General features: G+C 37.0%; 5 protein-coding genes and 1 long non-coding RNA gene across 6 annotated transcripts; 5 read left to right on the forward strand and 1 right to left on the reverse strand.

Moving 5' to 3' along the window:
• The first annotated feature begins 6,769 nt into the window (after positions 1–6,769).
• Positions 6,770–190,940, forward strand: LOC137404195 (centrobin-like). The gene is made up of 6 exons (XM_068090358.1): positions 6,770–7,451; positions 182,208–182,336; positions 187,588–187,749; positions 190,012–190,140; positions 190,324–190,419; positions 190,818–190,940. Exons 1-6 carry the CDS (start codon positions 6,770–6,772, stop codon positions 190,919–190,921), a joined length of 1,302 nt encoding a protein of 433 aa, XP_067946459.1. The 3' UTR covers positions 190,922–190,940.
• On the forward strand, positions 8,611–11,446 carry LOC137404024 (coiled-coil domain-containing protein 69-A-like). The gene is made up of 5 exons (XM_068090179.1): positions 8,611–8,644; positions 8,915–9,076; positions 10,270–10,398; positions 10,582–10,680; positions 11,079–11,446. Exons 1-5 carry the CDS (start codon positions 8,611–8,613, stop codon positions 11,180–11,182), a joined length of 528 nt encoding a protein of 175 aa, XP_067946280.1. The 3' UTR covers positions 11,183–11,446.
• LOC137404027 (serine/threonine-protein kinase Nek8-like) lies at positions 87,436–98,649 on the forward strand. The gene is made up of 18 exons (XM_068090181.1): positions 87,436–87,667; positions 87,805–88,028; positions 88,148–88,289; positions 88,516–88,644; positions 88,768–88,893; positions 89,601–89,768; positions 90,665–90,819; positions 91,203–91,653; positions 91,948–92,166; positions 92,380–92,626; positions 92,735–92,898; positions 93,207–93,379; positions 93,759–93,910; positions 94,001–94,132; positions 94,268–94,366; positions 94,732–94,825; positions 96,996–97,100; positions 98,499–98,649. Exons 1-18 carry the CDS (start codon positions 87,515–87,517, stop codon positions 98,647–98,649), a joined length of 3,084 nt encoding a protein of 1,027 aa, XP_067946282.1. The 5' UTR covers positions 87,436–87,514.
• On the reverse strand, positions 176,645–177,778 carry LOC137404004 (uncharacterized). The gene is made up of 3 exons (XR_010979642.1): positions 177,582–177,778; positions 177,109–177,325; positions 176,645–176,953 (listed from the first exon to the last, which is right to left on the reverse strand). It is a non-coding gene; the product is annotated as an uncharacterized lncRNA (long non-coding RNA).
• Positions 190,941–234,656: 43,716 nt separating the features above from the next.
• Positions 234,657–254,447, forward strand: LOC137404196 (uncharacterized). Its single transcript, XM_068090359.1, has 22 exons — positions 234,657–234,698; positions 236,158–236,334; positions 236,824–236,900; positions 237,353–237,566; positions 237,704–237,927; positions 238,047–238,188; positions 238,415–238,543; positions 238,667–238,792; positions 239,489–239,577; positions 243,592–244,042; positions 244,312–244,525; positions 244,748–244,990; positions 245,114–245,262; positions 245,568–245,740; positions 246,123–246,274; positions 246,365–246,496; positions 246,632–246,730; positions 247,037–247,130; positions 248,847–249,019; positions 249,572–249,780; positions 252,776–252,900; positions 254,297–254,447. The coding sequence occupies exons 1-22, from the start codon at positions 234,669–234,671 to the stop codon at positions 254,445–254,447; spliced, it is 3,573 nt and encodes a 1,190-aa protein (XP_067946460.1). The 5' UTR covers positions 234,657–234,668.
• Positions 254,448–281,766: 27,319 nt separating this feature from the next.
• Positions 281,767–285,914, forward strand: LOC137404197 (putative ankyrin repeat protein RF_0922). Its single transcript, XM_068090361.1, has 3 exons — positions 281,767–282,448; positions 284,399–284,527; positions 285,910–285,914. The coding sequence occupies exons 1-3, from the start codon at positions 281,767–281,769 to the stop codon at positions 285,912–285,914; spliced, it is 816 nt and encodes a 271-aa protein (XP_067946462.1).
• The last annotated feature ends 2,444 nt before the right edge of the window (positions 285,915–288,358 follow it).

Genomic DNA, 288,358 nt, shown 5'->3' on the forward strand with positions numbered 1-288,358 from the left:
AACCTTCTGTTAGATATTGTCATGACGACAGGATCTCTAAACTACGAACGTTATCAGTAAAACTTGGCGGAAAATTTCCATCTAATCCATCATTCTCAAGATCTAAATCGGATTTACTGATTCGAAAATCACTAATACTTCCTTCTCTACCCTGTAAATCTAAATAATTCACATCGACCTCCTCAAATTCTTTCCAAAAGTCACCACTAACGATAAATCAGTAAGACATTTTAAAACGCGATACATAGACTGAATAACCGGAAATGAAATATCGCTATTTTTGTTATCCTTAGCAACCAGTTCAAAGTCTGCAAAACAGTCTAATAAAGCATCTTAGCTAATCATACGTCTCAGAAACTGATTCCTGACATATGATTCGCCCTAGAAAAGTCATGACCTCAAATTCCAAAAGTATAAGCTGCATGGACCAGTTTCACTTTGAGAGCCTATTGTGTGCTTTGAAATGCCGCGTTTGTATTGAAAATGATACGCGCTGTCACATATTTTAAAATTGGAGCAAACCATGAACTGATGACTAAGTTTACTCTGACTGCCACTGTAACAGTGTATTTTTTATAAATTTCTCATAGTTCAAGGCTATTCTATCCCTTTGGTTGATTACAGTCTCCAATATGACAGCTGGCATCAAAAAGGTCTTGATATTATACTGTTTTTACATTCAGGAGTTATGTGCTCTTCTATGTTCAAATAATTTGATTGTTCAGCCTCATTAACTAGCAGATGGAATAGAACAATTATGGTGCAACAATATATATCATATATTAGGGATATTTGATTATCTACCACATAGACCTGCACAAGTCTGTAAATTGGGAGTTACACTCTCCATATGCATATTGCTCTAATGATTAGAAAATGATCAATTAGTGACACTAATAAGAGCATTTGTCACGTTCATCAACCATGAATCTTCTACAACAAACATTTCATTATCATAGCAGTTATGCCTTACCTATTTACAGAGATTTCATGTCATTGCTAATATTTATTTTTAAAGATATATTCCCTTATTCACCACCCACAAGACTCGCTTATCTCAGCTCATCATGTACCCTGATCATCTCAACTACATATTAGCTGCCGTATTTCTTGTGTAGGCTTCCTGTTACATTGTGTGCTGTTCCCTTCCTAGTTACTCGCTTATTCTGGCAGTTCCAATGTTCAGGCCAGATAGGTTAGTGGTTGGCTCCAGTTTCAGCATCCCACTACTTTCTTTAAAGGTTTAGTACATGTCATGTCCAATATAAAACAAGAGTGAGGAAAGTTTTGACTTTTTTAGAATTTTTCACTTCAAAGAGTCTTCTTGGTTTTAATTTCAAATTTTCATCTTGTGTATTAAAATATATTACCGAAAAACCTCTAACTGAACGCTATGGCGCTCTATTTTCTACCCTTTTTACAGTGGTGTTCAATTGGAGGTGGCATTCATATTGAGGCAGGCAGTGTACTTTTTGAATGGCTCGTCAGAATTCTCGAAAGATAAACTTAGCTCTATTACGGGCGAAGCGAAACATAAATATTATCACTTTTAAACATAATCGTATCGTTTACATTAATAACGATTTTTTTTATTGTTAGCGATTAATTATCAATACGGTTTTTTGGGCTTTTTTCTACCGATCACTTGATATTATGGGTTCATAAAGGTCAAAGAAAGTCAAAGTGACAGTCAAATAAAGGTGGTATTCAAATATAGGTAGCGTTCAGAGGTTTTACGTTATATCAGATTTGAATTGTTATAGGGAGAGTGTTATTTTAGGATATCAATGTACTTTTATGTACTGCTAGTCAAAGCATCTAGAGATGTTAACAAAATGATACCTCACTAATTTTTGTCTCCCTTTTAATATCTTCTGGTTCATCAGTAGAAATAGAGCCATACCTCAACATACGAGCCTAATGAGTTCTGGAACATAGCTCCCATTTTAATTCTCATATCTCAAAACAATTTTTCTTATGTAATTAATAAAAAGGAATTAATTGGTTCCTTTCAGTACAATACAGAAGCTAAAGTGGTTATTACAATGGGAATGTGTTTTTCATTGGTCTAATGCTCTACCTGCAGTTACAAAGTAACAAGTAACATATCTAATGATTATGATCTGCAATAAAACAACATCTTTATATCCAGTACTGTATAGAGTTCTCACCTTTGAGACAGACAGTAGAGGCTAGCGATGGTTCAGGAAATACTTGACTACAACTCATTCTGAACACTACACTTTTGTTACGCTACGCAACAGTAAAGAAACTTTACATTTAACTTAAATTAATTTAGCTGACTACGCATATAATTATAAATAAGTTTTTTATTTAAAAGTAAACATTTTCGAATTTGGTCTTACTTTTCCTTTTTTATCTTTTTCGATTAAGATAATTTTGCTTCACTTCTCGACTCTTTATCACTTTCACTCATAGCTAGCTTTCTTTATCATTTTTATCCGCCGAGAAAGAATGAGCAATGCTGTTGTTGTAAGCATTGAAACTCTCTCGTATGCTAGTATCTCTAATTTGTCTCATATCTCAAGCCATGTATTGGCTCAGAATTCATCTCGTGTCTCAAATTTCTTACCAGTTGGAACGCTATTTTGTCGAGGCATACAGTGTTTCTATTGTTCGTTTCACAAAGGAAAAGAGTGGATGTTTACATAGGATTAATATAGCTATCTAAGAATATATGTGTACTATAATATATTACTAAATAGATAACAAAAAATACTGTCATTACTAGCAGGTTTCACTGCCGACTTTTCACCTAGTTTATCAAGCAGTTGTAGATAACCTAATGTCTGTGTCACAAAAGGAAAAGATGAGAGTCAGCAATATTATAGTAGCCCGGTGAAGTTTTGTTTACAAGCTATACTATGTGACAGACAATCAGGTGAATGCCAGCTGGTCACATTGGTTAAGTGCTCTCTTCATTTCCATTCACTGATTTAAAATAGCTCAACTTGTAGCACTGGGTGGTCCCTCATTGTGTGGCAATAGCTAAAAACTGTCAGTTTGAGTTCAACAATAGAGGATAGTAGGTGGGCCTTGGGTGTGATGCAGAGGGCTCGAGGTCAACTCTATGGTGAAACTCTCAGTAAGACATAATAGTAACAAGTAATAATAGTAATTATAATATTAATAATAGTAATGTTTGTAGTACTTTATAGCTATCAACTAAAACTAGTAATTTATTGATAATACTTTGTTTATAGCTCTGTTTCTCTTGTTTCCTAAACAGATAGAGAAGTGGTATCACATGTTTTAATTCCATCCTGTATCACACCTGTATTATTTATTAACGATTTTGTGTGTTTATATGGAATTCTTATATAAGGCGCATCATGGCGAGTAACAATCATGCTAATCCTTCCATGACAGTTTCATCTTATTTTACAATTTCAGGTCAACTTAATAAAAAGTTTGATATCATCAAGAATTTTATTACTCTTCGATAACTATCTGCGAATTAGATACGCCAAACCAAAGGTTGACAATGTACGCTCACTATGCATGGAGATTATTCTGTACTTTGCTCGTATGAAACTATGTCATATGCGGAGGAACTTTGGCTGAATGACAGATCAAGTTGATTTGGAGGGTATGTCAGAGGATATTCAGTTTATAATTTAGAATTGTTTACTGCTAAAATTACCATGAAACCTCAATATGAATGACATTGCATTCTATTTTTAACCTTTACCCTATTTATAATAGCGGTCAAATAGATAGTGGTGTTGTATTTTACAAATAGCTCGTCTGAATTTTGAAAGGTAAGTTTGACCCTTTGTCAGGCGAAGTCAATGTCTTAACCCTTAAGGTCATTAACTTTTTTGAAAGCAATAAATCTGCTAACTTGTTGAGGATCTCTAAATAACAAGCATGGGAAGCCGAGTAATATCTTTACTAAATGATATCTATTACTTGCAATTAACCAGTGATGATACGTATAGCAGGTGATTCTGTTGCCCTGCCTTGAAATTTGTTAGTGCTTCGAATTTTTTATTTTGTTATAAGTTTGAAGGTATAATATCATGCTATACTATATTTAACATAGTTGCATACAAGCTCATTGCATTCATCGATATGTTTGCTGCAGTTTGCAGTCAAAACTGACAGGATAACCGTAATGATGCTATTAAATAATATATGCTATAAATCTGGAACTTTACAAGCTTTATAGTAATAAGTTATTAGATGTTACAAATGTATACATTCACGAACAAGCGACAAACAAACCATACTTACTACCTGCAGAAACAAAAATTAAGATTTTTGAAACTGAATAGTTGCTCGTTAGCTTCGCTATTGCCAAACGCTTTCTGATTGTTGCATTTAATAGAACAAACATCTTCTGGCTATTCAATATCTTCCATAGGCCTAATGTTTTCTGACCACAACTCTTTTTCTGCGCCGCTGAACTAAATGATATTAGCTTCCAAACAATTTTTTGAGCAGAGCGAAACACCTACGGGTTGCATTTCGTGCAAATGATATACCTATAGCGGCATCACTAAGCACAACTATTAGACTAAAACTAGTTGCTCACATACTTTCATAAATATAAACCATTTTTACATACATCAAAGTATCAGACCGTGTCAAACCAAACATCTACTTTTAGCAGGGCAATATCCACCTGTGTGAAAATGGTACTGCAGGAAAAGTCTAAGAGAGGTACCGAACGCCCTCTCAGTTGGGGGAGGGGAGTCTGGGGATCCTCCTTCAGAAAAATCTTTAGTATGTACATGTATAACTAGTCAAAATTGTGCAAATCTAGCACACTTGGCTCCTGATGGGCACATGTTTTAACAGCAATTTTTTATAAATATATAACTGTTTATTGAGATTGTCTTTAACAACGCTTATTAAAAATAATAATGTGAATGAGAGCTGCCAAAGGGGTTGGCCACTGCTAGCATGAGGCAGAATTATCGCCGGGTAAAATGCTGAATGGTGTAGAAGACGAGTAGTCTCCTATGAAATAATTTATTTAAATAATATTGTAGAGTTGAATGGTAAAATTAATAGAGCACCATGTTAAAAATAATGCACTTATACTATAGTTTATAATACTGAGCAAGAAGTAGAAGATTTAAGTTTTCATCAAATAATATTTGATCAAATAATAATTTTACCGTTTGGAAAGTCAAGCCGATGTTGACTGGTATTTTCAGCTTTTATTCTTTTCCAAGGAGGCGCGATTTCTTTAGCACAAAGCAACACCTTTCGGGACCTTGACTAGTACCTGCCACTAGCTATATTACTATGTGTGACATTGGCTAGCAAGTGTCTATAAGTTATGCGCTGTTGTTGCTAGCTCAGTGTGAGTGGCTGATATGCTGGGATATTTAACATACATGTACTTATTTGAGTCTTTAAATATTTTCATTAACTGTTTACTGTTTGTGATAGACTATTTCTAAAATGTAATATAAAACATTGTACTCAGTACCTACATGTTAATCAAAAATGGATATTTATCTTGAGTTCTATTCAATTGTAGCAACACGGATTGTATAACGGTTTATTGTATAAAAAGTTGCTATTCGTCACATTACTGCCAGCGGTCACAATGTGAATATTTATATTGTCCGAGGCCATTCTGTTACTAGTAAAAGTAACATAATGTTTGTTATTTTATTATATGAAGTTAAGCAGATAAACTTCAACTTAAATACTAAACAGAAAGTGAAACTGGCGTATAACAAGGCTGTATAACCAGCCAATGATGAAGCTGCAGTAACAACTAGCTCCTGTTCCTTTATTCAATATCTTATAAATTCATCATGAATCACTGTTTGAATATATCTTATTCAGCTCAGCCAATCAGGAGACAGATAACATTATTATAACCAGCTACAAGCTATAAAGAAGCCTGTAGTAGTCAGAGCAGGTTACAAACAGAATAGCAACAGGTAAGTATAACTTATATATTATATTAGCATCTGTTGATATTGTACTTACTCGGAATAATAGAGTAGATGAGAGACACTGAGTCAGTGTGATTATAATTTAACTCTGACTTCCTGAGACTATCACTCTCTACCCTGAGGAGACTCATAGAGTCCGTCATGTAGTGAGGTTAAGTTAAGGTCAGGAGGCTCTGGTCTCATTTCTCAGTCATAATCAGATCAGCAAACACTTCCTACTGCAGATATTTCATGTTTCTCAGCTCTGTCAGAGTCTGACATCCCTGGGCCTACCTTTAATACTCTGTAAACAGTGTCGTATAGTTTCACAGAGTCCCGCGACCAACAGAAGCGTATACGGGAGGGAGCTCGATTCCAAACAAACAGGCCACGCCTACTATTTTATATAAGTTATAATGGAGAGGCCGCAACATTAATCAACAAAAACTACTCCCATTATCAGTCGCTTTTAAACTGATTGTTGTATTATGAACCACTTGAAAGAAAACAAAATTTCCTACAAAAAGCTGCTAATTAAGTTTTTGTAAAAACGTAAAGTAAATGCAAAAAAGAGCGGTATAGAGAGCGAGGTATGAATATTCCATTAGAGACCAGTATGTCGATCGGGTTTGTTTGGAATCAAGTGTTTTTTGTTTCTGGCTTTTGGTCACAGGACTCTGTGAAACTATCGGCTCGGTCTGTAAATATCCAGGGTTCAGCTGCAGCTACTCTGTTATTGTTGGCAGCTTTCCAACTCTGCAGTTGAGTTACATTTTGTACTCATTTCTCTATCATATTTTACTGTATGCAGCAGCTAATAGAGTGCAGTACATATGTTACAGTTAAACATGGAAGGAATGCTGAAGAATTACGTGAGGGAGAGAAAGATGGAGATTAGTGCTTTGAGGGCAGCCTTAGAGTCAGTCCAACCTGCGGAGCTGCTGAGGTTACTGATTACTATCAAGCATGACTCATACACAGCTATTATGTTAGCAGCAGAAGAAGCCCACACAGAAGCATGTCATCTGCTTCTCTCACCAATCAGAAGAACAGCAGACGAGTTGCTCTGGATGAAGCAGAAGGATGGATGGACAGCACTACACCTTGCTGTATGGAGTGGAGACAACAGTGAGTGTGTAGAGTTGCTGATAGACACAGTGAATGATGAGAGGAAGTACAAGTTTGTATCTGAGAAGGATGAAGGAGGTAACACAGCTATAGCAGTGGCTGCATTGTGGGGAAGGAGCAAGTGTATAGAGTTCCTCCTCTACAACTTCTCCTCACTACAGAGAGACTCCCTATTAAACATACAGGATAACTACCTCGACACTCCACTACACTGGGCAGCATACAGTGGACAGACAACTGCTCTGAAGGTCATGTTAGGATCCGTATCTCTAGTGACTGTCTCTTCACTCCTCAATATAAAGAATAGGGACAAAAGGACTCCATTGGAGGAAGCTGAGTTTAAGGGAAAGAAGGAATCATCAGAGCTGTTAAAGAGATGGCAGCTGAAGTCAGTATTAGAAGGTAGGATTGTTATACATTGTGATACCAGCTACTCACTTGAACTGTTCCACTGCTAAACTCTTCAGTCTCAGCAACTTTCTACTGAAAATCTAAACTAAATGCTAGTAATTCATTCATTGTATACATTTACTGTTGAACCCTGGGACATACCCTGGATAATTGCATCTCTATTTTCCTGTAAACTTACTGAGTCTTGCATAGACAGAGTGCTGCTTGTTTCCAGCCTCCAGCTGAACAGTTTATAGTCTGAGTATTTATATTAATATTAATATTCAAAACTGGTAGGATTGAAGTGATGTTAGCAGCTCTTTAAATATCAACTACTTCTGTCATGTTTAGTAGTAAACTGAATGACAGACTAAAGTACATGTTGTAGCAGAATCTTGCTTTAATATTCAGGCTTTAAATCTATAACACTACTAATCTTTGATATAAAGATTAAAATTAGGTTAACTTTTTCTTACTTTACAAACTCTAAGATAATGTGTGCTTCCATTTTCTATGGCAGATGCTAACAGGACCAGCTAGTGTGGTGCTGCGTTCTGTTAGAGTTTCATATTTACTGGTGCTGCTTAGAGAATTCATTATCAAACAGCAAGATTAATTTTACCAGAGGCTTGACACCTTAAGACTGGTAGACGTGAAATGAGCTTCATTTTCTTCTTAGATTTTATTCGATCTACACTTATCTTTAATATTTTATCTTAATAGTAGTAGCAGCTCGACCGCTACTACTATTGCAACTCTCGTCTCTTAAAACAAGCGGCAAGCTTTAGCAACCTGCCTGCCAGCCTTATGCCTGCTTACCAGCCAAATCTGCTGGCACCTGCTTCTTATGTGTCTACCTTACCGTGTCCACCGCTTGCTTGACCGTGCTTGTCTGCCACCCAGTTTTCTTGCCCGATTGGCAGAGACAATCACGGTTATTTGTGTCGCTGCCGAGCTGCTCGCTTTTGCCTCCTAGTAGACATTGGTTATATGTTCTGGTCATCAAATAGACGAATTGATTGCCCTGTCTGCAAGCAAGCCTGCTCACTCTCACTGAGTCAAAAAATGATCTCAAGTTATGCTGCCAAATCCACAATGATCACATGTTTCGCCTCCAAGTCGACCACCATTGTGTGTTTTTGTGGCGAGAGTTTGATTTTATCGCACTAATATGGAGTTTGTCTGCCAACCGGCCGCCCGTGTCAGTCAGCCTGCATAAATATCTGCCAGCCATATAGCCGGGCTGATCAAGACAATTCATTATGCTTGCAGCTTGAGTCTGAATTCTGTTGAGCATATCTGTCAGGCCAGCCTTCCTCTGCTCGCAGGCTCCTGCCTATGTGCCTGCCTGCCTCTGCACCCCTCTTTCTATACACCCCTTTGCTTCTACACTCCTCCGCCTTTACACTTCTAGAATCGCCTGTGTTTCTATGGCTCTATGTACTATCCACATGTTCTTTTTTATTATATTGTAGCATTGGAAGACGCTAAGCAACAGATAAAAACACTGCAAGAGAGACATGACCAAAAACTTTCCGCTCTACAGAAAAAAAGCGACCAGAAAATTTCCGCTCTACAGAGAGATAGTGAGCAGAAAGTCTCTGCTCTACAGGAAAAAACTGAGCAGCAGGCAGGAGGTAACTTCCTATGTAAATGTCTTACTAGTCCATTGTTAGTATAGTACTGAGGAAGAGAAGTCAGTGGTGATAGACTAGTGAGTCATTCCTTCAAGCTGGTGTTTAGATATGAAACATTACAGTTCTTTACTATGAGACAATATGTGTTATCTCTTCTGTGGCAGGTGTATTAGGAACAGCTAGGGTGATGTTGCATTTTGGAGGAATTTAATATTTGCTAGTTCTTGGAGGAATTCTTACAAAAAACTTCAAAATTTATTTTTGTGTTGCTTGGCTGGCAATAACTACAAAGTTTTATAACTTTTAAAAGAATTAAATTTTTCCTAAGGAATCGTGGATGGCTTATGCGTGTAACACACTAAGTGCTACTTCAATGCATCTAGTGGCCAGTCGTTATTCAGCCAAGGAAATAAGTTTGCTCTGGAATTAGAGAAAGTGTATAGAACTTTTGTCAAGCAACCAGCCTGCCGGAATGCATAGATCCGCATGTTCAAGAAAGTTTCGCCTTGCAAAAAGCTTGAGGAAATTTGCAGCGTTCAGCTCGCTGAACACTCCGGCTATTATTAGTAGTATGCCGGCCTCGGCTCCTACGAAAAGCACCTAACAGCCTGTTCGCCCCACCTACTTGGCAGTCAGCCAGCCAACCTGTCACAAGCCTGCGTGAGTCAATGAAGCTCATGTGCTTTTGATTTAAAGTAAAGGCCGATTGCGCAATTTCACTGCTGAGTACACGACTCTAGCTCACTCCACATAATCTGCCCGCTTACTTGTGTGCAAGATCGCCAGCTTCTACGCTACTATATACAATGCACGTAGAGTATATTTACAGAACCGCTCAAGACTGAGTTCGGCCACCCGCATCTGCCAGACTAGCTTGTTTCTGTCTCTGGGAACTTGCCTTTGCCTCTAGGCACTTGCCTCTGTGACCCACTCACTGCCTCTGCGCTTCTACATAGTCCCTGCTTCTACACACCTCAGTCTCTGCGCTACCATTTACATTCCTGCTTTCATGCCCATTCATTCAGTTCCTTTTGTAATTAACAATGCATATAAAAGCCTTGTTAGCAGGTAAATTTGCTAAGGTGGCTAAGGTGCATTTACTCACCAATGTATTCAGCACACGCTGTCATTGTCAAATGTGAACAGTGGAAGTGTTGAATATCTATCAGCAAGTTTTTTTCACTCTGTTGCAGCTCTGGATGACACTAGACAACAAATAGCAACACTGCAAATAGAAAGTGACCAGAAACTTACTGCTCTACAGAGCGAAAGTGACCAGAAAGTATCAGCTCTACAGAGACAAACTCAGCAGCAGGCAGAAGGTAACTTTCTATGTTATTATTTCACTAGTCTATTGTTAGTACATTACTGAGGAAGAGAAGTCAGTTTCTTTTGTAATTGGCTATGCATGTCAGCGTTGGCAGATCTATTTACATCCAAGCACAAATATAAGCAGTAACAGTGTGGCACATGTAACAAATGGTTTTTCACGCTCACTTTTATAGCATTGGTTGAGGCTAGACAGCAAGTTACAACGCTGCTGCGGGAGGACAGCGAGAGGATGTCGTCATTATTACGGGAAGAGGCTAGACAACGGAGAGCAGGTACTTTTATTTCTTATAAGCCCTATAAGACTATTTACTCTCCACCTCATATATTGAGTATCTAGTATCACCCAATGCTAGTAACCTATAAATTACCTACTAGTATATATTATACTAGCTGTGGTATTGCTCTGATGGTCTGATTCTATAAGCCTGTGGTTGATCAATCATGGCTCACTCCTGGTAACTTTATGTAGATATGTTTATGCTGCTTGAGTTACGTAGGGTGTGAGAATTTACTGTGTAAGTTCATGGTGTTAAATCAAAATGGCGGCAGTTTAACTTTTACACTGCCTTTAGCATTTTGATAGAGATTTGTCATTGTTATCTCCCGGCTCTTCAGTAAAAGTAACCCTCGTTTATATATTACTTATAATGAGCAATATCTGTTTATTCAGATTCGGCTGCTACTCAGCAGAGGCTGGAACGATTCGCTGTGTACCTACAGACTCCAGGTGATACACATTTGTCAGGCAATCAATGTCACCACCCGGATAGTTAAAAGCGTGGCAGCTGAGACTGACAATCTACCCAGACAGACACTAAAGATGCCGAGTTACCTACGTTTTAGCCCAACCAGCCAATGAGCAATGACAAGAGAAATGACCAGCCAGCCCTCAAACCAGACGGCAGACTTATAGTAAATAAGGACACGCGCGAGCCCCACTAGACCCACCGCATTGTCAAAGTGATCACACTATGTTGTTCTTTGCATTGTAATACATCCTGCTTGTATTTTATTATTCTTGATTAAATATACTTATTCTTTCAACCTTCTCTCTTTATCCATATTCAATGCACCGTTAGAAATTCTTAAACAACCACAATATATAACTAAATCTCTTCTTTTAAAATTCATAACTTTGCTATATGAAGCAGCAATGGAGTCACATTGATGAACAGGACTAATAGTTCCTAATTGATGAAAATAACTAGTCTCCTGGGTATTCAAATAGCCTTTAGTTTAATAAACCATAAGGAATTTGTTGATGACCTTAGGCTATCTCAAAGAGTGCACCATTAATTATAAGTTACAATACATTGTCTCATACCCAGCAATGTAATGTCTGGTTCCTTATCAATCTAAATAAAACTTATGGGTTATTTCATGAAAAAGTCCACCAGATTAAAATTTACTGTTTATATAATATACAAAGAGCTGACGGCTGTCCTGCCTCTATTAATTGAGTTGAAAGGTGCTCCTTCCTGTCGCCATAATCTGGTGGAATTATTGACACAAATGATAGAGATAAAATATATTAGTCTCATGGTTTTTGGCATCAGCCGGCATTATGGGTGTTGCAATGCTCTGATAAGACAGTCATTGACGTGGATTGTATACATAAGGAGTCTAAATGTTGAGAGTTTTATTTATTAAGTGATAAGATATCAGGGGGCGTTGTAGTTAGCATGTGAGCTAGTTTACCAGAGCTCTGATGCCAGTCCTGACTAGTCCACCTGCCTGGTTCACCCACTTAGCTACATGTCATGGTTGTCACTTTTTATAATACCAGATGGGGAATAAACATTCCGATAACAAAGTTCATAAAAAGGGAAAAAAATCCAACTGACATTTGACCTTTTAGCTAAGCAATTCAAGCTGATTGGTACAGAAAAATTGAATTCACAAACTGGAACTGGTTTGTTATGAATATTGTTCCAAGCCATATTGTGCAACATGTAAAATGCATTCGCTCAACAAGATTTTTGCTACCACAGTGTCATGTATTCTGTCAATAAACAGTCTTTAAACAATGTATAACACAGATCAAAGGTTAGCGCAGGTGATTGAGATATCTAACGAGTACATACAAGTTGTCTTTATGTTACAGACTTGATCCACAGTGGTTTGGAGTTACGACGTCGTGTTTAGATAGAAAATTGTGAAGTGATAGCATTGTGACAGAAGACCTATTGTAAATACAAATGGTAATTGGAAAGAGAAATACAACGGATGTACACATATAATAATTAAAAATACATCACATCTACCACAATGTACTCTGCAATAGTCTAACATTTGTTTACATGCTTTCACATTAGCAAAAGTTGACTTGAGAAAAAAAATTGATAAGCTCTTTAAAATTCAAAGAACTGGTTAAAAATTTACACAACCTATTAAAAGCCAATAGAGAATAGAGAGAGACCAGGAGAAGAGGTCCATCACAGCGTACATAACCTATACATATACAATACAGTAGCCTTCTACCAAATACAATGTTTATCCATAAAGACTCAAAGGAGAGATTATTTAACTATGGTAGCGCTTCATGACGGGATCTTCAGAAGGTAACACTGTTGCTAAGGGAAGACAACTTCTGTGGCAATTTAAATCTGACATGAAAATACTAATAACAAAATGGTTAATCATGAAAATATACCAATAAGGAAAAATAATAAAAGTGAAATTAAGCTGGAGGAACCAGGTAAGGGCTCCGGTAATAAAGGTACAGTAGATGCTCTGGTATTAACGCAAGTTCCAGACAACTTAAAGAATTCATGTGAGGTTTCTTGCATTGTACTACATAAAAATTTTTAATAATCTAAAGAGTCAGGCCGGGTGAGTTTTCAATTTCAACTTGAATGTTAACATATCTTGTCGCATTCGCTAGAAAAAGAATAACACGTGTAAAGCGTTACATCTATTATATTTACAACTTCCATGACATTATAGTTCATCGTGATAGATCGTCAGATGTATTAACAAAATTGGGAATAAGTAACCGCACTATTGTTTATAAATACTGAATATCGATAGAATGGTGCAGGCGTTACAGTGTCGGTCAAATAATCTGAATGTCACGAGTTGGAGTATCGTCAAAAGTTATCTGTTATCTTAACCTTGACCCTTGCATACAGATAGATGATAAACAGGCAGTACCTATTATACTATTAAAAATATTTTGTTGTTTCGGTTTATTGTAGATATATAAATTATTTGTTATTAGTTTTACTTTGCAGAATAGACTTTGTGGTTTAGAAAAAATAGACAAATCATTATTAATGAATATCAAAGATGTGCATTTCCCATGAACTTCTTATAAAATTACGGCAACCATGGTTCATAAAACCAGTAAGATTTAGCGGTTAAAAAAAGAAAAGCTCTTTATGCAAACTAATAATACAGCAGTTATGGTACAGCCAACCAATTAGAAGAGGTAAGTATAGTTTTTCCTTTTTGTATGGCCAAAAGGTGAGTTTGAAAAATATTGGAGTAGATTAGCCAATTTACCTGTATTTCACTTCTTTATAAATCCCTACATTGTAAACCTTCCTGGAACATAAGATTCAAGTTGTAGAAGCACATACTGTACTTTGAAGTATCACGACTGTGTTAAACAAAGAACTATTGTTAGCCTGAGGTGGCTAACCTAATCCAATACAATCCTCAATCACCAGAGACCCGGTCCTCTCATGAAGATGCGGTGAAGATGCTGAAAAGGCCGAAGGAAGCACACACAACTCTCTGAGAGGAGCAGATGACCATCTGACAAGGGGATCAAAAAAGGCTCCCCTATTTGCACCGGAAGAATGAATCTGGCTTCTGAATGAAAGAAAAAACGAAAAAATGAGGGGACAACCTCAAATTTAAAGTAAAGTTTGTAGGGCCTTTCCAAATAAAAAAGGTATGGTGAAACCACAATTGCGTAGTAGAACAGCGGGGCTAGTTCTTGGTGCAAAATGAAAGCAAGCTGAAACCATTCCATGTTTGTCTGGAGAAGCTTGGACAGGCACCAGCCACTATAGAACCAAGAAAAGGCCCCAACATGCAAGGGGCACGGGGCTAGTAGCCAGGAGGAAAAAGTACAGCTTGAGATGGAAAAGCGACGATCAGAGACTTACACTTTCCCTGCATTCAGTAAAGAACTGGAAGAGACGCTGCAGGAGATCCGAAGGAGCCAGGAACTGGAAAAATGACTGTAACAAGAAAAAATTCCAGAAGAGCCAGCTGCGCCCGTGAGTCCGGCACCATTCTAGCTTCCTGGTCGCTAGCAAAAACACCTGGAGTCGGTAAGTACAACTCCCAGCCGCAAAATTTTTTTCCCAAACAGGTTTACCCATGGCAGTAAAATCTTGGCTCCTGATTGGTTCAGATCGCATGAACTGCGCTTACTCATGCATTGAAGATATTGTAATCATGATAATTGATGCGCAAGCATATTCACACACAGGAATACATTGAGCTTGTCTCGACATTGTAAGATTTGTTCACTGGTAAATTCTTAAAGATTGTTACATAAAATATGTTATGTATGACTACAGGTACCATGAACTACCACATTATTTATAATATATTTATGTCTGTTCTGTGCCGTCGATCAAAGACAAATTGTCGAATTACCATTCGAGCGTGGACGTGGTACACACGATGCCGATTAACGATTACTGCTACATCACATACAACTTTATAAGTAAAGTATTGGTATTATTACCCTATTAGTAATACCTTCAGAGCTCATAACATGAATATTCATTATGCGTGTATCTGTAAACCAATAAGGAGCCAAAATTTTACTGCCATAAGTAAACCTGATTGAGAAAAAAATGTTGCTCACCGGCCAACTAGAAATGCTCTGCAACCTGAACGTTATGGAAAGTTAGAGAGGTCAGCCATGGTGACAGCCAATGAAGAGCACAACAAGCACAGCGCTGCCGCAGCCCAAGTGAGGGGGAGTGCTGATGACAAGAATGACATAACACCTCTTGTTTTTAAAAGATAAAAAAATGTATATTGTCTGGTCTGGGTAGCACACAGCGGCACTAAAACAGCAAAAACCTAAATAATGTCACAAAATGTTGAGGATATTAATACTTTTGGTCATGAATACATTTGGTATAGTTACTGGTACAGTGAAACCTCGATTCTGAACATAATCCGTTTCAGAAGGTTGTTCAAAAACCGAGTTGTTTGAGATCCAAAACAACTTTTCCCATTAGAATTAATGCACGTAAATTTTAATCCGTTCCAAGTCAAGGAAACCATTTCAGTAAAGTATTTTTTTAATGTTTCACACCGTAAACTGTACATTGCATACTACAAATAAAAACCGGCAGATATACATTGTGTTTAATTTTCATGAAATATTTTTTATCATGATGAAAAAAGAAAACAAAAAGTAAACATTACGTATGTTTTGCTCTCAAAACATTGAAAAACTTAAAGGTTAAGATACAATAACAAACATTGTAAAAATTGATAAGGAAACGGCAAAAAATGCAACAGATCAATTACATCAAAAATTGCGTACAAAAGAAAACATCAATAAACAGCAATGACCCGTTTATTTTGCATCTTTGAAGGAAAATCCTTCTGCAAAACAATTTAGCGTAATTTGACGGTCTCTCTTGAAAAAATGTCTTCCGTAGAAGAGGCATATCATTCAAGGTGGCTCCTTCCATTCTGTAAATAATTTATGAAACAAAACTGAGGCTATTGAGGCTATGTCTACGAGTGCATCATTTGTTATAAGTTACAAGATGTTGTCTCATACCCAGTTATATAGAATCTGGTTCTTTTTCAATTTAAATAAAACTTGAGGGATTTTTCATGAGTTCCATGGTTTCATGAGTTTTTTTTTCATAAGCTCTTTCAGATTAAAATTGACCGTTTTTGTTAAATACATAGACCTGACTGCTGTCACATATCCGTTAAATGGGTTAACAGCTGCTCCTTCCCGTCGCTAAGATAAAGTAGAATTGTTGATGCAAATGGTAGAGATAAAATATATTATTCTCATGATCTCTTGGCAACAGCAGGCATTATGGGTGTTGCAATGCTCTGATAAGACAGTCATTGAAGTGGATTGTATACATTAGGAGTCTAAATGTCGAGAGTTTTATTTATTAAATGATAAGATATCAGGGGGCGTTGTAGTTGTAGTTAGCATGTGATTCATTTTATCAGAGCTTTGATGCCAGTCATGACTAGTCACCTGCCTGGTTCACATAATTCAGTCACCTGTTATGGGCGCTACTATATATATATTACCAGATGAGGAACAAACACTTCCTACAGCAAAGCTCATAAAAGGAAGAGGAAACCAATTGCCCTTTTGGCTTTGCATTTGCTTCAAGCTGTTTGGTACAAAAAGAATAAATTCACAAACTGGAATTGGTTTGTTATGAATATAATACCAAACCATATTGTGCAACAGGTAAAGTGCATTCATTCAACAGGATGATTTCGGCTGACGCACCATGATAGATCAAACATAGAATTATAGTTGCTAAAATCGTGTCATTTATTCTGTCAATAAGCACTGTAAACAATGTATAACACAGCACAAAGGTCAGCATATATGATTGGGATATCTGGCAAGTACATACAAGTTGTCCTCCCTTGACATGCTTGTTTTACAATGGTTTGGAGTTACGGCCTCGTGTTTAATAAATTAAAAATTTTAAAGTGGTAAAATTGTGACAAAAGACCTATGGTAAATACAAATGGTAAATGGAAAGAAAAATACAATGAATGTCTATAAAGAATGAGTAAAATCACATCACATATGCCACAATGAGCTCTGCAGTAGGCTATCATTTGTTTACATGCTTTTGTACATGTGAAGGGTGAATGAAAAAGAACAAGTTGGAATTTAAAATTTAATTTACTTGTTAAAAGTTTACACCTAATATTAACAGCCAATAGAGATTAGAGAAAGAGAAAATGTGAAAAAGTACATCACAGTGTACATATCCTATACTTATGCAATACAGTAGCCTTCTACCAAATACAATGTTTATCAACAGACACTCAAAGGAGAGTTGATTTAACTATGATAGCGCTTCATGACGGTATCTTCAGAGTGTAATGCTGTTGCAAAGGGAAGACAACTTCTATAGCGAATTGACTGATTTAAAAGTGCTAATAACAAAAGGGTTTATCATGAAAATAGACCAACAAGGAAAAATAATAAAAATTAAATAGAGCTGGAGGAACCAAGTAAGGGCTCTGATATTAAAGGTACAGTACATGCTCCTATAATGTAAGTTCCAGATAATGTGAAGAAGTTATGTGAAGTTTTTTGTGTGGTACTACATCAACAATTCTTTATAATGTAAAATGCCAAGTCGAGTGAGTTTTCAATTTTAACTTGAATGTTAACTTATTTTGTTGCATTTGCTAGAAAAATAATAACACGTGTCAAGCGTTACATATATGATATTTACAACTTCCATGACATTCTAGTTCATCGTGATAGATCGTCAGATGTATCGACAAAAATACGAATAAATAACTGCACAATTGTTTATAAATACTGAATATCGATAGAATGGTGCAGGTGTTACAGTGTCGGTCAAACAATGTGAATGTCACGAGTTGGAGTATCGTCAAAAGTTATCTGTTATCCCAACCTTGACCCATGCATACAGATAGACGACAAACAGACAGTACCTTTTTTTATAGTAAAAATATTATGTTGTTTTGCTTCGTTGGATATGAAATATTTGTTATTACTTTTGATTTGAAGAATAAACTTTGCTGTTTAGAAAAAACAAGCAAGTCTATGTAAATGAATGACGACGATGTGCGTTTCCTATTAACTTCTTATAGATTGCCGCAACGGTGGTCTATAAAACCACTGATATTCATTAGTGAAAAGAGAAAAAAATGTAATGCAAACTAATAATACAGCAGTTATGATACAGCCTGCAAACAAAAAATGTTCAGTCAAGTTTTTCCATTTTGTTTGGCTAAAGAGTGAGTTTTAAAAGATCTTTGAATGGTTTAGCCTTAATAACATAACCATCATCTCCCACATTGAACTGAACATAGAACTGTCTGCCAGGGTAAAAGGCCTCTGGGAGAGGAAAAATCTCCTCATCTCCCCAATCTCCATTCTTCAGAGTGTTGAGTACAATTTCACCTGCAGAGAGCTTTGCAATATTAGGACACAAACATGCAGCAAGCTGCGCTTCCTAAAGAAGGTGATAGAACCCTGTATATCAGGGCCACACCTCCCAATGACGATAAGATTCTGTATATCAGGCTATTACTTTTTGCTATCACAAATAATTGTTTCACACATTTTTATCATTTCATCTAGCTATAACATTTGCTTAAAATTTTCTTTGGTATTTTTAGCTAGTAAATTAGATTTATGATTAGAATTTACGTTCATTTCTCACTTGTAGAAAGTGAGGAACATTGATTGATCAATGCTCATCTTCAACTCCAAGAAACAAAGCTTCGAATTGTTGGCTTTGTGTATTTATGCTTTTGTTAAACATTTATTCATTTTGAAAATTACACTCGCAATTTATCTAACTCTCAAATTGAAAGCTTTCAGTAGATATGCGTTAGAATGACGTAGATATAAATGACATTTGTTTTATTGTTACAGGATGTTCATGTGGTTCGCCAGGGAGCTGTTGTGTCGGTCTGGAAACGGCCATACATGGGAAAGAGAGACACGAAGGTGTGCTGCACAAACCATAATATGTTTTGCTTGACTTTGCAGCAGTAGATTAATTTATCCTATTATATGAGATGAAACTAAGTGAATTGCCACAAATTGGATGAATGGTTTAATAAAAACTTTATGCTGCGGCGATAATTGCAGTTGTTTTCGCCATATATTCATACATAATTTTCTCCAAGATGGCGGCATGCTTATTTTGTTTAGTAGCTAGTTTCCCGTGCGAGACATGCATAATAATGTATCTGTAGCTAGATTTAAAATTTTATTCTAGCCAACATGAGCAAATGCAAAATAAAATTTAAGCCAATAGAGCCGCTAGTAGGAGCCGCTAGTAGGAGCCGCTAGTAGGAGCCGCTAGTAGGAGCCAATAGTAGGACTAGACTTTTACAGCAAAAGACAATGTGAGTATGAGAGATAGAGACAGGTTGTATTACTCGTTACATCAGTTTGGGCAAGTTTGGGCAAGTCTGAGCATGTTTTTTTGGTCTGAGCGTTCTTACTGTGATCAACCTTTTTCGATTTTAATCTTCAAATATCTTGACAATGACATCGCACAACAAACAACATATCAACTGATGGACAAAAAAAGCTTTCTTTTAAATATCAACTCAAGTTCAACTTTGATAGGACCCTGTATATCAGGCCACACCTCCTGAAGGTGATAGGACCATCTACATGCATGCAAGACGGCATTTTTATTTTGGTCCCATCTTGGATTAAAGTGCAGAGGCATGTCTGTGTGTTTCTCTTCCTCATCAGAACTTGACGACGATTCGTCCGGAGTCTTACCTTGAAGGTTGATGCAAATTCTGAAAAAGGACAAACAGAGCTTTAACCAAATATCTAGTCTCAAAACACCAGTTTAGTCATCTGTTACCTTCTACAAGGTGTAGATGCTTGTAGGCACCTGCAAGCACATGTAGAGCCTTGGCTAATGCTAGATGTTCATATGGCTAGATGATTGTTGGTGCCTATAGGCGGCCCAAACTATGTTCAGGTAAAATTTGCATATTTACACAGAATGCCTTAAATGCCTTTGCAAAAGGTTTTGGCATTTTGTGCTAAGAATATACTTCAGGCAAAGTCTTAGCAGATTCATGTCAATGACAGAATTGTGACATAGGCAAGTATCTAATAGCATATTAAATAAAATGTACTTTTAGTCTTCAAAACATGAACAGCCACACTCATAACACCTTCTACTGGTTCACTTCTGATTATTACAATTATTATTGAATATCACATCCATACACCAAAACAGGGCTCAAGTTTGATTAATTTAGAGTTATCATCTCAACAAGGTAATGACACAAAATGAGGCAACTCCAACACCACATTATTTAGAATCTTGTTGATACACATTTTCGTCTAAAAACAGTCATTTTGCTGTAAACTCCAAATGACCAAAATGCAATAGTAAACACAATTTTCAGAATATGTGTCATGATCACAGAAACCATGGTTAAGTCGGGATTATAAGATTTAGAGTTACCTGCATTAACAGAAGGAGAAAATTCTCACAATTATTTTGCAAAAGAAATTTGTTTTTAGCTTAATTACAGCAGATTTTATGGTCAATAAACTGAATGCATGTTTACCATCAGTGCAAAAACATAGTTCCGAGAAAACTGGTGTTAAAGTCTTAGAAACGAACACCGAGTTTTGTTTACATTTCAAAACGCCATAGCAACCAAAATTAAGAGGTTGTGATATTTATCTAGATTTCAGTCTTTATATCAAAAACATTATGCTGAATTTAAAACTCTAAACAGATTTTGGCTGGTTGTCATAGAAATGGCTGTATATCTATAAGGAAATGTATTACCTAATTTTGCAGATATTAAAAACGGCTTGGCAGTGCTGCGATATTGAGCACAACCGCAGTATGATCAACAAAATATTAAAAAAAAAAAATAACAGCAACATATTGCACATCATCGGTCACTCTATATTTTGATCTTGCAAATTCGAATAATTTTTCTTATAGTTAAATCTTATAAAATCGAATAATTATTCTTATAATTAAGGAAGGAATTTCGAATAACTTCTACCCTGTTTGCTACAAACATGTGGTACCGAGCCTCACTATTCTTGATGTAGCCCAAAGCTATTGCTGAGTCTGACCAAAAAAATTCTTTGTCTTTGTTAACTTTCAATTCCGCCTTGATTATGGAGCTGAGTTTGATCGCCTCGACGGCGGAGTGCAACTCCATTCATGGAACTGTTATTTGCTTGAAAGGAACCACTCGTGACTTGGCCATCAACAATGCTGTGTGGACTTCCTTGCGGTTGTTTACCAGCCTCACATACGTTGAGGCTTGCATCACAGAAGAGGTGTATCTCAGTTTGCGTTGCGCAGCCAAATTTTTTCGGTACGGCGCATCTTTCTATTTTTACGCTCTCAAGTCTGCTTAGCTCCTTTTTCCAATTTTCCCAATGGGATTTCAGTTCTGGCGAAACTTTTGCGTCCCACTCGCCTTTTTCTCCCCAGGCCTTTTGAGGTATTTGTCGTCCTTTAAGGATGAATTGTGCTAGCAACCCTAATGGGTCGTAAAGTTGTGATATGACCGATAGGATCCCTCTTCTAGTAGATGGCATGGACTTCATGCTGTTTTGGAATTGTACTGCGTCATTTTCTACCGACCACTCTAAGCCTAAGGTCCTCTCGGTGGGCAGTTTGTCTCTGAATAAATCCAGATTTTGGGCTTCCTTTACTCTTTCTGATGCTGGTATGTTGGCTAATACTTCGCGGTTGTTGGTTAGAAACTTGTGAAGGCGTAGATTGGCTCTTCCACATATCTCTATGGCGTTTTGAATAAGGTTTGCTGCTTCTTCTACTGTGTCTACACTTGTTATGCCATCGTCGACATACAAGTCCTTTAGAATGAAATTACTAGCTATTGGCTTTTCTTCTTCGTATTCTTTTGCGATCTTTCGTAATGCAAAGGTGGCGACCTCAGGAGAAGAAGTTGCACCAAATAGATGTTGAGTCATTCTGTATTCCTGAGGGTTGGCCATACTATCATTAGCGTCCTTCCACAAAAAACGTAAAAAATCTCGATGGTCTGTTGTTACAAAAAAATTGTAGAACATTTTTTCGATGTCGCATGATATAGCGATTCGTTTTGTTCTAAATTGTAGGAGGATTCCTACCAGACTATTCATCATGCCTGGTCCTGTATGTAGCTGGTCGTTAACCGATTGACCCTTGTACTTTGCGCTGGCATCAAACACAACGCGTAATTTATCCTTTCTGGGGTGACGCACTCCAAAATGAGGGATATACTATGTTTTTCCGTTAACGGGTTCATCAAGTGCAAGTTCAGCGTGCTCGTTATCGATCATTTTTTTCATAAACTGATCATTTTCTTTTTTGTATGTTGCATTTCCTTTGAGCTTATTTGCTAGTTGCTCGAACCTTTTCTCTGCTTGAGCTCGGTTGTTAGGCAACAGCGTTTCATCTTTGAATGGCAGCGGAAAGCACCACAATCCATTCTTCTATTTTCTAGCTCCTGTTTCTAAGACTCATAAAAACTGTTTGTCATTCTGTGACATCTTTGTGTTGGTGAGACAGTTAGCATCTTCCAGTGGGTTTTCGATTTTAGCGTAGCTTTTCTCTAGAATCTCAAGATATGTTAAATCGGTCTGTAATGCTCCTTTGATTGTTTCGCAGCGTTCTGTGCTTGATTGAGTTGATTGGATACTGTGTACTGAATGCTTGGTTGGAAGTTTTTTCACTTCACCACATAGGGTCCACCCAAACATTGTACGCATGGCAAATGTTTCTCCCTCTTCTCCGAGAATGACTTCTCTTGGTGCAAGGGCTGTGGCGCAGTCTACTCCGATAAGAATACCAACGGGTATATCCATTTCTGGGGGAATTTCTTGCTGTAAGTGTTTCAGATGTGGAATATCTGATACATGTTTTTTGTTGGGTATCTGATTTCTATTGCAAGGTAATGTACTTTGTTCGTAAGCTCGTACTTCTACCCTTTGTGTGTCTTGTAAGCCATAACCTCTAACACTAATGGTGTAGCGGTTAAGTCTTTTGGTTGTCTCTTCGTGCGGTGTGGCCATTGTGATTTTCTCTGAGGTGTAACTGGGTTCAATTTGACTAGCCAGACTAGAAGTTATAAATCTGGCATCAGACTGTGTGTCTAATAACGCATAGACAAGCTGTTCACTTTTATCTGATGATACATAGACTGGCATATTGAGCAGATTAGATCCCTTCCCTTGTTTTACAGTGTGTACATTTTTCTTGGTTTCACCGTTGGGCTTCTCTGTCGACGGTTTGGTTCGAGATGCACCAGTCTCGGTCTTGCTAGATGTTTCTTGCGTGGTTTGAAAATATTTATGAAGGACCGTTGGGTGACGTTTACCACATTTAGTGCAAGTTGCTCAATTTTGACAAGCTTTGCTGAAGTGATTAGACTTCAAGCAACCGTAGCATAGCCTGTTTTCTTTGATGAACCTTTCTTTTTCCGGTTCACTTTTAGCTGCCATTGATCTGCACTCTGCGACAGGATGTGCACCTTTCTGGCAGTGTGTACAGTCACTCGGTTTACTGGCGCTTAAGCGTAAGTTGCAAACCCTCTTTTTTTTGAAGGAGTAGAATTAGGGTGAGGTTGAGCATCTTCTGTGCCTCGAAGATTATTACTTGACACCCTTGCTTCATGAGAGATGAACTCCACATATTTAGAGAATGGTGGAAATCCTTTCTTTTCTTCTTTGTCAGTGACGTAGTAAGTCCAGCGGTTCACCAGTCAAGCCGGTAAAACCTTTATGTACTTATTGTTTTCTCGTTTGTCGTTGAGCGCTTGAAGGTTAGGCATGACTCTTTGTGCAGCAAGGCACTGCTTAAGGAAATATGAGTATTTCTTTAAGACGTCATGATCCCTATTTGCGATTCTGGGCCAGCCTTCCAATTTGTCCCGGAAGCTGTTCCTTACCAGATCCTCCCTACCAAACTCCTCGTGTAACGTAGCTAAGGCTTCTTCATACGCACCTTTTGTTTGAAGTCTGAAGTAGCCGCATATAGCTTCTTTGGCATTGCCACTTACATATTTCTTTAGTCTATGAAGCTTCTCTATGGGAGATCCTCATTTTGGGTCTATGAGGCTATCAAAGGCTACTCGCCAGTCAGCGTATTCCAAGGGATCTCCCGAGAACACATTCGGCTCAGGTGGAGCAAGTAATGATATGTGCATATGCTCTGTGGTTTCCTGTGCCAGATGAGACACTTGATAGTCTCCCTGTGTTGATTGTCTGGAATCTGCATCAAAACGGTCAGGAATTGTGTCTCTCGTAAAAGAGTCACTCGTTTTCTTGGGCCATGTCGGATGCTGTTGAAGAACAGCCTGTGGAGAGGTTGATTGAGTAGCTTGTGCTGGATTTGTGAATATCGTGGGAGGTGTGGCAATTACTGGTGGACTATTCTGTGAAGAATTTTGTCATCTGCGGTGAGTGTCGTCTGCTCGGTGTTTAACTTTTTGTACCTTCCCTGTAGTCTTTCGCGCCGGGCGGCCATGCGAGTTTCCAACTCTTCCATCTCTTCTTGTAATTTCTTCTTGGCTTCTTCTACAGCTTGTTCAGTTTCTTTTAGCTCCTCATCTAGCTTGAGCTCTGATTCTTTGCGTTGACTGTAATAGTTTTGCACTAACTCTATATCGGCAATGAATTGATCAAACAGAGTTTGTGTGGTGTCTGTGTCACTGACTACTTCCAGTGTAATACGAAGACGATTCTGAAGTTTTGGCGGTAGTTCGAGTGTCTGTATCACTAGTTACGTCCAGTGTAATACAAATACTATTGTTTATGCTGACTTAGTTTGCGTGTGGCGTTTGTATCACTGACTTCTTCCAGTGTAATACAACGACGATTCTAAAGTTTTGACGGTTGTTCGTGTGTTTGTATCACTGATTACGTCCAGTGTAATACAAAGACTATTGTTTATGCTGACTTAGTTTGCAGCTTGTAGGTGAGAGCGCTGAATTTGACGACGCTTTTTTATAACTTTGCCATCTGGCAGTTCGATCGATCAGAACTGTATGCCAAGAACTTTCAGGATTGTTACGTTAGCTTTCCGTATCGTCCAGCTTACTTTTACTTAGAATGGTTTGAACCTCCGTAGGGCGTAGTGTTTAAGCGAGTAAAGATTTCACTGTAGCAAATTTTGTCATGCTTTTAGGAAATGGAGGTTCAGTTTACGATCTAATAGATTGTTTAAAGAGTGTTGTAGGCTACTGCAATTTCGATGCTTGGAGAGGTTATTACCCTAAGGGATGAAAATATTTGTTGGTCATAAAAATTCGCGGTTTCGCGAACAGTCAATCTCGCGAATTATTAAATTCAGTGAATAATTAGTTCTATTTTTAATCACAAGAGAGAATAACTACTGCATCAAATTGAAAACTAGTCGCTAGCCTAGTTTTTAATGTAAATACTAAACGTAATTGAGTTCCAAAACATTTTTAAAATCATTGCCTGAGCTTTGAGCTAACACCATAGGCAATGCATCACATTTATTTACAAAATTATTCGAGGTTGTCACAATATATGCAGAATGGCGTCATCGCGAAAATAGCCGCGAGGCAGAAGTACTAAACGTAGCCGAGTTCCAAAACTTCTTTAAAATCATCGCCAGGCTTCGAGCTTTATTGCCATTGCGTCAAACTTTACAAAATTATTCAAGGTTTTTACAAGTTATTCGGCATGGCTTCAGCATAGCAAAAAAGCTCTCCTAGTCTTTTTACATTAGAACCAACTCCATCAATCTCTAAAACCGAAGTCAAGGACGATCATGATTCTGATCCGGACATTATGGTATGTATTTTATTTGCAGTGCAGATACGTTTTTCCATAATCAACTGCATTAGTTAATTCTTTTGTTTAAAACTGATCGCTTTCATCAAATACTTCAGCTATTGTTTTTGTACTTCCTCAACACTCGTTAATATTTTTTCTTTTTTGTGTTTACTGCAGATTGAGAATGAAACAACCTACTCCGATTAGTAATATTCATCAGGGCAGGAATATTGGCAGAGAGGCAACCAGTCAACCTAAACCCCTTCATCGACAACAACTCCTTGATATCGCTGTAGCAAACATGATTAAAATATATATTTTATTTCATGTATAGATGTATTATAATTTATTACAAACTTGAGTGTACAAATAAAATATTTCAAATACAAATAAAGTTTTACAAACGATGAATGGAGTAAATATAAACAGTTTAGTCCATATGGCGGTTGTCTAGCAATAAAATTAAACTGGTACTCTTGATATGTGAATACTAGCGTGTAATGGTGCTTTCTGACTAGTTATTTTGGTAATAGCAGCGCTGTCACTGTCTTGGGTAAGCGTTGAAGGCGATTCTCTCGCTACTACATGGCTGGTAAGGAAGTTATCATCAAAACTCTCCTCGTGGCTTACTATTGCAAAGTAAGCCACAGTTGGCCAAAGATTTGTGCTCGTAAAGGCGTTTTTGTGCCTTTTTTAAAAACATATATTCTTCTCGTAAGTAGCTGCGGTCACTTCTACCTCAATTTCCAGACCTCCCTGAATGATTGGTGATCTTCTAAGAATGACATCTACCACCCTTGCAATCATTGTTCTTCGGTGTATGATGAAAAATCTCTCTCTCACACTAAAACAAATAATGAAGCAGTATGGATGGAAAAATTAGTATTGCGTTTTACCGAAGAACCAAAGTAAAATTCAACTAATTTAGTAAATGTAAAAAAAACTCATTACTTACCACAAGTTGTTGGCTTATCAAAGGCCTCCAAAGCAATGAATATTCGTGAAAACCTCTGGACACAGCAAAAATCGTTTACCGTAGAATAGCATGATCGCCTCGCAGTTGCAAACTAAATATAAACCGGAACACGTGGTGTGCGCATGCGTAGGAATAACTCTATTACTAGCCGCAATAGAGTTAACTTTTCCTAGAGAGTGGCAGTTTTCAGCCGCGAATAAATTCATCCGCGAATATGCATGAAAAAACATTTTTCGCGAAATATAACTCCGCGAATAAATTCATCCTGTAGGGTAATTTTCACTGCTGTTTATTGATTGACACCGTGAAATCTAAAACAGTGTAATACATTGTGATCACATAATGCTTTAGATTGAACGGGGTAAAAATACGTAATAATGAGTAATAAAAAGGTACACAACTGTTGATATAATATATTGTTATAAAATCCATACCTTTAATTCTCTCTTCTCTTATAGGTTTAAATTGCAGCAACATCTAGAAAAGTAGGTATAATTATAAATGTAGAATTTGTATCGACTGATTTCTAGTGATATTTCAAATCTACTAACCGGTATTGACAGAGCGCGCCAAGGTGAGCGCACCAATAAAAATTGACGGTGCGGACCGGACTCATTGGCTGACAGATCACGGTACCACTCTAGCCGACCAATTGCGTCCAGGCAGCACAAGGGCTGTCAGTCGTGACCGCCAAACAGCCGGGCAACGAACAATGCCCCAAACTCAACACTGACAGCCGGCCTCCAATAACACCAATTAGTGGTTGATCCCAGCCCATAGCTAATACGAACTTGCATAATTTATTGTATATTGCTAATCTACTAGTAACTAAAAAATAAGTGGAACAAGGGTGTTGCTGATTCAAAATTATACTATATCTATTACATTCTGAAACTCACAAATAAATACACAAAATCAATTGAAGCCTTCTGGACCATTTAAATTACTGCTAATACGTGAAAATATTTGTTTAAATTTTAGGGATGGTTTAAAACAGTGGTTCCCAACTACCTTGGAGCCATGGATCCCTGAGCTCCTTATTTAAAGGCCATGGACTGCTTTATAAACATCATAATATATCGCCTATCCTTTTAGGGTTTTATATCATTGATCCAACCACGATATTATTACGATAAAAGTCTAGCCCTACGCGGCTCTATTGGTATATATGTGTATATTTTCTGTATTTTCTAAAGATTGTTCAAACAAAATCTTTAGATCTAGCCACAGATACATTATTTTATGTGTCTCAAATGTCCCAAACAGGTTAATTAAAACTTGTTCTATTAGTCATCAAAGTTGTGTAACCATTTGCACACCAGACTATGATTTTGTCAGTCTGTGATAATTAGGTCAAGCAAACTAGGTTGAATAAGACTTTTGTTTCAGGAAAGGTCTCAGTTATTTGTGAATAAAACGTGTCGAGTCAGTGTTCAAGATTCGGTAAATCAGTGAAATTCCCCATAACGAGAATATTCAAGATCACAGACTACGAGTTTGCTAGCGATAAAATTCGTTATGACCTGTATAAACATTTTGTGCTTAGATTTGACTGAAGAAAAAAAATAATATATTCATTGCTCACAGCCTCTCTCCATATGCTGGCTATATATGACACGATTAAACCACCTGCTTGAATCTGATCACTCCAAACATTGATCACATTCAAATTCTAATATATCTAAACAGGGCTACTCTGCAATGACAAAAGCTGCATTAATATGCAGCTGATGTTTTAGCCTTAAATTGATATTAATTTCATTTGAATGGTGCAATCACATATTTAAATAAATTTCAATAAGTCTGATAACAACTGATTTAAAACCACTAATATTTTGCAGTTATTGCACTAATTTAATAGTGATATAATTCATACTATAATAAGAACTGTATCTGTCAGTCTGTGCCAAGCCACTCTAAGAGTGTTAGTAAAAGCATGAGAATCAAACCTAATGTGTCAGAGTCTTATGCACCACAACACTACCAAGTTGCGTTGCAACTTCATTCTTCAACCTTTTACTGTACGAGTGTCATTTGGCTTGGCAAAGCATTTTTGTGTAATCAAGAGCCGCATGATGTTCCAGCATGCTTCCTTCAAATCGTTTCTGATTAGTGAGCATGTGGTTAATAAATTACCATGTCTTATCCATACTTAAACAAGAGGAAACAATTATATGCATGTAATGAGCCAATAAAATATGTTTACAACCCATCCTGAGCGGTGTCTCGTTTTGCAAAAACATTTTATCACAATTTGTTGGTAGCAATGACCAGTTATGAACTGCAGAACATACGAGTATCATTAATATCAAATATACCACAGCATACAATAGACTTGATTCCTCAAAATAGAAAATGAGTCAGGGGTTGTCACAACTCACTACTCAGTAATCTCTCTCTATATTACGTCAGCTATATTATATTACTGTTCATAGCTAATCAATATGGTGGAATGTTTAAATCTTTGCATTCACATCATCTCTCTATAGACTGCCTCTGATTTTGATCCAAGGTGTTTAGTTTTTTCATAGCAATACAATATCACTTATTGTTATCAGATAGTCCAACTGGTTAGTGTATCCTCATGATTATCTTGTAAATGAACACATTCATAGTTTCACTAGAGCTCACTATTATGTGATTGCTTGGTATCAACTTCTCTATTGTGTAGAATGAATGATGAAATGTACTGAAGACAAAGTGGGAGGCATCACTAAGCATGGGAACTAGTATCACGGACCGCACAGCTCTATCAAGTGTTCTCACGGTGAAACCACGGCAGTATCCACCTGTCTGAAAATGGTACTGCAGCAAGAGTCTAAGAGGGGTACCGAGCGCCTTCTTGGTGGGCGGAGGGGGTTGCGGGAGTTCTTCCCCGGGAAAATGTTTAGTATAACTAGTCGAAATGGTGCAAATCTAGCACACTTGGCTCCTGAAGGGGCACATGTTCTAACAGCAAATTTGATATTATAATCCAGTTTTCTAAATATGAAACTGTTTATTGAGATTGCCTTTAACAAAGCTTATTAAAAATATATTGTGAATGGGAGCTGCTAAAGGGGTTGGCCACAGCTAGCATGACGTAGAATTATCACCAGTTACAATGCTGAGTGGTGTAGGAGATGAGTAGTCTCCTATGAAATAATTTAATTACATAATATTGTAGAGGTAAAAAGTAAAATTAATAGAGCCACATGTTAATAATAATGTACTTATACTATAGTCTATAATACTGAGCAAGTAGTACCTAGTAGATTTAAGTTTGAGCTATGCATGTTACATTCATAGCTCAAACTTAATTTATTTTTTATGAGCAAAATCCTTTGTACATAAGCATTGATTTACAGTTCTACTACAACAAAAATACAACCATGTACAATTGTCTCTGTATGAAATGCTTGAAAGCATTCCTTTCGGTAGAGTCCGACGCTATAACGTTGCTGTGCGAGCTACCACAACGTTAGTTTTTTCTGGATATTCCAAGTATTATAAAAGTCTAAAAAGATTACATCACTTCTATCATCTGAGTTATTGTTATTTTAATCACACCAAAAAATCACTTACAACCGGAGAATCAATTAATATTTTATTTTACCGTTATGAAAGTCGAGCCAATGTTGACTGGTATATCCAGCTTTTATTCTTTTCCAAGGAGGCGCTATTTCATTAGCACAAAGCAATGTCTTTTGGATAATCGTTTCATATCTTACCTTATTGACTAATATCTTGTTGATGATATTTAAAAATTACTAGCATTCGTATCCTTTGTTTAACGTTACAAGATGGCAGCTTTATACTAAAAGCGACGTAAATTCTGTTTCCCCACACAACCGATAAACGACATTTTGGCCATTTCCCCAGCCAAAGTGTTAAAATCAAACAAAAATGATGTGAATTCCGGGATTTTGAGCCTCATAAAATGGTGCTGCCATACCAGTAGCTGCAGTATAGGAGGATACGGCCCGTGGTGAAACACACCAATTTGTTTTTAGCTTTCTCTTTATTTGTTTACACTTTGGAAAGTTCAATAAAATTAAATATTATAATATTCTTATAACATTATTTAACTTTCAATTCAGGATTACTACCAATAATTTGGCTATTCAAATCAGCAAATTTAAACATTGGCTACACTTGGTAACCTTGAACTTGCTGTGGCTCATTGCTGTATTATATCGTTGTGTCAGTGCCTTGAAGTTTGCTCGCGAATGCGTGTTTTAAATTTAAATACTGTATATTAGTTCCAGGGTGTCAAATGGATCATTTCTGAACAATACCACAGGCTCTCTTTAAAAGTAATGAAACAGGCAGATGTTTAGTAAACTGGCTACCCTTGAGGTCTCAAATGGGGACTTGGTGACAATGTTATACAGCAGACAGTTTATTTTTATCTGGGCATAAAATTCAACTGGCCTCTAAATGACATACTTTTATGAACAAACCCTCTCTCGGGTTCATCGATGATTGACTATCATTTCACTCATAACTGAACTTACAAAACTCCCAAACCCAGCTAAGATCAATGGTTACAGTTTGTTTACCTGTTCCTAATATAATTTGAAAGTTTTAGTTTAGAGTGCTCTACTTGCACACTACTTGTTCACATTGAACAACTCTCATAATTCCTCATATACTCTACTCTCATCCTCCATTTCTCTTTTGTAAAAGTGGAAGACATTTCAAAGAACTATTATTATTATACAAAGTATATAAAATACAAGCAAAATAGCAAAATCCTAGAAGTTATGTTGTTTGTAACAACTATAAATTATGTTGTTTGAAACTATAAGTTATGTTGTTTGTAACTATAAGTTATGTTGTTTGAAACTATAAGTTATGTTGTTTGTAACTATAAGTTATGTTGTTTGTAACTATAAGTTGTGTTGTTTGTAACTATAAGTTATGTTGTTTGTAACTATAAGTTATGTTGTTTGTAACTATAAGTTGTGTTGTTTGTAACTATAAGTTGTGTTGTTTGTAACTATAAGTTATGTTGTTTGTAACTATAAGTTATGTTGTTTGTAACTATAAGTTGTGTTGTTTGTAACTATAAGTTGTGTTGTTTGTAACTATAAATTATGTAGTTTGTAACTATAAGTTATGTTGTTTGTAACTATAAGTTATGTTGTTTGTAACTATAAGTTATGCTGTTTGAAACGATATGTTATGTTGTTTGTAACTATAAGTTATGTTGTTTGTAACTATAAGTTATGTTGTTTGTAACTATAAGTTATGTTGCTGCAGTTAAAACACAATAATTTCCATTTCATGTTTCAATTATATCTCAATAAGTCTGATTAAGACTTAATAAAAAGTACTACTGATATTTTGCTGCTATTGTCTCATTTTAACAACAATATTATATTATCAATACTGATGGACCACAGCACTCAATAGACTTGTTTCTTCAAAATAGCCAGAGACTTAGGGAGGGTTCACAGCTCATCAGTAGTTTTTTCTAGTTCAAAAATCTAGCATAAAAATAAAACTTTTGGACAAAAGTTTTAATGTCTAAGTTTGCATTGAATTGACCAAGAAGTTGATTAAGGAAATACTACAACCATAACATACAATGGTTTCATTCTAACATTATGTTTTACTTCTTGTTATATAAACTTTAATAGTTATTCGAAAAGTAATTTCTTGTTTGAGAAGTCACAACAGGGTGTTATGACTTTTACTGAGAATATAGAAGATGCAGTAATATCTTGAGTCCCAAGTGTTCTGACATATGAGAAATCTAAGAAAGAGGTAAAATTCTGGAAAGGTTTTTGTGTGGTTGAGAAACATTTCATATATGAGTATGAGACAGTTTTTAATGCGTCTGCTCAGTGCCTGAGTACGCTGAAGTATGCTTTAAAGAACGGCATCAGTCATCAAGTCTTTATAACAAGTAGCAGAAGTGAAAGTTTTTACAAGCGAGGCAAAACACAAAAACAAAACTAAAAATTGAAAATAAAAACAAAGTGAGTAGTTTTAGCGTACAGTAGGCTAATTTTGTTTAAGTGAACATGCATATAAAATACTAAGTTATTTTAAATTAAATTTAAATATTATGTTATGTAAATACAAAAGACTTCACATTCGCGCTCGGTTACTGAACGCATTACAGCACATATTTAAAGAAAAGGAGGGGACAATTACAAAAACAAAAAAGCAGATATTTATTTATGGTAATATTGATTGATAAAATCCTCCAGCAAAGATATCTAAAACACCTTCATTTTTAGTTAGTAATAAGCTACTTTTACTGTTGCCCAGACAGTATTAGCCTTAGAAAGTCTTCATGCAATTTAGTGGGCTATTCCTTTTCCCCTCAACAAAACTCAGCAACTCTCAGAACTATGATAAAGATCTCCCAAATTTGATGATTGTATCAAAAAATATAATTTTTTGAACAACATCAAAGAAGGAATCCATATTAATACTTTCTGTCCATCTTGTTTCATCAATATTATATTACTGGTTATAGCCAATCAATATCTTAACAATGAGTGGTATTGCATTGCTCTGGAGAAATATTATACAGAATACAGACATCAAAGAATACACCAAGTTGTTCATATAATCACTCTCAATCATCTCTTTCTATATTATGTCATCTATATTATATTCCTATTCATAGCTAATCAATATGATGGAATGTTTTGATCTTTGCACTCAAATCATCTTTCAATAGACTGTCTTTGATTTGGATCCAAAGTATTTAGTTTCTACATAGCAATACAATATTACTTATTGTTATCAGATCCTCAAACTGGTTAGTGTATCCTCGTGATTTTCTTGTAAATGAACACATTCATAATTTCACAAGAGCTCACTATTATGTGATTGCCTGGTATCAACTTTTCTATTGTGTAGAATGAATGATGAAATGCACTCAAGACAAGGCGGGAGGCATCACTAAGCATGGGAACTAGTATCATGGACAGCACAGCTCTATCAAGTCTTTCATAGTTAAACACAGCAACTTGTCTTTAGCATTCTCTTTATTTGTTTACACTTTCGAAAATTCCACAAAACTAATAATATTCTAATGACATAATTTAATTTTGAATACAGTATTACCAACCAATAATTTAATTATTAAAAAACAGTGAACTTAAATAATCATTGCACTTGATGACCTTGAACTTGCTGTGGCTCACTGCTGTATTATAGTGTTGTGTCAGAGCTTTCACATTTGCACCCAACCGTGTGTCATAAATCTAAATAATGTACATTAGTTTCAGGGTTTAAACTGGATCATTTCTAAACAACACCTCTTTACACAATACAAATCTCTTTAACATTAATATAAGACTTGCAGATGTTCAGTAGACTATCCCTACACTAAAGGTCTCAAATAGGACTGGGTAACACGGAGTCTCTAACATTGCTAACATAAGTACTGTACTTTTCTTTGTGTTGTGTTCATAGTGCTGACTACCGTTATAATCCTTTGTATTAGCTATCATTAGTTGACAAATGAGACAAAGAATGTTATCACTGTTTGTAGTGACATGATATAACAACTCCCATTATTGCTGAAATACTTCTTTTTTCATCCGCCGTTTCTCTTTTGTAAAAGCAGAGGACATTTCTAAGGGCTATTACTGTAATACAAATGCATCAAGTTCCACTTTAGTCACCTCTTCAACCAAGCTATGATGAACGGTTACTGTTTGTTTATCAGTGTGTAACCATTCTTAACATAATTTGAAAGATGTAGTGCAGAATGATATGTGCACATTTCCTGAGTTTAACATCCATACAATCACCCATGTTTATTTGCTGCTAGAGTCGCGTGCTATTAAATGATAGCACAATGCGCTTGTTTATCTTGGAGTCCTCACAAAGTCATCATATTAAAGAGTCAATTGTAGTTCGATGAGCAATTATTGCAGGCAAAAAGTTACCATGCGGGCTGCATACAGCCCTTGGACTGAGCTTTTGAAAGTCCTAGTCTATTCTAAAAATTGATATTATACTTGCTGGGAAGATGTGACAACACACCATATAACCTTGTCAGAATATAGTGCTTTTAGATTCTTTATGTGTAAATAAAATATGCATGCATGCGACGTAAGTCAAAGATGTACATACAACGTTGTTCAATGATGTATGGATGATATGTAAGTTAGAGAGGTATGTCACGGATCAACAATGGTGAGGTAATTGACATCAAGGTAAATAAATTGTGACTCCCGCTGATTCATAGACACGTCAACTTGTAAAACCTAAAAAAATATTAAATAGAAGAGGATACAGCCTCTAATCTCCACATTCATGAACCAGCTGATTACAAATACCATCAAACCTGTGCATAAGATGGTCATATGGTACTGCTTGTTATTATAATCTTGAGAAAGTAAGCTTCCTAACAAGCACAAACAGGTCACTTAATTCAACGGAACAAGGAGCGCAACCTACTCAGGGACATTTGATTGAAGAGGTGTGAGTCGTAGCAAGAAGTCATATGCTAGGAAGGGAATAACAATGGAATAGTAACTAGTGATAAAACAGGAAAGGAGTGATAAACCATAGCAACTAGTCATGAGAGAAGAAAGGAGTGATAAACCATTGGAACTAGTTATGTGACAGAAAAGGATCGATACTCAATAACAACTAGTCACGTGACAGGAAAGGAGTGATACACCATAGCAACTAGTCAGTGTCAGGAAAAGAGTGACAATACCATAGCAATTAGTCATGTGAGAGGAAAGGAGTGATACAGCGTGGCAACTAGTCATGTGACAAAAAAGGAACGATAAACCACAGCAACTAGTCATGTGACAAGAAAAGAGTGATACACCACATCAACTAACCATGTGCCAGGGAAGGAGTGACCAACCATAGCGACTAGTCATGTGACAGGAAAGTAATGATAACCCACAGCAACTAGTCGTGTGACAGGAATGGAGTGATACACCATAGCAGCTAGTGATGTGACGGGAAAAGGGGTGATACACCACAACTAGTCATGTGACAGGAAAGGAGTGACACACCATAGCGACTAATAATATAGCAACTAGTAATATCATAACAAGCCATGTGACAAGAAAAGAGTGAAAACATAACAGCAAGTCATGCGACAGGAAAGATAATTTTATTACATAGAAAAAATAGAAGAGTTTTTGGCATCAACTTGTTCATTTTACAACATGAAACAAAGAGTACATATGCCAATGACCTGCCCCTTATACTTAGCGACGTTTTTCCTCATATTTATATGAAATATCCATAACCAATGAAATAGTAAAAATAGATGTTTTATTTGTTGGTGATACTAAAAGTGGGGGAATATAAGTTTGGCTGCTAGAACCATGTTACACCATATCATATAACAAGCTTCACTGACTGTAAACATAATTGTAGAGTAATTTAATCTATGCACCATGGAATGAAATATTCTTATAAGAGACTTTCATCGCTCAACCACTGGTGATAAATCTAAACAAAACAAGGTTAGCAAGCCAAGAAGAAAAAGATAGCAGCTGCCAATGTTTGGTGACGACGTGTTTAAGACTTTGTGCGAGTCACACAAGGTCTTAAAATACAAATCATCATGAATTAGCTTTTCATTCAGGTGCTTGACTCCACACGCTTCCCTTCTTGTCAGGTTAGCCCTCCAATCATTGATTTACAGATAAATTATCCATCTCAACCATGCCCACTTCCTCTTATAGCTACGCTTATACTAGAAATGAAGAAAAGTAGAAATAACAATAACATGGCAGGAAAACAGCCAAAGAAATGACAAGGAGAACTTGAAGGGAGCCAAACATGCAGTGAAACAACTAAAATAGAGCATGATAAACAGTAACATATTAAAATTACAAGAAAAGTGCACTGAAAGGTACAAAGCAGGAAGGACAGACGAAACTGCTAGTGCCTGCCTTCAAGTTGTTATTTGACTCGCTGTTGAGGCCGTGTGAGGATATCTCTACTGTATATTCTGTTTTACCCCTTCGCTTCCATTGCTTCCTGTACTCATTCAAGTAAACTGGAATCAGGAAAGTTGGAGTGATGATACCATAGCCACCAGACCACACGCTTCCTGTACCCATTCATGTACCTGTAGACAGAAAACAGAGTGTAGGAAATAGCAGATTTGCATATAAGTACGCATCTATACATACTAACGCCGTATACATACAACTGAATGGCATATCTGTACATAAGAATAATGTGTCTGTACATAAGAATGACATATCTACACACAAGAATGGTATAAATAAACATACAAAGAGGATATATGTTTATATGTATATTTATGTATATGAACATCTATCAATTCAAACAGCATATCTGTACCTATGAACAGCATACAAAAATGTATTACCAGCATATAATTATGTAGATGTGCATAACATGTATGTACACATGTACATCATTGCTGTACAAATGAATATCATTTTTGTATGTATGAACAACACACATGTATGTATATGATGAGCATATCTGTACATATGAACAGCAGTTGGGTACGTATAAACAGCATATATGTATGTATAACCATCTTATTTGTACATATTAACAGCATGAATATGTATGTATGAATCGCATACCTGTCCCTATAAATAGCATATCTGCATTTGAGAACAGTATATACCGTAAAAGCTCTAATTGAATGCCATGGTGCTCCATTTTTCAAACTTTCCTCTAATAATAGTGATGGTAAATTGGAGGTGGTATTCAAATAGAGGCTGTCGTGGTATTTTTCAAATGGCTCGTCATAATTTTTGCAAGATCAATTTAGCCCGAGCAAAGCGAATGTCGCATATATTTTGCTCTCTATTTCTGGTGGAGCGACATTAAACCTTTTGAAATAAATCTGCCAACTTACTTCCAACTCGTCAAATATCTCTTAATACATATGCATCAAGAAACCGCGAAACATCTCTACCAGTTGATATATTTTGCTTGCATCTGGCCTGCGATTATATTGTAGCCTGTGTTCTTCTTTGCAATTTGTCTGCATTATCAATTTTTATTTCATTCTAAATTTGAAGACATATTCCCACGACCAAACGAGCGGGAGCGAAGTTTGAGAGTTTTTATGATAAATGCATGTGCACACAACTTACGAAAATTATTCATCAACAAAGTCGCAAACCCTTGTTTCGAAATCTCATCAACAAATTTAACCATTGTTTTGTAGAGTCGTTAAAGATATAGTTGTGTCAAAAATGAAATTAGGACCCATAAAAGGCTAAAACATCAGCTACAATTTGATGCCATTTTTGTCTTTGTAGACCAACCCTGTCCAGAGATATATGCGTTTGAATGAGGCCCTCTTTTAAAAAGCTCACGTTCCAGCGGGTGGCTATTTCGTGACGTCACAAGCTTGTTATCTGAAACGAAACCACAAGCGATAAATATGAGGTCGCTTCGTTAGCCAATCACGAGCGCGAAATTTTTATATAGGCCGTAATAAATATTATCACTCGTAAAGCGCGTTGTCTGTGATCTCGAAGATTCTCATCGCTAGAGAATTCATTTTCATCGTTATTGATTCAACGCGTTTCAACAATTACTAAGTTATACATAGTTTTAAAATGGCTTCAAGTTCGAGCGACCGCTACTCAGAGTTATCTGAGCAACTTTTAGTAAAAGATTAGAGTAGACAGCCTATGGCCGAAGCTGACAGGCGTCAGCAGCGTTTTGCTGCAGAAGAAGACATAATGGAGGTAAATTAATTTAGAGTCTTCTATACTTTAGTAAATGTAATATTTTTTATAGTCATAAATACATATACTAATTAATAAAATGATAATTCTTTGCTATCTCCAATCATCGTTTCATAGCTTATCTGCCGTTTTACCTAGCTATAATATTTTTTTCGAATTTTCTTTGGTAAATTAGAGTCATGATTACAAATTATTTTCACTTGTAGGAAGTGGGTAAAATCGATTGATCATTGCAAATCTTTAATTTCCAGAACCAAAGCTTCGAATCGTTGGCTTGGCGTACTTGTGCCTTTATTAAATGTTTTTTCGTTTTTAAAATTACACTCGCAATCTATTTAACTCCCAATTTGGAAGCTGTCAATAGATACGCTTTAGAATGACATATCTATGAATGACATATATAATGCATCTACTTGGTTTACATTTACTTGTTTTACTGATTACAGAATGTTTATGTCGTCCCACCAGCCGAAGAAGCTTTGTCATTGTGTGGAAACTGCCATAAAGGAGAAAGCGAGACTTGAATGCGTGCTGGATGATGTTTTGTTTGAGTTTGTTGCAGTAGATGAATTTGTCTTATTGTATCAGCTAATACTATGTGAGTGGCCACGACTTGATGAATATTTTTAATAAAAGCTTTATGCCGAGATGAAAATATTTTTGCTTGTAAAAATTATATAATAAAATAATATTGTTGAAGATAATGCAAAACATGATTTGCAGAATATTGTAGTGAATCGGATATGGTATATGGGTGTCCGCAGAACTGGAGAATGTGAGTTCAAATCCAGTTTGCAGCAGACTTCTCATCCTTAAAACTCTATCCCTGTCTATATTCTTTTCAAAGAGGTGGCTTGCTTATTTCAATTATTTAGCATTCGGTAAGAATACTAGTAAGAAACTAGTACGTAGGCAATAGGTAATAGGCGACATAATGTGGGCGGGGCTTATGGGAGGCTGTATATCGTTTATATGGGTAGCTGCAGAACTGTGCTGATACAAAGACCGCGTTCTACATAAAGTGACTAGACAGAATTACCGTAGACCGGTAGAATTGGTAGTCGGTACCCAAATGTTTACACAACATTTGGAGAAAGTGAGTAGAACAAACTTTCAATTTTCGTTATTTGAGGCCTTTGAAACATTCATAATAATGCATCTGTAGCAGGATTTAAAATTTTATTCTAGCCAACACGAGCAAATACAAAATAAGATATATGCCAATAGAGCCGCGTAAGACTAGACTTTTATCGCAAATAGCCGATGTGAATACGAGAGATAGAGAGAGGTTGCCAAACGCGTGGCATCATTTTTGGCGAGGCTGGGCACATTTTTGCTGCCTGAGCGTTTTTACGGTGATCAGATTTTTTCGGTTTTAATCTTCAAATATCTTGGCAATGCGATCGCGTAACACAACAAACAACATATCAACTGATAGAGAAAAAAAAATGCTTTCTTTCAAGATCAACTTAAATTTTGACGCAACTACATCTTTAAAGTATAATAACGATACAAAACACATATAAGCCTATTTAAATATGTTACCAAGTCTTTGTAAATTGTTGACAGTCTCTTAAAACTTACCCATCTGAACGGATTATACACAAATAGACAGACTTACTTGGTCGAAAATCATTATTAAAACTTGCTAAGCCTTACTTTTATCAAAGTTAAGATGGGAAATTGAAACGCCAAGCGATGGAGAATAGAACGATTAAGTCGTGCGCATTTCACGAAACAATAACCTGCACATTTCACCAGTCTATAGCATTGTCGAATTGCCGAAGGTAACTGTAATTAACGTAGGAGTACTGAAATTGTTTCTTTTTGCCGATTTCAAAGTAACTGACATTTTAGACCCATTTGAGTAATTTGGTATTCTAACTAATGTCCAACGCAGTGTAAGTAAAGGAAATGACGATGATATTTTTTTCTAACAATTCTTATGAGATTATTACAATATTTAATTATAAGTTTGGATGACTACAGAACAATGACTACGTAGTACAGACTATAAAAATCTATATAAATATCACAACTTCTTGATATTGTTAGCTATGACGTTTTGAAATGTAAACAATATTGTGAATTGGTTTTATATTATTACTATATTAATAATATTGGTTATTCTAATAATATCAGTGCATTTTACTTCTAATATTGGCCAATATTGCATTTTTCCTATTGCAGGGGGAGAGATGTAAACATATAATCTTTTCCTTTTATTATCGCTATTTGTTGTATATAATAACACCCACACCCAGTACATTACAGCTACCATTGCAGTTATCCTATATTGCACTGCAGTGCCATTTGACAGCTAATATTGCATTTCTCAACCATCACCACCATTTCTTTTTTTTCCAATATATCTTTGTATGACAGTGGAATTTCTAGTTTTATTATATATTTATATTTAACGATGTTGCATAAAAGCTCATTGCACTATTCGATATGTTTGCTACAGCTGGCAGCCAAAACTAGCTTTTTATGTTCAATAGAAGTGGAGTTATAAGCAATGATTCATTGTAAATCCTGTTAAGATAGCCATAAGGATACTATTAAATAACATGCAATAGTCTACAGAATTATAATCTACATAATAATCTTCATATTTATAAGTTAGATAATAATAACATATAAACTTATACAAGTATATATTTATGAACAGGATACATAAATGAACCATACTTATATTACATGCGGAAACTAAAATTAGCCTCTCTGATATTTTATCCTCAAATTCTGGTGAAGCGATATTGAACTTTTTGGATGCAATAAATCTGCCAACTTACCTCCAACTTCTTAAAAATCTCTTAACAAATATCCATTGACAAACCAAAAATATCTCTACCAGTTGATATATATTGCTTGCAATTAACATTATAGCCTGTGCTCTGAAATATCTCTACCAGTTGATATATATTGCTTGCAATTAACATTATAGCCTGTGCTCTGAAATATCTCTGCCAGTTGATATATATTGCTTGCAATTAAAATTATAGCCTGTGCTCTGAAATATCTCTACCAGTTGATATATATTGCTTGCAATTAACATTATAGCCTGTGCTCTGCTTCCAATATGTTGGAGCTTTAAATTTTTAAATTATTCTAAAATTGAAGACATTTTTATTTTATATTTACTAATGTCGAATAAAAGCTCTTTGCACTTCTTGATACATTTCCTACAGTTTGTGAATTTATAAATTATATAATGATAATCTATCCAATGCTACAAATATATATTCGTAAACAAGTAACATCAACAAACCATAGTTATAGTACATGCCAAAACAAAAACAAAATTATTAATATAATTTTGTGAACACTTTTTTCCACAGATCACCTAATATTATGAGTTCATAAAGATCCGAGATAGTCAAAGCGGCAAACAAATGGAGGTGGCGTTCTAATAGAGGTTTTACGGCATGTATATATAAAAAATATATCTGTACATATAAACAACATATATTTACCCAAAAATAGCATGTTTGTAGACATGGACGCTATATCTGTATAAACGAACAACACTTCTCGATGTACAAACAGCATATATGTATATATGAACAATATATATGTACATGTACATATAAACAACATTTATGTACATATAAACAATGTTTAAGTACATATTACCAGAATTTCTTAATGTATAAACAGCTTATCTGTATGTATGATCATCATACCTGTACATATAAACAATATATCTGTACTTATGATGAGCATAAATGTATGAATGATTTGAACAACTGTACACAAGATAATAGATAAACTGTGGAGATACAAATGATCAATTTTTTTACCCAACACAAAACAACAGACAAAGTTCCTACCTGAGTATGAGCACCAGTCAGCTAGCCTCTTCCTGTATATAAGCTTGAACCTATACTATAAAGCGTGGCTTCAGGGAGATGAACGTAGCTATTAATTGGGTAAAAATGATTATTATTTAAATTATAATCTAGTGTTATGTTAACAAACCCAACTTTGTCATTGAGTGGGTGTGTCCGTTGGTCTGCACAAATGCTCTGCTTTTGCACATTTTTAGATGATTTCAACTAAACTTCATATGCTCCATGCTTTCCAATAGATCACTAAAATATTTGGTCTCAAAACAGTGTTGGTTCCTGAGAATCTTTAAAGTACCGACCTGCTACATGAATTAAAAAGTCCTGTACAGTGTCATGTCTACTGCTAGTATATTCTGATGTGGAAGATCGATAGGTTTTCTCTGTGTAAAATTACTGGATGATTATTATATTAATCATTATATGTACCAGAGGTCAATTGTTTATATTGTTTCAATTACAACATATATTACCCTAACATCTGATACCCTGTGTGCATTTTTGAAAATGCACACAGGGTATCAGGTGTTAGGGTAATCAAGTTTTCAAAGTCTCATCAGAGAAAATGAAAGATATAAACAATTGAATTACACCCTGAATTTAATACATCGAGTAGAATCACTCATTGAAACGATTAGTATGCTTTTTACTGAAAAATCCTAATCACTAAAATATATTTTCAATTTCTTGAAAAATTCCATAAACAACACCTTCCCCTTTCTTAGATTTCCATGAAGGAAAATAGCCCATGCATTGTCATGTCACTAGCGATATTTGGCAGATGACAACAGGTGACTGAACTGAAATGGTAGACTGAGATGGGCATCCCGTTTCACAATCATCTTTGGTCCAAGCAGATATTTCAAAAACATGCAGTTTTGTATTCATGAGAATGAAAGCTAACTTTCCAAATTTTAACCAAAACTTTGCTTACCCTAATCTGTTATCGTTGCCATGACAACCTCCATAAATAAATTTTGTACTTTCCACTTCTACTTCTCCATAATGGGAAATAGCCTCTGCGCTGTCTTGTCACTAATGGTTGCTGGCTTGCGTCAAAAAGTTACTGAGTCATCATAGATAACAGTGGTGGACATGCAATTTCAAATTCAGTTTTTGTCCTAATAAAAGCCTAAAAAATAACAAAATCGAAATGGAAAATATGGAACTTTGAAAAAACTTATTTTTTCAAAACTTTCCTTGCTCAAATTAGAAGACTTTAACACTCAAAACCCACAAATTTTCCTTCTTTACTTCCCATAATGGATAACAAACGATACATGATCTAAATATTAGTGAAAGTGGACAAGTGTCAAAAGTTGTAAGAGATATTGACCAGATCCTTGGCAAGCAGACACTCATGATAAGCTTGGGAATTATACAACACTTGTACCCTGACAGTCTAGTGAGATGTGAGAGATAGCCAGGTGGCTGATAAACCGCTATAACATAATTACATATATACACTTATTATGAAAAGTCAATAGGTTGTTGATTGGCTAAGTTGTTAGGTAAACCAGGGAAAATGTAGGGAGTTTGAACCTTGTACAAAGCAATATCTTATCCCAACCTTTAAACTATGGATGGATATATATATATATATACTAGCTGCATTACCTGCTTACAGGAATAGATTCACGTGTAGCATAAGGTTTATTGAGAGTAGTCTTTCATACTGTATAACAACTCCAAATGTGCAGTCTACTGAAATTGTTGCCCTGATGTATTATAATGTAAATTGTCTACTGAAATTGTTGCCCTGAATACGCATACACATATACATGTCAACAATGTTGGGGAAAACAATGGAAATCTGCAATGTGTTTTACAGCTAAATGTGTGTAAAATCTAGAAAATATTCTTGATTCATGTGTCTAGATTCATGCATCCGTTCATACCCGTCTATATTTGCAATTGACGATCACGCACTTCTGCCGCCGAGCCCCCGCCTTGGCTGACCAGTCTTTACCCGCCTAGCAGTTGACCATTGCGCTATAGTGCTGCACGATAACACGATATAATTCGATATGACAATATATTTCAGTGGATGATTTTATTTTTGGTCAGTTTTCAAGTCGATATAAATATCGAAGCCGATATTTTATCGAAATATCGGCTTCGCTATTGGCCGATATCGAATATCGGCCGATATTTTATCGAAATATCGGCCTATTTTATTTTGCAAAAAAATGAAGTTGTCTACTCTCTTTATTGTAACGAAGTGACAACTCCTGTTTTTCAACCGAAATTAACCAATATCCTCTCATATCGTTTATGTTAGTCTAACACTATATATCAAAAGAAGACAACTCCAATATTTGATATTTCTCGATATTCGATATATTTTCAGACCAAATAATCGAATGTACATGCAAAGATATCGTGCAGCACTACATTGCGCTCTTGCACTCGCCTCAATCGCCTCGCACTCAATCGCCTCACCTGTGTCACCACAGGTTGGAGGTAAGACAATATAGCTTGAGCTATCGCTGAGTATGTTTAACTGCTGTTAGCCAACAGCATTTCTTCAGTCGCTGTTCGACGATAACTATTAAACAGAATTTAACTACATCGAAAGCTACCTTTTAGAAACTACTCCTACTTCAGACTTCAGATTATTACAGTATTTAGTTAGTCAGTCATCAAAAACGTTTGACTTTACAACTACAAGGAAACGACTGGTTCTAAACAACTTTTAGCGAAAAATGAGTAAAATTATTCAATTAAAGAATTTATCTTGTTTGTATTACAGATTCATTAAATACCGTCAAATCTCCGCTTAAAACCACATATACTGTACTTATATAAATACATGTATATACTTTGACAAAAAAAATCAGCAAGCATTGGCCACTGCCTACAAAGGGTTTGTAACATATGATGAAATTTTTTTTATTTACATGATCGTACTTTTCAATAGTTTGCTTTAAACTATAGAACTAAAACTGTTTGTTCTTCAAAAACACGTAGCACCAGCGTATTAGCCATCAATGTTTAAATCAGTTTTACCTTTGCAAAAGTGCAGTCCCTGGTAAGTCACTTACATTCCTTCATACGCTATGTCTTGAAAAGCGTTTTATTCCCATCAAGTTTGTCTGCACGTTTTACTAAATCGAAAAAGAGTATTTCCTATTCCAGAGTTCCTTGATTCCATATCACATAGTTGACATAACATTGCATGGCATTGAATAGTTGTAAATATTGAGTAGAGCTAAATGTATTACAGCAGCGCTAGTGGGAGACATCAGGAGAAGATTATCTCTGTGGTAGAATACAATATAATAATCACTGCATACTTTTACAATAGCAAAAATTCCAACCATTCTGGTATTGAGATAAGTGAGGCAGACATAAAGAACGATGAAACCTTGCATAAAGAAAAGTGAAACTGATAAAGAGACTTGTTACACTGGCACAGAAAAAAGTGACACTTATGTAAAGAAAAGTGACATTTGCATGAAGTAATATGACAATTACATGAAAAAATTAACATCTGGCTTGGAGAAAGGTGACACTGACCAATGATATACAGCACCCCATAGAGAAAGGTGACATAGAGAAAGGTGACATAGAGAAAGGTGACATAGAGAAAGGCGACACTGGTATAGAGAAAGGTAACACCAGCCATACCTGCCAACTCTCACGCCTTGGGCGTGAGACTCACGCAATCACCTCAAAGAAAAAATGAAAATGCATGAGATTTTTGCCCCAATTTCCACAATTTTATATATACTATCATTGATACATCAATTGCCCCAAAACCAAATCTCACGCATTGCCCCACTCTTGGGTTGGCAGGCCTGACACCATATATATATATTTCTTTATTGAATTAAACAAAGAGCCTCTTTTTGCAGGCAGAGGAAAGACCTTAACAGTATTTAAAAATATAGATATAAATGTAATAAAGGGATAAATGATAATGACAGATTGTCTTCTTAAAATATCCTTGAATTTGCGCGTCAGTGTAGATTGCGGTGCCCGGCCCCAAGACCCACCCGAGACAAGCCTGCAGCGCAGCAAGGTCCAATACGGGAGGACACGAGACCAACAAACGACGAGGGTCGAACCATTGCACTGACTCCATGTGTGCCTGGATGTCTGGCACAAGTTATATCCCTGTTACACATCCATGCGAGCGCGAAAACTCGATACTTTACTTGAGTAAATGATCTTATAAGTAGTATAGTGAGAGCAGATCTACACACCTATGCACTTAAAGTTGGATTTTGGGTACATTTTAGCCCGAGAACCTCGGAGAATGGTGTTGTCTGATGGAAAGTTTGGGGGGGTAGGTGTGTGAGTGTTGGGAGCTAAGGTTATGAAGTTTGAGAGGAATTGTGGGAAGGATGCGGTGCTGGTCGAGAGGAATTGTGGGAAGGATGAGGTGAAGAGGGCGATGGTTTCGGGTTTCGATGCGATGGGTTTGGGGTTCGGGTGTCGACGAGTTGAGCGATCGATCGTCGAATGGTTGGGGTCGGGTTGGCGACCGGTGGGGTGAACGGTGTTATGTCGTTTCGGTTGAATGAACGCTGATGTTGGACGAGTTCGGGCGTGTCTATTCGTGGAATCGATTAACTGTCCATTCACTATTTATAAGTTAAGAGTTTTATATATATGAACATTATATCATTGAGAAGTTCAACTAGAAGGAATATAAAATTATGGAAACTATTCATAAGGATAATTCTAAAGTTTACAATTCTTGTGAAGAAGAAAAAGATGAAACAGATGGATTAGTTGAAGAGGCTGTATTATTACATAATCATTTTGATAACATCACTAAATCTACATCAAAACCGCTTCGACAAAGTTTGCTTCAATTTTTTGGAGTGGTTTTAATATTACTTGCAATAACTGTAGCTTCATCTTTGATTGAATATTTTTTTATTCGGATTACAGGAGAAAAGATGAATGCTACTGTGAACTATGTAGAAGTATTTTTTCAAAATTTTGTGAATAATGAAAGTATGATTTTTGAAACATCTCCTCATCATTATAATTAGTTTAAATGAAAACTTCAAATGTTAGTAATTATCAAAACATGGAGAAAGACGGACTACAATCAATTGATGTGAGGTTACATTCTCCTTTCACATCTATGATAACAGGACCAACAGGATCAGGAAAAACTCAACTCGTTAAACGGTTGATTGAACAATCTCAATTAATATCTACTCCTCCTCCAATCGAAATTATATATTGCTATGGAATATGGCAGGAAGCTTTTGAGGATATGAAAGGAGTGGAATTTCATGAAGGATTGAAAGATCCGAGTACTTTTCCCAATGATGGAGAAAATAGATGGATGATCATTGATGATCTAATGGAGGAATTATCATCAAATATCAAGATGGCTAACAATTTGTATACTCGAGAAAGTCACCATCTAAATATTAGTATTTTTACTATTACACAAAACTTATTCTTTGGTAAACTTAGAACAATTTCGCTGAATAGTCACTATTTTTTTATAGGAAAAAACCCCAGGGATTCTACATCAATCACATTTTTAGGAAAACAAGTTTTTCCTGGACAAGTTAAATATTTTCAGGAATCCTACCGAGATGCAACATCTTCACCATATTCCTTCATGAGACTGGACCTCCGACAAGAAACCGATGATACAATGAGAATTATGGGAAATTTCCCTCCTGTTGACTCTACGCCTATGATTATTTATAAGCCTAATTAAGCAAACGATTTTGTTTTGTATTCCATAATTAAATAAAACAAGTATATATTCCAAGTTCTCTTTAAATATTCACCATACCACTTCTGTATCTTCCTCTGAGTGATTACTATAACATCACTAAAATTATCACATAGATATGGCTGAAACAAAAAGAATTCAACGAAATTTACTAACTTTATTATCTCTAGTTGGAGATTCTATTTCTTCTCAACAATCGATTATTAAAAATGCTAAAACGGATTTAATTTTAGCAATTATTGATTGTGTGAAATTACTCATTAAAAGAAAAGAACGACTAACTGATGCTCAGTATAAAGCTTTGAGTCGACAAAGTAAAAACATCGCTCGACTGATTAGTCCTAGAACATCGAATTTGGAAAAGAAACAACTTTTGCAAAAAGGAGGGTTTTTATCGGCTTTACTAGGTCCGATCGCGGGTGCTATACTCCCAGGATTAGTTGAACCATTGCTCGGAGGATTGTTTAAAACACGAAGAAGAAAATAATTAAGTTATCATGGATAATTCTCCACTTTCTAAGAGAATGAAAAAAAACAGAGTAATTCTGCAAATACTTAACAGTCTTACCGATGAACTTGCAAGTTCTGCTTTACCTCATATGAAAGAAGAAGTAATTAGAACATTACTTGAAATTGTTAAAAATATTATATATGGGAATGTACCTTTAACGAAAAATCAATACCATTCTCTGAGTCAACATAAAAAGGAGTTGATGAATATTATCGATGAAAACAAACCTCTTAAATATAAACGAAAGATTTTGCAAAACGGAAAAGGATTATTGAAACGGATTATAAAGCCATCCCTCAACTTGTATTAATCATTCAGCAGGAAGATGAGCTTTCCTAAGTATACAAAAAAATTTTTTTTGGTATCTGAAGACGAGTACAAAAGGAACCAATTTAAAAGTCAACAGGATTCAAAAATTATCAATGATGGCTATAGTTCGTCACTTCGTTTCAATCCATTAAAAAATCCAAGAGTAAGTAAGGTTAAGAAGACCAGAGATAGGATGCGTCAAATTAATAACGATAACACTATTTCAGACTATAACAAAGTTAATTTGTATGCAGCTGAACTTCAAAAATTTTTAGATGAAATGAATTCAATTCGGAGTTATCCAATTCAACAGTCTCCGACTATTCGAAATCCGATTTCAATGATGTCACAAACACCTTCAGCTCCACAAAATTCAAAAGAAACTCTAAAGAAAGATACACCTGAATTACCCGAAGATAATTCGTCTCAAGACTCTACAGTTTTAAAAGAATCACCAAAAAAAGAAGACACATTATTACCACCAAAGTTAAACGAAGAAGAACCATCGTCAAATTCTTCTAGATCTTATTCCATTTCTTCAATAGTTGAAGACTTCGGTTCGATTCAGGATCGAACTAAAGCGAAAAATCTTCTGGAAAAATTGAAAAAGTCTGGAAATTATGATTCTTTAACCGGGAAAATAACAGGATCTACAGGAGAGATTAAACCTGAGAACTTACGAAATCTTCTTGAAAGAAAGATTCGAGTTAAAGATAGTTCAATTGTATCTTCTCCCTTTTCTCCAAGTTCATTTGAGAAACAATATAACTTATTTGAAAAAATTATCAAGGAGTCGAACTCGAATTTATCAAATAAATCAAAATCCAATTCGAATAGATCGTCTTCACGAAAACCTTATGTAGGAACAAGAGGAAAATGGACGACTTACTAAATGAATTCTATTATACCCCGGATCTACCATCTTCATTAGGTGGAGCACGAAAACTGAATGAAGCACTTCGGAGAAAAGAAAGCGAACAAGAAGTTAGAGATTGGTTAAGTGGTGAAGATGCTTATACGTTACACAAACAAATAAAAACGAAATTTAGAAGAAGACCTACAATTGTTGCAGGAGTTGGTGAACAATTACAGGCTGATTTAATGGATGTTAGATCTCATCGAGCTGAAAATGATGGAATTACATTTTTACTTACAATGATTGATGTTTTTTCAAGAAAAGCATGGGTAGAGCCTCTTGTTAACAAATCAGGTATATTGGTAGCAAAAGCCTTAAAAAAAGTATTGGATGGAACTAATTATAGAGTTTTTCAAACAGACAAAGGAAAAGAGTTTAATAATCGAGATGTCAAAAAAGTTTTGAAAGAAAATAAAGTAAAATGGTTTACATCTGAGAATGAGACAATTAAAGCTTCCATCATAGAACGATTCAACAAAACATTACGGGTGAAGATGTATAGATTCATGACATATTCGGATGATCGTAGATATATTGATGTTTTACCACAAATGGTAAAAGCATATAACAATACTATTCACACAACATTAGGAATAAAACCGAATGATGTAAATTATGAAAATCAAGAAAGAATCTGGAATAGGATTTATGAAAATGGAGAATATAGTTCTGACAGTACTCCCAAATTCAATATTGATGATTACGTTCGTATTAGTAAAGCTAGAACAGTTTTCGAAATAGGTTTCACAATAAATTGGACAGTTGAAGTTTTTCAAATTACAGAAGTGCTTGATTTTGAAAGACCGATTATCTATAAATTACGTGATTTAGCAAACGAACCGGTTGATGGAACTTTTTATGAAGATGAACTACAGAAAGTAAAAAAACCCGCATTTTTTCGAATTGAGAAAATTCTCAAATCTCGGAAACGAGGAAGAACAAAGGAAATACTCGTTAAATGGATGGGATATCCTGATTCATTCAATAGCTGGGTCAATGAAAGAGATTTTGTTAAATAAAAGAGGATGATAAGCAATTGAACTTCATTGAAAGAATTGAAAATGTCGGAGTTCGTAACTCTTCCTTCTGATGCTAGTTTTAGTGACTTTCCTAAAAATACTAATTCAAACTTTACAGTTAGACTAGCCAGATATGTAGATTTTACAGAAGGACAATGGGAAGTTGCTCTAAAAGATATATCGTTTTTAAATAATTGGCCAAATGTAGTAGAAGGAATAATAAGCATCACAAAAGCGGAACTTAATGGGAGATTTCGTCGTTTCGACATAAAAATTGGAAATGGAAGATACGAAGATATAGATGAAGTAATTCAACGAACTCATGATGTTCTAAAACCCTTCAATCTCCATCCAACTATAGAATTCGAATACGACAAAATATCCAACAAATCTATGTTGTATGTAAGAGATTCGAGTTGTTCAGGTTTCGTTTTCACAAGATTTCGCAAATATCTTAGGATTAGATCCGAAGATAACTTATAATGTGGGAAAACACGGAAACATCACATCTCCGGATATCAACTATGGATTTACATCATTATACGTATATTCATCAATTGTAAGTAACAGACTCGTTGGAGATGCAAATGTACGATTGCTACGAGTTGTCCCAGTAAGTGGAAAGAAGTTCTCTCGAGTTTATACAGAATTCAGTCAAGCGCATTACGTTGAAGTGGATAAAATTTCTACTGATGTGATAGAGACCCTTATAACAAGTGATGATGGAGAAAAAGTACCATTTGATGGAGGGAAGGTTATACTAACGGTTCATTTCAGAAAGAAACAATGAATTCCATATTAATTCCATATACTCCAGAAGACTCAAAAAACTTTTACATTCAATATTACACGTCTAATCAATCAGGAAATGGCGGATTGACACCATATAAAGGAAAGAGAGTGATGGGAAATGGACGACTATCAGGAATATTTAAAAAATTAGCAAAAGCTGTTGCGCCTCTAGCAAAAAAAACGGCTATCTCATTAGGGAAAAAAGGGTTAGATGCTGCATCCAATTATCTTAATAACATGGTAGAGAGACCAAAAGAAGAAGAAGAAGAAACAGATGAAGTAGTAATTCCAAGAGTTAGAAAACCTGGGAAAAGAAAATTAAATAACCGTAGCAAACCTGCAAAGCGACGGAGAAAAGCCACTCCAAATATTTTTTAAAATTTGAAAATGCTTTATATATTATTATCTCAATATTTTTTAGTTCATTTCATTGACATACATCAATAGTGAAAGATGAGTTCTGGAGAGATTGGTTCAACAGGTTTAAAAATATCGGGTTCTCCTTTTACGATAAACGAAAGTTTGGGTATATTTGATGTTCCAGGCACACATAGTTCGGTGGAGCGCGGATATTATAGTGAATTAGCTCCGTCACGTCTCAGTGAATATGGGCCAATTGAAATTGAAATACCTGGAGATGTAGATCACTATATCGATTTAAGTAATTCATATTTGCAAATCGAAGGAAAAGTAGTCAAGGACGATGGTTCCAATTTAGACAATACTGCTGCTAATGTAAATGTTGTACCAGGTGATGCGTTTTTTCATTCGCTAATCAAAACAGCAACATTCAAAATTAATGGATCTGTTGTTGAACATTCAAGTGATTATCCTATGAGATCGTTCACAGAAACCCTTCTCAATAATAGCAGAGAAGCAAAACAATACCAATTAAAAGCAGAAGGATGGTTTCAAGATGATAATCTTGCAAAAGATGGTGCGGAATTCGATAATAGTGCGGCTACAGCAAGAAAGAATCTTATTAGAGGTTCAAACTCATTTGAGTTTTTTGGACGACTCCATCTTAGCATTTTTCAACAGGAAAGATATCTCATTCCAGGATTGAATTGTAAATTAGAACTAGACCGAAGTAAACCAAGTTATTGTTTGATGGCAGCAACAGCTACTCCTGGAGGAGGGGGAAAAGTAAAGTTGACGAAATGTGTACTTCATCTTCGAAAATTAAAAATCAACCAAACAATTCAGCTTTTACATAACGAAAAACTACTTAATGGTGTTAATGCAAAGTATCCTCTTTCTCGGGTATACACCAGATCTTATAATGTGAATACTGGATTAACCCATACTCAAATAAAAATTGCTGATAACACACTTAGACCAAATTTAATACTTGTTTCACTTTCATCACACGATGGAGAAAATGGATCATACAATCGTAATCCTTTCAAATTTGGTCATTACGATGTGAGTCATGTAGAACTACAAATTGATGGACTACCTTTTGGAAAACGATATACTCCAAATTTTGTAAATAGAATGTATACTCGACCATATGTACAACTTCTAAATGCAATGGGAAAAGATCTTTCTTCTGAAGGAAGTGGAATTGGACTGAGTGAATATGAAACTGGACTTGCAATATACGCTTTCGATTTGACAGGAGATCTCTCATCCGAAGGATTTCATTTAATGAGACATGTTTCACTAACAATCGATATCGGTTTTCGGGTTGCAACACCAGAAAATGTCTATCTTAATACATATATACAAAAAGATGGAATGATGGAAATCGCTTCTGACTTTAGTGTTCGACTCAGTGGTGGAAGCATATTCTAAGGATGAATACAGCAAATATTTTCGATGTTCTTTCCCAAGATCACATGACTAATAATCATTTTTTTGCTGTCTGTGCAAGAAATGAATTTATAGAACAATTTTTATCGAATGAAGGAATATATATTTTTAACACACACTATTCTTATCAACCAGGAGAACACTGGATAGGAGTTATTCGAACAAAATCCGAAATTAATTATTTCGATTCAACAGGACGAGATCCTTCAACATATCCACATGTCGCTCAAATCTTAAAACTTTCTGGAATAAAGTTAATTAAATGGAATGATGTTCTACTCCAAGGTTTTCTTTCAACAACATGTGGAGATTACTGTCTTCTCTTTGCAATATTTTGGAGCAGAGGATGTTCAATAGAAGATTTTCTAACAGTTATGCTAAAAATTTCTGAAAAAGATACACGAGATCATGTAGTTCGAAAAACTATACTAGATAGATATGATTGGAATGGAAAAATTAGTAAAAGTCTTAATAACGAAGAAAATGAAGGTATTGACAATGTACATATTCAAGGAACTTCCCAAATTGTTAAATTACTAGAAGAACTGACATAAAATTTTTTTCTATATTTTACAATTGAATATACATATATACTTTATATCGAAATAAACTTGGTAAAAAATACAACCGAATGTTATTTACTTTTTTGTTGAATATGTGTGTAGTTAATGCTGTAGAACGTATATTATGAATAACGAACAATAGTACATGTGAATAAGGAATACAATACAAGAGCATTAGAAAAACGTGTAACGCATCCTCGAGGATAAAAACAGAACTGCGTGCGCATGCACTAACCGGAAACGGCAAAGCCAACGATTCAATAACGTAACATTTTTGATATAAGTTTTATATATTGATATACTCACGCTGAGTTGGAGTTATCCTCAAAATAATCCACATATTAATCCATGTATGCCTCTTTACTAGTTCATCATCTTCATCTATTTACTGGTCGAGAGGCTGTTATGGAATGGTTAAGCCAAACCAAACAGGAGAATTCCATAGGTAAACCTAGGAAAACAATCAGGTCGAATGCCAAGGCGCTTGTCCACACAACAGCCCCTGAAAACAGCGACACTCAACGAACTTAATCGCGAGTAGCCGACTAACCGAATTCTAGCTGAAGCATACAAGCCTTATGGTATCAACGCTCGATCGACCCAAATTCTCAAATATAAGTAGGCATCAAGAGATGGTTAATGAGTCAGAATATTCCATCAGATCATGCAATGCTTATATAGTGAATTGAAGAATGATGGGTGTGTCCAAAGGAATTAATGAGGCGAAAATAGCAAACAGATTTTCGCGAAATTGAATTTCGCGAAAGTTGACTATATAATATATATGATGTGAAATTTCGCGAAATCCAATTTCGCGAAAGTTGACTATATAATATATGATGTGAAATTTCGCGAAATTCAATTTCGCGAAAGTTGACTATATAATATATGATGTGAAATTTCGCGAAATCCAATTTCGCGAAATTCACTTTTCGCGAAATTCAATTTCGCGAAAGTTGACTATATAATATATATGATGTGAAATTTCGCGAAATTCAATTTCGCGAAAGTTGACTATATAATATATATGATGTGAAATTTCGCGAAATCCAATTTCGCGAAATTCACTTTCGCGAAATTCAATTTCGCGAAAGTTGACTATATAATATATATGATGTGAAATTTCGCGAAATCCAATTTCGCGAAATTCACTTTCGCGAAATTCAATTTCGCGAAAGTTGACTATATAATATATATGATGTGAAATTTCGCGAAATCCAATTTCGCGAAATTCACTTTTCGCGAAATTCAATTTCGCGAAAGTTGACTATATAATATATATAATGTGAAATTTCGCGAAATCCAATTTCGCGAAAGTTGACTATATAATATATATGTGTAATTTCGCGAAATTCATTTTCGCGAAATTGTAAGCATAGAGAAATGTTTTGTAATCTATTTATAAATTTTCATTAAACTCACTCAAGCGTTTTACAGATGCTCAACTTTATAAAAGCAATCGAGAACAAATCATTATTATCATAACACTCTTCATAAGCTAACAGAATTCTGAGAAGGGTAAAATGTCAGAAGGGAAATGTACAGATAGTTGTGTTCAAATTTGGGCTACACCATGGGAATATTGTACACACGGACTACTTTCCTGTACATGTGAACATGTATATGATGGATTAGCACAATGTGTACATTGGTAAGTACATTTTGAAATTTTAAATTCTAAAGTTTTATATGAATATATAATTATTCATTTTATATACATCATCTTTTCTCAATTTTCAATGGATTTTCAAAAAATTAAACAGGTATCAAGAAGATGGTGAGGAAAGTGATGAAAAAAACATCTCGAAAGAAACAAACTCTCAAAATAGTGAAACGGAGTTGCAATTGGATTTACCATTGGATTATCCTATAGACAGATTACCTTCCTGCACATGTGGACAAGACGTATACGATGGCTTAGCTCAATGTATATTTTGGTAAGTAGATTTTGAGAGTTTTAAAACCAAAGATATATAGTTATCCATTTATTTCATCCTTTCTCATTCCTCAATGTTTTATATATTTAAACAGTGATGATGCAAAACAAAAAGAAGATGATGAGAAAAGCGAGTCAAGCAGCACATACTTCTTTCTCGATAAGAAAGAATTACAATATTCTGAAGTGACAAGCTCTTCATCTCCACAGAAAACTGACAATTAGTATTTATAAAAAAAGATTTTTTTTTTTTTTTGAATGAATATATATGCAAATCAATAGAACCTTTAGAAATAAAATCTTCATCTCCAAAGATGGAGAATTTATATTTTATTGTATATTTTAAGATACTATTATTAAAATAAAATCAATACAATATTCACATATCATTTTCATTGTGGAATAAAAATTTAGGAAAGCATGAAAATTAGATTACAACTTTAGCAGCAGTATGTGATTATGATAAAAAATTTCGACATCCTGTAATTTGTCTACAGAAAAACTTTCATTTCCATAGCCTCTTTCTTTATTACTTGGAGGGGTATTAGTTATATTTTTCTTAAGATTTTCAGATGATGGAAGAGTTGTGATTCCACTTGCTAGAATGATGGTAGCGAGTGTAGTTGTGGTGGTAGTAGGAATTGTACTAGCGAGTGTAGTTGTGGTGGTGGTAGGAATTCTGGATGTGTGTGTAGTTCTGATGGTGGATCGAGTAGTGGAAGAATTAATTGGAGCTGTAAATCTACCATTATTTTCTTCGAATTGTGGATGATAACAAACAAACTTAATAGGCATTGATCTCCATCCACAAAAGTTTGAACGAGCTGAGTTGCCTACACAATATCTCGCTGATCGTGAAGATGGATTAGCCCATTGAACAAGTCGTTCAGTAATTCCCAACCTTTGGATAATTTCATAACTAGCTATACCATAAGTACAATCCGAGGGGTTATGTTCAAATTGAATTAAATTTCGTAAAAATTCACCGTTAACCGGAAAAAATCCAAAACTAATAAATAGTATTGGAGAAATTGGAATTATATCATCTAGTTTTCTATAAAGACTCTTCATGTCTTCTCAAAAGAAATTTTTCCTAATGAATAATTCATTCGACTTTCCCCTTTTTTATTACTCATCTTTAAAGAGTTTTATAACGAAGGGAGACTTAACCGATTCCACGAATAGACACGCCCAAACTCGTCCAACATCAGCGTTCATTCAACCGAAACGACATAACACCGTTCACCCCACCGGTCGCCAACCCGACCCCAACCATTCGACGATCGATCGCTCAACTCGTCGACACCCGAACCCCAAACCCATCGCATCGAAACCCGAAACCATCGCCCTCTTCACCTCATCCTTCCCACAATTCCTCTCGACCAGCACCGCATCCTTCCCACAATTCCTCTCAAACTTCATAACCTTAGCTCCCAACACTCACACACCTACCCCCCCCAAACTTTCCATCAGACAACACCATTCTCCGAGGTTCTCGGGCTAAAATGTACCCAAAATCCAACTTTAAGTGCATAGGTGTGTAGATCTGCTCTCACTATACTACTCTTATATAGTATGATTTGAGAAATCATATTAACCTGTAATAATGATTGTGTAAAGAGTTACTCTACACTTGTCTCTACTGATAGGACATGTACATTATTTTATTTTATGTTATTTCATGTTGAGTACTCAAGATTTGGTTTTGCCCGGGAAGGCCATCCTTGTTAAAGGAGTATTTTGGGAGCACCAAGTAGCATTTGCACGCCCCGTCATTCCCTGGTCACAGTCCAACCGCAAAGGACAGCGAGCAGCGCCCCAAACCCGCCACGAGCCGATCCTAGCACCAAGCCCCGCCTCAACTTCTGCACCCTATTGGATATATATGTGGATGAATCTAACTATATAGTTTTTTTTGCAGTGTAAATATATATATATAATCTAATTTCTAAAGAGTATATGTTTTGAATATTTGAGTATTTAATGTCAGAGTCTTCGGTAAGTATTGGATATCTGTAGTTACTCGGCATGTTGTGTATAATATTCTTGAAGAAGTTAATTGCCTTTTAGCTAATGCTAATAGATGACTGTATTTGTTTCTACAATTTGAAGTTTTGTTGCTATAGGCAGCCCCGGTGGAAGCCACTTATAGCAACTGTAAAAAAAGAGCATGGATTAGACATGTGGGGGCAAGCATTGGATAAAGCTGTGTTAAACTATAGATTTCGTTCGGTGGCTTTTATGTAATCTATTATACTATACCAATCATTTACTGAAGGAGAGGTTTTATTTCGTACATGTTTATATAGTTCACATTCGAAAACATAATGCTGTGAAGTTTCGTCTTCGCTAAGACAGACACAGGTGGGAGAATATGTGAGGCCTAGTCTGTAGGTGTGAAGCTGGAGCCTGGTGTGACCGGTGAGTAGTGCACAAAGGTTGCCTACTAGTCGAGGAGCTGCTTGAATGGGTATTGGATTGCTATCAATTAATGTAGCCTTGTCTTGTACATAGAGTAAAAGACCATAAGATGTGCCAAAAAATTTATTGTAATTATTGTATGTTTCTTTCCACTTTTTAGTAATATATTTGTTTATTGTTGATTTTTTGAAATTCGAGGACTTTAGGTCAACTGAGTTCAATTGTCTTACACCTAAGAACTTTCTGCTAGATGCATTCAACGTAATATATACCAAGCTTTTGTCGTACTGAACAAGTGTCAGAGCACTCTTGTTAATTATTAGTTGTCTCATTAGAGTCAACCTCTGAGATTCATATAGAAGTGATATGGGTTTTATACGCGCAAATACGTGAAGGTGCTGACACCAGCGTAAACAAAAGCTACATAATTATATAACAATTGTAATCCGATTAGAGCAACGTTACTCTGAAATTTAATAATCTTGTTTACCATTGCATAACGAATGTGAAAGAGCGGCTAATTGAGTTGAGGAGAAATATAAGACTAGTGTACGAACGGCTTTTTCAGGATTGTTTCTAGCAGACGTCAGCTAACGGAGCGACAAAGTACAGTGCACTTTAAGTTGTAGAACGTGCGTGTGTTGAATAGTCGATAGCGTTGCTGGAACTTGGGTTAAGAACGCCAAATCAGTTGAAGGTTGCGTGTCATTTCAAAATCTAGGATATTAGGCTTGAGCCGTCGGTCGAAACCGAGCGCAAAGCACGGTAGCCCTTTACTAATATACCTATATGAGCAATCTTTGTCGTAATCAATAGTTATATTTCGCAACATGTTTTCTACAAGGTGTTTACAGTTATTCTTACATATTGACACACTAGTAAACATTAATTAATCTTTACATACCAACTGCCGTGTTGAATCATATAATTTACAACTGGTATGAAATTGCATATTTTTATGTTGGTAGTAAAAAATACTTTTACTACCAATGAAACTTTAAATGTTTACAAAGTTGTATTTATGTGTATTGTAGAGCATTTTGCTAAACAACTTGCATCCATATCTGGCGTAAAGAGTTACTACTCTATGCAGACCTGCCAACCCAAGAGTGGGGCAATGCGTGAGATTTGGTATTGGGGCAATTGATGTATCAATAATAGTATATATAAAATTGTAGAAATTGGGGCAAAAATCTCACGCATTTTTATTTTTTCTTTAGGGTGATTGCGTGAGTCTCACGCCCAATGCGTGATAGCTGGCAGGTATGACCACTGAGGTCAGTGGGTATGACTCTATGCTACGCGATCAGCCAACATACTACTCGCAGTTTTTTTAACGCTGTCTCGCAGCAAGGACCGCTAAAAAGTTCGGGGGCGAATTGTGCGAACTACGGCCCACTTATAGCGTCATTGTTTAAAAATATATAAACAATTACGTTAATTCAACTTATTATTTTATACTGAAATATATATGATTAAGAAGCGCGTGAACCTTTTTATTTTTTGTGTTTTCTAGTAACTGTACGCGTTTGGTGCCTCACAACAGTGACTGCGTTCCAGTTTTAAATAATACAACATGGCTACATAAGGTAAGCTGCACCGCACTCATAGTTTAGCATTGTTTTCAAGCAGAAGCTGTTATATTATTATTAATTGCCTTGATGGTGTCTAATTTTTGGTACAGTACTATTAATTTTTTAATTACAGCTTATGAGAAATTTGATTACAATAATGGAACCAAAAGGTTTGGAATCTTAATGTTTAGTGTTCCTTCATAAACTGCTAATGCTTTCTTATTATGATCAATGATATACAGCCCCCTGTGGGGGTTGTATATCATTGTTACGATCAACAACGTGCTCCTATATGGCTCAGCGCTATTACGTATACATTTATAATTTTTGAGCATGAGTTTCGTTGCTATTTCAGTATTAAAGTGAGACGGGAAAACGAATGTACGTTGGTACTTAATATATGTGTTTCTCTTTCATTGTGTTCATGCTCACCAAAGAAGTTTAGTTGTTATATAAAACTATCAGCTAATGTATTCGTTTTGTATTATATAATGTATAACATGAAAGCAAATTTAAAAGAGACCAAAAGATAACAGCAATTCATATCAACTTGTCACTTCGGCAGTCTCTTCCATACAGTCTGACAATTCAACACATTCAATCCTATTTAGAATAGTTGAGCTAAGGCCTGTTTTTGTTTATGCTTGCAATCTTTTTAAAAAGGGTTTGTTTTTCAAGACACCTTTTAGACTGGAGGGTTTGAATGGGGGTTTTGTCAGTTTTTATATTTGTTTATTTAAAAATTTCATTGATACTAACCTGGTTGAGTAGACTGTTAAATTTAATCCTGACAATCAGACTTTGAATGTCCAGAGAAGATCAACAAGTTACACCTTTATGACGATATTCCAATGTCTATGCATATATCAAATAGTTCTAATGATATCTGTTTTGATTTACGGTGTTATAGCCACTTGTTCAGTGAATTTTCAGGTCATTGAAAAACAACATTGTTTTGCAGCTATTTAGCCAAGAGGATAATTTTGTAATTTCAATGCTGCGGAGACCTTAAACAAGTTACTGATTTGGTAGAATTCGGCTGTTGATTGAAACGCCTGCTTGCCTTTATCGTTATCTAGAAATAGTAGTTTAGGACCCAATTTTTATCAAAGGAGTTTTTATTAATGACAGTTACTAACCAGGTTTTTAACAAGCTATAAAGAATTGCAAGTGGCAGCAAAAGGCTAACATTTCTTTAGTGAGTAGTTACCAGTAGTTATAAAAACAAATTTTGCTGTAGGATTTTATTTAAAGTTTTTATTCTCCAAATCATTAACAAATGCAATAAGAGTGCAAAAAGTGGAGAACCTTAATTTGAGAACCAGGCTCTGAGGCTTGTCTTAATGAGTTTGTAAATCGATACAATTGGTCATTTTCCTAATGTCACAGCGATGTTATTGTAGCAGATTTATTATGAAGTCGAATTATACAAGTGAGCTGATAGAAGTGGCTTGTATACTTTAAATAACGAAAACGGTTGAGTGTTTTGAACTTTACCATTTAAAGTAAAGTTGAGCCAAGTATTTTCCTAACGTAGCAGTTATTTGGTATTGTTGTCATTGTAGCGGCTATTTTGCAAACATGTCTCAATATTTTTATGACATGGTTAGAATACCACTCGTTAGGCAATTATGTGAGGTGCATGGAATCCATATTACGATGTTGTGCATTGTATCAGTCTATTGCCTTCTGACTCATCCAACATTTGAAAGATGTTTGGGAACTTATTGGAATGTTTTTATTCCAAAAAACTCCATTTATGGTCTAATTTTATTTTGTACGCATGAATTTTATTAATCAGCAAACGTTATCTGCTGGCCCAATTGATGAAATTGATCAGTTTTTGGAAGGTCTATACATGGCTGAAATATGACGAGAGAATGTTTCAACTCAGTGTTATAAACTATTAACGGCTTATGACTTTGACCCAGAGACTCATTTCATTTACAATGCTTTTTTCCAGTTAAGTTTGTGACTTTAAATTTAGCACCTAGTCCATAATACACTGCATGAATCGACCCTGCTTGCTAATGAACCATCTCGATTTACTAAGGCTCCATCATGTCAGGATGTAGAGATTTTGCCAATAGATACACAATAATATGGCTCAAAAGTTGATAGTTTTTTCATCACAATATCGACTGCTTGTGAATTAAATTTTCTGGCAAACACAGAACTAAAGCATGTATTTGTGTAGTTATTAAATTTAAATTGCTTATGCATTTATTCTTTGTTAATCCCTCTATCAACATTTATTAGAGTGATTAGCCATAGTATGTTTGGTCTCATCGCGCATGTTGAAATGGCTGAAAAACCACATCTGATGTCTCTATTATGAAACTATTCAAGTTATTTAGGTTTGTTTTGTTTTTATCTTTAAAAAAATTTTGGGAGGCTTCAGTCTGATTCCCACTTCCGTTATATTGCTAGTTGAATTCAGGGCCATAGATAATCAGTCTTATCTGGCTATGCTTTCCTCTGTTACTTTTTTGGTGAGATAAATTTACAAAATCCTTCAACAGGTCAACCATCAAGAAAACCAAATTTTTTTATAATCTATTCATGGTCTGAGCTTACCTCTTTGTCATATCTCACTGATGATGTAGCATATAAGTAGGCTATTGCTTAATAATAATGCGCTTGGCTTCACATCCGTGCATCCGTCAAATGCATGGGGTTGATTCTTGTGAGATGCAATCTTTCTCCTTGCTCCAGATGGATAGGCACAGCTCTTATTATAGTAAAAATTTTGATTAGCTCCAGTTTCTCAAATGCATTGGGTAAAGAAACTTAACCAATGGCAACTACATTACTCGCTACTGCTCATAGGTTCTTTCAAATGAAAGTGTAACATAAGAAGCAAGGAATGTTTATCTACAATCTGATTTAGCTATGCCTCTAGCTTTTAAGTATTTGAAATATGCATTAGCCAGACAGACAGAGATAAACAAACATCTTCATTTAAAATTTAGACTAGTACTGTTGGTTAAAGATAAATTTTTTATTCTAAGGTTATTCTACAACTCAAATATTTGTCCTTAAATTTGATCAATCATTATTTCATTTCAAGCGGTCAAAGGGATTTCAAAGTCAGTTGTAAGACTAACCTGTTTACACTAGAATCAAATATAATAATATGCTTTTTTATTTTAACCTGTATTTCTTTCTCAGCACGAAAAGGAAAGGTACAATAAATGTGTCCACTTTGTGAATATCACAATATGGCTGACTTCCTGTATTTCTGAAGTTCCTGAGCAGATTATTGAAAAAGTGTCAAACTATGGAAGCGTGTCGTTACAGGTGCTTGACTGTCTGCTCTGTCCAAAACCAAAAGTTGCTGCTATCGCGAGCTTTCAATCGATTGGCCATGGATGAGGATGGCGATGATGCATCTTTAGAAGCAGATGCTGCTGTGGAAAAAGAAAGTTCTGACAATGAATCAGAGATAATTGATGACCATGTCATGGAAGATGCAGACCAGAACAGCCAGGAAATACAAATCCTTGATGCAGCTGTTAATATATGCGAAGCAGGTAGGTTCCTTACTCTTAATCTGCGTGTACTGGCGCTATCACTTATTCTTTATGGTGGGAGATACGTTTATGAAGATCTTGGCAGAGTTTTCATTCAACTTTATTTTTTATTTTTTTATTTTTGCACATGGTAAGCGTATATAAGCATTTGACAGAAAAGCCTTCGATTGCTGTAGTAGGAGAGAAAGACAGCGGGCGTGAAAGTCATCATAGACTTAATAACCTTAGTCGGTTGTACATGAGCTCGACCCAAACTTAAAGCGTAGTCTGTGGTAAGCTATGGGTTAACAGTCAAATAAACTATGAGAAAATTAGCTGGGTCAATGTTGCTTTGTAAAAGCATTTCAAAAAATAAAACGACTGGAGACATCCCGAGAGTATTTCTGTTTAACTTAATTATCTAACAGTAAATAAATCTGAGGAATTGATGTTTATTGGTTGAAATACATACAACAAGAATATATTTGTATTCCAGTAAAATGTTTCCTTAGAAGATGAGCAAACAAGTCTAAACGCATTACGCTGCCTAAACCATGTTAGTACTAATGCCAAGTGAGTGGTTGTATCACAGTCATGTCTAACCGTCAGATATGTCCTGTGGGCAAACGGGAGGTAGATACCTTATCACAATATGTTTTCCAGCTTTGTTCCCATTTAGGATGAGAGTATTTTTGTTTCCGTAGACATATTCAAGAGGCGTCTTAGATCAAGCATTTACTGTAGAGAAGAGAGGCTGGCCTAGGAAATCGGGCTAATGTTAATTGCTATCCGGCTCGTGCGTGTCTTTAGCAAATGTCCATAGTGGCTCTTTGGCAAACACGAGCTAAAAATCAGCAGTTGATTACTTGTTAATGTTGGTGATAAAACATAGTCTTATAGTTTATTCAGTGTTTGCAGCAACACTAGTCGTGTCTCACTGAGCTTCTTTGTTTATTTCAAAGGAGCTGTCCGGCCATCATCTGTCACATCCAAAGAGCCTCCTCGTTTACTAATCATCTCCAACAAGGTCAAGGTTAGCCATGTTATGATGGCCGCTGTACTTCCCAATGTCAAGGTCATCACATTTAAACACGATCAGTGTAACTTGGATGGTATATTGAGTAAGTTCATCAATGCTTTCTCTTTCTTATACATCAAAGACTGGGTAGTGGTCCTGTAGATCTATGTATATGTATATCTAGGTCTATGTATTATATCTCATAGGTATAAAACTTTGATGATTTGCAGCAAATTTTTGGAGAGATGAGGAACTCTTATGATGAAGGTTTGTCCAGTGTTAACTAGTTTATGTATCTGATACTCTCATCCCTTAGGTTTCTGTTCTCTCATATTCCTGTACTTTATTATCCAGGCACTGTTACTACAGCTGTCTGTTATCTCATATTCCTGTACTTTACTATCCAGGCACTGTTACTACAACTGTCTGTTATCTCTCATATTCCTGTACTTTATTATCCAGGCACTGTTACTACAGCTGTCTGTTATCTCATATTCCTGTACTTTACTATCCAGGCACTGTTACTACAACTGTCTGTTATCTCTCATATTCCTGTACCTTATTATCCAGGCACTGTTACTACAGCTGTATGTTATCTCTCCTATTCTTGTACCTTATTATCCAGGCACTGTTACTACAGCTGTCTGTTATCTCTCATAATCTGGTACCTTATTATCCAGGCACTGTTACTACAGCTGTCTGTTATCTCTCATATTCTTGTACCTTATTATCCATGCACTGTTACTACAGCTGTCTGTTATCTCTCATATTCTTGTACCTTATTATCCAGGCACTGTTACTATAGCTGTCTGTTATCCCTCATATTCTGGTACCTTATTATCCAGGCACTGTTACTCCAACTGTCTGTTATCTCTCATATTCTTGTACTTTACTATCCATGTACTGTTACTACAGCTGTCTGTTATCTCTCATATTCTTGTACCTTATTATCCAGGCACTGTTACTACAGCTGTCTGTTATCTCTCTTATTCTTGCACCTTATTATCCAGGCACTGTTACTACAGCTGTCTGTTATCTCTCATATTCTTGTACCTTATTATCCAGGCACTGCTACTACAGCTGTCTGTTATATCTCATATTCTTGTACCTTATTATCCAGGCACTGTTACTACAGCAGTCTGTTATCTCTCATATTCTTGCACCTTATTATCCAGGCACTGTTACTATAGCTGTCTGTTTTCTCTCATGTTCTTGTACCTTATTATCCAGGCACTGCTACTATAGCTGTCTGTTTTCTCTCATGTTCTTGTACCTTATTATCCAGGCACTGTTACTATAGATGTTTGTTATGTCTCATATTCTTGTACCTTATTATCCAGGCACTGTTGCTGCAGCTGTCTGTTATCTCTCATGTTCTTGTACCTTATTATCCAGGCACTGTTACTACAGCTGTCTGTTTTCTCTCATGTTCTTGTACCTTATTATCCAGGCACTGCTACTATAGCTGTCTGTTTTCTCTCATGTTCTTGTACCTTATTATCCAGGCACTGTTACTATAGCTGTTTGTTATCTCTCATATTCTTGTACCTTATTATCCAGGCACTGTTGCTGCAGCTGTCTGTTATCTCTCATGTTCTTGTACCTTATTATCCAGGCACTGTTACTACAGCTGTCTGTTTTCTCTCATGTTCTTGCACCTTATTATCCAGGCACTGCTACTATAGCTGTCTGTTTTCTCTCATGTTCTTGTACCTTATTATCCAGGCACTGTTACTACAGCTGTCTGTTTTCTCTCATGTTCTTGTACCTTATTATCCAGGCACTGCTACTATAGCTGTCTGTTTTCTCTCATGTTCTTGTACCTTATTATTCAGGCACTGTTACTATAGCTGTTTGTTATTTCTCATATTCTTGTACCTTATTATCCAGGCACTGTTACTACAGCAGTCTGTTATCTCTCATATTCTTGCACCTTATTATCCAGGCACTGTTACTATAGCTGTCTGTTTTCTCTCATGTTCTTGTACCTTATTATCCAGGCACTGCTACTATAGCTGTCTGTTTTCTCTCATATTCTTGTACCTTATTATCCAGGCACTGTTACTATAGCTGTTTGTTATCTCTCATATTCTTGTACCTTATTATCCAGGCACTGCTACTACAGCTGTCTGTTATATCTCATATTCTTGTACCTTATTATCCAGGCACTGTTACTATAGCTGTCTGTTATCTCTCATATTCTTGTACCTTATTATCCAGGCACTGTTACTACAGCTATCTGTTATCTCTCATATTCTTGCACCTTATTATCCAGGCACTGTTACTATAGCTGTCTGTTTTCTCTCATGTTCTTGTACCTTATTATCCAGGCACTGCTACTATAGCTGTCTGTTTTCTCTCATGTTCTTGTACCTTATTATCCAGGCACTGTTACTATAGCTGTCTGTTTTCTCTCATATTCTTGTACCTTATTATCCAGGCACTGTTACTATAGCTGTCTGTTTTCTCTCATGTTCTTGTACCTTATTATCCAGGCACTGTTACTATAGCTGTCTGTTTTCTCTCATATTCTTGTACCTTATTATCCAGGCACTGTTCCTACAGCTGTCGGTTATCTCTCATATTCTTGTACCTTATTATCCAGGCACTGTTACTACAACTGTCTGTTATCTCTCATATTCTTGTACCTTATTATCCAGGCACTGTTACTACAACTGTCTGTTATCTCTCATGTTCTTGTACCTTATTATCCAGGCACTGTTACTACAGCTGTCTGTTATCTCTCATATTCTTGTACCTTATTATCCAGGCACTGTTACTACAGCAGTCTGTTATCTCTCATATTCTTGCACCTTATTATCCAGGCACTGTTACTATAGCTGTCTGTTTTCTCTCATGTTCTTGTACCTTATTATCCAGGCACTGCTACTATAGCTGTCTGTTTTCTCTCATGTTCTTGTACCTTATTATCCAGGCACTGCTACTACAGCTGTCTGTTATCTCTCATATTCTGGTACCTTATTATCCAGACACTGGTACTACAGCTGTCTGTTATCTCTCATATTCTTGTACTTTATTATCCAGGCACTGTTGCTACAGCTGTCTGTTATCTCTCATGTTCTTGTACCTTATTATCCAGGCACTGTTACTACAGCTGTCTGTTATCTCTCATATTCTTGTACTTTATTATCCAGGCACTGTTGCTACAGCTGTCTGTTATCTCTCATGTTCTTGTACCTTATTATCCAGGCACTGCTACTACAGCTGTCTGTTATCTCTCATATTCTTGTACCTTATTATCCAGGCACTGTTACAACAGCTGTCTGTTATCTCTCATGTTCTTGTACCTTATTATCCAGGCACTGTTACTACAGCTGTCTGTTATCTCTCATATTCTTGTACCTTATTATCCAGGCACTGTTAGTATAGCTGTCTGTTATCTCTCATATTCTTGTACTTTATTATCCAGGCACTGTTACTACAGCTGTCTGTTATCTCTCATATTCTTGTACCTTATTATCCCGGCACTGCTACTACAGCTGTCTGTTATCTCTCATATTCTTGTACCTTATTATCCAGGCACTGTTACTACAGCAGTCTGTTATCTCTCATATTCTTGCACCTTATTATCCAGGCACTGTTACTATAGCTGTCTGTTTTCTCTCATGTTCTTGTACCTTATTATCCAGGCACTGCTACTACAGCTGTCTGTTATCTCTCATATTCTTGTACCTTATTATCCAGGCACTGTTACTACAGCAGTTTGTTATCTCTCATATTCTTGCACCTTATTATCCAGGCACTGTTACTATAGCTGTCTGTTTTCTCTCATGTTCTTGTACCTTATTATCCAGGCACTGTTACTACAGCTGTCTGTTTTCTCTCATATTCTTGTACTTTATTATCCAGGCACTGCTACTATAGCTGTCTGTTTTCTCTCATGTTCTTGCACCTTATTATCCAGGCACTGTTACTACAACTGTCTGTTATCTCTCATATTCTTGTACCTTATTATCCAGGCACTGCTACTACAGCTGTCTGTTATCTCTCATATTCTTGTACCTTATTATCCAGGCACTGTTACTATAGCTGTCTGTTATCTCTCATATTCTTGTACCTTATTATCCAGGCACTGTTACTACAGCTGTATGTTATCTCTCATATTCTTGTACCTTATTATCCAGGTGCTGTTACTACAGCTGTCTGTTATCTCTCATATTCTTGTACCTTATTATCCAGGCACTGTTACTACAGCTGTATGTTATCTCTCATATTCTTGTACCTTATTATCCAGGCACTGCTACTATAGCTGTCTGTTATCTCTCATATTCTTGTACCTTATTATCCAGGCACTGTTACTACAGCTGTCTGTTATCTCTCATATTCCTGTACCTTATTATCCAGGCACTGTTACTACAACTGTCTGTTATCTCTCATATTCTTGTACCTTATTATCCAGACACTGTTACTACAGCTGTATGTTATCTCTCATATTCTTGTACTTTATTATCCAGTTACTGTTACTACAGCTGTTTGTTATCTCTCATATTCTTGTACCTTATTATCCAGGCACTGTTACTACAGCTGTATGTTATCTCTCATATTCTTGTACCTTATTATCCAGGCACTGCTACTATAGCTGTCTGTTATCTCTCATATTCTTGTACCTTATTATCCAGGCACTGTTACTACAGCTGTCTGTTATCTCTCATATTCTTGTACCTTATTATCCAGGCACTGTTACTATAGCTGTCTGTTATCTCTCATATTCTTGTACCTTATTATCCAGGCACTGTTACTACAGCTGTCTGTTATCTCTCATATTCTTGTACCTTATTATCCAGGCACTGTTACTATAGCTGTCTGTTATCTCTCATATTCTTGTACCTTATTATCCAGGCACTGTTACTACAGCTGTCTGTTATCTCTCATATTCTTGTACCTTATTATCCAGGCACTGTTACTATAGCTGTCTGTTTTCTCTCATAATCTGGTACTTTATTATCCAGGCACTGTTACTACAGCTGTCTGTTATCTCTCATATTCTTGTACTTTATTATCCAGGCATTGGTACTACAGCTGTCTGTTATCTCTCATATTCTTGTACCTTATTATCCAGGCACTGTTACTACTGCTGTCTGTTATCTCTCATATTCTTGTACCTTATTATCCATGCACTGTTACTACAGCTGTCTGTTATCTCTCATGTTCTTGTACCTTATTATCCAGGCACTGTTACTATAGCTGTCTGTTTTCTCTCATGTTCTTGTACCTTATTATCCAGGCACTGTTACTACAGCTGTATGTTATCTCTCATGTTCTTGTACCTTATTATCCAGGCACTGTTACTATAGCTGTCTGTTTTCTCGCATGTTCTTCTACCTTATTATCCAGGCACTGTTACTACAGCAGTCTGTTATCTCTCATATTCCTGTACCTTATTATCCAGGCACTGTTACTACAGCTGTCTGTTATCTCTCATATTCTTGTACCTTATTATCCAGGTACTGTTACTACAGCTGTCTGTTATATCTCATATTCTTGTACCTTATTATCCAGGTACTGTTACTACAGCTGTCTGTTATCTCTCATATTCTTGTACCTTATTATCCAGGCACTGTTACTACAGCTGTATGTTATCTCTCATATTCTTGTACCTTATTATCCAGGCACTGTTACTACAGCTGTCTGTTATCTCTCATATTCCTGTACCTTATTATCCAGGCACTGTTACTACAACTGTCTGTTATCTCTCATATTCTTGTACTTTACTATCCATGTACTGTTACTACAGCTGTCTGTTATCTCTCATATTCTTGTACCTTATTATCCAGGCACTGTTACTACAGCTGTCTGTTATCTCTCTTATTCTTGCACCTTATTATCCAGGCACTGTTACTACAGCTGTCTGTTATCTCTCATATTCTTGTACCTTATTATCCAGGCACTGCTACTACAGCTGTCTGTTATATCTCATATTCTTGTACCTTATTATCCAGGCACTGTTACTACAGCAGTCTGTTATCTCTCATATTCTTGCACCTTATTATCCAGGCACTGTTACTATAGCTGTCTGTTTTCTCTCATGTTCTTGTACCTTATTATCCAGGCACTGCTACTATAGCTGTCTGTTTTCTCTCATGTTCTTGTACCTTATTATCCAGGCACTGTTACTATAGCTGTCTGTTATCTCTCATATTCTTGTACCTTATTATCCAGGCACTGTTACTACAGCTATCTGTTATCTCTCATATTCTTGCACCTTATTATCCAGGCACTGTTACTATAGCTGTCTGTTTTCTCTCATGTTCTTGTACCTTATTATCCAGGCACTGCTACTATAGCTGTCTGTTTTCTCTCATGTTCTTGTACCTTATTATCCAGGCACTGTTACTATAGCTGTCTGTTTTCTCTCATATTCTTGTACCTTATTATCCAGGCACTGTTACTATAGCTGTCTGTTTTCTCTCATGTTCTTGTACCTTATTATCCAGGCACTGTTACTATAGCTGTCTGTTTTCTCTCATATTCTTGTACCTTATTATCCAGGCACTGTTCCTACAGCTGTCGGTTATCTCTCATATTCTTGTACCTTATTATCCAGGCACTGTTACTACAGCAGTCTGTTATCTCTCATATTCTTGCACCTTATTATCCAGGCACTGTTACTATAGCTGTCTGTTTTCTCTCATGTTCTTGTACCTTATTATCCAGGCACTGCTACTATAGCTGTCTGTTTTCTCTCATGTTCTTGTACCTTATTATCCAGGCACTGTTACTATAGCTGTCTGTTTTCTCTCATATTCTTGTACCTTATTATCCAGGCACTGTTACTACAGCTGTCGGTTATCTCTCATATTCTTGTACCTTATTATCCAGGCACTGTTACTACAACTGTCTGTTATCTCTCATATTCTTGTACCTTATTATCCAGGCACTGTTACTACAACTGTCTGTTATCTCTCATGTTCTTGTACCTTATTATCCAGGCACTGTTACTACAGCTGTCTGTTATCTCTCATATTCTTGTACCTTATTATCCAGGCACTGTTACTACAGCAGTCTGTTATCTCTCATATTCTTGCACCTTATTATCCAGGCACTGTTACTACAGCTGTCTGTTATCTCTCATATTCTTGTACCTTATTATCCAGGCACTGTTACTACAGCAGTCTGTTATCTCTCATATTCTTGTACCTTATTATCCAGGCACTGTTACTACAGCAGTCTGTTATCTCTCATGTTCTTGTACCTTATTATCCAGGCACTGTTACTACAGCTGTCTGTTATCTCTCATATTCTTGTACCTTATTATCCAGGCACTGTTACTACAGCAGTCTGTTATCTCTCATATTCTTGCACCTTATTATCCAGGCACTGTTACTACAGCTGTCTGTTATCTCTCATATTCTTGTACCTTATTATCCAGGCACTGTTATTACAGCAGTCTGTTATCTCTCATATTCTTGCACCTTATTATCCAGGGACTGTTATTACAGCAGTCTGTTATCTCTCATATTCTTGTACCTTATTATCCAGGCACTGTTACTACAGCTGTCTGTTATCTCTCATATTCTTGTACCTTATTATCCAGGCACTGCTACTACAGCTGTCTGTTATCTCTCATATTCTTGTACCTTATTATCCAGGCACTGTTACTACAGCAGTTTGTTATCTCTCATATTCTTGCACCTTATTATCCAGGCACTGTTACTATAGCTGTCTGTTTTCTCTCATGTTCTTGTACCTTATTATCCAGGCACTGCTACTACAGCTGTCTGTTATCTCTCATATTCTTGTACCTTATTATCCAGGCACTGTTACTATAGCTGTCTGTTATCTCTCATATTCTTGTACCTTATTATCCAGGCACTGTTACTACAGCTGTATGTTATCTCTCATATTCTTGTACCTTATTATCCAGGCACTGTTACTACAGCAGTCTGTTATCTCTCATATTCCTGTACCTTATTATCCAGGCACTGTTACTACAGCTGTCTGTTATCTCTCATATTCCTGTACCTTATTATCCAGGCACTGTTACTACAACTGTCTGTTATCTCTCATATTCTTGTACCTTACTATCCAGGCAGTGTTACTACAGCTGTCTGTTTTCTCTCATATTCTTGTACCTTATTATCCCGGTACTGTTACTACAGCTGTCTGTTATCTCTCATATTCCTGTACCTTATTATCCAGGCACTGTTACTACAGCTGTCTGTTATCTCTCATATTCTTGTACTTTATTATCCAGGCACTGTTGCTACAGCTGTCTGTTATCTCTCATGTTCTTGTACCTTATTATCCAGGCACTGCTACTACAGCTGTCTGTTATCTCTCATATTCTTGTACCTTATTATCCAGGCACTGTTACTACAGCTGTCTGTTATCTCTCATATTCCTGTACCTTATTATCCAGGCACTGTTACTACAACTGTCTGTTATCTCTCATATTCTTGTACCTTACTATCCAGGCAGTGTTACTACAGCTGTCTGTTTTCTCTCATATTCTTGTACCTTATTATCCAGGCACTGTTACTACAGCTGTCTGTTATCTCTCATATTCTTGTACCTTATTATCCAGGCACTGTTAGTATAGCTGTCTGTTATCTCTCATATTCTTGTACTTTATTATCCAGGCACTGTTACTACAGCTGTCTGTTATCTCTCATATTCTTGTACCTTATTATCCAGGCACTGCTACTACAGCTGTCTGTTATCTCTCATATTCTTGTACCTTATTATCCAGGCACTGTTACTACAGCAGTTTGTTATCTCTCATATTCTTGCACCTTATTATCCAGGCACTGTTACTATAGCTGTCTGTTTTCTCTCATGTTCTTGTACCTTATTATCCAGGCACTGCTACTACAGCTGTCTGTTATCTCTCATATTCTTGTACCTTATTATCCAGGCACTGTTACTATAGCTGTCTGTTATCTCTCATATTCTTGTACCTTATTATCCAGGCACTGTTACTACAGCTGTATGTTATCTCTCATATTCTTGTACCTTATTATCCAGGCACTGTTACTACAGCAGTCTGTTATCTCTCATATTCCTGTACCTTATTATCCAGGCACTGTTACTACAGCTGTCTGTTATCTCTCATATTCTTGTACCTTATTATCCAGGTACTGTTACTACAGCTGTCTGTTATATCTCATATTCTTGTACCTTATTATCCAGGTACTGTTACTACAGCTGTCTGTTATCTCTCATATTCTTGTACCTTATTATCCAGGCACTGTTACTACAGCTGTATGTTATCTCTCATATTCTTGTACCTTATTATCCAGGCACTGTTACTACAGCTGTCTGTTATCTCTCATATTCCTGTACCTTATTATCCAGGCACTGTTACTACAACTGTCTGTTATCTCTCATATTCTTGTACCTTACTATCCAGGCAGTGTTACTACAGCTGTCTGTTTTCTCTCATATTCTTGTACCTTATTATCCAGACACTGTTACTACAGCTGTATGTTATCTCTCATATTCTTGTACTTTATTATCCAGTTACTGTTACTACAGCTGTCTGTTATCTCTCATATTCTTGTACCTTATTATCCAGGCACTGTTACTACTGCTGTCTGTTATATCTCATATTCTTGCACCTTATTATCCAGGTACTGTTACTACAGCTGTCTGTTATCTCTCATATTCTTGTACCTTATTATCCAGGCACTGTTACTACAGCTGTATGTTATCTCTCATATTCTTGTACCTTATTATCCAGGCACTGCTACTATAGCTGTCTGTTATCTCTCATATTCTTGTACCTTATTATCCAGGCACTGTTACTACAGCTGTCTGTTATCTCTCATATTCCTGTACCTTATTATCCAGGCACTGTTACTACAACTGTCTGTTATCTCTCATATTCTTGTACCTTATTATCCAGACACTGTTACTACAGCTGTATGTTATCTCTCATATTCTTGTACTTTATTATCCAGTTACTGTTACTACAGCTGTTTGTTATCTCTCATATTCTTGTACCTTATTATCCAGGCACTGTTACTACAGCTGTATGTTATCTCTCATATTCTTGTACCTTATTATCCAGGCACTGCTACTATAGCTGTCTGTTATCTCTCATATTCTTGTACCTTATTATCCAGGCACTGTTACTACAGCTGTCTGTTATCTCTCATATTCTTGTACCTTATTATCCAGGCACTGTTACTATAGCTGTCTGTTATCTCTCATATTCTTGTACCTTATTATCCAGGCACTGTTACTACAGCTGTCTGTTATCTCTCATATTCTTGTACCTTATTATCCAGGCACTGTTACTATAGCTGTCTGTTATCTCTCATATTCTTGTACCTTATTATCCAGGCACTGTTACTACAGCTGTCTGTTATCTCTCATATTCTTGTACCTTATTATCCAGGCACTGTTACTATAGCTGTCTGTTTTCTCTCATAATCTGGTACTTTATTATCCAGGCACTGTTACTACAGCTGTCTGTTATCTCTCATATTCTTGTACTTTATTATCCAGGCATTGGTACTACAGCTGTCTGTTATCTCTCATATTCTTGTACCTTATTATCCAGGCACTGTTACTACTGCTGTCTGTTATCTCTCATATTCTTGTACCTTATTATCCATGCACTGTTACTACAGCTGTATGTTATCTCTCATGTTCTTGTACCTTATTATCCAGGCACTGTTACTATAGCTGTCTGTTTTCTCTCATGTTCTTGTACCTTATTATCCAGGCACTGTTACTACAGCTGTATGTTATCTCTCATGTTCTTGTACCTTATTATCCAGGCACTGTTACTATAGCTGTCTGTTTTCTCTCATGTTCTTGTACCTTATTATCCAGGCACTGTTACTACAGCTGTTTATTATCTCTCATGTTCTTGTACCTTATTATCCAGGCACTGTTACTATAGCTGTCTGTTTTCTCTCATGTTCTTGTACCTTATTATCCAGGCACTGTTACTACAGCTGTCTGTTATCTCTCATATTCTTGTACCTTATTATCCAGGCACTGTTACTACAACTGTCTGTTATCTCTCATATTCTCATACCTTATAATCCAGGCACTGTTACTACAACTGTCTGTTATCTCTCATATTCTCATACCTTATAATTCAGGCACTGTTACTACTGCTGTCTGTTATCTCTCATATTCTTGTACCTTATTATCCATGCACTGTTACTACAGCTGTATGTTATCTCTCATGTTCTTGTACCTTATTATCCAGGCACTGTTACTACAGCTATCTGTTATCTCTCATATTCTTGCACCTTATTATCCAGGCACTGTTACTATAGCTGTCTGTTTTCTCTCATGTTCTTGTACCTTATTATCCAGGCACTGCTACTATAGCTGTCTGTTTTCTCTCATGTTCTTGTACCTTATTATCCAGGCACTGTTACTATAGCTGTCTGTTTTCTCTCATATTCTTGTACCTTATTATCCAGGCACTGTTACTATAGCTGTCTGTTTTCTCTCATGTTCTTGTACCTTATTATCCAGGCACTGTTACTATAGCTGTCTGTTTTCTCTCATATTCTTGTACCTTATTATCCAGGCACTGTTCCTACAGCTGTCGGTTATCTCTCATATTCTTGTACCTTATTATCCAGGCACTGTTACTACAGCAGTCTGTTATCTCTCATATTCTTGCACCTTATTATCCAGGCACTGTTACTATAGCTGTCTGTTTTCTCTCATGTTCTTGTACCTTATTATCCAGGCACTGCTACTATAGCTGTCTGTTTTCTCTCATGTTCTTGTACCTTATTATCCAGGCACTGTTACTATAGCTGTCTGTTTTCTCTCATATTCTTGTACCTTATTATCCAGGCACTGTTACTACAGCTGTCGGTTATCTCTCATATTCTTGTACCTTATTATCCAGGCACTGTTACTACAACTGTCTGTTATCTCTCATATTCTTGTACCTTATTATCCAGGCACTGTTACTACAACTGTCTGTTATCTCTCATGTTCTTGTACCTTATTATCCAGGCACTGTTACTACAGCTGTCTGTTATCTCTCATATTCTTGTACCTTATTATCCAGGCACTGTTACTACAGCAGTCTGTTATCTCTCATATTCTTGCACCTTATTATCCAGGCACTGTTACTACAGCTGTCTGTTATCTCTCATATTCTTGTACCTTATTATCCAGGCACTGTTACTACAGCAGTCTGTTATTTCTCATATTCTTGTACCTTATTATCCAGGCACTGTTACTACAGCAGTCTGTTATCTCTCATGTTCTTGTACCTTATTATCCAGGCACTGTTACTACAGCTGTCTGTTATCTCTCATATTCTTGTACCTTATTATCCAGGCACTGTTACTACAGCAGTCTGTTATCTCTCATATTCTTGCACCTTATTATCCAGGCACTGTTACTACAGCTGTCTGTTATCTCTCATATTCTTGTACCTTATTATCCAGGCACTGTTATTACAGCAGTCTGTTATCTCTCATATTCTTGCACCTTATTATCCAGGGACTGTTATTACAGCAGTCTGTTATCTCTCATATTCTTGTACCTTATTATCCAGGCACTGTTACTACAGCTGTCTGTTATCTCTCATATTCTTGTACCTTATTATCCAGGCACTGCTACTACAGCTGTCTGTTATCTCTCATATTCTTGTACCTTATTATCCAGGCACTGTTACTACAGCAGTTTGTTATCTCTCATATTCTTGCACCTTATTATCCAGGCACTGTTACTATAGCTGTCTGTTTTCTCTCATGTTCTTGTACCTTATTATCCAGGCACTGCTACTACAGCTGTCTGTTATCTCTCATATTCTTGTACCTTATTATCCAGGCACTGTTACTATAGCTGTCTGTTATCTCTCATATTCTTGTACCTTATTATCCAGGCACTGTTACTACAGCTGTATGTTATCTCTCATATTCTTGTACCTTATTATCCAGGCACTGTTACTACAGCAGTCTGTTATCTCTCATATTCCTGTACCTTATTATCCAGGCACTGTTACTACAGCTGTCTGTTATCTCTCATATTCCTGTACCTTATTATCCAGGCACTGTTACTACAACTGTCTGTTATCTCTCATATTCTTGTACCTTACTATCCAGGCAGTGTTACTACAGCTGTCTGTTTTCTCTCATATTCTTGTACCTTATTATCCCGGTACTGTTACTACAGCTGTCTGTTATCTCTCATATTCCTGTACCTTATTATCCAGGCACTGTTACTACAGCTGTCTGTTATCTCTCATATTCTTGTACTTTATTATCCAGGCACTGTTGCTACAGCTGTCTGTTATCTCTCATGTTCTTGTACCTTATTATCCAGGCACTGCTACTACAGCTGTCTGTTATCTCTCATATTCTTGTACCTTATTATCCATGCACTGTTACTACAGCTGTCTGTTATCTCTCATGTTCTTGTACCTTATTATCCAGGCACTGTTACTATAGCTGTCTGTTTTCTCTCATGTTCTTGTACCTTATTATCCAGGCACTGTTACTACAGCTGTATGTTATCTCTCATGTTCTTGTACCTTATTATCCAGGCACTGTTACTATAGCTGTCTGTTTTCTCTCATGTTCTTGTACCTTATTATCCAGGCACTGTTACTACAGCAGTCTGTTATCTCTCATATTCCTGTACCTTATTATCCAGGCACTGTTACTACAGCTGTCTGTTATCTCTCATATTCTTGTACCTTATTATCCAGGTACTGTTACTACAGCTGTCTGTTATATCTCATATTCTTGTACCTTATTATCCAGGTACTGTTACTACAGCTGTCTGTTATCTCTCATATTCTTGTACCTTATTATCCAGGCACTGTTACTACAGCTGTATGTTATCTCTCATATTCTTGTACCTTATTATCCAGGCACTGTTACTACAGCTGTCTGTTATCTCTCATATTCCTGTACCTTATTATCCAGGCACTGTTACTACAACTGTCTGTTATCTCTCATATTCTTGTACTTTACTATCCATGTACTGTTACTACAGCTGTCTGTTATCTCTCATATTCTTGTACCTTATTATCCAGGCACTGTTACTACAGCTGTCTGTTATCTCTCTTATTCTTGCACCTTATTATCCAGGCACTGTTACTACAGCTGTCTGTTATCTCTCATATTCTTGTACCTTATTATCCAGGCACTGCTACTACAGCTGTCTGTTATATCTCATATTCTTGTACCTTATTATCCAGGCACTGTTACTACAGCAGTCTGTTATCTCTCATATTCTTGCACCTTATTATCCAGGCACTGTTACTATAGCTGTCTGTTTTCTCTCATGTTCTTGTACCTTATTATCCAGGCACTGCTACTATAGCTGTCTGTTTTCTCTCATGTTCTTGTACCTTATTATCCAGGCACTGTTACTATAGCTGTCTGTTATCTCTCATATTCTTGTACCTTATTATCCAGGCACTGTTACTACAGCTATCTGTTATCTCTCATATTCTTGCACCTTATTATCCAGGCACTGTTACTATAGCTGTCTGTTTTCTCTCATGTTCTTGTACCTTATTATCCAGGCACTGCTACTATAGCTGTCTGTTTTCTCTCATGTTCTTGTACCTTATTATCCAGGCACTGTTACTATAGCTGTCTGTTTTCTCTCATATTCTTGTACCTTATTATCCAGGCACTGTTACTATAGCTGTCTGTTTTCTCTCATGTTCTTGTACCTTATTATCCAGGCACTGTTACTATAGCTGTCTGTTTTCTCTCATATTCTTGTACCTTATTATCCAGGCACTGTTCCTACAGCTGTCGGTTATCTCTCATATTCTTGTACCTTATTATCCAGGCACTGTTACTACAGCTGTCTGTTATCTCTCATATTCCTGTACCTTATTATCCAGGCACTGTTACTACAACTGTCTGTTATCTCTCATATTCTTGTACCTTACTATCCAGGCAGTGTTACTACAGCTGTCTGTTTTCTCTCATATTCTTGTACCTTATTATCCAGACACTGTTACTACAGCTGTATGTTATCTCTCATATTCTTGTACTTTATTATCCAGTTACTGTTACTACAGCTGTCTGTTATCTCTCATATTCTTGTACCTTATTATCCAGGCACTGTTACTACTGCTGTCTGTTATATCTCATATTCTTGCACCTTATTATCCAGGTACTGTTACTACAGCTGTCTGTTATCTCTCATATTCTTGTACCTTATTATCCAGGCACTGTTACTACAGCTGTATGTTATCTCTCATATTCTTGTACCTTATTATCCAGGCACTGCTACTATAGCTGTCTGTTATCTCTCATATTCTTGTACCTTATTATCCAGGCACTGTTACTACAGCTGTCTGTTATCTCTCATATTCCTGTACCTTATTATCCAGGCACTGTTACTACAACTGTCTGTTATCTCTCATATTCTTGTACCTTATTATCCAGACACTGTTACTACAGCTGTATGTTATCTCTCATATTCTTGTACTTTATTATCCAGTTACTGTTACTACAGCTGTTTGTTATCTCTCATATTCTTGTACCTTATTATCCAGGCACTGTTACTACAGCTGTATGTTATCTCTCATATTCTTGTACCTTATTATCCAGGCACTGCTACTATAGCTGTCTGTTATCTCTCATATTCTTGTACCTTATTATCCAGGCACTGTTACTACAGCTGTCTGTTATCTCTCATATTCTTGTACCTTATTATCCAGGCACTGTTACTATAGCTGTCTGTTATCTCTCATATTCTTGTACCTTATTATCCAGGCACTGTTACTACAGCTGTCTGTTATCTCTCATATTCTTGTACCTTATTATCCAGGCACTGTTACTATAGCTGTCTGTTATCTCTCATATTCTTGTACCTTATTATCCAGGCACTGTTACTACAGCTGTCTGTTATCTCTCATATTCTTGTACCTTATTATCCAGGCACTGTTACTATAGCTGTCTGTTTTCTCTCATAATCTGGTACTTTATTATCCAGGCACTGTTACTACAGCTGTCTGTTATCTCTCATATTCTTGTACTTTATTATCCAGGCATTGGTACTACAGCTGTCTGTTATCTCTCATATTCTTGTACCTTATTATCCAGGCACTGTTACTACTGCTGTCTGTTATCTCTCATATTCTTGTACCTTATTATCCATGCACTGTTACTACAGCTGTATGTTATCTCTCATGTTCTTGTACCTTATTATCCAGGCACTGTTACTATAGCTGTCTGTTTTCTCTCATGTTCTTGTACCTTATTATCCAGGCACTGTTACTACAGCTGTATGTTATCTCTCATGTTCTTGTACCTTATTATCCAGGCACTGTTACTATAGCTGTCTGTTTTCTCTCATGTTCTTGTACCTTATTATCCAGGCACTGTTACTACAGCTGTTTATTATCTCTCATGTTCTTGTACCTTATTATCCAGGCACTGTTACTATAGCTGTCTGTTTTCTCTCATGTTCTTGTACCTTATTATCCAGGCACTGTTACTACAGCTGTCTGTTATCTCTCATATTCTTGTACCTTATTATCCAGGCACTGTTACTACAACTGTCTGTTATCTCTCATATTCTCATACCTTATAATCCAGGCACTGTTACTACAACTGTCTGTTATCTCTCATATTCTCATACCTTATAATTCAGGCACTGTTACTACTGCTGTCTGTTATCTCTCATATTCTTGTACCTTATTATCCATGCACTGTTACTACAGCTGTATGTTATCTCTCATGTTCTTGTACCTTATTATCCAGGCACTGTTACTACAGCTATCTGTTATCTCTCATATTCTTGCACCTTATTATCCAGGCACTGTTACTATAGCTGTCTGTTTTCTCTCATGTTCTTGTACCTTATTATCCAGGCACTGCTACTATAGCTGTCTGTTTTCTCTCATGTTCTTGTACCTTATTATCCAGGCACTGTTACTATAGCTGTCTGTTTTCTCTCATATTCTTGTACCTTATTATCCAGGCACTGTTACTATAGCTGTCTGTTTTCTCTCATGTTCTTGTACCTTATTATCCAGGCACTGTTACTATAGCTGTCTGTTTTCTCTCATATTCTTGTACCTTATTATCCAGGCACTGTTCCTACAGCTGTCGGTTATCTCTCATATTCTTGTACCTTATTATCCAGGCACTGTTACTACAGCAGTCTGTTATCTCTCATATTCTTGCACTTTATTATCCAGGCACTGTTACTATAGCTGTCTGTTTTCTCTCATGTTCTTGTACCTTATTATCCAGGCACTGCTACTATAGCTGTCTGTTTTCTCTCATGTTCTTGTACCTTATTATCCAGGCACTGTTACTATAGCTGTCTGTTTTCTCTCATATTCTTGTACCTTATTATCCAGGCACTGTTACTACAGCTGTCGGTTATCTCTCATATTCTTGTACCTTATTATCCAGGCACTGTTACTACAACTGTCTGTTATCTCTCATATTCTTGTACCTTATTATCCAGGCACTGTTACTACAACTGTCTGTTATCTCTCATGTTCTTGTACCTTATTATCCAGGCACTGTTACTACAGCTGTCTGTTATCTCTCATATTCTTGTACCTTATTATCCAGGCACTGTTACTACAGCAGTCTGTTATCTCTCATATTCTTGCACCTTATTATCCAGGCACTGTTACTACAGCTGTCTGTTATCTCTCATATTCTTGTACCTTATTATCCAGGCACTGTTACTACAGCAGTCTGTTATCTCTCATATTCTTGTACCTTATTATCCAGGCACTGTTACTACAGCAGTCTGTTATCTCTCATGTTCTTGTACCTTATTATCCAGGCACTGTTACTACAGCTGTCTGTTATCTCTCATATTCTTGTACCTTATTATCCAGGCACTGTTACTACAGCAGTCTGTTATCTCTCATATTCTTGCACCTTATTATCCAGGCACTGTTACTACAGCTGTCTGTTATCTCTCATATTCTTGTACCTTATTATCCAGGCACTGTTATTACAGCAGTCTGTTATCTCTCATATTCTTGCACCTTATTATCCAGGGACTGTTATTACAGCAGTCTGTTATCTCTCATATTCTTGTACCTTATTATCCAGGCACTGTTACTACAGCTGTCTGTTATCTCTCATATTCTTGTACCTTATTATCCAGGCACTGCTACTACAGCTGTCTGTTATCTCTCATATTCTTGTACCTTATTATCCAGGCACTGTTACTACAGCAGTTTGTTATCTCTCATATTCTTGCACCTTATTATCCAGGCACTGTTACTATAGCTGTCTGTTTTCTCTCATGTTCTTGTACCTTATTATCCAGGCACTGCTACTACAGCTGTCTGTTATCTCTCATATTCTTGTACCTTATTATCCAGGCACTGTTACTATAGCTGTCTGTTATCTCTCTTATTCTTGTACCTTATTATCCAGGCACTGTTACTACAGCTGTATGTTATCTCTCATATTCTTGTACCTTATTATCCAGGCACTGTTACTACAGCAGTCTGTTATCTCTCATATTCCTGTACCTTATTATCCAGGCACTGTTACTACAGCTGTCTGTTATCTCTCATATTCCTGTACCTTATTATCCAGGCACTGTTACTACAACTGTCTGTTATCTCTCATATTCTTGTACCTTACTATCCAGGCAGTGTTACTACAGCTGTCTGTTTTCTCTCATATTCTTGTACCTTATTATCCCGGTACTGTTACTACAGCTGTCTGTTATCTCTCATATTCCTGTACCTTATTATCCAGGCACTGTTACTACAGCTGTCTGTTATCTCTCATATTCTTGTACTTTATTATCCAGGCACTGTTGCTACAGCTGTCTGTTATCTCTCATGTTCTTGTACCTTATTATCCAGGCACTGCTACTACAGCTGTCTGTTATCTCTCATATTCTTGTACCTTATTATCCAGGCACTGTTACAACAGCTGTCTGTTATCTCTCATGTTCTTGTACCTTATTATCCAGGCACTGTTACTACAGCTGTCTGTTATCTCTCATATTCTTGTACCTTATTATCCAGGCACTGTTAGTATAGCTGTCTGTTATCTCTCATATTCTTGTACTTTATTATCCAGGCACTGTTACTACAGCTGTCTGTTATCTCTCATATTCTTGTACCTTATTATCCAGGCACTGCTACTACAGCTGTCTGTTATCTCTCATATTCTTGTACCTTATTATCCAGGCACTGTTACTACAGCAGTTTGTTATCTCTCATATTCTTGCACCTTATTATCCAGGCACTGTTACTATAGCTGTCTGTTTTCTCTCATGTTCTTGTACCTTATTATCCAGGCACTGCTACTACAGCTGTCTGTTATCTCTCATATTCTTGTACCTTATTATCCAGGCACTGTTACTATAGCTGTCTGTTATCCCTCATATTCTTGTACCTTATTATCCAGGCACTGTTACTACAGCTGTATGTTATCTCTCATATTCTTGTACCTTATTATCCAGGCACTGTTACTACAGCAGTCTGTTATCTCTCATATTCCTGTACCTTATTATCCAGGCACTGTTACTACAGCTGTCTGTTATCTCTCATATTCTTGTACCTTATTATCCAGGTACTGTTACTACAGCTGTCTGTTATATCTCATATTCTTGTACCTTATTATCCAGGTACTGTTACTACAGCTGTCTGTTATCTCTCATATTCTTGTACCTTATTATCCAGGCACTGTTACTACAGCTGTATGTTATCTCTCATATTCTTGTACCTTATTATCCAGGCACTGTTACTACAGCTGTCTGTTATCTCTCATATTCCTGTACCTTATTATCCAGGCACTGTTACTACAACTGTCTGTTATCTCTCATATTCTTGTACCTTACTATCCAGGCAGTGTTACTACAGCTGTCTGTTTTCTCTCATATTCTTGTACCTTATTATCCAGACACTGTTACTACAGCTGTATGTTATCTCTCATATTCTTGTACTTTATTATCCAGTTACTGTTACTACAGCTGTCTGTTATCTCTCATATTCTTGTACCTTATTATCCAGGCACTGTTACTACTGCTGTCTGTTATATCTCATATTCTTGCACCTTATTATCCAGGTACTGTTACTACAGCTGTCTGTTATCTCTCATATTCTTGTACCTTATTATCCAGGCACTGTTACTACAGCTGTATGTTATCTCTCATATTCTTGTACCTTATTATCCAGGCACTGCTACTATAGCTGTCTGTTATCTCTCATATTCTTGTACCTTATTATCCAGGCACTGTTACTACAGCTGTCTGTTATCTCTCATATTCCTGTACCTTATTATCCAGGCACTGTTACTACAACTGTCTGTTATCTCTCATATTCTTGTACCTTATTATCCAGACACTGTTACTACAGCTGTATGTTATCTCTCATATTCTTGTACTTTATTATCCAGTTACTGTTACTACAGCTGTTTGTTATCTCTCATATTCTTGTACCTTATTATCCAGGCACTGTTACTACAGCTGTATGTTATCTCTCATATTCTTGTACCTTATTATCCAGGCACTGCTACTATAGCTGTCTGTTATCTCTCATATTCTTGTACCTTATTATCCAGGCACTGTTACTACAGCTGTCTGTTATCTCTCATATTCTTGTACCTTATTATCCAGGCACTGTTACTATAGCTGTCTGTTATCTCTCATATTCTTGTACCTTATTATCCAGGCACTGTTACTACAGCTGTCTGTTATCTCTCATATTCTTGTACCTTATTATCCAGGCACTGTTACTATAGCTGTCTGTTATCTCTCATATTCTTGTACCTTATTATCCAGGCACTGTTACTACAGCTGTCTGTTATCTCTCATATTCTTGTACCTTATTATCCAGGCACTGTTACTATAGCTGTCTGTTTTCTCTCATAATCTGGTACTTTATTATCCAGGCACTGTTACTACAGCTGTCTGTTATCTCTCATATTCTTGTACTTTATTATCCAGGCATTGGTACTACAGCTGTCTGTTATCTCTCATATTCTTGTACCTTATTATCCAGGCACTGTTACTACTGCTGTCTGTTATCTCTCATATTCTTGTACCTTATTATCCATGCACTGTTACTACAGCTGTATGTTATCTCTCATGTTCTTGTACCTTATTATCCAGGCACTGTTACTATAGCTGTCTGTTTTCTCTCATGTTCTTGTACCTTATTATCCAGGCACTGTTACTACAGCTGTATGTTATCTCTCATGTTCTTGTACCTTATTATCCAGGCACTGTTACTATAGCTGTCTGTTTTCTCTCATGTTCTTGTACCTTATTATCCAGGCACTGTTACTACAGCTGTTTATTATCTCTCATGTTCTTGTACCTTATTATCCAGGCACTGTTACTATAGCTGTCTGTTTTCTCTCATGTTCTTGTACCTTATTATCCAGGCACTGTTACTACAGCTGTATGTTATCTCTCATGTTCTTGTGCCTTATTATCCAGGCATTGGTACTACAGCTGTCTGTTATCTCTCATATTCTTGTACCTTATTATCCAGGCACTGTTACTACAACTGTCTGTTATCTCTCATATTCTCATACCTTATAATTCAGGCATTGTTACTACAGCTGTCTGTTATCTCTCATATTACTGTACCTTATTATTCAGGCACTGTTGCTACAGCTGTCAACTCACAGAAGTATGAAAGTATTGCTCTGATATTCAATTGTTCTCTGACGACCATCACTCTCTGTGGAGTCGATGAAAAGGTTTGTGTCAGGACCAACGATGAATAGGGTACTTCATTGTACTCTCATATTTCCTCGATATAATAAATGTACAAATAACTCTGCTACTTTGCCTATTCCATAATATTATTTTATGTATTTCCTGATACGCAGCTTTTAACACGCGAGAGTGTGATAGAAATGGGATCAGTGAGAGAGTTCTTTGCTGCCCTCGCTGACAATCACATCGACACTTCTTGGGTGAATGCGAGACTCGACTTTCTTCTCTGCTCAGCAGCTGACACAAGCGAAGGAGAGACAATCAGTAGTGAAATATCTCTCATAACAAAAGTAAGGCGTTCATAGTCAGACCACCAGTAGTTGTTTCCTCTTTCACCTCATTCGCTCTTGACTATCCAATAATATTATAATTTTGATAAAATGTTCTCCGTCAAGTTTTAGGTTAAAGCTGAATTGAAAATCTAAAGCTTCTCTGCAGATTGTAATTTCTAGATGAAGTACAAAGTAACTCTTCGTAGAAACAGCATTTAGATACATAAGTCTATGGGTACAACTAGCAAACAATTAATTTCGTGTATAGCACATGCTTTCTATCATAACTTAGTTACAAAACATAGCCTTTGGTTCTCATTTGTTTTTTCCATTAATGACCATCTTTTTTTAAGTCTGATCGTGCAACATTTTCTTCTACACTCAGTTGTGGAACGTAGTCTAAAAATGAAAGGAAAGTAGTTGAAAGTAAGTGCGAAGGTTACTTTGGATCTTGTTATGCGTAATTCTTGCAACCCCTCCTTTTTTTCTCACAAATATGTTCAGGTGGCATGTGGCCTCAGTAGAGACCTTCTTGGTGCAAACATCTCACTGAAGAGACTAGGCGAGGAGGATGATGAGAGGTAAGTTTTATAACACTATTTTATGCTGTGTACTTTTTTCACATCGGTTCCATAGCCATAATTATTTGACCACTCTTTCAGCAAGGGAAATATCAGGTAAGCAAAAGCTGGGTGTGTTGGTGCCTTATGTTTGTCTTGCGCTCGTTTTCTCTTTAACCATGTATTCTGGATAACATACATTTACATTCAATGTAAAGCTATCGTGTTTTGGTATGAGACACTTATGGGCAGAGTGGTAATTGTAGTTTTTATTGGCCTAGAATTCACACACTTCCTTTCACAAACATTGAGCTTGTTATGGTTTTACCTTACACTGTTTTTACATGAGGCTGCATTCTGATAACAAATCTCAGAAACACAAGGAAGGGTGTTGAGTCTTCCAAGGTTATAAACCGTAGTCTATCTTTAAGCCATACAGAGTGTGAGTTAACTGATCATTGCCAATTCTTACAGAACTGTTGGTTCTCTCTACTTCCGAGTCGATAAATTGCGGCCAACTTCGAGTAAGCAAAGCATGTCATTTTTTGAGAAGATTCGGACGGTCGGTAAGGGTGCGTATGGCTCAGCTGTCCTGTATCGAAAGAAGGATGATGACTCATTGGTCATACTAAAGGAGATCAACATGCATGACTTGAACGCAGGTGAACGACAAATGGCTTTGAACGAAGTGAGTTTATTTTATTCCTATTCTGCGAGTCAAACAGATAGTGTTGCTGTCTGACTTCTTTCAAGGATTTTTATGCTTTTCATAATTTGCATTTCGCAAAGAGACCCATAAATCTAACCTGTAGATATTACTTGCAGGTAAAAGTACTCTCTATGCTCGAGCATCCAAACATCATCTCTTATTTTGACTCCTTTGAGGAAGATGGAATACTTATGATAGAAATGGACTATGCCGATGGAGGCACACTCGCTCAGCTGCTCTCAAAGCGTGAGCAACCACTCGAAGAACGTCGCATCCTTGATATGTTCCACCAAATGGTTTCTGCTATTAAACACATTCACGGACACAAAGTTTTGCACAGGTTTGAAATCAGAGAAAAAAACTTTGTCATTCCTACTATTTTTTTGCAATTACACCAGAGTTAGTATACTAAGGATTTTACTCATGTTTGCTCTGACAGCATCCATTTCTTTTAAACAGGGATCTTAAAACTCAAAATATATTTCTCACGAAGGAAGGACACATTAAAATGGGTGACTTTGGTATTTCCAAAATGCTGACAACTGGCGGAAAAGGAGCAAACACTGTTGTTGGAACCCCTTATTACATCAGCCCTGAGATGGTGAGTCATTTTTATGTGTTTTCTCCCGCTGCGCTAATATTGGCGGATCTATCTATGTAGATAGGGTGCCATAGATGTGACTAAATAGGATGTTAGGCACTGTCACTCGTGACAGACACATGCCGACAAGTGTCAACATTGTATAGTGATGAACCGGTTCAGACAACCTCTCACTAAATGAGCTCTAAAGGGTCATCAGCGTATTGTTGCTGTATCTTTTACGCAGTGTGAAGGCAAGCCTTATGGACCCAAGTCTGACATCTGGTCTTTGGGATGTATTCTTTATGAAATGGCCTGCCTTGAGAAAACATTTGAAGGATCAAACCTACCAGCCGTTGTCAATAAAATAATGAAGGTAAGTTTAACATGTCACCAAATGTGTTCACTTTGTTCAATCTTAGCACGCAGTTAGTATTTGTTTAGTTATCATTCGTCTAAGCTGGTTATCGATATCATCAGAATTTTTGTCTTTGCCCAGGGAATCTACACTCCTGTCAAGGGACCCTACAGCGGTGAGTTCAAAGAGATAGTAGAAAGGATGCTAGACCGAGATCCAAACAAGCGGCCATCTGCTGATGAATTGTGGACTGATGTCCTACCTTCCGTAAGTTAAATGTGCCCCTTGTTGTGCTTGAGTGAGCTTCGATTTTAATTAATTTTGTTCCGTTGAGCTTTGATTTGCTTATAAGTTAGTAACACAGCATACTGATTGATGGATGGAATTCTTGGAAAGTGGAACAAAAAAGTTTATCTGGAGAGGAATTCCCGCAAGTACAATTCAGCACAAGTTGGTTCCAAATTTTCATGGACTCACAACATAACTAGATGGTTTTATAACACATCCACACCAGCTCTTCAATAGTAGTTCTTATCATGACCCTGTTTCAACCCTATCTCCGCCCTATCTCCACCCTATCACCGACGTATTTCTACTCTATCACCGCCTTATCTTCACCCTATCTCCGCCCTATCTCCACCCTATTACTGCCTTATCTCCGCCCTATCTTCACCCTAACACCGCCCTATCTCCACCTTATCTCCGCCCTATCTCCACCTTATCTCCGCCCTATCTCCACCCTATTACCGCCTTATCTCCACTCCATCTCCACCTTTTCTCTACTTTTTCCTTAGTTTTGCATTTGAGGCCTTGTCTCACACGGTCAGTTGCAGTTGTGGACTTAATGTTGATGAGTTTCACGCAGGACTTTTCTCATTGTTAGGTTGCACATTCGGTGGCCTTTCCATTTGCTAGTTATACACAGTATGTTGTGTCACTCGCTATTCTTACAGTACCACCTTTATTCTTTACAGGTAATGGCCAAGTATTCTGATGATAGAGGTGCAGAAGCAGATGATGAGTTGGGAAACTCTCATGATAGTAATCAGAGCAAGAAGACCATGTCAGTACTTTACTACCTCACAACGCAGAGCCTGGCCTTGACCCCAATTCATGTGCCCAATAAGATCAAAGTCAAAGAGGTGAGTGTGAAAACTCGGACCTGAGCACCATTGTTACTAATGATGAATGAATAGATAATAAAGCATAGCATTATGGGTAATGATTTAAAGAGAAATATTAAAATATATATTCATGGATGAGCAATCGAAAAAGAGGTTATTCCTATAACTTTATCATCAAGATTTCATTTATAATTTAATTTATATTATATATGTATTATATATTAATTATTATATTATATAATTTAACTTAGACTAGGTGAAGCTTACAAGTCGACTTGACATATATTTTCATTATTTCATAATTGTTGTATTTTATTTTCAATTGCCACCCTTATCCTCTTTACTTTCATTTACTCAGTTGCAACGTTTTGGGTTGCAATTGAGTAAATTGCAAATCCAAAAGTCGTGAGTTATCAGAAATTAAAGTATTAAGCCATATGATACACGTACAACAAGTACATATGGACATACTATTCATATGATACACGTACAACAAGTACATATGTACGTACTATTCATATGATACACGTACAACAAGTACATATGTACATACTATTCATATGAACATAATGCTCATGAGGAAGCAATCTGTAACAACTAAAGAGCAAGTCTTAATCAAGTAAATGACATCATTTGTAGCCTTAGATTCAGACTTGTGTATGATTTTATGTTGAGGTGACTGTTGAATAGTGATTGCAAGTTCTTGAGCTCTTACAAAGAAAAATGATAGGTGTCTGACTCACTTCTCATTTTATGCCTGATAATCAAATATTTGCGAGTATTTTTATAATTTTCAAATTGTAGGTAGTATTTACACCTACAAGATATTTACCACGTACCTGTTCCAACATGTTGTTAACCTTATCAGATACCAACCATACATATACCAGGTTGTACACTTATGGACGTTGTAGGTTGCAGTGGGGCGTGAACATGCTATCATAATAAGCCAGGAGTGTATGGTGTTCACATATGGTAGAGGCACTGAGGGGCAGCTCGGCCATGGAGATGACAAGAGCAGGCAGACACCTGTACTAGTTCAGGCTCTGAAGAGCAAGTCAGTCAACAGGCAAGTACATAGATTCATTGCTACATAGATTTATCACTGTATAGATTTATCACTACATAGATTTATCACTACATAGATTTATCACTACATAGATTTATCAGTACATAGATTTATCACTACATAGATTTATAACTACATAGATTTATCACCACATAGATTTATCAGTACACTATTGTGCCGTTATATTTTTAAGTTATTATTAATTGTTCTGAAGAATTCCATTTCTTATGTCTATTAATAGTTGATAGTTTGTTGCCTCTTGTAAAGTGTCTAAAAGTGTTTTTTGTGTGTTGAGCATCTAGAAAAGTTGTTGTCTCTTGTTGAGCATCTAGGGGAGTTGTTGTCTCTTGTTGAGCATCTAGGAGAGTTGTTGTCTTTTGTAGAGCATGCTGTGGCGATGGTTTCAGTGTCTTTGCTAGCAACAATGGGATTGTGATGACTTGTGGTGACGCGGCATCCGGCTGTCTTGGTCATAATGAAGAGCAATCACTGAACAAGCCTAAGCTTATTGAGGCTCTTCTCCATGTCGATGTTGTGTCCATAGCCTGCGGAACTGAACACGTCGCCATCGTAGGCAACAGCGGAGACGTATACACATGGGGCAATGGAGCTTATGGCAAACTCGGGCTAGGGAGTGAGGATAACGCTAGTCTTCCGCAGAAGGTAGCTTTTTCTGAGCCAGTGAAGGTGAAGGAAGTGTTCTGCAGTGAGACTGGCACCATGTTTCTCACAGATGTTGGCAGCGTTTGGGCATGCGGCAGCAACAAGAACAATCGACTCGGTCTCAACAATCGCCAAGGTTTTCTTGCTGCCCTTAAAAAGGCTTTTAGTAAAGTGAGTGAGCTTTCCCCAGAATTTGAATTTGTTTGTTAGCGTATAAAGCGACGTATAATTTGATGTTGACCTAATTTGATGTTGACCTGATTATCATCAAAATCCATTGAAGTGGTGAAATAGAAGCATTTTATGTAGCAGTAGATGACAGGGTTGCTATCGGAGTAGTTTACTCTGTAAAACTCCGACAATTGTGAAATTTTAACCAGTATTTGAACTTGGGGAAAGTTAGCCTACCAGCGCGTTGGTATTTTTTTTGTTTCACTGCATTTCAATTTTTCAATTTATTTGCAGGCTGAGGTTGAAGGTTCAAAGGAACCGGCAGTAGTGCGTGACCTTTGCCGGTTTATTGTCACGTCCATTAGCATGGGTGCTCAACATACGGCTGTCCTTATTGAGGGCGGCCAGGTCATCACTTTTGGTCGTAATTCAGAAGCTCAGCTTGGCAGCGGAGACTGTAAGCCTCAGCAAGGACTTGTTAATGTCAAGTCTCTTTTGCAAGTGAACAGCATGGTAAATCATCAGCTCTTCGTGCTAGACATCAATTTAGCTTCTTTAGATATTGTTGTCTTTCACGTAACGGTGGTATGCATAGTGTATTTGAATTTCCATGTCATATTTCTTTCTATAAAACAGCTTCATTCTTTTCACGACCTTTCTGCTTTCATCTGCACTTATGTCACGTGGACCTAGCACCATGCTGGTAATTCAGCTCATCTGTTACAGCAAGTCGGCTGCACACCTCTTAGCACTGTCGTTAGCATAAGCAATGGTCAGCTGCTTCTCCTTGGCTCCAGATACAAGCAAGCACCTTCCACTGACTCACGCAATTGGCTTGACCCTAGCAGCGTGAAGCGGCAACTCTCCAATGAGGCAGTAAGGTCGAGGCAAGGGTCAGCGAGCAGTCAGCGATCACTTAGTCAGAGCAGCATTTCGAGTGCTCTAAAAGAATCACAGGGCTTGGATCACCTCGGTTCGTTTACTCTCTATCTTATGAGTGAACATCACAATTAGTTTTTTACAGCGAGGAGACACATTTGGCTATCATAATTCAATGCTACTCTTGATAGTTCATTTTCAGGGTCACACTCTGGAGGTCGCAAAGTGTCTGTTGAAAGACAGAACCTTGAGCTAGATTGCGAAAGTGAAGCATCATCTTTGGGTCACCGACAGCTGGGATCAGCTGGTGCTAACAGTGTGCGAGCCTCGAGTTCACGAGAGGCTTCGTTAATTGACCAACTCGAGGTTTGAACAAATAAACTTCTACTATTATATTTTGTTGGTGACAGCATATCTCTATGTCTATGATTCTCTATCAGTAGCAAATCAACTTTGTAATAACAATCGCATCAATAGTACATCTATCTTTATTCTAGTTTTGTTATATACTCTCCAGTCTGAAGTTACAGATTCTGACTACACCAATTGAAATATTTTTTTATCAGAGATTTTGTTTCAAGGTCATGTCTCCCTGGTCTTCAGACCTTTTGTCAACATACATCTCACTGTTGGTGAAAGAAGGTCTGTCATTACAGGCACCATATCTGTTGCAGACGCAGTTTCAACCTACTCCACTCATGAACATACAGTCCGAGCAGTCAGAGACCGCTGCTCTTTCCTGCTTCACTTGTCACGGAGAAAACATCATTGTACTTGTTGAAACTACCGCGCCTCCTGCCCAAAAAAAATTAAAGAAGCGACGGTCAAATCAAAAGAGCTTAGGAAGGTACGATGACACACCCCACATTTATCCCAATAGGGATCTAGTTTATCAAATGAAAGAAAATCTATCTATAATACATGCGCGTTCAGTTAGGATTGATGGTTTCACACATGTGCTCCCCAACAAGGTATTCATGATGTCACACTGTTGTTAGTTTCTCTGTTTCATATTATTAACTTTGTAAAACTGCAGCTACAGCAGCTGGTGTCTATCTGTGTGTCCCACCAGGTAGTGAAAAACATGAATAGTAGATGGTTGTAACTGATGTTGGCACTTACAGATAGCCATAAGTTAGCAGCAGCATTGAGCAGTTAATCAATCAACTTTTTAATATTGGCTTGTACTTAAAAAGCTATCATCAAATGTGACTCACCCTTGACAGCCAAACAAACCTGAGGAGTTCTGCGTCTAGCAGGGAGGCCTTAGAGGACAGTGAACTCAGTGAGATGGACACAACAAGCACCGTCCCCACCTGGCTAAAGGGAGAACTAGCTGAGGCTCCAGTCTTTGGCAAAGACGCTGAGCCTCTTGATGGTTTGTGCATTGCTTCCTTTGAGAACAGAAATATTTGGTGTTTGTTTGCAAAATAATCAACAAACTATATGACCAATTCATTTTTCATAGATGCAAAAAGGGTGATCAGTAAGCCTCCCATGTCACCGACGAAGGCTATAAGGGAGAGACCATCGGGTAAAGCCACTGTATTCCATAAAAAGAGGCCGAAAGATTATTCAGGGTCTAGCAGCGAGGAAGATGGTAATACATAGTCTATATTAGCCTGTGATCTGGAAAATTTATCAACTGAATATCTTGTCATTCATTCAAAATAGAGTTTGGTCTGCAGCTAATCAATGTTTTTCTGCTACATTACTTACTTGTTCTGCTTGCTAGAAACAAGCCAGCCTATCAGCACAGCCTGGACTGCTGACTCACCGACAGCTTCACTTCCATCTCCTGATATATCTCGTGGTGTTCCTACTGCCAGCAAAGGTAAGATAAAACCTTCCCATCCTCTGATATATCTCGTGGTATTCTTACTGCCAGCAAAGGTAAGATATAACCTGTCCTTCTCCTGATATATCCCGTGGTGTTTATACTGCCAGCTAAGGTAAGATAGAACCTGCCCATCTACTGTGTGCAGCATCGGCCAGACCAAGAAACAAATACTTGGTCAAAAGCATTGGTTTTTTTAAATAAACCAAGGGCTAGAGGTCTTCAAGTGAAAAAGTCACCATCTTAACACTTGTACCATTTTAATCTAGAAGAAGCATCCATAGAAATCAACACCAGACATGGGAAGATCTGTCAGGATAAATGCATTTCTCACATGATAGCGTCTGGTAATTGCTTTACAGGTGTCAGGAGGTTAGAGGGTACCAAAGTGAGTGAGCAACCAGATTCTCGAGTTGAGCTTGAAAATGATTTATTGAAAAAAGAGGCAGAGTTGAGGTAAGTCTTTTACTATATGACTCGGATTTTGTTGTTGTTGGCTCACTTATGATAGTCGATGAACTTGTCAGGTGACCTTATAAGCAAGTTCACACCATCTCTACTCACTATTAACGAATAGCGGTCTTGCAAATATAAGCATGCTCTTGGTAAAGAGAGCAATTGCTGCCAATCTCGTCGGCTTTGAGGAATGTTGATGTTTGAACAAAGGCTTTGGAAAAAGAATGGAGTATACTTCTGAAACCACAAGCTGCACTTAATCACCAATCGGAGAAGGCTCGACTTATGAAAACCTAGTTATCTGACACCTGACCAAAGGATCTGACCAAAGGATCATTTCCATGGCTAGGAAATTATACACGCTGCACTTTCGTGAGAGTCAACACCTTCATAACCTGCGATTCCACTATCTCATATGCGGTTACAAGACCCGTCCCTCCAAACATGTGAGCTACCAGACCAAGGGTTAGGAGAAAGACCAAATCCAGTAAACAAAAGATAGCCAGCAAAATACACACTTGATAAGGTGCCCAGAGACTACCTCTACTAACCGTCTGAACCAAGACCAGACCGAAGCTAGAAATGACAATTTGATACCAGACAACCGCAAAAGTAACTGTTTTGCAATTTTAATATTCATAATTTTTCCGCAGGATCTTTCACAACGCGATGTAATTTTTTGCCTTTCACACTTCTTTTAGCCAATGATGCCCTGACTTATTTTTAAATCCTATAAATAATAGCAATAGAATAAATACCACAGCATTTGTCTAAGTTCAGCATTCAGTCACTGGATCTACACAGAGCAAGGCAAGTTGAGCTATTTTACAATATAATGTAAGGCAGTTAGTTGCCGAGTCCTGCAATTTGGTAGTTATAGACTTATTTTACCTTATGTACTAAAATATTGGATCATATTTAATCTATTAACTTTTTCTCCTGTTTTACTGATTTTTATTTGATTCATTTTGTTCCAACTACTTAAATAAAATCTTAAACTTAATATTTTGTGACTGGTTGTTCTTTGATAAATTCTGTTTTTATTAAAAGTAGAGCATAGTGAACTTTGCTGAAACAGTTTAATTATTGAGCTAGTAAGTTACCACACAAGTTTTGTTTTGGGGGTAACTCGCAAGGTCAATGAACTTTTACGCAACTATGTCGATGCATCGAAATCATAACTGCATGTCTTGAGTTCGGGTTGTTGGTATTTAAAGTATAGACATTACGCAATAGAACTAGGGTTTGTTTTTGAATATCGGTGGAGTAAATGAAAATCAGCGCGCTCCCTCAAAACAACTTCACCGACGTATCAGAGGCTAATTCTTCACACCAACACAAGGAATGGTTTCACAATTAAAATACAGTCATACCTATACATACAAGTGCCCCAACATATGAAAAACTTGAGATACAAGCTGGCTTTCTAGCAAGTTTCTTTCTTGAGATTCGAATAATGCTTGAGATACCAACATATGAACCAGTTCTCGATGGTCACTACTCGATGCGGCCAAGTATGAGAGAGGTCACTTTTGAGAACAGCATCGCCCAGTTTTTGTCCTCAAATCCGTTTGAAAAATGTTTTCAACTGGTTGGCCAAAAATTTATTGAAGTTAAATTCAAAGTTTCTACTACGGAGGGTCACAAAAGTTTAATGTACCGAACGCGTTGCTCTCAAGTCTTTGTCAGTCCACCGTTATCAACGCCTGTCTCGAAGGTAAAACTCCATTCAATTGTGTTCGTAGTGATGATATATTTTATTGCAGATCATAACAATTAAATAGGTATTTGTTACTTTGTTAGCATAGATACTGAATTATTACAATTAAAAACACTTTTTTCATCGTAATATCTTCTTTAGGTAGTTTTTCATAATATCACAACGAATAAATTTTTACTTGGTTATTTTATATAGGAATTAGTGCCTTGAGATGCGAGTAAATTGACATACGAGCTCAGTCCCGGAACACATTAAACTCATATGTCAAGGTATGACTACTCAGAAAATATTCTCATATTTTATGGTTAACTAAACATTTGAAGGAAGTTCATCGATCTGTCTGCTACCACATTTGACTTTTAGTGTAACCTTATCAGTCACGTTCATCTGTTTCTCTGCACTATATTTAGAGTTGGGACTTTGTTGTAAGTTGAATTCTGATTATTTAAGGATATCAAAGCTAGAGGAGGCCTACAGTCAAAGGGCGGATGAGGCAAAAGAGAAGTCAGTTCAAGCAGCCATGAAAGAGGAAAAACTTGAGAAAGAAATTCGCCAGTAAGTTGCATTTTTTCTCGACTCTGTTAACAGTAGGTTCCACTTTCTTTCAACTCTGTTAACAATAGGCTCCACTTTCTCTCGACTCTGTTAACAGTAGGTTCCACTTTCTTTCGACTCTGTTAACATTAGGCTCCACTTTCTCTCGACTCTGTTAACAGTAGGCTCCACTTTTTCTCAAATCTGTTAACAGTAGGTTCCACTTTCTCTTGACTCTCTTAACAGTAGGTTCCACTTTTTCTCAACTCTGTCAACAGTAGGTTGCACTTTCCCTCGATTTTGTTAACAGCAGGTTGCACTTTTTCTCGACTTTGTTAACAGTAGGTTGCACTTTCCCTCGATTCTGTTAACAGCAGGTTGCACTTTTTTCGATTCTGTTAACAGCAGGTTGCACTTTTTCTCGACTCTGTTAACAGTAGATTGCACTTTTTCTCGACTCTATTAAAAGTAAGTTGCACTTTCTCTCGACTCTGTTAATATTAAGTTCCACTTTCTCTCGACTCAGTTAATAATCATTGGTTATTGAATATGATCGCCACTCAAAGGGAGGTTTTTATATCACAAATTCAATCTAGTCATACCTCGACAGATGAGTTTATTGTATTCTAAGACTGAGTTGGTATATCAATGTGCTCATTTGTCAAAGCAATATATTGTATATAAAGTAATTGAATACAACTTAATCTGTAAATGTTATAAGAAACCACCTAAACGGTATATTACAAGGGAATGACATGCTTTTAGTTGTAGTTCAGTGCCTGATCACAAAGTGAAGCAATTACCTATTTAGTAGTTATTGTCTGCAATTAATGTAAGATTACAATTTACAGTACTGTATGGAGCTCGTACCTTCAAGATAGATGTGATGGCTAACAGCAGTGTGAGAGAGACTTTGGTAAACAACGCCTTTGATACACTAGAGTTTTGTTACGCTACGTAATATAACATAAACTTTGAATTTAATTTCAATGATGTTAGTTCGCTAAACACACACTCTTAAAGTTTTAATCTTTTACTAAACCTAACTTCAAATTTTGTCATGGTCTTCATTTTTTAATATCTGTTGCCGGCTTGACACTTTTTGCCCGGCTTTCAGTATAGCTTTTAGCCGACCTTATTAAAACTTTTGAAAATGATGCGACGAGAAAGATCGATCAATGGTGTTATCAAAAGCGATCTCTCACATACTTGGCCATTTAATGGCCATCGAGAACCGGCTCATCTCAAACGTTTCTCATATCTCAAGACAGTTGCTTACATGAAATTTAGCTCGTAATTTGCACATATGTTGAAGCTTTCATGTGTCGAGGTATGACTATATATATAATCTAGGCAAGTGGAAAGCAGTGAAGGCAAATCCAATGTGTCACTATTCATGTCTACTGCATGGTTTTGCAGGCTACGGGATGAACTGGCAGAGCAGAGCAGGCAAATGCAAGAGAAGGTAATTTCCTTGCAACAGGAGCTGGTGAGGATACAAACGAGCAAACCAGTCCCTGAAATTGAGAGCAAACAAACATCAAAGAGCTCTATATGCATCCTCCAATAACTTTATATGCATCTTATTAAATGCATCTGATGTATCAGCATGTCAGATTCTGCCTAATGAGGCTAATATTCACGATACTGTTTACATGTCGCGTCAGACTGTGGTTCCCTTTCCTGCTGAGTTAGCCTGTGATCCCCTCCCATCTGTTGAAATCCATTATTTTCCTATTACTGCAATGTGCATAATATTTTATTAGATTGTGTTACCTTATTGTTGCTTTTGACTATGTAAGTTATTTTTATGATGTTATTTTTTTAACTTTTACACATTTCACAGTATTTTTTGATTTTTTACTCTCCGTCATTATAATTGTACAAAATTCCTTCCACCAATAATATACACCTCTGTGTAGCAATGTAGCAAAGCTTTTCGCGTTTTGCATTATTGACTTTTGTAGTATTGGAATCATTTATTTCCTCACCTTATATAATAAAGGTTTAATGGCATAACAGGGGCATAAGTATAATATAAAATGAAGGAGTAAACACAAAACACAAGCTACATGCATTTTCTATTATCACAAAGAATTGAGGGCAAGGTAGGCAAGTAAGTAATTTGCTACTTAATTGTGAGTAATTGCGATATCTCCTAGCCTCTGTTCGGGTCTGATCAGCAGTAAGGGGTGGGAGTAGAAAGGTAGAAGCACTGCTCAGTGTCTGTACGAGTTTCTGGCAGCAAATATAAAGAGTTCATCAAAATTAACAAATCCTATTTGTTGCTATCACGAGTTCTCAGCCTTGACCTGTGCGGATGTCGATACAGTGTCAGAGCTTCGGTCGAGTGCTGCCTGCGGGTGCTTGTTCTGCATGTGAAGTCGCAAGAGGCTTGCCTGTCGGCCCGCATAGTCACACAATTGACACTTGAACGGAAGGTCTTCCGTATGTCTCAGTACATGTGTGTTGAAGACACCACGGCGCTTTGTCACAAATGAGCAGTGTTCACATGAATAAATGGAAATATTAGGGTCATTGATATGTAGTCTCATGTGTGCCTGATACTGGTCCCTTCGATAAAAGAACAGCTGGCAAACCCGGCAAGTAATGTGCTTTGCTCGACCACCCGGCTTAGCTTTAGAACCAACAGGCTTCCCTACAGCTATTCTGTCGCCGATCATACTGAACTCCGTGCTTCCCCTCGCACTCTCAGCGAGCACTGCATCTAATGGTATAGTGACGAGTGGGGAGTCGTCAGGTGCTGTTGCCTCTATCAATGATTTGAACAAATGACTACAATTATAGACTAAGGTTACAACAGAACATGTAAGGCAAGATAAAAGGGCAACTGGCCTACCTTGGGGGTGGTTAGAAGGAGGCACAGACCCAGAGTTGCGGTAAGAAGCAGGCTTTTGGTGCAGAGGTGGGGGTTTAGTTTGCTGCTGCACTGTATCGGTGATAGAACTGTAAACTGGATTCAAATTGCCTGATAGTGCAACCTGTGACTTGTCCTATAAGAACACAGGAAGACTTATGACAAACATGGCTGGCACTTGATCTGACTCTCCACTACTTGAAAAAACTTAAGATTAATAGGCTTTTTGTAATTTGAACATCAAATGATGGGCAGCTGTATGAGCCTAAATGGTGGCAGTAAACGCCCGCGAACAGACTTGAAAATAACTTTTAGATATTTGTGACACGCCATATCATTTTCAATACAAATAAAATCATAAAATTGTTATATGTAATAGAAAAGTTTCTCAGCTATTCAAAACTGTTTTCGAAATTGAAATCGAAGCAATTTAACCTGAGATACAGCTTTTTATCGAAGGTGGTGCTGGTCAATATGGTCAGCACAAAAAACTGAGAAACTTGTCTTCAAAGATGATGGACTGGGTTTTCAACAGTATTATTTTTTGACGTTTAGCAAGGTCATAGCAACCGCATCCTACAAACATCACATTTTCATGAATGTTGGAAATGACTTGGCTTCACAAAAGTCTAAGCCACATGAACAAGTTTCCCTTTGGGAGCCCACTGTGCACTATATGAAATGCCTCATTTGTATTAAAAAAACATGGTCTGGTCACATTTGTCACTTTTATCACATAATCTATCGAGAAACAACGGATTTGTAGCCATTACAAAAAGTACACAAAAAGCCTAAAAATGATTAATTGGTAAATAAAGCATCAACATGCCGAAGTAATAAGTTTAACTCAAGTTTGTATTACTTCTATTATCAGAACTAGCACCCTGGCGGTCTGTGTGCCGTGAGAGATTGTCGGGTGTAATAACTAATTCCGTAACTATTACAACTTTGAGGCGAGGTGGCCGATTGGTGCAGATGATAAGGTGTCGGTTTGAAAAGCCAAAAGTTCAAATCACTTTGAAAGCAATATTTTTTTAACTCGGCTTCAGATTGATGGACAGACAAAATTTTTGCTAAACTTATAACGAATAACGCTGAACTGAGATGCATAGTATCTCTTTCAGGTGTTGCGGTAATGCAATAGTATCTCTTTCAGGTGTTGTGGTAATGCAATAGTATCTCTTTCAGGTGTTGTGGTAATGCAATAGCATCTCTTTCAGGTGTTGTGGTAATGCAATAGCATCTCTTTCAGGTGTTGTGGTAATGCAATAGCATCTCTTTCAGGTGTTGTGGTAATGCAATAGCATCTCTTTCAGGTGTTGTGGTAATGCAATAGCATCTCTTTCAGGTGTTGTGGTAATGCAATAGAATCTCTTTCAGGTGTTGTGGTAATGCAATAATATCAAATCAACATTTTCCTTGTTTCGTCATAATCAGTACACCGACTGCCAGGGCGATCTGGCGACTAGAGCAATCTTTGTTGATACAGCTAGCAAAAAAGTAGCAAAAATTTTGTCCTAGGAGGGCGAGAATAAAAAAAATTTTGTGTTCCAAGTAATGTAAAAAAATCTTATATTAAGGGCATCGTAACCCGAGGGTGCACTGTATTAATTATTTATAAAAAGTGCACATTTAGCGTGTGCAATCACGAAAAGGATATACAGTGTATGGTACGAGCATTGAGTGTGATGAGAACGTCTTAGCCTTGTGGTTACGAGCACTTGTTAGTAAACCTGCGATTTGCAGGTTGTGAGTTCAAATCCAGTACAAAGGTGATTTTTCGTTGCTAAAACTTTACTGCTACAGCTGAACAGACGAACGAGAGACAGACACTGAGATTTATATAGAGTAATAGAAATATATATATAGATGATTCATGTGCTCTCAACTAGTAACTTTCTGTCTCTCTGATGTCATAGGGTCACCAGGACTATTCTTTTTTAAAGCTGTGTATATATTCTGGAATAATTTGTTATTGGCTATCTGAGAGTGAGTACCTGAACCGATCTGCACCGCCAACTGATACACACAAGTACTTTCATCCTTTTTATCTGTCATTATAGTACGCTGACTTGTTCTGCATACGAAAACAGAACTGTACTTGATCTGCTTTGATTGGTTGTCATACCAAACAGTCCTTTGCTCTGATTTGTTGTCATGATCAAACAATCCTCTGCTCTGATTGGTTGTCATGTCTAAAAACTAAAAAAGTTTAACAACTTCAAACTGCAGTTCAGCTGATTTTTAGAACATTTTTCGTCGACCAAAGATGAAAGCTTTTTTACTTTTATTGAACATTCAAGAACAAATCTGCGCAATTTTCAGTCAGTTTACAGACAGCTTTAGACTGCACAAACAAAGCTGACTTCTAGTTTGTCTCACAAGTCGGCTTTGCTCGAAAATGCTTGGATTATTATTCTTGGTTTTCTTTATCATTGCTAGTACGCTGGCAGTTTCGTGCACTGCAATAGACCATTATGTGTAATAACTATGTGCACAATTATTCCACACCGCAGCAAGGTTATCGAGTGGCACAGGTGGTAGTGTACTTAGCTGGCAACCTGAATATCTGGCTCACTTCTCGTGGAGTGCACATTTTTTACCTAATGACCTTAGTAAGTATGTACACAAGTATTCTTAGATGTGATATTCTTAGATGTGAAAGGTTCAGTGACAGGCTCAGGAAGCTGAATATCTGTGTTCGATTCTTGTGCAGTACAATTTTTTTCCTTAACACACTTAACGTTGCAGCGTAGCTTAACGACTCTCATTATAGTAAAGATTATTTCTATTTGTCGGAGGAACCCGTGTCAAACATAAAAATATTTTTTCTTGCTTATAATTTAGAAGCATTTCCTGAGCTAGTGGAAAACTTGAGTGTTCACCTAGAAATGTATAGTCGAGGCTGGTCAATAGATAGCTTCCATATTGAAGACGTGTCTACTGACGACATCCAGATGGTTGCTGACAAAGGAGGCGCGCATGAGTTCCTCTATGGCTAACTTGAGTTTGGGAATAATGATGACACAAAGGGCTATCTGTTTCACATCCATGTGCACAACTGATGGGGTCAGCATCCGTATTTCAGAAAGTGAAAGTTGATCCCTATCGTCAGCCATATTGGGCACAGATGCATGTATCCGATGCGTCTAGTTTCACTCTAACACAACCACTGCTAGCATCTGTTTACTACATCTATAGGGAGTGTAACTCTAAGCTGATGATCTTCCTTCCACCTGCAATATTAAGCCATACTGAAACCACTGCAGCGTGTAACTTAGACTTCCAACTTCTTGAACAACTGACCGAAAAGACTATCACATACAGACGAAAGATGTCATTTGGTGCATACTCTAGTATTACATAACATATGAGCCATTAGTAGTTTCCTAAGAGTACTAGTAATCAGACAAAGAGTACCAGTGATCAAACCAAAATTACCAGTGATCAGATCAAGAGTACCAGTAATCAGACCAAGAGTACCAGTAATCAGACCAAGAGTAACAGTAATCAGACCAAGAGTACCAGCGATCAGACCAAAAGAACCAGTGATCAGACCAAGAGTACCAGTGATCAGACCAAAAGTAACAGTGGTCAAACGAAGAGTACTAGTGATCATACCAAGAGTACTAGTGATCAGACCAGGAGTAACAGTGATCAAACCAAAATTACCAGTGATTAGACCAAAAGTACCAGTGATCAGATCAAAAGTAACAGTGATCAGACCAAAAGAACCAGTGATCAGACCAAGAGTAACAGTGATCACACCAAAAGAACCAGTAATCAGACCAAGAGTACCAGTGATCAGATCATGAGTACCAGTGATTAGACCAAGAGTAACAGTGATCAGACAAAGAGTACCAGATATCATACCAAGAGTAACAGTGATCTTACCAAGAGTAATAGTGATCAGACCAAGAGTAACAGCAATATAATCATAAAGGCTACCTTGTGATAGTATTTACATGTAGTTTGATATTAGAGTGTGTGCTGCCAACCTGCACTATATTTCGCAGAGTGAGCTGACGCTGAGCGATATGGCTAAACTTGCTCAATCATAGCTTTATGGTGCGCAAGGTGCAGTTTGATTAGTCATTTTTTTCTAGACATCAATGCTTTGGCAGCTAAACACTGAATTGTTTAGCTTCAGATCAATGAGTCAGTGTGAGGAACGATATGAGCCTCAATATGAGAGTCTCTGACAGAGCCTCTGACAGGAACTGTAATAGGATCACAGGGGAATCCCGTGAGTTATAACCAGGTGACTTGCAGTAGAATCGAGCTGTACTATTTCTACAATCTTCAAACAAGCCTTCATTTTGTGAGAGACAGAGTTAATCAAGCTATAGCCACGAAGGGGAGAAACCATTACACCGTGAACTATGTATTTTTAATTAATGTATTCAACTGGCTGTAAGAATTGACTAAACACACAAAGTATTGCTTATCTCCGAGTAGATTGAAGTTATTGTAACGCTATAAAAGACAAAAAGTGATTCCTAACAGGTTTGACTCCAATAATTTTGGTTTGTTTGAATACAAAATAAATGAGATTAGCATTTAAACCATCCAAGATTATAACCATGTAACTGGGTGGATTTAAAGTTTAAAACAAAAATAATTTCATAACCCCAACATCAGCTCGCTCATCACCTAGCAACCAATTAACAAACCAGCACAAATATTCTGCACTAGTATTCAAGAGGATTAGCCAGCAACAACCTTCAAAAGCCTCCAGGTTTTTGTCGCAAGTCAGTCTTCCACGCTCTTTAAAGATAGAAATGATTCCAATAAAAGTAGTCATACCGCGGGACCAGAAGCTAATCAATGACTCTGAAATGGAATATACATTCAGTCGGAATTTACATTCAGTTTTTGAAAATTATGCGCGCAATTTCTTATGGAGTTACCTGCTCTTGCCACATAACACCATAAAGATAGCTGGATCAAATTACTTTCACGGCTTGAATCGTGTTATATGCTTGGTTAAGAGTTTGCAGAAAAAAAGTTATTTCTATAAATACATGTAAGTTGAAGAAGGTATTAAATAAAAAAGGTCAATTGACTTTGTATTTGTTCAAAGTTTCAAACTACATTTTATGGCAGATTTTTATAACAAAACTCAGACTGCATTAAAAAATTACACCAAATTAAAATAACAACTGAAAAATACAAACCGAAGCACTTGCTCCTAGTTTAAAATTAAAATATATTTCTTGAAGATGATTTGCAATAACAAAATAAAAAAAGCCTCAACTCAAACTCCCAAATAAATATAAATATCTACTAGTAGCCTGACAATCTAGAGTGTAGTGAGAGATCATCAAGTGGTATGATAAATCACAGACTGGGTAAGTTGATTGGTGCAGGTATTACAGTGTCTAACTATGCTAAACATCATGAGTTCAAGTCCTGTGCAAGGCAATTTTTTATCCTCGTCTCTGATCTTGACTTTAGACATACACTGAACTCATTATAGTGAAGATTTGCTGCTCAACTCTTTTGCTACCAAATTAATTTCTTTCACAGAACATAAATTCATAGGTAAATCCTAACATTTGACCAAGGTGTATATAAACTGTTAGGAGTTTTGAACCCACTTTAACTTGCAACAAGCAATCTATGCTTTTGATTTATATATAGTTTGTATCTGTACCAATAAATACAAGCACTTGTGACAGTTTTTTCATAACTTGAATGCCCTGGTAACTCAAACACTTTCTCTCAGTCACATGAAGTTTGGGTTAGCCGAGTTTGACTGTATTTGATATGCTGGCTGTAGAGGTGGCTGAACTGGGTGCGCAAGTGCCACGCTCGGCGTTTCCATTTATAAGAATTTTTTTCTGGCTAGTTTGCTGGAAACCGCTGCGTAGCATGGAAATTCGCGATGCCCTCGACTTTGGAGGGGGACATTCCGAAGTACTGTGCATCATGGGAACATAGTGATTTAGCATTGGTTTTGCAAACAAAGGATCATTTGAAAGTTCATGACTTTGAGTTAATAGAAGTAGTATGCTCATGACTCAGTTTTAAGAAAACAGAAGACCATTCCACAGTTGTTCACAGTTTATTTTAGATTGTGAACACTGCACACTAATGAACAAACTTACTCTCACTTATCATGGGTACAAACCACTATTACAACTTTGTTAAGGCTATACAGAGAAATGCTAGAAAGAATGCCTATGCAAAAACTAAAACACAATGTATAAGTACATGTACAGTGTAAAAATTCAGTGATGTCTGAAGGCAGATGCTTAGTGCAGGTGTTACAGTTTTGATCTTCAAAATTGAATGTCCAGGGCTCAAATCATATCTATAGCAGACTTTTATCCTCACCTCCAACGCTAGTTTCAGACAGACACAACTTACATTACAGTAAAGATTGCACTTGTAGCACAGTCAGTCACCCTGGACTCTCATACTTTCCAGACAAGGAGGCAACTCATTGCTGCTGGTAATAGATATGCAGATAAGATAGATATATAGATTATGCAGATAAGAATGTGCTTCTTGGTCTAGACCAGTAATTCTTAATTATTTCTTGTCGTGTTTGCTCATGACTATAAGTAGTACTATTTGTCTATAAGATTGTTATAAGTACACCTCTGCATGAAACTGTATCATTATTAATCTTCTTGAAAAGACAAGAATATGCACCAGGTTACTACAAAAATAACTATATTAACTGCCACAGACATGATTAAACACATCATACCGCTGCTGTGTGCATAGTCTGTATGCTCAGTGCAGACAAAACCTTCATACTGCAGCGCAAGTGCTCCCTGCCCATGAGTGAGTCATTGTTCCAGTGTGCATGCTTAGTGCAAAGCAAACCTTCATACTACAGGGCAAGTGCTCCCTGCACATAATGAGTGAGTCATTGTTCCTTAATATAGTAAAGATGCAATAGCACTTTATCCATGCACAATAAGAAAACAAAAATAAAAAACATGCAAAGCCTTGCTAGCTACATGTACTTATAGAGTGATAAAATATTAAAACATAAATAATATATATATATATAATATAAGATATAGAGAAAAAGATGAGAGTGTTAACTGCTGGTTTTGTGATAATGATTATTAGTAGAATTCATATCACCAGGAGTCTGTAGGTATATGATAATTGATTTAGCTTTATCCGCATGGCTGCCACATCTATATGTATCAATGTTAGATATGAAAAAAGGAATGCTCCCTATGGGATTCGAACTCACTAGTTTCATTTCAGCTGCACAACACACCAATTATACCCACACCCTAGCTATACTCATATAATAATAATAATAAAATATTATAACATAAATAAAATATACACAACACACCAGACTACAGGATGTTAGTTATTAATATAATTAGTAGTGATGAACCCTTATGACAACCATTACTCACATTGATATGCCAGTTTACTGTTCTAGTACCAACAGGCCTAATGACAAAAGTTTGCTAGTAAAAGGAGATGCCATTTGCTGCAGTTTTCTAATTTATACGCATATATGTACATAATGATAGAAGTCATGATAGACAGTCAACCCTTAGGCAGTTTGTTAAAGTAGCAATATATTTTTATTGCGTTAAAATTTTCAATAAGTGAAAAAGGTTTATATATAATAACAATGCCAATAAACATAGTACCTTTTTAAAGTTTTAAGTCACACTTAATAGCAGATTGTGAAAAAAAATACTATGAATTAAAATATATTGCTCATAGTTCAGAATTAAAAAAAGGTCCTTTAAAGATGATTTGCAATAACAAAATGAATGAAAGCCTCAGCTGAAACACCCAAATAAATATAAATATCTACTAGTAACCTGACAATCTAGAGTGTAGTGAGAGATCATCAAGTGGTATGATAAATCACAGACTGGGTAAATTGATTGGTGCAGGTATTACAGTGTCTGCCTACTAAGGTAAACATCATGAGTTCAAGTCCTGTGCAAGGCAATTTTTTATCCTGGTCGCAGATCCTGGCTTCAGACATGCACTGATTTTGTTGCGGTAAATATTTATTGCCTAACTCTTCTGAAAATAAATTAATTTCTTCAACAAGACATAATTGAATAGGTAAAACTCAATATCTGACAAGGGTACAAATAAGCTGTCACAACCTTTGAACAACGCCGCCTATAAAAAAGATTTTGATAGAAGATTAAAAATTTGAAATTATACATCACAAGTACTCTGACAGGGTGACAGGCTAGTGTGCTGTGAGAGATCAAGCACTCGATAAAGTTTAGACGACATCTTTATGTACAATTATTCTGCAAAGTTCATGAATGATCGATTAGTGCAGTTGTTAAGGTGTTGTTAACCAAGCAGCATGTTGTGAGTTCAAATCCTCTACAGAGCAATATTTTATTCCAACTTCCAAACCATATTTAAAAATACATAAATATGTAGCCTGTTATTGTTCAGCATTGCATGAACTAGTTCAACCAAATTACAGTGATTAACTAGACATGTAATGTAAGCAAATTATACTTTTAGGCATAATACATAAACAAAGTTAAAGTTTTTCATAACCGTTTACTCAGAATAATTAACAAGAAAGCTTATGACTTTTCAGCTAATCCGCTATTCAACCAAAATAGAATTTCAACTATTAAAAAGTTATACAAATACAAAGTACTGATAAAAGCACACAACACATTTTACGAAAGAAACAATAACAGGACGATAACACATTTAACCACTCGTCAAACACACATTATCCTAAAAATACCATTGTTTAAATCAAAAGCTGGTCAATGTTGTTTGGATTATCAGGAGTCATTGCTATGGAATCTACTACTGGTTACACTGCGTAAAATTGTAAATGCTAATTCTTTCAAATATGAACTGAAGCGCTACCTCAGACAACCAGACGACTAAACCAACTAGACATACTTCTGCTGACTTTACTTTCAGGTTCCGTGCCTTGATTAGCCTTGCTATTGCGCACAGGGACCTCATCATCACCTTCCCTGGAGTGACATTTTTTTCTATTTCTCCTGTCTTTTTATACTGTTAGAAACACTCTTCATGTTATTTTTTGTGGTTATATTATAGATGAAAATAGACAAACAAACAAAAAAGAATTCAGAAAATGTTTCTAAATCATAAACAGATATGAAGCAATGATCACAGACTAGTAACTGGCAGTCTCACCCACTATGAGAAACCGTCATGTGTATTAAGCATGTGTACAGCTATTCTAAACTAGCAACAAGGTGGTCACATGGCACCGGTGGTAGATAGCTTAGTTAGGAAATCTCAATGAACATGAATGAATGAATGAATGAATGAATGAATGAATGAATGAACAAGTCTCAGCTGAAACACCCAAATAAGTATAAATAAAATAACGAAACATTCTTGTCATAAAGGGGCATTGTAATTCGGCCCTAGCTTGTACATAAGGTGTAAAGAAATTCGGCTAATGTTCTAGATATTTTGATGAAACCTTCGGTGATTGGATAAAAAAACATACCCACGCAGGATGAATTTATTCGCAGAGTTAAGTTCGCGAAAATTGCCTTTTTCATGCATATTCGCGGACTACTTTATTTGCGGCTGAACAAAGCGACGAGATCCTTTGTTTGTTAAAGCGGCGAGAGCCTTTTCATTAAAATAGAGATTTCAAAAAATTAAGCAAGTTTGTATATAATAGCAATGAATTAGTGATAATCATGCAGTAAGCTATTACACATGACAATCTCTCACGACACACCAGACTGTCAGTGTGTTAGTTATTAATATAATTAGTAGTCATGAGCCCATATGACAGTCATTAGTCACATTGATATGACAGTTTACTGTTCTAGTACTAACAGTCCTGATGGTAAAAGTTGGCTAGTCAAAGGAGTTGTCTTCTGCTGCAGTTTTCTAATTCATATGCATAGATGTGCACAATGGTAGAACTTATAATAGACAGTCAACCCTTGGGCAGTTTGTAAAAGTAGCAATTTCCTTTTTATTGCGTTGAATCTTTCAACAAATGAAAAAATAGTTTATATATAATAACCATGCAATAAAAATTGTACCTTTTTAAAGTTTTAAATCAAACTTGACAGCAAATTTTGAAAAAAATACTATGAAGTAAAATATATTGCTAATAGTTCAGAATTAAAAAATGTCCTTTGAAAATGATTTGCAATAACAAAATGAAAGAAAGCCTCAGCTGAAACACCCAAATAAATAGAAATATTTCTTAGTACCCTGACAATCTAGAGTAGTGCTGGGCACGAGTACTTCTTGGTCAACGGGTTTAGACCCGCCCCCTTCTGTTCGGGTTTTTCGAGTATCGGGTAGCTAGTAGTGCTAGGCTCGGGTATTTCTTTGCCTACGGGTTTTTCGGGTATCGGGTTTGTTGATATGGATTTTATGTTTAAATTTTCTAAACAGACATCTTCAAATTTACAAAGCAATTATATTTATTTTCTATTTATTTATCATTTTTCAGTTTTCATTGACTGACATTCGTACTCGTAGCGTTAACAGGTGGATTGTTAAACAGTCAAGATAGTCTGGGGCTACAGGGCATTTTCGTGTCAACAGGTGGCAGAAGATAGGGTCTATGGTAGCTTAATACTTAAGCATGTTTATGTACCTCTCTGACTTTTTGTAGATGGTGTTGTATAATCGAGCTGGTGGGCCGCGGGCTACGCTAATGCCCGAGGTCATGGTAGTTACAGGTAGTTACGAGAGGTCACGGGAAGTACGAGCGGTTACAGGAAGTACAAGAGGTTACGGGAGTATAAAGGAGTCGGAGGATTGAGAGAGCTTCCTTCTTTGCATCAACCGCATGTGAGTACACACCGTTTATATAACATGGCGCAGTTGACGAAGCTCTGATTTTTTTCCTTTTGTGTTATCAATAGCGATAATTTTTCTGGTTGCGGGTAAGTTAAACGGTTGTATAGACCCTTTCACGGGCGTGTAGGTGAGGTAACGTGAGGTAGGGTAGTGTTGTGAGGTGTAGTAGCGGTGTTTTTGAGGTGCAATTATTTATTAGGGTAGTGTTGTGAGGTGTAGTAGCAGTGTTGTTGAGGTGCAATTATTTATTAGGGTAGTGTTGTGAGGTGTAGTAGCAGTGTTGTTGAGGTGCAATTATTTATTACATATTCGGAGGTGGGAGTTACACTAATTATACGAGTGGGGTAGAGTGTATTCGTGGCGAGGGAGATATTGTATCGGGTAGAGATGGAGAGTGGTCTTCCGAAGCTGGTGTTCGGTGAGCACGGCGATGGGTCGTGGGAGAGATTTATAGAGGAGATGAATTTATGTATAGAGAGTGCTGTCGAGAGGAGGGGTTATGTAAATGATGAAGATGGCAACAGAGTGCCTATTATGAGAGGTAGAGCTAGGTTAGTGCCACTATTGAGAGCTATTGGGCACAGTGGTAGAGAAGTATTGAGAGGTGCAGGGTTTAACGTAGATGGCGTAAATTCTACTTATGAAGGGGCAGTGGAGGTTTTACAGGGTTATTATGGTAGACAAGAGAGTATGTTCGTAAAGGGGCATAAGTTCCTTACGGCTAGGCAGACACTTGGGGAAAGTGATAGAGAGTTTTTACAACGGGTAGAGAGTTTGAGCAGATATGCAGAGGTGACTAACGATAATGATAGGGTAAGGTTTGCCCTTATTGTGGCGGTTAATGGGTTGAGAAATAGAGAAGTAAGCAGAGAGTTAATGAAGAATGCCAATCTTACTTGGGCGTTATTGCAGGAGGCATTGAGGGCTCGAGAAATGGCCGACAGCTCTGATAGATTTTTGAGAGGTGAGGATAGAAGTACCGATTTAAAGAGTGAGGTTAAGAGAGAAGTAGCAAAGGTATCAGAGTTTGATAGCCGAGTGCAGTACAGGAGTAATGATAGAGATAGAAGTTATGATTCAGCAGGTAGATCTTCCCCTAGGGGTAGCCCGAGGAGTAGTAGAGAGTATTATGGTAGTGAAGAGCAAGGTGCTAGTAGATATGGGACAAGAGGCAGGGAGTATAACAAGGACGGTGACAGTAGAAAGTATAGAGACAATAGCAGGGAGAGGCATGTCTCTAGATCTAGAGCAAGCAGTAGAGAAGGCAGTGGAGGTAGAGTATGCTACAATTGTAAACGTAGTGGGCATGAGATGAGGAGTTGTCCCTCCATTAAATGTTTTTGTTGTGGACAGCGAGGACATGTATCCCGTTATTGTAGGGATAGGAGAGAAGTAGGTTATGACAGGCGAGGTAGTAGCAGGAGGTCAGGAGGTAGTCGAGATAATAGCTACGAGCGGTATGGTAGCAGGGACAGTAGTGGGGAGAAGTACAGGGGCCGAGGAAGCCCCCGCGAGATTAGAGACAAATTTGGCAGGTACAGGGACAACAGTATGGATAGGTTTGAGGGGGAGAAGTATAAGGAGAGGTACCAAGAAAGTAGTAAGGGCAGAAGTGTCAGGTTCTCTGGTTCTAGGGATAAGTATGAGGATGACAGTTGACTAGAAAGGAGAATTGTACAGGTTTTGAAGGTCAATGGGAAGAACGTTGAATTTACGTTTGATACTGGGGCAGAGGTGTCGACTGTAACCGAGGGGACGGCCGAAAGGCTGAACCTACAGCTAGAGGAGCCATCTACTGTTTTGGCGGGAATAGATGGTCGTAAGCTAAGAGTAGTCGGTAAAGCAGGCGTTCAGTTGGAAAGTAAATATAGAGTTATGGAGACAGAGGTATATGTGGTGAAAGGATTGAGAACGAACTTCTTGGGCATAACTGAGTTAAGGCAGCTTAAATTGTTTGCTGTTGTAAATGCGTTATGCGAAAGTAAGTTTGAGGCTGTTAAGGAGTGTAGAAGTATTAAGCCGGTCAAGCCGTTTTCGTCAAGAACCATTATTGCTGGGTCAAGTTATGTTTCAGATGACGTTGAGTTGCAAAACCTGACAAATAAGTCTGACAGAGAGAGCGAAGTTAAGAGAGGTCACACAGGTCAAGATTGGTGGACTTGTAAAACCAAGGGAGTGAAGAGTAGCAAATACGTGGAAATTGGTAGCCAACAGGGGACAGCCCAAGGCACCAGAGATGGGCAAGTGTCTATGGGGGGTGATAGAGAACAGAGTCACGATGAGGTAAGGGAAGGTGCTGAGAAAGTAGCTGAACCAGTGTCTGTAATGGAAAAGGTTTGCTCTTTTTTAGCCGAGGTATCCAGCAATGGAATGTTAGACAGAGAAGGTCATGAGAAAAAGGTAGCAGAGATTGAAAGAGAGGAAAGGGAGGTGCGGAGGAAGTCGAAGGAGGAATTGGCTAAGCTGAAAGCCAAACGGGAGGCAGCAGTCATGGAGATGGAAAATGTCAAGGCATTCAGGGCAGTGGTGCAGGAGTTAGCCGAGGTTCGGAGGAGAATTGCTGGTAGCAGACCTGCACTGGTTGCAGGTAAGGTCGAGCTAGATAGGTCTGGGCCTATGCCAACTCCCAGCTCTGTGGTGCCATCCCCTGTGCAGCCGGTTACGGCCCAGGTGGAGACCTCCCACAGGAAGCCTGTCGAGCCTGCCTCTTATTGGGGAGAGCGAGGTAAAAACGGAAGAGACGGAGATGAGGTTGAGGAGTCATTACTGACCCAACCAAAAGACTCCGGGCTTGTCAGGGTTGGTGGAAGTAGTGTTGGAGATGTTGGTGGGAGGAGTGTTGGTAGTGACAGTGGTCACGGTAAAAGTATTGGTAGCGGCGGAGGTCAGAGTGGTGGAAAAGCCAGTGCAGACTGGCAATGGAGCTGGCAGTAGCGAGAAGAGTACACTGATTTATACAACAGTGAGAGTGGAAGATCAGGAGAGTAGTGCGGCCGAGTACAACAGCAGCCCCGGGTTGCTCGGGAGTGATGGTACGCAGGAGGTGTCGATGGAGGAAGACCTGGGTTAAAGCGTAAGGTAAACTTCACCAGCAAGGTGAGTTGATGAATGAGTCCCAATGTATTTCTGGAAGGTTAGTGGCCCATACAAAAAGAGAAAAGAAAAAGGGCATGTTGTATAATCGAGCTGGTGGGCCGCGGGCTACGCTAATGCCCGAGGTCATGGTAGTTACAGGTAGTTACGAGAGGTCACGGGAAGTACGAGCGGTTACAGGAAGTACAAGAGGTTACGGGAGTATAAAGGAGTCGGAGGATTGAGAGAGCTTCCTTCTTTGCATCAACCGCATGTGAGTACACACCGTTTATATAACAGATGGTGCTCCAAATGTCATTAAAAACTTTACATTATCGGCTTTTTCCGTTAGTAAGGCTTGTTGGCTTAGTAAAACTTGGTTATAATGAATTATGTAATCCATAATAGCTAGCTGTGGTAATCAATTTAAACCGAGTTATTAAATTTTCACTGCTACTATCAACGCTGATAGCTGTTTCTAACAAGGCGATAGCGGAAACAGACTAAGGACCTATGTGTTATCGGTGATAGCGAACACGCGCCGTATTAGAAATGGCATAGATTTGTTTACGAAGCCGATTTGGCTAATTGCGCAAATAAAATTTGATGTAAGTATTTCTTCTCACCTTTTAATGACAAGTAATCACTGCTTGACTACATTTTTAGTAGGCATAGTGAATAAGGTATGATATATTTTATTCTATCTAAATTAAAGACTCGTTAAACCCCATTGTCATGCCTCCTTAGCAAAAATGACACAGAAATGCCCTGTGGTCACAGACTAAGAGTGCAGGGTGCAATAGACCGAGTTTTTGTTAACACTACCCGACGGATCCGTGTACCAAAACCCGAACTTGAAAGTCAAAACCCGAACCCGAAGGACCGGAATACCCGAAATCTCTATTACCCGATACTCGAGAGAAGATAAACCCGCGAGTTCAACGAGTATTACTACCCGTGCCCAGCACTAATCTAGAGTATAGTGAGAGATCATCAAGTGTTATGATAAATCACTGACTAGGCAAGCTGATTGGTGCAGGTATTACAGTGCCTGCCTACTAAGCTAAACATCATGAGTTCAAGTCCTGTGCGGGGCAATTTTTATCTTAATTTCTGATACCGGCTTCAGAATACACTGAATTTTTTATTGTAAATATTTCATGCTCAACTCTTTTGCTACCGAGTTAATTTCCTTAATGAGAGATAATTGCAGAGGTAAAACCTAATATTTGACAAAAGGTATATAAACTGTTATTAATTTTGTACATCACCGTCTATAAAAAAACTTTTTGACATTAAATTACTCAGCATAACTTTTCCTACCAGATGATGCCATTGCAAAACCACAAATATGTTGCGGAATGAGCTTAGATACCTTGCAATCATTTCCCCTGCTACTGTGAGCATGTCAGGGTTGGACGATTTAGCAATATTATTACGTCATTATTATTACAGCTAACAATAAAATAATCATTGGCAGAAGTGTTATTGGTCAATAGAAATCACTCAAAGTCCGTTGATCTCCATTGAGTGAAAACTCCGCAACAGTAGTTTGTCTGACACGGCTGGTTATTGCTAAGAAGAAATTGCAATAAAAAACAAAGTTTTCGCAAAGTGAAACTACTCTCAGGATGGGATATAAACATCTACGCCATTCACTCAAGGCATATTTTTGTCTGTTTAAGTACAGATATGATTGGCTAATAAATCAACTCACTAATCAAACACTTTGAACAAAGCCTATTAAAGCTGTACCATGTGACTCTTGGCCATATGCCAACACTGTGGCAAGTTACACTACTCGGCTCATGGTATTCATAGTGTCGCTGCTTGTTGTTAAAATAGTTACTCGCTTAATACACTGAGAGTTAATTATAATCTGTAGACAATGTATATAGCCTCCTAACCTTTTCATAGTGCAATAGCTGTTAAGTTTTACCAAAAACTAATTAATATGACAATCAGTAGTCTTTGGGTCGGTGTTGATGCACAGGCAGGAAATACCAATTCAACTTACGTGAATCTGTTCTCATTATTCCACACAATCCATAAGTTAGCTTGACACAAACTCTCCCCTTATTGCCTAATGATAAAAAGGAAGTTGACAGGTGTCAACAGGTCTGAGCTAGAAATAGAAGTAGGGTAGTTGAATTAAGAGGACATACTTTCGCACACTCCTAGTGACTCCTGCAAGTGGAATTAATAAGTTACTTGATTCAGATGCAACATTAAGATATGATATGACTGACTTTACTACAGATCCACTTAAGGCTACAAATTATATTTACAGCAAAAAAATACAACAAACTTTTTTATATAATTGAATAAAGCCTTTTCAGTTCAGCAGACGCTCCTATGACCTAAATAATCCGTTCCACGACTGTTGATGTTATATGGAATTTACGCTAATCAAATACCAAAACACCTGTGTAAATTGTCTGATATGCGTAAACTGCTTAATTCATCCCAAGATATTCCCAAACTCTCCCTTTTTGCCATTTAAAAAAAATAGACTCAACTTTTAAATTGTTGGCTGTATCTTAACTGCAGCATTTTCATATGAATTTCAATTGTTTGATGATCACTGTAATTCTACAATAAGTACGATTTTGGCCCAAATACGATGATTTGTTTATTTTTTTCTGGACATCAAGGTCTAATTGGCAAATTAAATCTTGTAACAAATATTTTATACATTTACAACAAAGTAAATAAAAGTATTGTTCTGCAATAATTAGAGTGTTGCGTACCAGTCCTTTGGCTATCTGTCTCTACTTGCCTCTAAAGGTCAAGGTTAGGATAAAAGATATATTGGAATGATACATCAACTTGAAACATTTACATTGATAGACCGACATAGAATGTCTGCACCTATCTAATGGCCTCAACGGATTTCTGACCAATTGCGGCTACTTATTCCCTCTGGTTTGTCGACACATTTGACGAACTATCAGAGCAAACAATAATTTCATAGAACTTGTATATACTGTATACTGCAATGAATACAACCCTATATGTACGTTATTCTGTTTTTCTAGGGTGGTAGGAGAATGAAAGTGGCATTTTAAGACTAACTACAAGATTATCGCTATTCAAATCGGTCTGAACCCATGGTTAGAGGTTCAGATAAAAAATTGCTTTAAGCAGGACTAGAACTCCTGACCATCAGGTTCCTAGCTTGATACTCTAACAGCTGCGCTAATCAAAAGCCTATCATTTGTTCAGATTATTTGGACAATTAATTATTTGATGTGCTTTAATGGGCTCATCTGACGATCTCTAACAGCACACTATATTACTAGGGTACTATTTTCTATAAATAATAAAAAAATAAATATAATATAAATCAATTATAGTAGCCATTTTAGGATTTATTGTCGTTTATTATCATTTAAAAGATTTATTTACCACTTTCACCCATTACTTCGCTAAAGATATTCTCACTCGTACATACTCAACATACCATTTTTTTCATAGTTTTCTCATAACTGGAGTAAGTTTTTACATTTTCATTTTCATCGTAGAAGTGGAGCACTTTTTTCCTGAGCAAAATAAAGCAAAACAAATAACTACAGGAACACTAATAAAGATATATATTAGAGTACAAACACTCTGAGTGTTAATTAAAAATTCATAGAGGATACCATTGGCCTTCACACAATTGATATTAATTCTCATTGGTCAATTTATTTGTCAACACAACATTTAATAAAGCTGGTGTGTATAGCCGGAGGCAATATCTACACCATGCATCTGCCATGCATTTTGCTGGTCCATGTGCACCAGGACTTTTTGGTTTTTTACTATTGAATTGTTCTAGCATTTTTTGCTTTTTGGTTACTAAAAATGAAAATGTTCATATTAAGCCAAATGGATCACTGAAAAATGTAATTTTACATCTGATCTGCCTTTTGATTAAAAATCAAGACAAGTTGGTGATTAATTTTAGATATAATTCAGGGCTCACAAGTTAATAAATTTCAGTATGATAAGAGTCATGTGTGTCTGTCTATACGAGGCTGTACTTAGACGTAGATGTAGAGGTGAGATACTGAATGCATGTCCACTCTATAGTCACACAGCTATAGTAAATTCTATAGCTGGATTACTCAGTTAACAGGACCAAAGTCATGTTAGCCGAACTGAATATGGTTATGCAAAACCATGACTGTCAAAACTTGACTGTTTATGTGAGGTCATACCTGACGGTGAGGAAAAAAATATTGCTTTCAATGGGATTAAAACTCTCAACTTTCAGCGTAGTAGACCAACATTCAAACTCTTGCTACTATCTACCATGGTAGCAAGTTTGATAAGTAGTTAGATTCAAAGGAGAATATGAAATCCTTGGTTTGAAAGCAGCTTTTAGAGGCAAGGCTTTTTTTTCATGGAAATTGAGATAAAACAGTTGCAAAGAACACAATTTCTTTTTAATCCAAGATGATTTCCTCATGAAACAAATTATAGTTATCTGCCTTAGCTACTGATTTTATATAGTGAATATAGACTAAGATCCTAAGTCAATGTGATTAGAAGTCATAATGGCCTTACATTAAAGTTACTCTTTTGTTTATGTACTATAAGAATAGCCAGCCATAAGCACAGATACTCGCTATAACTATAATCATTATATATTATTATAATTACTAGTACCCTAGCAGTCAGGTGTGCTGATAGAGACAATCAGGTATTTCAATAAAACACAGATATTAAGTATTTGTACAATAACTTTAACATCTTGGAAGACAAGTGATTTATGTGAGTGATAGTGCATCTAGTATAATTTTAAAAAGTTTAGTATTTTTTAGTGTTGGTGCTTCTTTATAATTTTCAATTGATCGCAGATGAAACACTCATAGTTAGCGTAAGTGAGGTTATATTGGCTATAGAATAAACATAATAGGTATGCATAACCCTGCAACTTGAACGTAAATGTCTACATGTATATCAACTATGGTAACCATAGCAACTAGTGAGATCATTTGGGTGTGTATTTCTGTTCTGACTGCTATAACCAGAATCATAGTTTTGTGGATTTTAATCTTGAAACATCCTAGCGGAACTATAACCTCAAACCAAATCAGCTGTTTAAATTCATCTCTAAAAACATGTGAAACCAAATGAGACAGCTGCTGGCAAGCAGCAAACGCAGTAAAGGCAAAATCTGCTTGGGTGTAAATATCAACTGATTTGCAGGCAGTCGTTCAATGTTAATCATTTATTTTTATTTCAAGAGCAAAGTGTCAGCAAAAAACTTAAGTTTCCTATAAAATACAGCCATTTGGTATGAACTGCCTCTGCTGCCAGCAGCTATATGCTATTGTATCATACCAGCAGCCCTACGCATAGCATACAATGTTTATGGCCCTAGCAGCAGTCAATATGAAAAAGACATCCCTGAATCTGCCTACTGTCTATACCTCTAATATTAGTAGCATTATTAATATGTGGCAGACAGTTAGTGTTTGTATCAATCCATCTATTCTGTAATCATTTACAGAAACATTGAATATTCTCTGTACTTTGATGATCTAGAGACATGCAGTGTGTCAACATCAAGCATGCTCTTAGAGGAGACACTATACATTGATTCTGGATCATGTCCTATCAAACTCATCACACCATGAATCACATGTAAGAACAGAAAGGTTCTATATTAGGAAACCTGATTATGGTATAGAGAGCCTTTTATTATTAGTATAAATGTAAAGTCAAATGTCCAGATAGAAAATTTATCTTTTCTCAAACTTGCTTTGTATATCAAAACCATTACATGTTGTTATAAAAAATACATTGTTTCATCTTTACCATGTTTACAGCAAAAACACTAATAACAACAAAAATACTATACAGGCAAGTTCATAGAACATTAAAAAAGACATCACAAAACACACTATTTTTTCACTATACGATGTTAACCCTGGAACGGATTAAAATTGTATCCTGAGGGTGCACTGTAATTAGATGCAAACACTTTTGCGGTAGGCCAGGAGATGCCTGAAATTTTGTGCAGATTCAATCAGATAGACTGCAGGTAGATGTGTCGAGGTAGTATACTCCAGGCGATTACACACCATATTAAAATAAACTCATTACATAAAACAATGTATATCCCCGCAGAACCCAGGTTGTTGAAGCCATAATAAAAAAAAGTTTTCTTTTGTAACCTAGGTTGTTTCAGCTTCCTTTTTGCAAGGGTAAAAAGAAAAAAATTCATCATTACTTTTTTTAATGCTTTTTTCTTTGTGACGAATATGTCACATTGGGCATTACAGTGTAAATTAAAAGCAAGAGTTGAATATTGAATGTTTTATTATAATTATAAAATTGCATGTACCAGTATCACTGAAACAACATAAATGATAGGAAAATAAGATTGTGAACTGCTACAGTTGAGCAGGACCTTTTTGAATCATGTACATGACAACTCTTACGCATGGATGTCCACGAAACAATTACATCCATCCACAAAGCACAACCGCACACCACATTTACTGCACATTGTGTTAGTGTTATTTATTTCACACAGCCTACACCTTCCTCTCTTTTCATTATTTGCTGGCCAATGGACCACTTGATCTTTTCTCTCATCAGCACATGGAAATTTCACAACGTTTTGCTTGGTTATCAGCGGGTTAGAAGATGTGTGTTGGCCACACTTCTTGTCACTGTCAACTGATACCAGGCACTCAGCTACTATTGCCTAAAACTTGCGCTGCGGGAGCATTTGTGTGTCTGGAAACTCAACAAGCGGCATTATCGCTTGTACATTAGCCAACTATTGACCAGAGCCATGGAGAGAAAATGCCAAAAGAGGTAGATATACCGTCTCCTAGACCGTATTCTAAATCGGTACTTTGCCAGAAAGGAGTCGAGTATGTCAATACCACCCATGTGGTTGTTGTAATCTGCCACAATTGCAGGCATGGAAACATCAATCTTTTTCTTTGCCTTTATTCCTATCTTCCAGCCATGCGCAGTGGCTCTACACAGCTATGGGTCGAGAGCAATGTCACTGCTCGGTTGTCAAACCATCTAACAGCCGAAATGTTGTGAGTGTCTTCGACCCGAAAGTCAAATGACCCTCTGCTTTCCTTCTTGAGCTCTTTTTCACTTTTGATGTTACAGTTTGGAAGCCGATTCTGTCTGACAGTGCCAGTGTTCTGTAATCCCAACCCTAAAAGTTTCTCCAGGAGTGGAACGCTGGTAAATAAATTGCCTGTATAGATCTTATAGTTTGAATTCTTTTCTAGTGTAGAGACTAGCTTCATCACTACATCTCCACCTTGGCCAAGATGGCTTCGGGTGCCATCGCCACCTTGATAAATGTCAAAGAGCATTCCACTGGTACCAGCTCTACCCCATACCTTGAATGCCCATGGAATTGATTTGCTTTTTATATACTGCCTGATTGGGCTGGTTGTTCCTCGATACTGTACCATCATTTTATCAATTGAGTTGTGCTCTTCTCCTGTTACTTTTAGGCACTAATCCCTCAGACTGTCTAACCATGGTCAAATTTTCCAAAGCTTGTCTTTCTTCTGTTCATCTAATATGCTGCTATTGTTGACAAAGTGCAGTTGGGTAGTAAGCTGTTGGAACCTATTCGGTGGCATTACACTACTTACTGGTACATAGTTGGTACCTTGTTCCCAGTATTGTCTCACGCTGCTCATTCGTACAAGGCCCATATGAAAATACATTCCCATCATCTGCTCTACTTCTTTCTTCGTGGTGTTGATGCTTTTTCCCATTTGTGTGCTGTAGAGGTTGGTATTGTCAACCATGCCATCAATCATATCAGCAGTCACAAATTGTTGGAAGTACTGATGTGGTGTTTTTATATTCTGGTTAGCTGGAGCCTCCAGTTTGGCACCAGTGAATGCCAAAATTGGTGGTTGAAAAACCTTTTTCCTCCAGCGGTATGAGGGCCGAACTCTTTTTGGTACATTGCCGGCTGTAGGTGCAGTTGCCTGCACTGTGTTACATAAAGATTCTTTATCACTTGGCTCGCAATCATTACCACCAATAGTCTACAGTAGATCAAGAAACAATGTTATAGATGTAAATTTTTTTGTCGAAGGACAGGTTTAGCACCCTAAAGCAACAATTATATTGAGACCAGCTGTGCTTACGCCTACATATAAAGCATTCACAACTAAATACCTGCAAGTCTGGATGCCAATCTTCATCTGAATCACTCTCCTCATAATTTCCAATTTCACTGTCATCGCCATCAACAATTTCTAGTATATCCTCTACTTTCACGCGAGATCAAGAAGCCATGTTGGTTACCAAAAAATTCACAAATTTAATTACATTGGACTACTATTTCACAGAACTCATGATGCTCAACTTCAGAATGTGACTAGGCTCTTCTCAAGTTCTCCTCAACTTATATACCATTGTCAAAACAACTCATTTGGTGCAAAAAATTATCCACCTTTACCTTACTTGATAATCCATTTGTATTGGTGACGTCCCTCAGTTTAAACACAGAAAGAAATACATAATTAGACGACATTTCTACTTCACCAGTACATATTATTGTTACCACATACTAGCCAATGCAGATTAGTTTTACAATGCATGTTTTTCAGCCATAGTTCAACTATAAGCTAGGAAGAGCAGGAAATGAGAACAAAGGCCCACTGTTAAACCGGTGTAACATGAATTAATTTTGCTTATGAAAAGAACCAAGACATCAAAGGATTTATTACATAATTATTTTGAGTAAAGTACAGATCCTGTTAAACAATATTAAGTATGATTTTTGCAGTGGAAATGCACTTTGGACTTGAGATTATTTGAAGATTCTAGCCATTTCGTGTCAGTGGCTGGCAATGTGGCACCTGCTCTTCTTCAGGATGACCTATGAATGCACAACCCAGTATACTAGGGAAAAATTGTCTATGCATGTAAAAAATAAGACAGTTTATGTACTCTAGATAAATTGAATAAGAAAATAATAATTTTACAAGGCATCACAGCTGCTCAAATGGTATGTTACGTATGCGTCACAGGGGGCTCTGTGGGGATATGTACATATTAAAGTGAAATGCCAGCTAAAATATATGATATTATATGGATATTATTACAGGTATTGAAGTATGTCAACAGTAATTTAATAGATACCATTGTGTCATAGACTTAGAGATTTAGCAAAGAAACGTGAAGATACATGAGTCATACCTAAATACTAGGTTACTGAGAGAAACTATGGATACCAGCCTATGAACATGATATATACTCATATTGAACTTTACTATAATAAGTGACGTGTCCGTCTAAAGTCACACTAAGTGTATTAAGAAAAAATGATTGCACAGCACAAGAATAGAACCCTGATATTCAGACTCTGAATATCACCAAAGTTGGAACAACTAAAACTAATCTCTCCCAGTGCACAAAACTGCCAGCATACTCATTCTGCTATTTGGACAGCTGTCAGAATACGTTGGTGTTGTATTGCTGTCTCAGTTTGTTTCAGGATAAGTGTGTTTAAAAACGCATATTGAAAGCATTTCCCAGCAGCAGAATCGAAAAACAGTTATCATACAGAAAACACAAAACTAGAACATCAAGAAGCTAAAGTTGTTCTCTCATGTATGCCACATATACCATAACTCCAAATCATCAAATAAATATAAACAAAGCATTTGTGGTCCGCTAACTCGCTAGCAAAAGGAACTGAGTGAGATGTGTTCGAAGTCATACCCATGGGAAGCAAACAGATGCTTGAGTGTCACAACCTGCAAAGGTTACCTATCACCAAGATCTCAGGCTACTGTTGTGAATACTGCACCGGGGATTAATAGGCCTACCCTCTATCAGTTAGGTCTCTATGTATATGAACCACTGTCCATGAGATAGATCATACTACTGCTATGTAGGTACATTAGATCAGTAAAACACAGCGATATACTGACATCATACCTGTACTGAGAGAATTTGGAACAGTACAATACAGTAGACGCTCCTACAACGTGAATAATTGATTCCTGGAATGTACATGCTATAGGGATGTTATGTTACCTGAACAGTAAGTAGATGTAATTTGCCTAATCTGTTCTTAAATATTTTTAAATTCACCCCTTTGGTTCTTCAAAAAGGAAAACCAAACTCAATGTTTAATTTAATGACTGCCATAACTGCAGTATTATCGGTTCATATTGACAACTTTTCTCCTTTTTCGTATCAATTTCATCTGATTCATGGTCTATGATTATGGCAATTTAACAACAAGTTAAGGGGAGCTCACACCTTGAATGTCGATTTGTACATATTTATGTTCCTTTTTTCTAGACAGGAAGAGATCTATTTCGTAGTGGAAAGGTGATAAAAAATATTTTTTTTAAAACAAGGTCAAACTAAAACATATCTTTACTAAACTCAGATTATCTCTATCCGTCTGTTTGTCACCAGAGTTTGAAGTTATGATAAATGGTAGCTTTGGACAATATTCCATCTCATGACATTCAGATTGGTAGACCGACGCTGGAACACCTGCACCCATCAGTCGCCTTGAAGTCTTTTCGAATAATTGCGCAGTTGCTTATTCTCTGAGTAGTGTCGACACAATACACCTGACAATCTCCCATGACAGACTAAACAGCCAGGGTACTAGTCTATATGAAATAAGTACCTTAATAAATAGTTGGCACCCCTCCGCCCCTTAAGGAGAACCCTGCATCTGACTGAGATCTATCAGTACGCTGAGCCATCTGATACTTCTAAATATGACTTCTATCGCTTGCGTCATGAAGAGCGTGGATATATTGCTGTGGTTTGCTTAAACACACGAGTGATTCACCAGCAAACGATAATGTTGGCACGATAAGGTTGGCTCACTCACAAACTGCCAATAAGATAACGTATCATTAGCTTCTTAGGCCTATCTCACTTTTTTGGATTGTACACTACGAGAAGACAAGAAAATACGACTCCTGTATTTTTAACAGTAATATTTTACTATTTTTATACACAGTTTACTTTATAGTAGTTCACCATTCTCAAGATGGTCAACATGTGCAATGATTGACTCCAAATGTTTGCCTTCAACTGTTTGTTTGTAATTTTTGTGTGTTATGTCATACAGGACGGGAGCACTTTTATTAAATTGATGAACATTTCAGTGTTCGTTCTGATGATGCTTCAATCGTAACCAAAATAGCAAAATGTTCCTGCTGTACATTGGTGAACATAAATAAGAAATAAATACACGCCATATTAGATTATGGGAACAACCAATAAATATGCACCTCACAAACAAAAAAGTTGTGATGAGAATGTCTAGTGTTATCACTATGCATGAGCAGGCTGGACGATTTCTAGTGTAGATCAGCGCCACACAGTGCGATATCGCTCTGATTATCACCAAGTGTGTTAGTACTTTCATTCTCACAACAGATTGCCTCAACTTATAACTCACCTCTGCTGCGGACATCAGCATCAATTATGGTGGAGGTTGTCATCTACTTCCCTGTCATCATCATGGTTTGTAGGTTTTCTACGGAATAGTGGCCGGTCAGAGCTCCACATTGGTTGTGTATATTCACAGAAGAGGTTTCAGTAGACAAGAAAAGTACTGCTGCAAAAACCGAACATAAAAACTACAGATATTATTTCAAATCCGTGTAACTATGGACTTTCCTGTGTTAAAAACAAAAAGAGGCAAGACTATCATTATAATAAAGAGTTTAACTAGCAACTGGACCACAGGCTACTAAAACGACCAAGCAATAATCAGGCCAGCTAACCAGATAGGAATTAGTCATCCCAGGATATTTATAGAACAGTGGAACACAGCCAGGACAAGTTAAAAATTAAAACCTGGTTCCCATATCGATTTTGAGACTGGGCGGAAATATTGCGCAGCAAAACGCATGCGACGCTAGACTCGGCGGCTTACGTTCACTTAAAGCTCCATCACTAATAACTGCATAAAAATTTACGCTTGCCATGCCATTTTTATAATGCTGACTTTCACCTGTACAGTGCATTTCAGCTGTTTGAAAAAGTTGAACAGCTCTAAACTCTTGCGTTGCCGCCAGCAACTACCAGCGATCCTTGGCAGTACCTGGCGCATAGTTTCCCATTTCACTGCTAATAACCTGTGGTGCTGTCGCTGCAGCTTTGTGACGTATATGGGAACCAGGTTTTAGAACATTGCATTGATTGGGACAGATGCTTACGCTCTTATGGATTCTTAGAAACGCAACAGCAAAAATCACTTCAATGTAACCACAATAGACCCTTGCCCAGAGCTGCTCTCAAATCATGGTGATTTGCATATTTGAATATTTGAAGCAAATCATTGTGTACTGATTTGACACAAACGATGATTTGATTTGATTTGAAAAGTTTTGGAAGTAACTTGACTTGATTAGAAGTTTCGGGCTGATTTGAAGAGTTGATTTGAAAAATAATTAAAATCACATCGCTATTGATAGCCTTGTCTTCTGTAACCGATTGAAACATTTTTACGACATTTGCGAAGTTAGCCCAAACTTTGGCAAGAAATGGGCACCATCGGTACCGAGGATAAGCAACCGCGCGCATGTGTCCCTCTACAGAAAAAAGAAAAGGACCGTGTGTCGTGTGTGTAAAATAAATCAACATGAGCAGCTCTGGTAAGTTGTGGAAAAGGCATGTTTGTAGTTGTGGTGCTGGCATTGAATACTTTGATATCAATTATTTGATTGCTAGTAATTGATTGTGACTATCCCACTGTAACCTCACAATCACTAGTCAAAGTAAAAATTACTTGTGCTGTGCCTACGGCATGAATGAATGAATATAGTATTATAATATATATTATTCTATACCATACTGTTCCATGCCGCTGACACATTCAATATTCACAGTAATGGCAATGATCATGAATATAAATATGCATTATATTATAATTGGGTGGAATTTAATTAATAAAATAAATTAAAATTTTATTTGTTATATCAATTTTATTTGAATAATATTAAATAACATTTTGATTTAATTTATTATTTTAAATTATAAACGGATAGCATAACAATAATATTCTATTTAGTAAGTATAATAAATGTAATATTTATATATTATACATAGTTTTAACATTACCATTTATCTATACTTTATTATATAATTAATTATATTATATTATATGTATAATAATATAATTAATAATATTTTATACATAGTCACTTACTTACTAAGTGAAGTATAATGCATAAAACGGGACTTGGATTAAAAAGGATGATGTACAGAAAGAGGAAGTCACATGCACTCAGCAAATACAAACATGTGTTAATGAAGATATGTTCCCTGATTTTTTTAATAGAGCACTTTTAGCTAGTACAAGTAACCTGGATTCAGTACATCAGGAGGTTGAAAAGTATATGGCGAAAAGCGGATGTTCTTGTAACACTCTAAGCTATTGCCAAGGTGAGACGCAGTTACCGAGGCTTAGCAAGCTGGCGCTGAAGGTCCTTTCAGTACCAGCTTCATCAGCTCCCATAGAACGGGTTTTTAGTAAAAGTGGCTTCATCATGAGGCCACACAGGAGCTCCTTGACATCTGAAAACTTGCGCAAGCTAGTTTTTCTAAAATTCAACAAGTGTATTTAAGTAAATGTGTTAATATTATGTAACTGTTGATTATAGGCTCAATGCTTAGTTTCATTTCCTTCAAGTTCAAGCCTCAGCAACTGAGTTTCACTTGCCAACATTTTCAGGTTTTATCTTATATTTGTATTTTATATTTTGTAACTTTAAACAAGTATCTAAAGTTCTTTTTTTTTTACATTTGTACATTCTTGCTTAAAAGCTTCAATAAAAGCAAAGTCACAGCTATGACCATAAACTGTTACATAACCCTCCACTCATTCATTGATGTATCGAGCCAATGGTATGATGTGCTCTGCAATGATGTTTTAACATACCTCGTAGAACAAAGAACAAAACCCTATCTAGTGAGGATTTTAGCACACATAATACATATAGTGGTACAGAGATACAGCTACTGTATACTATTCCGATACATAGAACCCAAAACGGACAGGGGGGCAAACCCCCTACCCTTTCCCCCTTGTTCAGGTCCTATGGATAGGAGAAGTACAGGCTATGCCGCTACAGCTACACTGTAGATTGATCATACTATGCAATAATTGAGCAAACAATTTGAAAGAGTATTTCAAATCATTCTCAAATGATTCAGGATTTGAATTCATTATTGGGCTGATTCGATTTGATTTGCTTTGTTTCGAATCTGCTGACAAGGGTAGGAATTTGATTTGATTTGTAGTTCGTGGGATATAACTTGATTTGATTTGAGTCATAAAAAAGTCATTTGAAAGCAGCTCTGCCCTTGCCATACGACATCAATCTGTTCCTGTTTTGGCATCAAAGGGTGAAAATGTGTGAAATAATAACTATTTAACGCAAAACACTGGCAATAGGTCTTAAAATTTATGCATGTACTGAACATATTAAATATTCGTAACTAAATAATATGTTAACCTTAGTAACTATAGTTGCCTAAAATAACTTTAGTGTATTTAGTTGTTATGATATGCTCATGGTTATAAGTCTTACCTTTTCATTTAATGTCGTTATCAACCTTAGGACCCAAGGCTAATGAATTGAAGTCATATATGTAATTACATGCATATAGTTAAGCTAGCTAAGTTTAGCTTAGTTAAGTTGGGTACACAGTAATACATGATGACTAAGTTTGGTTTGGTGACCATGGATATGGGTGTTACAGAATGATGAATCAACAAAAGCCATGACCCAGGGACCAAGGTCATTGATACATTATTCACTGCATCAGTAACATATCACTGAAAGCAGCTTTAGAAAATAGCTCTATAGAGGATGGTAGAACTAACCTTTAACAAGACACTAAAAAATGACATCCAGAGCTTGACCCATAGAAACGAACTCTAGCGTTCCACTATAAAAATGAACTCTTACATTCCACCATAACAATGACCTCGAGTATTTATACCCATAAAAATGACCTCTAGCATTTCATCAACAACATGACCTCTAGTGCTCCACCAATATCAATGACTTCTACAACTCAACCAATAACAATGACCTATAGCGTTCCACCTATAAAAGTGACCTCTAGCGCTATGTAAATAACTATTACCCTAGCGTTCCACCCATAACAATGATCTCTAGTACTTCACCCATAAATACGACTTCTAGCGCTTTATCTATAACAATAACCTTTAGCGCACCACCCCTAGCAATAACATCTAGCGCTCCACCCATAGTAATGACCTCTAGCGCTCCACCGATTACAATAAAATCTAGCGCTCCGCCCATAACAATGACCTCTAGTACTCCAACCATAACAATGAACTCTAGTGCTCCACCCATAACAGTAACCTCTAGCGCACCATCCATAACAATGACCTCTAGCGCTCTACCCATAACAATAACCTCTAGCGCTCCACCCATAACAATGACCTTCAGTGCTCCACCCATAGCGATGACCTCTAGCGCACCATCCATAACAATGACCTTTAGTGCTCCACCAATAACGATGAACTCTAGCACTCCAACCATTTCAATGACCTCTAGCGCTCCATACATATCAATGACCTCTAGCGCTCTACCCATAACAATAACCTGAATGAGGCCTTGGTTCTGGCATCCACTCTAGTAGTTAAAAGTAGGTTACATAATGATAACAAAAAGATATTGTATTATTTTTGACCTGTACCATAGTTTGCACATATATGCATAATTATTCGATATTATTTCATGTCCTAACGAATCAAATTTAGAAGAAGTTGTCACCCCGCTGTTAAGTATCAATAATTGCTAAGACAGTTTGGTGTCACACCTCTTTCAACACAAGAAATAAATAAAATATATTGAAGCTTTATCAATTATTTCCATAAAAACAGGCTGGTATAATACATGAATTGTAAAACATGACAAAAAAAGTATTTCTGCAGTTTCAATATTACTAATATTCTAAATTCTCTCATTGGTGAACTTGTTTACAATTGTTAAATTATTGGATAAAAAATTTCAATTTAAACAATTTGTTATTATTAACACCATTTTATAACAACAATAAAACTTTCCAATAGTTGTTTAAAGCCAAAGATGTGGTAAGATAACTCTGATACATAAACTGTTAAGTAACCATAATATAAAATTGGCTAAGGATGGTTTTGTATCTTATAAGAGTGTTTGTTGCACTCTGAGGTTTGTACATGAGCCATAGATAAAATAACTAGAGTGTTGATCACTAATCACTGAGAGTAGCAGGGAGATGATAACTTCAAGTTTAGGGGTATATGCATGACTAAACAAAGGATTTTCATATAGTTTCCTATCTACCCCCTTTATGGTACAGGAATGGTGCACATAGGGCTAGCGATCCACCTAGCAGTCTTGATTAGATCAACAAAAATGTTTTAATAAATCAGCCAAACTGTCGTTTGTACTGGTTCAGTTTACAAATGGCTGATCCTCTGTAACAGCCAATCAGATCAGATGTGTTGAAGTTTTATTATCTCACACAGAACTAGCTAGCATGTGCTAATAACCAATAAAAATAACGACCGCATTTGTGTACATAACAACAATTGGTAGGGTAGATTGTTTCACGTGCCCCTTTACAAAGCTTTCACGAATAACTCAAATTTTATCCTATGTTATCCTTTACAAAGGTTGTGAAAAAAACTCAAACAGTGGAGGCTGAACAAGAAAGTCTGCCACAATTATATCAAACTTGCACCCAGACAGCTAGTCTAGTGTGCTGTGAGAAATTTTCAGGTGTGATGATAGAGCACAAACAATAACTATCTGTGTAATTATTCTGATATTTCAAAGGGTAGTAGATTGACCCAAGTATTAGAGAGTCAGTCTACCAAGCTGAATATCAGGAGTTCAAATATTGTATGATGTAATCTTTTTCCAATTTTAACCTGTGGCTACGGATGGACGGACAAGATTACCAATACATAGATCTAGACTCACCTCAAGTCTATGTATAGATGATCCATAGAAGTAATAGTAGAAATCAAGGTGAATACAGCCAGATGTAGAGCAGAGGTGAGACATTTCTACAAATACCCTCATGTACCTATAAATAATAAACATAGGAAATCACTGCACCGTCATAGCTCTGAGAAATTCAAAAGAATAATTTACGAGACAACATCGATAAATTTTTATTAACACGCAAGGAATTCAACACACAGAATCAGCTATGTAAGGGAGCAAAGGAGTTTGACTATAGAAAACCTGCAGTGCGTCTTCATGATTATGTTACAATCAATTTTTCTATAGAAATATTGGAGGCCTTCTCAATCACTAGTGTTACATACCATCAATTTTTGACCGATTTTTTATCTTCGTACCACATGAATGGTTTGAAAAGTGGGATATTTATTTCTTTGAAGCGATTTAAACCTCCTTTTTAAGGAGGGGTATTCTTAAAAACATCGTAGCAACAACCAAGTACTGCGTATGGGGTAAACATCGATATTTGTATTATTGCACAAATCTTTGCGACCTGAGGTTGGAGTTTCATCATCTTCATTGATGACGTCCTTACAGCATTTCTACGCTGCTCTGTTTTCAACGTGGGTGTTCTAAAAACACTTTAAAACAAGTTATTTTGAAAAGTTAAACCAAAATATTTTTATAAATATTTCAAAATGTCAAAAGTTGTAGGAAGTTTTTCTTTTAAATTCAGATGTATTTTCCAAAATGGTGAACACTCTGTTCTCAGACGAGTTGGTCATCGCTAAACTCAACAATTATGGGTGCATTAAAATTTTAGTTAACGCTAAATAGTCATTGTGAATTGAAAGGGGAAGATCTACATTTGACCTTGAATGCATTTTAATAGTGTCAGCTGTAAGCACTCTGACTTTCACCTGTACAGTGCATTTCAAGAAGGTTTTGCTTGCGGCTCTTTGAGAAATTTGAACGGAGCTGAACTCTTGCGTTGCCAGGTTGCCAAGTTTTAGATCATTGCGTAGATTGGGACAAATGCTTGCTTATGGACTCCTAGAAACGCAACATCAAATATCACTTCAATGGAACCACAATAGACCCTTGCCATACGACATCAATCTGTTCCGGTTTTAGCATCGAAGCGTGAAAATGTTCCAAATAATAATTACAATGTATCTAATGCAAAGCCCTGGCAATAGACCTTAAACTTTATACATGTACTGAAAATATTAAAAATTCATAACAAAATAATATGTTAACCTTAGTAACTATAGTTGCCTACAATAACTTAAGTGTATTTATTTGTTATAATATGCTCATGGTTATAAGTCTTACCTTTTCATTTAATGTCGTTATCAACCTTAATAGGACCCAAGGCTGATGTATTGAAGTTATATATGTAATTACATGCATATAGTTAAGCTAGCTAAGTTAAGCTTAGGTAAGTTGGGTACACAGTGACACATGATGACTGAGTTGGGTTTGGGTTTTTGTGACAATAGATATGGGGGTTACATGATGATGTATCAACAAAAGCCATGACCCAAGGACCAAGGTCATTGATACATTAATCACTGCGTCAGTAACATATGACTGGAAGCAGCTTTAGAAAATAGCTCTATATAGATGATGGTATAGAACTAACCTCTAGCGGGACACTCAAAACATGATCTCTAGATCTATACCCATAAAATGAACTCTAGCGTTCCACCAAAACAATGAACTCTAACGTTCCATCACAACAATGACCTCGAGTGCTCCACCAATAACAATGACCTATAGCACCCCACCCATAAAAATGACTTCTACAACTTCACCCATAACAATGACCTCTAACATTCTGCCTATGAAAATGACCTATAGCGCTATGCATATAACAAATACCCTAACGCTCCACCCATAACAAGGATCTCTAGTGCTTCATCTGCAACAATAACCTCTAGTGCTCCACCCATAGCAATGACCTCTATAGTACTTCAACCATAACAATGAGCTCTAGTCCGCCACCAATAACGATGCACTCTAGCGCTCCACCCATAACAATGACCTCTAACACTCTAACCATAACAATAACATCCAGCGCTCCACCCATAACAATGACCTCTAGTGTTCCACCTATAACAATAACCTCCAGCCCTCCACCTATAACAATGACATCTAGCACTCCATCATAACAATGACATCTAGCACTCCATCATAACAATGACATGTAGCACTCCATCATAACAATGACATGTAGCGCTACACTGGTAACAATAACCTCTAGTGCTTCAACCATAACAATGAACTGTAGCGCTCCATCCATAGCAATGACCTCTATTACTCCATCCGTAACAATGAACTCTAGTGTTCCACCCATAACAATAACCTCTATCGTTCCACCCATAACATTGACCTCTAGTGCTACACCCTACACCTAACAACCAATACTAAACATAGATAACTATGACAATAATATTTGACATTTGCATTTACTGTTTTTTTAAAATATTGAAACAAATTGGATGAAAGTAAAACAAAAATTCAACAAATAATAATTCAAAAAGTAATCTAACAAATAATTGAGTAAAACATTGCTGATATATCAGTTATTACTATTGTGATATAATATTACTCATATTGATAATAGAGTAAAACATTGCTGATCTACCAGTTATTACTATTGTGAGATAATATTACTTATATTAATAATAGAGTAAAACATTGCTGATCTACCAGTTATTACTATTGTGATATAATGTTACTCATATTGATAATAGAGTAAAACATTGCTGATCTACCAGTTATTACTATTGTGAGATAATATTACTTATATTAATAATAGAGTAAAACATTGCTGATCTACCAGTTATTACTATTGTGATATAATATTACTTATATTGATAATAGAGTAAAACATTACTGATCTACCAGTTATTACTATTGTGATATAATATTACTCATATTGATAATAGAGTAAAACATTGCTGATCTACCAGTTATTGCTATTGTGATATAATGTTACTTATATTGATAATAGAGTAAAACATTGCTGATCTACCAGTTATTACTATTGTGATATAATATTACTTATATTGATAATAGAGTAAAACATTGCTGATCTACCAGTTACTACTATTGTGATATAATATTACTCATATTGATAATAGAGTAAAATATTGCTGATCTACCAGTTATTACTATTGCGATATAATATTACTTATATTGATAATAGAGTAAAACATCACTGATCTATCAGTTATTACTATTGCGATATAATATTACTCATATTGATAATAGAGTAAAACATCACTGATCTATCAGTTATTACTATTGTGATATAATATTACTTATATTGATAATAGAGTAAAACATCACTGATCTACCAGTTATTACTATTGCGATATAATATTACTTATATTGATAATAGAGTAAAACATCACTGATCTATCAGTTATTACTATTGTGATATAATATTACTTATATTGATAATAGAGTAAAACATCACTGATCTACCAGTTATTACTATTGTGATATAATATTACTTATATTGATAAAAATATGACTGAGAAAGTTATGTTTCCAACCAAAACACACAAAGTTTAAACTGAACAAGAAAGACTTCTACATTTATAGCGAATGCTAAAACTTTTTTATCAACTAAATTGTTGGTTAATTTAAAAAGCGTTCCACAAACTTCTGTTAAACATAATAGTGATGTAATGTTTCATTTTCATATTGGGTAAAATGAAGCCTTGGTTCTAGCATCCACTCTATTAGTTAACAGTAAGTTATACCATAATAACAAAAGGAATTCGTATTTTTCTTTGACCTGTACCTTAGTGTGCAAATACATGCATAATCATTTGATATTATTTCATGAAACAACGAAACCAATTTAGAAGAAGTTGTCACCCCGATGTTAAGTATCAATAATTGCTTAGACAGTTTTGTGTCACACTCTTTCAACACAAGAAATAAATAAAATATATTGAAGCTTTATCAATTATCACCATGAAAACAGGCTGGTATGATACATGAATTATAAAACATGACAAAAAACGTATTTCTGCAATTTCAATGTGATTAACAGTTTAAATTCTCTCAATGGTGAACTTGTTTACAATTGCTGAATTATTGGATTAGAAAATTATAATTTAAACACATTTTTAGTATCAACACCATTTTATAACAACAATAAAACTTTCCAATAGTTGTTTAAAGCCAAAGTTGTGGTAAGATAACTCTGATACATAAACTGTTAAGTAACCATAATATAAAATTGGCTAAGGATGATTTTGTATCTTATAAGAGTGTTTGTTGCACTCTGGGATTTGTACATGAGCCATAGATAAAGTAACTAGATTGTTGATCACAAATCACTGAAAGTAGCGGGAAGATGATAGCTCCAAGTTTATGGTTGTATGTATGACTAAACAAAGGATTTTCACAGTTTCCTATTTACCTCCTTTATGGCACAGGAATGGTGCGTATAGAGTTAGCAATCCACCTAGCAGTCTTGATTACGTCAGAAAAATGTTTCAAAAACATTCGTTTCTATTGGTTCAGTTTACAAACGGCTGATCATCTATAACGACCAATCAGATCAGATGGATTGAAGTTCTATTATCTCACACAGAACTAGCTAGCATGTGCTAATAACCAATAACATTATTTGTGTATGTAACATCAACTGATAGGGTAGATTGGTCTATGTTATCCTTTACAAAGCTTGTAAAGCAATTCAGATAATAGAGGCTGAACAAGAAATTCTACCACAATAATATCAAACTGGTACCCAGGTGGCAAGTATAGTGTGCTGTGAGAAATCATCAGGTGTGGTGATAGAGCACAAACAATAACTATCTGTGTAATTATTCTGATATTCCAAAAAGTAGTAGATTGGTCCAAGTATTAGATTGTCAGTCTACCAAGCTGAATATCATGAGTTCTAATCTTCTGTGATGTAATCTTTTTCCAACCTTCACCTGCGGCTACTGTCGGACAATATTACCAATTCATAGATCTAGACTCCCCTCAAGTCTATATATGGATGATCCATAGAAGTAATAGTAGAAATCAAGGTGAATAGAGACAGATGTAGAGCAGAGGTGAGACATTTCAGCAAATTCCCTCATGTACCTACAATTAATAAACATATGAAATCACTGCACCATCATATCTATGAGAAATTCATAGAAAAGATTCACGAGCCAACAATGTTTAAGTTTTATGAACACGCAAGGAATTCAATAACACACATAATCAGCTGTGTAAGGGAGCAAGGAAGTTTGACTATAGAAACCTGCAGTGCGTCTTCATGATTATGTGACAATCATTTTTTCTATAAAAACATTGGAGGCCTTCTCAATCACTAGAGTTACATACCACCAATTTTTGACGGATTTTTTATTTTCGTACCACATGAATAGTTGCAAACATGGCAAATTTAACTTTTCGAAGTGATTCAAACCTCTTTTTCAAGGAGGGGTATTTTGAAAACATTGTATCAACAATGAAGTACTGCGTATTATATAAACATCGATATTCGTACTATTGCACAAATCTTTGTGATCAGAGGTTGGATTTTCATCGTCTTCACCGATGACATCCTTACAGCATCCCTACGCAGCTCTGTTTTCAACGTGTGTGTTCTAAAAACATTTTAAAACACGTTTATTTCAAAATGTTAAACCACAAACATTTTATAAATAATTTAAAATGCCAAAAGTGGTAGGAAGTTTGTCTTTCAAATTCAGAGGTATTCTCCAAAATGATGAACTCTCTGTTCTCAGACGAGTTAGTCATCGCTAAACTCGACAATGGATGTTTTAAACTTTTTGTTGACAATAGATGGTCGAAGAGAAATGAATATGGCTGTGTACAACCAACTGGCAAATGATGTAAATTGTCATTGTGAATTGAAATGGGAACATTGACATTTGACCTTAAATGCATTTTAATAGTGTCAGCTGTAAATATTCATCATGAATTAACTGTGTTTTACATCTCAGCTGAATAGATAGTGTCAGCTGCGATGTAAAACATGCGCCCCGCTGTAGCTAAAAGCGCAACAGGCTTAATTAGAATACCCGGACAATTTTGTTGTAGCGTGTGAACTCGTCAGCTACAAACAATTGGGAGTTGTGTGACCACTACTGAGAATCATGTAAGTTCGTCCTCCTCATTCTACGATCAAAACCAGCAGTTTGAAGCTCAAAAATGCTAGCATGTAATGTTGGTGATTGTGTCTGACTACTTCTCAAGGTGTCAGACACAATCCAACCTTCTCAAGCCAGTTACAGTGCCTGTCACGGCGGTGTCTATCTCTATTGGCTACTGGCTAATTAAGTCATTTGGCATGTTGCAATTGACCTCAATTGGTCAATTGGCATTCTTCCAAAGGATTCCAAGTTTATTCCACTCTAAAGACATATCCAAAGGTTGGCTACAGAAAAGAAATATTTAGTCTGGCATGTAGCAATGCCTATAAGTACACAGGAAATATTGAACCTTATTAAGATATGAATTAGGTAACATACATCCACTCATTTCCTAGCCTTAGTATACAAACATCCTATAAACTAAATACCAATCAATAGGAGCTAATAAAATAGCCAATAGTTACTATCCACATGGCAGAGGGGAGTTACTAGCACAAGTAGTACCAGTGCTACTAGCCTCCTAGCTGCAGCCTCAAGTACTTTACTATCTGGTATCGAGTAAACTTGTCTTATCTAGATTCATGGTACACAGGCTAAATTAGAGGAGTTGGTTGAAAATCGTCTTTTGAAAATTAACAGTTGGTGATTGGTAAATAAAAGTTATAGATTCTAAGAGCGTAGTTAGTAGCAGGTAGATCATTATGAATATTATCAATACAGTCATATCTCAACATACGAGTGTCTAACATATGATAAATATTTGCCACAAGCACTGAGAGGGTGGTCGAAGCGACCACAAGGTGCCCTAGAATATGAGAGGCAGCTTTAGAGAACGGCATCACTCGGTCTATTTTTTCCGATGAGTTTAAGAAAGTTTTTTGAACAAACTGGCTAAAAGTGATGCAAAAAGTGCCAAACTGGACAAATGTCATACGAACAGCACATCTATTCATGTGAACATTACATATATACATGTGAACATCACATCTATACATGTGAACATTACATTTATGTATATGATCAGTACATCTGTACAAATGAGCAAGAAAATTTTAGATACAGAATATCTGTACATATGTACTGCTAGACAGTACATACACAGAGAGAAAAAAAAATCTGTACATATGCTAGACAGGAAAAGTATACATAGGAACAGCAAAAGTGTACATATGAACAGCAAAAGTATACATATGAGCAGCAAAAGTGTACATATGAACAGCAAAAGTATACATACTAACAACATATATGTACTTATGAACAGCATGTCTATACATATGAACAGCATGTCTATACATATGACCAGCATGTATATACATATGAACAGCATATATATACATATGAACAGCATGTCTATACATATTAACAACATACCTATATGTTTGAACAATATATCTTTAAATAAAAACGGTAGCACGGCAAATATGAACAGCTTGTCTGTACAAACAGCTTGTCTGTAACCTTCGAATAAACTTGAAGAAACATCAGCAAAATTTATTTTGGTTAAAACACTCAAGAGAAAAATATATCTTTTCTTCTGAGCATTTTAACAGCGATCAAGTTTTGCCAACTTTAATCTGAAAACGTTCTGACAATCACATCACCAAAAACTCCAAATTTTTTAGAAGACAGATTATGGCATTTGAAAGCGTAAAAAGCTGTTGAGCCTGATGTGAGGAGTTCAAATCCCATAAGCTGCAATGTTTTTTTTACAACCTGCCACCATGGTTGCAGGGAGACGGACACGTCTCTTACCCTAGTAAAAAAGATTAATATCTATATTAAAATAGTACCCAGTATTATATTAACAAACCCCACTTTTTTCATTAAGTGTGTGTCCGTTGGTCTGCACAAAGCCCATGCGTTTCCTTGTTTTCCACACTCGAAAGCACATAGATTATGATTATGAAGTTTGACTGATTTCAGCCAAACTTTGTATGTATATGCTCCATGCCTTCCGATATAATACAAGTATATTTAGTCTCATAACCCTGAGTCATTGTTAGTGTGCCAGTCATTAAGTGACCATCTCAGACTTTATCTTTTCTCTGTTTTGCTTAAATACTTTTGGCTTACTTGACTGGTTATCTGAAGGAATGATATCATGCCTCTTTACCGCCTTTGTCGTATTTTCAGGGCTGCTATAGAGAACCTGTAGAAAGATGTCACCATGAGTGTCAACCATAGTAACATAAGTCATCATCAGAGTATTTGGCTAAGCACCTGTGTCTGATATTTAGCTCCCTACCAATATATACAGTTCATCTTTACCTTATCTATAAAAGTATTGTCTGTTGTCTGTCTGTTCACTTTTTCTCACAACCCAATCTTTATTCTTTGATTATTGTTTTGACTATTATTTATTCAACTCTCTTTTTCATCACCTCCTCTCCGCCTCTCTCCCGCTCCCCCTCTCTCCCGCTCCCCCTCTCTCCCGCTCCCTCTCTCTCTTCAGCTCCCTCTTTCTCCATCCCATTCCCGCTCCTTCTCTCCCGCTTACTGTCTCGGTCTCCCTCCCACTCGTTCTCTCTCCCTCTTTCCCTTCCTCTCCTTTCCACTCTCTGTCTCCCATTTATCTCTATCTTTCCGCCCTTCTCTCATTTCCTCTCTCCCGTACACTCTTTCTCCAACTCTCTCTCTCTTCATCTCTCTCTCCCACACTCTCTCTCTCCCACACTTTCTCCCTCAACTGTTTATTTATAGAAAACTAAGCCCTATCATAGGAAAGACAATTACCAGATAGGAAAAGGCAAGACAACTGTAGCTAGAGCATAGAGTGTATAGTATGGAGTGCCATTTGTAAAATTTTGTGATATCCACACTATAAAAACATTTTTAGTATATCAGTTTACATGTTTAATATGTGAAGATTCATGTTTAGTATGCTAACTTACATATTTAGTATGCCAACTTACATGTTTAGTATGTGAATATTCGTGTTTAGTGTGTCAGTTCACATGTTTTATATGGCAAGGTTCATGTTTAGTATGCTAATTTACATGTTTAGTATGCGAAGATTGGTGTTTAGTGTGTCAAAATTCATGTTTGGTATGCTAACTTTAATGTTTTGTATCGCGAAACGCGCATGTTCGCTATTCCGCTGCGATCCTGTTTGATATGCCAATACGCAGTACTGTATTGTCCTATTAGGAGACTCCGGAACCATCCGGAGCACTTTTCTTCTGTCAAAATTTCGAAATTGCGAAATCGGCAGTGTACATTATAGTGGAAGTCATACGTGACACTAAAATTCACAGGCCCGTATTCTCTGAGGCGGCTGGGCAGCTGAGCAGTCCCAACCTTTTAGTGATCTTTAGCGGCTAATTACTAAGAATTTAAGTCTAAGCTCATTCACTTGGAATTTCCAACTACTAATTATTAGCGCTCTAGCGCAACGTTGCGCTCTAGCAACAAGCGATGAAGTGGAGAGGCTCACTAATCTAGTATTGGTTTTGCCTGCCACTAATGCAGTTGGCGAGAGATACATTTCTGTATTGAAGCAAATCCAAACATGGATGAGGAACACCATGGGGCAGGCTGTCTAAATAATCTTCTAATATTACATATATATATATGTAATATTAGAAGATATATATATGTATATATATATATATATATATATATATATATATATACATATATAGTTTTTATATTGTGGATATCACAAAATTTTACAAATGGCACTCCATAGTATAGTGTGACCACAGTGTAAAAATACTACTGAATGAAAACTCTCGTGAAGGTCGGCTACCTCATTACAAAGTCTTGGAAATATTGTAAGACCTCCTAATAGTAGTTACAGCTATGAACCACTATTTGCTATTGGCTAGCTTCACTGTAAAACCTCATACAATTGGTTCAAATTATTACAAGACCTCATACCATTAGTAAACTCTATCACTTGGATCAAGTTGTTCTTTAGCTTCAAGTGTTCAACTTTAGTCAAAGCAGCATGGAATGCTGCTTCTACCTGCTGTAACTGTAATAGACCACAGGCTAAAGCTGTACTTGTAACATAATAATAACTGATAATAATAATAAAATGATAACATAGCCTTTGATTCACTTATCCCCAAAGTTTCTTTCCCAACAATTAGTGTTTTACTATAACCCGCTGTAGGACATTATATTTCTTGTAAAAGTATTTTGGTGTAGGTAATTCACTTGCTTTGACATTTAGTGTCCTGTTTTGTCTTGTTTGTCTTAGGACAAAAGTAATAAAAGTTTCAATGAATACAATATATTTATTTTTTCTCCATCATTAAACCTTGTCAATTATCCCACAACTAAACACGAGCGAAGCGAATGTTTGGGAGCTCAACGATAAATGGATCTGCGCGCATAACGCCCAAAAAATTATCCGTCCACGGCCGTTATCAAACCCTTGTATCATAATAACATCAAAAATGTTAACCATTTTTGTGTAAGGTCGCTCAAGTATAATAATTAATAATGATACAAAACACATGTAAACATATTTAAATATGTACCAAGTCTTTGAACAGTTTTTGCAATATCCTAAAACTAACCCATCTGATCGGATTATACATAAATAGACAGATGAATTTGGCGATCAAAACTCACGATAAAAACTTGACGAGCGTTTTTACTCAAAATTAAGACCGGCAGATGAAACGCTGATGAGGTCGTGCAACAAAGAGTAGAACCATGAAGTCGGGCGCATTTCACAAAAAAAGACGTGCACATTTCACCAGTCTATGGCATTGTCCAATTGCCGAAGGTTTCTGTAATCAACGTAGAAGTACTGAAAAGTAATCGTCTTTTCTACCGGACTCTGACATTTTGAACACTTATAATGAGTACTTCGATATTCCAATTGATGTCCAACGCAGTGAAAGTAAAGAAAATGACGATGATATTTTTCTAATGATTCTTATAAGATTATTACAATATTTAATTATAAGAATAATTATTCGGTTTTATCGGATTATTATAAGATTTAATTATAAGAATATCCTTTCAAATTTACAAGATCAAAGTAGGCCTATGGTGACCGATGGTGTGCAATATGTTACTGTTATTATTTATCTAAAGATTTTGTTGATGATACTGCGGCTGTGGTGAATATTGCGGTGCTGCTAAGCCGTTTTTAATATCTGCAAAATTAAGTAATAGGCCTACCTTTTCTTATAGATATACATCTATTTCTATAGCTCAAGAGAGATAAAGTTTGTAGAGATCAAGTAGGCATGCAGCCATAGAGATCAAGTACGCATGCAGCCATAGAGGTCAAGTAGGCATGCAGCCATAGAGATCAAGTAGGCATAAAGCCATAGAGATCAAGTATGCATGCAGCCATTGAGATCAAGTAGGCATGCAGCCATAAAAATAAAGTAGGCATGCAGACAGAGATCAAGTAGGCATGCAACCATAGAGATCAAGTAGGCATGCAGCCATAGATATCAAGTAGGCATGCAGCCATAGATATCAAGTAGGCATGCAGCCATAGAGATCAAGTAGGCATGCAGCCATAGAGATCAAGTAGGCATGCAGCCATAGAGATCAATTTGGCATGCAGCCATAGAGATCAAGTAGGCATGCAGACATAGAGATCAAGTAGGCATGCAGCCATCGAAATCAAGTAGGCATGCAGCCATAGAGATCAAGTAGGCATGCAGCCATAGATATTAAGTAGGCATGCAGCCATAGAGATCAAGTAGGCATGCAGCCATAGAGATCAAGCAGCTAAAATATGTTTAGATTTTTGAATTCAGCATAATTTTATAGATATATAGAAGAATATCACAATTTCTTGCTATTGCTTGCTTTGAGCAATGATATTCAGCCTCCCCCCAGCCTGTGTATATTACACAGCGGCTTGCCATTTTACTTATAATATTACATTTCTCCCATTGCAGGGGAGAGCTATAAACATAATCTTTTCCTTTCATTATTGTTGTTTGTTGTACCTAATAACACCCAGTACATTACAGCTACCATTGCAGTTCTCCTATTGCACTGCAGTGCCATTCGACTGCTAATATTGCATTTCCCAACCAGCAGTACCCTTTCTTTTTCAATTATCACTATGGTAGTGGGCTGCATGACAGGGAATCTTTAGTATATAAATTAATTTTTTTTTAAATATAACAAAATATGAATACAAATTATTCTTGCCTTAACTAGAGCTGTTAAAATAATCGGTTAATTTAAATCCTTAGCCAAGCCCCACAAACTATTTTATTAGGTTTACTCTATTCACTAGGTTGCGCAATCTGCTCTTTTTTAGACTGTTCAAAAGTGGTATTCAAAACAAAATTATTCGAAACCTAGAGCAACCAACTAGGCTTACAATGATGAAGCAATGTTTCTTTTTTATGGTACTTGGGATTCTCCAATTCCAATCAATTTAGTTTGGGCTGTCATCTATCTATCTATCTCGATAAAATATTTCTTGTGGCGCGATAAGCCTTTAGAGATAAGATGCGACTATAACGATAAAAGAGATCAGATATTCTTGCAAAATCAAGAGTTAAATAAAATCTGCTATTGAGCTTGTTCCGTATATACATCAAAACTTCATGACTCGGTTAAAAAATGAGAACTTCATGGCATCTGTATTAATAGTGTGCCTAATTTTAGACCCACGAGTAAAATAGGCGGAGTTGCACAGTGTAAACTTATTAAAATCGACCATAAGGTCTTGATTTAAAATTTTCAGTAAAGTGTTTTTATCCTTAGTGCATCTTCTCTCTTCAAGAGTGTGCCATGACATGTTTTCCATTGAAGATGTAATACTGTCATACTTTCTAAAACCGTTTGCCCATCTGAACGCTCTTCTGTTTATGGCTTCTAAATCCCTAATGATGTACATAAAATGTGGACTCCACACCTCTGAAGCATACTCCAGTAAAGGACGACATACACTAAAATAAGCCATTCTCTTAACAGCATGGGAAGTTCCTTTAAGAGTTCGCATAAGCATGTAAAGGGTGGCATTAGCCTTACGCATAATAAAATTTATATGATCACTAAAATTGAGCGATTTAGAAACCTGTATGCCCAGGTATACAAAGGAATGGGATGAAATAAGCGGAGTGCCTTCATAACTGTATGTATGCAAAAATTTAACCGGCTCCATTGACGTGGATGCGCATTTAGCTACATTAAATTTTAGCTGCTAAGATCCGGCCCACGCAGCAACTCTGCTCAACTGGTCCTGCAATGCTTGGCTGTCGGACACGCAACTAACAGGCCTGTAAAGGATGGCATCATCGGCAAATAAGCGTATAGATGTTGATGGACAGTTTAAAGCATCTGGCAGGTCATTGATGTAAATGAGAAAAAGTAGTGGTCCGAGCACTGAACCCTGAGGCACACCCGAGGTCACCTGGGTCGGCTGAGCAAGACAACCATTAACGATGACCCTGAATGTTCGACCCGAGAGCCAGTCTCGGATCCATGCCACTATGTTTGGATTTAGGCCATAGTATATAGGTTTAGTACAATATAAGTCATCGTACAATTAAACTTATGCTTACTTACAGTTAAGCCTAAACTTGTGTATAGTTATATTTATACAAATAGAGGCCAGTTAAAAAATATCGGTACATTTTAACTACCTGCCCTTATAACTTGTGATAGTGGTCTTCATAGTTGGTTCGGAATGGAAAACGCGTGGCGAATATTTAGAGGTTTCAACGCGGCCGCCAGCGCATTTATCATAAAAAGCTCAAATTGAGTCGCTTATAGTAGTTTATTTGTTGAAAACTCGTTAGAAAAAATAATACAGGACGTACACATGTATTGGCTGATCATTATAATAGACCATTTTCTTTGGGTACTTTTTCAGAACATAAACGTAACTCTCACTAGAGAACTGTCACCCCCCCCCCCCTACCGGTATACGGTAGACAATGCCACTGATAGAATAATGTGACTCAAAACCTATCAGAAATTTTATTACCTAAATGCTTGGAACTTGTCTTTCACGATTCATAAATGACGGTTGATGTTATAATTGTCATATCTCGTTTTGTCAGTTTCTGCTTACCGAAAAAGAGTTGTCTCCTCATTGCTGGGAAATTCGACCTTTGCATTATCTAAGTCGGAACTGCGTAGGAAATTGCATTATGGTTTGGATCCGCCATCTTGTAATCCACGTTGGCATTCGCTATAGTGTATTTGGCACGATTAGTACGACCAATAATATTGCGTAGCTGGCCTACGTCACATTGGTATAGCGTGAGTTATTTCTCTTAATAGGGGCAGTGCTGATAACCTCCCCCTGTCACAGTCCTTGCACTCGTTGGTCTTCAGATACAACATCTAACCGGGAGATTCGAACTATCCTTCTTTCTTTTTGGGATGGACTCTCGACCGGTGAAGGCCGCTTCCACGAGACGGTGATCGTCCTACACCTTTACTATCAAAATCCGTGCCTGGTCACGGCAGGCTGTGGACATCCAAGAAGGAGTGACCAGTCTGCAGTGGGCGATCACTGATAAAACGGTAAATTACAGTTATAACATATTTTCATAATTAAAGCCATTTTTATATTGAATCGCGCGCCCCACAATGTAATAGCTATAAGGTTCACACCGTAATATTATTAAGCTCTGCTTAATAATATTATGTAATAATAATAATAACAGCCAACGGCTATCTTTCTCTCGCATGCTCAGCGAGCTGTGGAATATTGTGATATGTAGAGAATTTTAAATACCGATTAATTTCAGTTACGGATAACTAAATATAAACGAATTCTTTCATATCATTTTTAAACGCAGCTGCAAGCAATTATAACAGAAGTTTCTTCTAAAAGTTTCCAAATTAGCAAATTTGATTTTGCGGTGGTATGACACGTCTCGTTAGGCTAACCTATCGAACTAAGGTTATATCACCGCGAGCGCATTATGTTTTATTATTGCGTTTCGCGCTCTGGCTACGCGCAAGCCAAATATGTCTCAAGAAGAATCTACACATGTTGTCTGTGAGACTGTACATGTATGTGTTTGATAAATTATGTAACCAATTTTCAATAATTATGAATGTTCAACAATGTATTTTATCTGTTGTTTTATACTATTTTGGCGGTATTTTTTGCTATTTGAAGGTCAAGGTCGATCATGGCGACGGGTTTAAATTTTTATCGCCAATATCTATTTTGAAAATATAAGTACGTTTTTATATAAATGCCGGCTGCAGGCATTGAAATGATTGACGATAATATAGATGATATCAAAGAAAAATCTACGAGCACAAAGTTTTATGCGGTAGCCAACTGTTACAAGCCTGGTATTTATGACAATTGGAACTTAGCTGAAAAGCAAGTCTACCGCTATAGTGGACAGTGCTTCAAAGGCTTTTCTACTTTAGCTAAAGCTGAGGAATTTATGCTAGCCAAATCAAAAATTAACCCTCCTGTCTACTATATTAAGGACGATTCTATTCTCAATCTCAACTCTACAATGAACCGCTTCAGCTTACCAGATAGTCCCACTACTACAAAATTTACTGATGCTAACTCCTGTAGTAACTGCTCAAAGCTGGAAAAGGTCATCAGTCAGCTGACAGATAGAATCTGTAAAGTAGAAAATCTGCTGCCACCACGAAACAATATTCTACCGTCATCTACGTGTACAAAACTAGAAGAGCTTGAAGCCAAAATAACCTCTTTAACATTTCAACTAACTGGGATAAAAAAACAAATCAAACTTATGCCAATGTTTGCACCACGCAAAACGAACATCCGAATCATAACACTCACACACAACCATTTGCACTCCAATATCCGCTAATCAACAGGAATACTAATATCAATAGAAATCCTGTAGTAAACTCTACAACTGTCCCTGCTACTACTACATCTCAAGCCAGCAGAAACAACGCTAGTCAACTCAAATCAAGTAAAACATCTTCTAAAGTATTTCACCCTGAAAATTGTATTGTCATAAGTCCCAGTGAAGAAAACATCGACAAAAATCTGTTCAAACACACCAATCAAGACACGATACGGCGTACGTTATCTGTTAACCATGGTCCTCTGATAATAGACATGGTCAACAGATACAAATTTCACTCGTCCTATCCGAGATTTATAGTACAACTTGATTCTGCAGAGATAGCAGCTAAGATCACCAGAGACTGGAAAACCGATAGTTTTGGTGGCTCTGTTATTAGAATGACTATCGACCCCAAAGACTCATTGGAACATATTGGTATGGTAAAAGGAGTTCCTAGGGATATACCTGACTCAGAAATATTCGATGCTATACAAAATAAATATTCCGGTGCCTCATTTTCTAGGCTTTTCAAAGACCAGCAACCACTATGTACACTGAAAATAACTTTCAAAGATGAACTACAACTAAAACAAGCAGTAAAAAATAGCCTATTACTTTCCAACATAAACATGATCTTCAGAGTAGAGCATCTCTATGCCAACACAAACCTCAATAGACACAACAATGTTCGTTAAATTGGTCGGATTATCCATCGCTCACATAAACATACGAGGACTTCTTAACAAAATGGATGATGTAAGATATCTAATCAGTAAATACAATTTTAAAATTTTTCATATTTCTGAAACACTGTTAAGCAACTCAATAAGTAGTAATTTGTTATATATTCCTGATTATGTAATACAGCGTAGAGATAGAATAGGTAGGCAGGGTGGTGGTGTTTTGACCTATGTTCACTCATCTATTGACTTCATCTCGCTACCTGATCTTGATAACATTCTCTCTGAATCTATTACTATTAAAATCTCTCAACCATACTCGAAACCATTTCTCACCTCAGTTGTTTACCGACCTCCCAATTCTCCTGGTACATGGTCAGACACATTTTAAAATTATATAGCAAATTGTAAAGACATCTGTCATGAACTTATTATCTTAGGTTACCTTAATATAAATCTAAATGCTCCCAATATCAAATGGAATAATATTTTAAAACAACTAGCTCTGGTTCAGTTAGTCAAACAAAACACTCGAGTCCAAAAAAAATCTCAATCACTTATTGACCACATATACACAACAAAACCAGATAACGTTCATCAATCAGGTGTACTCAAAACTGGTATGAGTGATCATTATCTAATCTTTGCATCTCGTAAGTTGGGCATCTCAACTACAGGACCTGAAACACGTCAAAGACTAACTTACTTTGACTGGAAAAGCTTCTCAATTCAAGCTTTTCAAAAAGAATTAAAAGAAGCTGACTGGCTAACTCTTTACCAATCACCTTCCGTTGAGACTATGCTTAACTCATTTACTTCTAAACTAAACTCGATTATCTTGCATCACTTAAAAATCAAGACCAGATTTGTCAAGTCCTCAACTCTTCCTCCCTGGTTGGACAGTGAAATTCTGAAAAATATGAAAAAGAGAGATAAACTTAAAAGTCAGCAGTTATGGAACGAATATAAAACACAGAGAAATTACACAACAAATCTAATACGTAAAAAGAAGAAACTTTATATTTCTAACTTAATTTCAGAGTCAAATGATAAGCAAACCAAGAAGCTGTGGCAAGTTATGCGCAACACTAACAAAAACAACACTAATCCAGATATGTCATCAGAAACTGATACCCCGGAACGCTCATTGGGTAATGCATTTAACAAACATTTTGTCAACATTTCTAGAAATTTAAGTATCGAAAACGAACGCAGTTGGACTCCTAAATCGCATAGCTATTCACATGCTTCAGATACTATTTCACCTATACATACAACTGACGTAGTAAACATACTGCATCATATCCGTTCAGACAAAGCTACAGGTATTGACAATATCTCAATTCGAATTATTTGCATATCACTGCCATTCATAATCATCCCACTCACAGATATCATTAATAGAGCTATTAAGGAAGCAACTTTCCCTGAACTATGGAAAACTGTTATAGTTACCCCACTACACAAGGGTGGAGATAAAAATAATTTATCTAATTATAGACTCATATCTGTGCTTCCTATACTTTCTAAAATTTATGAAAGACATATACTTACCACGCTTCAAATACACTTAGATAGTAACAAAACTATAAGCAGCTCACAGTCAGGATTTAGAAAAAACCACTCCTGCATCACTACCATTCATCATCTTTACTCCACTTGGTCAAACATGGTCAGAAACAAAAATACTTTAGTCATTATTTTTCTTGACTTTCAAAAAGCTTTTGACATGGTTAATCATAATATACTTATTTCAAAATTAGCAAACATAGGAATAGCTGGTAAATTTCTTGACACCATCAGGTCATATTTGAAGGGACGGCGCCAATGCGTGAAAATAAAAAATATCTGCTCAGATGCTCTTCCTATAGCTACTGGCGTTCCACAAGGTTCAATTCTTGCACCCACACTGTTTCAAATTTGTATAAATGATCTACTTGAATTACCACTCCACAGCACACCTCATTCTGCCGTGCTGACGATACCTCATTCTCTATATCCGAAACTGACCCTTCTTGCCTCCAATCTAAAATAAATTCAGACCTAAGACTTATCCAACAATGGTGTGTGGCAAATCAGATGCCTCTTAACATTTCAAAATCTCACTATATCTTAGTAAATCCACCATTGAATTTCCCTCTGACAATTTCTATATTTGACAGTACCCTAACAAGACAATCACTTCTAAACTACTTGGCTTTATCATCAACGACTCTTTATCATGGCTAGACCACATCTCATTCATTTCAAATAAAATATAATCTAACCTACGTTTATTTTATAACATTCGTCATCTTATGAACTTTGATACTGCCAGACTATATTACTATAATTTTATCCATTCCTATCTTATATATGGCCTGCATGTGTTTTACCCTACAACACCTGTAAAATATACCAACACACTATTTATTTTACAAAAAAAAGCTTTACGACTTATATGCAAAGACCTAAACATACCCCATAAAAACCATCACTTACCACCTACCAACCTAATAACAAGCACTACCGGTGTTCTTCCCTTACCTAAGCTATCACATTACTTCACCTGCCTCACTGCTCATTCAATACTCCACCATACCTGCCCTAAATATCTCAGCTATAGCTTTCAAACCGTAAACCATAGTCACAAAACCAGAAACAGATTCAAATTACCTAGTGCCATAAACCACAACAAACTCAACAGTAACCTGCTAAATTCATTTAATAATCTCTGCACTCATTTAAAAACTCTTCCTTTGCAATCTTTTAAAACAAAACTCAAACTACACCTACTATCCTCTGACCAATAATACCATACACCATATAGCCTTACCTATTTTAACCATTTTATATTACACTTTGTTTTCATGACTAGAAAACTGTTGTCATATACTTGTATACTATTTTTACTGAGCTATTATTTGTCCACTTTTTGTTTAAACAATACTCATATCAATCCTCAAGCTTGCGTTCTACATATTTTATGCATTCAGTTCTAATATTATTATATTAGTTAGACTACTCACTAGTTTTTTAGTTAGACTATAGTTTCTTTGCGGTCCTTTTTATTTTTTGTTGTACACCGCTTTTTAGTTAGTTTACTTGTTGTGGTACCTTGTGGAAAACATATTGTAAAATATGACTATTGATTACCACAATAAAGATTGTTCATATATCGGGATCCGTGATGTTAGTATTTTTTACCCTATAGGTCCGTTATGTTGTATTTTTTGCATAATACAACATCACGGACCTGAGAGGACGTGATTTTAAGAGCTCTTCTCAGATTTTGAAAATTTTCAGCTTTTTGTATTATTATTCCATTTTATTACATATCTTTTACCCATTTTATCCTTATTTATAATCACTAACACAACATATTGTTTATTGGCTTACGATTGGGCAGTTTGGCCACTTCAGGCTCTGCTTTGAGCCTTTGGCTAATACATAGTTGGAAGACACTGAGTGGGACAATTTTTGTTTCATTTTTAAAGTCCTGATTTTTTTTTTTTTCAAATTTTGATTTTAAACTCAGTGATAATGGCTGGTGGTAGCAATAGTAGAAGAGCAGGTTCTGAAAGCAGTAACAGAAAGACCAGTAAAAGTCTGACATCAAATGCTATGAAATGTGAGAGCTGTGTTAAGCCAGTATCAGATGAGGATAGTTGCATTGAGTGTGAAGATTGCCTCAAAAGGTTTCATGGTAGCTGTGTTGGTATCATAGATCCTAAGCTGTTTGACTTGTTTTCGGCTCTGCGGGGTGCTCATTGGTCATGCTCAGTATGTGACAAGGCAGGCTCGAGATTGCTGAAGTTGGAAAGAAAAGTGGATGAAATTCCAAATGAAATAAAAAAACTGAACTCTAGTTTAGAGGAAATTCAAACCATGTTCACGAATATAGTGACACGTAAACTTGATTCAATGGAAGTTTCGTATGCTAATGTAGTTAAAGGACTTGAGTCGAACTCAACAGCAATCAATGTGACAGCTCAAAAAGTCACTAAACTAAGCGAAATTGAAGCTCAAGACATGAGAGATAAAAATCTCATAATTTTTGGTATCAGAGAATTTAAGACCAAGGAGGAAACAGTTGAGGAATTGCAAAATCTTCTCAAAGACTGTCATCTATCAAAATGCATAGATCAGAAAAACATGTACCGACTCGGTAGACCTAAGGTAACTTCGGGCACTGATCAGAGTCAACACAAAAATAGTAAGCCTAGGCCTATTAAAATAAGCACTACCTCCAAGGAGGAAAAATGGGAGATAGTCAGGAGGATAAATAGTCTTAAAAAGGGGGGTGTTTTTGCTAAGCTTGACATGACCAAGGAGGAAAGGGCCAAGGGTTTTCAATTATACAAGACATTGATGAAGACTCGAGAAGAAAATCCCGAAAACACATACAAGATAGTAAAAAAGAAAATTGTGCAAACAAACATCTAAATTTGGTGCTGGCAAATGCTAGATCCATTAAGGGCAAGTTAGACGAACTGCATATCCTCTCTTATCAATTTAATATACTTTGTCTCACGGAGACGCACATTGATAGTACATTTACAAATGATGAAATTATATTCTCATCAAACAAAACAATTTATAAAAAGGATAGAAGTATACACGGGGGTGGAGTTTTGATTGCGGTTGAGCCCTCATTGCCTCACCAATATTTCAGTATTGATTTCGAGATTTTCCCAGTGGAAGCCGTTTGTGTCCAAGTAGAACTGGACTCACATAATAATTCTAGATTAATTATACTTTGCGTATATATTCCACCTACCATGGTAAAAGACTCGATCGCTCCTTTGAGTGATTTGTTAGATTTTATATTCAAGAAGTTTGCTGGTGACTTTGTGATGATAGTTGGAGATTTCAATTTTCCAGATGTAGATTGTGAGCATATGGCCGTTAGGCCCGGTTCAAATCAAAGAGAGGTACACAAATGTTTTTTAAACTTAGTTTTGTTTTATGGGCTCCACCAATTGGTGACACAGCCGACTCACGTTAGAGGGAATATCTTGGACCTTGTTCTTACTAATAATGAGAAGCTGGTTGACAATCTGAATATTGTTGAGCCTGGCCTGAGTGACCATTTCATGGTAGAGTTACAGCTCCAGTCAGTCCAAAGCCATCTTGCTACCTCAAAAAAGTTTTTAAATTTGTACAAAAAGGCTAATACCCCAGCTGTCATAAAACATCTGGATAATACACTGGTGAAAGTAAAATATCTAATTAGGGATAATGCAAATATAAATGTGATTTGGAACTGTTTTCAGAGTGATTTACAGATGGCAATTGAAAGGTTTGTTCCCAAATACCAGATCAAAAACTAGAAACCAAATGAGCCTATGTGGTTTAGTAAAGAGGCCAAAACAGCTGTTACGCAACAAAAAAAGATGTATAACAAAGCTAAAAGATCGGGCTTGCCAGAGGACCTTGAAGAGTACAAGATACTCAGACGAACAAACAAAAGGTTTTCAGAAAAATGGAACATGAGCATTATATTAGAACTATTTTTGAACCGCTAAGCAAGGGGGACAGTAAGCCTTTTTATTATTTTTACCGAAGAAAGTGTAGCCGGAGTGGTGGTAGCGGTACGTCAGCTTTTAAGGACAAGTCTTGCTCAGAGACAGCTGAGATTTTTAACACATTTTTCCAAAGCGTATTTTCAAAAACAGACCACAGGCCTACTTTTTATAGTGATGGGGTAGCAAAAAGTCAGATAGTTGTTTCTAAAGATGGTGTCATAGTAATGTTGAAAGGTCTTAAAGATGGCAAAGCTCCGGGCCCAGATGGCTTGACAAAAAACGATCTTAGTATTGATATAAATAATACCGCTGAAATTTTAACACTAATTTTTCAATACTCTTTGGATACTGGAGTTTTGCCAGACATCTGGAAAACTGCAAATATTGTACCAATTTTTAAAAAAGGGAACAAAGAGCTCCCTGGAAATTTTAGACCGGTGTCTTTAACATGTATATCATGCAAACTTTTAGAGCATATTATTCTTAGCAATATAAGCCCAATACTTGAGGAGTTTTTAAGCCCTGACCAACATGGGTTCAGGAGAGGACTCTCCTGTGCTACTCAGCTTGTTTCTACATAAAATGAAATAATGGCGGCTGTTGATAATGAAACATCAGTACATACAGCAGTCTTGGATTTTTCCAAGGCTTTTGATAAAGTCTCCCATGGTCTGTTAATTGACAAATTGCTTCGTACTACAATTGACAAGTCAATAATCAAATGAATAGAAAATGTTTTGTTTGATCGATTTCAGAGAGTGGTTATCCAAGGAAGTAACTCAAGCTTTTTGGCAGTTACATCCGGAGTCCCCCAGGGTTCTGTTTTGGGCCCTTCACTGTTTTTAGTTTATGTTAATGATATTGGACGTTCTCTTCAACATTCTTCTATAAGCCTTTTTGCTGATGATGGTCTCTTATACTGTCCAATTACAACGCCTAGTGATACGCTTTTATTTCAGCAAGATCTTTTATCTCTTGAGCGATGGGCTAACACATGGAAAATGGAGTTTAATGTTAAAAAATGCCAGGTAGTTTTGTTTGGCTGGAAGCCACCAATCAACCAAGTTAATTTATCGTATACCCTTTATGGCATGCACTTGGAGATTGTGGAATCTTTTAAATACTTGGGAGTGAATGTCTCTAATGACTTTAAATGGGACATACACATAGATGACATTACCTCTAGAGCATATCAAAGGTTAGGGATGTTGAGGAGAGTATTACACGGAGCACCCAGAAACGTCAAAAAAATTGCATATCTTAGTATGTGCAGGCCCGTTTTGGAATTCGCTTGTGAGGTATGGTATCCATACCTCATAAAACATGAAACACAACTGGAAAATTTCCAGAGGCGCGCTGTCCGTTTTATTGCGGATCTTAAAGGGGTGGAAAGCGTAACTATGGCCAGAGACAAATTAGGGTTGGAATTGCTTAAGAACAGACGGAAGTCGGCTCGAATGGTTTTACTTATAAAAATTCTCTCCAGCAGTGTGCATGACTTTTTAATCAATAATTTTAACAATATACACAATGACACACACTCACATCATACCAGATCGGTATCCAATGACGTACCTAGGGCTGTTCCAGTCAGCAAAACATTTTATCATAACAGTTTTTTACCGAGAACTTCTCGCGACCTACGAGGAAATTTTTAACGCGTTTTTTATAGTCATGATTTTACTTACTTCGAATATTACTTGACTTTTATTGAAAACATTGAACTAGATCTAGATACGTACATGATGGCCCTTTTTTTTCCTCGGGAATCGAGGTCTTAGGGTTCGATTGACCAAGACCAAGATCGGGTCAACGTAAGTTGGTCAGATCTCTTATTATCGTCATCATTATAATTGGATTTTCCACCACTTGGCCAGCGCGTAAGTGTGGGAGAACATAATATATTGGTAATTAAAAAGAGCTGTTTTTACTAAGAGCTTGTTTTGATATCTTCACTGTAGTTCTATTGCGTTTGGCGATTCAGGGGCTAAATGTATACTTGAAGAATTGCAGTTTCACTCAAAGTTTATTAGTGTTAACTCGCGCCAAGAATGACCGCCGATGTCATGGACTAAAACACGTAGCACAAGGAAGGAAGACAACACTTAGAGTAAAGCCAGCCTAGTTCCACTAAATAACTTACGTTTTGCATAAATATCTATGTCTGAAATTGTTGAAGTAGTGCAAACGTTTTACCTGTTTGCACGAGTAGGCTACTTGGTGCTTCCAAGTTTTTATAATATGAAAATGTATATGGTAGTTTCACAAGTATTGGCTATCGTTTCATGAGCATAGGTGGTACATGAGAAAAAAGAAATTAAAAACGGGCTCATATCGCTAGCAATACATGCATTGTGTATGGTGGTGGTAAGAAGCAACAGAGAAGTCTGTAGTTCAAACATCACAACATCTCATTTACTCTTCGATTACACTCAACAAAAATTAGGCATCGCATAACCTAGAAACAGGAAGGTTTAGCACTCAAAACATCCAATAGTACACAACTTGTAAAAATCGATGTCTGGCAGAAATGTAAGTCCATTGCAGATCTTCATACACCAAAATTTAATATATAGATGTAGCTGCTGCAGTGAAAAAATATGTTCACGGTGAACATATTAGGGAAACAGTCCCAACATCGACAAGTCCGAACCTAGACAAGTCCCAATCTCGACAAAGGTTGGTCCGAACATCGACAAAGGCTGATGCAGTTTTACAATAATTTAATCTTCTACAAATAATACATGTCTTTTTGCTGTTCTATCCTCACTTCAAAAAATAGAAATCAAAGCTACTCACTGAAGTTTAGATTTCAAATAAAACATTTTGCTAGCATAACAGTCAACCATATTTATGATTGTTACTTGTTTTAGCATTCGTTCTATATTTAGGTTGGGCAAAATATTGTTAGGCCTACATAAGCTGGGAAATGCTGCATCAAATGGATCACAAGATAATTTTGTGAAAATAAATATTCTACATATAAATTGCTCATTTACTATAAAAATAGTAGATGGTAAAATAGTAAAACTGCTGTCGAGATTGGGCCAACCGTTGTCGATATACAAACTCGTCGAGTTTCAAACCAGTCGAGGTTCGGACTATAAACCAACATATTATTTTAACCATTTAACCTTGCTGTGATATGGGCACAAATGTGTTTGGGCAACTGCAACCATTAAGGCAATGCAATGCAGTCATTAAGGCATTGATGATCAATGATTACGGCATTGATGTGTTTGTAACCAGCCCAGTTGAGAGGTTAAAATTTCTTAACATAATATTTTACAGTAGCTGCTATAAGTCGAATTTTGATATATTACAGGCTACAGTAGGCTTCAGTTTAGGCCCGCTATCACTTGTCAAAAATATGTGTACAGTTGGAAACGTCAATATGATGGTGCGATGTTTTTGTAATATTCATTTCTCTCTTTTTTCTCACTGCCTCCTGTTATAAAAATACTGGGTATTTTCATAGCAGCTTCCTTGTGCTTTTTCTTCTGCAATGAGATGTGAGCAAAGTGCCTTTATTTAATAGCTAAATTCTAGTTTTTCTAGTTTAGAGGCAATAATAAGGTATAAAAAATTATTATATTGTTTTTCTAAACTAAACAGAAGGGATGATGATTAATCAAACTGAATTAATGCAAAAACTTGAATAGCTGATTGAGGCGTTAGTGTTAAAGGCATACTTGCAACGAAATTTACATTACAGTTATTCGGTATCAAAAGATTCACCACTTCTTACTATGCTGTGTTGTAGGTACAAAATATGTCGAGATGTGATTACAAGCTCTTAAAAGCCCAAAAACCAACAGTTTATCGCCGCCATCATGAACCCGCCGTAGCTACAAATATTGGGTATTTTAAAACAGTTTTTTGTGCTTTCTCTTCTGCAATAATGTAGGAGACATAATAGGAGAGAATAATGCAAAGTTCCATAATTCGATGGCCAAGTTCCAATTTTAATAGTCACACATGTTGTACCTGTAAGCAGAAACAGACTAATTGTAACCAACAAACATTTAAGTTATAAAAAATAAATGAAAGATTAAAAATATTCTAAACTGTCAAAACCTTTAACTTTTTCATTCCACTCTCATCACCGGTCATTGTACTCCTGGTATTTTTTGTAAAAGTGTGATCTAATCATATAGGCTATATTTTGGTCAGTTCTTAGTCTTCCTTAAAAAATGGCCAAAAGGAAAATCATGACGCTGAGACATTGCCTGACATGTGAGAACTGTTTTGGGTGTCTAAACTGTAGTCTTTGTGTAACGTATTAAACTCATATAATACTAAGTGAATGCCCTTTACATTACCCTTACATTACAATTGAAATTGCAATGCCTAGACTATATTACCTAACACATTACTTTTACACTATACTAGGGTTGCGCGATAGCTCGATAGTCGATGTCGATAGTTGTCTTTCTCGATATGAATTTGTTGCCTATTTTTAGCCTATCGAAAGATCCGAAACAAATATCTCGTTATCGAATAATAAAAAATAATATAACTCGATAGTTATCGCCCTCGAATAGCTCAAACACGTGATCAACTCGAACGGATCTGTTTGGTCCGTTCCCACGCAATGATAAATTGCTTTAGATAACTCGACCTCAACTTGGTTAACTCAAACAGTTTTTTGCCCAACGGCCACTAGGACGGTTGTTATCGCTATAGAATATCACTTTATTTCAAGCCATAGAGTCAAACCTCAACTTTTAGTAGTTCTTAGACGTCGTTATTACCATCATCTGCAAATTATTTTCGATAACGACTTTTCTAAAGGTTTGCAAAAATCAAATTTTGCCAATCATCTGATTAGCGATGGCCCTCCAAAAGCTAAGAAAAGTGAGTTAACCTTCGAATAAACTTAAAGGAAAATCGGCAAATTTGATCTTGGTTAAAACAGTGATATACAGTCCCCTGTATATCATTCCTGGGGGCTGTGTATCATTGGTTCAACCGCTCAAAAAAAGATGTCTTTTTTTCTGAGCATTTCAACAGCGATCAAGTTTGGTTTTTTTCATCTGAAAACGTCCTGGCAATCACAAGACGTCAAACAACAAACCAATCTCAAGTGATAGAAAAGTCTCGATACTTTCTGATGAAATTTTTTTTAAACTTCACACTAGAAGCTTTTTAATTTGCAACAAGCCATCTATGCGTTTGATTTATATATAGTTTGTACATTTATCAACTAATAAATACATGGACTTGTGACAGTGTTCTGATAAATTGAAAGCTCTGATAACTCGATCACCTTTTCCTATTCCTTCCCACAGTCCTCGATCTCTTCAGGCACGATAATTCGATAGTTTTACCAGCTGCCAAGTCACTTGATAATTATCGGTGAACTCTATCTGCTCATTGATAATTCGATACTATCACTATCGGTGGGACAACTCCAATGGTAGTCAATAACACCTTTTCAAACAACAAATGCCATCCCCACGCTATACTACCTACAACTGTTTATAAGTTGCTTTTGTTACTCCTGCTACGCCGTGCATTCATCTGGTGAGGCTGAGAGCCCAGCATGAGATGTAATGTCGTAATGCATATTATAACCAACGTAATGAATATCTTCACTATTATTGATTGCTGTACTCAGTTGAAGGCATAATCTAATGGGTAATCTCGTGGCCTCTAGAACTGGAAGTGCCAAGATCCAATCCTCTGTGAAGTGTATTTTTGTCATTAAAATCTGATCTCTATCACTGGACAGACCGACTCCCACATTAACATATTTTAGCCAAATGCCTGGCAGAGTTGTACGAGGGATAAACAACAACGCAATGAATTTGAGTAACATACTTGGTAAGCTAGCGAAAGTAAACTTATATTTACTAAAACAATGACCGCGTTTGCAGACGGCTAAATAATAGTTATGTCTTGCGTAACTATAATCAACTGTTTAGTTAATGACCTCATGAGCTTCAAGCTTGATTATTTCAACCAATGCAATAAAAATGCTAGCAGCCATTGAAAGTTTTGCTATCATAGTGTAGTGGATTAGATTGCTGGCCTGCCGACAGGGAGGTTCTGAGATCAAATCATCTGCGAGGCAGATTTTTTATTCCTATTTTTTAATCGCAATAACTGGACTGACCACAAACATTGAGATTCATATATATGGATATACACTTTTGCAGAACTATGATCAGGCACATTTCATCCAAGTCCTTCAGCTAGCTCTACCATCATAAGCTCATTAATATACTCCTGAATATTTTATGAATAAGTCAGTTATGTTAGTTTCCAACACATTCACAACACCCAAACACTAGTTTCCATTTCAGTCAGTGCTTTTGTTATTCCCTATTTATTGGAATGACGTCATTCCAATAAGCCAAAACTTTCCTCAAGCTATTTGCAGTGTACACGCAGTCACAACCAGCCAAGCTATGTTCATTAATTGTATGCAAGCTTTAATATCAAAATGATTCTGTTGAAACTTCAAGTTGAGCTGGAGGTATTGGGAGTTGTCAAAACACTTGTCAAACAGTATTTATATGTTCTTTAGTAGTTGTGGTTTTGCCGTCTCATTCTTCACTCATCATCAGTTTTAATCTTGACTGAGTTTTCATGCTCTCAAAGTCTGATGAGATAAAAGGAGAGACATATCAGTTTATCTTTTAGTTTTAGATTTCCAGTGCTTTCTATTATTCAGTTGTCTTCTCTTTATCATCTATTTAGTCAGTTTACCCTATTCTATTTTTAGACTATCAACACAATAGTCCATGACTGTGGTGTTAAGTCACATGACATAAGCAACATGTCATCTTATTTGCGTTTGTACTCCTATTTTCAAATTTATAATGTTTAACTTTTCATTCATTTGAAGCATCTACATACAGCTGCAACCGATGTTTACATTCTCAGTGCTGCTGCTTGATGCTGCCAGCCATATTTTAAAATTGGAGCAAACCATGAACTGATGACTATGTTTACTCTGACTGCCACTGTAACAGTGTATTTTTATAAATTTCTCATAGTTCAAGGCTATTCTGTCCCTCTGGTTGCTTACAGTCTCCAATATGACAGCTGGCATCAAAAAGGTCTTGATATTATACTGTTTTTACATTCAGGAGTTATGTGCTCTTCTATGTTCAAATAATCTGATTGTTCAGCCTCATTAACTAGCAGATGGAATAGAACAATTATGGTGCAACAATATATATCATAAATTAGGGATACTTGATTATCTACATGTATCACATAGACCTGCACATGTCTGTAAATTGGGAGTTACACTCTCCATATGCATATTGCTCTAATGATTAGAAAATGATCAATTAGTGACACTAATAAGAGCATTTGTCACGTTCATAAACCATGAATCTTCTACAACAAGCATTTCATTATCAGAGCATTTATGCCTTACCTATTTAGAGAGATTTCATGTCATTACTAATATTTATTTTTAAAGAGATATTCCCTTATTCACCACCCACAAGACTTGTGGGCTCGCTTATCTCAGCTCATCATGTACCCTGATCATCACAACTACATGTAGCTGCCGTGTCTCTTGTGTAGGCTTCCTGTTACCTTGTGCTGTTCCCTTCCCAGTTACTCGCTTATTCTGGCAGTTCTAGTGTCAGGCCAGATAGGTTAGTGGTTGGCTCCAGTTTCAGCATCCCAGTACTTTCTTTAAAGGCTTAGTACATGTCATGTCCAATATAAAACAAGAGTGAGGAAAGTTTTGACTTTTTTAGAATTTTTCACTTCAAAGAATCTTCTTGGTTTTAATTTCAAATTTTCATCATGTGTATTAAAATATATTACCGGAAAACCTCTAAATGAACGCTATGGTGCTCTATTTTCTACCCTTTTTTACAGTGGTGTTCAATTGGAGGTGGCATTCATATAGAGGCAGGCAGTGTACTTTTTGAATGGCTCGTCAGAATTCTCGAAAGATAAACTTAGCCCTATTACGGGTGAAGCGAAACATAAATATTATCACTTTTAAACATAATCGTATCGTTTACATTAATAACGATTTTTTTTATTGTTAGCGATTAATTATCAATACAGTTTTTTGGGCTCTTATCTACTGATCACTTGATATTATGGGTTCATAAAAGTCAAAGAAAGTCAGTGACAGTCAAATAAAGGTGGTATTCAAATGTAGGTAGCGTTCAGAGGTTTTACGGTATATAGCGGTTTACGCTAGGTTCGTAGCTGGCAAGTGTATTAAGCTGGAATTGATTCACTGATTTGGAGATGACTCGTTGATGTTTTATTCAGTCAACACCGAAACCGTGAAATCTACAAATGATTAACATATTTAAAAGTTCTTCCACAGCAATATAAAAAATAACGATATTATAGAAATAGAAAAATATCGACACAAACCTTTTGCCGTCTTTGAAAAACACTCACACAGCTAAATCAAGAAGTCAAACGAAACAAATTAGCGATAAATGCAAAAATGTTCTGAACAGAAAAATCGTCAATTAAATCATCAGTTGCGTGTTACTAGTTGAACTTCAAAAGTCATAATGCCGAGCGTGGATGGAAGATAATTACAGGAAGTGAAGGCGTGTCGAGACACGTCAAAACACGTCGAAACAACCCTTGTGGCGCCTTAGACCCGGATACAGCGATGTTTTACTTAACACAAAACAATAAAATTGGTGAGTTAGTAGAGACAGGAAATGTTAGTAGGGTTCTCTTACACTCCCACCAAATATAAATTCTAATAGATTTTATATTTCCGCTGCACCATGTACGCAATTAGACTCAACAAATGTCCTTTTTTTTTTTCATTTTTTTTTTTTTCATGTCAGCACCTTTTTTTGCAAAACCATAGTAGTAATACCAAGGTCATATTCTAATAGAAAACAATAGGTTTGAAGGTTACGTAAGTAATACAAAATATATAAAGTTCTATCCTAACAACAACAAAACCAACACAAGCAACAAAAAAAAACAAAAAACTAACATCTAAAGTTGAATTAACACCACAAACAGAGGTTGCTATTAAACGATATAATATGGGCAATGTAAGTGGGAATTATATATCCTCTAAGAGTTTTACTAGTTTTTGTATGGGACGTTGAAGATAAGTTGGTTCTGCCATCTTTCGCCCCTTCTTGTCTAAGTTACAATTTCCCAGCCTCACAGTCACCTTACGCACTAAACCGTCTTTACCTGGAAACACATCTTCAACTCGCCCTATTTGCCACATGTTCCTCGGCTCATTGGATTCGACTATAAGTACAACATCTCCGACCTTCAAATTGTCTTCAACTTTCGTCCAGGTTTGACGACGCGTGATGTTGTCTAGATATTCCAGTTTCCATTTTCTCCAAAACTCTTGAGCTACCCACTGTACCCTTTTCCATCTAGCATGGCAGTATATTGCTTCATCAAAATCTCCAGGTGGGTGCGCAGTGGGTTCCTTTCTTCCTGTTAGAATCATGTTTGGTGTGACTGGTGTTTCTTCATGATTAGAGATGTTGATTGCTCCTAAGGGCCTGTTGTTGACAATAGCAGCAACCTCATAGAATGCCGTTCTTAGGGAAGTACTGTCGAGTCTAGAACTTTGCCTTAATATGTCACTGAGCACTGCTCTGATGGTACGGCTCTGCCTCTCCCAAACGCCTCCCTGGTGGCTTGCCGTCGGAGAATTAAATACAAACTCTATGCCTCTATCGCATAGGCATCTTTTTGCTTCCGCATCCAACAAATTCTTGGCGCCGACAAAGTTTGTTCCATTGTCAGAATAGAGCTTTATCACAGAACCCCGTATGGCGATGAAACAACGTAGTCCATTGAGAAAGGCGTCGGCAGTTAAATCGTCTAAAACTTCAATGTGGAGAGCTCTACTATACAAACATGTGAAAACTAATCCGTACTTTTTCATTTCCTTCCTTCCCTCTTTAATCGCGTATGGGCCGAAGCAGTCCATTCCTGTGTGTGTGAACGGTGGGGCACAGCTAGTTCAGTCTTGAGGTAACTCTCCCATTTGCTGTCTCATAGGCTTACTTTTCATCTTCCTGCATGGCATGCATTGACCTAATTGTTTTTTAACTGTTCTCATACCCGATATGAGCCAGAGGCCATTTTGACGCATGGATGTTAGCGTGTAGGATGGTCCCATGTGGTGTGAAATTTCATGGTAGTAGTTAATAAATAGCTTACTCGAGTGAGAGTTCTTTGGTAATATTATTGGATGTTTCTCTAGCTCGGTAAGAGATAAAGAATTTCTTGCTCTCCCACCAATCCTTATTAAGCCATGTTGATCCAGGTAGGGGCTTAATCGAAGCAACGAACTTGTTTTCATCACTTGGTGACCTTTTTTCAAAACTCTGATTTCCTCTTGAAAATATTTTGTCTGTGTAATTTTCAATACTAATCTTTTGGCCGCTTCGATATTTTCAATTGATGGTCGCGTCAGAGGAATCTTTAAAGACTTGTTCTTGGCCATCTGGAGTAAGTAAGCAAAGGCTCTTAGCAGTCCCTTGAGCGTGCTATACTTCTTCAACTTGTTGTACATGTCCATGAGTGTTGAAATCTCAGTCGCTCTGACAACTTGGACTTTCTTAACTTCTGGATCATCCTCTGACACTTCTCTTCGTGTCGACATATCCAACTGTAATCTATGTTGTAGTTCTGACTGCGATCGTAAAAACTTGGGACCCGTAAACCACATGGTGCGTTTTAATTTTTCGGCCTCCATTCCTCGAGAAGCTATGTCGGCAGGGTTTTCTGCCCCGGGTACGTGATGCCATTGCTCAGGGTTAGATGCTTGTCTAATCCCATAAACTCTGTTAGCAACAAACGTGTGAAATTTCCTCCTATCATTGCAGATATAGCCAAGCACGATGGTTGAATCACACCAAAAAAATGACTTGCTTATATCCATGTGCAGTTCCCTTTGAAGCGTATTGTTGAGTTGGGTGGCTAAAAAGGCACCTTGTAGCTCTAGTCTCGGAATGGTGGTTACCCCTTTACTGGGTACGACTTTTGCTTTTGCCAACACAAGATTGGTGCAAACATTTCCTAGGTTGTCAATGGATCGCAAATACGAGCAGGCACCAATGCCTTCCAGCGAGGCATCTGAAAATGTGTGCAGCTCATACACGCATTGCGTCTGCAACCCATCCAGGCACCTAGGTATTTCTAGTTGGAGTTGTGACAGTTGAGTAGCCCATCTGTTCCACAATTGATTCATTTCCTCATTGAGAGGTTCATCCCAATCAACACTAGTCTTATTGACCTTCTGCAGTATATTTCTTCCCTGGTGTGTGAATGGTGCTAAAAGACCAATGGGATCAAAAAGCTGACCGACTACAGACAATATGCCACGTCTTGTGACAGGCCCCGCTTTAACCTCATTTCCACTAAATCTGAAAAAATCTTTATTAAGGTCCCACTCCAATCCTAGGGTACGTTGAGGGGACAGATAATCTGCAAACAAATCGATTGCTCTCTCCGACACGGGAATCGATGATAAAACTGAAGAATCATTGCTAATGAACTTATGAAGTCTTAAATTTCCTGTTGCGCGAAGAGCCCTAGCGTCCTCAATAAGTTGCTGGGCTTCTTCCGTTGTGTTCACGCTTGTGATACCGTCATCAACATAGAAATCTCTCCGTATAAATTCTGCAGCTTTTGGGTATTCCCCGGCATGGTCGTCTGCTAAAGTTCTCAGACCATAAGTGGCAACAGCAGGTGAAGATGTGGCTCCAAACAAGTGCTTTGTCATCCAATACTCTTTGACTTCTCCCTCTGTTGTTTTCCATAAAAAGCGCAAATAATCTCTGTCAGATGGAGTAACATGAAAATTGAAGAACATTTTTTCTATGTCGCAAGCGATTGCGATTTTTCCTTTTCTAAACCTACACAAAATCCCAAGCATACTGTTGGTCAAATCAGGGCCTTGAAGCAGATGCTGATTTACAGATGTTCCGGAATATGTAGCTGCACAATCGAATACCACACGGAGTTTGCCTTTCTTTTGGTGCTTCACTGCAAAGTGTGGTATATACCACACGCAACCTTTCTGAGGAACAATATTGGTAGCCTCTTCAGCATGGCCCCCCGAAAACATCTCTTGCATGAATTGTACATACTGTAGTTTAAACTCCGAGTCGCTCTCAAATCTCTTAAATAGTGAAGTGAGGCGTTGTTCGGCTTGGCGTTTGTTGTCTGGTAAGTGTGGTCGCTGCCTAAATGGTAAAGCCATCTGATAAGACCCTGACGGTAGCACTTCCGTTGTTTGTTCCATGATGTTTAGAAATTTTATGTCTTCTTGAGATATGAGGACATGATCGTCGAGCTTGATGCATGTACGGTGTGTAATAAGTCTTCTATCTCCTTGCCGTCTGTTGTCTGCTCCAAAGACGGTCCACCCCAACATTGATTTCCTGGCATACGGCAAGCCTTTGACTTGAACTAATGCTTCTAAAGGGGCAAAAGCCTCGGGACAATTAGCTCCTATTAGCAATCCAATAGGAATGTCCATCAAAGGTGGCAATTTGCTTGCAAACTTTTTAAGATGAGATAGTTTTGCCACATTATTTCTGCAAGGAATGTGGTCGCGATTGCATGCAATATCTTTCCAACCATAGGCATCTAAGTAAGTGAAGTCTGCTTGTTCGTATCCTTGTATTCTAATATCTTGATATAAAGTGACCCATTTTGTTGATTCTCCTGTGAGAGTTTCTACTGTGACCAATTCTCTTGTGTAGTCGGGTTGGAGATATTTCGCCAAGTCTGTATTGATGTAAGAGTGGTCTGAACCTGAATCAAGGAGCGCGTATACAAGTAGCGTTTTGGCCGGAGATTTGTCAGTAGTTATATGCACTGGCAAGATCATGTTGAGGGAGTTACCTGTTGTACCAGTTTTCTTTGAAGATATCCGCTTAAGTTCTGCACTTGGTTCTTTTCTCGGCTGAATATTTGTGCTGGGCATCGATGTAGTTGAGCTTCTTTCACTTGGTGGCTTTGGAACCGCAGCTTGTTCTTGGTTTCTCCAATGTTTTGATGTTGTCGAAAAGTCGATGTGTAGGACTGTTGGATGTCTTTTCCCACATCCTGTCTTGGAACAAAAGGCTCTGTTTGGGCACTGTCTTGATACGTGTCCTCTTTTAGTACAGCCAAAGCAAAGACCATTCTCCTGAAAAAATAAGTTCTTTGGTTCTCTTGGCAGCTTAGCAAGTGCCCAACATTCGTTTGTTAGATGGGTTTTCTTACAGTAAAGACATTCACTTATTTGAGAGGTTCCTGTTGAATGGCTTCGTAATTTCATTGGATTGGCTGGAGCATAGCTCCTTTCCCTTTTATTGAAATCTGGCTTATGTTGATAGTTTTGACTTGCTTCCTGTCCGCTGATCTTTCGTTCTTCTTCCATATCTTCAGCTTGCTCTTTGACGAATTCTGCAAATTCATTAAAAGTAGGATAACTGCTATATTCTTTTACACACACTCTCACCTTTTTGGCCCAGGATCTCAACATCCATTCTGGTAATTTCCTAGCAAGAATCTCATTTTGGTTTCTGTCATTCAATAGGCGCAACTCATCACAACCTCGCATTGCGGATTTGATGTGACTTAGAAGATTTGCGTATTTTCTCATAGAGTCAGCATCCCTTGTGCCAATCTTTGGAAACTCCTCAAGCTTTTTTCTTAATCCGAGAGCAGCATCATACTGTTTACCAAATCTTTCTCTCAAATCTTTCCTTGCGTCTTCATAAGCATCCATTGTGTTGGTAAGAAAATACCCACTGACTGCATCAAATGCTTTACCAGAAATAAACCTCTTGAGGTGTCTTAGTGGTTGCAGTCCTGTCAAGCCTTCCGATTCAATGTAGGCGTCAAAGTCTATTTCCCATTCCTTGAACATAATAGGATCACCCTTAAAAACACTGGGTTCAAGGGTTGAGCGCTTTGTGGACTTCATCGTTGCGATCAATGCTTTGGTGAGGGCTTGTATTTCACCTGAACCGGAATTGTTCATTTTTGTCTCAGCGTTTGAAGCTGCAGACCCTGTCTCAGATTTTGGAAGACGATTGTTCTTGTTGTTTGTGGAAGAGCTCTGAGAGTCCCTTGCCTTCTTTCTAGCCATCAGCTGCTGAAACTTTGCAGCTGCCTCTTCCAGCTCTCTTTCTATATCACTGTCATATTCTGCGGAGTTGACCCTGCTTGCCTCTTCTATTCTCTCTGCTAACGTTTTCTTGCAATCATCAACAGTTGACCCATAATATTCAAACATGTTCTGTAGAGTGGTTAACCTTTCCTTATCACCAGTCAATTCACACAATTCGACCCACTTCTCCTGTATTTCCTCTAACATCTTCTCGATAGCAGAAGAAAAATCTTGCATTTCTTCTTCAGTGTGCATATTCGTCAGAAAATCTTCTATTTTCTCCAATTCATCATTTATCAACTTTGGAATATCCTTGAGTAATGTAGACTTTTTGATACGATCAGATGTTCTAAATATAGGTGGGCTATTCATTCGGTGGCCACTACCTGCTTGTGACGTGTGCTCTGCTGAATTGACATCTTGTTCTGAATTCATTATGATGTTTAAAAGAGCAATAATGATAATACCCTGAGTTCGTTTATAATTACAGAAAATCAAAAGGGTGAAAAAGCTGAAATAGATTGCTTTAAAAGTAAATACCACAGTCAAGTCAATATCAATACAAAAATTAAATCTTATACTTTTACACAAAAGAGCTTCAATACCATTGAAGCTGCAAAATATGTGATCTACAAGAAATTTCAATACGTCTAGTTTAGGTATGTGAAGTCAACAAAATAATACTAGTTGCAAACTTGGTCGAAAGCGCCACAAGAGATTATAAAGTACGAGCGAGGGCCGGCCAAAATGTCAGACACTTCGGAAAAGACACTAACCGCGGCAGCCAAACCGTGTGCCAATCGATTACCAACCGAAATTAACCACCATCCAAGCAGGACAGTTTACAAGAATAGTAATCCAAAAGATTGCAAATTGCTCAAAGAAAAAGATAATATGACAGTTTCAAAACAGAGTGACAATTTTTAATATTTTTTAAATCTTAAACGATCTAAAATTGTTCAGTAGTTATCTAATAAAGCTATCGAAATGTTTAACGCTTCCGAGTATCCTAATATTTCCTTATCTCAATAGTCTGAATAGGGTTCTTAGCCGGCAGATATATTGTTCTATTTAGCCGGTTCGTTGTTTCGGTAATTACTGAACGTATATTCGTCGACTTAAATGGCGTTACAATGTTGTGTGGTATATCAATAGTGTAGGTCTGCACGGCGGCTCAGGGATCCCGCGTCAATCAATGTCCTTTAAATAGTTCAATATAGCCAGTACGTCGGCTCAATAGTTGTGACACTTGTGTACACACGTTCGGTAAATACGAGACACCTTTAAGTCCGCCCAGCAGTTCTTTGATGTTCGTTGGTTATTTTCTCTTCTAGGAAAGATTTCACTATAGCGGTTTACGCTAGGTTCGTAGCTGGCAAGTGTATTAAGCTGGAATTGATTCACTGATTTGGAGATGACTCGTTGATGTTTTATTCAGTCAACACCGAAACCGTGAAATCTACAAATGATTAACATATTTAAAAGTTCTTCCACAGCAATATAAAAAATAACGATATTATAGAAATAGAAAAATATCGACACAAACCTTTTGCCGTCTTTGAAAAACACTCACACAGCTAAATCAAGAAGTCAAACGAAACAAATTAGCGATAAATGCAAAAATGTTCTGAACAGAAAAATCGTCAATTAAATCATCAGTTGCGTGTTACTAGTTGAACTTCAAAAGTCATAATGCCGAGCGTGGATGGAAGATAATTACAGGAAGTGAAGGCGTGTCGAGACACGTCAAAACACGTCGAAACAACCCTTGTGGCGCCTTAGACCCGGATACAGCGATGTTTTACTTAACACAAAACAATAAAATTGGTGAGTTAGTAGAGACAGGAAATGTTAGTAGGGTTCTCTTACACGGTATATTAGATTTGAATTGTTATAGGGAGAGTGTTATTTTAGGATATCAAAGTACTTTTATGTACTACTAGTCAAAGCATCTAGAGATGCTTTGACTAATGCTTAACATAATAATACCTCACTAATTTTTGACTCCCCTTATAATATCTTCTTGTTCATCAATAGAAATAGAGCCATACCTCAACATACGAGCTTAATTAGTTCTGAAACATAGCTCCCATTTCAATTCTCATATCTCCAAACAATTTTTCTTATGTATTTAATAAAAAGGAATTAATTGGTTCCTTCCAGTAGAATAAAGAAGCTAAAGTGGATATTACATTGAAAATGTGTTTTCATTGGTTTAATTCACTACCTGCAGTCACAAAGTAACAAGCACCTATCTAATGGGTATGGTCTACAATAATTATTTAGATAATTAGATGAGTAACAAGTAACATATCTAATGATTATGATCTACAATAAAACAACATCTTTATATGCAGTACTGTATAGAGTTCTCACCTTCGAGACAGATGGTATAGAGGCTAGCGGTGGTTCAGGAAATACTTGACTACAACTCATTCTGAACACTACACTTTTGTTACGCTACGCAACAGTAAAGATACTTTACATTTAACTTAAATTAATTTAGCTGATTACGGACACAATTGTAAAGAAGTTTTTATTTTACCTTAAGCTTATTCAAATTTCGTTTTCCATTTTTGTACTTTTCGAATAAGATCATTTTGCTTCACTTTTATACTTTTTATCACTTTCACTCACAGCTAGCTTTTTTAATATCTTCTGGTTCATGAATAGACATAGAGCCATACCTCAACATACCAGCTTCATGAGTTCTGGAACTTAGCTCCCATTTCAATTCTTATATCTCAAGACAATTTTCCTTATGTAATTAATAAATAGGAATTAATTTGTAGAAGTAGAAGGAACAAGTTTATCACTTTCACTCACAGCTAGCTTTCTTTATCATTTTTATCCGACGAGAAAGAATGAGTGATGCTGTTCTCGTAAGCATTGAAACTGTCTCGTATGCTAGTATCTCTAATTGGTCTCATATCTCAAGCCATGTATTGGCTCAGAATTCATCTCGTATCTTAAATTTGTTACCAGTTGAAACGTTCTTTTATCGACGCATACAGTGTTTGTATTGTTCGTTTCACAAAAGAAGAGAGTGGATGTTTACATGGGATTAATATAGCTATCTAAGAATATATTTGTACTATAATATATTAGTAAATATATTACCAAAAATTCTGTCAGCACTCGCAGGTTTCACTGCCGATTTTTTAACCTAGTTTATCAAGCAGTTTTAAATAACCTAAATTCTGTGGTGATTGTCACAAAAGGAAAAGCTGAGAGTCAGCAATATAGTAGCCCGGTGAAGTTTTGTTTACAAGCTATATTATGTGACAGACAATCTGGTGAATGCCAGCTGGTCACATTGGTTGAGTGCTCTCTTCATTTCCATTCACTGATTTAAAATAGCTCAACTTGTAGCTTGGGTGGTCTCTCCTTGTGTGGCAATAGCTAAAAACTGTCAGTTTGGGTTCAACAATAGAGGATAGTAGGTGGGCCTTGAGTGTGATACAGAGGGCTCGAGGTCAACTCTATGGTGAAACTCTCAGTAAGACATAATAGTAACAAGTAATAATAGTAATTATAATATTAATAATAGTAATGTTTGTAGTACTTTATAGCTATCAACTATAACTAGTAATTTATTGATAATACTTTGTTTATAGCTCTGTTTCTCTTGTTTCCTAAACAGATAGAGAAGTGGTATCACATGTTTTAATTCCATCCTGTATCACACCTGTATTATTTATTAACGATTTTGTGTGTTTATATGGAATTCTTATATAAGGCGCATCATGGCGAGTAACAATCATGCTAATCCTTCCATGACAGTTTCATCTTATTTTACAATTTCAGGTCAACTTAATAAAAAGTTTGATATCATCAAGAATTTTATTACTCTTCGATAACTATCTGCGGATTAGATACGCCCAACCAAAGGTTGACAATGTACGCTCACTACGCATGGGGATTATTCTGTACTTTGCTCGTATGAAACTATGTCATATGCGGAGGAACTTTGGCTGAATGACAGATCAAGTTGACTTAGAGGGTATGTCAGAGGATATTCAGTTTATAATTTAGAATTGTTTACTGCTAAAATTACCATGAAACCTCAATATGAATGACATTGCATTCTATTTTTAACCTTTTCCCAATTTATAATAGCGGTCAAATAGATGGTAGTGTTGTATTTTGCAAATAGCTCGTCTGAATTTTAAAAGGAAAGTTTGACCCTTTGTCAGGCGAAGTCAATGTCTTAACCCTTAATCTCATCAACTCTTTTGAAAGCAATAAATCTGCTAACTTGTTGAGGATCTCTAAATAATAAATTTGGGAAGCCGAGTAATATCTCTACTAGTTGATATCTATTACTTGCAATTAACCAGCGATGATACGTATAGCAGGTTATTCTGTTGCCCTGCCTTGAAATTTGTTAGTGCTTCAAATTTTTTATTTTGTTATAAGTTTGGAGGTATAATATCATGCTATACTGTATTTAACACAGTTGCATACTAGCTCATTGCACTCATCGATATGTTTGCTACAGTTTGCAGTCAAAACTGACAGGATAACCGTAATGATGCTATTAAATAATATATGCTATAAATCTGGAGCTTTACAAGCTTTATAGTAATAAGTTAGTAGATCTTACAAATGTATACATTCACGAACAAGTGACAAACAAACCATACTTACTACCTGCAGAAACAAAAGTTAAGATTTTTGAAACTGAATAGTTGCTCATTAGCTTCGCGACTGCCAAACGCTTTCTGATTGTTGCATTCGATAGAACAAACATCTTCTGGCTATTCAATACTTCCATAATGTTTTCTGATCTCAACTCTTCTTCTGCGCCGCTGAACTAAATGATATTAACGTTCAAACAACTTTTTGAGCAGAGCGAGACAACTACGGGTCGCGTTTCGTGCAAATGATAAACCTATAGCGGCATCGCTAAGCACAACTTTTAGACTAAAACTAGTCACTCACATACCATCGTAAATATAAACCGTTTTTTACATACATCAAAGTATCAATACCGTGTCAAACCAAAGATCTACTTTTAGCAGGGCAGTATCCACCTGTTTGAAAATGGTACTGCAGGAAAAGTCTAAGAGAGGTACCGAACGCCCTCTCAGTTGGGGGAGGGGGGTCTGGGGATCCTCCTCCGGAAAAATCTTTAGTATGTATAACTAGTCAAAATGGTGCAAATCTAGCACACTTGGCTTCTGATGGGCACATGTTTTAACAGCAATTTTTTATAAATATATTACTGTTTATTGAGATTGTCTTTAACAACGCTTATTAAAAATATAATGTGAATGAGAGCTGCAAAAGGGGTTGGCCACTGCTAGCATGAGGTAGAATTATCACCGGGTAAAATGCTGAATGGTGTAGAAGACGAGTAGTCTCCTATGAAATAATTTATTTAAATAATATTGTAGAGTTGAATGGTAAAATTAATAGAGCACCATGTTAAAAATAATGCACTTATACTATAGTCTATAATACTGAGCAAGAAGTAGAAGATTCAAGTTTGAGCTATCAAATAATATTTGATCAAATAATATTTTATTTTACCGTTTGGAAAGTCAAGCCGATGTTGACTGGTATTTTCAGCTTTTATTCTTTTCCAAGGAGGCGCGATTTCTTTAGCACAAAGCAACGCCTTTCGGGTAATCGTTTCATATCTTAATTTATCGACTAATATCTTGTTGATGATATTTAAAATTTACTAGCATTCATATCCTTTGTTTAACGTTCCGAGACGGCAGCTTAATAAACGTCTACCGAAAGCGACATAAATGCCGTTTCCCACGCAACCGATAAACGACCTTTTGGCAATTTTGCCAGCCAAAGTGATAAAATCAAGCAAAAATGACATGAATTCCGGGATTTTTATCTTCACAAATAGGTACTACCATGGCAGTAGCTGCAGTATAGGATGATACGGCCCTGACGATTAGTCTAATACAGATATTATTCATTTTTACTGTGTTGCTCTGAAAGCTAATTATAATCGTTTGTTATTAATGGAACCGAGTTATTATTACTACAATTTGGAGAACAATTTTTTACTTGCTATTATGGGTTTGTAAAGTTAAAAAAATGTCGAAGTGATGTTCAAATGGAGGTAACATTCATTTATAGGTTTTACAGTAAGTTAAAAAAATTGAAAAGAATTTATCTACTGCTTTTTGATTGCAGATGCTAATACCAAACTTTGTCTTTAGAAAAGTTGTAAAAATACTTAAATAGTGTTCACTCACTGCTAGCTTGCCTTGTCACATGATAAACTGACCAAAGATAAAATATCTAATTTTATTGATTTAAGCAGGCGTACCTTATCACAATTATGGCCACATTTTGCAATGAGCAGACAAATCCTTATTTCAAACAAAACTTCATGTGTCTTTGAAAAGCGTAACAAGCTTTCAAGCATCCTTGACTTCAATGTTGTTTATTATCTGCCCTTAAACTATAAGTGTTTGGTATTTGGGAATCTATCTAAGAAACAGTAGCCTTAATTTGCAGACCTTGACTAGCACCTGTCACTAGCTATCTTACTATGTGTGACATTGGCTAGCAAGTGTCTATAAGTTATGCATTGTTGTTGCTAGCTGAATGTGAGTAGCTGATATGCTGGGATATTTAACATACATGTACTTACTTGAGTCTTTAAATATTTTCATCAACTATTTACTGTGTGTGATTGATTATTACTAAAATGTAATATAAAACATTGTATTAAGTACCTACATATTAATCAAAAATATTAATTAAATATTAAATATTTACTGTTTGTGATAGACTATTTCTAAAATGTAATATAAAACATTGTACTCAGTACTTACATGGTAATCAAAGACGGATATTTATCTTGAGTTCTATTCAATTGTAGCAACACGGATTGTATAAAGGTTTATTGTATAAAAAGTTGCTATTCGTCACATTACTGCCAGCGGTCACAATGTGAATATTTATATTGTCCGAGGCCATTCTGTTACTAGTAAAAGTAACATAATGTTTGTTATTTTATTATATGAAGTTAAGCAGATAAACTTCAACTTAAATGCTAAACAGAAAGTGAAACTAGCCAATTACAAGGCTGTATAACCAGCCAATCATGAAGCTGCAGTAACAACTAGCTCCTGTTCCTTTATTCAATATCTTATAAATTCATCATTAGTCAGTCAGCCAAGGTAGTTTATCATTCAGTTTCGTTTCTACTTAATTTAAACTAAGTTTTGTAACTATAGTGTTATGTAAGAAAGTTTGTAGATTCCATTTCTTATAATTTGCCCCAAAAGCTGTTGCACATTAAATAATTATTTGATTCAAGACATTGACATTTTATTAGCGTAGCCGGCGCAACAACATTTATATATAATCCATCGGAATGTGATACGGTTTGTTATGAACATTGACCAATGAGCATCAATTTCCGGAATCGGCAAACGATGAAAGTTTGCAAAAGTCGTAATTGATGCGTTAGGAGCGATTGATGATCTAAATGACTGCTATAATTGCTACTGACGCTTGTTGCATTCATCTTGAGGGTAGCTCATCAAAGCCTGAAACTGTATCACGATTGACAACAGTTAAAATGAACAAGATAAAATAATGCTCTAACAGATGGGCTGCCGTTTCTAAACAACCTGAACATTCACATCTAAAGAAGTCATCAACTGTTACATTATTAGAGGTAAGATAAATTTTATTATTATTATTTGATGGTGTAGCTGCTGTATATACTAAATTAAAAAAACTTCTAGGAAGTTTGTAAACACCAACATTTTTCACTATGAACCTAATGGTGGAAGGTATGTTAAATACAATTAATCTCTCTGATTAAAAAACACATTGCTTTTTAATCAGTCAGCCACATAACAGAAAAGTGACTAGAAATAAATTTTCGTTTCTACTTTAGTCAAACTAAAGTTTGATAGTGGAAAAACATTCTCTATATAATAAGGAACTTTTTTATAAACTTTTGCCCCAAAATTTCTATGCACGTTTTCGAGTTATTACCAAAATTGTTCTCGCAACAATTTGGCCAATTCGCAATAATTGTCCCTATTGTGCCAAAAAGAAATATTTTGAGAAAGGCTGTTACTATCTTTATAATATATGTGCATAACAATCAAGTTATGTTTAAAATTATATCATGCAAACATGTACTGTTGATTTACCTCTTTTGTAGCAAAAGTAGAATTGTTTCTTATCTGCAAGTAATACAAGACGGACAACTCCGAATTCTATATTTAAATAATAAATGTTGACTAAAATTGGATGAAGATTTGACAAAAAATTAGAAAAATAGCCCAATTACAGATTTACTTAATCATCAAAATTATCAAAGTCCTCAAAGTCACTGGAAACATGCTGTGCATTGTCCAAACATTTTTCCTTTGTTGAATCTTCTATGACATTTCTTATTTGTAGACCACTATAATACAGTTCTCTGTTTACATTAGATGCTGAAGACGGTATCGAATGGCTAAGATTACAGTCTACAGAGTCTTCACTAGTTGTTGATGATCTGGCGAGTCGAAAACTGTCATCTGCCACAATATCAGACAGTGAAGCAGTTTCAGCATAGACAATTTCAGATCGAGTTCGGTTTGCAGGCTTGTAAAAGACCAATCTGTCAAACTGCTTACGAAGTCGATACTTTAGCTTAGCTGATGTCCTGTAGCATAAAACAATAAAATCTAAATTTTGTGCTGCATGAGGCACACAGCACAGAACACTTGCTTATTGCTACATAAAATTACAATTTGCACACCGAATGAATACATCTTCTACCTAGTTTGTAAGTCAATCTCAAATGAAACAGCTACTAAACACCTATAGGTAAGTGTTCCAAAATCACATGTAACTAGGACAAACGCAACTTGGTTTTTGGCTGGTTACAATCACTATGTTTCCATGGTGCGCAGTACTGCGAAGCAGCCCCCTTCGAAGTCGAGGGGATTGTACGTTTCCATGCTGCGCAGTGGTTTTCAGCAAATACCGCCAATTAGCCAGAGAAGAGAAATTGTATAAATCGAATCGCCTGATGGAGAAATAGAATCGATCACGGATATCGAACGTCATAAACAGTCTTTTTTATTATTCTGTCGTCATTATACTTTTATTTACAATACACATTCACAAGGTTTTACAAACCTTAACACACTTTTTACATAGTAATATATTTTTAATAAGTATTTTTAAGTAATATATTATTTAAACGGTAATTTAGGACTTGCCACCTATTTTTCGAAGTGTTGGCATCGATAACAAAGTCCAGGAAAGTAATCACCTCATCATCCTCGTGAATGCAGACTATAATTAAATTTATGTGAAAGAAGATCGGAAGAATAGTGAAAAAACAAGATTAGCAGGGCAACCTTTGTACTAGTTTATGGCCATCGAAAAATCTGTCTCCACGGCATGAGAGCTATGCGCAGCCACTGCGCAGTCGCTGTTTCCTTGCTGCGAATTTGCACTGGCTTCGCACTGATCAGTGCGCAGTGATTTCAGTGCGAAGACGCCGTTTCCATGATTCGGAAATAGCGCAACTCCGAAGCACTGCGCATCATGGAAACATAGTGAATGACACCTAAATGTAGGCTCCTCACATTAAAGGTAAAGGAAGTATTTATATCCCGCCTTATGTACCAAAGCTGGTAGTTCAAAGTGGCTATAGTACAATGAAGTGTCACTATCACAGCACACAGGACATCCAGTATTTTACACCAAGTATTTAACATAACAATAAAAAATACATACATTTAAGAATGCTAAAAACAGAAGTGACAAAATTCATTTAGTAACGAGCACGCCAAAAGCAGTTTTCTTCAATCACAGAGATTAATTGTATTTAAAATACCTTCCACCCTTAGGTTCATAGTGAAGAAAGTTGGTGTATGTTTGATAACAAGACTTATGATATCGAACCTCGGAGGCTACAGGATCCGCGTCTCTTACATACATCAAGATTCTATGATCATTTCTTATTTCAGCTGCTTTCTTCAGCAGCCCTGCAATCCAGTTAAATAATAAAGTATGGAAAAAGATAATTGACAATAATTAATTAAAATGTTAAGGCTGTAAAACATTAACTAATGGAGATTTGAGCTACTATTAATTTCAAGGAATTAGTACAAAAAATATAACTATATTAATATAGGCCTACCCGCTGTAAGAGTTTGGGTCTGTGATAATGCTTCCGATTTTCTTTTGTGAGTACGCTTAGATTTTATGAACTTTCCCAACCTTTGACATATAATGCAAGTAGGATCAAGAACAGAGGTTCGTCGACGTGCCCTCACAGTTGAGCTAGAACGTAAAAGCTTGGCAGTTGGTTCACTTTCAGAGTTTTTAGTTTTCTCCTCATCAGAAGATGGGACGCTCTGGTAAACATAAGTATACTCATAAAAAAAGTGCTTTGTTGGGTACAGGCCTAGTACATGAATATGTAAAGATAATTAGCAGCAGCAGCCCATGTAACCTTCAGTCTCTACATGCCAGTTATTCACATGCTGCTACTTACAATAACAAATTGTATTTGTCTAATTTACAAATTTGCTAGATTTTTTATAATAAGTTTTTTAATTTAATATATACAGCAGCTACATCATCAAATAATAATAATAAAATTTATCTTACCTCTAATAATGTAACAGTTGATGACTTCTTTAGATGTGAATGTTCAGGTTGTTTAGAAACAGCAGCCCATCTGTTAGAGCATTATTTTATCTTGTTCATTTTAACTGTTGTCAATCGTGATACAGTGTCAGGCTTTGATGGGCTACCCTCAAGATGAATGCAACAAGCGTCAGTAGCAATTATAGCAGTCATTTAGATCATCAATCAATCCTAACGCATCAATCACGACTTTCGCGAACTTCATCGGTTTGCCTATTCCGGAAAATGATCCTCATTGGTCAATGTTCATAACAAACCGTATCACGTTTCAATGGATTCTATATAAAGATGATTGCGCTGGCTACGCTAATAAAATGTCAATGTCTTGAATCAAATAATTATTTAATGTGCAACAGATTTTAGGGCAAATTATAAGAAATAGAATCTACAAACTTCCTTACATAACTCTATAGTTACAAAACTTAGTTTAAATTAAGTAGAAACGAAATTTTATTTCTAGTCACTTTTCTGCTATGTGGCTGACTGACTACATGAATCACTGTTTGAATATATCTTATTCAGATCAGCCAATCAGGAGACAGATAACATTATTATAACCAGCCACAAGCTATAAAGAAGCCTGTAGTAGTCAGAGCAGGTTACAAACAGAATAGCAACAGGTAAGTATAACTTATATATTATATTAGTATCTGTAGATATTGTACTTACTGGGAATAATAGAGTAGATAAGGAGAGACACTGAGTCAGTGTGATTATAATATAACTCTGACTTCCTGAGACTATCACTCTCTACCCTGAGGAGACTCATAGAGTCTGTCATGTAGTGAGGTTAAGTTAAGGTCAGGAGGCTCTGGTCTCATCCCTCAGTCATAATCAGACCAGCAAATACTTCCTACTACAGATATTTCATGTTTCTCAGCTCTGCCAGAGTCTGACCTCTCTGGCCTACCTTTAATACTCTGTAAACAGTGTCGTATAGTTTCACAAAATCCCGCGACCAACAGAAGCGTATACGGGAGATCGCTCGATTCCAAACAAACAGGCCACGCCTACTATTTTTATATAAGTTATATTGGAGAGGCCGCAACATTAATCAACAAAAACTACTCCCATTATCGGTCGCTTTTAAATTGATTGTTGTATTATGAACCATTTGAAAGAAAACAAAATTTCCTACAAAAAGCTGCTAATAACGTTTTGTAAAAACGTAAAGTAAATGCAAAAAAGAGCGGTATTGAGAGCGAGGTATGAATATTCCATTAGAGATCAGTATGTCGATCGGGTTTGTTTGGAATCAAGCGTTTTTTTGTTTCTGGCTTTTGGTCACAGGACTCTGTGAAACTATAGGCTCTGTCTGTAAATATCCAGGGTTCAGCTGCAGCCACTCTGTTATTGTTGGCAGCTTTCCAACTCTGCAGTTGAGTCACATTTTGTACCCATTTCTCTATCATATTTTACTGTATGCAGCAGCTAATAGAGTGCAGTACATATGTTACAGTTGAACATGGAAGGATTGTTGAAGGAGTACGTTAGAGAGAGAAAGATGGAGATGAGTGCTTTGAGGGCAGCCTTAGAGTCAGCCCAACCAGCTGAGCTGCTGAGGCTACTGATTACTATCAAGCATGACTCATATACAGCCGTTATGATAGCTGCAGACGGAGGCCACACAGAAATCTGTCTTCTGCTTCTCTCACCAATCAGAAGAACAGCAGACGAGTTGCTCTGGATGAAGAGGAAGGATGGATGTACAGCACTACACCTTGCTGTATGGAGGGGATACAGTGAGTGTGTAGAGTTGCTGATAGACACAGTGAGTGATGAGAGGAAGTACGAGTTTGTATCTGAGAAGAATGAATATGGTACCACAGCTATAGCACTGGCTGCATTGAATGGAAGGAGCAAGTGTATAGAGTCTCTCCTCTACAGCTTCTCCTCACTACAGAGAGACTCCCTATTAAACATACAGAATAACTACCTCAACACTCCACTACACTGTGCAGCATACAGTGGACAGACAACTGCTCTGAAGGTCATGTTAGGATCCGTGTCTCTAGTGACTGTCTCTTCACTCCTCAACATAAAAAATAAATACAAAAGGACTCCATTGGAGGAAGCTGTGTTTAGGGGAAAGAAGGAATCATCAGAGCTGTTAAAGAGATGGGAGAAGCAGCCAGTATTAGAAGGTAGGATTGTTATACAGTGTGATACCAGCTACTCACTTGAACTGTTCTACTGCTAAACTCTTCAGTCTCAGCAACTTTCTACTGAAAATCTAAACTAAATGCTAGTAATTCATTCATTGTATACATTTACTGATGAACCCTGGGACATACCCTGGATAATTGCATCTCTATTTTCCTGTAATTACACTGAGCCTTGCATAGACAGAGTGCTGCTTGTCTCCAGCCTCCAGCTGAACAGTTTATAGTCTGAGTATTTAAATTAATATTCAAAACTGGTAGGATTGAAGTGATGTTAGCAGCTCTTTAAATATCAACTCCTTGTGGCAGACTCAGTAGCTTGACTCTCGTGTTCCACATTATTCTGTCTGTTAATATTTCTGTATTTTGAAATGTCTGAGATGTGAAGAATTTAACACAATAATAATGATATTATTATTATTGTATGTAGTGGTAGACTAGTGAGTCATTCCTTCAAACTGAGGTTAGAGGTTAAACATCACACTCCTTTTTATGAATAGCTAATCATCTATGCAGCAGTTTTTGATGGAAAGTAGAAGGTATTACAACCATATTTTACACTGCTGTAGATTATCCACAGCATTTTAATTGTTCCTAACATAACATGACTCTATTCTCTGTCATGTTTAGTGGTAAACTGAATGACAGACTAAAGTAAATATTGTAGCAGCCTCTTGTTTTAATATTCAGACTTTAAATCTATAACAATAATAATCTTTGATATAAAGATTAAAATTAGGTTAACTATTTCCTATTTTACAAACTCTAAGATAATGTGTGGTTTTATTTTCTATGGCAGATGCTAGCAGGAACAGCTACTATGGTGCTGAGTTCTGTTAGATTTTTGTTATTGGTGCTGCTTAGAGAATTCCTTACCAAACAACGTCAAAGTTAACTTTACTCGATGCATGTAACCTTAATTCCAATAAGACTGGTAGATGTGAAATGAGCTTTTTTATCTTACAAGCTTTTATTCAAGCCACATTTACACACATCAGATACTGTCTCTTATTTGGCTTGGTAGGCAACAACTAAACACTTTTACAGCTATTTTTCGGTATACCAAACTTTTGTTGATCAAAATATTGTTTAGCGACCCGCCTGCAGGAAGGCACAAATGCATGTATGCAGTAAGTTTCACTTCTTCAGAAGCTGGAGCAAATAGGTAGTCATTGGTTTGCTGAGCGGCTCCATCGCTACTAATATAGCAACTCTCGTCTCTTAAAGCAAGCAGGAAGCTTAGCAAACTGCCTGCCAGCCTCTCTGCTTGCCATTCACTATGTTTCCATGACTCGCTTAATCCGCACGATTCACATAGTTCGAACGATCGCAAGTTGAGTTACTTAGCGATTGAGTGTTTCAATGAACACCTGGCGATGCGGATTTAACACTAGTACTTGACCCGTAGGTCAAGTATTAGCCTAATTAATGACTCTATAAATAGCTAAGCAGTCTTGTCACACTTAGCAGCGATCGATCGTTCGGAACGTTGGCCATTGAGACTGCTGAAATCGAAATAAAAACGGACTGAAGCGTGAAAATGTTTTTAATGTAATAGCCAACGATATTGTAATGCGCATTAATTGCAAGTACCGTTTCCATGATTCGCAAGCACGATGGATTCGATAAAGTTTTGCGGATCGCAAAACTCGCTTAGCTTGCGAATTTATGCGGATAGCTTGCGGATTTATGCCGTTTCCATGACGCGAATAACTTGCGGATTGGCTCTAATTGGCGAATTATACGGGTCATGGAAACGCAGTGAGTGTGCTTGCTTTTCCAGCCACACCTGCTGGCACCTGCTATTTCTGTGTCTACCTTGCTGTGTCCACCGCTTGATTGACTTGACCTTGCTTGCCTGCCAGTCAGTTCGCTTGCCAGCTTAGCTGAGTCAGTTGAGTTGACAACAATTGATCGCTTTTGCCTCCTAGTAGACAATGGTTATATGTTCGGGACACTAAATAGACGAATTGATTGTCCTACCTGCAAGAAAGCCTGCTCACTTTCACTGAGTTGACAAATGATCACACGCTATGCTGCCAAGTTCGCAATGATCACACGTTTTACTTCCAAGTCGACCACGATTGCATGTTTTTTTGTGCTGAGTGTTTGACTTGATTGCACTAATATGTAGTTTGTCTGCCAACCGGCCCGCCCTTTTCAGTCAGCCTGCATAAATATCTGCCGGCCATATAGCGGGGCTGATCAAGACAATCTTTAAGCTTGCAGCTCGAGTCTGAATTTTGCTGAGCATATCTACCAGGCCGGCCTGTCTCCGCTGGTATGCTACTGCCTCTGCGCCTGCCTTCCTCTACACCCCTCTGCTTCTACACCCCTCTGTCTCTACACCCTTCTGTCTCTACACCCTTCATGTGTCTCTATGGCTCTATGTACTATTCACAGGTTCTTTTTTATTATATTGAAGCATTGGATGATGCTAGACAACAGATAAAAACACTGCAAGAAAAAAATGACCAGAAACTGTCCACTCTACAGAGAGAAAGCGACCAGAAACTTTCTGTTCTACAGATAGAAAGCGAGCAGCAGGCAAGAGGTAACTTCCTATGTAAATGTCTTACTAGTCCATTGTTAGTATAGTACTGAGGAAGAGAAATCAGTGGTGATAGACTAGTGAGTCATTCTTTCAAGCTGGTGTTTATATATGAAACATTACAGTTCTTTACAATAAGACAATCCGTGATTCCTCTTCTATGGCAGGTATCTTCTTTTAGGAACAGCTAGTGTGATGTTGCATTTTGGCTGAATTTCTTATTTGCTGGTGCTGGTTTTTGTGCTTGGGCTAATTTCCTGTAAACTCACTGAGTCTTGCATAGACAGAGTGCTGCTTGTCTCCAGCCTCCAGCTGAACAGTTTATAGTCTGAGTATTTAAATTAATATTAATATTCAAAACTGGTAGGATTGAAGTGATGTTAGCAGCTCTTTAACCTTTTGACTCCCGTTCCCGTAATATTACGGGCTGAGAGCGCAGTCTCAGCGTACCAAACCCGTAATTGCCCGTCAGATCTGAGTCTTCGATACGTATTTTTTAAATTCATTTATTTATTTTAAAAACGGCACTAAAATTTTTAATTAATATTTTTAGGAGTTTTAAAAGATATCACACTACTATTTTGAGGCAGTAATGAGTCCATTATACGCATGTGCAAAAAGAACACGTTGCTAAGAGTTGATCGTTCTTTTTGGAAAGCTTATCATCATGAACGGACGCGATATTTCAAGCGCTGCTAAAAAGATTCGTTTACAGGAAGATATCGACTGGTATGAAAGTGAAGCAGAGGATTTCAGTGCAGAAGAATATGAAGAAGAAGATGAAAGTGAAAAAGAAATTCGACAGAGTGAATCGGAGTACGAAAGTGAGAGTGAAACGGCCGGCGTTGAAGGAGGGAGTCATGACGGATTTCAGAGAGGAGCCGATTTAAAACCCAAAGAATTTCATTTTGATGACAGCTTGGCAGGTGTAAGAAGCCGAATTCCTGGTCAGATAAGTATTTTTGGCTATTTAAAGCTGTTTATTACATCGGCCATCATGAATATTATAGTTAATGAAACAAATAGATATGGCCTTCAAAAACATGGCGATGCCTGGCAGCTTGTCGATGAAAAAGATATTTGGCGAATTTTTGGTTTAATTTTGCTTATGGGTATTGTTAAAAAGCCTACTCTGTCGTCTTACTGGTCTACTGATCCTTTGTTATCTACGCCAGTGTTTAGTAAAATGATTTCAAGAAACAGGTTTCTAATGGTTTTAGGCAGTTTGCATTTCACTGACAATTCGGAAAACCCTGCTGGCAATAAATTGTTCAAATTAGGAAGTGTTTTTGCCATGATATGTGACCGGTTATCTTCTGTTTTGCTGCCTGGTAAATTTATATCTATAGATGAAAGCTTGCTGGCTTGGAAAGGGCGACTCAGCTTCAGACAGTATATTCCATCTAAAAGATCTAGATTTGGAATAAAGCTGTTTGCTCTCTGCGATGCTGTCTCTGGCTATGTGCACAAGCTGTCTGTGTACATTGGTGATGAGCAGGAGCAAGCCGAAGGAACTGGTAGAGGAGTCACTCACAACATAGTCATGAAATTAATGAGTGGTTTACTAAATTTAGGTCATTGTTTATTTATGGATAATTTTTATAATTCGCCAGAGTTAGCAGCTGAACTTGTAAAAAATAATACTCATGTTTGTGGAACTTTGCGTCCAAACAGAAAAGGTGTCCCCAAAGATTTGAAAATGTATAATGGAAAATTAATTAAAAAAGGTCAGACAACAAGCTTTTCTAATGGGGAAAGTATGGTTGGCTGTTGGAGAGATAAAAAATATATTTCTGTAATTTCAACTATGCATAAAAACATGGATGTCGCAGATACAGGCAAAGTAAATTATAAAGGGGATAAAGTTTGCAAACCAGCTGTTGTTTTGGATTACAACAAATACATGGGGGGAGTTGACAAATCGGATCAAAATTTGCATTATTATAATGCTGCGCGTAAAACCATGAAATGGTATAAAAAACTATTTTTTCATTTATTAGATATTTGTGTATACAATGCGGCCATAGTTTATAGAATTCATAGCAGCTGTAAAATAACTGACTTGCAGTTTCGACAGAAATTAATTCATCAGATATTTGAATATACCGGTTCTTGCCGCAAAAACAGTACTCCCCGCGCTTCAACTTCTTCTACTCATCGAATAGTGACAAATAGTCCAGGGAAAGGTAGACCGGCAAAATACAGAATTTGTAGGCACTGCAAAAAGCGCGGTGATGACAACAAACCTAAGCGAAGCGAAACTAAATTTAAATGTCTAGCATGCGGAGTACCTTTGTGCGAGTCGTGTTTTGATGCTTACCATGCTAAATGAATTCATTTTAAAATTTATTTAGCGGGTGCAAATTCTTCATTGCTTTGTATCACTTGCTTTTGTACATACACTTGCTAAAATGTCATTGTCTATGTATTGTATTTGTTGTACATTTACAGGTTGTACTTGTTGTGCATTTACAGGTTTTATTTGTTACAGACTGCCCTTTTTAGGGCACCCATATAATCAAAGAGTTCAGTTCACATGCTTTCTAGCAGTCCATGATTTGCTGTTTGTGCTCGTAATAAATGTTGCCTTCTGTCTTGTGCTGCTTCACCAAATGTGCCAATGCAGGCTCACAACTCAATTCATTTTATGCACAATAAATTTTGCTGCAGCACACATGAATTTGTGCAATGTGTTTATATGCAAAATGAATAAATATAGTTTTGAGAAATGCATAAGATCATAACTAAAATCAGCAAAAAATCATAACTATCAATATATAGATCTCAAGTTGTAAAGCTTTGCAAGCTGTCTGGAGGAAGAAATCAGTCTAGAAAATAATCTCAGCTTTCAAATGCATATTCAGTTGCAGCTAAATGCCAATTTGCATGAAAGTTATAGCATTGATGGCACAGCCTGTCAGGTCTTGTCAGCCCTCTCGTGCTCTGCTTACAGACATGGCGTCATGAGCATTTCTAAGAGCTGCACGCGCAATGCATGTGAGCGCATAACTCTGCTTTTGATGCACTTGGACAACCAATTTTTTTTGCTGCGTGTAGCAAACATATTTGCCGCCGTGCAGATGCTTAACATAAACTATTTTCTTAGAGCTATTGCTTGTAAAGAAATATTTATTATCGATATTTTACGGTAAAAAGCTGACATCTTCGTCGAATCAGGACACTGACCAAAACTTTTACAGCTAAATTGCAGGAAATAAACGGCAGTCTCTTGAGAAATTTCTAAGCTTTCTAATGCATATTTATTTGTGGCTGTATGCCAGTTAGCATGAAAGTTATAACTAATTTTAGGCGGCCATGTCAAGGCTCCATTTTTCGCTTGTCATTAGGGCCACGCGCTGAGCATTTTGAGCGGCGCTCCCGCATTGCATCAAAGATCATAACTCCACTTTCATTGCTCTTGGGCGACCAATTTCTTTTGCAAATTGTTGTGGACATATGAATCCATAGAACTACTGTTTGTACAAAATTTTAAATTGCTTCTATCATTTAGAAAACACAATTGAAAATGACGTACGAAAATAAAATATTGAGAGCTTCAACAAGTTGAGACTTCTGCAGGATAGCAATTGCAAGCTATTTACATAAAAAATATATCAGTTTGTAGAGAAATTTCTCAGCATTCCTATGCATGTTAATTTATGTATCTACCTCAAGTTTACTGGACGTATATTAAGTTTTTACGCAGTCGAGTCGAAGGCTCAGATCGCCGTAGTAAATGCTCTGGTACGCTGGGGAATTCCCAGCCGTAAGCGCCCGGTCGCTAAAGGGTTAAATATCAACTCATTGTGGCAGACTCAGTAGCTTGACTTTCGTGTTCCACACTATTCTGTCTGTTAATATTTCTGTATTTTGAAATGTCTGAGATGTGAAGAATTTAACACAATAATAATGATACTATGATTATTGTATGGAGTGGTAGACTAGTGAGTCATTCCTTGAAGCTGAGGTTGGAGGTTAAACATTACACTCCTTTTTATGAATAGCTAATCATCTATGCAGCAGTTTTTGATGGAAAGTAGAAAGTATTACAACCATATTTTACACCGCTGTAGATTATCCACAGCATTTTAATTGTTCCTAACATAACATGACTATCCTTTGTCATGTTTAGTAGTAAACTGAATGACAGACTAAAGTACATATTGTAGCAGCTTCTTGCTTTAATATTCAGGCTTTAAATATATAACACTACTAATATTTGATATAAAGATTAAAATTAGGTTAACTATTTCTTATTTTACAAACTCTAAGACAATGTGTGGTTTTATTTTCTATGGCAGATGCTAACAGGACCAGCTACTATGGTGCTGAGTTCTGTTAGAGTTTCATATTTACTGGTACTGCTTAGATAATAATTTAGATAATTCAAACAGCAAGATTAGTTTTACCAGAGGCTTGACACCTTAAGACTGGTAGACGTGAAATGAGCTTCATTTTCTTCTTAGATTTTATTCAATCTACACTTATGTTTAATATTTTATCTTAATAGTAGTAGCAGCTCGACCGCTACTACTATTGAAACTCTCGTCTCTTAAAACAAGCGGCAAGCATTAGCAACCTGCCTGCCAGCCTCTCTGCCTGCTTACCAGCCACATCTGCTGGCACCTGCTTTTTATGTGTCTATCTTACCGTGTCCACCACTTGCTTGACCGTGCTTGTCTGCCACCCAGTTTGCCTGCCCGATTGGCAGAGTCAATCACGGTCATCTGTGTCGCTGCCGACATGAAAACGATTTCTCGCTTTTGCCTCCTAGTAAACAATGGTTATATGTTCTGGTCATCAAATAGACGAATTGATTGCCCTGTCTGCAAGCAAGCCTGCTCACTCTCACTGAGTCAAAAAATGATCCCAAGCTATGCTGCCAAATCCACAATGATCGCACGTTTCGCCTCTAAGTCGACCACCATTGCTTGTTTTTGTGGCGAGTGTTTGATTTTATCGCACTAATATGGAGTCTGTCTGCCAACCGGCTGCCCTTGTCAGCCTGCATAAATATCTGCCGGCCATAAAGCCGGGCTGATCAAGACAATTCTTTACGCTTGCAGCTTGAGTCTGAATTCTGCTGAGCATATCTGTCAGGCCAGCCTGCCTCTGCTCGCAAGCTCCTGCCTCTGCACCCCTCTTTCTATACACCCCTTTGCTTCTACACCCCTCCGCCTTTACACTTCTGGAATCGCCTGTGTCTCTATGGCTCTATGTACTATCCACATGTTCTTTTTTTATTATATTGTAGCATTGGAAGACGCTACGCAACAGATAAAAACACTGCAAGCGAGACATGACCAGAAACTTTCCGCTCTACAGAGAGAAAGCGACCAGAAACTTTCCGCTCTACGGAGAGATAACCAGCAGAAAGTCTCTGCTCTACAGGAAAAAACTGAACAGCAGGCAGGAGGTAATTTCCTATGTAAATGTCGTACCCTAGGACACTTATATTTCGCTAGTATTTAGTTTCGTGAGTAGCATACAGAGTAAAATTTTGCTGGAACTTAATTTCGCAGCTCTGATGAGTGCGAAAATATAGTGATGTGAAAATAAATGCAGTGGAACAAACATTAGATTCCTCAGGTCCAGTTCACTGGTACGAAATATTTTTCAATTTGGGAATACCGTACTGTTTGGAACCGCACCTCTATATAAGCTGCATGTGCTTTATTTTCCAAAAACGATAATAAAACGATACATAAGCTGCACCTTACTATAGGCCGCAGAACTAAGGACTGCTTTTTAACGTGGCAGCAACTAAGCCATTTAAAACGGAACAGTGCAGAACGGCACAGTTTCGTATTGTCCGACGCTTTTTAACTTAGTGCCTAACGGGACAGTACCGTGAGGCATTGTTTCGTATTTTCTTTCACAGCTAAAAGTGCACTAATTGGAGATTCCAGTTAGTGCGCCCTAGCGGTGAAAAAAAAAGCTACAAAATAAGCCACAGTGATTAGCCGCACCCTTGTAGGCCTACCTATAAGCCGCATGGCTCAAATCATCAGAATAAAGTAGCGGCTAATCGTCCGAAAAGTACGGTAGTTTGTATTTGTGAACCGCAAGTAGAAATGTGTAGGCGAGATCAATAATGCAATTTGATCGCTTGCTGCAGTTTGTCTCCTGGACTATCAATGACGTCAAGGTCACTGCCGCAGTGACTGATGTTGTACCAATATTATAATTCAAGTATTTATAGCACGCGGTGGCCATGGCCCCGGGTTGTTATTGCTTTTGGTTGATAATAAAATTCATCACTACAGTAATTATTATTCAATTTTATGACTTTCCCTACCAGACTGTCATCCTCATCAGTTACAAATTCAATGGCAAAACTAATATCATCATCTTCTTCATTTGTCTAGGCTTTTCCAAAAAAACTTATTATCTTAATTTGTTTTGCCAAGCTGCTCAGTCGGTGGATTAGCTATAATGAGTTTAGCAAAACTTGCCCAATGAGCCAATCACATACGAAAATTGCCTGCATTTCTAATATGACGATTTTATTGTGAATATCAAAGAAGAAAGCCATTTATTTTCGCGTTTTCGCTCGTTCGTTGTGATAGTTTAGTTTCGCTCATGAAATTTTCGCGAAAGGCTGTTGCCGCGAAAACGCGAAAATTAGATGCCACGAATACATAAGTGTCCTAGGGTATTAGTCAATTATTAGTATAGTACTGAGGGAGAGAGGTCAGTGGGGATAGACTAGTGAGTCATTCCTTCAAGCTGGTGTTTAGATATGAAACATTACACTTCTTTACTATGAGACAATATGTGTTATCTCTTCAGTGGCAGGTGTATTAGGAACAGCTAGGGTGATGTTGTATTTTTGATGAAATTGATATTTGCTGGTGCTGCTCAGAGGACTTGAGGAATTTAATACTTGCTAGTTCTTGGAGGAATTCTTACAAAAAACATCAAAATTTATTTTTGTGTAGCTTGTCTGGCAGGAGGTAATTTCCTATGTAAATGTCTTATTAGTCAATTATTAGTATAGTACTGAGGAAGATAAGTCAGCGGTGATAAACTAGTGAGTCATTCCTTCAAGCTGGTGTTTAGATATGAAACATTACACTTCTTTACTATGAGACAATATGTGTTATCTCTTCTGTGGCAGGTGTATTAGGAACAGCTAGTGTGATGTTGTATTTTTGATGAAATTGATATTTGCTGGTGCTGCTCAGAGGACTTGAGGAATTTAATATTTGCTAGTTCTTGACTTGATCACACTCCACATAATCTGCCTGCCTACTTGTGTGAAAGATTGCCAGCCTCTACGCTACTATATACAATGAACATACAGTAGAGTATATTTATAGAACTGCTCAAGACTGAGTTTGGCCCCCACACTCAGCCAGGCCAGCTTGCTTCTTCCTCTAGGCACTTGCCTTTGCCTCTAGGCACTTGCCTCTGTGACCCACTCACTGCCTCTGTGCTTCTACATAGTCCCTGCTTCTACACCCCTCAGTCTCTGCGCTACCATTTACATTCCTGCCTTTATGCTCAGTCATTCAGTTCCTTCTGTAATTAATAATGCATATGAAAGCCTTGTTAGCATGTAAATGTGCTAAGGTACATCTACTCACCAATTTATTCAGCATCTTCTGTCATTGTCAAATGCGAGCAGTGGAAGTGTTGAATATCTATCAGCAAGTTTTTTTTCACTCTGTTGCAGCTCTGGATGACGCTAGACAACGAATAACAACACTGCATATAGAAAGTGACCAGAAACTTTCTGTTCTACAGATAGAAAGCAACCAGAAAGTATCAGCTCTACAGAGACAAACTCAGCAGCAAGCAGAAGGTAACTTCCTATGTTATTGTTTCACTAATCTATTGTTAGTACAGTACTGAGGAAGAGAAGTCAGTTTCTTTTGTAATTGGCTATGCATGTCAGAGTTGGCAGATCTATTTACATCCAAGCAAAAATATGAGCAGTAACAGTGTGGCACATGTAACAGATGGTTTTTCACGCTCACTTTTATAGCATTGTTTGAGGCTAGACAGCAAGTTACAACGATGCGGGAGGACAGCGAGAGGATTTCGTCATTATTGCGGGAAGAGGCTAGACAACGGAGAGCAGGTACTTTTATTTCTTATAAGCCCTATAAGACTATCTATTCTCCACCTCATATCTTGACTATCTAGTATCACCCAATGCTAGTAACCTATAAATTACCTACTAGTATATTTTATACTAGCTGTGGTATTGCTCTGATGGTTTGATTCCATAAGGCTGTGGTTGATCAATCATGGCTCACTCCTGGTAACTTTATGTAGATATGTTTATGCTGCTTGAGTTACATAGTGTTTGAGAATTTACTGCGTAAGTTCATGGTGCTAAATCAAAATGGCAGCAGTGTGACTTTTATAGTGCCTTTAGCAGATTGTTAGAGATTTGCCATTGATATCTTCCTGCTCATTAGTAAAAGTAACTCCTATTCACTAATTACTTATAATGAGAAATATCTGTTTATTCAGAATCGTCTGCTACTCAGAGGAGGCTGGAACAATTCGCTGCGTACCTGCAGACTCCAGGTGATACAAATTGGACAGGCAATCAATGTCACCACCCAGATAGTTAATAGTGTGGCAGCCGAGACTGACAATCTACCCAGACAGACACTAAAGATGCCCTACGTTTTAAGAGTGGCCTACGTTTTAGCCCAACCAGCCAATGAGCAATGACAAGAGAAATGACCAGCCAGCCCTCAAACCAGAGGGCAGGCTAATAGTAAATAAGGACACGTGAGAGCCTCACTAGACGCGCATTGTCAAAGTGATCACAGGATGTTGTTCTCTATACTGTAATACATCCATCTTGTATTTTATTATTCTTGATTAAATATACTTATACTTTCAAATTTGTCTCTTCATCCATAAATATTGCACTGTAAGACTTTCTTAAACAACCACAATGTATAACTGAGTTCTTTCAAAACTTGTAACTTCACTCTATGGGGCAGCAAAGATGTTGAATTGATGAACATGACTAATATTTTCTAATAGGGTAAAATCTGAGGTATTCAAATAGCCTTTAATTTAATAAACCATGAGGAATTTTTTGATGACCTGAGGCTATATCATGGACTGCGCCATCAATTATAAGTTACAAGATATTATCTCATACCCAGCAATATGTCTGGTTCTTTTTGCAACTAAATATAACTTGGAGGTTATATCATGAGAAAATCCTCCTGATTAAAAATCCTTCAGCTGTCCTGTATCTTATAAATGGATTAAAAGCTGCTTCTTTCTGTCACCATGACAGGGTAGAATTATTGACCCAAATGGTTCAGATAAAGTATATTATTCCCATGACCTCTTAACAACAGCCCGCATTATGCAACTTGCATATGTCATTGAGGTGGATTGTATACATAAGAAGCCTAAAGCTTGGTTCCCATATCGATTGCAAGACCTTGGGGTAATCTTGTGCAGCCAAACACTTGCGACGCTAGGCTCGGCAGCTTCTGTTCACATAAAGTTGCATCGCTAACAACCTTATAAAAATTTTTGCTCGCCATTTCGTTTCAATAATGCTGACCTATACAGTGCATTTAATTCGGGAATATTTTGTCTGCGGCTTTTTGCGAAATTTGAACCGCGCTAGACTCATATGTTGACCACCGGCAACTACCGTTGGTACTCGGTGCCTAGGTTCACATTTCACCACTGATAGCCAGTGCTTGTGGCGTATATGGAAACCAAGCATATACTTAAAAAATTATGCTCACTGATGAATAAAATATTTATGGTAGTTAGCATATGATTCCATTTAATCAAAATTTTGGAAGTTTAAAGTTTTGATGCCAGCCATGGCTATTGATTTTTAATTTAGACTGAAGGATACAGAAAGATATTATCTTCATACACTATATATGTTTTATTTACCACTCATCACTGTTGTACTCTTCGCATATATCAGGATAGTATTTGTATAATGATAGGCAGTTGGCAAGAAATAATATTAAATAAAAAGAAAAGTCAATTGCTTTCAATTGGCCAGCTAGAAGAAATTAGCTACCTGAATAATCATTTTCCCCTGTTCATCACTATAAGTGTACAACATTAAAATTTCTGTTACTCTAGTCTACAAGTATACAGTAACAATACTAGCTGGATAGGCTGGATAGTATAAAATAAATCCACGATAGACAAGTAACAATTAGTGGTTGCACAAGTGATAGACAAGTAACAACTAGTGGTTGCCCATCGATGCTGTACTTATAATCAAGAGAGACGAGGCTCAAAGGCTGGTTCACACTATATCCTCATTTGTCAGCGTTTTCCTTTCGTCCGATCATCTTCGATTACGTGAACCATAAACAGATGGCATTGACAAAGTAATGTAGACAAGTTAAGAAAGTTTGCAGCGGTCAAATTTTTCCGACATTTTGCCGAGCATCGACAACAGCTTTTCAAATGTGAACGATTTCTGCGATCGTAAATAGCGGTCGCAGATAGCACAATTTATTCATATATATTAATGATAGTCGCTGTGGAACTAGTAATTGATTTCTGCACTAAAAACAAATACAGTCAAACATGGATAACTCGTCCACGGATAGCTCGAACACATGGTTAATTCGAACGGTTTCTTTGGTCCGTTCCCACGTAATGATAAATTGCTATAGATAACTCGAACTCAACACTGTTAATTTGAACTGTTTTTTGCCCAACGGCTACCGAAACGGTTGTTATCGCTTTAGAAAATCACTTTATTCAAAGCCATAGAGGTAAACCTCATTTTTTCGTTAATTCATAAGCGTTGTTATTACCACCATCGACAAAATAATTTTGTCAACGACTTTTCTAAAGGTTTGGTCAAATTTGATTTATACTGCTATACAATTAATAGCACAGACTCGCTGGCTCACGCGCGCAAGGATTTTCGCCACGCACATACAAAACAAAAACAGCATGTTGTTTTGTACGTGCGTGGCGAAAATCCTTGAGTGCATGACCCGGCTAGCCCGCGACGAATAGTTTTCCGACGTTGATTCCGTGTTGAATCAACGTCGGAATGTTGAATGTTTAAAACGTCTTAAAAATTGTTTTTATTAAACGTATACGTTGTCTTAGCTAAAAAAACTATTCATCGTTTGACCTAAACACAGAATACGTGTGTACATTCAATAAGTATCCATTCAAAAAGCGTGAGTGATATACAATGTACCATTAAACCTCGTAAAACTTTTAATTGAACTGCCTCGGAGTGTTGCCCTTAACGAATCCCAGGTAAAGTAAGGGATTTTTCTTTGGTTACTTTTTCTTGAAGTTGCATAAACTTCAAGAAAAATCGGCAAAATTGATCGTGGGTAAAACGCTAAAAAAAAAGATGTTTTTTCTTTTGAGCATTTCAACAACGATCAAGTTTTGCCAATGTCAATCTAAAAAAACGTCCTGGCAATAACATCACCTCAAACAACAAACCAATCTCAAGTGATAGAAAAATCTCTATACTTTTTGATAAAAACGTTTTAAACTTTACATTAGAAGCATTTAATTTGAAACAAGCCATTTGTGCTTTTGATTTATATTATAGTTTGCATATGTACATGTATCTACTAATAAATGAGTAAATACAAGGACTTGTGACAGTGCTCTGATAACTTGAACGCTCTGATAATTCGAACACTTTTGCTCGGTCCCGTGAAGTTCGAGTTATCCATGTTTGACTGTACTTGTAAACTAGATCAACATAAATCATAGTGAAATACGCTTAAATTAACGAACATAGAAAATTGATTAATTGGACAGCTGCTTCACCATAGTTGACCAATCAGCTATAAGCTAATGGGATTAAATATTTCATAGAATAAAATATTAGTGGTAAAGTTATGGTTTAAAACAGCAAATACTTCAAGTAATTGCCTTCTTAAAAGGCCAAGCAAGATTCATGATAGTCATTATTTAACAAATGAAATTGAATTGTGGGTAATTTTTATTTGTAGTAGTTTATATTAGTATATATTAGTAAAACCTTTGTATAATGTGTCAAATTAATGCTTGATTTAATGATATTAGAAATATCCTTGGTTATTTATACTGTTTTACATACTTTTCCAACTCTAACAAGTGAGAACTTGTTTGTGTACGAGTGGGAAAGGTTATTTATAGCCGGTCATCTATTACTTCTTTCATTGTTGATATTAAAGAGGTTATTTAATTCCTTAAAGTGTATATATATATATATATACACTTATATATTAATGATTGTCGCTGCAGAACTAGTAATTGATTTCTGCACTAAAAACAAACAGGTTTATTTTCAAAGATTTAAAATGGTTTGAAATGAGAACACTACATCTTGTAGTATTTCCTCTTGCGAATGCGGATGGGTTGGAGATAGTTTGAACATCATTATCATCGACAATCACCAAAGTATTGCGTCATCAACTCCGAAGTGCAACAATATAGTGTGAACCAAGCTTTAGTACCTAACATATTGATCAATAGCTGAAGCAGTCATCAACCTCTTTGTACAAATATAGCATTTGCTCAAGTCGTCAGTAGAATAACACTTTTGCTACATGGGCAGAAGATGGCAGCCATGGATGGAGGGACTACCAAGGCTTAATTAAAGTATGCTTTAAGTGATGTGGGAAGGTTTTTGGAGCTCTCGATAAGTGATAAGTGATAAGTGATAAGTGATAAGTGATAAGTGATAAGTGATAAGTGATAAGTGATAAGTGATAAGCTCTTGATACACAAATTACTGAGTAGATGTTTTATTTGTAAACTAGAAAAATCCACAGCACTTGTGAATGGCATACACACACCTTCAAGTTACACATTAAACCACCACGGTACTGTAGTTACATAAATAACAATCATGTCATTCATAATCCATTGTTTCTGCTTTGTATACCAACCTCAGCAAAATAGTACAGATTTGTTTCCTGGTCATTAAATCTGTTATTTTTTGATTTTAAATCAATAGATTAATAACCGTTATACATGTATATTATAACTCTGTTCATTCCCAGGGAAGCGTTGTGATTGTATTTCTATATGACCTGTACTTATGGTGTAGCACTTCAAAGGATGCACTAAGTTATTTATATAATTGCTTTTAATTGTTTCTCTCTATAATATGTCAGCTATATTCTATATTGAGGTATGAACTAGCTATATTCATAGCTAGTTCATACCTCAATATCATGGAATGCTTAAAACTTTGCACTCAAATCATCTCTGAATAGACTGTCTCTGATTTTGATCTAAAGTGCTTAGTTTTTTCGTCGTAATATAATATCACTTGTTCTTATCAGATGGTCAAAATTGTTAGAGCACCCTCGTGATTTTCTTGTAAATGAACACATTCATAGTTTCACTAGAGCTCACTATTATGTGATTGCTTGGTATCAACTTCTCTATTGTGTAGAATGAATGATGAAATGCACTGAAGACAAGGTGGGAGGCATCACCAAGCGTGGGAACTAGTATCATGGACAGCGCAGCTCTATCAAGTGTTCTCACGGTGAAACACAGCAACCTATTGTTAGCTGTCTTGTTATTCATTTATACTTTGGAAAGTTCTCACCTCTGAAAATCACTCAATATATACAAGAGGTTTTTTAAGAATTATGGATTGTGGCAATCTAAAGTTATTCCCCTTTCCTCATATTCGCAAGCAAGCGACTTCATTCTCAAAATAAACCCAGCTAATCACAATCACGGTTATTCAGACTTGATCAAGTCCCTACTAAAACATAAAGTTATTCTCTGGCTTTAAATACAGACTGAAATTAAATTATTAACAGGAAGTGTATAAATATAGCATTAATTTCTGTAATTCCTGTTTCTGAAACTCACAAATAAATACACACAAACAGTTGAAGCCTTCTGAACCATTAAAATTATGGCTCATACGAGAAAATATTTGTTTGATTTTTAGGGATGGTTTAAAACAGTGGTTCCCAACTACCTTGGAGCCATGGATCCCCTGAGCTCCTTTTTTAAAGGCCATGGACCCCTTTATAAACATCATAATATATCGCCTATCTATTTAGGGTTTTATATCATTGATCCAACCATGAAATTATTGCGATGAAAGTCTAGCCCTACGCGTCTTCATTGGCATAAATGTGTATTTATTCTGTATTTGCTAATGATTGTTTGAACTGAAATTTTGGATCTAGCCACAGAGACATTATTTTATGTGTCTCAAATGTCCCAAACAGGTTAATTAAAACTTGTTCTATTAGTCATCAAGGCTGTGTAAACATTTGCGCACCAGACTACGAATTTGTCAGTTTATGATAATTAGGTCAAGCAAACTAGGTTGAATAATACTTTTGTTTTAGCGCAGGTCTCAGTTGTTGGTCAATAAAACGTGTCGAGTCATTGTTCAAGTTTCAGTAAATCAGTGAATTTCCCCACAACGAGAATCTTCGAGATCACAGACAGCGAATTTGCTAGTGATAACATTTATTATGACCTGTATAAACATTTTGTGCTTAGATTTGGCTGAAGAAGAAAAAATCATATATTAATCGCTCACAGCCTCTCTCCATATATGTCCATATATACTGGCTATATATGATACGATTAAACCACCTGCTTGAATCAGCTCACTCCAAACATTGATCACATTCAAATTCTAATATATCTAAACAGGGCTACTCTACAATGACAAAAATTGCATCAACATGCAGCTGATGTTTTAGCCTTAAATTGATTTTAATCTCATTAGAATTGTGCAATCACTTATTTAAATAAGTTTCAATAAGTCTGATAATCACTTATTAAAAACCACTAATATTTTTCAGTTGTTGCGCTATTTTAATAGCGATATAATTCATACTATAATAAGAGTTGTGTCTGTCAGTCTGTACCAAGCCACTCTGAGAGTGTTAGGAAAAGCATGGAAGTCAAACCTGATGTGTCAGAGTCTTATGCACCACAACACAACCAAGTTGCTTAGCAACTTCATTCTTCAACCCTTTTACTTTGTGTCATTTGGCTTGGCAAAGCATTTTCATGTGATCAAGAGCCTCATGATGTGGTTCTAGGATGCTTCCTTCAAATCGTTTCTGATTAGTGAGTATGTGGCTAATAAATTACCATATCGTATCTGTACTTAAACAAGAGGAAACAATTATATGCATGCATTGAGCCAATAAAATATGTTTACAATCCATCTTGAGCGTTGTTTCGTTTTGTAAACACATTTTATTACAAATTATTGGTAGCAATGACCAGTTATGAACTGCAGAACGTACGAGTATCATTAATACCAAATTGAACACAGCATACAATAGACTTGTTCCTCAAAATAGAAACAGAGTTAGGGGGTGTCACAACTCCCTACTCAGTAGTCTCTCTCTATACTACATCAGCTATATTATATTACCATTCATAGCTAGTCAATATGATGGAATGCTTAGAGCTTTGCACTCACATCTTCTCTCTATAGACTGTCTTTGATTTTGATCCAAAGTATTTAGTTTCTTCATAGCAATACAATATTACTTATTGTTATCAGATAGTCAAACTGGTTAGTGTATCCTCGTGATTTTCTTGTAAATGAACACATTCATAGTTTCACTAGAGCTCACGATTATGTGATTGCTTGGTATCAACTTTTCTATTGTGTAGAATGAATGATGAAATGTACTGAAGACAAGGTGGAGGGCATCACTTAGCATAGGAACTAATATCATGGACAGCGCAGCTCTATCAAGTGGTCTCACAGTGAAACCGGGGCAGTATCCACCTGTCTGAAAATGGTACTGCAGGGAGAGTCCAAGAGGGGTACCGAGTGCCCTTTTGATTGGGGGGAGGGGGTTGCGGGGGTTCTCCCCCGGGAAAATGTTTACTATAACTAGTCAAAATGGTGCAAATCTAGCACACTTGGCTCCTGATGGGGCACATGTTCTAACAGAAAATATGACAATATAATCCAGTTTTCTAAATATAAAACTATTTATTGAGATTGTCTTTAAAAACGCTTATTAAAAATATAATGTGAATGGGAGCTGCTAAAGGGGTTGGCCACAGCTAGCATGAGCTAGAATTATCACCGGGTACAATGCTGAATGGTATATAGGAGACGAGTAGTCTCCTATGAAATAATTTAATTAAATCATATTGTAGAGTTGAAAAGTAAAATTAATAGAGCCACATGTTAATAATAATGTACTTATACTATAGTCTATAATACTGAGCAAGTAGTACCTAGTAGATTTAAGTTTGAGCTATGCATGTTACATTCATAGCTCAAACTTAAATTATTTCTGTGAACAAAATATTTTGTACATAAGCATTCATTTACTTATCTACTACTACAAAAAATACAACCATGTACAATTGTCCCTGTATGAAGTGCTTGAAAGCATTCCTTTTGGTAGAGTCCAACGCTATAACGTTGCCGTGCGAGCTACCACAACAATCATTTTTTTTCTGTATATTCCAAGTATTATAAAAGTCTAAAAAGTTTACATCACTCCTATCATCTGAACTATTGTTATTCTAATCATTCAAAAAATCCCTTACAACCGGAGAATCAAATAATGTTTTATTTTACCGCTATGAAAGTCGAGCCAATGTTGACTGGTATTTCCAGCTTTTATTCTTTTCCAAGTAGGCTCTATTTCATTAGCACAAAGCAGTGTCTTTTGGATAATTGTTTCATATCTTACCTTATTGACTAATATCTTTTTGATGATATTTAAAACTTACTAGCATTCGTATCCTTTGTTTAACGTTACAAGACGGCAGCTTTATACTAAAAGCGACGTAAATGCCGTTTCCCCACACAACCGATAAACGAAATTTTTGGCCATTTCCCCAGCCAAAGTGTTAAAGTCAAACAAAAATGATGTGAATTCGGGGATTTTCAGCCTCAAAAAATGGTACTGTCATAACAGTAGCTGCAGTGTAGGAGGATACCGCCCTGGGTGAAACACACCAATTTGTTTTTAGCTTTCTCTTTATTCTTTTACACTTTGGAAATTTCAATAAAATTAAATATAATATTCTTATAACATTATTTAACTTTCAATTCATGATTACTACAAATAATTTGATTATTAAAATCAGTAAATTTAAACATTTGCTACACTTGGTAACCTTGAACTTGCTGTGGCTCATTGCTGTATTATATCGTTGTGTCAGTGCCTTGAAGTTTGCTCGCGACTGCGTGTTTTAAATTTAAATACTGTATATTAGTTCCAGGGTGTCAAATGGATCATTTCTAAACAAAACCCCGGGCTCTCTTTAAAAGTAATGAAACAAGCAGATGTTTAGTAAACTGCCTACCCTTGAGGTCTCAAATGGGGACTGTGTGACAATGTTATACAGCAGACTGTTTATTTTTATCTGGGCATAAAATTCAACTGGCCTCTAAATGACATACTTTCATGAACAAACCCTCTGTCAGGTTCATCGATGATTGGCTATCATTCCAATCACAACTAAACTTGCAAAACTCCCAAACCCAGGTATGATGAGTTGTTACTGTTTGTTTACCTGTTCCTAATAGATGTTGAAAGTTTTAGTTTGGATTGCTACTTGCACACTACTTGTTCACATTCAACATTTAACAACTCTCGTAATTCCTCATATACTCTACTCTCATCCTTCATTTCTCTTTTGTGAAAGCAGAAGACATTTCAAAGAACTATTATTATTATACAAGGTATATAAAATAAAAACAAAATAGCAAAAAACTATAAGTTATGTTGTTTGTAGCTATAAGTTATGTTGCTGCAGTTATAACACAAGAATTTCCATTTCATGTTTCAGTTATATCTCAATAAGTCTGATTAAGACTTAATAAAAGGTACTACTGGTATTTTGCTGCTATTGTCTCATTTTAACAACAATATTACATTATTAATACTGATGGACCACAGCACTCAATAGACTTGTTTCTTCAAAATAGCTAAAAATTTAGAGAGGTTTCACAGCTCATCCGCAATTTTTCTAGTGCAAAGATCTAGCATTAAAATTAAACTTTTGGACAAAAGTTTGTTGTGTCTATGTTTGCACTGAATTGACCAAAGAGTTGATTAGGGAAATACTACAACCATAACATACAATGATTTCATTCTAACATTATGTTTTACTTCTTGTTATATAAACTTTAATAATTATTCGAAAAGTAATTTCTTGTTTGAAAAGTCACAACAGGGTGTTATGACTTTTACTGAGAATATGGAGGATGCAGTAATATCTTGAGTCCCAAGTGTCTGACATATGAGAAATCTAAGAAAGAGGTAAAATTCTGGAAATTTTTTGTGTTGTATTGTGAGAAAAATTTCATATATGAGTATGAGACAGTTTTTAATGTGTCTGCTCAGTGACTGAGTACACTGAAGTATGCTTTAAAGAACCGCATCAGTCATCAAGTCCTTATAACAAGCAGCAGAAGTAAAAGTTTTTAAAAGTGTGGCAAAAAACAAGACACAAAAACAAAAATAAATTTAAAATAAAAACAAAATGAGTAGTTTATCATACAGTAAGCTAATTTTGTTTTAAGTGAACATGGATATAGTATGCTAAGTTGTTTTAAATTAAATTTAAATATTATGTTATGTAGATACAAAAAACTTGATATCCGAGCTCGGTTACTGAACGCATTGCAGCACATCTTTAATGGACAGGAGGGGAAAATTACAAAAACAAAAAGCAGATATTTTTTATGGTAATATTGATTGATAAAATCATTTAGGAAAGATATCTAAAATCCCTTCTTTTTTAGTTAGTAAGAAGCTACTTTTACTGTTACCCAGACAGAATTAGCCTTAGAAAGTCTTCATGTAATCTAGCAGGCTATTCCTTTTCCTCTCAACAAATATCAGAACACTCAGAACTATAATAGAGACCTCCCAACTTTGATGATGGTATCAAAAAATATAATTTTTTGAACAGCATCAAAGAAGGAGCCCATATCAATACTTTCTGTTTATCGTGTTTCATCAATATTATATTACTGGTCATTGCCAATAATTATCGTAACGATGAGTGATATTGTATTGCTCTGGAGAAATATTATACAGAATACAGACATCAAAGAATACACCAAGTTGTTTGTATAATCACTCTCCATCATCTCTTTCAATATTATGTCAGCTATATTATATAACTATTCATAGCTAATCAATATGATGGAATGCTTAGAGCTTTGCACTCACATCATCTCTCAAAAAAGACCGTCTCTGATTTTGATCGAAAATATTCAATTCTTTCATAGTAGTATAATATCACTTGTTCTTATCAAATAGTCAAACTGGTTAGTGTGCCCTCGTGACTTTCTTGTAAATGAACACATTCATAGTTTCACAAGAGCTCACTATTATGTGATTGCTTGGTATCAACTTCTCTTTTGTGTAGAATGAATGATGAAATGCACTGAAGACAAGGAGGGAGGCATCACTAAGCATCGGAACTAGTATCATGAACAGCGCAGCTCTATCAAGTGTTCTCACAGTGAAACACACAAATTAGTTTACAACATTCTTGTTATTCATTTGAACTTTGGAGTTTTTAAAGCTCTGAGACTCACTCATTATATACAAAAAAGGTTTTCAACAATTATGTGTTGTTGCAATCAAGAGTTATCCCCCTTTTTCTCATATCTGCAAGCAGGTGAATTCATTTTCAAAATGAAGCCAGCTAATCACAAGCATGACTATTCAGACCAGATCAAGTACTTACTAAAACAAAAGGGTATTCTCTGGTTTTAAATACAGAGACTGAAATTAAAATATTAACTGGAAGTCAGTAAATATAAACTGCTGATGATACAGTATAGGTTTAAATCAATAGATAAATAATTGTTATTATTATAACTCTGTTAATCCCCAGAGTAGCGTTGTGATTGTATTAATTGTATATTAATCCCCAGCGCAGCTCTATCAAGTGTTCTTACAGCTAAACTTATCAATTTGTTTTTGCTTTCTCTATATTCCTTTAAACTTTGGAAATTTCAATGAAATTAAATATTATAATATTCTTATAGCATAATTTAATTTTTAGTTCATATTTGCTACCAATAATTTGATTACTAAATTCAGTAAATTTGAACATTTGCTACATTTGGCAACCATGAACTTGCTGTGGCTCATTGCTGTATTATATTATTGTGTCAGTGCCTTGAAGTTTGCTCATGACTGCGTCTTTTAAATTTAAATACTGTATATTACTTCCAGGGTGTCAAATGGATCATTTCTAAACAATACCCCGGGCTCTCTTTAAAAGTAATAAAACATGCAGATGTTTAGTAAACTGCCTACCCTTGAGGTCTCAAATGGAAACTGAGTTACATTGTTATACAGCAGACAGTTTATTTTTATCTGGGCATAAAATGCAACTTGCCTCTAAATGACATACTTTCATGAACAAACCCTCTGTCAGGTTCATCGATGATTGGCTATCATTCCAATCACAACTAAACTTGCAAAACTCCCAAACCCAGGTATGATGAGTTGTTACTGTTTGTTTACCTGTTCCTAATAGATGTTGAAAGTTTTAGTTCGGATTGCTACTTGCACACTACTTGTTCACATTCAACATTTAACAACTCTCATAATTCCTCATATACTCTACTCTCATCCTCCATTTCTCTTTTGTGAAAGCGAAAGACATTTCAAAGAACTATTATTATAATACAAAGTATATAAAATAAAATCAAAATAGCAAAAGACTATAAGTTATGTTGCTGCAGTTATAACACAAGAATTTCCATTTCATGTTTCAGTTATATCTCAATAAGTCTGATTAAGACTTAATAAAAGGTACTACTGGTATTTTGCTGCTATTGTCTCATTTTAACAACAATATTACATTATTAATACTGATGGACCACAGCATTCAATAGACTTGTTTCTTCAAAATAAATGGAGACTTAGGGAGGGTTCACAGCTCATCCGTAGTTTTTCTAGTGCAGAGATCTAGCGTAAAAATTAAACTTTTGGACCAAAGTTTGTATGTCTAAGTTTGTATTGAATTGACCAATAGGAGTTGATTAAGGAAATACTACAACCATAACATACAATGGTTTCATTCTAACATTTTGTTTTACTTCTTGTTATATAAACTTTAATAATTATTCGAAAAGTAATTTCTTGTTTGAGAAGTCACAACAGGGTGTTATGACTTTTACTGAGAATATAGAACATGCAGTAATATATTGAGTCCCACGTGTCTGACATATGAGAAATCTAAGAAAGAGGTAAAATTCTGGAAAGGTTTTTGTGTGGTTGAGAAACATTTCATATATGAGTATGAGACAGTTTTTAATGTGTCTGCTCAGTGCCTGAGTACACTGAAGTATGCTTTAAAGAACAACATCAGTCATCAAGTCCTTATAACAAGCAGCAGAAGTAAAAGTTTTTAAAAGTGTGGCAGAAAACAAAACACAAAAACAAAATTGAAAATAAAAACAAAGTGAGTAGTTTTAGCGTACAGTAGGCTAATTTTGTTTTAAGTGAACATGCATATAAAATGCTAAGTTATTTTAAATTAAATTTAAATATTATGTTATGTAGATACAAATGACTTGACATCTGAGCTCAATTACTGAACGCATCACAGCATATCTTTAATGAACAGGAGGGGAAAATTACAAAATTAAAAAGCAGATATATATTTTATGGTAATATTGATTGATAAAATCATCTAGCAAAGATATCTAAAACACCTCCATTTTTAGTTAGTAATAAGCTACTTTTACTGTTACCCAGACAGTATTAGCCTTAGAAAGTCTTCATGTAATCTAGTGGGCTATTCCTTTTCCCCTCGACAGATATGAGCAACACTCAGAAATATAATAAAGACTTCCCAAGTTCGATGATTGTATCAGAAAATATAATTTTTTGAACAACATCGAAGAAGGAGCCCATATCAATACTTTCTGTTTATCGTGTTTCATCAATATTATATTACTGGTTATAGCCAATAATTATCTTAACAATGAGTGATATTGTATTGCTCTGGAGAATATTATACAGAATTGAGCCATCAAAGGATACACCAAGCTGTTTATATAATCACTCTCAATCATCTCTCTCTATGCTATGCCATCCATATTATATTACTATTCATAGCTAGTCAATATGATGGAATGTTTAGATCTTTGCACTCAAATCATCTCTGAATAGACTGTCTCTGATTTTGATCTAAAGTGGTTAGTTTTTTCGTCGTAATATAATATCACTTGTTCTTATCAGATAGTCAAACTGGTTAGTGTACCCTCGTGATTATCTTGTAAATGAACACATTCATAGTTTCACCAGAGCTCACTATTATGTGATTGCTTGGTATCAACTTCTCTATTGTGTAGAATGAATGATGAAATGTACTGAAGACAAGGTGGGAGGCATCACTAAGCATGGGAGCTAGTATCATTGACAGCACAGCTTTATGAATTGTTTCATAGTTGAACACAGCAACTTGTCTTGAACATTCTCCTCATTTGTTTACACTTTCGAAAATTCCACAAAACTAGATCTCATAATATTCTACTGACATAATTTAATTTTCAATACAGTATTACCAACCAATAATATAATTATTAAAAAACTTGATGACATTGAACTTGCTGTGGCTCACTGCTGTATTATACTGTTGTGTCAGAGCTTTCACATTTGCACCCAACTGTGTGTCATAAATCTAAATATTGTACATTAGTTTCAGGGTTTAAACTGGATCATTTCTAAACAATACCTCTTTACACAATACAAATCTCTTCAACATTGATATAAGACTTGCATATGTTCAGTAGACTATCCCTACACTAAAGGTCTCAAATAGGACTGGGTAACACGGAGTTTCTAACATTGCTAACATAAGTACTGTTCTTTTCTTGGTGTTGTGTTCATAGTGCTGACTACCGTTATAATCCTTTGTATTAGCTATCATTAGTTGACAAATGAGACAAAGAATGTTATCACTGTTTGTAGTGACATGATATAACAACTCCCATTATTGCTGAAATACTTCTTTTTTTCATCCGCCGTTTCTCTTTTGTAAAAGCAGAGGACATTTCTAAGGGCTATTATTGTAATACAAATGCATCAAGTTCCACTTTAGTCACCTCTTCAACCATGCTATGATGAACGGTTACTGTTTGCTTATCAGTGTTTAACCATTCTTAACATAATTTGAAAGATGTAGTGCAGAATGATATGTGCACATTTCCTGAGTTTAACATCCATACAATCACCCATGTTTATTTGCTGCTAGAGTCGCGTGCTATTAAATGATAGCACAATGCGCTTGTTTATCTTGGAGTCCTCACAAAGTCATCATATTAAAGAGTCAATTGTAGTTCGATGAGCAATTATTGCAGGCAAAAAGTTACCATGCGGGCTGCATAGAGCCCTTGGACTGAGCTTTTGAAAGTCCTAGTCTATTCTAAAAATTGATATTATACTTGCTGGAAAGATGTGACAACACACCATATAACCTTGTCAGAATATAGTGCTTTTAGATTCTTTATGTGTAAATAAAATATGCATGCATGCGACGTAAGTCAAAGATGTACATACAACGTGGTTCAATGATGTATGGATGATATGTAAGTCAGGGAGGTATGTCACGGATCAACAATGGTGAGGTAATTGACATCAAGGTAAATAAATTGTGACTCCCGCTGATTCATAGACACGTCAACTTGTAAAACCTAAAAAAATATTAAATAGAAGAGGATACAGCCTCTAATCTCCACATTCATGAACCAGCTGATTACAAATACCATCAAACCTGTGCATAAGATGGTCATATGGTACTGCTTGTCATTATAATCTTGAGAAAGTAAGCTTCCTGACAAGCACAAACAGGTCACTTAATTCAACGGAACAAGGAGCGCAACCAACTCAGGGACATTTGATTGAAGAGGTGTGAGTCGTAGCAAGAAGTCATATGCTAGGAAGGGAATGACAATGGAATAGTAACTAGTGATAAAACCGGAAAGGAGTGATAAACTATAGCAACTAGTCATGAGAGAGGAAAGGAGTGATAAACCATTGGAACTAGTTATGTGACAGAAAAGGATCGATACACAATAACAACTAGTCACGTGACAGGAAAGGAGTGATACACCATAGCAACTAGTCAGTGTCAGGAAAAGAGTGACAATACCATAGCAACTAGTCATGTGAGAGGAAAGGAGTGATACAGCGTGGCAACTAGTCATGTGACAAAAAAGGAACGATAAACCACAGCAACTAGTCATGTGACAAGAAAAGAGTGATACACCACATCAACTAACCATGTGCCAGGGAAGGAGTGACCAACCATAGCGACTAGTCATGTGACAGGAAAGTAATGATAACCCACAGCAACTAGTCGTGTGACAGGAATAGAGTGATACACCATAGCAGCTAGTGATGTGACGGGAAAAGGGGTGATACACCACAACTAGTCATGTGACAGGAAAGGAGTGACACACCATAGCGACTAATAATATAGCAACTAGTAATATCATAACAAGCCATGTGACAAGAAAAGAGTGAAAACATAACAGCAAGTCATGCGACAGGAAAGATAATTTTATTACATAGAAAAAATAGAAGAGTTTTTGGCATCAACTTGTTCATTTTACAACATGAAACAAAGAGTACATATGCCAATGACCTGCCCCTTATACTTAGCGACGTTTTTCCTCATATTTATATGAAATATCCATAACCAATGAAATAGTAAAAATAGATGTTTTATTTGTTGGTGATACTAAAAGTGGGGGAATATAAGTTTGGCTGCTAGAACCATGTTACACCATATCATATAACAAGCTTCACTGACTGTAAACATAATTGTAGAGTAATTTAATTCTATATATGCACCATGGAATGAAATATTCTTATAAGAGACTTTCATCGCGCAACCACTGGTGATAAATCTAAACAAAACAAGGTTAGCAAGCCAAGAAGAAAAAGATAGCAGCTGCCAATGTTTGGTGACGACGTGTTTAAGACTTTGTGCTAGTCACACAAGGTCTTAAAATACAAATCATCATGAATTAGCTTTTCATTCCGGTGCTTGACTCCACACGCTTCCCTTCTTGTCAGGTTAGCCCTCCAATCATTGATTTACAGATAAATTATCCATCTCAACCATGCCCACTTCCTCTTATAGCTACGCTTATACTAGAAATGAAGAAAAGTAGAAATAACAATAACATGGCAGGAAAACAGCCAAAGAAATGACAAGGAGAACTTGAAGGGAGCCAAACATGCAGTGAAACAACTAAAATAGAGCATGATAAACAGTATCATATTAAAATGATAAGAAAAGTGCACTGAAAGGCACAAAGCAGGAAGAACAGACGAAACTACTAGTGCCTGCCTTCAAGTTGTTATTTGACTCGTTGTTGAGACCGTGTGAGGATATATCTACTGTATATTCTGTTTTACCCCTTCGCTTCCATTGCTTCCTGTACTCATTCAAGTCAACTGGAATCAGGAAAGTTGGAGTGATGATACCATAGCTACCAGACCACACGCTTCCTGTACCCATTCATGTACCTGTAGACAGAAAACAGAGTGTTGGAAAGAGCAGATTTGTATATAAGTACGCATCTATACATACTAACGTCGTATACATACAAGTGAATGGCATATCTGTACATAAGAATAATGTGTCTGTACATAAGAATGACATATCTACACACAAGAATGGTATAAATAAACATACAAAGAGGATATATGTTTATATGTATATTTATGTATATGAACATCTATCAATTCAAACAGCATATCTGTGCCTATGAACAGCATACAAAAATGTATTACCAGCATATAATTATGTAGATGTGCATAACATGTATGTACACATGTACATCATTGCTGTACAAATGAATATCATTTTTGTATGTATGAACAACACACATGTATGTATATGATGAGCATATCTGTACATATGAACAGCAGTTGGGTACGTATAAACAGCATATATGTATGTATAACCATCTTATTTGTACATATTAACAGCATGAATATGTATGTATGAATCACATACCTGTCCCTATAAATAGCATATCTGCATTTGAGAACAGTATATACCGTAAAAGCTCTAATTGAATGCCATGGTGCTCCATTTTTCAAACTTTCCTCTAATAATATAGTGATGGTAAATTGGAGGTGGTATTCAAATAGAGGATGTCGTGGTATTTTTCAAATGGCTCGTCATAATTTTTGCAAGATCAATTTAGCCTGAGCAAAGCGAATGTCGCGTATATTTTGCTCTCTATTTCTGGTGGAGCGACATTAAACCTTTTGAAATAAATCTGCCAACTTACTTCCAACTCGTCAAATATCTCTTAATACATATGCATCAAGAAACCGCTAAACATCTTTACCAGTTGATATATTTTGCTTGCATCTGGCCTGCGATTATATTGTAGCCGGTGTTCTTCTTTGCAATTTGTCTGCATTATCAATTTTTATTTCATTCTAAATTTGAAGACATATTCCCACGACCAAACGAGCGGGAGCGAAGTTTGAGAGTTTATATGATAAGTGCATGTGCACACAACTTACGAAAATTATTCATCAACTAAGTCGCAAACCCTTGTTTCGAAATCTCATCAACAAATTTAACCATCGTTTTGTAGAGTCGTTAAAGTATAATAACGATACAAAACACATATAAGCCTATTTAAATATGTTACCAAGTCTTTGTAAATTGTTGACAGTCTCTTAAAACTTACCCATCTGAACGTATTATACACAAATAGACAGACTTACTTGGTTGAAAATCGTTATTAAAACTTGCTAAGCCTTACTTTTATCAAAGTTAAGACGGGAAATTGAAACGCCAAGCGACGGAGAATAGAACGATTAAGTCGTGTGCATTTCACGAAAAAATAACATGCACATTTCACCAGTCTATAGCATTGTCGAATTTCCGAAGGTAACTGTAATTAATGTAGGAGTACTGAAATTGTTTCATTTTTGCCGATTTCCAAGTAACTGACATTTTAGACCCATTTGAGTAATTTGGTATTCTAACTAATGTCCAACGCAGTGAAAGTAAAGGAAATGACGATATTTTTTTCTAACAATTCTTATGAGATTATTACAATATTTAATTATAAGTTTGGATGACTACAGAACAATGACTACGTAGTACAGACTTTATAAAAATCTATATAAATATCACAACTTCTTGATATTGTTAGCTATGACGTTTTGAAATGTAAACAATATTGTGAATTGGTTTTATATTATTACTATATTAATAATATTGGTTATTCTAATAATATCAGTGCATTTTACTTCTAATATTGGCCAATATTGCATTTCTCCTATTGCTGGGGGAGAGATGTAAACATATAATCTTTTCCTTTCATTATCGCTATTTGTTGTATATAATAACACCCACACCCAGTGCATTACAGCTACCATTGCAGTTATCCTATATTGCACTGCAGTGCCATTTGACTGCTAATATTGCATTTCTCAACCATCACCACCATTTCTTTTTTTTCCAATATATCTTTGTATGACAGTGGAATTTCTAGTTTTATTATATATTTATATTTAACGATGTTGCATAAAGGCTCATTGCACTATTCGATATGTTTGCTACAGCTGGCAGCCAAAACTAGCTTTTTATGTTCAATATAAGTGGAGTTATAAGCAATGATTCATTGTAAATCCTGTTAAGATAGCCATAAGGATACTATTAAATAACATGCAATAGTCTACAGAATTATAATCTACATAATAATCTTCATATTTATAAGTTAGATAATAAAAACATATAAACTTATACAAGTATATATTTATGAACAGGATACATAAATGAACCATACTTATATTACATGCAGAAACTAAAATTAGCCTCTCTGATATTTTATCCTCAAATTCTGGTGAAGCGATATTGAACTTTTTGGATGCAATAAATCTGCCAACTTACCTCCAACTTCTTAAAAATCTCTTAACAAATATCCATTGACAAACCAAAAATATCTCTACCAGTTGATATATATTGCTTGCAATTAACATTATAGCCTGTGCTCTGCTTCCAATATGTTGTAGCTTTAAATTTTTAAATTATTCTAAAATTGAAGACATTTTTATTTTATATTTACTAATGTCGAATAAAAGCTCTTTGCACTTCTTGATACATTTCCTACAGTTTGTGAATTTATAAATTATATAATGATAATCTATCCAATGCTACAAATATATATTCGTAAACAAGTAACATCAACAAACCATAGTTATAGTACATGCCAAAACAAAAACAAAATTATTAATATAATTTTGTGAACACTTTTTTCCACAGATCACCTAATATTATGAGTTCATAAAGATCCGAGATAGTCAAAGCGGCAAACAAATGGAGGTGGCGTTCTAATAGAGGTTTTACGGCATGTATATATAAACAATATATCTGTACATATAAACAACATATATTTACCCAAAAATAGCATGTTTGTAGACATGGACGCTATATCTGTATAAACGAACAACACTTCTCGATGTACAAACAGCATATATGTATATATGAACAATATATATGTACATGTACATATAAACAACATTTATGTACATATAAACAATGTTTAAGTACATATTACCAGAATTTCTTAATGTATAAACAGCTTATCTGTATGTATGATCATCATACCTGTACATATAAACAATATACAGTCAAACATGGATAACTCGAACTTCAAGGGACCGAGCAAAAGTGTTCGAATTATCAGAGCGTTCAAGTTATCAGAGCACTGTCACAAGTCCATGTATTTACTTATTTATTAGTAGATACATGTACATATGCAAACTATAATATAAATCAAAAGCACAAATGGCTTGTTTCAAATTAAATGCTTCTAATGTAAAGTTTAAAACGTTTTTATCAAAAAGTATAGAGATTTTTCTATCACTTGAGATTGGTTTGTTGTTTGAGGTGATGTTATTGCCAGGACGTTTTTTTAGATTGACATTGGCAAAACTTGATCGTTATTGAAATGCTCAAAAGAAAAGACATCTTTTCCTTTTGAGCGTTTTACCCACGATCAATTTTGCCGACTTTTCTTGAAGTTTATGCAACTTCAAGAAAAAGTTACCAAAGAAAAATCCCTTACTTTACCTGGGATTCGTTAAGAGCAACACTCCGAGGCAGTTCAATTAAAAGTTTTACGAGGTTTAACGGTACATTGTATATCACTCACGCTTTTTGAATGGATACTTATTGAATGTACACACGTATTCTGTGTTTAGGTCAAACGATGAATAGTTTTTTTAGCTAAGACAACGTATACGTTTAGTAAAAACAATTTTAAGACGTTTTAAACATTCAACATTCCGACGTTGATTCAACACGGAATCAACATCGGAAAACTATTCGTCACGGGCTAGCCGGGTCACGCACTCAAGGATTTTCGCCACGCACATACAAAACAACACGCTGTTTTTGTTTTGTATGTGCGTGGCGAAAATCCTTGCGCGCGTGACCCGGCAAGCCCGTGCTATTAATCGTATAGCAGTGTAAATCAAATTTGACCAAACCTTTAGAAAAGTCGTTGACAAAATTATTTTGCCGATGGTGGTAATAACAACGCTTATGAATTATGAAAATATGAGGTTTACCTCTATGGCTTTGAATAAAGTGATTTTCTAAAGCGATAACAACCGTTTTGGTAGCCGTTGGGCAAAAAAACAGTTCGAATTAACAGTGTTGAGTTCGAGTTATCTATAGCAATTTATCATTACGTGGGAACGGACCAAAGAAACTGTTCGAATTAACCATGTTTTCGAGCTATCCGTGGCCGAGTTATCCATGTTTGACTGTATCTGTACTTATGATGAGCATAAATGTATGAATGATTTGAACAACTGTACACAAGATAATAGATAAACTGTGGAGATGCAAATGATCAATTTTTTTACCCAACACAAAACAACAGACAAAGTTCCTACCTGAGTATGAGCACCAGTCAGCTAGCCTCTTCCTGTATATAAGCTTGAACCTAGACTATAAAGCGTGGCTTCAGGGAGATGAACGCAGCTATTAATTGGGTAAAAATGATTATTATTTAAATTATAATCTAGTGTTATGTTAACAAACCCAACTTTGTCATTGAGTGGGTGTGTCCGTTGGTCTGCACAAATGCTCTGCTTTTGCACATTTTTAGATGATTTCAACTAAACTTCATATGCTCCATGCTTTCCAATAGATCACTAAAATATTTGGTCTCAAAACAGTGTTGGTTCCTGAGAATCTTTAAAGTACCGACCTGCTACATGAATTAAAAAGTTCTGTACAGTGTCATGTCTACTGCTAGTATATTCTGATGTGGAAGATCGATAGGTTTTCTCTGTGTAAAATTACTGGATGATTATTATATTAATCATTATATGTACCAAAGGTCAATTGTTTATATTGTTTCAATTACAACATATATTACCCTAACATCTGATACCCTGTGTGCATTTTTGAAAATGCACACAGGGTATCAGGTGTTAGGGTAATCAAGTTTTCAAAGTCTCATCAGAGAAAATGAAAGATATAAACAATTGAATTACACCCTGAATTTAATACATCGAGTAGAATCACTCATTGAAACGATTAGTATGCTTTTTACTGAAAAATCCTAATCACTGAAATATATTTTCAATTTCTTGAAAAATTCCATAAACAACACCTTCCCCTTTCTTAGATTTCCATGAAGGAAAATAGCCTATGCATTGTCATGTCACTAGCGATATTTGGCAGATGACAACAGGTGACTGAACTGAAATGGTAGACTGAGATGGGCATCCCGTTTCACAATCATCTTTGGTCCAAGCAGATATTTCAAAAACATGCAGTTTTGTATTCATGAGAATGAAAGCTAACTTTCCAAATTTTAACCAAAACTTTGCTTACCCTAATCTGTTATCATTGCCATGACAACCTCCATAAATAAATTTTGTACTTTCCATTTCTACTTCTCCATAATGGGAAATAGCCTCTGCACTGTCTTGTCACTAATGGTTGCTGGCTTGCGTCAAAAAGTTACTGAGTCATCATAGATAACAGTGGTGGACATGCTATTTCAAATTCAGTTTTTGCCCTAATAAAAGCCTAAAAAATAACAAAATCGAAATGGAAAATATGGAACTTTGAAAAAACTTATTTTTTCAAAACTTTCCTTGCTCAAATTAGAAGACTTTAACACCCAAAACCCACAAATTCTCCTTCTTTACTTCCCATAATGGATAACAAACGATACATGATCTAAATATTAGTGAAAGTGGACAAGTGTCAAAAGGTGTAAGAGATATTGACCAGATCCTTGGCAGGCAGACACTCATGATAAGCTTGGGAATTATACAACACTTGTACCCTGACAGTCTAGTGAGATGTGAGAGATAGCCAGGTGGCTGATAAACCGCTATAACATAATTATATATACACTTATTATGAAAAGTCAATAGGTTGTTGATTGGCGAAGTTGTTAGGTAAACCAGGGAAAATGTAGGGAGTTTGAACCTTGTACAAAGCAATATCTTATCCCAACCTTTAAACTATGGATGGATATATATATATATACTAGCTGCATTACCCGCTTACAGGAATAGATTCACGTGTAGCATAAGGTTTATTGAGAGTTGTCTTTCATACTGTATAACAACTCCAAATGTGCAGTCTACTGAAATTGTTGCCCTGATGTATTATAATGTAAATTGTCTACTGAAATTGTTGCCCTGAATACGCATACACATATACGTGTCAACAATGTTGGGGAAAACAATGGAAATCTGCAATGTGTTTTACAGCTAAATGCGTGTAAAATCTAGAAAATATTCTTGATTCATGTGTCTAGATTCATGCATTCGTTCATACCCGTCTATATTTGCAATTGACGATCACGCACTTCTGCCGCCGAGCCCCCGCCTTGGCTGACCAGTCTTTACCCGCCTAGCAGTTGACCATTGCGCTAGTGCTGCACGATAACACGATATAATTCGATATGACAATATATTTCAGTGGATGATTTTATTTTTGGTCAGTTTTCAAGTCGATATAAATATCGAAGCCGATATTTTATCGAAATATCGGCTTCGATATTGGCCGATATCGAATATCGGCCGATATTTTATCGAAATATCGGCCTATTTTATTTTGCAAAAAAATGAAGTTGTCTACTCTCTTTATTGTAACGAAGTGACAACTCCAGTTTTTCAACCAAAATTAACCAATATCCTCTCATATCGTTTATGTTAGTCTAACACTATATATCAAAAGAAGACAACTCCAATATTTAATATTTCTCGATATTCGATATATTTTCAGACCAAATAATCGAATGTACATGCAAAGATATCGTGCAGCACTACATTGCGCTTTTGCACTCGCCTCAATCGCCTCGCACTCAATCGCCTCGCCTCACCTGTGTCACCACAGGTTGGAGGTAAGACAATATAGCTTGAGCTATCGCTGAGTATGTTTAACTGCTGTTAGCCAACAGCATTTCTTCAGTCGCTGTTCGACGATAACTATTAAACAGAATTTAACTTCATCGAAAGCTACCTTTTAGAAACTACTCCTACTTCAGACTTCAGATTATTACAGTATTTAGTTAGTCAGTCATCAAAAACGTTTGACTTTACAACTACAAGGAAACGACTGGTTCTAAACAACTTTCAGCGAAAAATGAGTAAAATTATTCAATTAAAGAATTTATCTTGTTTGTATTACAGATTTATTAAATACCGTCAAATCTCCGCTTAAAACCACATATACTGTACTTATATAAATACATGTATATACTTTGACAAAAAAAATCAGCAAGCATTGGCCACTGCCTACAAAGGGTTTGTAACATATGATGAAATTTTTTTTATTCACATGATCGTACTTTTCAATAGTTTGCTTTAAACTATAGAACTAAAACTGTTTGTTCTTCAAAAACACGTAGCACCAGCGTATTAGCCATCAATGTTTAAATCAGTTTTACCTTTGCAAAAGTGCAGTCCCTGGTAATTCATTTACATTCCTTCATACGCTATGTCTTGAAAAGCGTTTTATTCCCATCAAGTTTGTCTGCACGTTTTACTAAATCGAAAAAGAGTATTTCCTATTCCAGAGTTCTTGATTCCATATCACATGGTTGACATAACATTGCATGACATTGAATAGTTGTAAATATTGAGTAGAGCTAAATGTATTACAGCAGCGCTAGTGGGAGACATCAGGAAAAGATTATCTCTGTGGTAGAATACAATATAATAATCACTGCATATTTTTACAATAGCAAAAATTCCAACCATTCTGGTATTGAGATAAGTGAGGCAGACATAAAGAACGATGAAACCTTGCATAAAGAAAAGTGAAACTGATAAAGAGACTTGTTACACTGGCACAGAAAAAGTGACACTTATGTAAAGAAAAGTGACATTTGCATGAAGTAATATGGCAATCACATGAAAAAATTAACATCTGGCTTGGAGAAAGGTGACAATGACCAATGATATACAGCCCCCCATAGAGAAAGGTGACATTGAGAAGGGTGACACTGATATAGAGAAAGGTAACACCAGTGTAAACAAAAGCTACATAATTATATAACAATTGTAATCCGATTAGAGCAACGTTACTCTGAAATTTAATAATCTTGTTTACCATCGCATAACGAATGTGAAAGAGCGGCTAATTGAGTTGAGGAGAAATATAAGACTAGTGTACGAACGGCTTTTTCAGGATTGTTTCTAGCAGACGTCAGCTAACGGAGCGACAAAGTACAGTGCACTTTAAGTTGTAGAACGTGCGTGTGTTGAATAGTCGATAGCGTTGCTGGAACTTGGGTTAAGAACGCCAAATCAGTTGAAGGTTGCGTGTCATTTCAAAATCTAGGATATTAGGCTTGAGCCGTCGGTCGAAACCGAGCGCAAAGCACCGTAGCCCTTTACTAATATACCTATATGAGCAATCTTTGTCGTAATCAATAGTTATATTTCACAACATGTTTTCTACAAGGTTTTTACAGTTATTCTTACATATTGACACACTAGTAAACATTAATTAATCTTTACATACCAACTGCCGTGTTGAATCATATAATTTACAACTGGTATGAAATTGCATATTTTTATGTTGGTAGTAAAAAATACTTTTACTACCAATGAAACTTTAAATGTTTACAAAGTTGTATTTATGTGTATTGTAGAGCATTTTGCTAAACAACTTGCATCCATATCTGGCGTAAAGAGTTACTACTCTATGCAGACCTGCCAACCCAAGAGTGGGGCAATGCGTGAGATTTGGTATTGGCGCAATTGATGTATCAATAATAGTATATATAAAATTATAGAAATTGGGGCAAAAATCTCACGCATTTTTATTTTTTCTTTAGGGTGATTGCGTGAGTCTCACGCACAATGCGTGAGAGCTGGCAGGTATGACCACTGAGGTCAGTGGGTATGACCATTGAACTTAAAACCCCTGGAATGGCAAGAGGTCATTCGCGAGTACGAAAATCCGGTCGACGCCATTATCAGTTAATGTTCAAGTTAATTTCATTGTGTTCAATGTGAGAAAGAAATCTAATTTCAGATTTAACAGCTATGGAAGGTCACGAATACACCGCTCAATCAAAGGAACAGACTACTGAGATTGCTACTAATAATTTATGTACGAGAGATAAGGGTGTAGGTGCACAGTGCTATTGCTATTCCATGAACTGCCAAAACCGCAAGAATGGACTTTTAAAGGAAAAGGCATGACATTTCACTAGTGTAATAAAAATGGATGATAAGTACGACACTGAGTTTCCGCCATTGTCGACGCAGAACAAAACCCTTAAAATGGAAATGGTGGCCCTGAGAAGGGCTGAGGTGGGTGGTGAGACTACTGGCACTCAAAAATCGATTTTGACTGGTGAGTCCAGTAGCCCGAGAGGGTCACTGTCGTCCCCGATAGGATCTACCGATGGGCGAATGGTCTTGGACCCCACTTCATGCTTGTAAAAGCGAATGAGCTGTCAATCAGTGTGTACCCGTAATTGTAGACGTCATAATGCGCAAGAGTTGATGACGTCTTTTCTAAGCCTATAATCCGGCAGTTTCAAATTGCTAACTCAACGGATCTATATTACGTTCATCGCAATTCAGACAAATTTGAATAGTCATTTATAAGGCGCACGCTTAACACTTGTCCAATGTAGAGTGTATGTATGTGTGATACTAGCAATTTTTTTTTATGTTAACCATTTATTACCATATTGTTCTAAGATTTGCATGTTACTATACAAACACAAAAAAAATTATTAATACTCGTATTGCGTGATTAGTTAGTGACAAATGTTATCGTTTTTGTATTCGAAATATGTTATTGTGGAATTGGTTGACCTGATTACTGTGCAGCCAATCAATTTGTGGATTTTTCTTGGGATTGCTATATAACCTGCCGGTTTGATCATTGTTGGTGTGTTACTGCTTGGTACTGAGAGATATAACACCAATAAAGATACTGCATTCTTTATAATAAGCTCTGTTTGATTTTCAAAAGCAAATAGGGTATAAAAGTCTTGTCACTGTTTCTGCCTTTAGCATTGTGATATTAGCCAGCGTATCATAGCTGCTTTCACTATAAATGCTACTGACCGAACATCAAGAATTATTGCGCTTGGCTTGCTAGGGTGTAACAATTGAGAGAAGTCGCCATTGAGTCTGTTTATCGGCTCACCATCGAGTCTGTTTATCGGCTCACCCACGAGTCTGTTTATCGGCTCGCCATCGAGTCTGCTTATCGGCTCACCATCGAGTCTGTTTATCGGCTCACCATCGAGTCTGCTTATCGGCTCACCATCGAGTCTGTTTATCGGCTCGCCCTCGAGCCTGTTTATCGGCTCACCCACGAGTCTGTTTATCGGCTCACCCCCGAGTCTGCTTATCGGCTCACCATCGAGTCTGTTTATCGGCTCGCCCTCGAGTCTGTTTATCGGCTCACCCACGAGTCTGTTTATCGGCTCACCCCCGAGTCTGTTTATCGGCTCGCCATCGAGTCTGTTTATCAGCTCACTTCCGAGTCTGTTTATCGGCTCACCCACGAGTCTGTTTATCGGCTCGCCATCGAGTCTGTTTATCGGCTCACCATCGAGTCTGTTTATCGGCTCGCCATCGAGTCTGTTTATCGGCTCACCCACGAGTCTGTTTATCGACTCGCCCACGAGTCTGTTCATCAACTCATGGAGTTTGCGCGAACTCGCTCTTGAGTTGGGAGTTGGCTATCCTCAACGACCAGAATTTACTTCACTGTTGGCAGCGGTGGGATATTCTGGTCCAAAATCAGAGCGAACATGGAGGATAACACACCTGTAGCACCGTATGCGACAAACTTAAATGATGCAGAGGCTGGGATGGCTGCTCAGGAGGATGTTGCCATGCGGCGCCCAGCCATGCGCCCTCAAAATGATGACATGAGGCATATGATGAATGAAGTCAGAGGCATGACTGAATTAGTGCGTACCAGGCATGCCCCGGCAATTGCTCCACCTGTTTTTGATGGCTCTACTGATGTGGAAGATTTTCTGGAGCTATTTGAGAACATAGCCATGCATAATGGCTGGTCTGTTGGGAAAATGGCTATTCGTCTCCGTCTGTCAGTGATGGGCTCAGCCGGTATAACTTTACATGGGAGTAACTACTTTGAGTTGAGGGACAGACTAGTGGCCAACCACTCTATTAGCATGGAAAAGGCAATGGCTGTGCTTAAAACGCTGCGGCTGAGGCCGAGGGATAATGTATTCTCTTTCTCAGACAAACTTTGTAAACTCGTTAGTAAGGCATTCCCTGAAATGGAACGTGAGTCGGTGGACCGACATGCCATGAGGGAGTTAATTGCTATGCTACCTCCAAGCTCTCAAGCAGCTTGGCTGTTTAAAGCGCAACCTCCTCATAGTTTGGAAGAGGCTGTCCGTAGGATTCATGAAGCTAATCCAAGCGTTGAGCGAAAGATAAATCAACTGGATGCGACTGAGTCATCGTCGAACCTTTCTGACAAAATGATGGCCATGATGCAGGGCACACAGGCCAGCATGCAAACCCTAGTGCAGCAACTTGCAGAGGGACAGAAGCAAATTGCTGAAGGGCAAAAGCAGATGCTGGAAATGTTGGTACAACAAAGGCAGCGACGTGGGCCCCCTAATAATCGTTCAGAGCCTGATAATAGGAAGTGCTACACTTCCAGAAGATTGGTCATATTGCTCGGAATTGTCCTACCAAAAGCTCCAAGAAGGCTTCAATAGAGGGAAACTTCAAGGTCCAGGGGTCATAGGCCCAGAGCCCCCTAGACAGATACCTTTAAACCTGAGCAAATTTCAATTACATGGAGGCCATATGACCACTGCTTATTATGTGCCTGTCACTATAGATCAGGGAAAGAACGTTATGCTGTTGGACAGCGGGTGCACCCAGTCCGCCTTTCCACTTAAAGAGTTCCAAAAACTTTCGGCCCAGAGCTGCACCAAACTCCAGCCCGTACTCGGGCAAGGTATTTTGGCAGATGGTACCGAGATTCAACTGCAGGGCTTAAGCTATATACAGTTTCAGTTGGGAACTCAGAAGATAAGTCACCAGTTTGTCATAGCGGATATCGACAATGCTATCCTGCTTGGATTGGACTTCTTCGAGCACCATCAGTGCCTTTTAGATTTTCAAAATGCTCAGCTGAAGATCAGAGATTCAGCGGTCAGGTGCTGTGACAGCCAGGGAAACGTATTGAAAGTGAATGTTCAGGTCCGCCAGGACACAGTGTTGCCTCCCCGCACAGAGAAGTTTAGCATGGCCCGGCTTAGCACTAAGTGGGTTCAAGGGACTGCTTGCATTGAATCAGCCGATAGGGTTCCAGGGGTGCTTGTCGCCACCACTGTTCAAGATCCTGATGAGCAACAAGTTCACCTGATACTGATGAATTACACAGATCGGGAAATACGAATTCCAGCGGGGAAAATAGTGGCTACGTGTATGGCTGCTAATCTAACTAGACCGGCCCCTACAGAATCAGCTAGCCGTGGCCAGCTGCCTGAACACCTCAAGACGCTAGTAGAAGAGAGTTGTCAAGGGTTTAGCCTTGTGGAGAAGCATAAAGTTCAGGCGCTGATAACAGAGCATCAGAGTGCGTTCAGTAGCTCCCAATATGACTTAGGCAAGACTAATGTGATTAAACATGGTATTCCGCTGGTGCCAGGAGCAAAACCCCTAAAACAGCGACCGTATCGACATGGGACGGCTCAGGAAGCCGAGATAGAAAAGCAAGTCAAGGAATTGCAAGGGCAGGGCCTGATCCGGGAAGGGCATGGTGCCTGGAGCTCCCCAGTGGTGTTAGTGCAAAAAAAGGACGGGAGCTGGCGATTTTGCGTTGACTACCGTAAGCTTAATGAGGTCACTCACAAGGATGCCTACCCACTACCCCGAATAGATGACACCCTTGATGCTTTGGGGGGCAGCAGTCTTTTCAGCACCCTGGACCTCACTAGCGGCTACTGGCAAGTCGAAATGGAAGATGATGCAAAGGAAAAGGCTGCCTTCGCCACACGATCAGGGTTATGGGAGTGGCAAGTCCTCCCATTCGGTTTGACCTCAGCTCCGTCTACCTTTGAAAGGCTGATGGAGACTGTATTAAGAGGATTGCATTGGAAGACACTATTAATCTACCTTGATGACATTATTGTGTTCTCCAAGGATTTACATTTGGAGCGTCTAAAGGAGGTATTTGTAAGGCTACAAGAAGCTGGGCTGAAGCTAAAGCCCGCAAAGTGCAGATTGTTTGCTGATAGAGTCCACTACCTAGGGCATGTAGTAAGTGCTAGCGGGGTGGAGACTGAAGAGAGCAAGGTTTCTGCTGTAAAGGAATGGCCAGTACCTCATCACAAAAAGGACGTGAGGGCTTTTTTAGGCACTTGCGGATATTATCAAAGGTTTATCCACAATTACTCTGACATCAGCCGACCATTGAGCCAGCTCAGTTCGAAACATGCAAGGTTTGAATGGACAGAGAAATGTAAGCTGGCGTTCCAAGAGCTTAAGGAGAGACTCACCTCTGCACCCATCCTTGCTTACCCGAACCATTCACTGCCCTTTCTCTTGGACACAGATGCCAGTGGAGTTGGCACTGGAGCAGTACTGTCACAAATCCAAGATGGCCACGAGCGAGTCATTGCCTATTTTTCTAAAATGTATACTAAAGAACAAAGGAACTACTGTGTCACGCGTCAGGAGCTTCTGGCCATCATTAACGCTGTGAAGCATTTTCGTCCTCTTTTGTTTGGAAGGGAATTCACCATTCGTACCGACCATGCCTCACTACCCTGGCTTCTCCGGATGCTCAATCCTGCAGGTCAGCTAGCACGGTGGCTGGAGATATTGACAGAGTATAACTTCCAACTGCTGCACCGCAAAGGTCTGAAACACTGCAATGCCGATGGACTTAGCCGGCAGGTCTGCCATGATTGCCAGCAGTGCCAAAGAATGTTCCCCGATCAGAAATCGATGATGCGACAACTACAAGTTGATAGCCAACCTTGGGATTGTTCCACAGCTGCGTGTGCTACTCAGGGGAAGATTGATGTCGTTGATATTGCTCTGGCACAGAAGGTAGATGAGCAAATCAAAGAGGTTTATCAGGCTGTGAAGGAACAGGCTACCATTTTTGGTAGAGAGCTTGGTTGGCATGCACACAAGCTGCTCAGACTTTGGGAGCATTTGAGATTGACTGAGGAGGGTGTGCTACAGGTAAATCTGCCTCAGAGGAGCTCACGGACGTGGAGGACAGTCTGCCCTATGAGCATGAGGGCTGAAGTTATACAGGCCACTCATGCAGAAGCTCATCTAGGTTTCAACAAAACATTGGCGGTAGTGCGCCAAAGGTGGTATTGGCCAGGCATGACAAGTCAAGTGAGGCAGTGGATCCAAGCCTGCCTACCATGTCAGAAGTCCAAGCCTGCCTCTCATAAGAGCCACAATACCAGGAACAAACTCTGGGCAGGAAGACCCTGGCAGATTATCGCTGTAGACCTGTGTGGTCCGCTACCGGAGACTACACGAGGGAATACAGAAATTTTGGTGCTGGCTGATCACTTTACGAGATGGTATGATGCTATCCCCATTCCCGATGGACAGGCCAGCACAGTGGCTCGTGTGTTGGATGAGCGGATCTTTAGCTATTTTGGCATACCAGAAATCATCCACACAGACCAGGGATCACAGTTCCAATCGGAGTTGCTTGCTGAATGTTGTAAGCTGTGGAATTGTGACAAGACACAGTCCGCTCCATACCACCCTTAAGGAAACTCGGTGGTCGAGAGGTTGAACCGAACAATGGGAAACTCTCTGAGAGCTATGCTCGCCGAGTCAGAACACTTAGAATGGGATCAACTGGTTCCCCAGATTATGCGTGCAGTGCGCGCCACCCCCCATTCGAGTACTGGTGAGACTCCAAACTATACCTCATGCTCGGTAGAGAAACACGCCTGCCCCATGATCTACTCCTCAACTATCCGACTGGTGTAGACTGCTCTGAAAATGAGTACGCAGTTCGTCTGCAGAATGATCTACAGACAGTGCATGAGAGACTACGACAGCAACAATTCCGTGCCCCTAGAACTGATGACAGTGAAGAAGAATCTAAGTTTGTGACTGGCGACAGAGTCTGGCTCAAGTCATACTTTAAAGGAAAGGGTCGGGGAGCCAAGTTACAGCCGAAATATGTTGGGCCCTACTCCATAACTAAGGTACTCCCATTCCAGACCTACCAGATGGAGCGAAGAGGCAAACTGACAGTTCAGCACGAGGGCAGGATTAAGCTTTATCGAGGAGACTTGGATGAGCCAGTGTCTGGATCAGTGCAAGACAAACAGGATCCTCCCCCAGAGGAGAATAACCCTCCAGTAACGGTAGAAGAGAGGGCAACTTTGGCTGCACGTCGTTCTGGCCGGAATGTTAAACAGCCTGCACATCTCTCTGATTATTGGCTAAATCGGATGAAGCGTGTTTCGCTCCCAGATAGACCAATTCTGGGACAGAATTCTGTCTTAGGAGGGGACAGTGTAATAAAAATGGATGATAAGTACGACACTGAGTTTCCGCCATTGTCGACGCAGAACAAAACCCTTAAAATGGAAATGGTGGCCCTGAGAAGGGCTGAGGTGGGTGGTGAGACTACTGGCACTCAAAAATCGATTTTGACTGGTGAGTCCAGTAGCCCGAGAGGGTCACTGTCGTCCCCGATAGGATCTACCGATGGGCGAATGGTCTTGGACCCCACTTCATGCTTGTAAAAGCGAATGAGCTGTCAATCAGTGTGTACCCGTAATTGTAGACGTCATAATGCGCAAGAGTTGATGACGTCTTTTCTAAGCCTATAATCCGGCAGTTTCAAATTGCTAACTCAACGGATCTATATTACGTTCATCGCAATTCAGACAAATTTGAATAGTCATTTATAATGCGCACGCTTAACACTTGTTCAATGTAGAGTGTATGTATGTGGGATACTAGCAATTTTTTTTTATGTTAACCATTTATTACCATATTGTTCTAAGATTTGCATGTTACTATACAAACACAAAAAAAATTATTAATACTCGTATTGCGTGATTAGTTAGTGACAAATGTTATCGTTTTTGTATTCGAAATATGTTATTGTGGAATTGGTTGACCTGATTACTGTGCAGCCAATCAATTTGTGGATTTTTCTTGGGATTGCTATATAACCTGCCGGTTTGATCATTGTTGGTGTGTTACTGCTTGGTACTGAGAGATATAACACCAATAAAGATACTGCGTTCTTTATAATAAGCTCTGTTTGATTTTCAAAAGCAAATAGGGTATAAAATTCTTGTCACTGTTTCTGCCTTTAGCATTGTGATATTAGCCAGCGTATCATAGCTGCTTTCACTATAAATGCTACTGACCGAACATCAAGAATTATTGCGCTTGGCTTGCTAGGGTGTAACAATTGAGAGAAGTCGCCATTGAGTCTGTTTATCGGCTCACCATCGAGTCTATTTATCGGCTCACCCACGAGTCTGTTTATCGGCTCGCCATCGAGTCTGTTTATCGGCTCACCATTGAGTCTGTTTATCGGCTCACCATCGAGTCTGCTTATCGGCTCACCATCGAGTCTGTTTATCGGCTCACCCACGAGTCTGTTTATCGGCTCACCCCCGAGTCTGCTTATCGGCTCACCATCGAGTCTGTTTATCGGCTCGCCCTCGAGTCTGTTTATCGGCTCACCCACGAGTCTGTTTATCGGCTCACCCCCGAGTCTGTTTATTGGCTCGCCATCGAGTCTGTTTATCGGCTCACTTCCGAGTCTGTTTATCGGCTCACCATCGAGTCTGTTTATCGGCTCACCATCGAGTCTGTTTATCGGCTCGCCATCGAGTCTGTTTATCGGCTCACCCACGAGTCTGTTTATCGACTCGCCCACGAGTCTGTTCATCAACTCATGGAGTTTGCGTGAACTCGCTCTTGAGTTGGGAGTTGGCTATCCTCAACGACCAGAATTTACTTCACAAGTGAGTCACTTCTACTACTAGTTCTGTTACTATTGCTCAAGTCTACGACTACTAATAGTTGTGCTACTACTAGTTAGTACTGCCACTAGTTAGTTCTACTACACTAGTCACTGGGTGAGTGAAAGTTGATCAGTGTCACTACTGAGTGTACGAGTTTGACTGTATTTTGTCGGTGATTAGATAAATTTATAAGCTAGTGAGTGAAATGTTCTTCCTTCAGAACGAAGGTTTTTTATTATTTAAATTTTGAATTTTTTTTATAATAATATTTTGGAACTACAACCCATTAGGTTATTTCTAAATATTTATATTTGAAGGAAGTGTTTGTCGTGCTTATAATATTATTTATTGTTGTACCTGGATCTAGCTAGCAGTAAGGAGATAAGAGTAATAATACTATTGTTATTACTACTGTTGCTAACTAACTACTACAGTTTCATTTTAATTTTTAGATTTCCAAACAAAGCAACTGAGAACTCCCGTTATTTACAATGGTATTGCAACCGCAGAAGAGTGAATAAGCCTGATCCTTGAGCACTTATCTGCAACGAACATTTCAATGATCCATGTTTTAACAGCAGGTTAAAACGTTCGACTGAAGCCATTTAAAGGTAATATTTTTCAATGTTGAATGATACTTTTCAATGATTAAATTTAAAACCATTTTGTCAAGCACAGTGCTGCAAGGTTGCTCAACTTAAAGTAGCTATTATCTAAAAAAAATTTAGAAACCTCAAACAGCACCCAAAACAGTGACAGCTGCCACAGCAAGTGCCTATGAATATGTCTGCAGCTTAGCAGTTGTGTGATCTGTTCTCTGTGATTCTTCATCTTCGTTTCTGGGATTTAATGTCCAACGCATAAATTATGCTGTCCTTTTTATCAAATGTTAACTGTGTAAACGTTTTTTTCATTTCCTAGTTGTTGTAATAAAACTACATAATACTCCTGCAAGTCATAAATTCCAAATTGATAGCAATACCTTGCAATTTAGAACACAAAACATCCTTTTGGAACAAAAAAATCGATTTAAATAAAATAAAATCAAATAAAACAATAGAAATCGATTTTTTGATTTAAAAAATTTCATCAATTTTTAACAACCCTGCCTACAACACAACAGGGTAAGACGTGGTGAATCTTTTCATATCAAATAACATTAATATGAATTTTGTTGCAAGTCAACCATTAAGCTTTATGCCTAAGATGGGTGTGAATGACTTCCGGTGAAAATTGCTACATTTTCATTTTATATAGCGATATGGTAGCATTTTGAGCTGTTTTATTTTCATTTATTTTATTACTTGTATGGTTGTTTATTAAGGGTACTATGTTTATGTGAATAAGACATTCATTTTTGTTGATTTTATGTAATTGTTATAATTGATGCTTTTGTTTAGGGGGTTGGAATAATAATCCTACTGTTACTCAGTTTAAGGCTACCTTCGCAGACTTATCATCAAATGTGGTGCAGAATCAGATGCTAGTAAGACAGGTAATGTTACTGCTCAAAACGAGATTCTCATCATACAGGCTACTCCAGAAGTTGATCAGTTTGTGGAACTCAATGATTTAAGATGTCAAATTTCTGTTATAGGTAACATTGTGCAAAAGCTAACTAAAGTGCTGTCGTGACATTGGCCGTCAGTTGCTGGTTACCACTAAGTCAAATATCCAGTACCGACATCTCTATACTCTACTCAAGCTACAAAACAATGGAGGATTGGTGCGTCCATCAGACGTCATCAGGATCCTGCTAGTTGCAGATCAATACTTTCGTATTCATACAAAGCCAGATCCACTCCATTGTGTGGTGTATTTTATCAGTAGTGTAAGGTCTAGTGATGTGTTATGCTTTGGGAAACACCTTACGGATACGGCAGATGGCATATCCAACCACTGTGTCATTGATGAAAAACTTTATTCAGTCGTTTTATGATCTCCGACAGCATCATTATGCTAAAATCCTGCACTCAAACTGCAAGGTGCTTCTTTGTGGCATACAATACTAAAGTAGTACTTTTTAAAGGCCAGTAACAATATAATCACTGTAATATTCATCTGCAGCTGTTGTTGTGCTGTTATTCCTAATCTAATTTAGTTCTAAGAAACTGATGCACCTTGGCTCAATATTCAGTGGTATACAAATCTCCTTTTACACAGTTTCTGTAACGTGTATGTATAAGTTTAATCATCTGATTACACTAATTCCTGCATTTCCTTGTTTGCATTATTTTGATTATTTTCTATTACAACGGTTTTTAATTTCCGTTTAGTTGTTGGAGTAGTTCATTCCATCTTTTACAAATACTGTATTATACATATCATACATTCATAAGCTATTATCACTTAAATCTTGAAAACAGTTTGTTTTGGCAGCATACCTATGTGTTGTTTTTATCGAAATACTTCATGTGCTAAGTTTTTCCATATGCATTTATGCATATGTAATATAAATTTTAATATAATGGAACAGATGTTATTTGCCTGAATATATCATTTGCTGGGTTTATGCATTTGTAATACAACAGTTTGTATGAGTAACATGGTCCACGAAAATCTATTATACATCTACTTATCATTTGATATATCCTACTCCATATGTTACAAATAGGTTTTCTTCTATCAGGACACTCTAAACGTTGTGTAGGAGTAGCTTTTATTAACACCCAGCTGGAAAATAACTATTCAACATGTACATTTCTGTCATTTTTCACCGTTTGTTTACAAATGGAACTAGCATTCGATTAGCTCTCCAATATGGCGCATACGTTTACGTATTATTATCAACGTAAAGGTCATGTGATTGCCATTCCAGGGGTTTTAAGTTCAATGGGTATGACTCTATGCTACGCGATTAGCCAACATACTACTCGCAGTTTTTTTAACGCTGTCTCGCAGCAAGGACCGCTAAAAAGTTCGCGGGCGAATTGTGCGAACTACGGCCCACTTATAGCGTCATTGTTTAAAAATATATAAACAATTACGTTAATTTAACTTATTATTTTATACTAAAATATATATGATTAAAAAGCGCGTGAACCTTTTTATTTTTTGTGTTTTATAGTAATTGTACGCGTTTGGTGCCTCACAACAGTGACTGCGTTCCAGGATTAAATAAAACAACATGGCTACATAAGGTAAGCTGTACCGCACTCTTAGTTTAGCATTGTTTTCAAGCAGAAGCTGTTCTATTATTATTAATTGCCTTGATGGTGTCTATTTTTTGGTACAGTACTATTAATTTTTTAATTACAGCTTATGAGAAATTTGATTACAATAATGGAACCAAAAGATTTGGAATCTTAATGTTTAGTGTTCCTTCATAAACTGCTAATGCTTTCTTATTATGATCAATGATATACAGCCCCCTGTGGGGGTTGTATATCATTGTTACGATCAACAAGGTGCTCCTATATGGCTCAGCGCTATTACGTATACATTTATAATTTTGGAGCATGAGTTTCGTTGCTATTTCAGTATTAAAGTGAGACGGGAAAACGAATGTACGTTGGTACTTAATATATGTATTTCTCTTTCATTGTGTTCATGCTCACCAAAGAAGTTTAGTTGTTATATAAAACTATCAGCTAATGTATTCGTTTTGTATTATATAATGTATAACATGGAATCAAATTTAAAGGAGGCCGAAAGATAACAGCAATTCATATCAACTTGTCACTTCGGCAGTCTCTTCCATACAGTCTGACAATTCAACACATTTAATCCTATTTAGAGTAGTTGAGCTAAGGCCTGTTTCTGTTTATGCTTGCAATCTTTTCAAAAGGGGTTTGTTTTTCAAGACACCTTTTAGGCTGGAGGGTTTGAATGGGGGTTTTTTCAGTTTTTATATTTGTTTATTTAAAAATTTCATTGATACTAACCTGGTTGAGTAGACTGTTAAATTTAATCTTGACAATCAGACTTTGAATGTCCAGAGAAGATCAACAAGTTACACCTTTATGACGATATTCCAATGTCTATGCATATATCAAATAGTTCTAATGATATCTGTTTTGATTTACGGTGTTATAGCCACTTGTTCAGTGAATTTTCAGGTCATTGAAAAACAACATTGTTTTGCAGCTATTTAGCCAAGAGGATAATTTTGTAATTTCAATGCTGCGGAGACCTTAAACAAGTTACTGATTTGGTAGAATTCGGCTGTTGATTGAAACGCCTGCTCGCCTTTATCGTTATCTAGAAATAGTAGTTTAGGACCCAATTTTTATCAAAGGAGATTTTATTAATGACAGTGACTAACCAGGTTTTTAACAAGCTATAAAAAATTGCAAGCGGCAGCAAAAGGCTAACATTTCTTTAGTGAGTAGTTACCAGTAATTATAAAAACAAAAAATTTTGCTGTAGGATTTTATTTAAAGTTTTTATTCTCCAAATCATTAACAAATGCAATAAGAGTGCAAAAAGTGGAGAACCTTAATTTGAGAACCAGGCTCTGAGGCTTGTCCTAATGAGTTTGTAGATCGGTACAATTGGTCATTTTCCTATTATCACAGCGGTGTTATTGAAGCAGATTTCTTATGAAGTCGAATTATACAAGTGAGCTGATAGAAGTGGCTTGTATACTTTAAATAACTAAAGCAGTTGAGTGTTTTGAACTTTACCGTTTAAAGTAAAGGTATTGTTCCCATTGTAGCAGCTATTTGGTATTGTTCCCATTGTAGCAGCTATTGGGTATTGTTCCCATTGTAGCAGCTACTTGGTATTGTTCCCATTGTAGCAGCTACTTGGTATTGTTCCCAACGTAGCAGCTATTTGGTATTGTTCCCATTGTAGCAGCTATTTGGTATTGTTCCCAACGTAGCAGCTATTTGGTATTGTTCCCATTGTAGCAGCTACTTGGTATTGTTCCCAACGTAGCAGCTATTTGGTATTGTTCCCATTGTAGCAGCTATTTGGTATTGTTCCCAATGTAGCAGCTATTTGGTATTGTTCCCAATGTAGCAGCTATTGGGTATTGTTCCCAATGTAGCAGCTATTTGCTATTGTTCCCATTGTAGCAGCTATTTGCTATTGTTCCCAAAGTAGCAGCTATTTGGCAAACATGTCTCAATATTTTTATGACATGGTTAGAACACCATTCGTTAGGCAATTATGTGAGGTGCATGGAATCCATATTACGATGTTGTGCATTGTATCAGTCTATCACCTTCTGACTCATCCAACATTTGAAAGATGTTTGAGAACTTATTGGAATGTTTTTATTCCAAAAAACTCCATTTATGGTCTAATTTTATTTTGTACGCATGAATTTTATTAATCAGCAAACGTTATCTGCTGGCCCAATTGATGAAATTGATCAGTTTTTAGAAGGTCTATACATGGCTGAAATATGACGAGAGAATGTTTCAACTCAGTGTTATAAACTACCCTACAGGATGAAAATATTCGTTGGTCATAAAAATTCGCGATTTCGCGAACAGTCAATCCCGCGAATTATTAAATTCAGTGAATAATTAGTTCCATTTTTAATCACAAGAGAGAATAACTACTGCATCAAACTGAAAACTAGTCGCTAGCCTAGTTTTTAATGTAAATACTAAACGTAATTGAGTTCCAAAACATTTTTAAAATCATTGTCTGAGCTTTGAGCTAACACCATTGGCAATGCATCACATTGATTTACAAAATTATTCGAGGTTGTCACAAGATATGCAGAATGGCGTCATCGCGAAAATAGCCGCGAGGCAGAAGTACTAAACGTAGCCGAGTTCCAAAACTTCATTAAAATCATCGCCAGGCTTCGAGCTTTATTGCCATTGCGTCAAACTTTATACAAAATTATTCAAAGTTTTTACAAGTAATTCGGCATGGCTTCAGCATAGCAAAAAAGCTCTCCTAGTCTTTTTACATTAGAATCAACTCCATCAATCTCTAATACCGAAGTCAAGGACGATCATGATTCTGATCTGGACATTATGGTATGTATTTGATTTGCAGTGCAGATACGTTTTTCCATAATCAACTGCATTAGTTAATTCTTTTGTTTAAAAACTGATCGCTTTCATCAAATACTTCAGCTATTGTTTTTGTACTTCCTCAACACTCGTTAATATTTTTTCTTTTTTGTGTTTACTGCAGGTTGACTACGAAAACTAGAGACAAGTAGTAATAATATTCATCAAGGCAGGAATATTGGCAGAGAGGCAACCAGTCAACCTAGACCCCCTTCATCGACAACAACTCCTTGATATCGCTGTAGCAAACATGATTAAATTATATATTTTATTTCATGTATAGATGTATTATAATTTATTACAAACTTGAGTGTACAAATAAAATGTTTCAAATACAAATAAAAATTTTTTACAAACGATGAATGGAATAAATATAAACAGTTTAGTCCATATGGCGGTTGTCTAGCAATAAAATTAAACTGGTACTCTTGATATGTGAATACTAGCGTGTAATGATGCTTTCTGACTAGTTATTTTGGCAATAGCAGCTTTGTCGCTGTCACCGTCTTGGGTAGGTGTTGAAGGAGATTCTCTCGCTACTACATGGCTGGTAAGGAAGTTATCATCAGAACTCTCCTCGTGGCTTACTATTGCAAAGTTCTGCCGGTTGGCCAAAGATTTGTGCTCGTAAAGGCGTTTTTGTTCCTTTTTAAAAAAAGATATATTCTTCTCGTAAGTAGCTGCGGTCACTTCAACCTCAATTTCCAGACCTCCCTGAATGATTGGTGATCTTCTAAGAATGACATCTACCACCCTTGCAATCATTGTTCTTCGGTGTATGATGAAAAATCTCTCTCACACTAAAACAAATAATGAAGCAGTATGGATGGAAAAAACTAGTATTGCGTTTTACCGAAGAGCCAAAGTAAAATTCAACTAATTTAGTACATGTAAAAAACTCATTACTTACCACAAGTTGTTGGCTTATCAAAGGCCTCCAAAGCGATAAATATTCGTGAAAACCTCTGGACGCAGCAAAAATTGTTTACCGTAGAATAGCATGATCGCCTCGCAGTTGTAAGCTAAATATAAACCGGAACACGCGGTGTGCGCATGCGTAGGAATATCTATTATTAGCCGCAATAGAGTTAACTTTTCCTAGAGAGTGGCAATTTTCTGCCGTGAATAAATTCATCCGCGAATATGCATGAAAAGACAACTTTCGCGAAATATAACTCCGCGAATGAATTCATCCTGTAGGGTATTAATGGCTTATGACTTTGAACCAGAGACTCTTTTCATTTACCATGCTTTTTCCAGTTAATAGTTTGTGACTTTAAATTTAGCACTTAGTCCATAATACACTGCATGAATTGACCCCGCTTGCTTTTTAACTTTAATGACCCATCTCGATTTACTAAGACTTCATCATGTCTGAATGTAGAGATTTTACCAATAGATACACAATAATATGGCTCAACAGTTGATTGTTTTTTCATCACAATATCGGCTGCCTGGGAATTAAATTTCCAGGCAAACACAGAACTAAAGCATGTATTTATGTAGTTATTAAATTTAAATTGCTTATGCATTTATTCTTTGTTAATCCCTCTATCAACATTTATTAGAGTGATTAGCCATAGTATGTTTGGTCTCATCGCGCTTGTTGAAATGGCTGAAAAACCACATCTGATGTCTCTATTATGAAACTATTCAAGTAATTTAGGTTTGTTTTATTTTTATCTTTCAAACAATTTTGGGTCTATTAAAACAATTTAAAACAAAGCTTCAGTCTGATTCCCACTTCCGTTATATTGCCAGTTGAATTCAGGGCCATAGACAATCAGTCTTATCTGGCTATGCTTTTCTCTGTTACTTTTTTAGTGAGATAAATTTACAAAATCCTTCAACAGGTCAACCATCAAGAAAACCAAATTTTTTTATAATCTATTCATGGTCTGAGCTTACCTCTTTGTCATATCTCACTGATGATGTAGCATATAAGTAGGCTATTACTTAATGGCTTAATAATAATGCGCTTGGCTTCACATCCGTGCATCCGTCAAATGCATGGGGTTGATTCTTGTGAGATGCAATCTTTCTCCTTGCTCCAGATGGATAGGCACAGCTCTTATTATAGTAAAAATTTTGATTAGCTCCAGTTTCTCAAATGCATTAAGTAAAGACACTTAACCAATGGCAACTACATTACATTGCTCATAGGTTCTTTCAAATGAAAGTGTAGCATAAGAAGTAAGGAATGTTTTCAACAATCTGATTTAGCTATGCCTCTAGCTTTTAAGTATTTGAAATATGCATTAGCCAGACAGACAGAAATAAACATCTTCATTTAAAAGTTAGACTAGTATATATTAATTTTAAGATAAATTTTTTATTCTAAGGTTATTCTACAACTCAAATATTTGTCCTTAAATTTGATCAATCATTATTTCATTTCAAGCGGTCAAAGGGATTTCAAAGTCAGTTGTAAGACTAACCTGTTTACACTAGAATCAAATATAATAATATGCTTTTTTATTTTAACCTGTATTTCCTTCTCAGCACGAAAAGAAAAGGTACGATAAATGTGTCCACTTTGTGAATATCACAATATGGCTGACTTCCTGTATTTCTGAAGTTCCAGAGCAGAATATTGAAAAAGTGTCAAACTATGGAAGCGTGTCGTTACAGGTGCTTGACTGTCTGCGCTGTCCAAAACCAAAAGTTGCTGCCATCGCGAGCTTTCAATCGATTGGCCATGGATGAGGATGGCGATGATGCATCTTTAGAAGCAGATGCTGCCGTGGAAAAAGAAAGTTCTGACAATGAATCAGTGATAATCGATTACCATGTCATGGAGGATGCAGACCAGACCAGCCAGGAAATACAAATCTTTGATGCGGCTGTTAATATATGCGAAGCAGGTAGGTTCCTTACTCTTAATCTGCGTGTACTGGCGCTATCACTTATTCTTTATAGTGGGAGATACATTTATGAAGATCTTGGCAGAGTTTTCATTCAACTTTATTTTTTATTTTGTTATTTTTGCACATGGTAAGCGTATATAAGCATTTGACAGAAAAGCCTTCGATTGCTGTAGTAGGAGAGAAAGACAGCGGGCGTGAAGGTCATCATAGACTTAATAACCTTAGTCGGTTGTACATGAGCTCGACCCGAACTTAAAGCGTAGTCTGTGGTAAGCTATGGGTTAACAGTCAAATAAACTATGAGAAAATTAGCTGGGTCAATGTTGCTTTGTAAAAGCATTTCAAAAAATAAAACGACTGGAGACATCCCGAGAGTATTTCTGTTTAACTTAATTATCTAACAGTAAATAAATCTGAGGAATTGATGTCTATTGGTTGAAATACATACAACAAGAATATATTTGTATTCCAGTAAAATGTTTCCTTAGAAGATGAGCAAACAAGTCTAAACGCATTACGCTGCCTAAACCATGTTAGTACTAATGCCAAGTGAGTGATTGTATCACAGTCATGTCTAACCGTCAGATATGTCCTGTGGGCAGACGGGAGGTAGATACCTTATCACAATATGTTTTCCAGCTTTGTTCCCATTTAGGATGAGAGTATTTTTGTTTCCGTAGACATATTCAAGAGGCGTCTTAGATCAAGCATTTACTGTAGAGAGGAGAGGCTGGCCTAGGAAATCGGGCTAATGTTAATTGCTATCCGGCTCGTGCGTGTCTTTAGCAAATGTCCATAGTGGCTCTTTGGCAAACACGAGCTAAAAATCAGCAGTTGATTACTTGTTAATGTTGGTGATAAAACATAGTCTTATAGTTTATTCAGTGTTTGCAGCAACACTAGTCGTGTCTCACTGAGCTTCTTTGTTTATTTCAAAGGAGCTGTCCGGCCATCATCTGTCACATCCAAAGAGCCTCCTCGTTTACTAATCATCTCCAACAAGGTCAAGGTTAGCCATGTTATGATGGCCGCTGTACTTCCCAATGTCAAGGTCATCACATTTAAACACGATCAGTGTAACTTGGATGGTATATTGTGTAAGTTCATCAATGCTTTCTCTTTCTTATACATCAAAGACTGGGTAGTGGTCCTGTAGATCTATGTATATGTATATCTAGGTCTATGTATTATATCTCATAGGTATAAAACTTTGATGATTTGCAGCAAATTTTTGGAGAGATGAGGAACTCTTATGATGAAGGTTTGTCCAGTGTTAACTAGTTTATGTATCTGATACTCTCATCCCTTAGGTTTCTGTTCTCTCATATTCCTGTACTTTATTATCCAGGCACTGTTACTACAGCTGTCTGTTATCTCATATTCCTGTACTTTATTATCCAGGCACTGTTACAACAGCTGTCTGTTATCTCATATTCCTGTACTTTACTATCGAGGCACTGTTACTACAACTGTCTGTTATCTCTCATATTCCTGTACTTTATTATCCAGGCACTGTTACTACAGCTGTCTGTTATCTCATATTCCTGTACTTTACTATCCAGGCACTGTTACTACAACTGTCTGTTATCTCTCATATTCCTGTACTTTATTATCCAGGCACTGTTACTATAGCTGTCTGTTATCCCTCATATTCTGGTACCTTATTATCCAGGCACTGTTACTCCAACTGTCTGTTATCTCTCATATTCTTGTACTTTACTATCCAGGTACTGTTACTACAGCTGTCTGTTATCTCTCATATTCTTGTACCTTATTATCCAGGCACTGTTACTACAGCTGTCTGTTATCTTTCTTTTTCTTGCACCTTATTATCCAGGCACTGTTACTACAGCTGTCTGTTATCTCTCATATTCTTGCACCTTATTATCTAGGCACTGTTACTACAGCTGTTTGTTATCTCTCATATTCTTGTACTTTATTATCCAGGCATTGTTACTGTAGCTGTTTGTTTTCTCTCATATTCTTGTACCTTATTATCCAGGCACTGTTACTATAGCTGTCTGTTTTCTCTCATGTTCTTGTACCTTATTATCCAGGCACTGTTACTACAGCTGTATGTTATCTCTCATATTCTTGTACCTTATTATCCAGGCACTGGTACTACAGCTGTCTGTTATCTCTCATATTCTTGTACCTTATTATCCAGGCACTGTTACTACAACTGTCTGTTATCTCTCATATTCTGATACCTTATTATCCAGGCATTGTTACTACAGCTGTCTGTTATCTCTCATATTACTGTACCTTATTATTCAGGCACTGTTGCTACAGCTGTCAATTCACAGAAGTATGAAAGTATTGCTCTGATATTCAATTGTTCTCTGACGACCATCACTCTCTGTGGAGTCGATGAAAAGGTTTGTGTCAGGACCAACGATGAATAGGGTACTTCATTGTACTCTCATATTTCCTCGATATAATAAATGTACAAATAACTCTGCTACTTTGCCTATTCCATAATATTATTTTATGTATTTCCTGATACGCAGCTTTTAACACGCGAGAGTGTGATAGAAATGGGATCAGTGAGAGAGTTCTTTGCTGCCCTCGCTGACAATCACATCGACACTTCTTGGGTGAATGCGAGACTCGACTTTCTTCTCTGCTCAGCTGCTGACACAAGTGAAGGAGAGACAATCAGTAGTGAAATATCTCTCATAACAAAAGTAAGGCGTTCATAGCCAGACCACCAGTAGTTGTTTTCTCTTTCACCTCCTTCGCTCTTGACTATCCAAAAATGTTATAACTTTGATAAAATGTTCTGCCTCAAGTTTTATGTTATGTTCATGTTAAAGCTGAATTGAAAGTATAAAGCTTCTGTGCAGATTGTAATTTCTAGATGAAGTACTTTTCGTAGAAACAGCATTTAGATACATAAGTCTATGGGTACAACTAGCAAACAATTAATTTCGTGTATAGCACATGCTTTCTATCATAACTTAGTTACAAAACATAGCCTTTGGTTCTCATTTGTTTTTTCCATTAATGACCATCTTTTTTTAAGTCTGATTGTGCAACATTTTCTTCTACACTCAGTTGTGGAACGTAGTCTAAAAATGAAAGGAAAGTAGTTGAAAGTAAGTGCGAAGGTTACTTTGGATCTTGTTACGTGTAATTCTTGCAACCCCTCCTTTTTTTCTCACAAATATGTTCAGGTGGCATGTGGCCTCAGTAGAGACCTTCTTGGTGCAAACATCTCACTGAAGAGACTAGGCGAGGAGGATGATGAGAGGTAAGTTTTATAACACAATTTTATGCTGTGTACTTTTTTCACATCGGTTCCATAGACATAAGTATTTGACCACTCTTTCAGCAAGGGATATATCAGGTAAGCAAAAGCTGGGTGTGTTGGTGCCTTATGTTTGTCTTGCGCTCGTTTTCTCTTTAGCCATGTATTCTGGATAACATACAGTTACATTCAATGCAAAGCTATCGTGTTTTGGTATGAGACACTTATGGGCAGAGTGGTAATTGTAGTTTTCATTGACTTAGAATTCACACACTTCTTTCACAAACATTGAGCTTGTTATGGTTTTACCTTACACTGTTTTTACATGAGGCTGCATTCTGATAACAAATCTCAGAAACACAAGGAAGGGTGTTGAGTCTTCCAAGGTTATAAACCGTAGTCTATCTTTAAGCGATACAGAGTGTGAGTTAACTGATCATTGCCAATTCTTACAGAACTGTTGGTTCTCTCTACTTCCGAGTCGATAAATTGCGGCCAACTTCGAGTAAGCAAAGCATGTCATTTTTTGAGAAGATACGGACGGTCGGTAAGGGTGCGTATGGCTCAGCTGTCCTGTATCGAAAGAAGGATGATGACTCATTGGTCATACTAAAGAAGATCAACATGCATGACTTGAACGCAGGTGAACGACAAATGGCTTTGAACGAAGTGAGTTTATTTTATTCCTATTCTGCGAGTCAAACAGATAGTGTTGCTGTCTGACTTCTTTCAAGGTTTTTTATGCTTTTCATAATTTGCATTTCGCAAAGAGACCCATAAATCTAACCTGTAGATATTACTTGCAGGTAAAAGTACTCTCTATGCTCGAGCATCCAAACATCATCTCTTATTTTGACTCCTTTGAGGAAGATGGAATACTTATGATAGAAATGGACTATGCCGATGGAGGCACACTCGCTCAGCTGCTCTCAAAGCGTGAGCAACCACTCGAAGAACGTCGCATCTTTGATATGTTTCACCAAATGGTTTCTGCTATTAAACACATTCACGGACAAAAAGTTTTGCACAGGTTTGAAATCAGAGAAATAAACTTTGTCATTCCTACTATTTTTTTGCAATTACACCAGAGTTAGTATACTAAGGATTTTACTCATGTTTGCTCTGACAGCATCCATTTATTTTAAACAGGGATCTAAAAACTCAAAATATATTTCTCACGAAGGAAGGACACATTAAAATGGGTGATTTTGGTATTTCCAAAATGCTGACAACCGGCGGAAAAGGAGCAAACACTGTTGTTGGAACCCCTTATTACATCAGCCCTGAGATGGTGAGTCATTTTTATGTGTTTTTTCCCGCTGCGCTAATATTGGCGAATCTATCTATGTAGATAGGGTGCCATAGATGTGACTAAATAGGATGTTAGGCACTGTCACTCGTGACAGACACATGCCGACAAGTGTCAACATTGTATAGTGATGAACCGGTTCAGACAACCTCTCACTAAATGAGCTCTAAAGGGTCATCAGCGTATTGTTGCTGTATCTTTTACGCAGTATGAAGGCAAGCCTTATGGACCCAAGTCTGACATCTGGTCTTTGGGATGTATTCTTTATGAAATGGCCTGCCTTGAGAAAACATTTGAAGGATCAAACCTACCAGCCGTTGTCAATAAAATAATGAAAGTAAGTTTAACATGTCACCAAATGTGTTCACTTTGTTCAATCTTAGCACGCAGTTAGTATTTGTTTAGTTATCATTCGTCTAAGCTGGTTATCGATATCATCAGAATTTTTGTCTTTGCCCAGGGAATCTACACTCCTGTCAAGGGACCCTACAGCGGTGAGTTCAAAGAGATACTAGAAAGGATGCTAGACCGAGATCCAAACAAGCGGCCATCTGCTGATGAATTGTGGACTGATATCCTACCTTCCGTAAGTTAAATGTGCTCCTTGTTGTGCTTGAGTGAGCTTTGATTTCAATTAATTTTGTTCTGTTGAGCTTTGATTTGCTTATAAGTTAGTAACACAGCATACCGATTGATGGATGGAATTCTTGGAAAGTGGAACAAAAAAGTTTATCTGGAGAGGAATTCCCGCAAGTACAATTCAGCACAAGTTGGTTCCAAATTTTCATGGACTCGCAACATAACTAGATGGTTTTATAACACATCCACACCAGCTCTTCAATAGTAGTTCTTATCATGACCCTGTTTCCACCCTATCTCCGCCCTATCTCCACCCTATCACCGACGTATTTCTACCCTATCACCGCCTTATCTTCACCCTATCTCCGCCCTATCTCCACCCTATTACTGCTTTTTCTCCGCCCTATCTTCACCCTAACACCGCCCTATCTCCACCTTATTTCCGCCCTATCTCCACCCTATTACCTTCTTATCTCCACCCTATCACCGCCTTATCTCCACTCCATCTCTACCTTTTCCTTAGTTTTGCACTTGAGGCCTTGTCTCACATGGTCAGTTGCAGTTGTGGACTTAATGTTGATGAGTTTCACGCAGTACTTTTCTCATTGTTAGGTTGCACATTTGGTGGCCTTTCCATTTGCTAGTTGTACACAGTATCTTGTGTCACTCGCTATTCTTACAGAACCACCTTTATTCTTTACAGGTAATGGCCAAGTATTCTGATGATAGAGGTGCAGAAGCAGATGATGAGTTGGGAAACTCTCATGATAGTAATCAGAGCAAGAAGACCATGTCAGTACTTTACTACCTCACAACGCAGAGCCTGGCCTTGACCCCAATTCATGTGCCCAATAAGATCAAAGTCAAAAAGGTGAGTGTGAAAACTCGGACCTGAGCACCATTGTTACTCATGATGAATGAATAGATAATAAAGCATAGCATTATGGGTAATGATTTAAAGAGAAATATTAAAATATAGTTCATGGATGAGCAATCGACAGAGAGGTTATTACTATAACTTTATCATCAAGATTTCATATATAATTTAATTTATATTATATATGTATTATATATTAATTATTATATTATATAACTTAACGTAGACTAGCTGTAGCTTACAAGTCGACTTGACATATATTTTCATTATTTCATAATTGTTTTATTTTATTTTCAATTGTCACCCTTAGCCTCTTTACTTTCATTTACTCAATTGCAACGTTTTGGGTTGCAATTGAGTAAATTGCAAATCCAAAAGTCGTGATTTATCAGAAGTTAGAGTATTAAGCCATATGATACACATACAACAAGTACATATGTACATAATATTCATATGAACCTAATGCTCATGAAGAAGCAATCTGTAACAACTAAATAGCAAGTCTTAATCAAGTAAATGACATCATTTGTAGCCTGAGATTCAGACTTGTGTATGATTTCATGTTGAGGTGACTGTTGAATAGTGATTGCAAGTTCTTGAGCTCTTACAAAGAAAAATGATAGGTGTCTGACTCACTTCTCATTTTATGCCAATAATCAAATATTTGCGAGTATTTTTATAACTTTTAAATTGTAGGTAGTATTTTTCAATACCTTATACACCTACAAGATATTTACCACGTACCTGTCCCAACATGTTATTAACCTTATCAGATACCAACCATACATATACCAGGTTGTACACTTATGGACGCTGTAGGTTGCAGTGGGGCGTGAACATGCTATCATAATAAGCCAGGAGTGTATGGTGTTCACATATGGTAGAGGCACTGAGGGGCAGCTCGGCCATGGAGATGACAAGAGCAGGCAGACACCTGTACTAGTTCAGGCTCTGAAGAGCAAGTCAGTCAACAGGCAAGTACATAGATTCATTGCTACATAGATTTATCACTGCATAGATTTATCACTACATAGATTTATCACTACATAGATTTATCACTACATAGATTTATCACTACATAGATTTATCACCACATAGATTTATCACCACATAGATTTATCAGTACACTATAATTGTGCCATTATATTTTTAAGTTATTATTAATTGTTCTGGAGAATTCTATTTCTTATGTCTATTAACCCTATGCGTACCAAGACCGACCTTTGTCGGTTTACGAGCAATGTCTCAGCGTACCAAAACCGACAAACCCGACATTTTTGCCGTTTTCGATAGACCTTTTTTAAAACGTTGTATTTATTTTAAAAACAACGCTAAAAATTAAAACTAAAAATTTGAGCAATTTCAGTAAGTTTTTTACTACTGTTTTGAGGTTATAAATAATAAATTTTATGCGCATGTGCAAAAAGAACACGTTGTAAAGATTTGATCTTTCTTTATGGAAAGCAGATCAACATGGACGTTCGTAATTATTTGAGCTCGGCTAAAAAATTTGTTTAGAGGATGATATCGACTGGTTCGAAAGTGAAGAAGAGGATTTCAGGTCAGAAGAATGTGGGGAAGACGATGAAAGTGAAAAAGAAGATCGTCAGAGTGAATTGGATTGCGAAAGTGGGATTGAAACGGCCGGCGTTGAAACAGTGAATAATGACGGATATCAAAGAGGAGCTGATTTAAAACCAAAATAATTACATTTTGATGACAGCATGGCAGGAGATAAGTTCGAATACTTAAACAGGTAAGTATTTTTTATTATTTGAAGCTTTTTATAACATTGGCCATGATAAATGTAATATTTAACGAAACGAATAAATATGGCTTTCAAAACCATCGCGATGCTTCGGAGCCTGTTGATGATAAATATATGTGACGAGTTGTTGGTTTAGTTTTGCATATAGGTATTCTCAAAAAGCATACTCTGTTGTCTTACTGGTCCACAATCCTTCATCATCTACGCGGATTTTTAATAAAATTGAAAGTAGAAAGAAAAATAGAAGCAAGTTTACCTTTTACAGACAATTTTGAAGACCCTGCTGGCAATAAATTGTTCAAGTTGAAAAATGTTTTTGCCATGATATGTGACTGGTTATATTCTGTTTTGCTGCCTGATAAATTTCTATCTATAGATGAAAGCTTGCTGGCATGGAAAGGACGGCTCAACTTCAGACAGTGTATTCCATCTAACAGATATGGATCAAAGTTATTTGCTCTCCGATGCTGTCTCTGGCTATGTGCACAAGTTGTCTGTATACATGGGTGATGAGCAAGTAAAGCTGAAGGTACCGGCAGCAGATTCTCTTGTGGAATATCTCTATGCGAGTCATATTTTGATCCCGACCATGCAAAATAAATTTATTTACAAATTGTATTTTATTTAGTTTCTGCAAATGCTTCCTCGCTTTGTATTGCTAGCTTTTGTACATACGTTCGCTGAAATGTCATTATCTATTGTATTTGTTGTGTATTGATATGTTGTATTTGATGCCCATTGCCCTTATCACCCACCTTATCAAAAGAGTTCAGTTCTCATATTGCTTTGCCATCTAGCAGAATGATTTCTCCATCATTTGCTGTAACTGCTCATAATAAATGTTGCTTCCTGTCTTTTGCTGTTTCACAAAGTGTGTGAATACAGGCTCACCACTCAATTCTTGTGCACAACCAGTTAATCCTTGCTGCAGCACACATTGATCTTAGCTGCATCACACCTGAATCCGTGCAATGAGTTTATATGCAAAATTGTTACTTGAATCTATAATTTCAAGAAATGCACATAAATCTGCCAGTAAAAAATCATATCTGTGAATATATTCATCTCAAGTTGCAGTCTCGACAAGCTGCTAGAAGGAAAATGTCTCAGCTTTCAGATGCATATTCATTTGCAGTCTTATGCCAATTTGCACGAGAGTTATAGCAGAGTTTGAGAAGCCATGTCGGGTAACAGTTGCACTGCTTATCGCCATTGCGATATGAGCATTTCGAAGGTCTGCTCCCGCAATGCACAGAAGCACCTAACTCAACTTTTGATGTGCTTGAATAACCCAATTTTTTTGCAAACTCTTGTAAACATATGACACCGTGCATATGTTTATCATAAACCAGTTTTGGCAGAGATATTGCTTTTAAAAATATATTTGTAATCGATATTTCATGATAGAGAGGTGACAACTTTGTTAAATCAGATTTTTGACTAAAGTGTGCACAGCTGATTTGCAGGGAATAAATGGCTGTCCGTTGAGAAATTTCTAAGCTTTCAAATGCATATTCATTTATAGCTCCATGCTAATTTGCATGCGAGTTATTGCCAATTTTAGTCGGCCATGTCAAGCCTCGATTTTCGCAGGTCGTTAGGGTCACGCGGTGAAAATCTGGAAAGGCGCTCCTGCATTGTAACGGAGCTCATATCTACACTATCAATGCTCTTTGACGTCCAGTTTTTTTGCAAACTGTTGTGAAGATATGAATCTATGCAAGAATTATTTAGACAACACTGTCAATTGCCTTTATCAAATAGAAAAATACAATTAGAAATGACGTACAAAAATAAAAAAATCATTGCTTCAGCAAATTGAGACTTCTTTTGGTAAATATTTGCAAGCTATCTACATAGAAGAAGCATCAGCTTGTAGATAAATTTCTCAGCTTTCCTATGCATGTCAATTTATGTAACTGCCACAATTTTGATGTAAGTTACTGCAGTTTCTATGCGGTCATGTCGAAAGCTCAAATCGCGCCAGTTATTGGCTGGTACGCTAGTGGTTTTTCCATCGTAACCTCGCGGTCGCTAAAGGGTTAATAGTTGATAGTTTGTTGCCTCTTGTAAAGTGTCTAAAAGTGTTTTTTGTGTGTTGAGCATCTAGAAAATTTGTTGTCTTTTGTTGAGCATCTGGAAGAGTTGTTGTCTCTTGTAGAGCTTGCTGTGGCGATGGTTTCAGTGTCTTTGCTAGCAACAATGGGATTGTGATGACTTGTGGTGACGCGGCATCCGGCTGTCTTGGTCATAATGAAGAGCAATCACTGAACAAGCCTAAGCTTATTGAGGCTCTTCTCCATGTCGATGTTGTGTCCATAGCCTGCGGCACTGAACAAGTCGCCATCGTAGGCAACAGCGGAGACGTATACACATGGGGCAATGGAGCTTATGGCAAACTCGGGCTAGGGAGTGAGGATAACGCTAGTCTTCCGCAGAAGGTAGCTTTTTCTGAGCCAGTGAAGGTGAAGGAAGTGTTCTGCAGTGAGACCGGCACTATGTTTCTCACAGATGTTGGCAGCGTTTGGGCATGCAGCAGCAACAAGAACAATCGACTCGGTCTCAACAATCGCCAAGGTTTTTTTGCTGCCCTTAAAAAGGCTTTTAGTAAAGTGAGTGAGCTCTCTGCAGAATTTGAATTTGTTTGTTAAGCGACGTATAATTTGATGTTGACCTAATTATCATCAAAATCCATTGAAGTGGTTAAATAAAAGCATTTTATGTAGCAGTAGTTGACAGGGTTGGTATCGGAGTTGCTTACTTTGTAAACTCTGACAATTGTGAAATTTTAACTAGTATTCGAACTTGGGGAAAGTTAGCCTACCAGCGCTTTGGTATTTTTTTTGTTTCACTGCATTTCAATTTCTCAATTCATTTGCAGGCTGAGGTTGAAGGTTCAAAGGAACCGGCAGTAGTGTGTGACCTTTGCCAGTTTATTGTCACGTCCATTAGCATGGGTGCTCAGCATACAGCTGTCCTTAATGAGGGCGGCCAGGTCATCACTTTTGGTCGTAATTCAGAAGCTCAGCCTGGCAGCGGAGACTGTAAGCCTCAGCAAGGACTTGTTAATGTCAAGTCTCTTTTGCAAGTAAACAGCATGGTAAATCATCAGCTCTTTGTGCTAGACATCAATTTAGCTTCTTTAGATATTGTTGTCTTTCACGTAAAGGTGGTATGCATAGTGTATTTGAATTTCCAGGTCATATTTCTTTCTATAAATCAGCTTCATTCTTTTCACGACCTTTCTTCTTTTATCTGCACTTATGCCATGTAGACCTGGCACCATGCTGGTAATTCAGCTCATCTGTTACAGCAAGTCGGCTGCACACCTCTTAGCACTGTCGTTAGCATAAGCAACGGTCAGCTGCTTCTCCTTGGCTCCAGATACAAGCAAGCACCTTCCACTGACTCACGCAATTGGCTTGACCCTAGCAGCGTGAAGCGGGAACTCTCCAATGAAGCAGTAAGGTCGAGGCAAGGGTCAGCGAGCAGTCAGCGATCACTTAGTCGGAGCAGCATTTCGAGTGCTCTAAAAGAATCACAGGGCTTGGATCACCTTGGTTCGTTTACTCTCTATCTTATGAGCGAACATCACAATTAGTTTTTTACAGCGAGGAGACACATTTGGCTATCGTAATTCAATGCTACTCTTGATAGTTCATTTCCAATGTCACACTCTGGAGGTCGCAAAGTGTCTGTTGAAAGACAGAACCTTGAGCTAGATTGCGAAAATGAAGCATCATCTTTGGGTCACCGACAGCTGGGATCAGCTGGTGCTAACAGCGTGCGAGCCACAAGTTCACGAGAGCTTTCGTTAATTGACCAACTCGACGTTCGTAACAAATAAACTGCTACTATTATGTTTTGTTGGTGACAGCATATCTCTATGTCTATGACTCTCTATTAATAGCAAATCAACTTTGTAGTAACAATCGCATCAATAGTACATCTATCTTTATTCTAGTTTTGTTATATACTCTCCAGTCTGAAATTACAGATTCTGACTGCACCAATTGAAATATTTTTTATCAGATATTTTGTTTTAAGCTCATGTCTCCCTGGTCTTCAGACCTTTTGTCAACATACATCCCACTGTTGGTGAAAGGTCTGTCATTACAGACACCATATCTGTTGCAGACGCAGTTTCAACCTACTCCGCTCATGAACATACAGTCCGAGCAGTCAGAGACCGCCGCTCTTTCCTGCTTCACTTGTCACGGCAAAAACATCATTGTACTTGTTGAAACTACCGCGCCTCCTGCCCAAAAAATATTAAAGAAGCGACGGTCAAATCAAAAGAGCTTAGGAAGGTACGATGACACACCCCACATTTATCCCAATAGGGATCCAGTTTATCAAATCAAAGAAAATCTAGCTATTATAATACATGCACGTTCAGTTAGGATTGATGGTTTTACGCATGAGCTGCCAAACAACGTATTCATAATGTCACACTGTTGTTAGTTTCTCTGGTTCATATTATTAACTTTGTAAGACTGCAGCTACAGCATCTGGTGTCTATCTGTGTGTCCCACCAGGTAGTGAAAAACCTGAATAGTAGATGGTTGTAACTGATGTTGGCACTTACAGATAACCATAAGTTAGCAGCAGCATCGAGCAGTTAATCAATCAACTTTTCGATATTGGCTTGTACTTAACAAGCTATCATCAAATGTGGCTCACTCTTGACAGCCAAACAAACCTGAGGAGTTCTGCGTCTAGCAGGGAGGCCTTAGAGGACAGTGAACTCAGTGAGATGGACACAACAAGCACCGTCCCCACCTGGCTAAAGGGAGAACTAGCTGAGGCTCCAGTCGTTGGCAAAGACGCTGAGCCTCTTGATGGTTTGACCATTGCTTCCTTTGAGAACAGAAATATTTGGTGTTCGTTTGCAAAACAATTAACAAATCATATGACGAATTCATTTTTCATAGATGCAAAAAGGGTGATCAGTAAGCCTCCCATGTCACCGACAAAGGCTATAAGGGAGACACCATCAGGTAAAGCCACTGTATTCCATAAAAAGAGGCCGAAAGATTATTCAGGGTCTAGCAGCGAGGAAGATGGTAAAACATAGTCTATATTAGCCCGTGATCTGGAAAATTTATCAACTGAATATATTGTCATTCATTCAAAATAGAGTTCGGTCTGCGGCTAATCAATGTTTTTCTGCTACATTACTTACTTGTTCTGCTTGCTAGAAACAAGCCAGCCTATCAGCACAGCCTGGACTGCTGACTCACCGACAGCTCCACTTCCATCTCCTGATATATCTCGTGGTATTCTTACTGCCAGCAAAGGTAAGATATAACCTGTCCTTCTCCTGATATATCCCGTGGTGTTTATACTGCCAGCCAAGGTAAGATAGAACCTGCCCATCCACTGCGTGCAGCATCGGCCAGACCAAGAAACAAATACTTGGTCAACAGCATTGGTTTTTTTAAATAAACCAAGGGCTAGAGGTCTTCAAGCAAAAAAGTCACCATTATAACACCTGTACCATTTTAGTCTAGGAGAAGCATCCATAGAAATCAACACCAGACTTGGGAAGATCTGTCAGGATAAATGCGTTTCTCACATGATAGCGTCTGGTAATTGCTTTACAGGTGTCAGGAGGTTAGAGGGTACCAAAGTGAGTGAGCGACCAGATTCTCGAGTTGTGCTTGAAAATGATTTATTGAAAAAAGAGGCAGAGTTGAGGTAAGTCTTTTATTATATGACTATAGGATTTTGTTGTTGTTGGCTCACTTGTGATAGTCGATGAACTTGTCAGGTGAACTTATAAGCAAGTTCACACCATCTCTACTCACAATTAACGAATAGCGGTATTGCAAATATAAGCATGCTCTTGGTAAAGAGAGCAATTGCTGCCAATCTCGTCGGCTTTGAGGAATGCTGACGTTTGAACATAGGTTTTGTTGTATTATGGGATTTGTTAGGCTCAGGCTATATTGGTGTCTGAGCTCAAGGCAGTACAGGTGGTCTTGGTAATTACGGTGAGTGCATAAAGCTGGATAGAGCTAGTGGGTAAAGCTAGTAGATAAGCTAGTGTAAGGCAGTATAGGGGAGGATATAAGGAAGTGTAACGAAAGACCGAGGCTCTTCTTCATCTTCACATCAGTACATGTGAGTACATCGATTTATACAACATGGCGCAGTTGACAAAATTCTGATTTTTTTTCTTTGTGTGTTAACGTTAGCGATAATTTTTCTGGTTACGGGGTAAGTTTAAACGGTTGATTAGACCCTTTCACGGGCGTGCAGGCGAGGTGACGTGAGGTAGGGTGGTGTTGTGAGGTGTTGTAGCGGTGAAGTAGCGGTGTTGTTGAGGTGTAAATATTTATTACGTATTCGGAGGCGAGAATTACACTAATTTTATACGAGTGGGGTAGAGTGAATTCGTGGCGAGGGAGATATTGTGCTGGGTAGAGATGGAGAGTGGGTTTCCGAAGCTGGTGTTTGGAGAGCACAGTGATGGGTCGTGGGAGAGATTCATAGAGGAGATGAATTTATGTAATGAGAGTGCTGTTGAGAGAAGAGGTTACGAAGGTGAAGGTGTCAATAGACGCCCTATTATGAGAGGTAGAGGTAGGTTAGTGCCACTATTGAGAGCTATTGGGCACAGTGGTAGAGAGGTATTGAGGAGTGCAGGGTTTAACGTAGATGGCGTAAATTCTACTTATGAAGGGGCAGTGGAGGTTTTGCAGGATTATTATGGTAGACAAGAGAGTATGTTTGTAAAGGGGCATAAGTTTCTTATGACTAGGCAGGCACTTGGGGAAAGTGATAGAGCATATTTACAACGGGTAGAGAGTTTGAGCAGATATGCAGAGGTGACTAACGATAATGATAGGGTAAGGTTTGCCCTTATTGTGGCGGTTAACGGGTTGAGAGATAGAGAAGTAAGCAGAGAGTTAATGAAGAATGCCAATCTTACTTGGGCGTTATTGCAGGAGGCATTGAGGGCTCGTTAAATGGCCAACAACTCTGATAGATTTTTGAGAAATGAGGGTAGAAGTACCGATTTAAAGAGTGAGGTTAAGAGAGAAGTAGCAAAGGTATCAGAGTTTGATAGCCGAGCGCAGTACAGGAGTAATGATAGAGATAGAAGTTATGATTCAGCAGGTAGATCTTCCCCTAGGGGTAGCCCTCGGAGTAGTATAGAGTATTATGGTAGTGAGGAGCATGATACTAGTAGATATGGGACAATAGGCAGGGAGTATAACAAGGACAGTGGCAGTAGGAAGTATAGAGACAATAGCAGGGAAAGGTATGTCTCTAGACATGGAGAAAACAGTAGGGAAAGTTGAGATAGAGTTTGCTATAATTGCAAATGTAGTTGTCATGATATGCGGAGTTGTCCCCACATTAAATGTTTTTTTGTGGACGGCGAGGACATGTATCCCGTTATTGCAGGGATAAGGGAGGAGATGTAGGTTACGATAGACGAGGTAGCAGCAGGAGGTCAGGAGGTAGCCATGATAGTAGCTATGAGCGATATGGCAGCAGGGATATTAGTAGGGAGAGGTACAGGGGCCGAGAAAGCCCCCGCGAGATGAGAGACAAGTCTAGTAGGTACAGGGACAAAAGTATGGATAGGTTTGAGGGGGAAAAGTATAAGGAGAGGCGCGAGACGAGCCGGTATGATTAAGGGTACCGGGATAATAGTAAGGGCAGAAGTGTTAGATTCGCTGGTTATAGAGATAAATATGGTGAAGATCAATGACTAGGCCAGGGAATTGTGCAGTATTTAGAAATTAATGGAGTAAATGTAGAGTTTACGTTTGATACTGGGGCTGAGGTGTCTATGGTAACCGAGGCAACAGCCAATAAGTTGGACCTATGGTTAAAGAAACCGTCGACAGTTTTAGAAACTGATGATGGTAGTGAGTTAAAAGTGGTTGGAAGTGTAATAGTTCATTTGGAAAGTAAAGACAGGCATATGTATGTTGACGTTCATGTGGTGAAAGGATTGAGAACGAACTTCTTGGGCATAACTGAGTTGAGGCAGCTTAAATTATTTACTGTTGTAAATGCGTTTTGCGAAAGTAAGTTTGAAGCTGTTAAGGAGTGTAGAAGTATTAAGCCAGTTAAGCCGTTTTTGTCGAGAACCATTATTGCTGGGTCAAGTTATGTTTCAGATGATGTCAAGTTGCAAAACCTGACAGATAAGTCTGACAGAGAGAGCGAAGTTAAGAAAGGTTACACAGGTCAATATAGGTGGACTTGTAAAACCAAGGGAGTGAAAAGTAGTGAATACGTGGAAATTGGTAGTCAACAGGGGACAGCCCAAGGCACCAGAGATGTGCAAGTGTCTATGGGGTGTGATAGAGAACAGAGTCCCGATGAGGTAAGGGAAGGTGCTGAGAAAGTAGCTGAACCAGTGTCTGTAATGGAAAAGGTTTGCTCTTTTTTAGCCGAGGTATCCATCAATGGAATGTTAGACAGAAAAGGTCATGAGAAAAAGGTAGCAGAGATTGAAAGAGAGGAGAGGGAGGTGCGGAGGAAGTCGAAGTAGAAATTGGCTAAGCTGAAAGCCAAACGGAAGGCAGCAGTCATGGAGTTGGAAAATGTCAAGGCTTTCAGGGTAGTGGTGCAGGAGTTAGCCGAGGTTCAGAGGAGAATTGCTGGTAGCAGACCTGCACTGGTTGCAGGTGAGGTCGAGCTAGATAGGTCTGGGCCTATGCCAACTCCCAGCTATGTGGTGCCATCCCCTGTGCAGCCGGTTACGGCCCAGGTGGAGACCTCCCACAGGAAGCCTGCCGAGCCTGCCTCTTACTGGGGAGAGCGAGGTAAAGATGGAAGAGACGGAGATGAGGTTGAGGAGTCATTACTGACCCAACCAAAAGACTCCGGGCTAGTCAGGGTTGGTGGAAGTAGTGTTGGAGATGTTGGTGGAAGGAGTGTTGGCAGTGACAGTGGTCACGGTAAAAGTATTGGTAGCGGCGGAGGTCAGGGTGATGGAAAAGCCAGTGCAGACTGGCAATGGAGCTGGCAGTAGCGAGAAGAGTATTTTAGATGGTGGCACAGGGTCAGGCAAGCCAGAGGCATAGCCTATGGAGATTGGCTTAATGGAGTCAAGTAACGAGCAACACAAGTAAGGTAAGTTACTACGTCTGCTTGTTGGTAGTGATGGAGTGGCCCAAAACAAAAAGAAAAAAAGAAAGGGCATGTTGTATTATGGGATTTGTTAGGCTCAGGCTATATTGGTGTCTGACCTCAAGGCAGTACAGGTGGTCTTGGTAATTACGGTGAGTGCATAAAGCTGGATAAAGCTAGTGGGTAAAGCTAGTAGATAAGCTATTGTAAGGCAGTATAGGGGAGGATATAAGGAAGTGTAACGAAAGACCGAGGCTTCATCTTCACATCAGTACATGTGAGTACATCGATTTATACAACAGCTTTGGAAAAAAAAAGCAGTACACCTTTGAAACCACAAGCTGCAATTAATCACCAATCGGAGAAGGCTAAACTTATGAAAACCTAATTATCTAACACCTAAAGGATCATTCCCATGGCTAGGAAATTATACACGCTGAACTTTCGTGAGACCCAGCACCTTCATAAACTGCGATTCCACTATCTCATATGCGGTTACAAGACCCGTCCCTCCAAACACCTGAGCTACCAGACCAAGGGTTAGGAGAAAGACCAAATCCAGTAAACAAAGGACAGCCAGCAAAATACACACTTGATAAGGTGCCCAGAGACTACCTCTAATAACCGTCTGAACCAAGACCAGACCGAAGCTAGAAATGACAATTTGATACCAGACAGCCGCAAAAGTAACTGTTTTGCAATTTTAATATTCATAATTTTCCAGCAGGATCTTTCACAATGCGATGTAATTTTTTGCCTTTCACACTTCTTTTAGCCAATGATGCCCTCACTTATTTTTAAATCCTATAAATAGTAGCAATAGAATAAATACCACAACATTTTTCTAAGTTTAGCATTCAGTCACTGGATCTACACAGAGCAAGGCAAGTTGAGCTATTTTACAATATAATGTAAGGCAGTTAGTTGCTGAGTCCTACAATTTGGTAGTTATAGACTTATTTTACCTTATGTACTAAAATCTTGGATCATATTTACTCTATTAACTTTTTCTCCTGTTTTACTGATTTTTATTTGATTCATTTTGTTCCAACTACTTAAATAGTATCTCAAACTTAATATTTTGTGACTGGTTGTTCTTTGATAAATTCTGTTTTTATTAAAAGTAGATCATAGTGAACTTTGCTGAAACAGTTTAATTATTGAGCTGGTAGGTTACCCCACAAGTTTTGTCTGGGGGGGGTTGTTCGCAAGGTCAATTAACTTTCATGCAGCTACATGTATGTTGATGCATCGAAATCATAACTGCATGTCTTGAGTTCGGGTTGTTAGTATTTAAGGTATAGACATTACGCGATAGAGCTAGGGTTTGTTTTTTAATATTGGTGGAGTAAATGAAAATCAGGGCGCACCCTCAAAACAACTTCACCAACGTATCTGAGACAAATTCTTCACACCAACACAAGGAATGGTTTCACAATTAAAATACAGTCATACTCCTACATACAAGTGCCCCAAAATATGAAAAACTTGAGATACGAGCTGGCTTTCTAGCAAGTTTCTTTCTTGAGATTCGAATAATATTTGAGATACCAGCATATAAACCAGTTCTCGGTGGTCACTACACTATGCGGCCATGTATGTGAGAGGTCACTTTTGAGAACAGCATCGCCCAGTTTTTGTCCCCAAATCTGTTTGAAAAATGTTTGCAACTGGTTGGCCAAAGATTTATTGAAGTTAAATTCAAATTTTTTACTACGGAGGGTCACAAAGGTTTAATGTACCGAACCCGGTGCTCTCAAGTCTGTGTCAGTCCACCGTTATCAACGTCTGTCTCGCAGGTAAAACTCCATTCAATTGTGTTCGTAGTGATGATATATTTTATTGCAGATCGTAACCGCTAAATAGGTATTTGTTACTTTGTTAGTATAGGCACTGAATTATCACAATTAAAAACACTTTTTCTACCGTAATATCCTATTTAGGTAGTTTTTCATAATAGCACAACGAATAAATTTTTACTTAGTTATTTTATATAAGAATTAGTGCCTTGAGATGCAAATAAATTGACATACGAGCTCAGTCCCGGAACACATTAAGCTCATATGTCAAGGTATGACTACTCAGAAAATGTTCTCATATATTATGGTTAACTAAAGGTCAAGAAACATTTGAAGGAAGTTCATTGATTGATCTGTCTGCTACCACATTTGACTTTTAGCGTAACCTTATCGGTCACGTTCATCTGTTTCTCTGCACTATATTTAGAGATGGGACTTTGTTGTAAGTTGAATTCCGATTATTTAAGGATATCAAAGCTAGAGGAAGCCTACAGTCAAAGGGCGGATGAGGCAAACGAGAAATCAGTTCAAGCAGCCATGAAAGAGGAAAAACTTGAGAAAGAAATTCGCCAGTAAGTTGCACTTTTCTCGACTCTGCTAACAGTAGGTTCCACTTTCTTTCGACTCTGTTAACAGTAGGCTCCACTTTCTCTCGACTCTGTTAACAGTAGGCTCCACTTTCTCTCGACTCTGTTAACATTAGGTTCCACTTTCTTTCGACTCTGTTAACAGTAGGCTCCACTTTCTCTCGACTCTGTTAACAGTAGGCTCCACTTTTTCTCGACTCTCTTAACAGTAGGTTCCACTTTTTCTCAAGTTTGTTAACAGTAGGTGGCATTTTCTCTTGATTCTGTTAACAGTAGGTTGCATTTTCCTTTGATTCTGTTAACAGTAGGTTGCACTTTTTCTTGATTCTGTCAACAGTAGGTTGCACTTTCCCTCGATTCTGTCAATAGTAGGTTGCACTTTTTCTCGACTCTGTTAACAGTAGGTTGCACTTTTTCTCGACTCTATTAAAACTAAGTTGCACTTTCTCTCAACTCTGTTAACATTAAGTTCCACTTTCACTCGACTATGTTAATAATCATTGGTTATTGAATATGATCGCCACTCAAAGGGAGGTTTTTATATCACAAATTCAATCTAGTCATACCTCGACAGATGAGTTTAGTGTATTCCAAGACTGAGTTTGTATATCAATGTGCTCATATGTCAATGCAATATATTGTATATAAAGTAATTGAATACAACTTAACCTGTAAATGTTATAAGAAACCACCTAAACGGTATATTACAAGGGAATGACGTGCTTTTAGTTGTTGTAGTTCAGTGCGTGATCACAAAGTGAAACAATTACCTATTTAGTAGTTATGGTCTGCAATTAATGTAACGTTACCATTTACAGTACTGTGTGGAGTGCGTACCTTCAAGATAGATGTGGTGGCTAACAGCAGTGTGAGAGAGACTTTGGTAAACAACGCCTTTGATACACTAGAGTTTTGTTACGCTACGTAATATAACATAAACTTTGACTTTAACTTCAATGATGTTAGTTCGCTAAACACATACTCTTAAAGTTTTAATCTTTTACTAAACCTAACTTCAATTTTTCCATGGTCTTTATTTGATATCTGTTGCCGGCTTGACACTTTTTGCCCGGCTTTCAGTATAGCGTCTAGCCGATCTTATTAAAACTTTTGAAAATTATATGACGAGAAAGATCGATTAATGCTGTTATCAAAAGCGATCTCTCACATACTTAGCCATCGAGAACCGGCTCATACCTCAAACGTTTCTCATATCTCAAGACAGTAGCTAACATGAAATTTTGCTCGTAATTTGCACATATGTTGATGCTTTCATGTGTCGAGGTATGACTGTATATATATATATATAATCTAGACAAGTGGAATGCAGTGAAGGCAAATCCAATGTGTCACTATTCATGTCTACTGCATGGTTTTGCAGGCTACGGGATGAACTGGCAGAGCAGAGCAGGCAAATGCAAGAGAAGGTAATTTCCTTGCAACAGGAGCTGGTGAGGATACAAACGAGCAAACCAGTCCCTGAAATTGAGAGCAAACAAACATCAAAGAGCTCTATATGCATCCTTCAATAACTTTATATGCATCTTATTAAGTGCATCTGATGTATCAGCATGTCAGATTCTGCCTAATGAGGCTAATATTCACGATACTGTTTACATGTCGAGTTAGACTGTGGTTCTCTTTCCTGCTGAGTTAGCCTGTGATCCCCCTCCCATCTGTTGAAATCCATTATTTTCCTATTACTACATTGTGCATAATATTTTTATTAGATTGTGTTACCTTTATTGTTGCTTTTGATTATGTAAGTTATTTTTATGATGTTATTTTTTTAACTTTTACACATTTCACAGTATTTTTTGATTTTTTATTCTCTTAATTATAATTGTACAAAATTCCCTCCACCAATAATATACACCTCTGTGTAGCAATGTAGCAAAGCTTTTTGCGTTTTGCATTATTGACTTTTGCAGTATTGGAATCATTTATTTCCTCACCTTATATAATAGGTTTAATGGCATAGCAGGGGCATAAGTATAATATAAAATGAAGGAGTAAACACAAAACACAAGCTACATGCATTTTCTATTATCACAAAGAATTGAGGGCAAGGTAGGCAAGTAAGTAATGTGCTTCTTAATTGTGAGTAATTGCGATATCTCCTAGCCTCTGTTCGGGTCTGATCAGCAGTAAGGGGTGGGAATAGAAAGGTAGAAGCACTGCTCAGTGTCTGTACGAGTTTCTGGCAGCAAAAATAAAGAGTTCTACATCAAAATTAACAAATCCTATTTGTTGCTATCACGAGTTCTCAGCCTTGACCTGTGCGGATGTCGATACAGTGTCAGAGCTTCGGTCGAGTGCTGCCTGCGGTTGCTTGTTCTGCATGTGCAGTTGCAAGAGGCTTGCCTGTCGGCCCGCATAGTCACACAATTGACACTTGAACAGGAGGTCTCCCGTATGTCTCAGTACATGTGTGTTGAAGACACAACGGCGCTTTGTCACAGATGAGCAGTGTTCACATGAATAAATGGAAATATTAGGGTCATTGATATGTAGTCTCATGTGTGCCTGATACTGGTCCCTTCGATAAAAGAACAGCTGGCAAACCCGGCAAGTAATGTGCTTTGCTCGACCACCCGGCTTAGCTTTAGAACCAACAGGCTTCCCTACATCTATTCTGTCGCCGATCATACTGAACTCCGTGCTTCCCCTCGCACTCTCAGCGAGGGTGTGAGGGTGCCATCTAATGGCATAGTGACGACTGGGGAGTCGTCAGGTGCTGTTCCCTCTATCAATGATTTGAACAAATGACCACAATAGACTAAGGTTACAACGGAACATGTAAGGCAAGATAAAAGGGCAACTGGCCTACCTTGGGGGTGGTTAGAAGGAGGCACAGACCCAGAGTTGCGGTAGTAAGCAGGCTTTTGGTGCAGAGGTGGGGGTTTAGTTTGCTGCTGCACTGTATCGGTGATATAACTGTAAACTGGATTCAAATTGCCTGATAGTGCAACCTGTGAATTGTCCTATAAGAACACAGGAAGATTTATGACAAACATGGCTGGCACTGGATCTGACTCTCCACTACTTGAAAAAACTTGATATTAAGAGGCTTTTTGTAATTTGAACATAAAACGATGGGCAGCTGTATGAGCCTAAATGGTGGCAGTAAAGGCCCGCGAACAGACTTGAAAATAACTTTTAGGTATTTGTGACACGCCATATCATTTTCAATACCAATAAAATCATAAAATTGTTATATGTAATAGGAAAGTTTCTCAGTTATTCAAAACTGTTTTCGAAATTGAAATCGAAGCAGTTTAACCTGACATACAGCTTTATATCGAAGGTGGTTCTGGTCAATATGGTCAGCACAAAAAACTGAGAAACTTGTCTTCAAAGATGATGGATTGGATTTTCAACAGGATTATTTTTTGACGTTTAGGAAGGTCATAGCAACTGCATCCTACAAACATCACATTTTTATGAATGTTGGAAATGACTTGGCTTCACAAAAGTCTAAGCCACATGAACAAGTTTCCCTTTGGGAGCCCACTGTGCACTATATGAAATGCCTTATTTGTATTAAAAAAAACATGGTCTTGTCACATTTGTCACTTTTATCACATAATAAACTATGGAGAAACAAGAGACTTGTAGCCATGACAAAAAGTACACAAAAAAGCCTAAAAATGATTAATTGGTAAATAAAGCATCGACATGCAGAATTAATAAGTTTAACTCAAGTTTGTATTATTCCTATTATCATAACTAGTACCCTGGCGGTCTGTGTGCCGTGAAAGATTGTCGGGTGTAATAACTAATTCCGTAACTATTTCAACTTTGAGGCGAGTTGCATGGCCAATTGGGGCAGATGATAGGGTGTCAGTTTGACAAGCCAAAAGTTCAAATCCCTTTGAAAGCAATATTTTTTTAACCTCGGTTTCAGATTGATGGACAGACAAAACTTTTGCTAAACTTATAACGAATAACGCTGAACTGAGATGCATAGTATCTCTTTCAGGTGTTGTGGTAATGCAATAGCATCTCTTTCAGGTGTTGTGGTAATGCAATGGCATCTCTTTCAGGTGTTGTGGTAATCCAATAGCATCTCTTTCAGGTGTTGTGGTAATGCAATAGCATCTCTTTCAGGTGTTGTGGTAATGCAATGGAATCTCTTTCAGGTGTTGGGGTAATCCAATAGCATATCTTTCAGGTGTTGTGGTAATGCAATAGCATCTCTTTCAGGTGTTGCGGTAATGCAATAATATCAAATCAACATTTTCCTTGTTTTGTCATAATCAGTACACCGACTGCCAGAGCAATCTGGCGACTAGAGCAATCTTTGTTGATACAGCTAGCAAAAAAGCAGCAAAAATTTTATAATAAGGGCACCGTAACCCAAGGGTGCACTGTATTAATTATTTATAAAAAGTGCACATTTAGCGTGTGCAATCACGAAAAGGATATACAGTGTATGGTACGAGCATTGAGTGTGATGAGAACGTCTTAGCCTTGTGGTTACGAGCGCTTGTTAGTAAACTTGCGATTTGCAGGTCGTGAGTTCAAATCCAGTACAAAGGTGATTATTCGTTGCTAAAACTTTACTGCTATAGCTGGACAGACGAACGAAAGACAGACAGACACTGAGATTTATATAGATTAGTAATTGAAATATATATATATATATATATAGATGCTTCATGTGCTCTCAACTAGTAACTCTCTGTCTCTCTGATATCATAGGGTCACCGGGACTATTCTTTTTTAAAGCTGTGTACATATTCGTATAGATAATTTGTTATTGGCTATCTGAGAGTGAGCCCCTGGACCGATCTGCACGGCCAACTGATACACATAAGTACTTGCATTATTTTTATCCGTCATTATGCGTCACAGTACGCTGACTTGTTCTGCATATGAAAATAGTACGCTGACTTGTTCTGCATATGAAGACAGAACTGTGCTTCATATAAGTAAAAGTAGTCATGCCGCGGGACCAGAAGCTAATCAATGACTCTGAAATGGAATATACATTCAGTCGGAATTCACATTCAGTTTTTGAAAATTATGCGCGCAATTTCTTATGGAGTTACCTGCTCTTGCCAAATAACACCATAAAGATAGGTGGATCAAATTACTTTTACGGCTTGAATCGTGTTATATGCTTGGTAAAGAGTTTGCGGAAAGAAAGTTATTTCTATAAATAAGTTGAAGAAGGTATTAACTAAAAAAGGTCAATTGACTTTGTACTTGTTCAAAGTTTCAAACTACATTTAATGGCAGATTTTTATAACAAAACCCATACTGCATTAAAAAATTACACTAAATTAAAAAAACTACTGAAAAATACAAACCGAAGCACTCGCTCCTAGTTTAAAATTAAAATATATTCTTTGAAGATGATTTGCAATAACAAAATGAAAGAAAGCCTCAACTTAAACTCCCAAAAAAAATATAAATATCTACTAGTAGCCTGACAATCTAGAGTGTAGTGAGAGATCATCAAGTGGTATGCTATGGAACAGACTACGTAAGTTGATTGGTGCAGGTATTACAGTGTCTGCCTACCATGCTAAATGTCAAGAGTTCAAGTCTCGTGCTGGGTATTTTTTTATCCTAATCTCTGATCCTTGCTTCAGACATACACTGAATTTGTTACATTTTCATATTTCTTGCTTAATTCTTTCTCTACTAAAGGAATTTGTATACCAGGACATAATTGCATTGATTAAAACTAATATTTGACAAATGTGCATATAAACTGTCACAAACTTTAGCCTGTAGTCTAAAAAACATTTAAATAGCAAACTACTCGGCATAAAATTTCACAGCAAGTGATGCCATGAAAATGCCACAAATGTGTTGCAGAATTATCTCGGGTACCTGTTCAGCCATTTCCCCTACTACTATAAGCATATACTACTCCGAATCAAAGGAGTTATTAATATTATTACAGCAAACAATAAAATAATCACTCTCTGTAATACTATTGTTCAATAAAATTCACTTAAAGTCTATTGATCTACAATCAGTGAAAACTCTGTAACCGTAATGCATCTGACACGGCTGGTTATTGTTAAGAAGAAATTGTGATAAAAATACTTTTGAAAAGGTTTAATAGCGATAAATTTGTGTAGAATTGTATTTTGAAACCACTTCGCAGTCAGGCCACTTCAAACATCAAAAATAGTAGCAAATCGTAGAATAATATCAATGCTGTCTGATAGAATCAACTAAAATTGGTTGCATTTGCATTGTTAAGGCTCATCTCACAAATGAATTGAATATAATCTATTCATTCAATTCATATTTCCTTTGGCTCAAGTACAGGTACGATTGGCTGATAAATCAACTCACTAATCAAACACTGCACAAACCCTACTAAAGCCGCACCATGTGACTCTTGGCCATCCGCCAACACTGTGGCAATTAACTCACACTACTCGGCTTGGGGTACTCAGGTTGTGGTTAAAATAGTTACATAATACACTGAGAGTTAATTATAATATGTAGAAAATGCAGGTAGCGTTTTAACCATCTCATGGTCCAATAGCTGTTGAATTTTATCAAAAAATAGTTAATATGACCATCAGTAGTCTTTGGGTCGGTGTAGATACAGACAAGAAATATCAATTTAACTGACGTGAAACTGTTCCCATTCCATCCAATCCTCCATAAATTCACTTGACACAACTCTTCGTTTATTGCCCAGTGACAGAAAGAATGCCAGGTACAATTCAGTCACTAAGGGAAGCTGACAGGTGTCAACAGGTTCTCGCTGAGCTAGACACAGAAGTGGGGTACTTGAATTAGAATAACACGCTTTCTCACACTCCTCGTGACTACAGGAAGTCAAATTTATGAAAAATTACTTGATTCTGATTCAACGTTAAATGTTTACTTGCAACAAAATTCAAATTACAGTCATTTGGTATCAAAAGTTTCACCATGTTTTACTCTCCTGTGTTGCAGGTTCAAAATATGTAGAAATGTGATTAAAAGCTCTGAAAGCTCAAAACGAACAGTTTTTCGCAGCCATCATTAACACGGCCGTAGGTTGGAATCCCTCTCAAAACGGTTCAAATGTTATGTAGTTGAACATGATGTGCTTCTGTTTACACTTTCATCCAACCTGATTCGTCAAAATATTTCCACAATTAAACTTCACACATTCATAAAACAATGTCTACTGTCCTTGCGCGTCTATTTCTTCATCATTGTACTGCTGTTACTTTGAGCACTGATATCTCAAAACCTACGCCTAATGAAACTGTAAAGTAGCGAGCATCTGATTTTGGTAAGGGCTTTCTTGTAAAACCTAAAGTATTTGTCATGAACTAGTGCTTTCTATCGGCCTTTCATTTCACATAATAACATCGCCTGTCAAAACAATACCTACGTCGAGTTGAGTATGTCATCGAATTGATGGTTTCCAACCTACCATCGTTTTTTTAAATGTTCGTTTTTGAGCTTTTAAGAGCTTGTAATCACATTCCCACATATTTTGCACCTACAACACAACAGAGTAAGACATGGTGAATATTTTGATACCAAATAACTGTAATGTGAATTTTGCTGCAAGTCAACCTTTAGTGTTGAACTTACACAGAATTTCAGTAGATTTCATCGGAATGTGTGGATATTTTTCAAATTTGAAAATTTTGTTGGTTCCTGAGACGATTTGACTAACATGTCCCAGAATTTAAATTGACAAAACTTCAAACTTAAAACACTCAGAATAAAAATACGTGCAGAATGATGTCATATGTTGTTATCGTTGTAATGGTTGATATCAGCTATTATGTTCAAATTACAGGGTAACGTGTCTCTGCTCTGTCTCTTTAAAACTATAGACTTCATAATCGCACATTCACTTGATACGAGTGTTTAACCGCAATCAAGTTCTATCAATTTTAATCTTGAAACATTCTGACAATCAGATGACCTCAAACATGAAAAACAATCGCAAATGATAAAAAATATCAACACTTTCTGATAAATCTACTACAATTATGTGCAAATTAATTTTTAACAAGTCTTGTAAAATGCCGGTTTGTGCAGCATTTGAACTCGTGACTTTCAGTTTGATTTTATGACCTTCAGACCTGGCTGATGATTTACCAACATGGTCGCATCAGCAAGGGTTCATTTTAAAATAAACGTGTTGGTCTGCATCGGAGGAGATAAAAGCTATGCATCTGTGATTGACTGAAATAGTGTATTACAACCACATAAATTCCATGTTATTCATATCCAATACAAGCTAGTAGGGTCTGAGAGAGACTTTAGAATAATGACTACAGTACTTGTTATACTAAACTATTTTATATATTCAAAAATATTCTCACTTGTATATATATGTACTCGTACTCAACATACCATATTTTCTCCCAGTTGTGTCATGAACTGGAGTAAATCTTTACATTTCCATTTTTATCATAAAAGTGGAGCACTTTTCCCCAAGTAAAATAAAGCAACACAAACAGCTACAGAAACAGTATTAGTGATTTATATTAGATTACAAACACTCTGATTGTTAATTAGATACCAGTGCTGAAAAATTCATTGAGGATACCATTGGCCTTCACAATTAAGGTCATATCTCATCGGGGGGGGGGGGGGGAGGGGGGGGGGTTTCCCACCACACAAAGCTCTCGTCAGAATAGTCACTTTGACAATCACTGTCATCACTTTTACAATCCCTGTCACCTTTTTCAAGTTGGTAACCAAAACAACCTCTTTCTTCACATTCGTTATTTTATTACAAATATATATTCTGGTGGCACTGGGTTGCGTTAAAAACCTGAAACTTGCTCAGTTTGAACTTCTGCTAACCACAAGCATGTCTCAACCAGCGACCTTCAAAAACTTATTATGAATCATATTGACCTTACACTAAAGTGACTCTTCTATTTATTTACTATGAGAAAAGCCAGCCATAATCATAGATACTTGCTATAACTATAATCAATATATATTATTATAATTACTAGTACGCTAGCAGTCAGGTGTGCTGATAGAGACAGTCAGGTATTTCAATAAAACACAGACAATAAGTATTTGTACAATAACTTTACCATCGTGGAAGGTGAGTGATTTATGTGAGTGATAGTGTGTCTAGTATAATTTTAGAAAGTTAAGTATTTTTCAGTATTTCTGCTTTTTTATTTTCAATTGATCGCAGCTGAAACACTCATAGCTAGCGTATAGCCTGGTTCCCATATCAATTGCGATACTCCGGCGGTAACAAGCTCAGCCAAAACTTTTGCGATGCTAGGCTCGGTGGCATATGTTCACATATAAGCTGCATCGCTAAACATAATTGCGTAATCAAATAAAATGTTTTCTAGCCATGTCGTTGCTATAATGGTGACCTTCACCCATACAATGCATTTCGGGAACATTTATGAACCATATATGAACATATATAAGACCAGCCTATGAACATGATATATACTCTTATTGATCTTTACTATAATAAGTGCCGTGTCCGTCTAAAGTTGAGCTAAGTGTATTAAGAAAAAAGATTGCACAGCACAAGAATAGAACACAGATATTCAGACACTGAATATCACAAAGTTTGCACAACTAAAACTAATTGTGTGCATAGTTGTTGCACATGATAATTTCTCCCAGTACACAAAACTGGAAGCATACCTATTCTGCTATTCCGACAGTGGTCAGAATACGTTGGTGTTGTATTGCTGTCTCGGTTTGTTTCAGGAAAAGTGTGCTTAAAAATTCAAATTGTTAGTATTTCCCAGGGGCACAATTGTAAAACAGTTATCATATAGAACACAGAAAACTTGGCCGTCAAGAAACAAAAGTTATCCTCTCATGTATGATACATATACCATTACTCCAAATCATCAAATAAATAAAAACACAATATGTGTGGTCTGCTGACTCGCTAGCAAAAGGAACAGAGTGATATGTGCTCTAAGTCATACTCATGGTAAGCAAACAAATGCGTGATTGTCGCAGCCTTCAAAGGTTACCTAATACTAAGATCTCAGGCTACCATTGTGACTACTGCACCGGGGAGCCATAGACCTACCCACCATCAGGTAGGTCTCTGGTTCCCCGGTGGGTGGGTAGATCAATTAGACCTAACCACCATCAGGTAGGTCTCTATGTATATGAACCACTCTCCAAGAAACGGATCATACTAGTGCTAGGTAGATACCTTAGATCAGTGAAACACAGGGATGGACTGACATCTACCAGCACCGAAAGAAATTGGATCAGTACAATAAAGTAGACGCTCCTACAATGTGAATAATTCATTCCAGGAATGTACATGTTACAGGGATGTTATGTTACCTGAACAGTAAAATACATGTAAATAGCCTAAACTGTTTTCAAACATCTTCAAATTCACTCCTTTGGTCCTTGAAAAAGGAAAACCAGACTTAATGTTTTAATTTAATGACTACCATAACTGCAGTGTTATTGGTTCATATTGACAACTTTTCTCCTTTTTCATATCAATTTCATCCGATTCACGGTCTATGATTATGGCAATTTAACAACAATTTAAGAGAAGCTCACACCTTGAATGTCGATTTATACAGATTTCTTTTCTTTTTTTCTAAACAAGCAGAGATTTATTCTGTAGTGGAAAGGTACTAAATAATATTTTTGTTTAAAACATAGTAAAACAAAAATATATGTTTACTAAACTCAGATTGATCTCTATCCGTCTGTTCATCTATCCATCACCAGAGTTTGAAGTTATGACAAAACATAGCTTTTGACAGTATTCCATCTCATGACATTCAGATTGGTAGACCGACGCTGTAACACCTGCACCAATCGGTCGCCTTCAAGTCTTTTTGAATATTCTAGGACACTTATGTATTCGCTTCATCTAACTTTCGCATTTTCACGGAGTCATCCACTCGCGAAAATTTCATGAGCGAGACAAAAATAACATAATGAATGAGCGAAAATGCGGAACTATATAGCTTTGTTTATTGATAGTCCAAGAAACAAATGGCAGCAAGCGATCAAATTGCATTATCGATCTTAGCAACACAATTCTACCTGCGGCTCACAATTACAAACTAGTCCGAAATTGAATTATTTTTTCTTACTGGTGAACCGAACCTGAGGAATCTAATTATGTTTGTTCCACTGCATTTATTTTCACATCGCTATATTTTCACACTCTTCAGAGCTGCGAAATTAAGCTGCAGCAAAATTTTACTCTTTATGCTAGTCACGAAACTGAATACTAGCGAATTATAAGTGTCTTAGGGTAATTGAGTAGTTGATTATTTTTTGAGTAGTTTCGACACAATACACCTGAAAATCTTTCATGGCAAACTAAACATCCAGGGTAATAGTCTATATAAAATAAGTACCTTTATAAATAATTGGCACCACTCCACCCCCTAAGGAGAACCCTACATCTCACTAAGATCTATCAGTATGCTGAGCCATCTGAGACTTCTAAATATAACTTCTATCGCTTGCGTCATGAGGAGCGTGGATATATCGCTGGGGTTGGCCTAAACACACATGAGTCATTCACAAACAGGCAATAACGTGGGCACGATAACGTGGGCACACTCACAAACTGCCAATAAAATTACGTATCATTAGCTTCTTAGGCCTATCTCACTTTTTGGATGGTACACTACGAGAAGACAAGAAAATACGATTCCTGTATTTTAACAGTAATATTTTATTATTTTTATATATAGTTTACTTTATAGTAGTTCACCATTCTCAAGATGGTCAAAATATGCAATGATTGACTCCAAATGTAGGTCTTCAACTGTTTGTTTGTAATTTTTGTGTGTTATGTCATATAGGACTGGAGCACTTTTATTAAATTCATGAACATTTCAGTGGTCGTTCTGATGATGTTTCAGTCGTAACCAAAATAGCGAAATTTTGCTGCTGTATACAGCAGCAAAATACGTTCACCAACGTATACGTTGGTGAACATAAATAAGAAATAAATACCCAACATGTTGGATTATGGGATCAACCAATAAATATGCACCTCACAAGCAATAAAGTTGTGATGAGAATGTCTAGTGTTATCGCTCTGCAAGAGCTGGCTGAGCGATTTCTAGTGCAGATTAGCGCCAAGCAGCGTGATATCGCTATAATTATCGCCAAGTGTGGTTGTACCTTTATTCTCACAACAGCCTGAATCACCTCTACTACGGACATCAGCATCGATTATGGTGAAGGTTGTCATCTACTTCGCTGTCATCGTCATGGTTTGTATGTATTTTCTAATGAATAGTGGCTGGTCAGAGCTCCACATTAGTTGTATATATTTAAAGAGGAGATTTCAGTAGACACAAAGAGCACTGCTGCAAAAACCGAACCGAAAAACTACAGATATTATTTCAAATCCGTGTAAGTATGGACTTACCTGTGATAAAAACAAAAAGAGGCAAAACTATCATTATAATAAAAAGTTTAACTAGCAACTGGACCACAGGCTACTAAAACGACCAAGCAATGATCAGGCCAGCTAACCGGATATAAATCAGTCATCCCAGGATATTTATCAAACAGTGGTACACAGCCAGGACAAGTTAAAAATTAAAACCTGGTTCCCACATCAATTTCGAGACTCTGGCGATAATAATGCGGAGAAAAACGCTTGCGATGCTAGGCTCGGCGGCTTATGTTCACTTAAAGCTGCATCACTAATAACGGCATAAAAATTTACGCTTGCTATGCCATTTTTATAATGCTGACTTTTACCTGTACAGTGCATTTTAGCTATTTGAGAAAGTTGAACAGCTCTAAACTCTTGCGTTGCCGCCGGCAATTACCAGCGGTCCTTGGCGGTACCCGGCACAGTTTTGCATTTCACTGCTAATAGCATGTGGCGCTTTTGCTGCAGCTTTTGACGTATATGGGAACCAGGTTTTAGATCATTGCATTGATTGGGACAAATGCTTAAGCACTTATGGATTCTTAGAAACGCAACAGCAAAAATCACTTCAATGGAGCCACAATAGACCCTTGCCATATGAAATCAATCTGTTCCTGTTATGGCATCAAAGGGTGAAAATGTCCGAAATAATAACTATTTAATGCAAAACCCTGGCAATAGGCCTTAAAATTTATACATGTACTGAACATATTAAAAATTCGTAACAAAATAATATGTTAACCTTAGTAACTATAGTTGCCTACAATAACTTTCGTGTACTTAATTGTTATGATATGCTCATGGCTATGTCTTACTTTTTCATTTAATGTTGTTATCAACCTTAGAACCCAAGGCCAATGTATTGAAGTTATATATATATATATATATATATATACACAGTCAAACATGCAAAACTCGTCCACGGATAGCTCGAACACATGGTTAATTCGAACGGTTTCTTTGGTCCGTTCCCACATAATGATAAATTGCTATAGATAACTCGAATTCAACACTGTTAATTCCAACTGTTTTTTTGCCCAACGGCTACCGAAACGGTTGTTATCGCTTTAGAAAATCACTTTATTCAAAGCCATAGAGGTAAACCTCATCTTTTCGTAATTCATAAGCGTTGTTATTATCACCACCGGCAAAATATTTTTGTCAACGACTTTTCTAAAGGTTTGGTCAAATTTGATTTATACTGCTATACGATGAATAGCACGGGCTTGCCGGGTCACGCGCGGAATCCTGCTTTTACCTGATGTCATTGTAACAGACCACAGGCTAAAGCTGTACTTGTAACATAATAATAACTGATAATAATAATAAAATGATAACATAGCCTTTGATTCACTTAACCCCAAAGTTTCTTTCCCAACAATTAGTGTTTTACTATAACCCGCTGTAGGACATATTTCTTGTAAAAGTATTTTGGTGTAGGTAATTCACTTGATTTGACATTTAGTGTCCTGTTTTGTTTTGTTTTTCTTATGAAAAAAAATAATAAAAATTTTAATGAATACAATATATTTATTTTTTTCTCCACCATTAAATCTTGTCAATTATCCCACAACCAAACACGAGCGAAGCGAATGTTTGGGAGCTCAATGATAAATGCATATGCGCACACAACTCCCGAAAAATTATCCGTCCACGGCCGTTATCAAACCCTTGTATCATAATAACATCAAAAATGTTAACCATTTTTGTGTAAGGTCGCTCAAGTATAATAATTAATAATGATACAAAACACGTGTGAACATATTTAAATATGTTACCAAGTCTTTGAACAGTTTCTGCAATATCCTAAAACTAACCCATCTGATCGGATTATACATAAATAGACAGATTAATTTGGCTTAAACTCGCGATAAAAACTTGACGAGCGTTTTTTACTCAAAATTAAGACCGGCCAATGAAACGCTGATAAGGCCGTGCAACAAAGAGTAGAACCACGAAGTCGTGCGCATTTCAGAAAAAAAGGCGTGCACATTTCACCAGTCTATGGCATTGTCCAATTGCCGAAGGTTTCTGTAATCAACGTAGAAGTACTGAAAAGTAATCGGTTTTTGTTTGCCAATTCTACCGGACTCTGACATTTTGGACACTTATAATGAGTACTTCGATATTCCAATTGATGTCCAAAGCAGTGAAAGTAAAGAAAATGACGATGGTATTTTTCTAACATTCTTATAAGATTTTTACAATATTTAATTATAAGAATAAATATTCGGTTTTATCGGATTATTATAAGATTTAATTATAAGAATATCCTTTCGAATTTACAAGATCAAAGTAGGCCTATGGTGACCGATGGTGTGCAATATGTTACTGTTATTATTTATCTAAAGATTTTGTTGATGATACTGTGGCTGTGGTCAATATTGCGGTGCTGCTAAGCCGTTTTAATATCTGCAAAATTAAGTAATAGGCCTACCTTTTCTTATAGATATACATCTATTTCTATAGTTCAAGAGAGATCAAGTTTGTAGAGATCAAGTAGGCATGCAGCCACAGAGGACAAGTAGGCATGCAGCCATAGAGATCAAGTAAGCATGCAGCCATAGAGATCAAGTAGGCATGCAGCCATAGAGATCAAGTATGCATGCAGCCATAGAGATCAAGTAGGGATACAGTCATAGAGATCAAGTAGGCATGCAGCCATAGAGATCAAGTAGGCATGCAGCCATAGAGATCAAGTAGGCATGCAGCCATAGAGATCAAGCAGCTAAAATATGTTCAGATTTTTGAATTCAGCGTAATTTTATAGATATATAGATGAATATCACAACTTCTTGCTATTGCTTGCTATGAGCAACGATATACAGCCTCCCCCCAGTCTGTGTATATTACACAGCGGCTTGCCATTTTACTTATAATATTGCATTTCTCCCATTGCAGGGGAGAGATATAAACATAACCTTTTCCTTTCATTATTGTTGTTTGTTGTACCTAATAACACCCAGTACATTACAGCTACCATTGCAGTTCTCCTATTGCACTGCAGTGCCATTCGACTGCTAATATTGCATTTCCCAACCGGCAGTACCCTTTCTTTTTCAATTATCACTTTGGTAGTGGGCTGCATGACGGGAATCTCTAGTATATAAATTAATTTTTTTTTTCCCACGACCAAACAAGAGTGAAACGATTGATTGGGAGAATTATGATAAATGCACATGTGCACACAACTCCCGAAAAATTATCCATTAACGGCCGTCACCAAACCCTTGCAACAAAATCCTATCAACAAATTTAACTATTTTTCAGTAAAGTCGCTTAAGTATAATAATGATACAAAATGCATATAAACCTATTTAAATATGTTACCAAGTCTTTGAAAGGTTGACGCAAATTCCTAAAACTAACCCATCTGATCGGATTATACATAAATAGACAGATTTATCAGGACGAAAATCGTCACAAAACGCTTGAAAAGCTTCGTGTAATAAAAGTTAAGACCGGAAATTGAAACGCCGAGCGACAGAGAATAGAACGATAAAGTTTTGCCACAAATCGCCACAAAACGCTTGAACAGCTTGGTTTATTAATAGTTTCGACCAACCTACGAAACGCCAATAAAGCCGTGCGACAGATAGTAGAACTGTTTACTGCGTACTGTTTGTCTACTGTTTGAGGCGTAGACCGATTTACAGGTACGAAAATGTGGTACACAGTTTATCAGCCTACGTTTTTGTCCAATTACCGAAGGTTTTTCAAATTATCTAGAACATCAGCCAGATTTCTTTACATCTTATCTACAAGGTAGGGCGTTACTACAACGCCCTTTTATGACAAGAATATTTCTTCATTTCACTCCAGTTTGCATAAAACTTCCAGACGCGTAAATGCCAACTCTTGCTCTCTTTTACATATCGCTGTCGCACCCATTCTACATTCATCACAACACAACCAACTTTCAAACTGTATATTACAATATATTTTACTTGTAATATTGCATTTCAGAGTTACAATAAACGTATTTCATTATTGCTGTTGTTAGTTAAATTACGTACAGTAGGTTAGGTCTACAGCTTGAATTAATGTTTATTTTATTATTGTAAAACATAAGTTTGAGATAGTTAAATATTTATTTTATTAATATTTATTTCTATTTCTATTACATATCGCAGTCAAAACCATTCTACATTCAACACAACCAACTTTCAAACTGTATATTACAATATATTTTACTTTTAACATTGCATTTCAGATATATAATAAACATATCTGATTATTGCTGTTGTTAGTTTAATTACTTACAGTAATTTAGGTCTACAGCTTGAATTAATATTTATTTTAACCAACAAACAACTTTCAAACTGCATACTACACGGCAGCTTACCATTTACTTTTAATATTGCATTTCAATATAATAAGAGATATAATAAACATATATCATTGTTGCTGTTGTTATTTAAATTACGTACAGTAGTTTAGGTCTACAGCTTGAATTAATATTTATTTATTATTGTAAAACATAAGTTTGAGATAGTTAATTATTTATTTTATTATTATTTATATCTGTTACATTTCTGTTATTTCTGTTGCGCCTTTTTAGAGTCGTGCTCCCTCAAATTTATTTTATATCATCTCAAACAAGTCTCATTTACATTATACTCTGTCAATTCCTGCTGAGAACTACTTTTTCGACAACCAACAGTACCCTTTCTTTTTTCCATTATTACTTTGGTCATGAGCTGTATGACAGTGAAATTTCTAGTAAATATAACCAAATATGAATACAAATTATTCTTGCCTTAACTAGAGCTGTTAAAATAATCGGTTAATTTAAATCCTTAGCCAAGCCCCACAAACTATTTTATTAGGTTTACTCTATTCACTAGGTTGTGCAATCTGCTCTTTTTTAGACTGTTCAAAAGTGGTATTCAAAACAAAATTATTCGAAACCTAGAGCAACCAACTAGGCTTACAATGATGAAGCAATGTTTTCTTTTTATGGTACTTGTGATTCTCCAATTCCAATCAATTTAGTTTGGGCTGTCATCGTACAATTAAACTTATGCTTACTTACAGTTGAGCCTAAACTTGTGTATAGTTATATTTATACAAATAGATGCCAATTAAAAAAATATCCATACATTTTAACTACTTGCCCTCATAACTTGTGATAGTGTTCTTCATGGTTGGTTCGGAATAAAAAACGCGTGGCGAATATTTATAGGTTTCAACGCGGCCGCTAGCGCATTTATCATAAAAAGCTCAAATGGAGTCGCTTATAATAGTTTATTTGTTGAGAACTCGTTCGAAAAAATAATACAAGACGTACACATGTATTGGCTGATCATTATAATAGACCATTTTCTTCGGGTACTTTTTCAGAACATAAACGTAACTCTCACTAGAGAACTGTCACCCCCCTCCTACCGGTATACGGTAGACAATGCTACTGATAGAATAATGTGACTCAAAACCTATCGGAAATTTTATTACCTAACTGCTTGGAACTTGTCATTCACGATTCATAAATGACGGCTGATGTTATAATTAAACGCAGCTGCAAGCAATTATAACGGAAGTTTCTTCTAAACGTTTCCAAAGTAGCAAATTTGATTTTGCGGTGGTATGACACGTCGCGTTAGGCTAACCTATCGAACTAAGGTTATATCACCGCGAGCGCATTATGTTTTATTATTGCGTTTCACGCTCTGGCTACGCGCTAGCCAAATACAGTGAAACTCGGATAACTCAACCTTCAAGGGACCGAGCAAAAGTGTTCGAATTATCAGAGTGTTCAAGTTATCAGAGCACTGTCACAAGTCCATGTATTCACTTATTTATTAGTAGATACATGAACATTTACAAACTATAATATAAATCAAAAGCACAAATGGCTTGTTTCAAATTAAATGCTTCTAATGTAAAATTTAAAACGTTTTTATCAAAAAGTATAGAGATTTTTCTATCACTTGAGATTGGTTTGTTGTTTGAGGTGATGTTATTGCCAGGACGTTTTTTAGATTGACATTGGCAAAACTTGATCGTTGCTGAAATGCTCAAAAAAAAGACATATTTTTCTTTTGAGCGTTTTACCCACGATCAATTTTGCCGATCTTTTTTGAAGTTTATGGAAAGATTACCTTACTTTACCTGGGATTCGTTAAGAGCAACACTCCGAGGCAGTTCAATTAAAAGTTTTACGAGGTTCAACAGTACATTGTATATCACTCACGCTTTTTGAATGGATACTTATTGAATGTACACACGTATTCTGTGTTTAGGTCAAACGATGAATAGTTTTTTTAGCTAAGAAAACGTATACGTTTAATAAAAACAAATTTTAAGACGTTTTAAACATTCAACATTCCAACGTTGATTCAACACGGAATCAACTTCGGAAAAATATTCGTCACGGGCTAGCCGGGTCACGCACTCAAGGATTTTCGCCACGCACATACTAAACAACATGCGATTTTTGTTTTGTATGTGTGTGGCGAAAATCCTTGCGCCCGTGGCCGGGCCAGTCCGCGCTATTCATCGTATAGCAGTATAAATCAAATTTCACTAAACCTTTAGAACAGTTGTTGACAAAAATATTTTGCCGATGGAGGTAATAACGACGCTTATGAATTACGAAAAGTTGAGGTTTACCTCTATGGCTTGGAATAAAGTGATTTTTTAAAGCGATAGCAACCGTTTCGGTAGCCGTTGGGCAAAAAACAGTTCATTATAACAGTGTTGAATTCGAGTTATATAGAGCCATTTATCATTGCGTGGGAACGGACCAAGCAAATCCAGTTTGAGTTAACCATGTGTTCGCTATATCCGAGGGCGAGTTATCCATGTTTCACTGTATGTCTCAAGAAGAATCTACACATGTTGTCTGTGAGACTGTACATGTATGTGTTTGATAAATTATGTAACCAATTTTCAATAATTATGAATGTTCAACAATGAATTTTACCTGCTGTTTTATACTATTTTGGCGGTATTTTTTGCTATCGGGTCAACGTAAGTTGGTCAGATCTCTTATTATCGTCATCATTATAATTGGATTTTTCACCACTTGGCCAGCGCGTAAGTGTGGGAGAACATAATATATTGGTAATTAAAAAGAGCTGTTTTTACTAAGAGCTTGTTTTGATATATTCACTGTAGTTATATTGCGTTTGGCGATTCAGTGGCTAAAAGTATACTTGAAGAATTGCAGTTTCACTCAAAGTTTATTAGTGTTAACTTGCGCCAAGAATGACAGCCGATGTCATGGACAAAAATACGTAGCACAATATCAGCAAGGAAGACAACATTTAGAGTAAAGCCAGCCTAGTTCCACTAAATAACTTACGTTTTGCATAAATAGTTTAAAAGCTTAAGCATGAAGCATAAGCAGTGTTTATTTTCAAATAAATACCTTTTCATGTTTATAGAGCTTGTGTGAATAAAAGCCATTATTCACCAGACCCTTTGTTTGCAACAATTACAGTTGTGCATGAGAGCTATTACTCATTCGGTATAAGACAACTTGTACGCAGAACCCACTTGCTAGTGGCTAGTCAGCGCTGACTTCCACAACAATATCTACGTCTGAAATTGTTGAAGTAGTGCAAACGTTTTACCTGTTTGCACGAGTAGGCTACTTGGTGCTTCCAAGTTTTTATAATATAAAAATGTATATGGTAGTTTCACAAGTATTGGCTATCGTTTCATGAGCATAGGTGGTGCATGAGAAAAAAGAAATTAAAAACGGGCTCATATCGCTAGCAATACATGCATTGTGTATGGTGGTGGTAAGAAGCAACAGAGAAGTCTGTAGTTCAAACATCACAACATCTCATTTACTCTTCGATTACACTCAACAGAAATTAGACATCACATAACCTAGAAACAGGAAGGTTTAGCACTCAAAACATCCAATAGTACACAACTTGTGAAAATCGATGTCTGGCAGAAATGTAAGTCCATTGCAGATCTTCATACACCAAAATTTAATATATAGATGTAGCGGCTGCAGTGAAAAAATATGTTCACGATGAACATATTATTTTAACCATTTAACCTTGCTGTGGTATGGGCGCAAATGTGTTTGGGCAACTGCAATCATTAAGGCATTGATGATTCATGTGTTTGTAACCAGCCCAGTGGAGAGGTTAAGATTTCTTAACATAATATTTTACAGTAGCTGCTATAAGTCGAATTTTGATATATTACAGGCTACAGTAGGCTTCAGTTTAGGCCCGCTATCACTTGTCAAAAATATGTGTACAGTTGGAAACGTCAATATAATGGTGCGGTGTTTTTTGTAATATTCCTTTCTTCTCACTGCCTCCTGTTATAAAAATACTGGGTATTTTTCATAGCAGCTTCCTTGTGCTTTTTCTTCTGCAATAAGATCTGAGCAAAGTGCCTTAATTTAATAGCTAAATTCTAGTTTTACTAGTTTAGAGGCAATAATAAGGTATAAAAAATTGTTATATTGTTTTTGTGAACTAAACAGAAAAACATGATGATTAATCAAACTGAATTAATGCAAAAACTTGAATAGCTGATTGAGGCGTTAGTGTTAAAGGCATACTTGCAACGAAATTTACATTACAGTTATTTGGTATCAAAAGATTCACCACTTCTTACTATGCTGTGTTGTAGGTACAAAATATGTCGAGATGTGATTACAATCTTTTAAAAGCCCAAAAACCAACAGTTTATCGCTGCCATCATGAACCCGCCGTAGCTACAAATATTGGATATTTTAAAACAGTTTTTTGTGCTTTCTCTTCTGCAATAATGTAAGAGACATAATAGGAGAGAATAATGCAAAGTTCCTTAATTCGATGGCCGGGTTCCAGTATTAATAGTCACACATGTTGTACCTGTAAGCAGAAACAGACTAATTGTAACCAACAAACATTTAAGTTGTAAAAAATAAATGAAAGATTAAAAATATTCTAAACTGTCAAGACCTTTCACTTTTTCATTCCACTCTCACCATCGATCATTGTACTCCTGATATTTTTTGTGAAAGTGTGATCTAATCATATAGGCTATACTTTGGTCAGTTTTTAGTCTTCCTTAAAAAATGGCCAAAAGGAAAATCATGACACTGAGACATTGCCTGACATGTGAGAACTTTTTTGGGTGTCTAAACTGTAGCCTTTGTGTAACGTATTAAACTCATATAATACTAAGTGAATGCCCTTTACATTACCCTTACATTACAATTACAATTGCAATGCCTACACTATATTACCTAACACATTACTTTTACACTATACTAGGGTTGCGCGATAGCTCGATAGTCGATGTCGATAGTTGTCTTTCTCGATATGAATTTGTTGCCTATTTTTAGCCTATCGAAAGATCCGAAACAAATATCTCGTTATCGAATAATGAAAAATAATATAACTCGATAGTTATCGCCCTCGAATAGCTCGAACACGTGATTAACTCGAACGGATCTGTTTGGTCCGTTCCCACGCAATGATAAATTGCTTTAGATAACTCGACCTCAACTTGGTTAACTCAAACAGTTTTTTGCCCAACGGCCACTAGGACGGTTGTTATCGCTTTAGAATATCACTTTATTTCAAGCCATAGAGTCAAACCTCAACTTTTAGTAGTTCTTAGACGTCGTTATTACCATCATCTGCAAAATATTTTCGATAACGACTTTTCTAAAGGTTTGCAAAAGTCAAATTTTGCCAATCATCTGATTAGCGATGGCCCTCCAAAAGCTAAGAAAAGTGAGTTTAACCTTCGAATAAACTTAAAGGAAAATCGGCAAATTTGATCTTGGTTAAAACAGTGATATACAGTCCCCTGTATATCATTCCTGGGGGCTGTGTATCATTGGTTAAAATGCTCAAAAAAAGATGTCTTTTTTTCTGAGCATTTCAACAGCGATCAAGTTTGGTTTTTATCATCTGAAAACGTCCTGGCAATCACAAGACGTCAAACAACAAACCAATCTCAAGTGATAGAAAAGTCTCGATACTTTCTGATGAAGTTTTTTTTAAACTTCACACTAGAAGCTTTTTAATTTGCAACAAGCCATCTATGCGTTTGATTTATATATAGTTTGTACATTTATCGACTAATAAATACATACAAAGCTTTTGTTACTCCGTGAATTCATCTGGTGAGGCTGAGAGCCCAGCATGAGATGTAATGTCGTAATGCATATCATAACCAACGTAATGAATATCTTCACTAGTATTGATTGCTGTACTCAGTTGAAGGCATAATCTAATGGGTAAGCTCGTGGCCTCTAGAACTGGAAGTGCCAAGATCCAATCCTCTGTGAAGTGTATTTTTGTCACTAAAATCTGATCTCTATCACTAAAAGTTTTGCTATCATAGTGTAGTGGATTAGATTGCTGGCCTGCCGACAGGGAGGTTCTGAGATCAAATCATCTGCGAGGCAGATTTTTTATTCCTAATTTTTAAACGCAATAACTGGAATGACCACAAACATTGAGATTCATATATATGGATATACACTTTTGCAGAACTATGATCAGGCACATTTCATCCAAGTCCTTCAGCTAGCTCTACCATTATAAGCTCATTAATATACCCCTGAATATGTTATGAATAAGTCAGTTATGTTAGTTTCCAACATATTCACAACACCCAAACACTAGTTTCCATTTCAGTCAGTGCTTTTGTTATTCCCTATTTATTGGAATGACGTCGTTCCAATAAGCCAAAACTTTCCTCAAGCTATTTGCAGTGTACATGCAGTCACAACCAGCCAAGCTATGTTCATTAATTGTATGCAAGCTTTAATATCAAAATGATTCTGTTGAAACCTCAAGTTGAGCTGGAGGTTTTGGGAGTTCTCAAAACACTTGTCAAACAGTATTTATGTGTTATTTAGTAGTTGTGGTTTTGCTGTCTCATTCTTCACTCATCATCAGTTTTAATCTTGACTGTGAGTTTTCATGCTCTTAAAGTCTGATGAGATAAAATGAGAGACATATCAGTTTATCTTTTAGTTTCAGATTTCCAGTGCTTTCTATTATTCAGTTGTCTTCTCTTTATCATCTATTTAGTCAGTTTACCCTATTCTATTTTCAGACTATCAACACAATATTCCATGACTGTGGTGTTAAGTGACATGACATAAGCAACATGTCATCTTATTTGTGTTTGTACTCCTATTTTCATATTTAAAATTTTGAACTTTTCATTCATTTGAAGCATCTACATACAGCTGCACCCGATGTTTACATTCTCAGTGCTGCTGCTTGATGCTGCCAGCCATATTTTAAAATTGGAGCAAACCATGAACTGATGACTATGTTTACTCTGACTGCCACTGTAACAGTGTATTTTTATAAATTTCTCATAGTTCAAGGCTATTCTGTCCCTTTAGTTGCTTACAGTCTCCAATATGACAGCTGGCATCAAAAAGGTCTGGATATTATACTGTTTTTACATTCAGGAGTTATGTGCTCCTCAATGTTCAAATAATCTGATTGTTCAGCCTCATTAACTAGCAGATGAAATAGAACAATTATGGTGCAACAATATATATCATAAATTAGGGATACTTGATTATCACATAGACCTGCACGTCTGTAAATTGGGAGTTACACTCTCCATATGCATCTCACTCTAATGATTGGGAAATGATCAATTAGTAACTCTAATAAGAGCATGGGTCACATTCATCAACCATGAATCTTCTACAACAAGCATTTCATTATCAGAGCATTTATGCCTTACCTATTTACAGAGATTTCATGTCATTGCTAATATTTATTTTTAAAGATATATTCCCTTATTCACCACCCACAAGACTTGCTTATCTCAGCTCATCATGTACCCTGATCATCACAACTACATGTAGCTACCGTGTCTCTTGTGTAGGCTTCCTGTTACATTGTGCTGTTCCCTTCCCAGTTACTCGCTTATTCTGGCAGTTATAGTGTCGTGCCAGATAGGTTAGTAGTTGGTTCCAGTTTCAGCATCCCATTACTTCCGTTAGAGAAGACTTAGTACATGTCATGTCCAATTGAAAACAAGAGTAAGAAAAGTTTTGACTCTTTTAGAACTTTTTCACTTCAAAGAATCTCCCTGGTTTTAATTTTAAATTTTCATCTTGTGTATTAAAATATATTACCGTAGAACCTCTAACTGAACGGCATGGCACTCTATTTTTCAACCCTTCTTTACTGTGGGGATCAATTGGAGGCGGCATTCAAATAAAGGCGGACATTGTATTTTTTCGTATGATTCATCAGAATCCTCGAAAGATAAATTTAGCCCTATTACGGTCGAAGCGAAACATAAATATTATCACTATTAAACATATTTGTATCGTTTACATTAATAACGATTTTTTTATTGTTAGCGATTAATTATCAATACAATTTGGTGGGCCCTTTTGTACTGATCACTTGATATTATGGGTTCATAAAAGTCAAAGTGACAGTCAAATAGAGGTGGTATTCAAATGTAGGTAGCGTTCAGAGGTTTTACAGTATATTAGATTTGAATTGTTATAGGGAGAGTGTTATTTTAGGATATCAAAGTACTTTTATGTACTACTAGTCAAAGCATCTAGAAATGTTAACAAAATGATACCTCACTAATTTTTGTCTCCTTTTTAATATCTTCTGGTTCATCAATAGAAATAGAGCCATACCTCAACATACGGGCCTAATTAGTTCTGGAACATAGTTCCCATTTCAATTCTCATATCTCAAAACAATTTTTCTTATGTAATTAATAAATAGGAATTAATTGGTTCCTTCCAGTAGAATAAAGAAGCTAAAGTGGATATTACATTGGAAATGTGTTTTTCATTGGTTTAATTCACCACCTGCAGTCACAAAGTAACAAGTACATATGTAATGATTATGGTCTCAAATAAAATAACATATTTATATGCAGTACTGTATAAAATTTTCGAGGCTAGCGGCTGGCGGAGTAGAGGCTAGCGGTGGTTAGGGAAATATTTGACTGCAGCTCGGTCTGTATATTACACTTTTGTCACAACAGTAAAGAAACTTTGCATTTACTTCAAATTAATTGAGCTGACTTGGTTTAGCATACATTTACTATGCATACAATTCAAAATAACTTTTTATTTTACTCTAAACCTTTTCGAATTTTGTAGCCCGGTGAAGTTTTGCTTGCAAGCTATATTATGTGACAAACAATCTGGTGAATGCCAGCTGGTCACATTGGTTGAGTGCTCTCTTCATTTCCTTTCACTGATTTAAAATAGCTCAACTTGTAGCACTGGGTGGTCCCTCCTTGTGTGGCAATAGCTAAAAACTGTCAGTTTGAGTTCAACAATAGAGGATAGTAGGTGGGTCTTGAGTGTGATACAGAGGGCTGGAGTTCAACTCTATGGTGAGACTCTCAGTAAGACATAATAGTAACAAGTAATAATAGTACTTATAATAGTAATAATAGTATTTTATAGTACTTTATAGCTATCAACTATAACTAGTAATTTATTATTAATACTTTGTTTATAGCTCTGTTTCTCTTGTTTTCTAAACAGATAGAGAAGTGGTATCACATGTTTTAATTCCGTCCCGCACCACGCCTGTATTATTTATTAAAGAATTTATGTGTTTATATGGAATTTTTATCCAAGGCGCATCATGGCGAGTAACAATCATGCTAATTCATACAGGGCAGTTCTTTTTTTCTTTTACAATTTCAGGTCAACGTGATAAAACCTTTGATATGAACGAGAATTTTATTACTCTTCGATAACTATCTGAGGATTACATACGCCCAACCAAAGGTTCACAATGTACGCTCACTATACACGGGGATTATTCTGTACTTCGCTCGTATGAAACCTTGTCATCTGCGGAGGAACTTTGACTGAATGACAGATAAAGTTGACTTGGAGGGTATGTCAGAGGATATTCAGTTTATAATTTAGAATTGTTTACTACTAAAATTACCGTGAAATCTCTATTTGAATGAAATTGCATTATATTTTTTAACCTTTCACATATAATGGCGGTCAAATAGATGGCAGCGTTGTATTTTGCAAATAGCCTGTCTGAATTTTGGAAGATAAGTTTGACCCTTTTACAGGCGAAGCCAATGTCTTAACCCTTAATGTCATTAACCCTTTTGAAAGCAATAAATCTGTTAACTTGTTGAGGATCTCTAAATAACAAGCATGGGAAGCCGAGTAATATCTCTACCAGTCCATATCTAATGCTTTCAATTAACCCGCAATGATATGTATAGCACGTGATTCTGTTGCCCTGCCTTGCACTTTGTTAGTGCTTCGAATTTTTTTATTTTGCATTTTTATATTTAACATTGGCACATACAAGCTCATTGATTCATCGAGATGTTTGCTACAGTTTTCAGTCTTATCTGACATTTACATGCAATAGCAGAGAAGTTATGAGGTTCGATCCATCGCAAGCCGTGTTAGGATAACTGCAAGGATGCTATTAAACAATATACGCTATAAATCTGGAACTACAAGCTTTATAGTAATAATTTATCAGATGTCACAAATGTATACATTCACGAACAAGTAATATAAACAAACCATACTTAACTACCTGCATAAACAAGAATTAAGTTTTTTGAAACTGAATATTTGCTCGTTAGCTTCGCCAATTGCGTTCTGATTGTTGCAGTCGATAGAACAAACATCTTCTGGCTGCTCAATATCTTTCATAACGTGTTTTCGACTACAACTCTCCTTCTGCGCTGCTGAACCAAACGATATTAGCGTGCAAACAATCTTTGGAGCAGAGCGAAACACCTACACATTGCATTTCCCGCAATTGATAAACCTATAACAGCATCGCTAAGCACCAATTTTAGACTAAAGCTAGTCGCTCACATACCATCATAAATATAAACCGTTTTTTACATACATCAAAGTATGAAGGCCGAGTCAAACAAAGGAACTTTGAGAACAATTTTCTACTGTTCGCTTGCAATTATAGTTTTGTAAAGTTAAAAGAATGTCAAAGTGATGTTCAAATGGAGGGAGCGTTCATTTATAGGTTTCACAGTAAGTTGAAATAATTTGAAAAGAATTTATCTACTGCTTTTTGATTGCAGCTGTTAGTACCAAACTTTGTCTTTAAAAAAGTTGTAACAATACTTAAATAGTGTTCACTTACTGTTACTTAGCTTGCCTTGTCACATGATAAACTGACCAAAAATAAAATATCTAATTTTATTGATTTGAGCATGCATACCTTATCACAACTATGGCCACATTTTCCAATGGGCAGACAAACAATTATTCCAAGCAAAACTTCATGTGTCTTTGAAAAATATAACAAGTCTTTAGGCATCCTTGACTTCAATACTGTTTATTATCTGCCCTTAAACTAAGTGTTTGGTATTTGGGAATTTATCTGAGAAACAGTAGCCTTAATTAGTAGACCTTGACTAGTACCTGCCACTAGCTATCTTACTATATGTGACATTGGCTAGCAAGTGTCTATAAGTTATACACTGTTGTTGCTATCTCAGTGTGAGTAGCTGATATGCTGGGATATTTATCATACATGTACTTACTTAAGTCTGTAAATATTTTCATTAAATATTTACTGATTGTGATTTATTATTACTAAAATGTAATATAAAACATTGTACTCAGTACCTACATGTTAATCAAAGACGAATATTTATTTTGAGTTCTATTTAATTGTAGCAACACGAATTGTATAAAGGTTTGTTTTATAAAAATTTGCTATTCGTCACATTACTGCCAGTGGTCACAGTGTGAATATTTATATTGTCCGAGGCCATTCTGTTACTAGTAAATGTAACATAATGTTTGTTATTTTATGATATGAAATTAAGCAGATAAACTTCACTTGAAATAATAAACAGAAAGTGAAACTAGCCAATTACAAGGCTGTAGAACCAGCCAATCATGAAGCTGCAGTAACAACTAGCTCCTGTTCCTTTATTCAATATCTGATAAATTCATCATGAATCACTGTTTGAATAACTCTTATTCAGATCAGCCAATCAGGAGACAGATAACATTATTATAACCAGCTACAAGCTATAAAGAAGCCTGTAGCAGTCAGAGCGGGTGACAAACAGAATAGCAACAGGTAAGTATAACTTATATATTATATTAGCATCTGTTGATATTGTACTTACTGGGAATAATATAGTAGATGGAGAGAGACACTGAGTCAGTGTGATTATAATATAACTCTGACCTCCTGAGACTATCACTCTCTACCCTGAGGAGACTCATAGAGTCTGTCATGTAGTGAGGTTAAGTTAAGGTCAGGAGGCTCTGGTCTCATTCCTCAGTTATAATCAGACCAGCAAACAATTCCTACTGCAGATATTTCATGTTTCTCAGCTCTGCCAGAGTCTGACATCCCTGGACTTATTTTTATACTCTGTAAATATCCAGGGTTCACCTGCAGCCACTCTGTTATAGTTGGCAGCTTTCCAACTCTGTAGTTGAGTCACATTTTGTACCCAGTTCTCTATCATATTTTACTGTATACAGCAGCTAATAGAGTGCAGTACATATGTTACAGTTAAACATGGAAGGAATGCTGAAGGATTATGTTAAAGAGAGAAAGATAGAGATTAGTGTATTTAGGGCAGCCTTAGAAACAGTCCAACCAGCTGAGCTACTGAGGTTACTGATTACTATCAAGCATGACTCATATACAGCTGTTATGTTAGCTGCATGGGAAGCCCACACAGAAATCTGTCGTCTGCTTCTCTCACCAATCAGAAGAACAGCAGACGAGTTGCTCTGGATGAAGAGGAAGGATGGAGATACAGCACTACACCTTGCTGTAAGGAGGGGAGACAACAGTGAGTGTGTAGAGTTACTGATAGACACAGTGAGTGATGAGAGGAAGTACGAGTTTGTAGCTGAGAAGGATGAAGATGGTGACACAGCTATAGCAGTGGCTGCATTGAATGGAAGGAGCAAGTGTATAGAGTCCCTCCTTTACAACTTCTCCTCACTACAGAGAGGCTCCCTATTAAACATACAGAATAACAACCTCGACACTCCACTACACCATGCAGCACGCAGAGGACAGACTACTGCTCTGAAGGTCATGTTAGGATCCGTGTCTCTAGTGACTGTCTCTTCACTCCTCAACATAAAGAATAAGTACACCAGGACTCCATTGAGGGAAGCTGAGGTGATGGGAAAGAAGGAATCATCAGAGTTGTTGAGGAGATGGCCAATGGAACCAGTAGTAGAAGGTATGATTGTTATACAGTGTGATACCAGCTACTCACTTGAACTGTTCTACTGCTAAACTCTTCAGTCTCAGCAACTTTCTACTGAAAATCTAAACTAAATGCTAGTAATTCATTCATTGTATACATTTACTGTTGAACCCTGGGACATACCCTGGATAATTGCATCTCTATTTTCCTGTAAACTCACTGAGTCTTGCGTAGACAGAGTGCTGCTTGTCTCCAGCCTCCAGCTGAACAGTTTATAGTCTGAGTAAATAAATTAATGTTAATATTCAAAACTGGTTGAATTGAAGTGATGTTAGCAGCTCTTTAAATATCAACTCCTTGTGGCAGACTCAGTAGCTTGGCTCTCGTGTTCCACACTACTCTGTATGTTAATATTTCTGTATTTTGAAATGTCTGAGATGTGAAGAATTTAACACAATAATAATGATACTATGATTATTGTATGTAGTGATAGACTAGTGAGTCATTCCTTCAAGCTGAGGTTAGAGGTTAAACATTACACTCCTTTTTATGAATAGCTAATCATCTAGGCAGCAGCTTTTGATGGAAAGTAGAAAGTATTACAACCATATTTTACACTGCTGTAGATTATCCACAGCATTTTAATTGTTCCTAACAAAACATGACTCTATCCTTTGTCATGTTTAGTAGTAAACTGATTGACAGACTAAAGTACATATTGTAGCAGCCTCCTGCTTTAATATTCAGGCTTTAAATCTATAACAAAAAATAATGTTTGATATGAGGGATAAAATCAGAATAGTTGATTTGCCATTGTTATGGACTATAAAACATTGTGTGGTTCCATTTTCTAAGCCAGGTGTATTAGGAACAACTAGTATGATGCTGAGTATTTGATGAATTTTATATTTGCTAGTGCTGGTTGGAGGATTTCTTATAAAATGACATCAAATTTTATTTCTACCAGATACCTTCAACCTATCTTCCGTTAACACCTGTAGATATGAAATGATGTTTTAGTTTTATTCACCGAACACATTACATATTGTGGTATGTTTGGCTTGGCTGGCAATAACTACAAAGTTTTACAACTTTTTAAAAAAATTCATTTTTCTTGAGCGCGAATGGCTTCTGTGTGTGAAACACTCAGTACTACTACAACGCATCTAGTGGCCTGTCGCTATTCAGCCAGGGAAATAAGCTTACTTTTGAATTAGAGTGAGTGTATTGAAACTTCATCAAGCGACCAGCCTGCCGGAATGCATAGGTATGCATGTTCACGAAAGTTTTGCCTGGCAAAACTTTCGTGAACAAAGCTTGATCAAACTTGCAGCGTTTAGCTAGCTGAGCAGTCAAGCTATTATTAGTAGTATGCAGGCCTCGGCTCCTACGAAAAGGACCTAACAGCCTGTTTGCCCCACTTGCTTGGAAGTCAGCCAGCCAACCTGTCGCAAGCTCGCAGTCCATGAAGCTCATGCACTTTTGATTTCAAGTAAAGGCCGATTGCGCAATTTCACTGCTGAGTACACGACTCTATCTCACTCCACATAATCTGCCTGCCTACTTGTGTGTAAGATTGCCAGCCTCTATGCTACTATATACAATGCACATACAGTATATTTATAGAACGGCTCAAGACTGAGCTCAGCCACCCACACTCGGACAGGCCAGCTTGTTTCTGTCTCTAGGCACTTGCCTTTGCCTCTAGGCACTTGCCTCTGTGATCCACTCACTGCCTCTGTGCTTCTACATATATCCCTGCTTCTACACACCTCAGTCTCTGTGCTACCATTTACATTCGTGCCTTTATGCCCAGTCATTCAGTTCCTTCTGTACTTAATAATGCATATGAAAGCCTTGTTAGCATGTAAATGTGCTAAAGTACATCTACTCACCAATGTTTTCAGCATCTGCTGTCATTGTCAAATGTGAGCAATGAAATTGTTGAATATCTATCAGCAAGTTTTTTTCACTCTGCTGCAGCTTTGGATGACACTAGACAACGAATCACAACACTACAGAGAGAAAGTGACCAGAAATTCACTGCTCTACAGAGAGAAGGCGACCAGAAATACTCAGCCCTACAGAGACATACTGAGCATCAGGCAGAAGGTAACTTTCTATGTTATTATTTCACTAGTCTATTGTTAGTATAGTATTGAGGGAGAGAAATTTGTTACTTCTGTAATTGGCTATGCATGTCAGAGTCACGGTAGGCAGCTCTATTTACATTTTGTGACAGACTCAGTAGCTTGACTCTCGTGTTCCACATTATTCTGTCTGTTAATATTTCTGTATTTTGAAATGTCTGAGATGTGGAGAATTTAACACAATAGTAATGATACTATGATTATTGTATGTAGTGGTAGACTAGTGAGTCATTCCTTTAAGCAGAGGTTAGAGGTTAAACATTACACTCCTTTTTATGAATAGCTAATCATCTAGGCAGCAGCTTTTGATGGAAAGTAGAAAGTATTACAACCATATTTTATACTGCTGTAGATTATCCACAGCATTTCAATTGTTCCTAACATAACATGACTCTAACCTTTGTCATGTTTAGTAGTAAACTGGATGACAGACTAAAGTACATATTGTAGCAGCCTCCTGCTTTAATATTCAGGCTTTAAATCTATAACAATACTAATCTTTGATATAAAGGTTAAAATTAGGTTAACTTTTTCTTATTTTACGAACTCTAAGATAATGTGTGCTTCCATTTTCTATGGCAGATGCTAACAGGACCAGCTAGTGTGGTGCTGAGTTCTGTTAGAGTTTCATATTTACTGGTGCTGCTTAGAGAATTCCTTATCAAACAGCAAGATTAGTTTTACCAGAGGCTTGACACCTTAAGACTGGTAGACGTGAAATGAGCTTCATTTTCTTCTTAGATTTTATTCGATCTACACTTATCTTTAATATTTTATCTTAATAGTAATAGCAGCTCGACCGCTACTACTATTGCAACTCTCGTCTCTTAAAACAAGCGGCAAGCATTAGCAGCCTGCCTGCCAGCCTTCTGCCTGCTTACCAACCAAATCTGCTGGCACCTGCTTTTTCTGTGTCTATCTTACCGTGTCCACCGCTTGCTTGACCATGCTTGTCTGCCACCCAGTTTGCCCGCCCAATTGGCAGAGTCAATCACGGTCATTTGTGTCGCTGCCGAGCTGACAACGATTTCTCGCTTTTGCCTCCTAGTAGACAATGGTTATATGTTCTGGTCATCAAATAGGCGAATTGATTGCCCTGCCTGCAAGCAAGCCTGCTCACTTTCACCGAGTCGACAAATGATCACACGCTATGCTGCCAAATCCACAATGATCGCACGTTTCGCCTCCGAGTCGACCACCATTGCGTGTTTTTGTGGCGAGTGTTTGATTTTATCGCACTAATATGGAGTCTGTCTGCCAACCGGCCGCCCGTGTCAGTCAGCCTGCATAAATATCTGCCGGCCATATAGCCGGGCTCATCAAGACAATTCTTTATGCTTGCAGCTTGAGTCTGAATTCTGTTGAGCATGCATATCTGTCAGGCCAGCCTGCCTCTGCTCGCAGGCTCCTGCCTCTGTGCCTGCCTGCCTGCCTCTGCACCCCTCTTTCTATACACCCCTTTGCTTCCACACCCCTCCGCCTTTACACTTCTAGAATCGCCTGTGTCTCTACGGCTCTATGTACTATCCACATGTGCTTTTTTATTATATTGCAGCATTGGAAGACGCTAAGCAACAGATAAAAACACTGCAAGATAGACATGACCAAAAACTTTCCGCTCTACAGAGAGAAAGCGACCAGAAACTTTCCGCTCTACAGAAAAAAAGCGACCAGAAAATTTCCGCTCTACAGAGAGATAGCGAGCAGAAAGTCTCTGCTCTACAGGAAAAAACTGAACAGCAGGCAGGAGGTAACTTCCTATGTAAATGTCTTACTAATCAATTGTTAGTATAGTACTGAGGAAGAGAAGTCTATAGCATTTATGCGGATGCTAGGCAAGTTTGGTACACTTTATGTGGAGTATACCGTATGTAGCGACAAGGCTAATCCAAACAAGGAGATTGCACTGCTGCTTGGTAAATGAATTGAACGAGTTTATTTATTCTTGGCGACGAACAAATCTATACATGTTGTCCAACTCTTAATTCACCAATACACCGTGAAATCTAAAAGTTTAAATGAATATGTGACATGTGGTTTGCAATACTAGAAAAGATAAAAAGTGTACATAACAGCCATAAAAACATGCTAGAAAAAATGAATTTTACGTTACATAAAAAGTAGCATACCTTTAATTGTCCAGGAATTGCCTTGTGTGCATATAGTAGGCATGAACTTCTGGAGTAAACAGCTATACACGTCCTTTAGCCAAGGCATGAAAAAACCTACTGCCCAGGCTTGTCAGAGCACCCACTGGTCAGCAAGAGCAATTACTGGTGTCCCCTAACCCCATTGGTAGATGTAAGGTGACGACCTCCAACAAATCCAATCACAAGTCACCAGACTACCTGCTGCCTAGGCCTGGTTATTATATAACAAACCTCATCACAATTCTCCAGACCACTGTTGCCTAGGCCTGGTTATTATATAACAAACCCCATCACCAAACCACTGTTGCCTAGTCCTGTTTATTACAAAGTCAGTGGTGATAGACTAGTGAGTCATTCCTTCAAGCTGGTGTTTAGATATGAAACATTACACTTCTGTACTATGAGACAATATGTGCTTCCTCTTCTGTGGCAGGTGTATTAGGAACAGCTAGGGTGATGTTGCATTTTGGAGGAATTTAATATTTGCTAGTTCTTGGAGGAATTCTTACAAAAAACATCAAAATTTATTTTTGTGTTGCTTGGCTGGCAATAACTACAAAGTTTTATAACTTTTAAAAGAATTAATATTTTCCTAAGTCAACCATCAACCTGTTTCTCAGCTTGTGTGATTCCATGATGCACTTTTGCTTTCAAGTAAAGGCCGATTGTGCAATTTCACTGCTGAGTACACTGCACTCCACATAATCTGCCCGCCTACTTGTGTGTAAGATTGCCAGCCTCTATGCTACTACATACAATGCACATACAGTTGAGTATATTTATAGAACTGCTCAAGACTGAGCTCGGCCACCCACACTCGGCCAGGCCAGCTTGTTTCTGTCTCTAGGCACTTGCCTTTGCCTCTAGGCACTTGCCTCTGTGACCCACTCACTGCCTCTGTGCTTCTACATATATCCCTGCTTCTACACCCCTCAGTCTCAGCGCTACCATTTACATTCCTGCCTTTATGCCCATTCATTCAGTTCCTTCTGTAATTAATAATGCATATGAAAGCCTCGTTAACATGTAAATGTGCTAAGGTACATCTACTCACCAATGTATTCAGCACCTGCTGTCATTGTCAAATGTGAGCAGTAGAAGTGTTGAATATCTATCAGCAAGTTTTTTTTCACTCTGCTTCAGCTTTGGATGACGCTAGACAACGAATAACAACACTGCAAATAGAAAGTGACCAGAAAGTATCAGCTCTACAAAGGCATACTCAGCAGCAGGCAGAAGGTAACTTCCTATGTTATTGTTTCGTTAGTCCATTGTAAGTGTAGTACTGAGGGAGAGAAGTCTGTTGCTTATGCAATTAACAATGCAGATCAGAGTCAGAGGATCTAGGTCAGAGGTCTATTTACATCCAAGCACTAATATAAGCAGTAGCAGTGTGACACATGTAACAGAAGGTTTTTTATGCTCACTTTTATAGCATTGGTAGAGGCTAGACAGCAAGTAACCATACTACAGGAAGACAGCCAGAGGATGTCAGCATTATTACGGGAAGAGGCTAGACAGCAGAGAGCAGGTACTTTTATTTCTTATTAGCCCTATAAGATTATTGACTCTCCACCTCATATCTTGAAGATCTAGTATCATTCAATGCTAGTAACCTATAAATTACCTACTAGTATATATTA

The sequence above is a fragment of the Watersipora subatra genome, chromosome 9 (genome assembly GCF_963576615.1).
Source record: "Watersipora subatra chromosome 9, tzWatSuba1.1, whole genome shotgun sequence".
NCBI lineage: Eukaryota > Metazoa > Bryozoa > Gymnolaemata > Cheilostomatida > Watersiporidae > Watersipora > Watersipora subatra.

Excerpts from the sequence above, each read along its gene's own strand:
- LOC137404197 (XM_068090361.1), top strand. The coding sequence starts at position 281,767 with ATGGAAGGAATGCTGAAGGATTATGTTAAAGAGAGAAAGATAGAGATT. Across the intron at positions 282,449-284,398 it reads AATGGAACCAGTAGTAGAAG|CTTTGGATGACACTAGACAA; the intron begins GTATGATTGTTA and ends ACTCTGCTGCAG.
- LOC137404195 (XM_068090358.1), top strand. The coding sequence starts at position 6,770 with ATGGAAGGAATGCTGAAGAATTACGTGAGGGAGAGAAAGATGGAGATT. Across the intron at positions 187,750-190,011 it reads AACTGAACAGCAGGCAGGAG|CTCTGGATGACGCTAGACAA; the intron begins GTAATTTCCTAT and ends ACTCTGTTGCAG. Across the intron at positions 190,141-190,323 it reads AACTCAGCAGCAAGCAGAAG|CATTGTTTGAGGCTAGACAG; the intron begins GTAACTTCCTAT and ends TCACTTTTATAG.
- LOC137404196 (XM_068090359.1), top strand. The coding sequence starts at position 234,669 with ATGATGGCCGCTGTACTTCCCAATGTCAAG. Across the intron at positions 234,699-236,157 it reads CTGTACTTCCCAATGTCAAG|CTTTTAACACGCGAGAGTGT; the intron begins GTCATCACATTT and ends CCTGATACGCAG. Across the intron at positions 244,526-244,747 it reads GTCTCTTTTGCAAGTAAACA|TCGGCTGCACACCTCTTAGC; the intron begins GCATGGTAAATC and ends TGTTACAGCAAG.
- LOC137404027 (XM_068090181.1), top strand. The coding sequence starts at position 87,515 with ATGTCATTTTTTGAGAAGATTCGGACGGTCGGTAAGGGTGCGTATGGC. Across the intron at positions 88,290-88,515 it reads ATTACATCAGCCCTGAGATG|TGTGAAGGCAAGCCTTATGG; the intron begins GTGAGTCATTTT and ends TCTTTTACGCAG. Across the intron at positions 97,101-98,498 it reads CTTGAGAAAGAAATTCGCCA|GCTACGGGATGAACTGGCAG; the intron begins GTAAGTTGCATT and ends ATGGTTTTGCAG.
- LOC137404024 (XM_068090179.1), top strand. The coding sequence starts at position 8,611 with ATGGAGTTTGTCTGCCAACCGGCCGCCCGTGTCA. Across the intron at positions 9,077-10,269 it reads AACTGAGCAGCAGGCAGGAG|CTCTGGATGACACTAGACAA; the intron begins GTAACTTCCTAT and ends ACTCTGTTGCAG. Across the intron at positions 10,399-10,581 it reads AACTCAGCAGCAGGCAGAAG|CATTGGTTGAGGCTAGACAG; the intron begins GTAACTTTCTAT and ends TCACTTTTATAG.